Raw genomic sequence first — 288,358 nt, forward strand, 5'->3', positions numbered from 1 at the left:
ACGGGAGAGCCATTTTCGGTGACCGTCCAGACCTGATCATGGAGTCGGACGCCAGCAGAGCAGGCTGGGGAGCCCGTTGCGGAGACCTGCAGACAGGAGGGAAGTGGAGCTCGGAAGAACTCAAACTGCACATCAACTGTCTAGAATTACTAGCAGGGTCATTTGCGATCAAGGCGTTTACGAGAGGGAAAGTGAACTCTTGTATTCTGTTGAAAATGGACAACATTTCAGCAGTGAAATATATCAATCACATTGGTGGAACGAGATCCAAACTTCTGGCGGAGATAGCCAAGGATTTCTGGCACTCCTGCCTGGAATCAGGGATTTCAGTGGTAGCGGAATACCTGCCAGGATCACAGAACGTGATAGCAGACTGGAACTCCAGGTACCTCTCGGACTCCAGCGACTGGAAGCTGGACCGAGTAGTTTTTCGACAGCTGGAAGAACTTTGGGGGCCGGTCCATACAGATCTGTTTGTGTCCAGACTGAACGCACAGACGACGAGGTTCTTCAGTTGGAGATTAGACCCAGCAGCAGCCGGAGTAGATGCCTTCCTGCAGGACTGGAGGGAACAGACTCTATACGCCTTCCCGCCGTTCCTAATGTTGAGCAGAGTGCTAGCGAAAGCTCGCAGGGAAGCAGCGAATCTGATACTAATAGCGCCGATATGGAAATCACAAGTTTGGTTCCCAGCACTCATAGAAATGCTAGTAGATTATCCTAGAATACTGCCACAAGGAGTGAACCTGCTCACGGACCCAGTTGGGTAATTTCACCCTCTGAGAGTGAAGGGGATGCTGCCATTGATGGCATGCAGGATAGCAGGAGACGCTGGAACCTCCCAGGCATTTTGGCGCAGGCTGCAAGTCTTATCGCCGAGTCTTGGGCACCCTCAACCAGAAGGAGCTACGACGCAGCTTGGAATAAGTGGTCGTCATGGTGCAGAAGGAGAGCTCTTCATCCCGTTTCTGCACCTTTAGTGGAGATACTGAACTTCTTGGCAGAGCTTCTGCAGGACGGCAAAGCATATAGAACCATAGGAGTATACAGATCTGCAATCTCCGCAGGTCACACACCTCTTGATGGTACTCCAGTAGGGGAGAACATAGCAGTGATTAGACTCCTGAAAGGAATAAGGTTTAGGAAGCCACCTCAACCTAAATATAAAGTATTATGGGACGTGTCGGTGGTGCTGAAGCTACTATCAGACTGGCCTAGCAACAGATATCTATCGTTAGAACAACTATCAGGGAAACTAGCCATGCTACTGTGTATGGTATCGTGCAGGAGAGTAGCAGACGTGAAGGCACTAGAAATAGATAGGAAAACGTATGGACCGGAAGGTGTAACCTTCTACCTGGCGAAGAGAACTAAAACAGACTCAGCTACAATCACATATCCATACATGCAGGACTATCCAAAATGGTGCGTGGCCTCATGTATTAAGGAATATGAGAGTAGGACAGCGGAAGTGAGACCAGTAGGTACAACCCAACTACTTATAGCGCGCAGAAAACCGCACAAAGGCGTAGCATCAGCCACAATAGCGAGATGGATCAGAGATATCATGAGCTTAGCAGGCATTAATGTATCTGCATTTGGAGCATACTCTGTCAGAGGAGCGATGGCGTCTAAAGCATTAGGGCAAGGCGCAACCTTACAAGATATCATGAAGGCAGCAGATTGGGCTAGTGATAAAACGTTTAGGACGTTTTATTTTACACCAATCAACACAGTGGCAGGGACAGTAGCAAGAAGCTTTGAACAAGCTTAATGCTCGCCTCCGTCTTGACATAGAATGAAGATTCCCGCTGCTAATAGCGCAGGGAGCTCTTGATTCTATTAAAGACTAGGAGGCGAGCATTAAATTCCCGACCCAGATACACAGAAAACGGGAAGAGTATTGTAATGAAGGACATATGAATTGTGAATAATCATGATGACCGTTTTCGCCTCAAAATAGGGTGTGTATTCCCAGCCCTAACATATCTCTATTGTTTATTTTGACGCTAGGAGATGACCAAAAGAACGGATGATTCCTTTCAAAGAAGTTGGATGGTTCCGATCAGATTGCAAGTTTCGAGGCAAGAGATCGAATTCTGCTAAAAGCAGGAAGAGTGAAGTTGTTGGGCCCGTTGGCAAGTTAATGTTACAGAGGATTACAGTTAAGCAGTCAAAGAAGAGGAGGAACACAGGAACAGGAAGGGCTAAGGCACAGAGACTAGAACTATAGAGAATGATGGGACTTGAAGTTCTTTATTGAAAAAAAAAAGTTTTATATATATTTTCACGAAATATGAGGTATTTGTTGAAACTGCTGGAGAGTGAATTAAAGAGAAGAGAAAGCTTAATGCTCGCCTCCCAATCTTTAATATAATCAAGAGCTCCCTGCGCTATTAGCAGGGGGAATCTTCATTAGCCTCAATTGTGACCACGAAATGCATGTGTTCCTGTGATTGCCTATGGGAAGGTTTTTCCATCAACTATTAAGTTTAGATAGCATTTGGCAATCAATCCAATGCTGAAGTAGTAATGTGAAGTCACTCTGCCCATCCTGGATCATTACATAACACACATCGAACCAATAAAACTATCTGCAAGTGCGGATATTTTTAAATGTGGTGTGTTCAACGAGGGTAACACACCCTGGTTAAGTATCTAACATATTTCTATTCATTGCTGTGGACCATGTTAGGGTAATACAGGAATAGTGACATCATATCCATTCGGTCATCATGTTTGCTCTGCTTTCATGGGCCATGATTATTGACTATGGCGCGACCAAGGCTGATAATGCACCAGGGCATTTTATGCCACATATATGTAACAATATTGCCATCACACCTAACAGGGCAATATGTTTCCCATAGCTCTCAACTCACACGCTTTTGGCGGGTGTCACCCGACTCGTAAACAGCTGACTCACCGGCCAAGCATCCTGCACGCCGATTCGTTTTAATGGGCCTCTCGCCCTCCAAAATTAAAATCGGGCGTTTTCACCTGCCTTTGCGACACAAATGGTTGAGAGCTATGATGTTTCCATTGCTATAGAAAAAAGGTTTTTAGAAATCTCGGTTTATTTACAAGTTTATTTCTCTTTGAAGCAGGAAAATAGTGCTCGTAATCTAATATTTTCTTTCCTAGATGTTCTGTATCTTGGTATTATTTTGGTGCACATCTGAAACTGTGTACTCGCGAGAAACAGGAAAGTGTGATTGCCATTGTAAGTCATACTACCAGAATGGCGTATTTGTCCTTTGTTTACTACTGACGTCACGTGCACTCCCGCGCGTGACGTCATCACGTCTGAGAAACCATTTTCGCTTTTGCATTTCCTTGCAGGGAGTGAAACAGACGGTTTCTCGCACTCGAATCGGTACGGCTACAGCCAGGAACATCCAGCCAGGGAATGAATCCCATAGAAATGCCAGAACAGGTAATCCATATAGGCATGCTCTTTTCCTCTGTAAAGCGTTTCTTTTTTAGGACAGAGTTTAATACGGGGAATGTGCACTCTAGTTGACCGCTCCATACCTATAAACAGTAAACTGTTTTAAATGGTTTCACTCAGAACTATTTATAATGGGACAATCTTTCTCGTGAGAAATCGGGTGAATGTTAAAATTCGGCATCGGTTTACTGACGTATTTATAGCATAATGCTTCACATAACAAGACTTTTTGCTGTCTAACCATGCAGTTATATTCTAAGTCTTTTTAGAGATAGACTTTAAATTTAAATATCTCTGAATACAGCCAAGACCTACTCTTTCTTTTAGATGAATACTACTCTCGAGCGATGTTTTCATTTATTATTTTTAAATACAGCACAGCAGACGTTCTTAGTACTGTTACAAGAGTCAACATTATTCATGGCCATTCAAGACCATTGGATAACACGGAAACCAGACCCAGCGATTGAACTTTTTTGGGACTGTATGATAAGCTTATGCTTTATAGATTACATTTTTAACAGCACAACACTGGTGGAGATTTTACTAACAACTTTAAGGGAATGCGGTTCCCATTAATCACGTGGCCGCACAGAATGAATTAACTTTTACTCACAATAAAGAGATGCTTGGACTTTGGCATGTTCGATAAAAGACTGGGTGCAGTGCAATAAAATACATTCTATTTGAAGTGCTATTCATTTATTTTAAAATCATGAGCATTCGGACAGTTACTATAACCAGTGACCCCTTTACATTTTTTTCAAAAACATTTTCTGTTCCTCCTCCTCCATACATCTTGCCTCCACTCCTCCGTGCCTGACCTGATGTATGGCATAACATGGTATGTCTGTTCATTTTATCTTTTGGAATGAAGTAACATGATATGTCTGTACATTTTATCTTTTGGAATAAAATGTATATAACGATTACATATATTACATGGCCTGCAGTAGCGGCCATGTAGTTATGGTTAAGTTGCTAAACCCATAGGAAGAGCACTTTTGGCCGGCTTATAACTTTGCTCTCCCTGGACAAATCCTCACCGAACTTTGCAAAATAAGTATATGGCCCACTCTGAATTTTTTAGTAAAGTTTGGTGAGGTTTGGTCCGGGGGTAGGGGGTGCTAAGTTATAGGGGGTGTCCCAAAATTTCTCTTTTTCCCATAGATTGAATGGAGAAAAAAATTCTGTCGCGTCTACAGCCCAAACCGCTGGATGGACTTTCACCAAATTTGCAGCAGGAGCTGCAGCTTGGTTCTGAAAACGTGCTTATATAAATTCGATGAAAATCTGTCCAGTAGTTTTCTTTTAAAACGACCAAAGTAGGTCTAAAAAAATGTGTGATATCTATGTCCGTTCCGCAGACACACTTCCCTGTTTGCTCCACAGACAGGACACCGATTGGTTAATGGGCTTGCATCATGTCCGCAGACACTTGACGTGTTCTCTGATTGGCTCGGATGAAGCGCGAGGTGCGTCACATTGTTTCAATGCGCCCGCCATATTGGATCTGCGGACATCCGTGGACAACGCGGCGTGGAAGTGAGCATAAATCCAATTTTGGGGATTGTGTTGTGTAGGAGTGCTTGGAGAGGGTGGGGGAGTAAGAGATGGGTCAAATGCTGTATTTGTTTAGGTGGTAGGAGGCCTTGATGTGGTCGCTGTGTCCGTGGTCACTGTGGTTGTCCGCGGACATACTAAATACTGGGCGCCCTACTGGCTATTTTACTTTAGTATGATGTTGGTTTTGGGTTGTTAGTAGAGCATTGTAATTATTTTTAGAATGTTGATTGAAGTGGATAGGTTTTGAGGTGGATGTGTTATGTTTTTGGGTTGTGGATATTTGCCAGGTGTTTGATTCTATGGGTGTGTTATGCTGCGGGCTGCTTAGGGGATGTTTGTGTACTGTTTCATTTGTTGAGGTTGTATGTAGAGTTTTGGTCAGGCAATGCAGTCAAGATTATAGGGTTTGGGAACAAGCACTGCAGCATAAAATACCCATGGAAGCAAACATTTTGGATTATGGTCTATGGTTAGATGTTTGCTTGAATGGGTGTGTTATGCTGTGGTGTTTGAGTCCATTCATGATACACTTACTGTTTGCCTGTTTGTGGTTGTATGCAGTTCTTTAATGACATGGGTAATTGGAGCAAACATTCTTTTTCAATCTCTGTGATAAAAGAAAAGATAAAGAGGCTGATTCATGGAACAAATGAGCGCCGAAACTTGTGGCGCAAGCTGGCGCAAGCATGAAAAAGCAAGCGCACGCATGCGATTCATGGAAGGCCCTGCGCGTGTTTTCCCCGGGATGTGTGCCAAATCTGTGGGTGGGGCACATGGGCGCACACGTCACTACAACATCCCGAACGCCATGAGTGACGCGCACAGCTAAATCGCACAACGTGTAGTGCACACACCAAAAAGGGGGTTGGAACACGCGGAATGGTGAACAACACGTGAAAAGGAAGGCGTAACTGGGGAAGTTCTTCTGGGAAATACACAGAACGCCCACACGCGCACAAACAACATGTATTCATGGAATCGAATACGGGAAACCCATGCACGCCAAAAGACACGCAGAGGCGTAAACACGTCCGCCACACAAAGGCAGGTGGAAGCGTCCCCGCGCAGTATAAAAGTGCATGCAAACAACAAACACATATATACAGCTATGATGAATGTCCCATTTCTCGCAGCACTGATCTTGGGACACCGCAGGAGGAGGAGGAGAGCCAGGCCCTGCATTTTTTTGCCCAGGACCAGCCTTTTTGGGATGTCTGATGACCAGGTCTATGGCATGTATAGGTTTCCACCTTGTATCATCCTAGAGCTGGTCACTGAGTGGGAGGATCACCTCACATCACCCACCTTGTGCTCCCAAGCACTGAGCCCCTTGGAAAAGGTGCTCAATATCCTGCATTTTTTGACCACTGTGTCATTTCAGCGGACAACTGCCATAGTTGGGGGTGTCTCACAGGCCACACAGTCACGCTGCATACACCAGGTGTTGGCAATCATGACTGCCTGCCCCCAGTCTGCAGGCACATATACATGCCCAGAACACCCGCAGAAAGGTAGGCCGTGGTCCAGGACTTTTACAGGGTGGCACACTTCCCCAAAGTGCTCGGTGCCATAGTGTCAAAACCGTAAGGGATGATAGGGGATCAACCCCCCCCTTCCCAACCACAGAAGCCGAATAGATCGAACCTCCCACCGTGGTTGGCACAGGCATCTGAATAGTATATAACAGATAACCACGTGGCAGCCAATGGGGGGAGATGGAGTTAGGGAAAGGGGGTGGATTGACAAAGGAAAGGAGGGGAGACAACATACAATTCACAATTCCTACGTACACCTTATCACCAGTCTGTATCCCTGATCCTGAACACCACCTACTACAGACTCACAAGAACTCTACCTGAATATGCATATAAACCTAATTGCTTAACATAGTACATCAGCTTTGGCATGAACACATATAAGCAGTAAGCATAATGACACAAACAAGGGAACTGCTCCCATATGAAATAGACATGAACACATGGCCCGAAGGGCAGGCAAGCAACATAACAACATAAACTGCAGCCAACTGAGGACAGAACTCTGCACTCTGAATTCAGAGAATGGTACCCATGGTCCGGGCTATTTGCACAGTCATTTAGGTACTCCAAGCATGAAAACGTGAAGTCACACTTAAGGCAAAGGTCTATTGCCAATCATAGACCCAAGAGTGAGCGAAGCGTTCATGTACCACGTCCACTCCAAACTTAAACACTTCCAACAAGGAATGGAATTGGACACCCTCGTGGACTAAACATGTAACAGAAAACAGAAGCACTTATCTTGTTGTCCAGGTGCCTCGTGAGCGCACCCGGACTTCCAGTAGTAGCGCCTTCAACCTCCATGAACGAGACGTCCACTGCCGAAGAAAACCACTGATGCATGAATCGTCACACCATGTAGAAAGGGTTCAGCATGTTCGGTTACAAACCGTGTCTCCACTCGAACTGCTACTGCGGACTGCAGCGGTACTCCAAGCAAAATGGCGATCTCTCCTGCATCCTTCCTCCGAGAGCGAAACCCTGTGACCGCCCGCGCTATATAATCAACAATTATCAGCACCCGTGCACGGGCGGCCGGTGGTTCAGTAAACACCCCAATTACATGTAGCTGGCTAGTGGCGGGAGTCTGGAACAACTACATTCGCCCCCAAAGCATACTGGGTACTGTAGTTTTATACTCATTTCCTCTGATATAGCCGTCTGGGGTTGCCCCAGTTTGTATTTCTGACAGTACCTCCTCTCCCAGGACTCTTCCCGGGACCTGCTTTTTCAGGATGACGTGCATGGAACTGTCTTACCAAACGTGGGGCATGAACTGAACTAGCCGGCTCCCATGACCAGTCTTCCAGGCCGTACCCTGTCCATTGAATTAGGTACCATAATGTTTGGTGTCTTCGTCTGGAATCAAGGATTTTCTTGACTTTGTATTCAGTCTGTTCTCCCTTAATAATAGCAGGAGGCCTCTTTACACGTGTCCCAGGGACTGCGGGTTTAAGGAGAGACACATGAAACACAGGATGTATCTTTAATGTAGCAGGCAATTTCAATTTAACAGCCACTGTTGACATACATTTTACAATTTCATAGGGACCGATAAATCTTGGTGCAAATTTACGAGACCCCACCATGGGTAAATTGCGTGCAGATAACCAAACTCTGTCACCTACATTATAGCTAGGTGCCTCGCATCTTTTATCTGCTTGTCTCTTGTATTCCTCTTTTGCTTGTTGCAAATTATCTCTAGCCCTTTTTCTAATAGTCATAAGCCACTCTTTTCTTTCCTGCAATACTGGCAATGTTTCCACCTCTGGTAGCCGTTCGGGCAACATATTTTGTACCTGTCCATATAAACATTCATTAGGGGCCATGCCCAAGGAAGCATGCTCGGTATTGTTATAAGTGAACTCTGCTAACCACAAAGCTTGCACCTATGAGTCTATTTCTTCATGCAAGTAACATCGTAAATACTTCTCCAAAGTTTGATTTACCCTCTCCGTTTGCCCATCAGTCTGAGGATGGTAACTGGTAGACAATGCACACTATATGCCCAATAATTGACAAAAGGCCCTCCAGAATTTGGAGGTAAACTGCGAACCTCTGTCAGACACAATGCTTTAAGGCAATCCATGTAACCTAACAATGTGTTGCAGAAATAATTTCGCCATTTCACCCGCTCCAGGGATTCCCCAGCAAGGTACAAAATGGGCTTGTTTGGACAAATAATGTACTGTTACCCAAATAGTATCATATTTGTTGTCAGGAGGCAAGTCAGTTATAAGATCCATTGAAATATGAGACCAAATCTTTTCCAGGGTAGGCAGTGGTTGCAGTAATCCTGCTTTCTTTACATGATCAGTCTTACTACGTATGCACGTCTCACATCCTTGAATGTATTTTATGGTATCTCGTCTCAAAGTGGGCCACCAAAAATACCTTTCTAACATCTCCTGTGTCTTTTTTCCCCCCAGAATGTCCAGCCAATGGTGAGTTATGGCACCAGTGTAATGCCTTTGTCTGCAAGGAGTCAACAAATATAACTTCCCTGCGTAGTACAGAAGACCATCTCTGACAGTTTCTAGTGATCCTTTCTGCCCCCATTGTCCACTCTTTTTTGTTTCCTCATCTCTTGTTTTAATTGCTGCAACAACCCATTAGTGATGGCTCCTACCACTCTTTCCACTAGCAGGATAGTTCCTACTTCTGTCACCATGTTTTCTGAATGTTGTTGCCTGGACAATGCATCGGCCTTACCATTTTTGTTTCCTGGCCTAAAAGTTACCAATAAATCGAATTCATTGAAGTATTGAGACCAGCGCAATTGTCTCTGGCTGAGGGTATGTGCTGTTTTAAAATATTGTAGATTTTTATAATCTGTCAGGACCACCACTTGATATTTTGACCCCAACAAATAATGCCTCCACTCCAAAAATGCCGCTCTAATAGCCAACAGTTCCTTATCAGTAATGGAATAGTTTTGCTCACAACTGGTTAGCTTTCTTGAATAAAATGCAACTGGATACCAAATGCCTTCCGCATCCTGTTGAGACAACACAGCCCCCACTGCAACGTTAGAGGCGTCTGTCTCCACTTGATAAGGTCTTTCTGAATCTGGATGTCTCAACACGGGAGCAGACGTGAATGCGTCTTTCAATTCTTGGAATGCCTTCTCTGCTTCTGGAGACCAACAGAACCCTGATGATTTTTTAAACAATTTAGTAATTGGAGTAACCATTTGAGAAAAATTCAGTGAATCGTCTGTAAAAATTGGCAAACCCCAAAAATGACTTGAATGTCTTTGACACATTTAGGTACTGGGCACTCCAAAACTGCTTGTACCTTTTTCATGTCCATTACGATACCCAAAGGTGTTAATATGAATCCCAAGAATTCCACCTTTTTGGTATTGGATTCACATTTTTCCAATTTAACACACAACTCGTAGTCCTGCAATTTTTTTTCAACACGGCTCTCACATGATCTCGATGTTGAGCCTCAGAAGATGAATAAATCAAAATATCATCAATATAAACAATAACAAAGATGTCAAAAAACTCACTCAACACTTCCTGCATAAAGTATTGAAACGCCGCAGGGACATTACACAAACCAAAAAGGCATTACCAAATACTCAAACAAACCAAACTTCGTCCTGAAAGCATTCTTCCACTCATCTCCCCCCTTAACACAAATTAAATGATATGCACCTCTCAAATCCAATTTCGTGTATACTACTGCTGATTTTACCTGATCCAGCAGTACTGAAATCAATGGTAATGGATATCTGTTTTTTATGGTTACTTTGTTCAAGGCTCTGTAATCAATGCAGGTTCTGAGTGTACCCGCTTTCTTCGGCACAAAAAATAAAGGTGATGAGACAGGAGAAGTAGAATGCCTAATAATGCCTTTTTTCAACATATCATCCAAATATTCTCTTAAATGTTGATTCTCCTTCTCGGTTAATGCCTAAATGTGGCTACATGGTAACTTGGCCCCAGGTTCCAATTCAATCACACAATGAGGGTGCAGCCTTTCAGCTCTCCCTTTGTCAAACACCCCGGCGAACTCCATGTATGGTTCTGGAATACCAGCAACTACAGAAACCACCTTTTGAATGTCAAATGCTTGATCTGCTAAAAACAGAGCTGGACCAATTTCTTCCTCCAAATGTTCTCCACATACTGTCTTTTCAAACTTCACCTCTCTCGTGACCCAATTAATACTAGGGTTATGCTTTACCAACCAGGGCATACCTAGAATAAGTCCAAACTGAGGTGCTGCTCTCAGGTCAAACACAATCTCTTCTACATGGCCTGATCCACACCGCATCTGAAGTGGTTCAGTTTGTTGGCAAATAGGACCCGAAATCAAGGGAGACCCATCTACCGACTGTACCCTTTCCACCTGCACTTTCTCTCTCAAAGGTAAACCCAACCTCTTGGCCAAACTGATGTCCACAAAATTCCCTGTAGCGCTTGAATCCACCATTGCTGACACCAATTGTTTTGTACAAGCAAATAATAATGTTACCAATAAGTATACATGAGAATTATTCTTTGCTACCGTATTTGCTGCCCAACTGGGGAACTTGTTGAAAATAGGGCCTGACACCGGAGTTCCCCCTACGGCCGGCCCAATCCTTTTCCCGCCTCCACCTTGTTCCCTTCATTTTTCATTCCTCTCTTGGGTGTGTTGGGACATGTTCTGATATAATGACCTTGTTTTCCGCAATACAAGCATAGATTATTAGCCTTGCGTTGTTCTTTTTCTGCCACTGACAATGGGCCCCTGACTCCCCCAAATTGCATCGGCTCGCCTTCATTACTCCTCAGGCCTCTACACTACCCTTGTCTAATCGTGCAAAAGGTACCACCTCGGGTGTCTTCTTGTCTCCCTTTCCCTCATTTATACAGTGATCTAATCTCAATGCCAAATCAATCATAGAGGTACACGAGGCAGGTTGTGGTTCGACTTGTGCCATAGCATCTTTTAGTTCTTCTCTCAATCCCTGATAAAACAATACAGTCTGCTTATTCTCTGGCCAATCTGTTTCTATTACTAATCTGTTAAACTGAGTGACCTAAGATACCTAATCTCGCGTTCCCTGTTTTAATGCCAGTAATTCCTTATCTTGGGCCGAAGAAATTTCTCTTCGATCAAACAGTCATCCAAATTCTGCCAAGAACCCATCCTAGTTATACAATAATGGGTTGTCTTTTTGTACTAATGGCATGGCCCAGGCTGCAGCATCCCCTGTTAGATATGAGATTACAAATGCGGTTCTGGCCTGAATGGATTCAAAGGCCGAAGGTTTACACAAAAAATGTAATCTGCATTGTGTTAAGAATGTCATAAACTTCCTGGGGTCACCAGAAAATTGTTCTGGGGCCGCCAAAGGTACACTACTTGGCAGCTGTACTATCACTGTGGACATGCTTTCGGCACTACTCCCTCTGGATGGACCGGCAGTCTCCAAGGGAGTCCTCTGAGCTACCAAACCTTGCACCTGAGCTTTCAAAATGTCTGACTCTTGTCTTGCATGTGACAGTTCCCCTTGAATCTCCTACAAAGCCTTTAGCACTTCTGCTAAAGAGGGAGGATTCAAATCCATTTGGCCTGGGTGGTTCAATTACTCCAATAGGGGGCTGATAATTTTGTCAAAACCGTAAGGGATGATAGGGGATCGACCCCCTCTCTTGAACCACAGAAGCCGAATAGATCGACCCTCCCACTCTGGTTGGCACTGGCGTCTGAATAGTATATAACAGATAACCACGTGGCAGCCAATGGGGGAAGACGAAGTTAGGGAAAGTGGGTGGATTGACAAAGGAAACAAGGGGAGACAACATGCAATTCACAATTCCTACGTACACCTTATCACCAGTCTGTATCCCTGATCCTGAACACCACCTACTACAGACTCGCAAGAACTCTTCCTGAATATGCATATAAACGTAATTGCTTAACATAGTACATGAGCTTTGGCATGAACACATATAAGCAGTAAGCGGCATGACACAAACAAGGGAACTGCTCCCATATGAAATAGACATGAACACATGGCCCGAAGGGAAGGCAAGCAACATAACAACATAAAGTGCAGCCAACTGAGGACAGAACTCTGCACTCTGAATTCAGAGAATGGTACCCATGGTCCGGGCTATTTGCACAGTCATTTAGGTACTCCGAGCATGAAAATGCGAAGTCCCTGGTAATTATATATATATATATATATATATATATATATATATATATATATCTGCATACAATCACACTTAAGGCAAAGGTCTATTGCCAATCATAGACCCAAGAGTGAGCGTAGCGTTCATGTACCACGCCCACTCCAAACTTAAACACTTCCAACAAGGAATGGAATTGGACATCCTCGTGGAATAAACATGTAACGGAAAACGGAAGCACTTATCTTGTTGTCCGGGTGCCTGGTGAGCACACCTGGACTTCCAGTAGTAGCGCCCTCAACCTCCGTGAACAAGACGTCCACTGCCGAGGAAACCACTGATGCACGAATCGTCACACCATGTAGAAAGGGTTCAGTGTGTTCGGTTACAAACGGTGTCTCCACTCGAACTGCTACCGCAGACCGCAGCGTGACTCCAAGCAAAATGACGATCTCTCCTGCATCCTTCCTCCGAGAGTGAAACGCTGTGACCGCCGGTTTAGTAAACACCCCAATTACATGCAGCTGGCTAGTGGCGCGAGTCTGGAACAACTACATTCGCCCCCAAAGCCTACTGGGTACTGTATTTTTATACTCATTTCCTCTGATATAGCCGTCTGGGCTTGCCCCAGTTCGTATTTCCGACACATAGATTGCACCCATGTCGTCTTACGTCCACCTAGGGCCACTGAGCACATCTATCACACCCACAAGCACTGGCATTCCATCAACGTACAGGTTGTATGCGATGCCCATGGAATCATCACCTCTGTCTATGCAAACTATCCTGGGTCTACCCATGACAGTTTCATATTTCATAGCCGGTCAAGTGGCACAGCGAGTAGAGCGCTCGCTTTGACATCCGTGCACAGCCTGCAGGTTCGAGTCCCGGCGGGGCCAAACACAGCCTTTCATCCTTCCGAGGTCGATAAAGGAGCACCACACACCGTGGGTAATAATCAGCAGTGCTCAGATAACTGAGGGTTCGTAGCACTATATAAAATGCCAAATTATTAAATATTATTATTTATATACAGAATGTCTGCCCTGAGCCGGGACCTGGAAGATGGGAAGCTTGGTGACACATGGCTTATTGGTGAGTACAAATGTCTGTGCACATGAATGCATGTCACACACAGACAGATACACAAACCCAACTAATGACAACCATCCTCACACCTCCCCAGGGGACAGTGCTTACCTTCTGAGCAACCACATCATGACGCCAATACGGAACCCCACCCCACCACCCCACCACAGGTAAGATACAACGCTGCCCATATTGCAACTAGGGGCATAGTGGAGCGCACATTCGGAGTGCTCAAGTCACGCTTCTGCTCCCTTGACCGCTCTGGCGGGCAGCTACTATATGCACCCCCAGTAGTGTGCAGGATCATTGTGGCAGCATGTGTCCTGCACAATGGTGCAACACGGCAGGGCGTACCGGTGGACATGGTGGTGCCCCCACATCCCCAACCACAGGTGCTGCCCATGGAAGGGGAAAGGGCACGTGGCGAGGCAGCCCGGACCCAGCTTGTGGCCACATTTTTCACCTAAACTCCCACCCCTGCGGAGTGCACACAGGCCTGGCACATACCAGGTGACAATCGATGATGACAAAGAGACAGGCAACTGCCACAACCTTATCACCCTGAGAATGTTGCCACAGAAGTGCCACATTGTGTGCATCCCTAGTTACTTAAACATAACCAATCCTGTGTGACCAAAAGTAACACATGCAAGGTGTATATCACACCGCCCCCCTGCAAAACAGGCCACGACAATCAGTGGTATGTCACCCAAACTCTCCCAACCCACATCACCCTTGTCCGCCACACCATGACATGGTATACAACAGCAAAAGAGCAAACCAAAAGCACAACACGTGACCAATTAGATACAAAGGGACACATGATATATGGAAAGAGGCCTGACACAATCACACCTTGCATGGAATCAGATGAAATGACTGACCAACAACCTTCCACACATACAAAGTCATATACATGTGCATGCACATTGGCCAAGCCAAATCCGCAAATCCCAATCCCGTGTGCTGTGTGTGTCCTGCAACACTGCTCAGCACACAACACAGTAAGCAGCCATTGTGTTGGAGATGCACCTTGAGCATCATATAAAAAGGACAAGCAACAAAAATAACCTATTGATGCAAGTACACAACCCCAAATGGTAAGTGATCATGCGCTGCAGGGACACAGCATGCCACAGAAGGCAATCTGTGTGTATGTGTGTGTATGGAAGGGTGGTTGTATGTGTGGCGGAGCATTGTGTAAGTGTGTGTGTCAGTAGGGACATGCACTCAATACATGCATGTGAAATCTAGTGACCCTCAGTGTCCTGTACACATCACATGTGAACATTGGCCATGTGTACACCCAAGTATGTCAAACCACAACAATCCCCTGACTCCTGAAAAGTAAACACAACACAGGAACAGCCATTGACCAGCAGAACACATCATGTACATAGTACCTCACAATGCCAATGTCAGAGAGTGCCCAAACACTGTAGCCCAAATGTACTGTCCTACAACAAAAGTCCCTCCCTCATTTACACATCACCATGACCTTCAGAAGAACTGTGTCTGTGGTCCGTTGGCTTCTTATTTCTAGTCTACCTGGCTTCAGGATCCCCCTACCCCTTGGTTTCATTGTTCCACCTTTCGTGTAAATAGGGTCCAGCCCCCTCAGAGGACACCTTGACTGGTAAAAATACCAAATCGCAGAGAACTCCAAGGAGCCAAACCCCCAAAACTGGGAAAAAGCCTGTAGCCACAGAAAAAACCTGGAAGAGTCTCCACTAAATGATCTGAAGTCACTGAATATGGCCGAGCACATGTCCAAGCAGAATGATGGAATAACTACCAAGGTAGCACAGTTGAACAATGGTTCAACAGGATGGGGAGCAATTTCAGTACACAACAATCAATGAGGATGCAACAACTGATGGGTTGTGTCACAGCTCCGATCTCCAGGTGCAGGAGTGGCACAAACCAACCACCCCCTCCGCGGTCTGGGTGCCTGCAAGGTAAAATTTACGCAGGCCTCCAAGACCCCAGCGGGAAAGAGGGTTAGGGATCCGTTGGTTGGATAGGCATCAGTATTTAGGATAACCGGAAAGAGGGTCAGGAGAGGGGAGGTGGATGGGCAAGGGAAAGTAGTGAAAATACAAAATACAACTATTGACAATTACACATACTCAGAGAAACCATGTACTTCATGCACATTGTACAAAATGGCTCCAAGACGAGCAAAAGAGAGACTTATCTCTGGGGTGAGTGCTGGCCTCCTGCCTGCACATTCTCAGGTCCGGTAACAGGAGCAGTTCAATGATGCAAAGAGAGCGTGAGTTACTATTCTGAGTGTTTTTCCCCACACACACATAACACCATTCATGCCTCGAACTTAGTGACTCCTCCACAAACAAGCACTCTTGTCTGCTGCTTCGTTCCTATAGTTTTGCTTGCTCTGTGATGGTTTATACACTGTTAATGTGGTAAGGTAGCTTCACGTGGCCCTGTGTTAAACGGAAGACCATGTGTTAAGAATCACACATGATAGAATGTGCCTTGGATGTGCTGCTAGACGTGTGTTGCGAGGTGCGACTTCAATACAAGTTGCGTTCTGCCAGCCGCGGCTTTCTATAGGCAGCGCATGTGGCTAATTGCATATGCTAATGATATGCACTGCACTAGAGTTTGTGCGTCGCTGGGTGCCCCCCCTTGCGCTGTATTTGTTTGTGGCTAGGAACACTACTGCGCTAATAACTTAGCTTCTGTGGAGCAGGGGCTACTCGAGGATATGCGCGATGCCCCTGCGTGTGCCCCTGACAACTTGGAAAGCTTCTTGGCATTTGCTCCTCAGCGCGGCTTAGCTGTATTGTGCGCATCCTCCCCAATGCCTGGCTAAGCTCCCCAGCACTGGCACTACTTAGCTTGCATGCGCGAGGGGCCTAGAGGAAGGTTGGCTGGGGCGTGGCCCCTTGTGCTGCACCTTGCTCGGAGCTCCTGGAAACACTTCTGCTTCTGTCGGATGTCTGAGCACAAGCCCCGTGCGTCTGCTTGTGCACGCTTGCGCACGTGTGCACCGCCCAATGTGGCCAGGGTTTTGTAGTTCTTGGCCTGGTGTCTGCTGGGAAAGGTAATCTGGAGGCTCCTTTTCCTGCAGAAAGGGCATGCAAGCTTTTAATAAGGCTGGAAAGTTTCCTGTGTGTGTGTCTTCATGCTGCTTGTCACTGGGCCATGTCTGAGACCTACATCTGACCTCCTCCCACACAACCCCTGGTTATGTACCCTGACAGGTAGAGCTGTAACTTGAGTCAAAAATAACAAAGGAGGCTGGCACAACTGGATGGTTGAGCTGAAAACCAACCAATCAATCCTTGATAGCATGAACAAAGAAAGGCAGAGACAGCACAAGTCTGGAAAGGCACAGAGAATGCGAGATAGCCGAAATAGCTGACAGCCAGTTAAGGGCCACAACAGTTGAATAGCATTGGTAAAAGCCAACAGGCAACATAAAGGCATGGATGTAATAAATGAAAGACAGGAGGAGCGACAGAAAGATGCTGTTGAACAGAAGTGTACTGAGGCAAACCGAGGCAGTGTAAGAGTACATGGAAATAACAGCCCGAGAGATGGGTGGACAGATCTGCAACAAGGACAGTAGCAGGAAGAAGAACAGGGACTAAAGGCACCGAGTGTGAAAAACAAGTAAAAGAGCAGTAGTCCAGTAGGAAAACTGCGCCGTCAGGCAGTCTCAAAGTCCAAGAGGGAAGCCAGAAACAACGTGCTGTCCAAACGGAACGGAGCGTAGTAGTAGTAGTATAGGCGGATCTCTCAGGTGAGGACTGGACCGTGAGTTGTGGCTCTTGGGTCGCATTCCTAATGCATCTTCCTTTGCCACAATCCCCAGGGGCTGAACTCAACACGTACCAACTTGACATTGTCAACATCCGGCCCCCTCCCAACATCAGTGTGACTTTGACAGCCAAAGGGTGCAGGCTACCATCTACAGCATGAATTGCATCAAGCATGTATACAGGCAAGAAAAGAACATACATCACAAATAACATCAATAAATGGACAGTTCAATAATGTACTCACCAAAATTGATTGCAGACATGACGTGGAGAAAACATCCATAATCCCCACTAGGGGTGTTAACATAAGTAGTACAGCAGCAGACAGGCCACAGATAAGATGAAAGTCCAATGCACTTGTATAAATGGCTGTCACACCGAACCATCCTTGCGAGCCCATGGACAGGGGAAGCAGGAGTCGCATATGTGTCTGGACCCCAAGCCACAAACACATACATGAGACCAGCTTGAATGGGCCCACCTGGAACAGACAATGGATGCTTTCAAAAGCCAGAAAGCACCACACTGTCCCATGAATGCACAATAGACAAACAATTTTAAACTATATTAACTAATTAAACTAACTATAAAATAAAACATGGCCACATACGACATGGGGGGAGGCACCAAGGAGGGGGGAGGTACAGGGTGCACCTCAACACCCACATGCAATGATGTTGGGATAATAAACATCCATGGGCTCAATGCCTGCACGGCCTGACCTGTGTGGGAGATAAGTCTTCGTCTGACTTACCCTCTGGATGGAAAGCAGAAGGTGGACGTGGCACAGTACCCTGACCATGCCTATGCGCAGCTTGCCCCTCGTCGGCAGCAAGTCTGCGGGACTGGTAAGCCTGGTCCTGTGCGGCGATGACACATAGGTCAGCATTTAGCACCTCACGTGATACGCGTGCTTCCTCTTGCAAGGTAGCACATGTAACACGGAATTCTTCCTTCATGGCCTCGCATGACATTCGGAGCACCTCATGGCAGGAAGGTAGCTCAGCCGAGATGGTAATCTCAAGCTGCTCCAACCTCTCCTCTGCCCGCTCCATCTAGGACATGTTGAGCACACCCAGAGTAGATCTGAGGGATTGATGGTCATCCCTCAAGGCCTTCCTTGTCCATCTGCGTAATGCTTGATGCAGAGACACCTTCTCAGCCTAGCGTGCCCTGTCTGAGGCCGCCATGCCCAGACTGAGCGAGCGAGCCGTGGACTGTGCTGCCCGCTGCTGGAGATCCACCTGCCTAGCAGGGGTGAGCACGGATTGGTCCACACGTTCCATGCTCTGAGCGATCCTATCAATTGCTGCCCCCTGTTGTTTGGAATTGGCACACATGGCTTGCTCCCACTCAGTATACCATGGTGGCGCACGGCCACTGCATCGCTGGGTTTGACACCCGCAGGGCCCAAGGAGCCGTGGTCCTCGCTGTGTTGGCACCACCCACGGCTGCAGGACTACATCCCTTCGTTGACGTGATGCCCCAGGCACATCAGCAACTGGTGTGGAGTGTGACCGTGCGTCCTGATCCACCCGAGGTGGAGGTTCCAACACCGTCTGGCCCCTCAGTGCTGGTGTCGCGGACAGAGGATCGTCCGCATCAGAATCACTTACCGTTGACGAATGGACATGACACACATCCAAATCAACATTGTTGTCGGAGTGATCATCTGAGCTAGACCCATTGCCAGCCGTAGACACGATGGTCTGCAGCACAAGTGGGTTCTCGTGGCCTACCACCACACGACGCCCACTTTTGCTGGGTTGCCGATGTAATAGCAACCCCGTGTCAGGATTGACATCACCATCCGCTGGCTCCATTGCATCATCATCTGTAATGTTGAAAAAACAAACATGAGTACACATGTCATATGCACATAACGCACACACACATAGACATCACATCGACAGCCAACACATGAAGCAGACATGTCGCACACAAATGAAATTCCGGCATGCATCCAGTGGCATCAATATTCAAACACATCCCAAAAGCAGAAATGGAAGTGTGTAAATGGCAAAGCCTACACATGTACTGATTGTAGTTTATCACCTCCATCACATACGACCTCTGTCAGGCACATGTCACAGGCAGAACTGACAGATGGCAACAATGAGATGGCACATACCATAAGCATGTCTGAACTGCCAAATGGCCACAGCTGCAAGTGAATCCAAACACACCATGACTCACATGATGTGCATGTACACATGCATCACAAAATCATCATCACCAATATTGCTTCATCCATCTGCAGCTCGGCCCGTACTGGGTGTCATGGGCCATGTAGACATAGTGAATGTCCCGAGCAAAGCGAGGGCCTGCAAAAGGGGCATGAGGGACCATAGCGCCCAGTACGGTTCGAGCCGCCGGCCATGAAGCCTCCAGATCACCCTCAGGGCCTGATTGAGCACATTGTGCTATGAATGTGCCCTAAACCAGTATTCAGTGTGTCAAATCATCACGGACAGGCCCCACCAAATTAGCTAAGTGGGCCTGGGCGTACACATACTGCACGACAGTGCACCTTCAGGATTGTGCCAGTTGAACATAACGGGCGCAATGCTGAAATCTCACCAGCATTAACATCAATCCACTACATATTAGTCAACAAAAAAAGCTGCAGAAGACACGTGTAAATGAACACTTTCTCACACACACATAAGTGAGTAACCGCAATGTTGCACTACACACGTTGAAACTGCTTGCATATGTACATGTGAAAGTGTTCAAAAACACCCGTGTCCCTATACACCCGTATTGCGATCATGAACAGCAACCAATACAGCAAAGCAAGCAGCTACAATGCTGCTTGCTTTGATGTTTGTGAAAGTGTACACATACACATGTGCAGGCAGATCCCCAGTCATTACAACCCGATTGGCAGACTACAGTCAATCTGCGGCCTATACAGGTTAGTATAGGCCTCAGATTGACCTATCAACTTTGCTAAACGCCTACTAGGGTGTTTCAATACTGAGTACATGTGTCACAGGATGCACCCGTGTCTGTGCCTTTCATGACATTGAAGGGATGACAATCTGACCATACATGCCAGGTCACTTTGACATTGCATCAGTGAGTAGGTATGTAGAACGGTGTAACATGGCTCAGAAGTGGGTTGGTGCAGTGCAGAGCATGTGCACGTTACCGACTACATCAACAAGTACATTATGATGTCAATCAATGAACAAGAAGGCAGTGTAAGTGCAAGGTCAGGCATCACGTGCAATGTGCATGCAATGGGTTGCATGGATACAGGCACCCCCCTTAGTGAAAATGCAGGGAGGCATTGCATGGCAGTGAAAGGTTGATCAGATAACTGTGTATTGGCAGACAGTGTTGAGTAGCGTCAATTGCATCATCTGAGTCAACTGACAACACAGCCAATGAGAATGGGACAGTGAGCAGGACACATGGTGAACCCTCTGTGGAACACCCCTTTGTGCCGAGGCACTACACCAGTTTGACAGAGTCGGGGGGCCAGAGACAGGGGGAGGTCTGTGCCCCACACAGACTATGACAACCTAAACATGTGCGTGATGCCAGACTGAGCCACAGTGAGCATGGAATGGATGATGAAATGCCATTAAATGTATGTCATCCTGGACACATACTACAATGATCATCATGCAAAGGACACATAGGGGCATGCATGGAATGCACATGGAGCATGAATGGGCACTCATGTCCCTGCAGAGCATCTGCCATCTGCACAGTCCGAGTGAGAAACCCTGCATCATGGGATGGAGCATGCCTATATGGAGTACCAGCATGCATGCAGGCAGAAGACACATGCATGTCAGTCATGCGATGACATAGTCCGAGTGCTGAGTGGAAAGCCACCCCAGGTTACATGCAGAAGGGCCAGCGAGCTGGAACATGGACTGGAGGAGCAGCCGAGTGACTAGCATGCGAGTAGGGTGCGAGTGTGGTGATGAGGACAGTCCCTGTCTGCACTACATGTCCAGCATGCTGCACAGAAGGCACGCATTAGTGAAGCATTGCATGACTCGCACATGAGAACCATGTACACATAGCATGTATTAGCAGTCAAGAACAACACTCACAATCACAATCACATTCTAAGGCCTGTTGGGTGCCTGCAAACCCCCCACTCCACCTTTCTTCATCGTGGGGCGAGGGCAGGATCCCCCCCAGCACCCCCAGCCCAGCAGAGGATCCATGCGCCGAGCGGGCAACTCGGACAGGGCCTGCCTGACCCTGTCCCCACACGGCGCCTGACTCGCCCATGCCGGGCGCAGCGCGGCGTGAAACCGAGGCTGAGCCTCAATTTCATCAGCTGGATCCGCCGGCAGGCGGATTACGCCGGCGGCCAGCTCGAAGGCCATTCTAAGGCCTGTTGGGTGCCTGCAAACCCCCCACTGCACCCTTCTTCATCGTGGGGCGAGGGCAGGAGCCCCCCCAGCACCCCCAGCCCAGCAGAGGATCCACGCGCCGAGCGGGCAACTCGGACAGGGCCTGCCTGACCCTGTCCCCACACGGCGCCTGACTCGCCCATGCCGGGCGCAGCGCGGCGTGAAACCGAGGCTGCGCCTCAATTTCATCAGCTGGATCCACCGGCAGGCGGATTACGCCGGCGGCCAGCTCGAAGGCCATTCTAAGGCCTGTTGGGTGCCTGCAAACCCCCCACTCCACCCTTCTTCATCGTGGGGCGAGGGCAGGAGCCCCCCCAGCACCCCCAGCCCAGCAGAGGATCCACGCGCCGAGCGGGCAACTCGGACAGGGCCTGCCTGACCCTGTCCCCACACGGCGCCTGACTCGCCCATGCCGGGCGCAGCGCGGCGTGAAACCGAGGCTGAGCCTCAATTTCATCAGCTGGATCCGCCGGCAGGCGGATTACGCCGGCGGCCAGCTCGAAGGCCATTCTAAGGCCTGTTGGGTGCCTGCAAACCCCCCACTGCACCCTTCTTCATCGTGGGGCGAGGGCAGGAGCCCCCCCAGCACCCCCAGCCCAGCAGAGGATCCACGCGCCGAGCGGGCAACTCGGACAGGGCCTGCCTGACCCTGTCCCCACACGGCGCCTGACTCGCCCATGCCGGGCGCAGCGCGGCGTGAAACCGAGGCTGCGCCTCAATTTCATCAGCTGGATCCACCGGCAGGCGGATTACGCCGGCGGCCAGCTCGAAGGCCATTCTAAGGCCTGTTGGGTGCCTGCAAACCCCCCACTCCACCCTTCTTCATCGTGGGGCGAGGGCAGGAGCCCCCCCAGCACCCCCAGCCCAGCAGAGGATCCACGCGCCGAGCGGGCAACTCGGACAGGGCCTGCCTGACCCTGTCCCCACACGGCGCCTGACTCGCCCATGCCGGGCGCAGCGCGGCGTGAAACCGAGGCTGAGCCTCAATTTCATCAGCTGGATCCGCCGGCAGGCGGATTATGCCGGCGGCCAGCTCGAAGGCCATTCTAAGGCCTGTTGGGTGCCTGCAAACCCCTCACTCCACCCTTCTTCATCGTGGGGCGAGGGCAGGAGCCCCCCAGCACCCCCAGCCCAGCAGAGGATCCACGCGCCGAGCGGGCAACTCGGACAGGGCCTGCCTGACCCTGTCCCCACACGGCGCCTGACTCGCCCATGCCGGGCGCAGCGCGGCGTGAAACCGAGGCTGAGCCTCAATTTCATCAGCTGGATCCGCCGGCAGGCGGATTACGCCGGCGGCCAGCTCGAAGGCCATTCTAAGGCCTGTTGGGTGCCTGCAAACCCCCCACTCCACCCTTCTTCATCGTGGGGCGAGGGCAGGAGCCCCCCCAGCACCCCCAGCCCAGCAGAGGATCCACGCGCCGAGCGGGCAACTCGGACAGGGCCTGCCTGACCCTGTCCCCACACGGCGCCTGACTCGCCCATGCCGGGCGCAGCGCGGCGTGAAACCGAGGCTGAGCCTCAATTTCATCAGCTGGATCCGCCGGCAGGCGGATTACGCCGGCGGCCAGCTCGAAGGCCATTCTAAGGCCTGTTGGGTGCCTGTTTCGTGCCGATTCTGCCTCTGCCAGTCCCCCTGGCCCATTAACGAAAGCACCAGCATGAAGGTCCTGCTTCCACAGGTCCACTCTCGAGTGCCTACCAGTGACTTAGACCATCGGGTAAGACCACTACCTGTTTAATAAGTGCACCTAACGTTTCCAAGTTGCCCAGTCAAGTTGCCACTGGCCCTTAATACCTTGGTCACTGCAGCTATCTATCCACCATCCACTATCCACCACACAACCGATCTGCATGTGAGTAATGCCCCTGATTCCGAATGCCTGCATTTGCACGCCCTGAACTATCCAGACCTAAGCAATGCCTTCTTGAATCATGAGTGCATGCACTGTCTGTTTGTGGACCTCCATAGTCAACTATGTTTGAGCAATGCCTCTCTGAGTCATTGATTGCCTGCACTGCCTAGCCTGTCACACCTGAGTATTGCCTCCTTGAGCCATTAATTGCCTGCACTGCCTAGCCTGTCACACCTGAGTATTGCATCATTGAGCCATTGATCGCCTGTACTGCCTAGTCTGTAATTACTAACGTGGTACCTAGACAGGTTACCTCCATACAATTATGTATCTACCAGCTATTTATACAACCTTACTGAGGACTATCCTACAACTACTCACCATGCCGAATTCCAACGCATGTAACTCCTTGCCACCTCTTAAGCCCACAGTACACCCTAACACTAACCTTCCTGACTCCTATGTATGCTCGAGTCATGAGCCCCTTCTGATTTCGCACCCATGCGACACTCCCTGTAGGAACTTAAGACTCCGTGCTAGACTCTCGAAATTGCATGAACCCACCCGTAGATCCCTGCCCTCAAGCAACATCAAAACCAACCTCAAGCAAACTGGCAAACCGTGTTATACCGGACAACCTTTACAACCTATTCCAACTCAATGCAATATCTTAAACACACCTAATATGTCTACTACCCCACCTCTTCAAGCCACAGAGGTCACTAAAACCCCAACTATTGTGGGAGCACTCCTCAACGTGAGATCGCTTGTTGCCCATGCCCTAGACATTGCCGACATAATAATAGAAGGCAACCTTGATTTTCTCGCTGTCACTGAGACCTGGCTACATAATGCAGCAGGACCAGCGCTCATGCTAGCCATCCCTGATTGCTATACGATAGTTAGACACGACCGAGTAGGAGCTAGAGGTAGCGGCATTGCGATAATCTCTAAAATAAGCCTCTCTCTTAGACTAGTACCCACCCAATCGATTCATTCTTGTGAGACGCTATCGGCTAAACTCCAACTAAATAATAACCAAACCCTTATCATCCACCTCCTATATAGACCTCCTGGTCCATTAGGCACTTTCGAAGATGACCTCCACATCTTACTTACAAATAACCTTAAACCTTGCTCTCAATCGATCCTTCTTGGGGACTTTAACTTAGGCCTCCATGATACTACAGATACTAATGCTACACTGGTAGCCAATTCTATTCACTCACTCGGCTTAACTCAAAGAGTTGATAAGCCTACGCATCTGAAGGGAAGAACCTTCGACTGGATAGCTGACTGTAACTGTACAACGACTATCTCATCTATAATGCCCCTACCCTGAACAGACCATTCCCTGGTGTCCTTTAATTTAGTTACCGCCAGACCCAACCCCACGACCCCCCCACCAGCACCTCCTTGCTTAACAAGAAATAAAAAATGCATCACCCTAGAGAAAGTAATCCCAGCTATATTACCAACCCTTAATGCGCTATCAGAGAACCTAAACCCCAGTATCCTAGTGCAAGAATTTAACTCCATCATGCTCACTACCTTAGACAAAGTGGCCCCTCTCAAGCTTAGACCGAGTAAGCCGAAAGCTCATCTAAACAAATGGTTTACTCCACAGTTAAAAGATCTACGTATCTTAAAAAGAAAGAGTGAAACCGCTTGGAGGCTTTGTCCATCAGCGGACAACAAAGCCAAACGTTCCACTCTCTCCTCACTGTATAAAAAAGAAGTCTGCCAGGCAAAACGTAATTCATATGATGACCGCATAGCGAAATCCAACTCCAGTATGAAAGAGCTCTTCTCGATTCTAAAGGAACTTGAGTCCCCCATTGCCAATCAGGACACCTGCACCAAGGACAAACCTTGGTGTACGGATATCCAGCAAGCCCTTACCAATAAAATCATCACACTCCAAAATAAAATCAAGCAAAAAAAAAATGCACTCAAAATTCAGGATCCGCCTCATACCAAGAACTCATTGGGGCATAGTAACACCTTCCACTTCTCCAAAATGACCACCCTGGAAGTAGAAAAAGTTATCCTGTCGCTTAAACCTTCAAACTGTAAAGGTGACATCTGCCCAGCACAGCTGATAAAAGACGCTGCCAGAGAATTATCCCCCTTTATTGCTAAACTGATCAACGCTTCCTTCGCTTCAGGTACGATCCCGGCCAACCTTAAACAGTCCTGGGTTCTCCCTCTCCTAAAGAAGCAGACATTAGACCCTCTCATCCCTACTAACTACCGCCCTATCACGACGGTACCGTTTCTCCTCAAGATTCTGGATAAAGCTGCCTATATCCAAATTCAAAGGCACCTGGAACTACACAACCTATTAGGAGAAAGACAATCGGGCTTCCGACCCCTACACGGAACAGAAACTGCCCTTATAGACTTGAAGTCCCAAATCGATGAGCTAAGAGACAAAGGGAGAACAGTACTCCTACTACTCCTGGACCTCTCAGCGGCCTTTGATTTGGTGGATCACAGAGTCCTCTGTAGCCACCTGGACTCCGCCGCTCATTTCTCGGCAGAAGCTATTGGATGGATCAAGTCTTTCCTGAGCGAGAGAACGATGCGAGTCTTCTCTCCCTCCGCGGAGGCAGATCCCACCCCGATCTCGTGTGGTGTCCCTCAGGGCTCCTGCGTATCCCCAACTCTATACAACATTTTCACCAAGCCATTGTTCGACGATCTGGATCATCTTGGTATCACCTATACTAACTACGCAGATGATACACAGATCCTCCTCCCGCTTTCTGGGGATCATGCTAAGGACACGGAATTGGTGAACAAGGTATACCTTATCATCCAGGCATGGATGGCCACTCACGGCCTTTGTCTAAACGATGATAAGACAGACTTGATCATCTTAGGTACCCGAGCCAATATCAAAAAACTAGGACAGGAATTTGCCTCCTTCAACATAGACGGGAACATCATCCAAGTATCCAAGGATGTTAAAACCCTGGGATTCTATCTTGATTCTACCCTATCTTTTGACAAACAGCTAAAATCCCTTGCCTCCTCCACGGCCTACACGTGCAAACTGATTAGAGCCAGTAAACCTTTCCTCTCCAACAAGAGTTGTCTAATCCTGGCCAGAGCCTTAATTCTTTCCAGAGTAGATTATTGTAATGCCCTATACTCTGGAGCTAATAAAAAAATAACCCAGAGACTACAAACATTACAAAATAATGCCTTGAGAGCGGCACTAGGCATTAACAAACAGTCCCATATCTCGTCCACCAGACGACATCACAACTGGCTGTCTACAGAGAACAAAATAAAACTCAAGAACTCTGCCCCTAGTTACTTGTCTGACAAACTCCATAGGAGAACATCTTCCAGACCCACCAGAGCTGGTAACCTCAACTGTTTGACAATACCGAACTTTAGACTGAACACTATCGGAGGAAACAGTTTCCCAGTAAAGGCGGCTAAAACTTGGAATTCTCTACCACAAGACCTGAGAGCAGACATGCCCTACCGTTGCTTCAGGAAAAAAGTTATTCAACTCCTCACCTCGACTGACCTTTGCTGACCGGGGGCTCCTACTTCCTACGAGCATCTTGACCCCCTTGAACCTGTATACTTGCTGTAATTACTGTATGCCTGATCTGTCTAACCCAATGTAATTTTAATGTACATTTTGCCATGATGTAACCTGTAAGCTTCGTATTTCCTTGCCACTGCGCCCTGTTACCCCTGGGTCTGGCGCGCATAAAAAGTGAATAAAACAAACAAACAAACAAACACATTGCACAAGCAAACCACACATGGCCTGGACAAACATGCAAAAACACTTGCTGCTTGGGGCGTCAAAATCCACTCCTTTGACCAATTCTGCCGGTATTAACTCTGCAGCAATCAACTCATGTGGAGTGAGTTCTTCCTCCTGAGGTGGTGGTCCACCGCCAGTCACCTCAGTCATGGCATAATTGGAGGCACGCTTTAGCTTAGCACAGCATTGGCGGTCGTTCCAATGCTTTTTGCACTCCTAAACTCTGCGCACCTTCTGTCCAAATGCACTAACACTCTCTGCAATGCGCTTCCAGTGGTCCCAACGATGGGCAGCTGTAGTGTGACAATTTGGGCCCACTAGCATATCACGTTTGTGTTCCAACACGTAGCCCACAAGGAAGTCCAGTTCCTGCTTGCCGAAAGGCTTCTTCCTCGGCGTGCCGGAAGCCGGTGCAGTGTGTGGGGTCCCAGCCTCTTGTGCAGGTTCAACCTTCCTCCTCTTGGGCCTTGATCCGGACCCTGACTGGCAAATGCCGCTCTGATCAGTAGGGGCAGTGGCGCTTGTGGATTGAACTGGGGGAGTGGCAGGTGGAACTAGGATGGAAGCCCTGACTTGCGTCAGTGGCTGCTGGGTGCCCTTGACTGGACCCTGCACAGCAACATCCGCTGTGCCAAGGTCATTGACCGGGACTCTCCTGGATGGTAGACTCACAGCCGGGGTGGGGTTGGCTGCATCTGCCCATGCACTTGCCAACACCCGGCTGCTCGGGGCAGCAGATGACAATACTGCTCCAGGGACATGTGCCTCGGTCAGGGCAGCCCTGCGTGCACTTACCACGTGCCTCCTGACCTCCTGGAAATCATCCTGGGACTCTTCAGGTGCCAACTCAACATGCGCTGGCCGACCCTGAGCCTGGGTGGTGGTGGCCACAGCTCCACCTGCAGCTACCACTACCCTTGGGCCCGTAGCAGTCGATGAAACGGACTGCCGGGTCACATGGGCGCCAGTGCCAGATGCAAGAGCTGCATCTCCCGGAACCACAGGGGGTGGTGGCATGACTGCACCAACACGTTGCAGAACATCCTGCCGAAGTGGCACACCCCTGCCTCTTCTCCCCCCCTCTGCAGCCACCCTGGACACTCTGGAGTCCCCCTACTCCCTGGTCACCAGGCCACATCCCTGACCACACCCAGCTGAGGCGCCCAACACCTTTCGTGGCCCCCCAACCATGGCACAGATGTAGTAGTGCCAATGGGAGGTGTACACAACAATTGTCCTGGGCAATTGGGGTGAAGGGGGTGGGGTACTCGATGTTAACAGCACCCCTGTGCACCTGCAAGGCTGTATGTGACCCCGGTGATGAAGTGACGGGTCACGTAACGCTCAGGCACCCCAAAACTGCAGTTAAACCGTACACGCAACCCCCGGTAACCCACGTGTGTGGAATTAACCTCCCGCAGTACGTGGTTGCACCCAGGGACATGAAAAACACATACACGTGGGACACGCAGACTACTATGACCTCAAAAACGGGTACACAATACACAGGGGGGTACCCACAGTGGGAAAAATAGAGTGCACGACTCACCGTCTGACTAGTGTGGTAATGAAAAACAAACGTAGCCAATACCCACGCCAAAAGAAGAGATACGTCCTTGATCCGCTGTGAAGTATTGATGGCACTGAAACAACCAGAAGTAGCAACACACGCGTTGGTCTCCAAGAAAAGCACGTACAGTGAACTGCTGGCCCGCTCACATTTAACCCGTGCCGAGGGAAACGCCAGCGAACGTCACATCACTTGCACGCTTAGGCCCTTTCCTTGAATTACACGCATTAACACGCGGACGTGCAGGTTTTTCCCGTGCTGAATCACTAAACACCCGTGGGAGGGAAACGCCTGCGCGACTTACGTCACTTACGTGCTAAGGGCCTTTCCTCAAATTACATGCTGACGTACTGTTTTTTCACGTGCCAAATCACTCCGTATCAAGCTGGCCACGCGACAACACACGTAAGACCACGCTCCTGCCCAGAAGGCTATTTTCCTGCTCCCCAGAGCCCCAAGCCGACTCCCAGGAGCCATCTGCTGCCTGCCTGCCTGCCTGCTGGCCATGTGCTCTGCTATTTGGTGCCTGCACGTCAGCCATCTGCAGGGGTCCAGTTGCTGTGACCATCCCTCCTGGAACAGAAGACTCCCGACTGAGGTTCCATCACTCCACAGCCCACCACCAGGACCCAGTTGCCCACCCACACCTGCCCAGAGAGGAAGAGGGCTGCCAGCTTCACAGCAGGAGAGATTGGCACCCTGGTGGAGCAAGTCCGGGTGCATTATGATGCCCTCTTCAGAAGAACACACGCCGACAAGGATGGACAGAGAAGGATCTGGATGGACATCGTGGTGCCATCAACGCAGAGGGGGTGGCAACCCGCAAACTACCACACGTCTGTAAGCGCTGGGAGGACTTCAGGTTCAGGACCCTCAGGAAGGCCTGGCGCCTCTTGGATGCAGAGGGGTGCCAGGTCTGCCTTACCGACGACCATATGAGGGTCCTGGAACGCATATGCCCAGTGCTTCACCTCCAGGTCCTTGAGAGGCAGACCAGTCCGGAGTCGAGCGGGAAGTTTCCATGTGTACTGATTGGACGCAGTGCATTTTGAGGTGTGGCAGGAGTGTGCATCTTGGATATATGTCAGGAAAGGCCCATGTATGGATGTGTATGTGCAGGGACATGAGCCTGCCATATGTGAGTCCAGTCATGTGTGATGCACATCAATGGTGTATGTGTTCCAAAGCATGATGCACAAATACACGTATAGACGCACACATGTTAGCATTTCTGTGTATGTACTATGCCATGGTTGGGGTGTGACACATGGATGCTGGTTCCACCTTCATGTAAGTGCACAGTGTACATGTGTGTGTTTGACATGTGTGCGACTGTGATACGCCATGGATGCATGTGACACAGACATGTAGGGAGCCGATTGGCAGATGTGACATAGTTGCTGGTGATTGCACTGTGACAGGTGGAGGGGATGTACAGATGCATGTCTGTCTGGTGGCGTGTGTGCATGTGTTTGGCACTCCCCATGTTGCTTGTGACATCAGGCTGACCTTTGGATGATCATGCTGTTGTGTGTGTGTATGGATGCTGCTGCCTGCTGCACCATTCATGTTAATTTGGGCATGTGTGTGGGTTCAAATGATGTGTTGGGGAGTGTGATGCCATCTGTGAAGGTTGACACTGCCACTCATGTGCAACTGTCATGTTTGTATACGACCATTGTACAGTGCCCTGATGCCTGTTCTGTCTCTCCCTGTCTGCAGCGTCTACTGGTGAAGAGGGCGGAGACGGTGCTGTGGAGCACAGCGGCAGGAATCCCACCGCCAGCCGGAGACGCGAGGCCCAGCTTCCCTCCCAGGTAGTCATCTCTTCGGGAGTGAGGAGTCTGGTGCTGTGTCCAAAACCGCAGCTGCAAGGGAAGGTCCAAGAGACGGCGTTTGGAGGTGGACTCCTCGGCAGCAGTAGGAGCAGCTGAGCCCCCACAGGGGCCTAAGGAGGAAGATGGCACGGAGTCATCCAGGTTGGTGGGGGGTTCGGTTGAGGAGGAGGCTGTGGAAGGCCCACGCACAGGGTCTGGAGGGGGATTCTACTGGTGCTAGTGGTGCAGTCCAGGGGCAGGGACAGGAGGCAGCACAGGCCGCTGCGGAGGTGCCTGTGTGTAATCCTGTTGCCGATCCTGTGACTGCATCATCCGGCACCAGCAAGGATGCCTCCGTCCAGACTCTTTTTCAGGGAGGGGATGCGCATACAACAACTGGCCTTCCTCTCCCTGCGGACGTTGAAATCCATGACCGTATTGAGCCTGTCCTAGCTCGGGTCGCGTTGCGCCAACATTTCGGATCCCTCTTTGGCCGCGTCGACCTACTAGGACAGGTCGTTGAAACTGGGTAAATCCGTGTGCTGGAACTTCTTGCGAAAACTGAACCCCCTATGCGCCAGTCATCTTCCGTACCATCTTCCCATCCATGTATCACCTGGGCCCCCTGTGGAGCTGCCCCAGGGCCAGCGGCCAGGCTGGTAGAGGAAACATCCCTGCCACCGTCGGGAGTCGGAGGTCCAGCAGGGGTGGCCACCCCACCAACTGGATCCCAGCAGATGGAGGACATACAGGCATCATCAAGCAGGGCATGTGCACAGCGGTCCCAAAGGATTCCATCAGCCTGGAGGCTGTCGTGGTGCCAGAGGCATTTGCATTGGAGTCAGCCTGGGAGCGATCATGGCTCGGGGCCTTCAACATCCCAGGGGCAGGCATCGGCCGGAGGGCAGGAGGAGCCAGGATTGGGAGTGTCTTCCGTGTGGCAGCGGTTGGGCCAGCAGGTAGATGTTGAGCGGCGGCAGGCAGAGGAGGCACAGCTCACAATGGTCAGGGCAGAGAACTCCATGCGCCGGGCGTTGAGGTGGGCTGAGTGCCTCGAGGCATCTAGCAGGGAGTTGGAGGAGGCCATGGCTGCATCCCTGCGAGACCTTGAGGCCAGGGAAGAGGCCCGCCTCCGGAACATTGACGTGGAGTTCGATGATGCCCTGTCCAGAACATCAAAGGGTGAGCCGCTGGACTAGCCCGCCGCCTTTGTACATAGTTCTTCAGGCTTAGGTTTCCTTTGTTTTATATTATTTTTTGGAGTTCATGGAATTTGCTCCACTTTATGTATATAGTTTATTTATATGATTTTTGGTAGGTTTCCTTTTGTTTCGGGATCATGGACCCTTTGGACTTGCATTGTAAATAGTTGAAGACTTGTACATACTTTCGTTTTTCAACTTCCCATGGATCAATATTTTTTTTATTTCCTTTATATTGACATTGGCGATGGACCTCTTTTCATTTTTCATGTCGTGGATTTTTGATTTTATTTGGATTTTCCTTTTTTTTGGTATTGCTTTTATTATTTCTTAATTTGCAAGTTTGATTTTCATTATGTTATTTCATTATGTTTTTTAATACATTTCATATATCTTCATTATTGTTGTTGTGTACTCTCATTGGTTTTGTGCATTGTCTCAGTCATGTGTTGCCACTGTGTGGCTCTTTTGTACATTTATGCATGGCCATGCTGGTTCTTTTAAGACTCTCATGGCATGGGTAATTTGGGAGTGGGTGCAGTGGATGGTTGCATGCTTGTACTGGAAGGCAGGGGGGATTTGGATTGGCATTAGGGCCATGGGTCTGTTTTGTTATGACATGGTGTTTGGTGGGCCATGTGTCGGGGTCTGATGGCAGGTGCCCGTCGCAGGGTGGGGGAAATGAGTCCGGGCCTGCTGGCATGTGGCCGTCAATGGGGGGTGGGTGGATGGGGTGGGGCACATGAGTCGGGGCCTGCTGGCAGGTGCCTGTCAATGGGGGGTGGGTGGGTGGGGGGACATGAGTCGGGCCTGCTGGCAGGTGCCCGTCAATGGGGTGGGTGGGTGAGGGACATGAGTCAGGCCTCACAAGTGCATGGTGACATGTGGCCTGCCTGCATGTGGCCTGCCTGCGGGGCATGCACAGGGGTGAAGGGCTGCCTGCGGGGCATGCCCAGGGGTGATGGGCTGCCTGTGGACCATGGGGAGGGAGGGCCATACTCGGGAGGGCCCACACTGCCCAATTGCGTGTAAAACACCCTGCGCACCACTGGAATACGCGTACCCACTCAAACCAGCGAAAACACATGGAAAACTACCTGCGCACCCCTCGGAATACGCATACCAGCTTGCGCCAGTGAAAACGCATGGAAAACTCCCTGCGCACCACTCAGAATATGCGTACCCTCTCGCACCAGCGAAAACACGTGGAAAACTCCCTGTGCACCCCTGGAATACATGTACCAGCTCGCTCCAGCGAAATCGCGTGTAAAACTCCCCGCGCACCCCCAGTATACATGCAGGCAGCCCATCCACTGTGGGCATTCCCGCAGGCAGCCCATCCACCGTGGGCATTCCCGCAGGCAGCCCTTCACCCCTGGGCATGCCCCGCAGGCAGCCCATCCACCTGGGCTTGCCCCGCAGGCAGCCCTACACCCCTGGGTATGCTCCGCAGGCAGCCCATCACCCCTGGACATGCCCCACAGGCAGCCCATCACCCCTGGGCATGCCCCGCAGGAAGCCCTTTACCCCTGGGCATGCCCCGCAGGCAGCCCATCACCCCTGGGCATGCCCCACAGGCATCCCATCCACCCTGACCATGCCCCACATGCATCCCATCGACCCTGGGCATGCTCGGCAGGCAGCCCATCACCCCTGGGCATGCTCGGCAGGCAGCCCATCACCCCTGGGCATGTCCTGCAGGCATCCCTTCACCCCTGGGCATGCTCGACAGGCAGCCCATCCACCCTGGGCATGCCCCGTAGGCAGTTGTTTTTGGTACCATCTGCACTGTAACGTAAACGCATTACTATTAGGTATTCACTATGTGACTGTATTTGTAAGATGGAGCGATTATCTGAATTGCAGGTAGTACATAATTTGCTATGGTTTGCATTTTGTACAAGTTGCTGAAATGGGATGGAATCACAGTTAGGTATGGATACATAAACAAAGCGTTCATTAGAAACTACTTCTTGTACTACATGCCTGCAAAGAGTGCATGTATGTTTCCACATGTATGGAATCTGCAAGATTTCATTTATAGGTATGTTTTTTGTTTTCTAGTACTTGAAATTCTTGTGGATCTTCTTGTGGGTTTATAGTGAATTTGACCATTCAAGCACAGTAGTCCAATTCCTGCCTTATTCCATGAACACTAAGTGTTGTCAGGATTGCTGATTGCATTTTTAAGAAGGACTAACATTTGCAAACACAATTGGTCTGTACCGTGTAAGTAAATGTTGTCAATAATTGGTGGCCATTGGAATAGAATATTTATTGCTACATTTGCGTAGCAATTTACATCAGTTGTATTTGAAAATTTGAATGGACCTGACAGTTCTGTGTCCAAGTCATTTGTTCGGAGTGGGGTTGCTTCTTTGAAGAGGTAGTTGAGTTAATTTGAGCAGTAGATCCTTCTTTGGTTGTAGTCCTTGATGAAGTATTAGCTTCTTTCACTTTCTTCAGAGGAATTGCTGTGAGATCCTGCATAGTTTGAGTCTGAAGTAGTTTTCTTTTACAACATTTTGCTTTTTGCGGAACAGGATAGGTTTTTAGATGGGGGTATAGAGTGAATGCAGTCTATTGTATTCTAGAATGCAAGGAATATCAGCATTTACTTTACTTGCATCAAAGTTGATTAGAAATAGTCTATCAAGTGTACGTAAGCGTGATAGCGTTACATAGGTCATGCCTTCTTTAAAGACTGTGCTACCAATATCTATCAATGCTTTATCTAGGGTAAGACCTTGTAATTTGTGAATGGTGACTGCGTATGCTAGAGTTTGAAAAAAAATGTCTCTGCATACATACATGTCTTTGAAAAGAAGGAAACGGGCTGTTGAGCGTCCTATCCTTTTAACTTCAGATAGTTTGTCAAAAAGAATATTGACAAATTGAATGTTGTTGTCACGTGGGTATGTTGAAAGTCAACAACTGCATCAAGTGCTCCATTAACTAGTCCTTGCTCCACGTCAAGGTTACGTTTAAGCATTACTCTACAGTTTAAGGATAATTTTTATATTTTCTCCAAACCAGCTTTGTTAGAGATAGCGTTTTCCAAGGTGTTTAGCCTTGTTGTAGCTTACTGAAACATGGGTAGTGTTATACCATGTACGGCCAGTTTGTCTGTGGAGCCAATTTGAACTAATGGTTGCATTTCTTTTTTTCACATTGGTTCATTACGTTTTGAACAGCTTGCAAGAGTTGGCATCAAGGACATACAAATGAAATGTTTGTGTGCTAATTGTTCCATGACATCAGTAGCACATGAGTTATGTCCATATAGTGCATGGATGTGCCTGGTTTTTAATATAGATTGTGCTTCTTGAAATAGTACACCAACTCTAATACTTTTCAAAATGTTGGCGTATGTGAGGTCTGCAGACTGACGCATGTTTTCAGTTAAATCTCTGTATTGGAAATGTTGCCAAAGGTTGACATTTCTTATGCTGCCAAGAGTTATACAGCACAGTTTGTGCCCTAAGGTTTTAAAAATAGGTTCACCTTTCACTGGTGTTAATTGAAGATCTCCGAAAACAATAATGTGTTTTCCACCAAAGAGCTCTTCGTAGTCTGTTTTGAGGACCTCTTGCAATCTGAGGTGAATCAAAGCCAACATTCATCACCTCATCTATTAGCAGCATTTTCATTTGTTTCAGAACTCTGTGTAGTTCCATTGCAGCTTCTGGAGAAAGTTTGTAGTAGTATAATTTGTTTTGGTGCTCTATTGAAAGGAGTAGTAATCGGTGTAAAGTGACACCACCTATGTTGTAGGCAGCTAGACCTGTGGGGGCAGTTACAGCAGCTGACAGTTTGTTGTTTGTCTATTTTTGGAGGAACATGCTGATGATTTTGATTAAGAATGTTTTGCCTGAACCAGCTTGACCACTCACGTATAGTAGTATAGGTTTGTAGACTTGGCAGGTACAGTTTTTACTTTCATGTTGCACACCATGTTCAGTTTGTTTTGTTACTTCTTGGAAAATGCTACGTTGCTCCTTGTTTAGTTGTCATTTCAGTACATTAAAGTTTTCGCTCATACTGAGACATGGTGTTTTCTACTTTTGTCATGTCTAATTCTGCCTCATTTGCTATCAGTGGCTGTCCAAGTCGTTCTTGGCTTCCTGTTATAGAAGGTTGACTGTCGGGAGTGTCCACATCTAGTTGCGCCTGTAGTTCTTCTTTGTGTTGCTGTTCATTGTGCAACATTGTTTGGTACTGTGTAAAGTTTACTTCTGTTATAGTGCTTTCATTTGCTTTGAAAGTGTCTTCATAGGAGTCATAGGTATCTAGTAACTCTTCTTCTTTTCTCCATGGCTTAAAAAGTTGTAGCAGGGACATGTAATACAGCTCTTTATGTTGAGGAGTTTTTATGACAATTTCATATGATTAATTAAGCTGCGTTTGGTAAGTTTCACTAAGCTGCCTTCACAATTTGCCACTCTGTATCTACCTTTCTTTTCATCTGGTTTAATATTAAATTAGTATGTGAAATTTTGGGCTAGGTGGTATAGACACATGGTTTCCAAGGTGGTACTGCTGTTTGGGTAGTATGTGTCTAGTAAATTATTTTTAAATATGTCTTGGCTGTTGGGATCATTTTGGTTATTGTTTCTATGTCCTCATATGATTTGATAACTTTTTTTCTAGATTTAGCAACAGGACCAAAACTTAATCATACTATATTTTCAGATTTTCCATACAAGGCAGTACCGGTTAAACGGTCTGCAGCTTCATAGCAGCCACATTCTCTATGGGAGAGCATGTTTATGCCTAAGCTGTACAATTTCTGTCAAAGTGTTTTGTCAGATGATATGTCATCCCAGAGGTCTTGGAGCTCTGTTGTTTCTGCTTTGGTTAAGTAGGCTGTGACATATCATGCAACTGCAGTGGAATTGTCTGCAATATACTGCACATCTATGTTTGCATTCCATAGGAAGGCAATGATTGCATTGTAATCATGGATGAATTTTGATTCTTCTGTTCTTTTTATGTAATATGTGTTCTTAGGTACCTTTGACACTGTATAACTGAAGACATGAAGTTGTTTACTTGACTTGTTGTTGAAAATGGTCTAGGGAAACCAAAGCGGCATTTGGTGTAGTATTTCCCTCTTCTGTTTCTATATTTGCAACAACAATATTTCCCACATTGTGTCTTTGAAACTGTAAAATTTGTGCATGAAGGTCACTATGTGTTGTTTGTGAAGGGATTTCACAAATGACATATTTTTGGATAAACTGCAAAACAGTGGCATCACTGTCCTGACCAAATTTAAGAGCATCTTTAATCCACAAAAGCAAGTGGATGTGTGGTTCTCCTGGCTTGGTATTCTTTTCTCCAAAGGAAGTGTTGCACTTCTCTGAGGGGAGGAACAGTTTTATTACAAATGAAGTGTAGCATAGCAATGAAGCAATGATGGAAATATCTTGATAGATTTACAGAATCCAGAGAGCAGGGTTCTCCTGATGTTTTTATATCTATGTTTTGTTTTTGTTTGCTATGCATAGGAAATCGTGTAAATCTTCCCATGTATATTCTGCACAACTTAATGTCACAAACCAAGTGGATGGAACAAGGTTTCTTATCATACAGCATACTTCTCCATGACGTCGGAACCAGTATTCTTTTGTACCACGCATGTTTGCTAAAAGATTTGTAATGCTTGGCTGTAAAACCTCATCTTTTTCTTGCACTTTTTGTAGTAATTGCGTAGCTGACATATTTTGAAAATGGGTACCTGATTTTAATGTGTGTGCAACTCTGTAGCATAGAGTTGCTAGTTCACTTTCAAAGAGAAGGGGGAATATGTATTCCACATTTTGTCTGAATCTGGGGTCTTCAGAATACATTCGTAAATAGCGGTATTCTGATGCTGTTATTTGTGTGGGTCTATTAGTGTACCTTCCTCTTTTTCCAGTAGGTCGAAAGGCACATGCTTCTATACTTTTTTCCCATAGGCTGATTGGAGATCCTTTGGCTTGTCACATTTGGTACGTTTCCAGTGCATCATCTATGATGTCTTTAGAGTGTAATGGATGAATTGTATAATGGTCTAAAATATTGGATTCTGTAGCAGGATCTAGAAGTTGAAATTGACCAGTTTCTGATGACTCTTGAATTATTTCAGTGTTTTCCCTCAGGTTTTCTTCAATATTAATTTCTTTGTAGTATTCATTGTTGTCTTTAGATATTGCAGGGCTTGTCTAACTTTATGTAGGTCCACAAGTTGCCAATTCTTTTTGTCTTTTGTAGGTATGCCATTTACTAAGACAATTAAAGATTGATCTATTAGATGTTGCACTCCCAGAGTGTTTACATTTCCTTTGAGTTCTAATGGCAAATAAACTACTTTGCCACAAATGCCATTCACTAATTCAGAGGGAGGTAATTCTGCTGTTTTTGGTTGAAGGCGTATTATTGCTTGAAATGGGTGCACTGTTTGAATTATGATTGTCTCATATAAGTTGATTTGTTGTAGGGTTTTTTTGTAGTGGGAATATTTCCAAGTTATTTGTGATAGCACATGAAGGTGTTTGGTTGTTTTTTGTCAAGTTTTGGAGTGCAGTAACTGCAAAGTATTAAGGGGGTCAGTAATTTCGTATTTGTTTATGCTATAAAATAGAGAGCTAATTGGAACCGTTTGGAATCTTCATTGTCTTTTATTTTGTACGCTATGTCTACAGTTTTTGTGCTATTTTTATAAAAAGTCCTGCGGCAACAAACACACACATGGTTTGGTACTTCAGCGGATGTACTTTTAAACTTTAGTATTTCTTTTTTGTATGTGTGTAGTAGAAGGTTGCCCTTTGTACAGTTGTTGCTAGTTTGTTGTAAAGCTATTGCATTTTGTAAGTGGCTTTCACTTCCAAAATATTTTCTTTGGATATGCTCTATTTCTTCGAGTAGTTGTTTGGCTGCGCCATGTAGAAGATTGCTATTTAAATTGTCTAGTGCTAAAGCAGGACTTTTGGCATAGTACAGTTTATGGACCAGATTTCTTATAGTTGAATGATGTGTTAATATCATTTTGATATGATGGAAGGTGCTTTTGCAAATAGGTCCAGAAATGCAGGGTAATGAATGTCCTTGTGGTCCTGTGTATTTGCGCACTGGACAGGCATTCATATTTTGTAGTGGTTTCATTTTGAATTTGTCGTTGCCTTTCAAATACTGATTGAGGAACTGGCATAAAGATTTGAAGGATTTTTTGGCAATGTTACACATTGATGTGCACAGCCATTTATAGACTGGACGTATTGGTTCAGTGGAATGGAGAGGTGATACTGACTTTTGTGGGGATGTTTTTGTGAGCAGCTTTTATTGTTCCATAATGGTATTATTAAGTTTTTCATACCCTCGTCCACTGCTATGTATGGCAATTGGGTTTGTTTGCTTTTGTTTGTATGCTTCTTCATTGAAATAGGTTTCTGTGCTTGTGGTGTGCCTCCATTCACCTCCGCAGATGTTTGAGAAGCTATTTTTGTTGATATTCCATTTATTGTGAAGTCTTTTTTGTAGTTTAGTACTTAGTTTGTTAGTGGTTTCATTCTGTTTAACACTAAAATAAATCATTTCCGTTTGAGAAGGATTGCACGGTCTATGAGAGCTTCTAAGATTAATTTTTCTATGGTAGGTTTTAAGGGTTGTGCATGATTTCTCTCCTGTTTTTATACGGTTCTGAAGGACTCTGTGGCAGAACCATTTTTTGTAAAATATTTTTTTTGGTATGGTTACTTGCCACTGCATCAAGATTTATAGGTGCAGTGTTAGCAGTAGTGGTAGATGAAGTCTTGTTAATCACTTTCTGTTTCGTTTTACATTTCGAAAGAGAAGGCAAAGCTTCTGTACTGAAAGCTTGTTTTGCATAATGACTGTATTACCTGTTTTGTTTGAACTTTTTGTACAAATTCTGCTAGAGGTGGATGCTTATTTTGGAGAGTTATATTTTGATATTGTTTACTTTTGTGTTGCTTTCTACGGAGTTACTTTTTGGTAGGCATTCTGTGAGGTCTTTTGGATAAAAAAGAAAGTGTGGGTTGGGCTGTTGTGCACTATATGTGTGCTTTGTGCATGAGTGTGAGTGTGAGTATGATGGTAAGAATGTATGTGAAGGTGTGGGATTGTGCAATGGGCAACTACAGCAGGTTGGGAAGGCTATTCTTGTATTTGTGTGCATCTATACTGGGGTTCAGATGACAATGATAATGATGTGTTATTTATATAGCGCCTTAATCCAGAGCGCTTTACAGAGCACATATTTACATACAATATCACCCAACTGAAATTGATACTCATTTATCGACCTCGGAAGGATGAAAGGCTGAGTTGGCCTTGCCGGGATTCGAACCTGCGACCTGTAGATCACGCTCAGATCGCAGCAGCGAGCGCTCAACCCGCTGAGCTATCTTACCGGCCTTCTTACAATACAAAGTATGCAGCTGGTGAGGGGAAACACTAATACTAAATCTAATGTTACAGGGTTAATACAATTGTTTGTTCTACAATACTAGAATTCTACTGTGTTTGAGTAACAGAACAGTATGGCAGTATTGAACTTACTATTTTGTATGGAAAGAGTAGGTTTCTTCTGAATTCTTGTTCGTACTTCAGACGCTGCTGCTTTTCAGGAGAGTGGTCTTCACTGCAATTGTAAAAGAAAGAAGTTAGTAAATATCTGTGTTAATAGCTCTGTTGTTAACGTAGACATTGATTTATTTGTTTTTGCAGTAGTAGTGCTTTCTGATAACTGAGCATAGTATGTACATGCACTTTTCTTTGCCTATTTGCACCCTGTATATTTTACTTAGAATCTGTTCGTTGAACGTGCTTTACTAATGAGTACAATAGTAAGCGCACAGAGCACACTGAGCTTTTAAAAGGCGATGGTATTGGTTATAGCAGATAGAATAAATAATCATATGCCCTTTTGCTATTTTTACAGGGTAAATGGCAGGAACTCCAGAAAAGCATGCAATGTATGCATTTGTGAAGGTGTGGGAAATAAAGCAGAAGGTTTGATGTAGAGGCAGTGGTGGTGTTTCAGCTGGAAGCCTTTTAAATGATATTGCTTATCTGTGTACATGAATAAAGATGCATGTACTCATACTGTGTCATTTTATAACCCACTACAAAGCCTTTTTCCACAATTATACTGTTATTTCTCTAATTTTTTAACATGAAATGAAACTTTCTTAGGTGTGTGAGTAAATATAAATTTGGAGAGCAGACAGGTTTGCAAGTGACAATTGATCATATGAGATGGGAGAAATTACAGTAAGTTTGTTGTACAGGTTATACAGTGTAAGTGGCAGTTACTCATTCATACAAGAGCTGTACATGTACTGTGCAGAAAATATTCATACCTGTAGTTTGTGTTCATGTATGTGGATGTGCATGATTCGGCAAGTAGAAATCTTTGTTGTTGTTGTAGATGCTTTGCAGTCACAGCCCAATTGTACTGAGAGTGATCAATAGTACATCTAAAGTGCTGATCTGTCATGATGGAGTTAGATGTCGAGTTCTTGCATGTGATAGGTGGATGGTTGTGTGACTACTTGACAGTAGCCAATGAGGGAATGGTTCAGAGAGTGAAGTGGAAAGGGTAGAAGGGCTGCCCCATTGTTATGCACTCCACGGACATCGCGGCTCTCCACGGACAGGGCGTGGCACATCCAGGGTTTCTCAGCATGAAAAGGGGATGTAGGGATTAGCCAATGAGGTGTTGAAGTCCTGCTTTGTATTGAGAGAGGTTGTGTGTAGTGACGATGGCAGAGGTGGAGAAAGTCAGGGTGTTGGTGCTTGGAGATATGTTTGTGCATGGTTTGGAGCAGTATGCAAAATGTAGGAATGTGACAAACAATTTTGATGTAAAAGGAGTGGAGGTGGTGTGGAGCACCCTGCCTGGTTTCAATTTGCAGGCAATTGTACAAGTTTGTGAAGATATGGGCAGGGTGAACAGTCCAGGTTATTCTGCACTGTGGTGCTTTGCATTTGGGCTATGTCAGTGCCCCTACTTTGTTGAAAGATCTCAAACTTGTATGAGGCAGTAATGAAACTACTTCCAAATGCCAAAATATTTTTTCTGGTTTGGTACCTAGGGCAATATGGGGCAATAGTTCTGTTTTTTGTTCTCAGCAAAATATTGCTAGGTATTTAATCAACCGAGGCATGTTTGCTTTTATGCTTAGAGCTGGCATGTTCTTTTGTAACAATGACAACATTGACTCTGGTAATGTTGATTATTTTAAAGAAGATGGCATGTCTTTATCTTTCATGGGAAATGCCATGCTGTTTTGGAACATAACGATTGCTTTAGAGAAGCTAATGTGAAGATTTTTGGAGGAAAATAAGAAAAAAAACAAAATTGATTTCCCACGCTCAGATTTTTCCATTTGTCCATGGACACTGCGGATGTCCGCGGACAGCGCATATTACATATGGGAATTTTGAGGCCGAGAGCCATGCAAATGAGACTTAGCAGAGAAAGGATTGGTCAATAAGGTTTACTGGGAGTGATGTGTAAGGAGAGACTTTGTCAGAAAGTCTTTTTCCTGAGAGGAGAGCAGATAGCTATGGTTATGTGTTTCAGAAAGCAGATTGTCTGGATTTTGGGAGACTCATGGATAAATTGGTTGGAGGTGCATGCAGATCGCTGTGGAGTGGCGGCACATCTTTTATTCCCTCATGTGGAAGTGCAGTGGCATGGAGTCTGTGGAATGAAGTGGCTGAATTTGGTACCTCTTTGTGCTACTTTGGTGACACAGCGCCATCCAGACATTATTATTAATTGTGGGGGGAACAGTTTAGGACATGTCTCTGGAATCTCTTTGCAATTGGCAATGAAAGAAGGACTTGGGAAAGTCATGGACATGTGCGTGGTGATAACAGCTTGGTAAAGAGTCCCGCATGTTCTCCTCGACAGAGGAAAAATACACCGGTGAACACGGACAGGATCCCTGGACTCCCAAGTGAGCATCCAGAAAAGGGCACGAGGTACTGCTGTCTCTGCTGGTGGAACAGTATTCGGCCAAGCAGAATTAAATTTGTCCGTGTGAGAGTCCCAGTCTGCCCCAGTCCCTGTGCCTGAGAGGAGCTGCAGCAACGCTTTGTGTTCGTGGTGCCTGGCTCTTTAATTGGAACTCCACCTTAAAGGCTGAAAGCGAGCGTGGAGCGACGCACAGAGTCCATGTGAGATTCCCAGTCTGCTCCAGTTTGCCTAATCTGCCGAGGCGCCGAGTATTGTGTTGGTTGCGGGGCCGCAAACGTGACAGAAAACATTGTATGCTCACGGCCGCACAGACTCACATGGCAGCATGGAGCTGGCCTCCTCCTCCAATAATGAAGTCTCTGCTATTCAGTTGCCGACTCTTTTGGCACCAGAGATGTCGAGCGTGATAACCCAGGAGGTAAGAATTGACGTGATTGAGTCGACTCAAAATTTACCATGCCTGCCGACATGGCCAATATTGCCAATTATACAGGGACTAGACCCTGTGTCTGTTGCATGTACTGCCTCCCTAGTGAAACGTGATTTTCAAGATGCCGATACTGATATGGCAGACAAAAGCAGCAATATTTTAACAAATGTACCATCAGAGCTTGTTCAATCCTCTCAAGACTGTACATCGAGGCCTAGTGGTATTGTAAGCAGTGATTTTGGAAATTAGAACAGAAAAAACAGCTTGATACAACTGTTGAAGTCGATACTGCCTCGTTTCAATCAGCCTTCCATGTAACCGACATTGAACTTTTAGAACTCATCTCCCAACAGGCATTGCAGATCAAAATAATTAATTTTTGTGCCACCGCTGACAAATGTGCGCAAGTCTTCAAACTCAACTTCAGTTGTAGAACTAAATATCACACAGATACCCAGTGTTTCTACTTTTCCTTTTAAAAATCAACATCAGCGGTAGTCAAATCAAGGCAATATGGAGCTGGTCAACTTTAGCCACACATCAGAGAAGCATCAAAAGCACCCTTTGGACAATAAGGACTAGTCGATGATAATTGCAGATCAATCGGTGTATACTGGGCTGTCCGAGGGTGAGTTTCAAACTAAGGAGATCTGTATGCCTGACATTAATAAATTTGTCGTGTTTCCTGGTGCCAAGGATGTTCAGTCAGTGGCAGACACAAAGTTTTACCATTTAATCCTGAAACGGCTCAAACTATATCCAGCAATGTGCCAATGCTTTCAGACCAATCAGTGAATAAATCTAATAACCTGCGATTAGATGTGCTGGCCGGCAAAAGCTCTGAATTGGATTTAGCGGGCAGAGAGGCACATCTAACTGAACATTTGAAAGCGGACTATCAAATAGTCAAGGACAAATTGATCAAGTGTTTTATCAATGTTTCACCCGGAAGGAACACATCTTCAGGAAACAGGCGAGTGCTACCTGATAGATTCCCATTTACAATGATGCATTTAGATCAAGAGACCCAAAGAGAACGAACTAGTACGCCAAATCAGAAAACATCATTGGGTTCTTCATCAACATCGAAGCCTGAGTCTCTAAAAATAGTTATCTAAGGTTTGTGTCCAAATCAAGCTTGTTTGAAACAAACTGATTCTAATGACATCAGAGAGCGAGAGCTGAACAAATCGTCACATGCTTCCTCGAATAGCGCAACAACTAATGAGTTTGACTTGGAACACACAAACAAAGACAACCTATCTGTTGCAGCCAGAATCCAGATACACAATAATTTGCTAGCAGCAACCTCGTTACCACTCATCCCATTGTAAAACTGTATGAGTCTCCAAGTGAATCGATGAAGGAACAAAATGCACAATTGACAAACTTGACAACCAAATTATCAACAATTGAACAAACAATTGTGGTTTTGCAACAGAAGTTAGAAATCGAAGCCGAGAAATCCCTGCAATGGCAAAGTCGTTTAGGGGACCTAGCCATGAAAGATCACACAGACAAAGTAGATCTAATCAATGCCATTTTGGAATCCATGAAATGGCTTCGACATAATGAAAGATCAAAAAACTGAGTCAAATAAGTTTGCCTCTGCTGTGCTGTCCAACGCACAAAATATTGAAAATAAAACACGTTCAAAAAGAAACACACTAGTTGGAAAAGACAATTTGAAAACAAAGAAAAGTTAGGGACTGACAACCATGAAGATGATCTTAATGGTTCTGTTAACCCTATCTCAGCAAATCCTATTGTTGTAGTGATACACTAACGGAGCCAAGTGGGCCACCCATAGCTGCTCAAATGCTAGAGATAAATGCAGCCCTAAACCACACATATCCCTTGACTGCTGCATCGACAACAAACAAACACTTTTGGAATTTTTTCAGGAAATGCAAAATCCTTTGGACATAAAATCAATTTGCATAAAGAGCGGAAACCACAAAATAATAGTTCTCAAAATTCAAGTAAAATAAAGAAAAATGTTAAGATGTCAAAAAACTCAGCAAAAATGAAACAATTTGTAAGAAATGTATAAACTCCACAAAAGACAGGTCTTTTTACTTGAGAGTCACAAAAACAAACAGTGGCGTAAATGCTGCCTCAAAAGTAAAAACAGCAGTTGAACTGGAAAGTTCCCAAGTAACGGCTCAAAAAAATTCAAATAAACAGAGAAGGATCAATTCTGCTGAAAACTCACTTAGCTCGAGCATGAGTGTAACCGATTATGCAACCTATCAACATATTCCTTAGATTCCAATGATAACTCAATTGCAGTAAGCAATTCACAACACCTGAATCAAGCTCCAGCGTTGATAGTTCAGCCAACGGTCAACCACTCAACTGTCGCGAAAAATCAAAAGCTGATCATCACCAAGGGCATTCCCAAACCTAGTGCTCTAAAACAAGCTCCAAAAATTGATAAAAGTAATTCTCATACATCCAATGACGTAAAAAACGCTTCTCCCAAAAGAATCTTGTCAAAATTAAATCCAAAAAGACAGCGGCCCAGTGACGGAAACAAAACTACAATAACCCAAAAGAATTGTCTAGTCAGTCCATGGATAAGAGGTCAAAGGGATGGAAAATCCGGGTGGACAACATTTTTCCCGACGACAACGAAGTAAACTTAAACAGAAGTAATACTATGTGCCTCTTACATAATTTTCCAACCCTCAAATAAATTAGGTCCGAGGATATTAAGATTATTGAATACATGACCGAAGACTGTCTTGACAAAGTATATATGCATATTAATTCACTAGCTGTCGAAAACACATTGATGGCGGCAAGAGAAGAGCTCCTATCAGATGGTTTCGACATCACTGTTGACAAAAAGTCAGATGCAAATGAGCTGTCGAGCCCTAATTCAAACAGCGACAACAGAAACATTAATGTAACACGGCGAGAAACTTTGCGAAGTAAATTTAGAATAAAAGACAGACACTCGTGGAAATCAGCAAGTCAGAATGATCACCAAGTCGGGGAATGATTAAAAACTTCGAAAATCCTAACTATCACGGCTTAGACCTGAGACTACAAATGTTCTTATATCATGGAACACAAGGGGTTTCACGCATTTGTACCAGGACTTCCAAATTCCTCTCAATAATAATTTTGACATATGCCTCCAAGAGACGTGGCTGAGGGAGACACCTGTAAGAGATGGCTACTCAATGTTGTGAAATCCCGCTGGAAAAAATTATTTTGGCCGGCCATATTCTGGCCTGCTCACAATGATAAATAACGCCAACGGCTGAAGTATAGTACAGTCTCTAAACCCAAATCTGTTTGTCCAAGGGACAGTTCTACAGTGTTCACAATGTGATACGGCCAATGTTGAGCAGTTGCTTCTGATTAACATTTATTGGAATGCAACAATGATCTCAACTGGCAAATTCATACATTCTATAACAGCCTTGATTGATTCTTGTATGCACAAATACAATGAACGCACAGTGATATTGTGTGGTGACTTTAATTTATCGTGGTTTGATGACAACAAAAAGCCTTTATACATAAACTCACTTTTGACAGTGGAAAAATCTTCTAGAGGCACCTTGTTAAAAACTGCGCTATTAGCAAGGAATTGTCTAATGTTAAATGACAACATAAAGGGCGGTATGCCGCCTAATTTCACATGGCATCGGAATGCAAGCAAGAGGACAATGGACTATATTTGGTCTTCAATGACCATGTGGTTTAAAATCGTCCAATTAAAGGTGATCGATTCTACTCATAGCAATCACAACATCTTGGAACTAACTTGGTTGTCGTCGAAAAAGTTGCCTGAGATGAAATACAGTTTAATGTTGGAGGTAAATCAGTGAGGAAGCAGACTAAAAATAAATGTTTGGCAACTTAAAATGATAAACGATAAAATGTTCTCTGAGTTTGCATCAGATGAAAGGAAATTAAACTATTCTGTCTTGTTTTCGCAGTTCCTCACAAAGTCAAATAATACAAGTGCCTGCACATATATGAAAAAGTATGCCCATAGTGCAGTAGTATCTCAGCGAAAAAAACAAATGCAGAAGGAGATTCGAATACTGAGGAAAAGCTTGACTAATCAAAATATACACCTCATTAAACAGTGTAAGACGAGATACTGCAATTGGCTTAAAGCTTTTGCCATTATGCGAGACCAAGAACATGCTGAATGTATACTAAAATTAATTACATGCCATCAAACTAAAGATATATGGGGCATACTAAATAATAAGGCTGTGTTTCAAGATGTAAAACTATCTATGGGAATTGCAAAGCTGACCTGGCAACAACATTTTAGTCAGGTATTTCACACTGGCGAGCACCTAGAACCGACTCTGGTTATTAGGCCAGGTAATAAATGGAATGTCAGTGAATCTGCCCAAGACATCACAGTAGTCATCAAACGGCTGAAAAATTCTCGTGCAGTGGGACCAGCTAGGTTAACAAATGTGATGTTAAAAATGAATACGGAACTCTGGGCAACTTTCATTGAAGAACTGTTCAAAGTAATATCCAGATCGATGCAGCTCCCGAAGTCGTGGAAAATGGTAATAATAATTCTCATTTTCAAAAAGGCCAATCAAGACGATCCGGCGAACTATAGCCCGATTGCCCTGTTGGACATAGTGGGAAAAATGTTCGCAACTTTTTTTTAACAAAAATTATTCACATGGGCACAAGTCACTGGCCGAATGGATATCCGTCACTCGGGGTTTACCAAAGGAGTTGGTACAGAACTAAACTTTTTGGTACTTACTATACTAATATTGGAGGCTATCAAACAAAAGAAAAAACTGTACTTGGCATTTGTAGATATGAAGCAAGCGTTCGACTCCATAAATCGTTCAAAATTATGGATGAAGTTGTAGAATTGGAGTTGCCCACCAGACTTGCTTCATCTGATAATGGCACTACATGATAAAACCTCAGAGTGCGTATTAACAACGATGGTGATCTTACAGAGGAGATAATGACCAATAAAGGAGTTAAACAGGGATGTCCATTGGCAGCACCACTCCTGTTTAAGCTTTACATCTCGGAGGTGTCGGACGTGCTGCATGAGGTTCACTGCTTCCTGCCAAAAATAAATGGACATTTGATCAGTTGCCTCATCTACACAGATGACATCGTCCTTGTAGACTCAACTCCTATTGGCCTTCAGAGGCTTCTACCTAAGCTGCTTTCTTACCTTCATGAAAACGTGCTAGAAATCAATACAATGCAAAAGATTGTCGTAGTTGGAGGAATGAAAAAACAGAAAGATATGAATTTTAAGTGGCATCTTGCTGAAACAAGAATCGACTCTGTGCCTGCAATTCGATATCTAGGTATCCAATTTAATAATTCAATCAGAGAGCAGGAATGGTTCTTGGACCTGAAACATCAAATAGTATTTTCACTCCAACGAGATAGGTTACATGCAGAATTTGCTAAATTTACATTGATACCAGTCCTGACCTTCTACACCCAAAAAGCTATTCCATCTATTACATATGGTGCAGAGGCAGGCTGGAATCTTAATCATCACCTATGGACAGCTCTAGAAGGTCCATTTTGGAGACGTTTTCTCAAGCCACCCACGAATGCATCAATGAATGTAAGAAGACATGAGCTTGGGATTGATTCAATGTACGGTATAGTCCTATGGTGACCTTTTGCTGCATTACGAAAAATGCCCTTGGAAAATTGCCCTCCAGCTTATCAAATACTAGCTTCGACAGCAGCAAAGCCTCATCAAGGAATTCTGCTGATGTGGACCGAAAAAATCAGAGCCATTTTAGAATGTGCCAATATAAAATGGGAAACAGTCATACTATCTCCACAGATTGCAAAAAAAACTGAGACTATGGAATTGGCTACAAAACAATGAAAGGATGAGCATGTTGAAAACCGGCTTATTTATGGGCGAACCAGCAAATAGGCTGGATAAACTACCAAAATATCTAGAGAAATTCCCTTTGTAATCAATTCCTGAGGCTACGGCTAAATGTGTATAAAACTAAAGAGATATGATAGATCAGACATGATAAGAAAGACCAGTGATAACTGTTGTAGGTTCTGTAAATCTTAATTGAATCTACCAAACATCTCATAACTGAATGTGTAGAGTTAACAAGCTCTAGATCCTTCTTCCTATTGGAATATACACCACTAAATGGTGATATGGAGCAGTGGTGGTTTACATGGTTTCAAGCCAAAATGTGTCATTAACATGTGAAGTCGTTGATCTCTTGGATAAGAACTTGAATGATGATGAGGGCAATATATAAGCCTGTATTTCCTGATGTGTAAAGACGAAGTAATTTGAAGTCATTTGAATTGTTTGGGAAAACTCTTGGTCATTTCGAACATCCTTGGTTGATATTTTCTCTTAAATCCCAGTGGTTCAGCTTTGTTGTTGTAGAGATGGATTATGGACTTATGAACTGATGTAAGTCTGCGTGTAAAATAGATGGACTTTTATGCTGTCTTATCTTATCTTAGTTTATCTTATCTCTTTTCTTTTGCGACCTGTATGGATTTCTCTTTTGGAGATTTTTTTTTTTGGATGTTGACAAAGTGATAAAGCAAATTTGTAATTAATGTTTGTTTACAATCTAAATGTTACAAAGTAAAACAATTTAAAAAAAAATATATATATATATATATATATAATGTTTTCATTTATGTGGTCCTCCACAAAGTGTTTTAAAAGAATTACCTTTTTCATTAACCTATCCATTTGTAGCTCCATTTGCTGCAGAAGATTTTCTAACGTCTCTCTTGGTATATTATTTTTAGCGTCTGTATGGTCTGCTAAAAAAATAATTGTTAAGTAAACATAAAGTAATGGTGATTAATTGGCTTATATAGAGAAGTGTAGTGTCTACCATTAGTATCACTGTTTTCACTCCTTTCATCCCGAGGGACATTTTCTTCCAGCCATTCCAAAGTGCTGAACATTTCGGTGTAAAAAAAAAAATATTATTTTTAGTGTACCTAATACAGAAAGTTTATAAATATATAAAATAAATGTAGTGCACTTACTAGTTTCTTGGTATGTTTTGCTGTTACTGCTGTGTAGGTCTGCTGTTGCTTTTTGCTGTGCAGTTTCTGTGAGGTAATTATGTTGGAGGCATATTTATTTTGTTACTGGACGGTTGATATCTTACATATAAATGTAATGTGTTTATGTGCTGCTTTTTGAACATGTTCAGTGTTTCTATTGCATTATACAACAATGTAAGATACCCCCTGAGTTTTTGGATAGTACTGATGTTGACCGCGTCCGTATGTGGGGCGGGGGGTTCAGTATCTTCTATGTTATATGTATATCACATTTATATTATCTACATCTATATTCAGTGAAGAATCTTTGTTAATGGGGTGTTATGGTCAGGTAGAGCTACTAAAAACCTATGAAATTCAGTGAAAAAACTTTGCTGCAGGAATGTTATGGTTAGGTTGTGCTACTAAAAACCTATGAAATTCAGTAAAAAAACTTTGTTAAAGGGGCGTCATGGTTCCAAGTCAAACCGAAAACCCCCTGAAATTCGCCAGTTAACTCGCGCCACCACCGTGCACTGCTAAGACTAACACCCAGGACATCAAAGAGGACCTCACACATGTCATTGATGACATCACATGTGCGTTTACCTTTCATGAAAAGTCTGTACAAGGGGTTTTCATTGTAATGTTGATATAAAAGTGTCAAGAGTCATTGGAATAAATATCATGAGGTACGTAGTGCATTAAGCAATGCAGTGATACAAATAGCATTCTATTATGAAGTTCTTTAGTATACCAAGATACTCATGTAGAAACATAGGCATTGTGTGGAACATACATGATGGAGGTGCAATATTAATAATCTTGCCATATTGAATAGTTAAATGATAAATGCTTTCTTATTAGAGTTTTGCGTACTGTAAAACATTTAATAAGTAGCTAATAAAACCCAGTTACTACATAATTGCAATATTGCAAACAAAACAGAAACTGACAACAACACATAGAAATATGAGCATATACAGGGAAAATGAAGTAAACAAAAAAAACAGCAGTGTTGCCAGACAATCTTCATAATCTAACTGATTATCATCATGCACAGAAATGATTGCTGAGCTTTAAAGCTAATACTTCCCTATGTCCAAGTATCACATAATGTGACTGGACCCTAACGAAAGTAGTGTGAATACAATGTATACAAATATGAGCATATCCAGGGAAAGTACAGTAATAAAAAAAACAGCAGACCTATAAAAAGTGATGATAACCATACTGATCATCTTCATACATACAAAGCATTACTGTCTTCCAAGCCTGTGTTTTCCCCTATGTATAGGTTTCATATGCTGTGAGTGAACCGCAAGTGAATTACTGTAAGAACATATTTGAAGTATAAGTCTACAAATATAGCACTCTTTGAATTTTTCGTTCCTGACTGTTACTGGCCTACATATGGCAGTAAAGGAAAAAAGAGGGAGCCAGACATGTGATGTCATCAGTGATGTTATCAATGACATTTGTGATGTCATCTTTGATGTCCTAGGTGTTAGTCTTAGCAGTGCACGGTGGTGGCATGAGTTATGGTAGCTTAGCTTACCATACCTGGTGAATTTCAGGGATTTTTCGGTTTTACTTGGAACCATAACGTCCCTTTAACAAAGTATTTTTCACTGAATTTCATAGGTTTTTAGTAGCACAACTTAAACGTCGTTTTAAAAACTTTTTTTACTGAATATATACATACATATATATCTTTTTCTGGTTAAATTCCAAATCACATAATGCAATGTTAATGGTGTGTTGTATCTTACTTTGTTTGATATGTTCTGATGATTAATTTGTACATAATGTTGACATATCGAATTCACCCTTGAAAACGACCAGCGGGGTCGAAACACGTGTCGGCTGATCAGAAACTAAAGAATAAATACATCTGAATTGATGCAGAGATATATTCTTGATATCAGTGGACTTCTTACAAATTTAGGGGGTCTAAGCACGCAAGATACCCTCCCAAACCAGTAACCTTTGTCCAATTATTCCAAGCTTTGTGGGAAGCTTGTGGGAGTGTGGTTACTTGCTGCCATCCATGACCACACATTCTTTGTGGTATACCAAATTAATACTTATAGTTTTGAATTCTTATTATATTTTCAAGTGGTAAATAGCGCAATTTCAACAGATCTATCCCATACCTTTAATTCCAATAGTTTCATTACACACACACCTCCCTCTTACTCAATCCAGTACACTGTGAACCCCGGCCTAACTCTTCCTCATATCAGTAACGCATTACCCCACCTCTCTCTTCCTCAACCCAGTTCACCATTAGTAATCCATTACATTTTCTCAGCCTCAATATCCCTCATACAAGTAATTTAAGTAGAACAGCAATTTCTACTTGCTGTGCAGTGAGACAAGTTTTCACGTTATGGTGTGTGACCACCCTAATCTTCCAAATCGTATGTTTTTATTCTTTGTCTTAATATTTTTTAGGAAATGCATGCTCCTTGTTTAACATATTACTCTGCACTGTGTCTTTTGCTTTCAGTAGTGCTGTACACACTGAGTTATCTTGACATGTGTTGAGTCAATAATCTTCTATTAATCAGATTGCATGATTGAAGGTCAACTGTATTTCACTAATGATACATATGAAAACATGAATTAATTGACAGAGTATTTTCAAAGTGATTTATACATGTAGACATTACGTGTTTCCTTTTTCTTTAGCCGCCTGAAGACAATTGTAGGATCGATCATGTCCATGTCATGGCCGATAAAATGTAAACGGCTCACTTGAAGTGCTGTATTCTAATTCAGGACACAGCATAAAAACATACGATTTGGAAATCTTTAAAAGACATGACTGCATTTTGGGGAAATTAGGGTGGTCACCACCATAACGGGCAAACTTCTCTCACTGCACAGCAAGTAGACATTGCTGTTCTACTTAAATCTGTTGACCTATGTCACTGTTAACATGTATTGCTGGACTCTGACCTGGTGGGCAGAGGTTCAGAAGGCCAGCCTAGTTTCTTGGAACAGGGTAACCTTCTGGACAAGCCAGACCAATCAAGGTAGCATTGGCGGCGGTCAAGGCTAGATCTCAGGAGGGGTGAGGGTGACTGAAAGAACTCAATGAGCACACAGAGTAAAGGACACTTACAAATCACTCCCGGTCAGGTTTAGATATATTAAAAATACAAATACATTTATTTCAATGCATTTGAGTTTCAACACGATAGTTATTAACAGTAACACTTCTAAACCAACACAATACTACTAAAATACATATATAAAAGACCAAAGGGGCCTAAAGGGTTAATGCACAAAATGGTTCCACAACCTAGAAAAGGGAAGGAAGCAGGTAGTGCAAAGAGTTTTTAGGCAGTTCTGCAGCAAACACAATTCTAACTGAAAGGCAGTCCAGTCCCTAAGAAGAGGGGAGCCTATTGCTCAAATGTACTTGCAATGCTGGCGCACGCGGTAATGCCAATGGGCAAAACGGAGTCTCTTGAAGGGTCTGTAGCAGCTCAGAAAGGTGGGTGAGGTGATGCAGAATAAGTTCCCTATTCGTGGAGGGTCTCCCCAACAGGGCACGGCAGGTTCCAAGACTTGGGAATAGTTTGCTAGTTCGCACTAGCAGTGGAAAGGAGAGGGGCCTTCAGGGGCCACTTGTGCATAAAAATGGATAGATACGCTAGGGGCCACCGGTTAGGGTTGCAATTACTCAACGACCCCTGGCGCACTCTGGACCAAACTTCGGCAATCGAGTCCACTTCGGTAGCGGGTACAAATGCGACAGTATCGTGGCTCTGCGGCTTTCAGTGACAAAGATACAGCATTGATTCCCAAACGGGACAGTGGTGATTTCTCTGCTCCTGGTGGATGGATCAGGCCAGTTCCACTGTAGCAGGCTTCAGGGCACAGAGGAGCACAGCTGCAATGAGTTTGCAAAGTTCGTCACCACAGCTGGGCGACACAGTAACCGCGTGTACTCCGATATGTGCCCTTTCTCTTTACTCCAGACCGGGGAACGCCAAGTGTACGAAATTTGGTGTGAGAGTGCTGTGAATACAGAGCTTGTGAGGTACCAAGTTTCAAGGGCCTCGTTGAAATGGCAGCGGTTTCAGAGCAAACGTCCTGCGCAAGCTGGTCGGCACACTGGTTGGCCCAGGGACACTTCTGAGAAGGCTTACTTGCAGGGTTTGATGAAGGTGCAGAGAATAGTTAGTCCCACTATTCCAATGGGTCAAAGCGTCTTCGCTGACCTTCTAGGACGACCAGATGCAGAGGGGTCAAGCAGGATGACAGTGGGCTCAGGGTGCCAAACCTTCCAGCGGTTCACCAGTGGTTCCTCGACTTGGCTTCTTAGTTTCAGGATATATGGATCCTATTCTTCGAACTCCAGAGATCGACATGGTATGCGCGTTTGGAGCCTTCTCTCATCCAAAATCTCCTTCGCGCCAAAATGAAGAGGACCCAATTCACATACAGGAATACCATACATGGACCAATCATGGACCATAGTGGTCCCAGGCATTCACAGCACACCGGACTCTCTGGCACCCAGGATGTGTATTGGAACCAGACAGTCCAGCCCACATCCTGGAAGCACACAGAAGGCAAGCAGAAGCCCGCAAAAGCTTGGCATTTCACGGGAGAATGCATGCCCAAATAAGGACTGACCGAGGTCGGCTCGACCTGTGAAGCTGAAGGGGCAAGATGGCCAAAGGACAGGACAAAGAACCTCGTGGCATAGCCATTTTGGAGCCCGACCACCCATTCATGCCAAACGCGGTAACCGCAGTTTACCTGGCAGGAAAGGGTTAAAAATACATGAAAAGGTAAGCTGCCACCAAGCCCTGTACAAGGCACATCTGCACTTCTCCTAAAAAATCCTTTGAGAGTATGTAGGACCTTTAGAACTGACAGGAAGACCCAAGTCAGAAAAGTTGCAACATAGAAAATGACTAAGGGACACAAAGTCTCCCAGTACTGACTGGCTTTCAGAGAATGTCAGTTTCCCCATAACAAAGTGAGCGAAAAGCCCAGGGGAATGCATCAGAAGGCTGTGCTCTTCTTGCAAAGTCGTACTATAGTGTTTAACATCAGCCAAAAGTTGGGGGATACACAAATAGAGGGAAAATTACACATGAAATGGAAATCTTTCCTAACAGTGACCAGGACAAACGTTCAGACAAACAGTACTATTTCTATTTTCTATTTCTATTAATTTCTATTGCGCCGGTAACTTGCGAGACTCAGGGCGCAGATACATGGACACTAAGTACAAGCATAAAATAACGGGACAGGCACAGATGAAGCGACTAGGTGGTTTTTAGGAAGACTGTTAGCTAAAAATATGAGTCTTCACCTGCTTACGAAAACCTAAGTAGTTTGTTTCTTTTCTTACATTGATGAGCAAATTGTTCCATAAACCTGCAGTAACTGTCGGAAAGGATTTACCTAGGCCTAGCTTACGTTTATGCTTTGCTACCGCAACCTTGTTTCGATCTGCTGATCTTAGAGTTCGGGTAGGTACATAGGTGTGGATTTTTCATTTCAAGTACCCTGATGTTTTCCCATCAATACAGCAATGTGTAATGGTGAGGGCCTTGAATTGAATTATATTCTCTACTTTAAGCCAGTGCAACTCTGTCCTGGAGCTGCTGATGTGCTCGCATTTTGCTATGCGCTTAATCATTCTGACTGCATTATTCTGTATGATCTGGTGGACTCTGAGACATTTCTTATTAGCCCCTAGCATCAGGGCATTACCATAATCCAACCGAGATAAAAATGGTTGCCCTAGCCACTGTGGCACAGTTGTCCCCTGATAGGTAAGGCATAATAATTTTAAGGAGTATAAGGTAATAGCTGCAAGTTTGTTTTATATTTTGCGACTGTGCTTCGGCTCCTAATGATGCTTCCATCATTATGCCCAGCGTTTTAACTTTGTCGAGGACCTTAATCTGTGTGTTTTCAATCTGAAAGGAGTTGTATGAGAGGATTTCTGACCTGCTGGGAGCCGAAGTACATCAGCTCTTTTTTCCATTTAAGCACTGTTAGGCAGAAACCTGTGCAGTTCCCCTAGGGACCACTGCAAAAGATTTAGGACCACAGGTGGTTGGCAGTAAACCCAATTGGCAGCAGTCTGTACCACCCAGATTTACCTGGTAGCTGTGGCTGAGCAGTCAGACTTCTCTCAAGATGAGTTAGGCAGTATATAGAGTATACACAATAGGTACAGAGATACAGTAGTACAAGCAAACACTGAACAGAGCTTTGGTGTGAAAGTATATAATTATTTATTTAAAGACACTTGTAAATTACACTAGCACAAAAAGAGGTAAGTAAATTCGACACAGTCACTAGTATATATATACAACCCTAATTACTTATTAGACAAGTCTTAGTGAGAAACACCACTTATTTTCAGACAGAGGTGAGTGCTTAACCTAAGATGGCACTCTAATAAGTTACAGAAAAAGAGAGGGAAAAGGCAGAGTTATGAAAGCACACTATTTCAATACTTTTCAAAGAACCACAGTGAGGCAGGTTTAGGCAAAGTCTACTGGAGAGCAAGGAAGTTCAAATGCCAGGCCCACTCTTAGAGAGAGCAAGCGAAATATGTCCAGGATCACACAGTGGGGTTATGCCCAGAGAGTCTTTGTAGATAGTTCACAAAAGATTGAGATCAAGTCAGGAAAAGTTAGTTAACAGGCCCCAGGCTAACCCAGGTTAGAAAGTTGAGGATTTACTGTCACCCCGAACGATCTGTCGCAAGGGAAGCCAGGCGGGACACAGTACCTGAAATGGGAAGAACGCTCCAGTGGGGGCAGTTGTTCCTGGCAGCGGGTGCAAGTCGGTGTTTTGTCCAGAGGAAGAGGAGGTCTCGTCGTGGAGGAAAGATAAAGGTCGTTGCATTCCGGTTGCTGGGGTGCTTGGCACAGGCAAGGCGGCCATGAGATGGTCCAGGAAGGCGAAAAGGCGGGCAAACTGGTTATCCCCACCAGTCAAAGAAAGAAGACTCTCTGGACTGCAGATCTCCTCTGTCATCAGGAAAAGTGGTGGGACAGTTCAGCAGGGCTCCACCGGTGGTGTCATCGTTGCAGGTCGGCTCGACTTCTCCCTCCTTGGATTCTTTAGGTCCTGTGGCGACTTCTGAAGTTCCAGTCCCCAAAGCCCTGCTTTTATGTAGAAAAGCCCCATTCATCAATCCTAGCTGTCACTCAAACATGCTAAGTGGTGAGCTGGGCGGCTCACCACTGGGCCAATCACACCAGATTGCGACTTGAGTTGCCAAGGCAACTCAGTCCAGGGTGCCTAAACCCCCTCCCACACTCCCTGTGGTACCCAGACCGAGTGGCACAACTTTTGGAGGCTTCTGTGGAGAAGCCCGCCAAAAAGTGGAACAAAGGGCTCGACTTGGGTTGGAGTGACAGAAGCGAACACAAACGCCATTTTGGAACCGAGTTGAATACCAATGAATTTATATTAATTTAATAAACCGGCGGTATGTTCGAGGCTATTTTAAAAAGTGGTAGCCTCGAACAATGGGAAAATCCCATAGGAATATATTTGCAGTCGAATATAAAAAGTAGTATCCAATAACACCAGCCAAAACTCGGTCGGGGGGGACTGGACAGTGCCCCCTCGAACATCAGACCCCGGGGCAATCAAATTGCCCCGACCAGTACGTCCACAATATGATGGTTTGTACTGGTTCTGTTCACAATTTAAGACTAGTAAAGCCAATAGTCACTTTACATGCCCTGGGAGACAGTAGTCCGTCCCCGGGTATGAAGTCTATGTTTGGGGGTCGCTACAACACCCCTGGGTTACTGCACGGAGTGTGCTGTGTAACCCACATACCAAAAACACATGAAGCCCTATGGGGTAAAGGACCCCATAGCCCACAAAACACATACAAAGTCAAAGGAACACCTCAAATCATGTCTAAGAGTGGGAGAAAAAGAGTCTCACTCTTAGCAGGAGAAAAAAAATAAACCCCAAAAATCCAGCAAAGCTGCCTGGGGACTCACTAGGTTTGGGAAATTAGCCTTTACAGAGAATTCTCCCTAACAGGCACATCCAATTTGTGTCCATCCATTGCTCAATACAAGAATAGATATTAAGTAGGTTATCATTATCTATTTTGTGATCACCACAGAGTTCAATCACTAGCTGAGTATCATCAGCGTAATTCGTGAAAAAGATGTTTATCTGATCCAGTACGTGGCAGAGGAATCTAAGATATAAATTGAACAACAGAGAGGACATGCTGGCTCCCCGTGGAACCCCACAGAGGATTTCTCTTTCTGACGAGAATTTATCACCCCAGTGAACCCGTGATGTCCTATTTTTTTAGGAATTATATTTTCCACCCTTTGGCTGCTGGATCCAGGCCTGGTTTCTTGACCAGAGCATGACAGTGACCCTTTTTATGTCCTGAGGGACTAATTGATCCCTAAAGGAAGAATTAACGATTTTAGATAATAGAGGTGAGAAGTGATCGGAATTTATCTAGAATCATTTCTGCTTTTTAGGATATTTTCGGCACAAGATCTTGGCTTCATAGAGGCGAGTGCTGTTTCTATCTCCTCTGGCGTGATGTTAGAAAAATTTAAAGTTTTGACATTGCCAATGGCCTCTTCAGTGGGTAGGTTTAAGTTTTTTGGTTTGTTTAATTGGGATTTGGTGATTAGGTCTCTAGCTTTTTCGATTTTCAGGAAAAAGGCCTGTTGGGTGTTCTCACAATCATGTTGAGACGGAATGAAGGGAGGTGAAATGGCCTTGGGTTTTCCGATAGACTTCAGGATGCTAAATAGTTTACCTGTAGCATTGCCCGCTGATGTAATTTGATTATCATAGTACTGTTTTTTGCCTTTATTCTCTTTCTTGTATCTTAACTCTATATTCTTCAATGTTTCCTTATTCTCTACTGTAGGGTTATTTTCCATGCATTTTCTAGTTTTCTCTTTTTCCCTTTTAGTACCGACAGTTCTTTTGAGAACCAAGTGTGAAGTTTAACAATGGATGTGCATGTTTTAAGCTGAAGAGGAGCATTCTGGTCAGCCAATTGTTTAAGATGTTCAAGTAAATTGTTCATCATGACTTCACAGGAGTCTTCTTTTTCGATATTATCATTAATATCCTTTATGCAGGATTCTAGCTGTTCCCTGTAGAGGTTTTTGAAGTTCGTTTGGGCTATTTTCAGTGGTGGATTCGGGGTTCTATGTCCAGGAGATGGAGGGATAATTTGAAAAGTGACTGTAAAATGGTCTGACCAAATGCATGGTTCTGTCTTGTAGTCATGTGTTTTTAGGTTGTTTGTCACTACCTAGTCTAATTGATGTCCATTTTTCATTGTGGGTTTGCTGGGTTGGTGACATGGAAATCTAGGTCTCTCTAGATTGATGGCATCTTTATCTGCTGGGTTACCATACCATCTGTTGATGTCTCCCACTACCAACGTGGGGCAGCTGGGACCCTTAAGAAGGTTAAGAAGGGGGGAGAACTCTTCATTGAAATCGGGGGTGGTAGAGGGTGGCCTGTATGCAACTACCAAATTAAGGCAACTGTTTCCAGTCGACAAGTGTTTTAGGTGAAGAATTTCACTGCCCTTACATGTAGATTTACCTGGAAACTGGGTTATGGTACTCCTTGCAATACCTGCCACTCCTCCTTGACCAGATTCTCTATTAGTGAAATATATTCCATATCCTTCTGGGACTTCAATGTCACATGTAGGACCTATGGGTTCTTTTAACCACGTTTCGGTGATGCGGAATATGTCTATGTCCTCTGCGATGATCCGATCATGGATGCATAGGGTATGCTTATTCAATGATCGAGTGTTAAGTATACTGATTTTAAGCTCTGAGATAGATTTTATTTTGCAGGCTGTATTAGAGGACTGTGTCTCTGTCCGCCGGCCTTTTCTTGGGTGTCTTTTAGTGGCTAGTCCCTCTTATTTCATGTGTTGTAGAATTTTTGTATCTATCGTGTTGTATGCTGCCTTGATAGCTTTATTAAGGCAATGTTGTTTGTGACTGTCCAAAAGCAGTTTAGCCATTTCAGGATTAGTAATAACTTTTTTGGTCATGGTGCCCTGTAATAAAGGCTGTACTAGCGGTGTAAGAGGAGCATCCTGTGTGTGCAAAGATTTAGGCTCCAAGTTCATTGTTAAAATGCTGGTACTTACGCTTACAGGTGAGGACGTGATTCTGGGTTAATTAATGAAAATATTTCTTGCTACAGTGATTGCCGCCAGTACCTCCTGTAACCCGATCTTACTAAGGAGAGACGCCACGTACCCATGTCCGGCCACGGACCGGCACAGACCGGCTTGCCCCCTTTGCGCCAGCGCGATTGCACCGGGTTAATAGTGAAATAAGCCAAAGAACTACATGTGCTCTTGGGAAATGTAGTTCTTTCCCATAATTCATGCGTGCAGGAAGGTCAGACTTTCCTGATTCAAATCGCACTACTGGCTACGTTAGAAGAAGCTAACAAGACCATGTAGGTGTATAGCAAGTATTTCACACAGGTGATTAGTACACAAAGTGAACTAATTAAAAGCACCTCAATGCAATTTTAAAAGTTATAAAATATGTGAAAAGAGTACAAAGATATTCTTGCAGTCACTCTTACTCACCAGCAAAGATGGTATGATACTAACAGAGTACACGTGGTTCAAAGGTTATTTCTCATACAAATACCCCATTAGTAATCGGTTGCATTTCCCCTGCTTCCCTCTTCCTCAACGCAGTACCTTATTAAACCAGCCACACTCTTCCTTCTCCCAGTACTGCATTAGTAATCCATTGCATTACCCCAGCTTCCTCTTCCTCAACCCTGTAGCCCATTTGTAATCCACCGCATTACCCTCTCCTCAGTCTTCCTTGACCCAGCACACCATTAGTAATCCATTGCATTACCCCGGCTTCTGCTTGAGCATTGCAATACCTCATGACCCCGCTAACTCTTCCTCATCCCAGTACCCCATTTTTAATCTCTTGCATACCCTTACCATTCTCTTTGTCATCCCAGCACCCTATGAGTAATTCATTGCAATACCCTGACCTCTCTTCCTCATCGTAGTACTCGATTAATAATCAGTTGGATTACCCCATCACCCCCTTCCTTATCCCAGTACCATCAGTAATCTGTTGGATTACCCCTGGCTCTCTCTTCTTTGTCTTAGTTCCCATTAGCTCCATCTCCCACTTCCTCCTGCCAGTACCCCTTTAGTAATCTGTAGCATTACTCAAACCTCCCTCTCCCTCATCCCAGTACCCCATTAGTAATCTGTTTCATTACCCCACCCTACTAGGTATGGAAATTAAGCACCAGCCTTTTGGTGCAAGGGTTAGAATGCTGCACAAGTCATTGCATTGCCAACCACTGCAATAGAGCAGTTTGCCCAGTTGGCATAGTCTGCTCTCTATTGCTCTTTCTGGAGCTCTATATAAAGCACATGATGGCCCATCAGTGCAGCGTGCGCGTCAGCGTGCACCTAAGGCAAGCATGTCTCTGACTGTCTGCGGCAAGTCGGCACATAAGGCTACATCATTTTCTTCAGATCTGGTGCGCATAAAGCCTTAAAGGTAATTTTGAACATGGTTTTTCCTTCCCTTAATCAAAATCAGGAGATCCATTTTTTTTAACTCAAGGCAGGGAATCTCTACCATTTGATCCCTCTCGCAAAAGATTGCTTTTTTTTTTTTAAACCCACAAGCCAACATGTTTCTTAAAAACCTAATCAACCAACGTTAAGGATCTCCACTGTCCTCTGCTGAATGCCAGATCCGCAGATAGCAATATATTTTTAATTCATGATCTTATTGTAGAGCTTAAACTGGATAACTCATTGCTTCCAGAGACTTGGATTCATGATGATAATCCCAGTTTACTGGCCAACCTGACCCCGTTCTCACACAGAGTATATTTATTTATTTTTACATTTATATAGTGCACTAAGCCCTTAGGCATCAAGGTGCTGTTACATTCATGTTACTCTTATTGCAAAAGGTTACGGTTGCATACATGTTAATCTCAGTGCTTAGGTTACGGTGACATTCATGTTACTCCATTGCTTAAGGTTACACAACAGTTACATATTACTCTCTTTGCATATGGTTACAGTTGCTGTTTCATACTCGTTGCTCTCAGTAATTAGGTTGGGGTTACATGCAGGTTATTCTCATTGCATAAGGTCATGTTAGCATAGATGTTACTCTCAGTGCTTAGGTTGCAGTTACATTCATGTTACTCGCACTGCTTAAGGTAACATTGCAGTTAAATATGACTCTCTTTGCATATGGTTACGGTTGCTGTTTCATACAAGTTACTCTCATTGCTTACAGTTACATTACGGTTACGGTACGATACTGTAGGCAAATGGTGCAGCGCAAAACTGGCAAGTAAGGTCGGGTAAGTTGCAGCATAATTAGGTATGTTGCAGACATAGTAAGTACGGTACTCTTTTCGAAATAATGTTTGGATAGATTTCACAGTATTATATATCCAGCTTTCTTACAATGGTTATCAGCATAGGTGAAGCATAAACATACACATTGTGGTTTAGGCGCTTGTAACATCATTCGCCTCTCTCGTACAAAGGTGTTCAGCTTTGCCATTGAGATTCTATGATGGCTAATGATGCCCATGAACGTGTTGAATGGATGAGCATCATAACAAAGCAGGGGTACAATAAAGGGAAAGGTCACAACGGTGTTGATCGTTAACTTCCAACATGTGCTGGCAAGCTTTCTGGTTAGCCTTTCTTGTACTGAAACCGCTTTCTTTCATTTTAATTTTCAATTCACACCTGACAAGAGTTCATGCGACCGGCGAGTAGCTATGAGCATGAATGGAGAGGGTCCTTCTCGCGCACGCTTATTACCCTCACTTGCAGTGATCTTCAAGCCACTTGGGCCTTTGGGCTCCCATGGAGCAATCTCATTGAACAGCATTTGGCTGTGCGCTCATGAGTCAAAGGTGATTTGTTGGGGGTTGAGTACAGACCCGCTGTTGGGCCGACCTCAATTGCGGTAACCTCACGGTGGGAGGAAATTTGCGCTCGGCTCCGCTCAGCTTTTCTTTATGGTTTGTGACCCGCTACGAGCGCCGGATTTCAATGCGCTGGTCTTTGTAAAGGTGCCGATCTGAGCCTGCAGCACCTCTCGCCTTCAACTGCTCTTTGCGCATGTGAGCCCTGGTTGCCTCTCCTGTATGACTGAGCAGGATGGCGCTCTGGGTAACTTCTAGGTGTGGGTTTTAACAACTGCAATCGGCCGTTAGGACGCCACAATTTCAGGATCGATTCTGCCACATCTCGTGATTCCTCAGCCTAGCCGTTCAGTGATACCCGGTGGAAAAGAACAGGTGGTGGTCTAGCTATAATTTATAATTCAGCATTACATGTTTCACTACTACCTATTTCAGACTTCTTGTCAACAGAAATACCGACAGAAAACCTTCAAACGGAATGTACAGATTATTTTCACTATTGTACTATTAAATAGGCCAACATACAATTTTAAGACCCTTTTGCTCTATGATTTTAATAACTTTTAACAGATCAGGCAGTAGCTCATCTGCTAGAACACCTAGCAGATCTTGCCTTTGAGAGTATGATAAAGATTCACACTCACGTAGCTGGACAAATGCTCGATCAGCTCATCACTCAAGACCTAACTGTAACTATAGATTATCCCCTTTCCTTCTCTTGGTCAGACCATCAAGATATTCGCTTTCATTTTACAGTCAACCATAAGATCTACCAAACCACCATCCTTTATCCCCATCTCCTCAAGAGCATGGAAGTCGGTGAGGAAAGAATTGGTAATAAATAAGGTACTGTTAAGATGTCAGTATCAAACCTTCGTTCCTGATACTGTCTTAAAGAAATCAGACCATTCCAATGAACCAAATGAGTTAATCGAAGTTTTTGAGCTTGATATGACTGAAATTGCAGATACGATCCTTTAATGACCATATGTCAAGTTTCCCCCTGAGATATAATCAGATACATTTGCTAAATATTCCTTCCTGTTGATGGAGAGGATAGGTGATTGATCCTTCATAGTCCAGGTGATCAAAAACTAGTACTTTTTACCATTACCTAATGTAACTGTACTAATCTACTCTCCTTCAGGAAATGCCTTAAAATGTTTATTTTCCATGTGGTATAAGGGCTGGTTCTAAGGGTGATGTGCCCTACTTCCAATGAGGATAGCACCAAGATGCCTAACAGTGAAAGTTGCGCTCTACTAAGACCACTAAAACAGATAACACTATTACTTATCCCAGAACTACATTAGTAAGCCATTTCATTACCCTGCCTCACTCTTCCTCATCTCAGTAAGCCAATATTAATCTTCTGTATTACCCTGGCTCACACTTCCTCATCAAAGTATGCCATTAGTAGTCTTTTGCATTACCGCCTCACTCTTCCTCTTCTTCTTATCCCATTACTAATATGTTGCAATACCCAATCCTCCCTCTTCCTCATGCCCTTGACCAATTACTCCCACCTCACTCTTCCTTATCCCAGTACACCATTAGCCCTATCACAGGCCACTTCATCCCGGTACCCTATTACTACCTCTTTTCTCTCTCTTGTCCAAGTATCCCATTAGTAATCGATTGCATTATCCTGTCTCTCTCTTTTTTGACCCATTATCCCATTAGTAATCTGTCACAATACCTCCACCTCTTTATTACACCCCAGAACCCATTAAAAATGAGTTATTATGTTACCTCCCCTTTCTTTGTACTAATAGTATTTGTAATCTCTTGCATTACCCCACCTCCCTGTTCCTATCCCAGTACCCCAACAGTAATCTGTTGCATTATCCTGTCTTCAACCTTTTCACCCCAGTACCCTTAGGTAATTCATTACATTACTCCCACCTTCATCTTCCTCATCTCAGTACCCTCTTAGTGATCTGTTGGAAACCCCTGCTTCCCTCTTCTATGTCCCTATACCCGTCCAGGTGCTAACCTCAGCTCCTTCTTCCTCATCACAGTACACGATTAATACTCTGTTGCATTACCTCCATCTTCCTTGTCCCACTATTCCATTAGTACATTTTTGCATTACCCCTGCTGCCCTTTTTCTCATTTCAGTACCCAATTGAACCGACCTCACTCCATGATCCCATTACACCATTATTAATCTGTTGTTACCCCACCAACCTTTTTCTCAATCCAGTACCCAATTACCCATGCCTCTCTCTTTCTGTCGCATTAGCACATTACTCCACCTCACTCTTCCTCATACCTGGAATCCATTAACCCCATCACATTCTTTCACATTTCAGTACCACATTAGTAATCTGTTGTATTACCTGCCTCAATCTTCCTCATCACAGTGCCCCATTGGTAATATGTCACATTAATCCCACCTCCCACTTCCTCAGTCCACCGCCCAAATATCCCTGCCTCCATCTTTCTTCAGTATTCCATCACTGCCTCCTTCCCCTTCCCCCTCCCAGTACCCTATTTGTAACCCATTGTATTGCCCTAAGCCCACACTTCGTTGTCCAAGTACCCCATTAGTAATGTGCTGCATTACACGCACCATCTTCCTTGGCTCACCTTCTTTCTCCCTGCATTGCAATAATAATTTGTTTCATTACCCTTCCTCCGGCTGCCTCTTACCAGTACCCCTTTAGTAATCCATTGCATTACTGCGACCTACCTTGGCCCAGTGCCCTTACCCCACCTCGATCTTCTTCATCCAAGTATCTCATTAGTAATATGTTGTATTGACCCCGCCACTTAATACTTGTCCCAGTACCCGATTATCCCCATCTCACCCTTCTTTGTCCCAGTACCCAATCACTCAAATATCACTCTTCCTCATCCTGGTACTCCATTAATCACCCATTGCATTGCTGATGCCTCCCTATTCCTCATTAATGTACCCTATTAGTAATCCATTGCATTACCCCACCACAAATTTTCTTTTCCCATACCCCATTAGTAATCCAATGATATGGCATTTTTAACGTGCCTATACACAAGTGTTACTCCAGCCTCCCTCTTTCTCATCCCAGTACTCCATAACTGGCACCCCACTGTTCCTCCTTCCAGTACCCTTTTAGTAATCATTTGCATTAAACCCTTCTTCCACGTTCCAGTACCACATGCCAACAGCCTCACTTTTCTTCATTCCAGTGCCCCATTACCCCTGCATCACTCTTCCTCATCCCAGTACACCATTAGTAATAAATTGCTATACTCCCGCCTTCCTCTTTCTCTTCCTGGTACACCATTAGTAATCCATTGAATTACCACTGTACTAACCACTCGGTTTTAGTAATGTTGATTACCTGCACCTCCATAATCTTTGTCACAGTAGCCCATTATCCCTGCCTCCTTCTTCCTTATCAAAGTACCCAATTAGCCAGTGCCATCTTTTTTCATCCGAGAAGCACTTTAGCCTCACCTCCATATTCCTCATCCTAATACCCCATTAGTAATTCATTTAATTACCCAACATCCCTCTTCCTCATCCCAGTACCCCATTAATAATCCATTGCATTATCCCTGCCTCCTTCTTCCTTATCCCAGTACCCTATTATTAATCAATTTCATTATCCTCACCTTACTTCGCCTGTCCCAGTAACCCATTACACCAACTCGCTCTTCCTCATCCCAGTTCCCCATTACCCTCTGCCCTCTCCTCCTCATACCAGTACCCTACTAACCTTCCTCACTCTCCTTGGTCCAGTACCCCATTATGCCCTCCTCACTCTTCCTTGTACCTGAACCCCATCAGTAATCCATTGCAATTCCCGGCCTCACTCTTTCTCACCCCAGTACCCCATATTCCATTAGTAATGAGTTGTATTACCATCACTTCCCTCTTCCTCGTACTGATATCCTATTAGTTATCATTTGAATTATCCCTGCTCCCCTCTTGCTTTTCCAGGTACCCCATTAGTAAGACATTGAAGTACCCCCACCACCCTCTTCCTCATCCCTGTACCCCATTAGTTATCTGTTCCATTACCCGGGATCCCTCTCCCCAGTCCCCATTAATAATATATTGCATTACCTACCCCACCTTCCTCCTCATCCGGATACCCCACTAGTAATTAATCCCATTACCAACGCCTCCCTGTTCCTTGTCGAAGTGCCTGATTGACCATACTTCACTCTTCCTCATACCAGTGGCCCATTACCCCTCCTCATTTTAGTGCCCCATTACCTCTATCTCCAACTTCCTTATTGCAGTATCCCGCTAGGAATCCATGGCATTACCCCACTTCTCTCGTCCTCAAAGCACACAATTAGTAATCACTTGCATTACCCCACATCTCTGCCTTCCTCATCACAGTACCCCATTAGTAATCCAATGCATACCTCACTCCATCCCTATTTCTCATCCCATTCAAGTAGCCATTTAACCCCCCCCCCCCCATCCTCTGCCTCAAACGTCCTTATTACAGTACTCCATTAGTGATCTATGGCATTACCCCATCTCCCTCAAATGACACAATCAGTGATCAGTTGCATTATCCCACCTCTGGCCTCTTCATACCGGTACCCATTAGTAAACCATAGCAGAACCCCATCTTTCCCTTTACCACATCCCATTCAAGCAGCCCATTACCCCGCCTCATTCTTCCTTGTCCTAATAACCCATTATCACTGCTTCATTCTTCTTTGTCCCAGTACCTCACTTCCCCGCCTCACTCTTCCTCATCTCAGCGCCCCTTGAACCCAACCTTACAACTGCCTCACTCATCCTTATCCCAGTGCACAGCTAGTAATCCATTGCATTTCCCGTTTCACTCTTCGTCATAGAATCCCTTTAGTAATCTGTTGCATTTCCCCACCACTCTCTTCCTCATCCCAGTACTGCATTAGTAATCGATTACACTATCCCCACCTCCCTCTTCCTTGACCCAGTACCCCACTTGTAAGCCATTACATAACTCCACCGCCCTCTTCATCATTCAGATGCTGCATTGGTAACTCTACTACTTCCAACATTTGTCTACAATTTATTTGTATTTATTTTTATTTTATTGATTAAATCGCAGACTTCGCTCGAGAGAAGCGGAGCGCTGTACAGAGTGTGGCAAGCCGGCATTGGAATGGTATCTATTAAGTACAAACGTTGAAAAGATTTAGGCTTATTAAATATTACTTAGCAATTAAATAGTTTAATCATGAATAAAATCAATATTTATTAAAGTTATTTTGCATGCTATTTCAACTTGATCATATTTCACTCCTTCCAGTTTTATCAGGGGATTCATCGGGAGCAAATCCTGTACAACAAAACACATTATGTTATTATAACTAGAAAGCTTAATACAACCTTTAGCTGTCCCTCTACTCTTGATGCTTGAAATAGACACCTTCCAAGTTCCCTTGAACATGAGGCCTCATTAAATGGAAATCTTACATATGTTTTGTTTCTCTTAAGAGACCCTCAGAGACCCACCTGAAGTGTTTTCTCAAACATCCATCTGACCAGTATGATCGAAAAATGTAAACACATTTATATTCAAAAGCCCCATTATACATAATCTGCATTAATTTGTTTCTTGCCTTAATCTAAAATCCTGACCCTGTTTATATCGAGTGATCACTAACCTCAACTCGTCTGATATCTGTTGAAAGGTAATTGATAGATGTCCACCAAACTGGGTGGTCCATAGCATGCTTCAATAATAGAAGATACTAGAAGGAAAAAACACACATCTCTCCTCTGATGAGTAACGTACACCTCTCGTTCAAAATTATATATTAACATTCATCAAATAATTTGCCATAAACTCCTTGTTTACCCCACTCCTTGATCTTTCTTTTTATATAGGCCATTTGAGGCGTTCTAGACAGAAGAAAGCATATTTGCTTTTTTGTACAATTCAAAAGTTTTTCTGCACGTTTATAAATAACAAGTTCACAAGCCTGTGTTTTGGGCACATTAAATTGTTTAAAATACAAAAGAGAAACTCACACACACTCTTGTAAGATAACATCAATTAGAAGGCTGGTACTTATATATTTCCCTTGCTGATTGAGACCGTGGAGCTAGGATCATTCCCATTTTGAATAATACGCTTCTATAGCTTTTATTTTTCCAACATTCTTTTTATTTGATTTTGTCAATAAACATACTGTTTCGAGTGCGTTAATTCACATATTGCATAGTTCATATGGAATGAGCATGTTCAACCACAACATAAACATAAACGGAGCATAATTAGGTGGGGACATGTTGCATAGTTCATTTGAGATGAGCATTTTAAGCCACCCTGTAAACATAAACAGAACATGATTAGGTAGGGGTATTGGGGCAAAAGGGGGGGCAGCCCTGTGGGGCCGTCTCTCGGGGGAGCTGTAGTCCGTGGGGGAATTGTTTTAGTTAATTAATTCACTTTTGCGGGGAGGTGATGGTTGGAACTGGGTTGGGACTGAGTGTCAGAGTTCATTTTGCCCTCTGCTGTACTTGATCCTGGGTTGGTAGCATTTGGGGGGGCAGTTTACTTGCGGGGCTTGACTATGGATTATTTTAGTTGTATTTGTCCATCCAGGGGAGGGGTGGCGGTTTTCTTGCCATTCCTGGGAACTGGTCTGCATAGTCTAGGAAGGGAGCCCAGGTATTGAAGAACTTGTTTCTATTCCCCAGGCGGATGGCGGTTATTTTTTCCGCGGCTGCGATGTCCCAGCATTTAGCCCACCACAGGCTCACGGCGGGGCCCTCTGGATGCTTCCATAGTCTTGCTATTACTATCTTCGCTGCCGTGAGAAGTTGTGTGCACGGGCTCGCTAGGTTGCAGGTGAGTGGGAATTAGCCCTCACCTGTGCTGCCCAGTAGAACTATTCCTGGGTTCCATGGGATCGTTAGCCCTGTGATTTGCTTGATTAAGTGCAGGATTTCCTTCGAGTATTTGATTGATCGTGGGCATGACCAGAGTAGGTGGAATAGCGTGCCTGTGTTGCCGGTGAGTGGGAATTAGCCCTCACCTGTGCTGCTCAGTAGAACTATTCCTGGGTCCCATGGGATCGTTAGCCCTGTGATTTGCTTGATTAAGTGCAGGATTTCCTTCCAGTATTTGATTGATCATGGGCATGACCAGAGTAGGTGGAATAGCGTGCCTGTGTCTGTGCATCCTCTCCAACATAGTGGGGAGATATCCAGGTTGCCCTTGTTCAGAATCTCTGGGGTTAAGTACCATCTGTAACAGGTTTTGATCGCCCCTTCCTTGTTGGTGATGCACTTTGAACTCTTCTGCGTTCTGGTCCAGATGTGTTCCCATTCTTCCCTGTCAATTGTCCTGCCGATGTCCTTTTCCCACTTTTCCATGTATGCCTCCTTTTTGTCGGGATCAGTTCTGTCTAATAGTCCGTATAGGGCCGATGTTTTCCCTCTGGGTAGAGTCATTGTGAGCGTTTGTTCCAGTGCTGTTAGTTCTCTGCAGCCCTGAGTTCTCATGGGCTCGTGAGAGAGCCAGTGTCAGATCTGAGTGTAGCGGAATCTTTCTGTTTCCGGCACCCCAAATTTTTCTTTGCATTCTGCAAAGGTTTGTGGGGCGCCCTCCTCATAAAAGTCTCCCACATGCTTTAGCTCACCGGTTTTCCAAAGTTATTGGGTGTTATGCCGGGGGTGAAGTCCGGGTTGTCCCAGATCGGGGATAGAGGGCCGATTGTGCTTCATCGGTTCCACCACCTGGCCGCTCTCCTCCAGTTCTCAACTGTATTCTTGGTTGCAGTTAGGGGCCCCTCCCTGGGGGGGGTCAATGGGTCTGATGATATGTGGAAGCACTTCTAGGGGGCTTTGGCACCACTCCTCCTCTAATTTCACCCACCGGGGTCTGTTGGTGGATGGGTTCCAGGCGAACGCTGGCGCCAGCTGGGCGGCCAGGCAGTATCTCTCTATTTCCGGGGCTCCCAGGCCTCCCGCTCCCTTGCTCCTCGTCACCACACTTCTCGCTATTCGCGGCTTCTTGCTCTCCCAGATGAATTTCATGATATTTGTTTGGAGCTTCAGCAGGTCCTTCCTTGGGATGGAGATTGGGAGTGTGAGTTGGTCCATTGGATGGGGTGATTGGTAGCTAGAGATTTTATCGTGCCACCTGGTATGTTAATTCCCAGGGCCGTGGATTTTTCAAGATTGATTGAGAATCCAGATTCCGCTCTGAAGTTGGCCAGTTCGTTCCAGAGTGCTTCCAGGGATGACTTCGGCCTGGTCAGGGATAACAGAACATCGTCTGCTATTTTGTATACCTCTCCTCTGATCGATAGCCCGCTTATTGAGGGATTTTGGCGCACTCTGTTGGCGAATGGTTTCATGGACAGAGCAAAGATAAGCAGGGATAGCGGGCAGCCCTGCCTCGTGCCTCTGGTGATATGAATTCTAGGAGATTTGTTGTTGTTTGCCCTAAGTGCTGTGGTTGGATGTTGGTAGTTGGCCAGGGTCCATGTCCGGAACTTTGGGCCAAAGCCCAGAAGCTTTAGGGTCTCCTCTATGTATCCCCAGTCTAACATGTCGAACGCTTTGTTTGCGTCTAGCGACAGGACTGCCATTTGCTCGCCCGTTCTCCCTGCCGATTCGATGATATTTAGGGTGTGCCTGGTGTTATCAAAGGTGCTTCGCCCTGGGATAAATCCCATCTTGTCTGGATGGATCAGCTCTGGAACGTGTTTTGCCAGTCTGCTTGCTAGAATTTTCGAGAAGATTTTGGCGTCGTTATTCAGTAATGTGATAGGTCTATATGAGGAGCAGAGCTCCGGGCTTCTTCCTGGTTTTGGTAGCAGCACTGTTAGGGACTCCTCCATGGGGGGGTGATGGAGCCTGATTCCAGAAAGGAGTTGTATAGTGAGGCCAGGCGAGAGGCCAAAATATGGGAGAACTTTTTATAGAATTGGGCGGTCAGGCCGTCGGGGCCTGGAGCTGTGTTTTTCAAGAGCCAAATTGTTTCAGCTACTTCCACTGAGAATGGTAGTTCCAAAGAGTCGAGCTGTGAGGGCAGATGGTCTCGCCGGATTGGGCGCAGGTATTGGGCTTGAGCTTCCTTGCTTGTGGCAGGGCCTGACATGATTCCCTGTGATGTTTGGTGAGGATCTCCAATTTTTCTGCTTCCGTGCAGCAAAGTCTCCCCCCCCCCCTTGATCCTGAAGCGTTAGTATCTTTTTTCGGGAGTGCAGTTTCTTCAGTTTCTGGACCAACAGGTGGTTGGCCTTGTTATTGTTTATATAGTAAAATTGTTTTGTGTAGGCTAATGTTCTGGTTCTTTTGTCTGCTAGGTGCATTTCCAGTTTTGTCTTCGCTCTTTTGAGTCCTCTGCTTACTTTCGTGGTTTGGTGGATTTTGTATCGAGCTTCTATTTCGCCCATTTCTGCCTCAAGCTTGGCGAGTTGGATTTCGTGCCGCCTTTTCTGTGCTGCCGAGCATCTGATTGCCACTCCTCTGATAACCGGCTTCATTGCGTCCCAGACCATGGCTTCGGGGGTGACTTTGTCTGCGTTCTCTGAGAAGTAGTTCTCCAGGGAAGCCTGTAGCTCGGAGCTTGATGCTATGTCCACTAGGATGTAATCCTGGAGTTTCCAGGTTCTCTGAGCGGGTGCTGGGAGGCCTTCCACTTGCAGCTTGGCTATTACAAGGGCGTGATCGGATATTTCTCTGGAGCCGATTTGGATGTCCTCGATGCAGGGGAAGAGTTTGCTGGTCATTAGCAGAAGGTCTATCTTTGAATAGCCTTTGTGGATGTGGGAATAGAATGTATAGTCTCGCTCTCCCTGGTGGCCCAGCCTCCAGGTGTCGACGGTACCCATGGTCCTCAAATTCAGCCATCTCCAGTGCCCGGGTGAAGTCCTCTCTCGAGGGCGGAAGTGTCTTGTCTGTGTTGGGGTCCAGGGTGAGATTGAAGTCTCCTCCAATTAGGAGGCGCCCTTCCGTGAAGGAGGTTATTGTGGGGAGAAGACTGCAGAGAAAGCGATCCTGCCCGGAGTGTGGGGCATATATTGCTGCTATTGTGATCGGGAGATCTATCAGGAGTCCCTTGAGCAGTATGTATCTCCCTGCTGGGTCGTGTTTAATTGAGATTTGGGTGAACTGCACTGCACGGCTAAGGAGAATGGCTACTCCCCTTTTTTTATGGCCCGAGGAGGCAAAGAACTTTGTGGGGTATTGGCGGAAATTTGCTCTCTTTTCATCTGTTTGCAATAGGTGTGTTTCCTGGAGGCACACAATATCGTCTTCTAGATGGCTCAGTCTCTGTTCCACTGATTTTCGTTTTCTAGGTGAGTTCAGCCCCTGTACGTTCCATGTTATCATGGTTAGTTCCTTAGTGGTCTCCATCATTTGTGATGATGTCGCTTCTGATTTCATAGGTCTCTTCTTGTTGTGATCCCTCCGGTGCGTTAGTTCCCCTGTGTCTTGCTGGGTTTTTGGTTTCTGTTCCCCAGTTCTGAGTCCACCCCTCAAGGCCTTTAAGGCCTTGAAAGTCAGCTTATCTGCCAACGGGGCATCCGGCTGGGCCAACGCATCCTTGCGGCTTGGAGGCAACGGTGCCTCAACTGTTATTTGGTGAAACGTGAGGTTCTAATGTGTTGAGATCGCATTGTCCTCTTGTCTTATGTTTCTGTTAGGCGACTCTCCTTTTTATTTCTTTGTTGGGAGTTGAGCTCTGTTCTAGCCATTTGGTTTGTTTTTGGTAGGTGGTCCTCTGAGTTTTCGCCGTCTTCCCACTTTGGTCCAGGCGGGGTCAGCCCTTGTTCGCGCTGGAGTATCTCGGGCTTGTATGTCATCTTCTGGGTCCGGGTTTAGAAGCCTCTCTCCCTCCTGTAGGGTGCGGATCAGACAGGGTTTTCCATCCCAGGAGAACGCTAGGGCCATGGGGAACACCCAGTGGTAAGGGGTTTTCTTCTCCCTGGTCCAGATCGTGATGGACCGTAAGGCCTTTCTTTTTGCTAGTGATATGGCTGCTAAATCCTGGTAGAGGGAGATCGAAGCGTCTCTGAAGAGGACGCGGGGGAGTCCCTGGCCTCTCTCATGATTTCCTCTTTGACTTTGTAAAAGTGCAATCTGGCTAGGACGTCTGGTGGGGTGCCTGTGTTTGTTCTGGTCCTTGTTCGATGCACCCTATCTAGCTCCAGTGGGGCGTCGTTGGGGAGCGTTATGATGAACCGGAATAGGTCCTCGACATAGCGGGGCCGATCAGCGCCCGGGATTGTCTTCGGAATTCACCTTAAACGAATGTTATAGCATTTTATTTTTAAGAATTGTCATGTTGGGTTATGTGATTTCTGTACTTTCCAAGTTCGCTCTGTAAACTGCAGAACGGGTGCAAATCCCAGCATCACCTCTTAACCAATGCGTGATTCTGGGCTTCTTATTTAATCTCATATTGCAGAACCTGTCCAAATTAATAGTCGCTAAACTTTTCAAAATTGTCAGCATTTACAATGATTAATTTCCAGGGTAGGATCTTCAAAAAGGCCTCACTCATGGTTTCTTTGTTGCTTCCACTATAATAATAATGAGCAGTGATATATTGCACACCACAGCCACTTGTTTTTTTGTTCTCTAATGGCAACACCACTTGCAAATCATGTCTCTCTGATGTCAGTCTATCTGGATATGGACACCTTCCAAGTAGCTTCTTATCTGCAACCACTATCTATGCTATGGTATGTGTAGCTTTCTCCTTGTTCCAGTTGGTCTCCTCTATTCAAGCCTTAGCATATTTGCCTTCAGTGAGGCAGCCAATCTGAGTTTTCTGTCTCCTTCCCGAGATGCCTTTCATCTGCCCCAGTAGCTTCCTTCAGCCAGGATGAGCAGGTCGTGGTGTCAGGTTGAGAAAATGCCTAAAGGTTCGAAGGTATACTAACAACAACAGAAAATTGAGAAATCTGGATAGAACAGGAGGAGTAACTCAATGCCAGTGAAAAGGCATCATAAACAATGGGTCAAAGTCCATTGTACAATACCTACCCATATACACACAACCCCATGCTTTTGCACCTAGGAAAGATTCCTTCAGTTCTGTCAGTCGCAAATTGGTTTTATGTGCCTCAGCAGAATTCTTTACTTGGAATTGGCAGATGATCTTATCAATACCGTGGATCTCTTGGCTTTATTATACATTCTTAATGAGCAGGGCATTGTAACCTTTACTCTATTACCCTCAGGTCTTTGTAGTTTCTTTAATAGATCCATGTAATCTTGCAAGTCTTCATGTAAGGGTTCTTTGGGGGTGGCATTTTCTTCTCTCTGCCTAGATTTTTGTCGGGGCCCTAAGCAAGGGCAAACCTTCTGCATTTAGGTCTATTACAGGCTCTTGACAGGTGGTCAAATATTTTCTTAAGGTCTTGTGGCTTTTTTGCAACTACCAGGACCTGCGATAATTCCCCAGCAGGGGATTCTCTCACTCCTGCTGCCTAGTACCTCCTAGCTCCTGCCAGCCTATAGGTTAAGAGCACAGTGGTTTATTTGCTTTCTTATCTCCCGCCAACATGAACATTCGTACAGAGTGCCCTGTTTGGCCTAGCCCTCTGCAGTTCTTCCAAGGTGTCTCTCAGTGGACTTCCCCTGTCCGTATCCCACTCTTTTTCACGAAAATCATACCAGCTTTATTGAATGCCATCCTGTCTCCCTGAATGCCTGGAGTTTGACTTGGGCATTGATAACTTAAATGAGAATGCTTATTGGTGTGTATATATATGTGTATATATATATATATATATATATGTTCTTCCACCTCCCCATTGTGTACCCCTGCTCTTGCTTGGAGGCAAGGGGTTTAATAATCAAATTTGACCCTGGCCCTGGACCCCATACTCTGTGCACTCAAGCAACCTGTCCTCACAATCTAGGGTTCAGGCAGTGGTGTCATGGTGGCTGAAGAATCTAGTTTTACAACTAGAAATGTTGCTTGTGGACAGCATATCCACGGCACTTATGTACAATTAGGTGCACTCGTCACAGTGTCCTGCTCTGGTGGGGGATCTACCGTTTGGGCCCGGTATCTTTAAATCTTTTATTCTCATTTCAGCTTTCAAAACCATTGAAACTTGGGCATGTAGAATCAGCCTTGCCACCCACTTTGGAAACACATAAATAAGGACTGCTGAGACCCAGAAAGGCCCACTCTTTCCACTCTTCAACCGATGCCTTGCGAAGCACTCTGCAGAAAGACTTCAGACTCCAGACTACAGATAGATCCAGACTACAGATAGAACCAAACTCTAGAACCTTGAAGCAGAGAGGCCTAAACCAAAAGCTGAATCCTTTTCAGCAGGCTTCAGAATCTTTTGCAAACCTGATTCTAACCCCTAAACTTCCACGGGGCCTAACCAAACATTTCAACAGCTGGGCGTGCTGTTTGCTTCTAGCTAAGAACCCTGTGCTAGAACCAAGATCCAGACCCAGAAAGCAGCGCTGTATCCAGAACCCGTCAAACCCAGACCAGAGGCCGTGCTGTGAGCAGAACCCAGTGCCTTAGACCGTCCGGTGGCGAGAGTGAAGTCCAAACCCTTGACCAGATCTGTGACGAGGCCCATTCCATTCCAAAGCCCAGGAGTGAGTATCTTGTCTAGAACTGTCCATAACCAATCTCTAAGTTTAAAGTAATCCTCTTCCAACCATTTCAACCTGTTCAGAACTGCATTATAGAATCTTGTCCATCCTGTTGATTCCATATCTGTAAAGCGCGATCTGTCATTTTGAAATCTTGACTTTCTTTCTGCAAAATCTACCTTCACAAAAACCTCTAACTTTTGAACTGCACGTCCTAGAAGCAAAATTTGTTTTGTTTTCTGTCAAAATAGCTGTTTCTTGTTCTCAATTGCTGAAATTTGTTTTCAATTTGATAATCATTCATGAATCATTGCTAGTGTTGACCTGTACCAATCCAAACCAATTCTCACTAGTGCTGAATCTGCTTTAGTGAATTAAAATGAATTTAGCATATTTTCACTTTCACTGCAATCAAATTCAAAAGTATTTTTGCCTGTTTTAAAATCACACCTGTTTCTCTAAGCCTGCCGGGGGAACTGGAATTGAACTGCCTTCTTGATTGTATTCCGGAAACCTGTGTGCCCTCATTTCCATCTCTTCATATTGCAATGGGGGGTTGGTGAGTAGTCGTAGGGGAAAAAGTGACCATATTATCTTTTGATTTAAATCATATCGAGTCTATTTCTGCATTTCCTTGAATCATATAAGGTATTCTCTGCTAAGGTATCCTTCATATTCATACTCCTAAGAGATTAAAGAGATTGTCAATTTTGTAATATTACCCCTTGTTGATTACCGTCCATATTCATAAGTGTGCTATTCAGATATTATGTTGTTCATAAAAGTGTGATATATATTGTTTAATTCTTCCAATAAATCTTTTAATTTGCAAAACAAACCTACTTCTTCGCTCAGTGAGGTCAGGGGGATTCAAAGAGAGGGGCATTATATGAGGGTTCATCATCCAGATTTAAAGAACTTTGACATAAAAATATATGAATAAGGGCTTCCATTGGGCATCCCATCCTAAGCATTGACTTAGTTGGATTGCTGGATTGAAGTCACTTACACATTACACCCCATTACAATTTCGTCAATATGGTTAATTATTATGGCTTGGGCGTGCTCTGCCTAATTGCAGTACACGTTAAGAATTAATGCTGGAGACTTTGTCTCTTAGTGTTACTGAAGCTGCTAAACACCATAGAGTAAGTCGTCTACAACTTTGAGCTCAAGAATGTGTTTGTTTTTACATCCAATCAGTAGGCCACCCTTCGGTTGACTTGCTTTCCCACACACAGCCATTTTTTGGCAAACTGAATAGCCGTCCATAGACACCTGTTTGGTAAGGCAGGTTTCCTGAGTATTACCAAATTATATAAAGTAACCTTCCCTTGAGACTCCCCCAAGCTGAAAAGATAATGAACCCATGAACAAATGCAAAAGATATGAACTAGCTCTTTGGTCTATCATTGGAGCCTTTCCCGGCTAACCTTTTTAGATCTTCGGCCGTGATTTTTTTCTTTTACAACTCCCTTGACGTTGTGATGCTTAGTCGTGCTTGTGTTCCCGTTTTGAATATGTTCTTGATGATTACTGTTAGAGGGTGCAATATTATAGATGTCAAAGCCTCTGACGGATTTCATCACTCACAAGGAGGATCCTTTCTCTAGTTAACCTTGAGCTAATTGTGACTTTTGCCACGTCCCATCTCTGCAGGTCGACCTAACATAGCAAGAAACTATTCGTCCGGGGCCGAATAGCTTATTTTCAGCTGGAATTCGGCCGAATACTGACTCGAAGCCGAAGTTCGGTACACCCCTAGTTTCAATAGCCCCCAGCCTTAGGAGTTCCTCAATGGTCTTCATATTTGGGGAGGAATCCAAAAAAAGTAACAGGTCCAAACTCGTTCAGTGATTACATCTCGATCGCTTGCTGAACTACAGGCATGTTTGTGGCCTCTCCTGAGGACTTTGCCGCTCGGTAGGTAAAACACTTAGCTATGCTAGTGACTTTTTTTTTGATGTCCCCTATTTTTGTTGCTGAGTTGAGGACTTTTGTATGGAAGGGTAATAACATATATTCTTTCTGAATATCCACTAACGTTGTGACAATTCCTTTGACTTGGTTTTTGAAAAAGCATTTGACCTCTTCTCTTTTAAGCAAAGACTCCATAAAATCAAATAATTTGTTAATTGATTGTGTGATTTTCTTATTATCCTCTTTGTGCATGTCAAAGACTTTTACCAGAGAGGAGAGTACAATATTCAACGCTGAAAGAGTGTTTAAATCGAGTGGTGGAGTCTTAAGATTAGAATAACTTGAGGAATTTAACTGGTTAGTTAATCCGCAAGTTTCCAGTGGCAGAGTCTCTGCTTGAGTACTGAAAAGTTTGGGGTATTAGACCAAATGTCATATTCAGGAATATTCACAGTTAGCCCATTGTTTTGCTGCGGCCTTAGGACAGTTACTTGTTCATCTTCAGCCATGCTGCTTTCGAAGGTTCCTATGGGCCAAGATTCAGTCAATGGGGGTTCGACAGAATGTGTTGGTCTTTCCCAATTTGGTTTTGAATGGTGTGGCTGCTAAGTGTGTAGTACAAATGTACTCTCCCTTCAGGGCACTTTTCCTGTTCGTGTAATAGGCTTTTAGACTCAGGAATCGAGACAATAGAGGTGGATTGAAGAGGGTCAAAATCAAAGACACTGCACACTTGTTCCGGTTCAGATGTTGGAACAGTATCTTTTGTAGAGTTCCTGTGTATATTGTAATCCTAGAAAACATTCCCTAGGACTGATTTTCTCAAAGTTACTTCTTCTAAACTCATTTTCCTCATACGGTGGTAGTATTAAGCATCCTCCCTCACTCGGCAGGAAAGATATGTCCATTTAGATCTTTCCCTAGAGCAGGGTCTGCATGTTGGGGCAGTCGTCTGAGGGGAGACTGGAGACACTCTGCAGGAACCTTCATTTAATGCCTCCATTGGTTCCGTCACTCAGTTGATGGCTTCCTCCAGCCATCCGAGGTCACCAATCCACCTCTTAGGTCTTCCCAGAGGGGATTTCGTCCCATCCCTCCTCCCCTTCTGATGCAATCTCAGCGTTTAGGCCTGAAGAACTCGGTTTGCCTGTGATTTGGGTTTCCTAGGGCATCACTATTTGGGATGGGGTGGTCCCTTAGTAGGTTCTTCCTTTGGGCTTTTGTTCAGCAAGTGCATTGATGTACTAAAGAAAACAAGTTCCTTTAGGGGGACAGTACACTCAGGAAGAAAATCCTGGGGCAATTACAAATTGGTTGAGGTTGTGTCCTTATGTCACCATTCCTGTAACCATGCCCATAAGGTGTTTTTAGATGGTTGACTCTTTGGTCCTATCATAGGCTGCCGATAGCCAATATGGAAACTTTGGCAAAACCACCATCTCCGGGAGTTGAGGCTTAATGATACTTCCATGGGGAAGGTTTTGTCTTCGATCCCTAAGGTCAGGGTGATCTTGTCATAATCTCTCCTCCCCCTGCATGGAGGAATGTCATTGGGGCCTAATTTGATCAGTTGAAAAGGAACAGGTCAGATTTTAGGCAATTTGTTGGTTACTTGTGCCAATTCCCCCGATGCTTGGGCCATCATCTACACCATAGTACTTGGGGGGAACTCAGTCTGCGATGGTAGGGGTGGGCCCCTGAAACCTGACTTCCTGTTCACCTCATGATGTTAGGGAACTGGTTTGGTAGGCTCTCCCTGGTGCTCTGGACCTGGATCTTCTCTACTCCTGGTTGGGGTCCTCCCACGCAGAAGAGCGACCATCTCTGTATAGCTCACTAGCTGCTCCATTAAGGAAGTGGGAGTCAGTCAATGGGCGGCTGGCAAGGTAGGCCCTCTAGTGGCCACTGGTTGCTTGCATTGCATCTTGAAGCATGGCCAGTAAATTCCTCCAAGATGAACATTTTCTGTACAATTTCCAAGGTCTTCTCCCTGCACGGCAACTTGTTTATGAGGTCTTTTATCTGGTTGGATAATTGGTGGGGAGTCTCTGAGGATGACAGTTGAAGACTTTTTAATTAATCATTATACAATTGAGGTTTGTGGGCCATCCTTTCCAGGATCACCTGCTTTATAATGGTTTATGGAAGGGTCCCATTTGAATTCAACATGTAGAGCTTCATAATCGACCGAAACTCAGAGATTTTCTGACGGTTGAGCATTGAGGCCATATATGGCTCAAGCAGTTCCCTTTCAGCACCTTGGATGGCATTGAAAGTGCCCAATCCGGTGTCGAGGCAGTTTGGTGATGCATTGAGAGCTAGGGGTCAAGTTCTTGGTTCTGTGGTTACAGATCATGTGTTTTAGAATAGTGTTAGCCTGGAAGCTGAGAGTCCTGATGAGTTTAGTTTGGAACGTTTCACTATCCATTCTTGAACTCTGGTTTTTTATTGGATTAGGATATCCTGAAGGTTGACAGAGGACCATTAAGACAGGGTTTGGGCATTTATGTTAAACCAAGAGGGCCATCTTCAGGTGTGAGGACAACACCTACCAAACCCCTTTTTTCTGTTAGCCTTTCCTTTGCACTTTTTTCCTAAGTCATTCCTTATTGTTTTTAGAGTTCATCCCTAAGGCCTCTGTCCATACTAATCCTATTTTACAAAATCCTTAAATAAATGTGACCAACAACTCTGATATGACTCTTGTGTATCACTTCTCTGTATCCTATATCAGTTCCAAGTAAAAGGGAAAAAGATATCCCGAAGAAAACGTTTGCCATAATAGAAACAGCACTGAGAAGCACTGAGAAGAATAATGGTACAATTTTTGAGAAAGCCTATAAAAACGTGTTTATTTATATACAAATTGAAGTTTTATGTCACCCCTTCAGAGTTCTTGCAAAGTCCAATAATGTCAGCAATTTAGTGAATACAGCATTTCTCTGTTCGGTGGGTGACACTAAATAAAAAATATCTTTAGTTGCTTCAAAGGTGATTGATTGCATTTTCACATCATTGTGAGGGACTTTATATCCATGACAATGGAACTAATTTGGAGTTTGGAAGCTATTCCGTTGGAAATACTGCCAAACTCAAACACCAATACCACATGTAGTAAGCATGCAGTAAAGGCAAGGATCAGCATGATTCCGTAGTTATTCCTCATTTTGGAGTCCCATTGTATTCCAGGCGGTAATATGATATTACCAATTGTGGCAATACCACAAGTTAATAGTGCATGCAATAATAGGTTTGTGTGGAGGTAAATACGAATACAAAAAAGCAAGTTTCAGCAACAGAAATTGTAATTGCGTGGATCCGTCAAACAGTTGGTATTTCCAAATGCCACCAGTTTTACCACTACCACCAAATGCTTTATGATGTCATAAACCAACATCACGTGTGTTTGTCCAAATACACCTCTCCTTATCAATCATCCACTCGCAGTTCTCCCCCACTTTTTTTTACCTACATCACCACAGTTGTGATGGGACCATTCGTCCAGCAAATAATGTTTGGCCCATTACCACCCAGCCCAATCTATCCAATAAAATTGAGAGGTTTAATTTAGTGCAGTCAATTTCAGAAATACTTCCCTGTTTCCTTTTTCAGAGCATTGGGTTCCAAAATGTTTAAATAAAGAACATTTCTAAACAAGCACACTACACAACGTAAGTATAAAGTACACTGAAATTAAAATGTGTATAGTTGATTTTACTATTTGCAAAACAATCAATTTCTTTAGGCAAAATGACCACAGCACAATACAAAACACAAACAGCCTTGATTGACGAGCTGAAGGACATTGGCAAATCAGCTATGCTACTCCTCCTTGACCTATCTGCGGCCTTCGACCTGGTAGATCATGCAGTCTTATGCAATCACCTTAGCTCTGCTGCCCATTTCTCAAGTGATGCTATAACCTGGGTACAATCCTTCCTTGCAAACCGGACAATGAGAGTCTTCTCCCCCTCAGCAGCCGCTGATCCCACACAAGTTTCTTGAGGTGTCCCTCAGGGATCATGTGTATCTCCTACGATGTACAACATCTTTGCTAAACCTTTGTTTGACAAGTTGGACAGACTGGTTGTCATCTACACCAACTACGCAGATGACCCTCAGATCCTCATCCCCCTTTTGGGCAACTTCCTGGAAGACACGGCTTTAGTAAACAAGATATATCTCCTCATTCAGGCATGGATGGCATCTCACGGCCTCTGCCTGAATGACGACAAAACGGAGTTACTGATCCTTGGCTCAGAAATGGCCATCAAAAAACTTGAGAATCCAAAGCTGTGTATTGCTACCCAGCAAGCCCAGATGCACTCAAATAGGGAAAAAGATATCCCTCTATTTCTATTTGAATTCATTAAACATTTGGCGCCAAAAAAGGCATACATTTTACGATTTACAAACACTGTGTGAATTTCTCTTCTTTACAACAGAAAGGGTCATTTAGAACAGTTGGCAGTATTATTAAGGATAAAATATATAAGCATACATGTCAAACCAATAGAACAATCAGCACAAAAACACTAGAGCTGACTTATGGATTTTAATCTTCTGAGTCCAACAAGTCATACATTAGTAAGCAAACAGTAGTACAATCAGTGTTCACTATTTACACATATTCAGGTGCATATGTTGGTCCTATTCGGGTTACACCTGAATACGAGACTTCATTTACAAACTGTTGAATGATCAAATCCATGCATCTAGAGTTTGTTTGCACTTAACTATTATACAGATTTACAATTGTGTTGCTCCATACAAGCGGTTTTTTGTCAACGCTTGTTGTTCTCACCTTTGTTATATGGAACACCTACAAGTGCCCTTTCCATGTGTAAATAGGTAACCTTTTATGCCTTTTTTGGCGCCAAATGTTTAATGAATTCAAATAGAAATAAAGAGATACATTTTTCCCTATTTGAGTGCATCTGGGCTTGCTGGGCAGCAATACACAGCTTTGGATTCTTTTGCTTTATTCTGTCCCAAGTGGCCTTGTGACGACAGCCCGATTGCACCATAAGACTGATTGTAATACTGAACACTACCCTTTGTTGATACATTTTTAGTTATAATCCTACTGCTTTCAGACCTTTACTTAACCTGTCTGTGCACCCCTACACTCCTCTTTCATCAAAAAACTTGACCCGAACTATGCCTCATTCAACATTGACAACCCTTGGGGTCTATCTCGACTCAGCGCTCACCTTTAAGAAACAAACTAATCCCTTAGCATCTTCCACTGCATATACTTGCAAATTGATCCGAGCATGTATACCATTCCTAACTGAGACCAGCTGCATCACACTAGCAAACGCACTCATCCTATCCAGGCTGGATTACTGTAATGCTCTATATGCAGGATCTAACAAGTACATTCTTGATAAACTCCAAACACTCCAAAATAACGCTATTAGAGCAGCTCTAAATATTCCTAATAGAGCCCATATCTCCACCTCGAGAAAAAATATCCATTGGCTAAAAATTCAAGACAGGATTGCCCTCAAAACCCTTTCTCTCACCTCTAAATGTCTCAACAACCTAGCCCCCCCCTACCTGGCAAACAGAGTCAACAAGAGAACCTCAAACAGTCCCACAAGAATGACTAATGCTTACACTTTAGTGGTGCCTAGATACAAAAAGATCACAGCTGGCGGCTCCAGCTTTCCGGTCTTAGCTGCACAAACTTGGAACAGACTCCACCTAGACCTCAAAATGGACCAACCTTACCCTAGCTTCAGGCGGAAGGTCCTTACCTGGATACGATCCAATGACATTTAGCTTGACCTCCTCCCCTTACTAGGAGCCTCGCCTTGCCCCTGCTACAGAGACCCCTGATGATTGTAACTATGTCAACTGGTTTCTGCTCAACTAGCTTTAACCGTATCTTCGTACTTAGTTCCGCACATGTACTTTGCTTCTAATTGAACTGTATAACTGTAAATTCCTACAACCAAGTTCTCAAGTATCCTTGTAATGTCTGCGCCCAGCTACCCTTTGGGTTTGGTCTTGCGCTATATCAAATAAACAAGCATCGTCCCCCGCCGGAGATCGCAGGATAGAAGGTAAGTCAGGTGGGGTGGGAGGAGGGAGGGAAAAAAGAAAATTCTTACCTGAGTCCCCGGCGGTGGATGAAGGAAGCCTCCAGGCATGGGGAGGCTCAGAGCGGGGATTGGCCTGTTTCAAGCCTCCTCATTGGCTGAGGGGCTGCCACGCCCCCCGCCGGGAACAGAGTAGCCGGCACGCACGGCGTGGACGGGAATACCATGTGGTATGGCTCGCAAATGAGCCAATCACCACACAGTATTCCTGTTCAGCCGCGCGTGCCGGGTACTAATGTCATTTAGATGATCCTGTGCTCGCGGGGATTTAGCACCTAATTACCTCACCCGTGTTGATTCCTTTGTGCTGTGGAGGAGAGGGGAAGCTCGCTGCAGCCAAGGACCTATTGCAAACATTTGCAAACGTGCCTGTGTTCTCAAAAATGTCACCAAAGAAGGCACTTTTGATGTGCACCAGTTTTTTTATTTTACCTACAAGGTGCTGCCAAGAGTATGATAGCAAGACTCACAAAATATGAGTATATTTAAATTGCTTAGGCAGCACCAGTCCTTTTTCTACATTTTTTCACAAACCAACATGACAAACATTCTCTGTAGTGGCGTTCGCCACAATAACCAAAGCAAAACATACTTCTTAATCTGATCCCTAGGGCGGGTTAGAACTGAGGATTTGGTTTTTGAGGGTCAGAGTGCATTTAAGTGTGTGCACGGGTAAAGGGTTGGTGGGTGACACTCTTCAAAAGCATATCAGTTAAGACAGATATGGAAAAATGATACATGACTTTACAAGTAACTGGACACATTTTTACCCAAATGCTATGATACTATTGCTCAAAACAAGACAAAAACATTATTTTGACAAAATGATAACTCTTTTCAGAAAATTGCCAGTCAGAATAGTTGCATACAAAGATTAGATTTAATACTGGCTGATCAAATTAACAAGGCTGCTGAATCTGTTGCTGTGCACTAGCTCTATGTGGGTTAATTACAGATATGTATGGGCTTTCAAAGACCTGTTGCAGGTATATTCATAGATGACGTCATTATATACAGTGGAAACCTATATGCTGGTTGGTAGGACTCTATACATAGGCGGCCCACTCTATAAGGGATGCTAGGCCATTGGTCCCAGCCTTCTTGTCCATCTTCGACTACGTGGGTGCTGCTGGGCTCGTCATCCTCAGTAAAACAGGGCCTAATAAGCAATTAGTTACTTTGAAAAAAATGCTACTCTATCAATGTAACAATGCACCTTGCAGACGCATACATGAGCCCAGGAGGAGAGCCAAGGTCATCCTAACTAGCATACTTCACTCATTCCCAGATGCGCCACCAACTTCCGAAGGTCTTTCACACTCATTTGGGAAATGCATTAATCTCTCCCTGGCACCTCGCAGCACAAATCGCATGAACCAAATGTGTAGGCAAGATAGCCTTGCTTTCTAATCCTTCTAATCAATCGGGCGGGGTCTTACAGCTTTATGGTCAGTGGTCTGGGCCTGGCTGGCACCGTTTTATGTGGGGGTCTTGGGATTAAATCATAGGAGGGCTGTAGCTCTGCTGCAGAGGGGGTGTTGGGTGTGAGGGGCCATTTTATCTGTATCGTGGGATGGTATTTGCCAAGAGGCGCTCTGCCCCCTTCTCGTGGCCTAGCAGAGCACATTCTTCCCGGGTTACGAAGGCCTGCAGCCTCTGAGACAATGAAAAGCTTGTAACTCCCTGAAGCTCACTCGTGGTGTGGATTATGTTTGTGACAATAATACAGGTCTAATACTGGCACGTTTGGGGCTTTCAGAGCATTTGTGCCTACGTTCCAGAAAGGCTGACAATAACTAAGATGGCTTTTACACGTGCCTCTACTTTGTAGCTCTTAATGCATGCCCCCTGCTCTCTCGAAGTGCAGTTCGTTGTTTCTCATTCGGAATCATCCAAGGGTGTAGGAAGACCCTCTCTCCTTCCCAACTTTCCCCCTTTCATTAATTCTACATTAACAAACTCCCCTGCATTGTTACCCATGCTTATCACCAAATAACTGTTCTCTTCCAATCTCTGTACCCTCTCTAACCATTCAGCTTACAAATATGGTCACAATCCCTCCTTAGGAACCCATGCTCTAGACAGACTGTGCAAACCTGCTCCAGATCAGGCATACTCCTCGGGGGTGCAAGTCAGATATATGAATCCCCCATCCCCAGCTAAATCAACCCAATGTTCTGCATAGCTCTCAGGATCTGGTAGGGGTGTAGTAATAGTGGCATTCAGTGTCATCTGGCTGACACCGTGTTCTGTGGTACTGCAAGGTGCGTTGGATACCCCAATTGAGATCATCATCATAGTGCTATTAGGTACTGCTTTGGCAGAGTATCTGAGGCCCAGCTGGCAGGTGCAGAAGATGACCAACATGAACACAATCACAGGTTCCAAAATCTTCACTATTACTTCCATCGAGGTAGGGGCCCAGGAAAAAAATAGTATCAAACCAGTCCTCACTTTGTATTACAGATTATTTTTTCATGCGCACTGCCAGGGTGTGTACGGCTCCTATTATATGCAAGAGGCAGCCGTTATCTGCATCATTAGGAGGCATGAACGTGCAACAGGGATCTCCGATCTTTTTGCACACTCCTCCTTCCATAGTCATGAGGAGGCCAAGAATATAGCGTTTCTTTATCGTCATCAGCTGTAAGGCCCTGCAACTCTAGCTTTATGGCAATAAACCCTTGTCCCATGTCTTTTGCCATCTGTATCAGTTCCCAGGGGACAATCTGAAGCCATTTAGCATTAGCAGCTGCTTGGGCCCCAGGCAGTAACAGTGATACGAAGACCGTTTTCTTGCAACTGAATAGTCTGTACTCATCGGGTATCTCACTGAAAGATTAGGATGAATTGTGAAACAAATAGTTTGATCTTTTCTTCATCCGCAACATTTCTTTTCTTTCGCTTTCAGGGAGGATATGGAACTCCGGGGCCTGTAATGGATTTCTGGTCGTCCCTTCAGAGGTGGGAACTGCAATGGGTAGTGATGAATCCACCGGTCCTCTTTGGAGATGCTTTTTGGGTATTACAAGCAGTGCCGAGTGCAAGGTAGCTAGTGAACAGTGCCCCTTCCATAATGGTGGGAGGTGCAAGTACGCCTGCTCACCACACACACAGTAATAGTCCATAACTACAGCAGTGCCTTTTATGAGTTCTCGAATGAGGAAAGTCTTATTATAAAATTCATTGACCCCTACATAAACAGTCCCTCTTTGTACAAGAAAAGTCCACTTGGTTCTTCTCTGTGCGCTTTCACTGATTTTTCCATTGCCTCTATCCATGTCAGTTTTGCGATATGGTCAATCCACATGCCATATTTACCCAGGCCAGGACCTTCAAACTATCAGCCTCAGCGTTGTTTCTTTCCACTTGTTCACAATATATTTAAGTCTTTGTAACACCAAATGTGGTCTTGGCAAAACACTGAATGCTTTTATGATTGTTGTTGCATTGCAGTTGGTCTGGATCCGATACTTCGAGCCTCACACTATGTGCTTGCAACATGCCGTATCCTAAATAGCCCTAGGTGGACCCATAATTGGGCCTCTATGATGGGTGCATCCTGTGGCACTAAGACCTTGGGGGCCCCTGATGCATACAATATCAATGAACAGACTTAACAAATACCATTCACTTTATCTCTCCTCACTGTGCTCATATCTGTGTACCAACTATTTGACAATGTGCGCCTAGAACTTTGTATATATCCATTAATACATTTACAACTACTAGTGCCATTAGTAAAAAATTGTATCATAAAAACACTGGGGAATAAGGACCTGGCAATGAATTCTAAAAACCCCAAACCAGTGGGTGCGCCTATAATCAATACTCGCATGTAAATGTATGACCTTGGTGCTGTTGTTGTGTATTAGGGACAGTAAAGACATTGTTGCATTTGTATTAATAATAGATATATTATTAATAGTGTTGTTTTGATAGACATCTCCCCTTTTTATATGTGCCCCCATATAAAAACTGCTCCTAAATAAATGCCCAATGCAAACATAGAAATTGCAAAGAACCCTGCAATATAATGCATGGCACACAAGTAGGAGTATGAAAATCTAGACACATTACTATAACTAAAATGTTTCTTTATATAAAAGGAGGTTGTTAGAGTGCTGGTTCCATCTTCTACTGTTTATGAAAAGAAATTATATTTTAGGGTTTAAGAGTGTACCCTCTGTGCAAAATGTTGTGTTTATCAATTTATTTCTAGTGGTACTGGTATGTCGTAGTTGAAAAGAAAGCAGTTCATATGTACCAGTATGCAATTATTCCGAGCCACTGGGCATAGAAATATGCTCTTATGGCTACTTCGGGGTGCTCAGGGGTGCTCTTCGGATGTCCAATAAGTGACTCAAGTAGCAGGCCTCTTTAGCTTTCACTGCTAGGGGAGTGGAAAAGATGACCTAGTAAGGCCCGTTATACCTGGGGTCACTCTACCTGCAGATGAAATTCTGCACGTAGACCAGTTCAACTGGAAGTAATGGTTGAGTGAGTGAGGAATCAGGTGGGGTAGCAGCCATGGCGCTCAGTGTTTTTCCTCTGATCTGAGTGGTGCAATTTGCTGAGAGACAAATTGAATGGCACAAGTTAGGTTGTTTAAGTATTTGTTAAATTCATCTTCTAACTCAGATGCAGCCCTATGTGTCTCTGATGGTTTCCTAAATGGAGAAAGGGGCGTGTGCATGCAGCGTCCAGTGCCCACCTCATTGGGTGATAAATGATGGTCTTTGCGGGACTGTGTGCGTAAACTAAAAAGTGTGAATGGCAAGCAGTGCACATAGTTCTTTTTTAAACTGGTAGCGGCACATTTGGCATCTGGATGTGCACAAGGTCCCGCCTCCCCCCACCTGGTGAAGGGGCAAATGGCAACAATCAAATATTGGGAGCCATTGCACCTCTCGCCCATATCCATGTAGTTGATATGCACTCACAGAATGGCCCACTAGGGTGGGGCAGAGTGGCTCTTATTGTTCACTGCTTCATTCCTGTGCTGTAATTCTGACATGTGACACAGTGGATAACCAAATTTGCTAAATGTTCCTGGAAATTTGCAACAAACTAGTCTTCCTGGATGTCCGCAGCGATGTGCTGCTTAGAAACATGGATGGATGATGAAGTTGGTCCAATGCTATTATTAGTACCTCATGTGGCATACCTGCTTTCCCTGTTGTCTCCTGTCTCCATATCAGATCAGCAGGGGATTGTGTACACCCCCTTTTTACCCACAGTTTCTTTTCCTCCTCAGGTGCTCATTCCTGTAATTTAATGATTTGTGCAGTTGGCAGTGAATTATAGGAGTCAGGGGGGCTGCTCCATGTTGGATGTTAACATAGGGTATTCTGCTGGTTGAGGTACTGGAGGTATGCTGCTGTTTTTGGGGGGCACCGAGGAAGACTATGTCTGTTTTATGTGTCTGGTGGAGCAATTTATGACCGCTACTGCAGATGGTTGTGAGAGTGTGAAAATGAGCCTATCTAGTAATGCAGCATGTTGAACTGGGGACCTGTCAGCCCTCCTAAATCCCCTCCTCTTCCAACATGCGAGACCAACTTGCACTGTTGTAGTGACGTACGCTGAATCTGAATGGATGGTCGCGTGGCACCCCTGTGATACTTGCAGTGCTGCTGTGAGCGCTACAAGCTTTGCTGACTGAGCTGTAAAGTGCACTGGAAATCTCTTTTGCACTAATATTTCTTATTCACTGTCACCAGGTGACCACATCTGCCCCTGTATGTTTCAAGTATGTGCCTTGGTCAATTATCGGTGACCCATCAACGAAGAGGACCTCCCCACCTCAGTTCCATGTGTTAAAATCGTGGCAGAAATGGCAGCGGACACAAAATATTGCGGCAAAAAGGCAGTGGTTTTGCTGCCGCAATCCATATAAAGGATGCGGGACACACCCCCATAACCCCCTGACCCATTATACCATTTAAGGGGAATGGGGGACACCCCCGCAACCCCCACTCGCCTTAAATGGTGTAATGGGGTACACCTTTAACGGGTCAAACCACAGCATTTTTGCCACAATTTTTTGTACAAGTGACATTTTTGCCACAATTTTATCACTGCATGCCCCCACCTCTCGTGGGCTATCTTTTGATTTGGGAATGTCATCCTTCTCCCCCTCATAAGATACACAATCATGTCGGGCCATGTATTCGTCGGTGCACATTTCTGTTAGAATCATAGCAGGGTTTACTGTTTTGCATCTTACAATGTGGATGTGTGTGCTGGATCTGTTGGTTGTCTCCATGAACATCAGTCTGGCTTCAGAGCAGCCAGAAGCATGGAAACTGCTCTCCTGAACACCCATGAAGATCCTCTCACTAATCTCGATTGTAGCCTTCCTTCGATCCTCATCCTCCTTGATCTTTCCTCTGCTTTTGACATGGTCAATCATGCCATCCTGGTCAATCGGCTCTGCAAGAAACTGGGCATCACAGTTCAGGCACTGGTGTGGTTGTCCTTTTTAGTCCTGGACCAGCGCTCCCAGGTCCAACTTGGGTCCTTTCTCTCCAACACCTCTCCACGTGTAGTGTTCCCCAGGGCTCAAACCTCTCTCACCCTGGCTTCACTTCAATGTATACTTGGCCCCTTTGGCCCACCTTATCTCTACCTTCTCCCCTAACTATCAGTGTTATTTATTTAGTTTATTTCTTTGCATTTTTAAAGCGCTCACAAAGCCCACTGGCATCGAGGTGCTGTTAGAGGAACCGTTTTTTTTTAGTTGCGTAATTGTTTTTTTTGTCTTAGTCGTGTATTTATAACACGCTTAAATACCCAGAGGTTTCTAAGCGCGGACCTGGGGATCGAACCTGTGTTGCTCCGTGTCATCTTGCTTCCAAGGAGAACATGTTGCCGCTGAGCTATCCTCCCGGGTGTTATGCGGATGACACTCGGCTCCCTTTCAGGCTCCCCTTAGTCACCTCTCCTCTCTTGCTCATTCCTGACGGTCTCTCTGCGATTCAGGATTGGTGAGCCTCCAATGATCTCTGTTTTAATGCCAGTAGGATCCTTCTCATTGGGAACCCTGCTCCCGCTTTCCCACTCTCACTCTGGCTGCCCTCCTTGGACCCTTCTTCGCCTTCCTGTGAGGGAAAAAACCTTGGTGTCTTCTTCGACTCCGCTCTCTCCTTCTCTCCTTACATCACAGACCTTGCTAAGAAGTCCTACTACCAGCTGCACCTCATGAGAGGTATTCTTTCTTTCAGAGGTAGACTTGTCCTTGGCCTCAAGCCCAGGCACTTTATCTCTCCAGCCCTTAAATCTCTCCACTGGCTCCCTATGGCCGCAAGGATCAAGTTCAAGACCCTCTGCATTGTCCACAAGGCCTTCTCTTCTAAAACACCTTCCTTCTCAAGCCCTTTGCTCAGTCACCTCATACTCGCTGAGGGTCAAATGCTTCTTCAGGCAGAGAGTGGGGGTAGATCTCTCTCTCTTCTGTGGGTACCTCCTTCTGGAATGGCCACTCTGCCTCTCTCAAATTTGAGCAGAACCACCTGAAGTTCCGGAAGCAGCTCAAGACCTTCCATTTTGCCTCTGCTTTCTCTCTCTCTCTCACTCTCTCCCCTGCTGACCCACCTGTCTGCTGCACTGACTGGTTGTCTGGCTACTCTCACAGTCTCATTGGGTACCAGGCTCCCTCATGACCAGTCTCCCCTCCACTGCCTCCGGGTCTACCATGCAATTAGGGGCTGGAACTGTACCCCCTACAATCCCTGCCTCCTTGCACTTACCCTGAGCCGTGCTGCCCTGGCTGCACTTACTGAGCATTGCTGCCCTGATTACACTTCCCTTTCTCTCTCCCTGGCACTTCCCCTTCTCCCTCCCCCCTGCACTTTGTGTTCCACACTTGCATGATCTGAATGACACAAGGCTTAGTAAGATCATTTGTTTTGTCCTCCCTCTGTCCTCCCTCACTTCTCTTGTTGCACCTAGAAACACTTATCTCATAGGCAGATGCCCTCTGTGCTGTTAGAGTGGACTTTTCTCTTTCGAGAATAGCAAACACTGCATGCTCCACGTACAAGGCGAAGGAGTTACTATAGTGGAGTGCTTCTGTAATAGGCCAATGGTTTGTGGTTTGTGGCCCATCCTACTCTTTTGTGTTAATACTGCAGTCATAAATTGGCTGTTGGAGTGAGAAAATAGGTAAACCTTGTGTGTATAGTCTGTGGTAGCTAGCAATGGGTCAGTAGATATTACTTATTTGAGGGCATCGTAATTGGTGAGCATGTCTTCTGTCCATACAATCTTATCATTCTTTTCGCCCTTCTCGAGGCCCTGCAGAAGGGACCTGGTTTAGGCTGCGTAGTCTAGTAATAGTTACACAATCCTAGGAATGTTTGCATCTCCTTGACTGTGGAGGGCCATGGAGTGGCGCGCATGGGTGCGGTGCGATCAGGTAGTATCATTTTTCCATTCACAGATATCAGCAGGCAATACTGTAATTTTGCTTTGTCCACTTTGTACCCCTTGTCGGCTAAGAGCTGTAAGAGCGTTATTGAATCTTTCTGACACTGGTGTTCGTTGTCACTGCACACCAGCAGATCATCCACATACTGGGTGATCATGCTGTGCACCTGGATAAGTCTGCATGAAGGATTCTGTGAAAAATACTTGGGGATTTGCAGGACTCTTGAGGCAGTGTAAAGGCAGTGAGGTTTTGTGAGTCGGGGTGCAGTGGAATGGAAAGAAAGCCGTCTTAAGATCCACCACAGTAATGTGGGTCACTGCTTGGCAATGTTACAATATACTGTTGCAGGGTTTTGAACCACAGGAAATTTGACCTGTACAATATCATTTAGGGGGAGTAAGTCATGGATCATCCTCCAACTGCCCGCCTTGGCTTTTTTTATAGTATAAGTAGCCGTGTTGCATGGGGAGGTGGGTGGCACTATTAGTCCCTGATTTAATAGGGCAGTGATGGTGTCTCTAATCCCTTCATCCTCCTCTCTCGATAGAGGGTACTGTCTCATTCCATGCAACACAGCAATTGGCTTCAGTGTTATTCGTACCAGTGTCCCCCCTTGAAACAGCCCTCATCATGGGTGTTTGTGGTCAAAAGACTTTCGAGTACTTGTTCTAAGTCACTGTTAATGCATGAGTGGGGCTGCAACAGTCATAAGGGGACATTGACATTTCTGGTAATGTACCATAATTTCACTGGGGATACAAATAGCTAATAAAATTTCACCATTATCTGGTTTTTCTTCAAACATTTCCACATCGGTTACCTCCCTAAAATGCACAATAGGATCAAAACAGAGCACTGTGCGACACTCACTTCCATCAGGGTCATTCCCTATGACAACAAATTGCTTTGCCGAAACAACCAGCCCTTGCAAATCTTGAGACATCATCATTCCTGCCACTAACTCGGGGGTCAGCACATTGCGAAAAATAAAATCAGCTGGCACTCGCCAGCAACCTTTGCCAATTTGGTGTACCGCCTCAAGAAGTACTGCAATCCCATACATAACCGTGTCCGGGTCCAAAGGAATCCTGCAAACCCCTACTTCTCAACCTCTTGCATATGTGATAGCCATTGCTCTCATTGCCCACATTCCTGGGGTAGAACATACACTCCCACTGTCTGTGAAGGAGATTGTCGTGTTCAATTTGCTAAGCAGGTCACGCCCCAACAAGTTTATGGGGGAACATTCAGAATACAAAAGGGGAGCCCGCACAACTTCCCCCCCCTATTTTAATTTTAACCTCCTTAGTGTATGGAACTGTGGTGACAGCCCCAGAGAAGCCCTGTGTGACAAGAGTTTAACCTGATAACGGGAAGTTTCCCTCCCTGATGCATGATTTAGTGGCACATGTGTCAACCATAAAGATGAAGTGTGTGTTGCCTATCTCAGCGCCCACCAAGGGTTCTTCGTCATGGTGGACTGTCATGGATAGTACTGGGCTCGCAAGAGCTTTCCGTGGGCTGCCCTAGTTAGGGTAGAAATTTGTACCAGGGAATGAAAAAAGGTTACCTCTCATGACGCCAACCTCTGTTAAGGTACAACGGTGCCGTTAGGTACAGCATCATTTGTGTTTGTGCCCTGCGCTTAAAGCGATGGGTGTGGCAACTGTGGCTGGGCAGCTTGGGTGATTTTCATTTGGGCACCTGGAGGTCGAGGGGGCAACAGGGGATATGGATGATATATCTCATACAGTATAGAATTTGGTATTTGAAGCTGCCCTTTTGGCTGTGGATAATAGTTGCTATATGGATTTTATTCCACCCCCAGCCTGCTTCTATATTTTATCGTAAAATGTCCCCATTTATAACAGCTCCAACATTGTGAAGGCCCCATACCACCACCTCGGGGTCCCATCGCTCCAAATGCCCCAAGACATCCCTTTCCCCTCTGAACCCACCTCTTTCCCGCTGCTGACCTCCTTGCTGCCACGCGATGCCAGGGTGCTGATGTTCCACTTCCCATGGTCCTTCTCCTCCTCCTCATCCTCCTGGACAAAACACAGCTATCCTTGTGTCTGCAGGTGCCTGTGTGCTCCCTGTCATTTCTATTGGTGCAGGTGCCGTCACGTCTAGAGCTATTTTAGCTAGCTTTCTCTGTACTAGTTTTGCTTCTTCTACCTGTATCCACTGCGCTGCTTTCCTTTCGTGCTCCTTTATTCTTTTACAATGGTGTATTTTCATCAGCTGAATTCCCACCCACCCTTTGCTTCAATGCTGAAAAGACCGGAGGGGGGGGGTCTGCACTTCTGCTCTCTATATGGTAGAGGGGAGACACAGAGACCCCTGCCAAGATTCTCTATTATGGTAACGTAGTCAAGCAATCAAGGCCTAGCTTCTCGGGAGGTGATGCAATCTGGTTCTTAAGTACAGTGTAGTCCCCGAGCCCCGACGAAGGAATGTCCACACACTGTATCGGTTAAAACAGTCTTTATATAATTAATATTCAAAGTCATATACACGATCACGATAACTCACTTTGTACTCTGAAAATCAACAATGGTAAATATGTACAGTTCTAAAGTGGTATCACTAACGTTACTCAATCTTATTTAAGTGCATACGGTCAGAATTACACACAGTTCAAAATAAAGAGGAACCAGCAGTACAGAGAGGAAGGAAAGCAGGATGGTTGAGCAATAGGCAGAATACTGGTAAGTACCGTTAAACACAGCTCTGTGTGGAGATCCCCCCCAACCTGGGCAACCTGTGGAAGAAAAATACAAGCCCAGTCCATATAATGATCACCCTTAGACTTCAAAATAGTTCTGCAACCCCAAAGTACCTTGGTGTTGTAGCGTTGCGCGTTGGGAAATAGACAACCCTTCTTGAGTGTCCTCCCTTTCAGGTAGGAGTCACGGGTCATTGAACGTCCGACGGAGAACAGATCGAGCTGCGACGTTGAAGTGGCCGCGTCGTTCCTAGCGGTGCTAGTTGACAGAGAAGCGTAAACGTCCTGCAAGGAAGAGGCGTGCAGGGCACCTCGGGGTCGATAGTTCTGGACCGCAAAGAGTTGAAGTACTGTGGCCCAGCAAGGGCATCGAGTTGTCAGCATCTCTGTGGTCTTTGGGTGGCGGGAAACCCACCGGTAGATGCTCCTCGGCGCGTCGACCGTCCGCCTTTTCCAGTAGGATACAGCGGCGACAATGCGGATGAGAGTGTCCTTAGATTACGGAAGTTTCTTAGGCAACGGGAGCACAGCGGCTCCGGTCGGCGACGGCGGTCGGCGACAGTGGTGGACCACGGTCCGGGCACTTCTCTTTGGAGTTCCGCAGCAATCCCCGTATCAGGTCAGCAGCCTGTCAAAGGTCTGTCTACCAGGGAGCTTAGGCAGAGTTCAGCTGTGCATGATGGTCCCTCATAGCTCGGGAAGAGGGCGCCCTACCAGGTCCTCTCTGGGTCAGTTCTTGAAGCACAGCAGCTTTGATTGCGAAGGAGAGCAACAGCAATTCTTCTCGTCCAGCAGGGCTCAAGGTTAAGCTTCACTCTGGTTACTCGTCGTAGTGGACTTCAGCTTCTGAACATGATTCCTAGCAGTGAGAGGTCCCCAGATATACTGTTGATCTCCCATTCATTCCGCTGGGTCGCACTGAAGCATCCAATCACGACTATGGGCATTCATGCAGGCAGTCAACCAATCAGGTACACGAGGTATTCAGGCCATTTACTTCTCTCCAGACACTCACAACAAGTTATGTGTATTGGGACAAGTACCAAGCCATTCAACCCTCCAAGCTGCATTCATACCGGTTTTGGGCAGGGTTGTCTCAACCATTGTGTCAAACACCAGATACTAGACAATCACAACATAGAATGTATACTCGTGTCACACTTCATTCACCCAGGTCCCACCCACAGGCGTACCCACAACATACGGTCGTTGAGAAGGCTCCAGCCAGTCTGGTTGGCACTTCCCCCACACTACCATATATGGAACTTCCACCCAACAGCCAGTTAGGGGGAAGGGACAGAGGCAGGGCTTCCCGGGTCTTCGGGAAGATCAGGTTAACAGGCGATGGAAGGCAAGAGGCCATAGGGGCCATTTTGTCTCCATCAGGAATCTACCGATTCCAATGACGGGGCCTGGGCATCCCAAAATGGAGGACGTTCAGGGCACCAGTCATTTCAGCACGGAGCTGCCACCAGCCCATACCCTGCTCTGTGGGTCACACACAGGTGCCCAAAAACATACCCTAGGGGCACAGGGTTGTACCCCTACCCATGGGTGCCATAAGGCTATCCCAGGGGTCTGTTTACCAATCCAAAAGGGAGAGCTGCACCGCCACGAGTCCCACATGAACTCCTGCACGGAAAACACGACAGAACACACGATAAAAAGCAGTATAGGACAAGGATACGGAGGCCCTGTCCCTCTGATGCATTTCCAGCATCACAAATGCCAACTAATTTGTCGAGTGCCTACTGCACCTCCTTGGGTAAGCCCCCTTTTAAAATTAAATAAAAAAGAGGAACTGATCTGTTCCACTTGTCTCCCATCTCCACCCTCCACATCTCTTGAAGTTTGATAATGTACAACACAGGATTCTCTTCCTCTACCATAGTGTATTGCAAAATAGACTTAAGTCTGGGGTGTTGGGATACGTTCATCGTAGCCCATCCCACGATTGTGCCCTAATGTTGTTGAAAGGGATCCCATCATGAGCATCTTCGTCCAAGTTTACTCCCGGATATCCCACCTTCACCCATATGTCCCGGCCTGATCACCAACAGACTGCCACTAGCAAACCATATGCCCCACAGCTAGAGGAAAGCCTTTCGTCTGGTTTTAAATGCATAAATCCACTTCTCAGCACCAACAGTCAGGTGCGAGATCGCCTTGATCAAGTTATTTTTATCCATTTGTGCCCAGGGTACATAATGTGCTCTCCCGGGACCTTTGTGTAGACACTTGCTTTTTTTCATTGCAACTGCCACTTGGCCACGTCTATACCTCAATCACGGTCCCCACAAGCTCTCCAGTCACAGTGAAATCTCTGGTGCCCATTATCCCTCCTCTCCATCATCCTCAGCCTTTTCTACTGTGTCCCATTCATCTTTCCTCAACTCTGTCTGTTTATCTATTGGACCTCCCTGTCCCATTTCCTGTGCTCCCTACTTCACTGCCCTCATCCTCTGTCTACTCAATGTACACATCCTTTATGACCGTACCGTCCAATCTAAATAAAATGTCTCCCACCCACCATTCATCCAGTCCTCTCTCGTTCACCCTCCCCTCACTCTGTGTTGTTCTCAGTCGGGCTAGCTCTATTCGCGAAGTGTCAAGCACCTCCTCTAACTCCCTCTGCCCCATACAGTCTTGGGACAGGGCAGTATTCAGGGTGGAAATGTATGGTAGTGGTGGGGCGGTTGCTGGCATGGGCACATAGGTCGGGTTGGTGTATCCCATTGCTGGGCGAGCAGCTAATGGATATAATCCCTCATGTTCTGTTGGTGTGCAGTAATAAAATCACGGCAAAAAAGTAATCTGTAAAATAAATCACGGCAAAAATGCCATGGTTTGACCCGGTAAAGGTGTACCCATTATACCATTTAACGGATGCAGAGTTTGCAGGGGTGTCCCTGCTCCCCTTAAATGGTACATAGGTCTGGGAGTTGCAGAGGTGTCCGATGCCTATGAAACACTGCAGCAAGATCTTCTTGGGAACTCTTCTTCGATATGAGCCTTCTCACTGCACTTGCTTCTTTGTTGGGGCAGCTGACTGGTGACTATCCTTTTGTTGTCAACCTCCCCTGCTGGTTCTTACAGTAGAGAATTTTTAGTAATATAATGCAGGTTGAGTGGAGACTGTGTGGGCATGGATAGCATCACTGGCCAGCATTGTCACCTTTGAACTCCATTGTTATTCATGGAAATTGATAAACAGCCTTGCCCTACTAACTGGGTGATCACGTTTTTGAATACAGACATAAACTACTCCTCAGTTTTTATTTGCTGGACCAAGGGGCAATAAAGAAAAAATATTGCCAGGGCTCCAATGGTTCACACACTAGTTTCAGCGAGCAAGTACATCAAGGGCCTCCCTCAGGGCCACATTGGACTCCTACAGTGAGCAAAACAAAACAATAACAGACATGACTAACCTATAAAAAGGAAGTCAAGAGACCTATGCTAATCACCCATCAGTGTGGGCTGCACACCTTGTGTCCCATACAGGATTTGCTTAAAGGTGGTTGAGAAGTAACAGTAGCTTTTAAGTTGGTATTTCCAAAAAGAACAGTTCTGTGATTCGAAGTGATTTTCTAATTGGGGTGTTTAATTCAATTGCTTTAAAGTGCAGATACGAAAAGATACCGATGCATTTTGGACTGAAAAGCGTCCTTCATCAGGGTGTAATTTCCACGCCTGATCCAAAGTTCATCCATCATTATTTAAATGTTAACTCAAAAGAAATGTGTATACAGCATTACAACAGTAATATTCATGTGAGGATCAGTAATACATATCAACCAAAGTTACAATTGCATATAATCAAGTCTTGTACCCTGTGGTGGTGCGTACAATTGGTTTAGGAGTTTAGAAATTAATACATGTATGGCCACAGGACAGACAGGTACAGCACATCACAACAAATAAGAAAACATATAAGAGAACATAAAGAAAAACATTAGGAAAAAACTCTGGTCACTTCACTTGCTTAGTTGCATTCTGTTGCATTAAAACTTTGCATTAAAACTTTTATTAGACAAAAAATTGTTGGGTGCCCTACTGGTCAGGCAGCAGAATGGGCTAGCGTAATGTTAAGAAACACAAAAAGAGATACTGCTGCCACTATTGATGCTGGTGTGGTTATTAATTTAGAACCTAGTCGCATCAACATAAAAAACAATCTATAGTTCAATGTAGTAGTAATTGTATCCATAAACAATCATACAGACCACTAAAATGTGCTCAAAAGTAGAACATAAATGTTAATTTATTAACACTGTAAGTCAGAGCATTTTGAATGTGGCTCGTTTATGCCAAAGACATACACAATTCAAGTTGCAGGTGTAAAGTAAATATAAATACAATGCAAAAAAAGTTGTGGTATTTATGGTATTTAAAAAGTTAAGATAGTGAAAGAAACCCAGTGGTGATGGTGACCACAACCATAGCTGAAAAATTAAAATTCAAGGTTGCAGAAAACTTAAGGGATAGAGAGAGATATGTACAAAGTATATACAAACAGGGGGTTGATTAAACAATAATCACAAAGTTCCCTTAATTTTGGAAAGAGTGTCTTACATTTGTACAAGGAAACCGACAGTTATGGTTACCTGAGCAGTTGAGTCTAGTAATACTGCCTATTCAGAACAAGAAATGAAACAACAATGCTGAATCGCATAAATTGCAGTGACATTTCGACTGTTGGAAACTAAGTTGCTTCTGTTTTCTTTATGTCCTTCCTAGGTATTGGAGAACATGTTTAACAACCTAGAGATGGGACACCAAACGGGGCATTAGAACATTTAACCATAGCATGCATTTTACAGTTCCACTTGTGAAATGCTGTCTCTTTTATCGTGAGTAATGTCAGTATGTGCGATGGTAAGATAAGTAGGTGCCTCGCTAAGGGTTTGACTGCATATCTGGTTTCTCTATTATTCCCATCTCCTGGTATCTGATACACTTTTATGTCTATGGTGAAGTGCCACCGTGTGCCCATCGGGTCGAGATATCATGGTAAATATGTTAATCTTTGTTTTGTGAGGTGCGTGCTCCGAGCGATTGGAAAAAGATAAAATAGAATTAGAAATGACCAACCTATCTGCTGCTGTCGTCGTGCTTCGAACAGCTAGCGTGGCGCACTGTCTGGAAGTGATAAAACATCTGTAGAGAAGGAGCTAAAAGCTTCTACCAGAAGTCCTGCCCCTAAATTGCCTATATGTTCGAATCTGTTAAGGATTTTAATCAAGCAATACACCCTGGACCCAGCCTAGCATGCAGTGCGCAAATGAAATACTTATTTTATTGTGTCTATAGGTTCAATATTCTGAGTGATATACCACTCATATCACACCCCTCCTCAAAATACCCCCAGGTCACAATGGACCAGGAATCAGTCTGGTTGGTAAAGGTAATATTTATTTATTTATTTATTTAAAATTCAAATCAAACATGTTTTAATATATGGGGCAGCAATCACCAATGTGGTGACAATACAAATAAGAAGGTAGGTAAAGCAGTTGAATTCACTTTTAGCAACACAAAGTATAAAACACACAGAACAGTTTTGGCTGTTGGAAGATAGTACTTAAGTTAAGATTTCCCCCTGCAAATTTCTCAACTCACAAATAAGCAATTCTACAGAAATGTAAGGGAGCAGCGGGTATTCAGGAATAAAGAACAGTGTATAGGATTTGAATACAACCTTCCGTCCCCAAACAAGAGAGAAAACGGTTTGGAAGTCTTACACTTTTAAAATGACATTTGAAAATGGCTGAGCAAAACAATGAAAAGTGTGCAAAAGTCCTTAAATCAATATAAATCTCTATGGGAACAACATTGAACAGATGCTAACAATTATAAGCTTTAGTATGAGCAACAGTAAACACTTGGAGTCTTAATGGAAGTTTGGAAATAATTGAAATTGAAAATCACACGTATAAACTTTTGCAGAAATGCGAATTCCTGCCTAAAATTCACTAGATGCGGTTTTTGTGTTGGGATGTAGCTACAGGTGTTATGTTTAAGTCAGAGTTGAGATGAAGTCTCTAGCTATTAAATTGAGGGAGTTATGCAAGGTTGAATGAGAGGTGATTTTCGAAAAATAGAACCGAGAAAAACAGTTTAAAATGACAGGTTACTTTTACTTAAACTAGATTTAATGGCTCAGAAAAAGAGAATGCCACCCGTGAAACTCCAGTTACACGGCCGCTTGTAACCCTTCACGTGGCGGATATCCCATTTTCTTACTTTATTTAATCAAAATCACTAACGGCTTATGGTCTAGTAAAACGAAAATGAGGAGAACAATGGGCGGTAACACTAGGAATCACAGACAGGGTTGCAAGAATGGTTCTGACAATATTATAGGTTCTAAAGGTAAAGCTAGAATGGTTGAGAGATTGGGATAGGACAAGGCAAGGCAAACTATGCTATGGTTTACCAGGATTCCTATTTATACTTACAGTCCACTTTATTTTGAGGTTTTGGACCATCAAGGGTTCTGGTCATCCCGCTGTCATGATGCCTACCCCCGGGGACCCAGACCAAGTCCAGCAACCCCGGAAGCAGGCATCAAGTTACCCCAAGCAAGCCCAACAACCCCCGCTAGGGGCTATTTGGGTGCAGTCCTGGCGCCTATAGCGCCAGGCTCATATGGGGAGTCAGTCCTGGTGCCATAGGCGCCAGGCTCATAGATTAAAACTTACCTGATGCAGACCATGCTGCAAACTTACCTCATGCAGACCATGCTGCAAGAACTCCAAGCCAAACGAGGCTTGGAAGAGACTATTTTACCTAGGGACTATTTTATTACTCGGGTGGGGCTGGGGAGGAATACTTATCTGGGACTACTTTGGAGGCTATTTAAACCACGCCCGTAGAGCAGCACACGCTTTGTGTTCTTCTGCATCGAGCAGCGTAACGCTCACCGTGCCTGCAAGTCTGCATCCAGTCTTCTGCCACGCCCGCCTCGAGTTTGGAGCTCCTAGAGAAAGAAGGAGAAAAGGTTAGAACAAGAGCAATACCTTTGATCCTTACCTGAATTCCCGATCCATCGCGCCTTCGAGCTGGAAGAAATGTTATTTTATGCGCGTCGCCTCGCCTGCTGCAGCGCCGCGCTGAACTCACCGGCCTTCGCAGCATCTTCACATTTCACCGCATCCTCCTGCATGTTCCCGCCGCACTGCGCCACCTAAGGAGAAGACAAGAACAGCAAGGTGAGCCAAGGGAATACGCAGAGGAATACCCCCATAGACTTACCTGATTTTACCACGAGGATACTATTCTTCTTCACGGGTTGGCACAGCTTCCACTGCATCCTAGACGAAACCCGGCCCCTAAGGGGAAACAAAAGGACAGCAAGGTGAAACAAGGGACTAACAAGGGGAACCCTCCTAACCACAAAAGACTTACCTGATTTTACCGCCGGAGGCATTATTCCCCGAAACTTCATACTTTCTCTCAGCGCCTGAATAAGGGAAAAAGCAACATGTTACATATGGACATTATTTTATCGAACTGTGTTGGATAATACAAATCCTTACCTGAACATTACTGGTTGCCACGAGGAACTCTTCAGTAAGGTCAAGCTGCAACCTTCAAGGAATCGGACAAGAGTGAAAGTCAGGCATTTGAACTCTTACGAACCACATACTTACGGCATCTTGCTGGAAATATCAGAGTCAATATTGTCCTGGAACTCACCAATTCCTTCGAGCCAGTGAAGCAACTGGTTATCTACGCGCCCCTGCGCTCAATGCAGGATGGAGAGCTCATCTTTTCAAATCATCAGGTGAGACTATAAGAGTGGACATCCAAGGTGATCAGTGGGGAGAACGGGGTGGAGGGTTTTACGCTCAACTCCACGGGTGGTTAATTCCCTTTCTCCACTTGCAGAAGAATATTCCTACGGGCCAAGCAAACTAAGCTAAGTGGGCCAGTCCAGTCCGTCATCTTGGCCCTACGCGTCACATTGGTGGAGATCACAGCAGTCCAGTCCAGATCGATGCCTATGTGGGAGCCAGGTGGGCGTGACACCCACAGGTCAGGTGTAACAACGGACAGCAGGGCACATCTGGTGGAATTGGATCAGCGGGGTGGTTCTGGACACCTGGACTGGCACCCCGGACTGGACTGGAATGGACTGGACTGGATTGGCCCTTCTGGTTGCTGGACACTGTAGAACAGTGGGGTGGTGAGTTTGGAGCAGGCAAGCATTATTGGTAGCAAGCCAACTGGATCAAAATTGCTTCCCTTACGTTTTGGGATTGCTTCAGAATTTGGGCCTAGCTGAAAAGGGGTTCAGCAATGCAGAGGCTTTGGCTTTGCATAGAAATCTGGAATCAGGAACAAGATGGAGAATTCAGGAACAGAGTGCCATGCAGAAATCAGGATGAAGTCGGGAATCAGTGTATCTGTGTGTTGTGAGGTTCCCTTATTTATCATGCCAAATGACATCACTAAGTTTTATGGTAGGGGCAGGCTTACATCCCACACCCACAATGCTGTAGTCAAAGGCACAGTTTCCGCCTTGCTTTTTGCTGGTTGGATGACAGAAAGGGATGATGTGTTTTATGAGGTGATCTGGAAACTTCCCATAACTATGGGGATCAGAATCTAACTTTTCCACAAATACATATTTATGTAATTATCCCCTCTAAGAAAATCAGATACATAAATTACATATTTTGTGGGTCACATTCCAATCCAACTCCCCAGTCGGTGGGACCTGGTTCAGCCTTTCTTTTGAATTTTGGGCGTTTTAACTATGAAAGGTTTGGCCTAACATTTCCCAATTCTGTACATATATGCGCATTTTCCCCTAGAACAAGTGTACACAGCATTAGGTTTGCAATATTAATAGTTTTGGTGCCATTAGTCATTCTTTGTAACTTCTGTTCCTTATGCAGTAAGAAATTCTACCATGTTTTTCAAATGAGTAGCATAAATTCAGATTTACATGTATGTACTTTTCACTCTTCTTCTTATTCTTGCTGCCAAGTTAAATGTCTTGAAGTTCAGTGGAAAAATAAGCATTTTAAACCCAAAAGTCACATGTCCCTTTTTTTTTCTTTCTTCCCAAGTGTGAACAAATGGCTAATCCTTTGAAGTTGAATGGGGGCCTCTCCATGGAGAGTGGACCTTCCTGCCCCTCCCCTGGAACGGTGAGTGTCCAAGCCTGCTATTGTCTTTGTCTGGGGCAAAGACGAATGTCTAATGAAGTTCCTTTGTTATGAGTATGCAAGGCCTCCCAGCAGCAATTAGCCTTTCCTGTCAGCAGTGGCGGTGTTAACCTTTCTCAGGCTAAGAACTGTCAGTGGGTTTAGCTCTAAGTTTCACATTTTTAAATCTTTCATTTATACATATGAAAATAAACACAGTTTATAGGTGGATGTTTAACCTTAGCAATCCTTTAACATTCTTAAAGAATTAAGCCTTTACATAAGAACATACTTCAAAAACAGGCGATTTTATTTCTCTTCATTCCTGAAAAAGCACATTAAACTTATGTTTTTAAATCCGATTTTCATCTGCAGCAACTACACATTTTAGTCAGCATTAGTTCTTCCCTTGAGTGCTGGAGTTGTTTGCAGCATGACTAAATGTATCAAGCCTTTGTTTATAGTTTCTCTCTGCACATCTGATTCTGATACTTGTTGCAAAGAAAATAGTCATGTTTGCCGTGAAAATGAAAAACACAGTCCCTGGTTGATTTCTCAAGGATACATTTGTCAGTAGCTGTCACTCAAATGAGGCCCGGTTCCTCTGAGCCACACTGGATGATCCTGGGCATTGCAATACCATTTTAATCTCAATGATTCATGAATGGATCTAGTGCTAAAACGGCACTTTTTGAGGTTGAAAAGCTAACATTTTAAAAGGCATTTTCGGTTTTCAGCACAATGATGCTGTTTCATTCATTTGAGCTCCATGTTGACTGTGGCAGAGCCCACTGGCATGCTCCCCCCCCCCCCCGCTCTGGACTATGTGTGGCAGGGTGTGCAGCCTTTTTCTGGTTGTGACCCAAACGCAGTTTTAAAGATTTTGGCACGCACATGAGTCGGCACATCCATTTTGGGCCGTTTCCTTCACCATTTAAGTACAGTGATGAAGGGAAGCAAATTGGAATGGGTCAAAATATCCCACAGAACTGGAAATAGTGACAAGCAAGACACCTGTAATGATGCCATAAACACGAGCATTCTTTGAAGAAATGTATCCATTGAGAAAACCTTTCTTTATATATCCAAGATGTAAGTGATTTCAATCCGGCACTTCACCTAAGTCAAGGCCTAGAGTGGGATGCACAACTGAAACCCTTAATTATGTATTTGTGTCTATATGTTCTTTTATTCTGAACGATGTACCACTTATATCACGCCCCTCTCTTTGAATCCCCCAGGTCACACTGAACCAGGAAACAGGCTGGTTTGCAAAGTTAAAAATATTTATTGATGTGTTTCACAATATATATCACACTAGTTTTAATGGGGATACAATGATCACCAATGGTGTGATGTCACGCTAAACAATCCCTTTAATCACAAGAAGTAATAATGAGCAAAAACAATGCAGCATAGAAATAATACTTTGGGTATGTTCAAATCAAAGCAATGTGATTACTATTTCCCCTGCACACCCTTCAATCCCCCCAATATGCAATATAAAGAGATAGAACAGGTTTCAGGAATGCAGAACTCAAGCAAATATATCAATCCCACTTTCCCCCAGCAAACGCAAGAGAGAAACAGGAATGATTGCATACTGTCAAAAATGGTTTTAAAGTTGGCTTTGAATAAATGGGTAAAACACTAAAAATGGTTTAAATCACTGATCTTTTTGAAATTCTCATGGGAGCCGCTTTGTATGGTATCAGACAAACACTAGCAATGATTTAAGAGTAATAAGCAAGTTGAAAACTGAATTTTGAGGTCGGTTGCAATGAAAAGCTATTTTACACGTTATAGATCTTAGCCAAATGAAAAATCTGTGGCAAACTTTTCCGCGAGCAGGAGGCGCGATTGCGGAAAAACTATGAGTTGAGATGCGGTTTTGGGTTCTTTAGAAAGCTTAGGGTGTTGGCTACAAGCAGACACTTACATTTCGTAAAGTAAGAAAAAGTTATGAATGTTTTTGTGGGTGTTTTTTCAGATAGAGGCAAAATGTAAAACAAGACGCGCTTTTAAAATACAAACCAGGTTTCTTTACACTAGGGATGGACTATGAAGAAGCAATGCTACACGACAGCACAGCCACCAGACCAGGATGTCTCTGAATGGTTTTTGCCTGCCGAGACGCTTGCCTTCTTCAGATAAAATATATCGGCGCAAAGATGATGTTAACAATATTATTACAGAAGGACTATAGGATAAGAGAGAGAGTTCAGGCAAGACAAAAAGGATTTCTAACAATATAGTTCTGGATCTAAGATAGATTTGATTTGGATAGGGATGACTATGGACAGCACATAGGCTAGTGACAATCCTATACTATGGATACTCACTACCAAGGTTTTGAATGGAACTGTCAGGAATTCTGTTTCTGGTCAGGGATTTCTGCGACAGTCTGCTGGGCACACCGGACTGGTCTGGTTCCGCGATCAGCAAGGCGCTCTGGACACAGCACGGCAGGACTGGACAGCAAGGCGCTCTGTCTACACTGCACAGCACGACTGGACTGGATCTGCAATGGCTCTCTGGTCTGCACGGCACAGCACCAGAGTGGGTTTTAATCTGCCCTTCTGGTTATGAAGATAATTCTTTGGCAGGCAAGCAGTTACAGCACCGCCTGGCTGCTTCTTTGGTTTCCCCTTTAAGTTGAGCGATGGGTTCTGGAAGTTATTCCCAGCTGAAAGTGGTTCAGCTTTGCTCTGGAAATGGGCCTTTCTGCTTGCCAAGTTTCTGGAGTCTGGAATATGGATAGTTCTCTTGCAAAGTGCTCCACCAGCAATCAGTTGGTAGGTGAATCAGTGTGTCTTTCTAGGTCCTCAGCTGTCTCTATTTATGTGTTTGATAATGGGGTGGGTATGCTGAATAATCCTAGGTGCACCCCCTAAATAGTCTATTGGCTAAAGTCTGCTCTCTCCCTTGATTGGAGGAGAAAACAGAGTGTCGTCATGATGATGTAGTTTACGAGGCAAAACATCCTCCCCTTTGCCTTTTGCACATAAAAGCTATTTTTGATATAATACATCTTTACATGTGTACAATCTTGATACCAATAACATACATAGATCACATATTTTTTGTAGCAAACCCTCTTCCAATCCAAGTTGCGGTGGGATCTTGGGTCTGGATTTGACAAATTTCCGCACTTTTTTGTCCGGGACACAACATCAGATTTGTCCACTATTTTGTACATATGCGCGCATAATAACTGGGCATAATCGTATGAGGTTTCATGCTTCAGACATAAATACAATTGCTACAAAACCAGAATTTTCACTGCGCCTTCTCAGAACATCGCACAGAGTTCTGGGTCCTTTAAAATGTGCACAAAAAAATCACATTAACAATGCTATTCATTTTATAATTTTTACAAATTCGCACAGTCCTTTATTAATCTTTTTCAAAAATATGCTTTCTGTGCTTTGTGAATCCACAAATGGTCGTCTGTCCCCGCCTCCAACTTCATCTTGCAGCTCAAAAGCAATCCCTGCCTTTTTCTGCTGGCAGAGGCCATTGTTGACACTTTACAATCTGCATATCCTTTCAGCCAGGGAAGGTTCATGTCTCTCTCAGGAGCAGCCCCAGTGCCCCTCCCCTCTTAATCAACACCTGAATGTGAGTTCCTGGGCCAGAGAGCAGAAGGGAGGTGCCTTGCCCAGTGGGGGAAGTTGCTTTGTAGTTTTGCTTGAATCAGGCTTACTTTAAAAGTCACTTTGTTAAATTTTTCTTTGTTGAAAATAAACTTGCAACTTTAAAACGGGCAACTAGAACTCTAATTCCAGTCTCTAAACCATGGAGATTAAATAGTTGCAACCTATATTACTTTTGATAACAGGTCACTTAATGTATAGACATTTGATTTCAATTGCACAAGTTTAAGTTTCTGATGCAACTAATGACAGCTGTCATACAGGCGGCCGCTGGTACTGTGCCCATATTTTGACAGATTTTCACAGGCAAGCACACTTTTAACTGTGGATATTTTGATGATAGATTCTGCTTTTCCTGACATTGTGTGTTCATAATGATTCCTTAAATGAAGTGGCGGGTAACACCCAGCAAAGATGTTGGATGTTTTGTGGTGTTTTGGTCCGGTATTTTGTATTTTCAGGAACCAAGAAAAAGGGATTTAAGAGCAATTTCTGGGTTTCTTGCAATAAAGCGCTGCCTTTCCTGCAGTGTTCATTTTTACTTGGTGGGCAGCAAAGTGGCATGTTTCAGCAGTGTGGTCTCCTTTCCACTACTGACAACAGGCAAAGTAGATCTTGCAGCCATCTTTTCCGGTTTCAAAGCACAATTTTCATAGGTTTTGGCACGCATAGGACTTTTGCTGCCATTTTGATGATTCTGGTGCCACCAGCACACAGTGATGTCGCAGGACAGAGCCTAGTGGGTTAAAACATCCCACAAAGAAGAGCTGACAGTCTCTTGGAGAAGATCCCTGAATAGCGAAACAAGATGGACGAAAGAGCTGACTGACATGACGTAAAGTGTCACACCGGGAAGAAGATAACCGAAGGAAAGAGAACATATAGAATTTGGTGACGAAGTAAGAATCGAGTAAACGTTCTTATGCAAACTGAAGATTACACGTGTGAAGAGCACGGAGGAAAATGCAAACCATTTTATAACTGTACAGATGCTAGAAATGCAAGTAGACTAATCATAAAGGTTGGTTATACGTAGTGAATAGATTGCCAAGTTATATATATGCATATGAAATCTGGATGTTCCACATCATGTTTTAGCAAACTGAGACCCCATGAGCAGAGAGGCTGATAGTGTGGCACAGTTAATAAAAGTAGTTGATGATCAAGGAAAAATCCAAGAGGGTTTGGTTGGTCCAGTGTCAAAAAGCCAGTGCAGCCGAGAACTGGTTGATGAGCTTAAAGAGATGCTATGAATTCAAGAGACGGGCTGAGCCCCTGCCAAGGTACAGCAAAAAGACTATGAGTGCCAAGTTTTATTCATTTTAAAACCATTAAATACAGAGAAGAAGCTCGAAACTTGGTCTCCAGTCATGTGACCTAGATGGAAATGGACTTGGGCAGACGACATTGAGGGCAGAAGATGACAGCATGCTCACACTCCCTTTTTATTCCCAGGAGTTGTGAGGCTTGCAAAGCCACGTTCAAAGGCTAATTGAATGACAGAAATTAAGAGTGATGATAGATGTTGGGTTAATTGGGTGGGGAGGCATGGTCAAGCCCAACACACCAACACCTCGGGTACCAGCTTGCGTGCTGCTACCAAGTGGAATATTCCAGAAAGGTACAAGCATGCCAACCAATTATAGAGGGCCACGTATCAAAGAGCCCGATAGTTTGTGAACCAATAAATCGGCGTGTATTTTATGACGATGAAGATGGCTTGCACTAGAGGAGGGCTTCGTTACCCACCTGACAATATAGACCCAATCACAACCACACACCCCATAGAAAGTATATGTAGACATCTCACATAGACCAACCACAATTCAGTTTAAGTTTTACAGTTTGCCATGTAGTGTGACCTCAGTGATGGACAAAGGTTTACTATAAAATCGACCTTGCTGTAAGATGTCCATTGATGTCAGTTTTAGATAATGTTAAATAAAACAGCGTACCTTTTGCCAACTTCCTGAGTCGATCTTTTTATTGATGCTTGAGTATCATCTGCATCCCCATCCATCCCATAAGAGTGCCACCTCGTCTTAGAGGGCCCTTACAGGTTTAAGTGACAGCGGGTTGGATGGTTAGATAAAAGATCCATAAGTTTAGTAGACTCTGGATTTTCAGATAATCTGATACCCCCTGCCATCTAGCTGGAAGGACGCAAAATGTCCTGTGGAGAACGTCTGAAATAGTCAAGCTTGCAAGTAAAGAAGATACAGGTGGGCCGGGCCCCTCTTTGAGGAAATCCCTCCTGGTTTCAACAGGCGCCGAGTGGACTGAAGGCAACAGTGGCCGGATTGAAGGAGGGGAGACGATACAGAGGGCCTAAAGCTGAAACACGAATGGTGAGTAGGCTAAGGAGAGTGGCAAACAGTGGGGGTGGGATAAAGTAACAGGGTTTTATTTTAGTGTGTGGCGAGGAACATCAAGGTATATGATAAAGTGAGATGTATATCGTCTGAAAGCCTGTAGCCCTCGTTCAAGGACCACAGAAGGTATTGTCTTAAAATCCAAGTGGCTACAAATAGGCGACACGCAGACAGGTCTGCAAATGAAGACAATAATTCAAACTCCTTGGGAGTATTTTAGAAGCTAATTGAAAAGAGGTGTCATGACATGCATGTGAAAGTCGACTAGTTTGTCTGTGAATTTTATGTTTTAAAGAAGTATTGTGGGAGACGGCAAGAATAGGTTGTGGTGAATAGAGGTAAAAAAGAGATTATCTATCTAGGGTCATTGTCGGCACCGACCGCAGGGTAGATTGAAAGTATTGAGAAGTAAACGCTTGAGCGAAAAGTGTGGTGCACACTCATATTTGATTATTTTTCTTAACCCGTATTTTGTGTAGACGGTCAATTGAGACTTTTCAAAATGGGAGAAGTCACACCACTGATGCACGTGTGTAAAACTTTGCCAAAACACATGCCCAAGATCAAACAGTAGAGTGCAGAATGGGTTAAAGGCACTGCATATGAGTTGTTGGCTACAAGGCGGAACACTGTCAAAAGCAGTATTACAGCACATGACCACATACATGCACGCAACATTCACGGGAAAGACGTTAGAGAAAAGGTTAGCTATTTCAGAGCTCTGGAAGATGTATCGGGAGGAGAGAGGATCCGCCCCCCTGTGGAATGGATGCTTACCCAGAGCAAGGAGAAGGGTGTTAAGCCTTCTGCTCCCGCTACTTCGTCGAAAATAAACGACGATAGTACGGAAGATATAGAACTATCAGGCTGAATCAGGCTGATTCATGGAATTAATGTGCGCTGAAATTTTCGGCGCAAGCGTGCAAAAGCGTGTGAAAGAGTGCGAATCACAGTGCCAGTGCAAAATCGCAGCGACCGCGCACAGCGATTCATGGAAGTCCGTGCGCGTGTAAATCCCAGGATGTGTGCCAAAATTCTGCGTGGCGCACGCTGGCGCACACGTCTCCTACACGCACAGTGAAATCGCACATAGCGGGGCGCACACAACAAAAGTAGGAGGAACAGGGGGCATGACATGCGGTATGGGGAAGAACGCGTGAAAATGTGGGTGTCGCAGGGAAGTACAGGAGGCAAATGCCCGGAACGCCCACACGCACGTTCAAAACGCGTATTCATGGAATCGAACGGGGCTAACTCGTGCGCCAAAAAAGACGCGCTAATCCGGAAACACATACGCCAGCAGGAAGCAGGCGTACGTGGACCCGCGCAGCATAAAAGTGCGTGCAAACAACAAACAAGCTCAGACGCCAGGATGAATATACCGTTCCTAGCAGCAGTGGTCGTGGGATACCGCAGGAGGAGGAGGAGGAGGATAGTCAGGCCCAGAATTTTCACACCCAGAACCAGCCATTTTGGGATGCCTGATGACCAAGTGTATGGGAGGTACAGGTTTCCACCTCACATAATACTCGACCTGGTGAGTGAGTGGGAGGATGACCTCACATCACCCACCCTGTGCTCCCAAGCACTCAGCCCCCTGGAGAAGGTCCTCAATGTACTGCACTTCTTGGCCAATGGATCATTTCAGCGGAAAAGTGCTATGCAGTCACGCTGCCTACACCACGTCTTGGCCATCATGACTGCACACCCATCAGTCCGCAGGCACATATACCTGACCAGAACTCCTGCAGAAAGGCAGGCTGCCGTCCAGGATTTCTACGGGGTGGCACAATTCCCCAAAGTCCTAGGTGCACCCATGTGTCTCTACGTCCCCCCAGGGCATCAGAGTACATCTATAGAAACCGCAAGCACTGGCATTCCATCAACGTGCAAGTAGTATGTGATGCCAAGGGAATCATCACCTCAGTATATGCCAACTATCCAGGGTCCACCCACGACAGTTTTATTTACAGAATATCAACCCTAAACCGGGACCTAGAAGCTGGGCGGCATGGTGATACATGGCTGCTCGGTGAGTATAAATGCCACAGCACATGCATGCATGTCAGATACTGAGTAATGTCACAACCCCACTAATGACACCCATCACCACCTCCCCAGGGGACAGTGCCTACCCTCTGAGCACCCACATGATGAGGCCAATTCGGAACCCCACCACGCCACCCGAGGTAAGATACAACACAGCCCACATTGCAACCTGGGGCATAGTGGAGCGCACATTCGGAGTGCTCAAGTCACGCTTTTGCTCCCTTGACCGTTCTGGCGGGCAGCTGTTATACGCTCCACCAGTAGTGTGCAGGATCATAGTGGCAGCATGTGTCCTGCACAACGTTGCAACACGCCGGGGCCTGCCGGTGGACATGGTGGTGCCTCCACATCCCCAACCACATGCACGGCTGCTGCGCATGGGAGGGGAAAGGGCACGGGGTGAGGCAGCCCATACGCAGCTTGTGGCTAATTACTTCACCTAAAATCACACCCCTGTGGAGTGCACACAGCCCTGGCACATACCAGCTGACAATCAATGATGATGACATAAGGGACAGACAACTGTCACAACCATGCCAGCCTGAGATGGGTCACCTAGAAGTGTTACATTGTGTGCATCCCTACCTACACAAGCACTGCCAATGCTGTGTCATCAAAAGACACAATTCTATGCTGCTAAATTCATTACCCCCTTGCAAAATACAACATGACAACAGTGCCATGTCACCCAACCCCTCCCCAGCACCGCCACCCAACACACCATGGCATGTCATGCTATGTGAGAGCAAACAAAGAAATCCCCAAAACCTGACACAAGTGTCACAAAGTACAGTGTCCCTAATGGAAACTGGCCACACACAATGTGGTCCCAGTAATGTGGAACTAGCAACACACATGACCAAATACTTACCAACAATACAATGCAGCTACACAACCTCAAACATAGCAAAAACATGACAGTACTAAGTTAAAGTAGTGGTAGTCTTACATGATTATGCCAGCACATCGACCCCTTCCAACTGTACAGTGTTGCTGCCATGCAAATGTGTAAGTGCACTGCTTACAACATGAACTCCATCTCCAAAGTAGACGGCCTTGTGAAGACATGAGGAATGAATCTGAAAATTAGGAGGAAGACATGGATGCACAAGCACATATCAATCCACCATGCAGTGTACAATACAACAACAATATCCACTAGGAATGTATACACAGTATTGACTACAGACTGCCCACACAGCTCATGGGAGTCCAACGTCACTGTGTAATTCACTGTCACTTGGGCACACCCTTTGCAAGCCCATGGAAACGGGAAGCAGGAGGGGTGTGTCTCACGAACCCAAGCATCTAACCCAAACTCAGGACAAGCCTGCATGTGCCCAGCCGGAATACAGTGGATGCCCACGGGAGCCACACAAGGCAACACACTGTAAAAAAAAAATCAAAAATGGCCATGTGGGGGCCGGGGGGGAGGCCATCCAGGAGGTCCGAGGACAGGGTGCGCACCAACAGCCACCTGTGTGGATGTTGGGGGGAAAAAAAACACCTCCATGGGCTCATGGCCTGCACGGCTATGCCATTGTAGGAGAACTGCTGCTGTCGCTCTCATCAACCTCTGCTGCTGCATCAGGAGGTGGTGGTGCCAAGGGAGGCAGCCCACGCAAAGCCCTGGTATGGTCCTCCATGGCAACAAGCATGCGGGTGTGGAAGGTCTCGTTCTGGAGGATTTTAGTGCGGAGATCCCCATGCAGCACCTGACGTGATGCCTGGATCTCCTCCCGAGTTGCCTGCATATCAGCTGAGAGCGAACGTGTGAGCCGCTCCAGCTGCTGTTCTGTCCTCAAGTTAGTGGAAGCCTCAAGGTCAACAAGAGTCTCCCTGAGGTGATGGAGTTCTACGCTCAGGGCCTCCCTGTGGCCCTGGGACTCTATTGATATCGATTGGTGTAGAGTCCCCAGTGCCGCCCGTCGGTCCCTGTTAGACGCCAACATGTCTTCCCTGTATGATTGGCAAATGGATTCTGTTGCCTGCTGTAGTTGTTCCATCTACCTTTCAGGGGGGACAATGGAAGTGGCCACCCTCTCGATTGCTTGAGCCATCATCTCAACTGATGCTGCCTGTTGGGTTGCCATACCGTACATGGATTGTTCCCATACGGTATTGCCTGGTGGCGTACGGCCACCGCATCGGCGGGCACCACACCTGTTTGGGGCAAGGCAATCTTCGTCTTGCTGTGCCGCAACTGCCTGAGGCTACAGGACTGCATTCCCCCTCTGATCTGCTGGCCCAGGAACAGGATCAGATGTTGTGGAGTGTGACCCTGCATCCGGACTTACCAACATTGACATCCCCATAGAGGGTTCTACCCCTGGTGCAGGTGGGTTGGACAGAACAGAATCCCTGCCAGAAACGCTTACCTGCGACGGCACAAAGGTTTCATCATCCGAATCAGCACCTGAATACACATCTGGGGAGGTGCACCCAGAGACACCCCTGGACAGAATGGTCTGCAGCAAGATTGGGGTCTCACCCACCACCACACCACGTCCCCCACTGGTGCCCGGTCGTGCTTGAGATTCCTCCTAGGTCTGCACCATCTCCTCAACAGCATCAAGTGTGTCATCCCCTGCAAAAACATGAAAGCCAGAAAATGGAAACGGGCATTAGCACCATAGCACACAAATAGGCCTGACAAGCTACAGAACCAGTACATGATTAACACATGCTCCACATGACTATAACCCTCCCATGCATGCATGCACTGAGCTGGAAGGGGAGGCAAAAGGCAGACACTGATGACACCAAGATGGAAGAGCAACACATTTGCTGCATGCTGGGTAGCACTGCCATCACACATTGGCCTGTGAGTGGCATGTCCAATACACATACATGACACATGCCATCACACAGATGGCATGTACCATAGCCATGGTACATTCCACAAGTACATCCATATGTCAGTGAATGAGTACTGTCAGCCATCCATGTGAGATGGACATGATGAGATGAAAAATGCTACATAGTGTGACAAAATATGCAGGTGCCACACACTGCAACACATCCAGTGTACACAAATACAGTGATTGCAGGCCGATGTACACATCAATGGTTGTGCACTTCAACATGACAGGAAACAACTATCATGTTCCACATTCAAACAGGCCCCAAAAATGTATGTGATCAGGCCAATACTCCATCAGCCTGAATGGTCAAATCATTCACCTAACAAGGTAACACATGTGGGCCAATATGGGATTCATCAATGACAGAAGCATGTCACAAATGTGACAATAGGGCTGAGGAATGCGTAGCAAAAGTGGGAGAATTGAAACAATCAGCCTGTACGAACACTGAAAAATACAATGTTGTTGCAAGATGCCACTTCAAGGGCAACTGCCGTAATGTTGCGCTAAATTACTACTGTGGGCAGAATGGATACTGTCACACCCAAATCCAAGGCCGCTGAATGTTTTGGATGAAACACATGGGTGACCCATACCACTCAGGCACACACACACACCCTCACCTGGCACTCAATCAGAACCCGTCACCCAAACATACACATGCATTACACACACATGCATGGGCACTCAACGGACAATGCATCATAATCAGGTAGTTCTCCCAAACCTTGGATCTGTTCCTCTGTGACGAAGGCCCCAGCAACAGACTCATGTTCAGTGAGTTTGTTGTCCTCTTGTGGAGACCCACCGCCAGTCACCAGAGTAGCGGCATGATTTGAGGCCAGCTTGTTCTTTGCTCTGCGTTTCAGGTCATTCCACCGCTTGTAGCAATCAGCTGTGCGCCTCACAAATCCAAGGGCACTTTTGCGGTCGGCGATGATCTGCCAGTGTGCCTTATGTTGACCAGTTGTGGTCTTGGACCCTGCAGTCACCAGCATTTCGTGGCTATGTGCTGACACATAGGACACAAGTGCATCAAGTTCTGCGTCATTAAAGCAAGGCTTCCTTGACGTGCCGGAGTGTGTAGCCGTGTCTGGGGTCTCAGCCTGTCGTGCCAGAGCACCCTTCTTCCTCTTCTTTAAAGGTGGAGCGGAGCCAGAGTGCTTACGTCGCTCTGGTCAGTAGGGGCAGAATCACCGGTGGACTGGGTAGTAGGAGTGTGGGAATGCACGACCATAGGTCTTGATGCAGGCATTGGTTGCAGGGTAATGTTGGCAGGGGGAACGTCAGTTTGATGGACCTGGACTGACACTGTCCTGGCTGGGAGAGTCAGAGCTGGGGCGGATGGAGCTGCAGCTGCCCCTGCAGCCTCCCCACCCTGAATACTTTGGGCAGCAGATGACATAGCTGCCCCAGATCCACGTGGCTTGGTGACAACAACTTGCACCACCACATGTGGCCTAGACTTGCTGATCTGGAAGTCAGCCTGGGAGTCATCCTGTCCCAGGTCAGGTGCTACAATGGGCTGGTCCAACAGTGGCTGAGCTGGGATGGTGTCAGCCACGTTTCCCTCAACCATGGGGGGGGGCATGGGTGTCCCTGATTGTTCCTCCACACATGGGGGTATAGGGGCACCGTGCAAATCCCGGCCACGTCCCCTACTGCGCCCACCACGCCCACCTTTTGAAGGTTAGCCTCTTTTACCTCCCTTACCGCTTGGTCACCTCCCAACCATGGCACTGATGTTGTTGTGCGTATGGGAGTTGCAGTAAACTATTGTCCTGGGTAGGATACCTGATGGAATTCGTACCCTAGTGCTCTAACAAGGCTGTCTGTGACCCCTGGGGGAAGATGACGGGTCACGCAATGCACAGGGAGCCCAAAATCAAAAATTAACGTGCATGCAACCCCTCGTAGACCACGTGCGTGAAAAAATGAACTCGCACTATGCTGTGGCACCCAGAAACACAAAAATAAGCGTACGCGTAATACACGCAGCCTACAATGACATCTGAAGGGGAACGCGACACACGGGGCAAGCACAGTTGCTAAGTACGTGCAGAACTCACCGTCTGCCTGGAAAAAGAATGTGAAAAATACATGCGTGTGCTCGTTGGCAACACCCCTGCCAAAAGAAGAAGTGTACGCTGTCTGAGGAGACAGGACAAAAGGAGAAGTGAACTCTGTTTGAGGAAACAGGCCCAGCAAAAAATCAGAAAAGAGCTGTCGGAGGTAACAGGGAGTACGAACTAGAAACGCTGTGAAGTAATCGCGTGTGAACCAACAAGAAGTACAGATTTCACCCACTCGCTCTCCACGAAAAGCACGTACAAGGAAATGGCGTCCTACACGTAGCTTTTAAACCAGCCCACACTACACGTCAGAAACGCGTGTATGCGGGCCCTTTCCTCCAATTACACGCGATGACACTCGGACGTGCAGTTTTACCACGTGTGCTCTGTCATCACGTGCTATGAGGGAAACGGCCACGCACGGAATGTAGCTTACGCGCTAAGGCCCTTTGGTCCAATGAAATCGCGTGCGTCTGCTGAAGCGCTTACGTGCTTATGCGCTAAGGCCCTTTCCTCGAATTACACACTGACGTGCAATTTTTTACGTGCCAAATCACTCCATATCAAGCTGGCCACGCGAAAACACACGGAAGATCACGCTCCTGCCCAGAAGGCCGAATTACTGCCCCCCCAGAGCCCCGAGCATGCTCCCACCTGCCATCTGCTGCTGCCTGACTGCCCGCTGCCCACGTGCACTGCCATTTGCTGCCTGCACGTCAGCCAGGGGTGTAGTTGCTGTGACCACCCCTGCTGGAACCGAAGACTCCCAACTGGGATTACATCGCTCCACAGCCCAGCCCCAGGACCCAGTTTCCCACCCACTCCTGCCTCTCGGGTTGCCATGTCCAGCACAACACCATCTGGCAGCACTGGCAACCCCCAGCCAGAGAGGCAGAGGGCCACCAGCTTCACTGCCACCGAAGTTGGTGTCCTGGTGGAGAAAGTCCTGGGGCAGTATGATGCCCTCTTTTGGAGGTTTGCGCGCCGACAATGGAGGATGGACCATGATCTGGATGGACATCGTGACTGCCATCAACATGGAGGGCGTGGCAGTCCGCGACTTACATCATGTCAAGAAGCGCTGGGAGGACTTCAGGCCCAGTGCCTCGCTAAGGCAGCAGATGCCAAGGGGCATCGGGGCCAGCTGTCTAACCATCAAATGAGGGTCCTGGAACGCATATGCCCAGCGCTCTACGTCCAGATCCTTGAGAGGCAGACCCGTCTGGAGTCGAGTGGTAAGTGTACATGCATGTTGATAGTACACTGTGCGTGTCGTGGTGTGCCAGTAGTGTGCAGGTTGCACATGTGTTTATGTAGGGATGTGTATGAACATGGGCATGAGGCTGCCACATGTGAGTCCTCTTAGTTGTGAGACACATTGATGGTGTATGTGCTGGGCAAATGCAGGTGTGGGAGCAAACATGTTTGAATTTCTGTGTATGTACATTGGCACGGTTGTGGCATGGGTGGTGGTTCATAATGCATGTATCTGCACTGTGTACATGTGCATGTATGTGTATCTGACAAGTGTGCAACTGTGATGCAACATGGATGCACGTGACACTGATATGTAGAAGGATGAATGGCAGATGTGACATGTATGGCGATCTCATCACTGCAACAGTTGGAGGAGATGTAGACATGCATGCAAGTGTGGTGGCGTGTGTGCATTTCTAGTGCACTCCATGTGTTTCATGTGATGTCAGGCTCACCTTTGGCTGTTCATGCTTTTGTATGTGTACGGATGGTGCTGCCTGGTGCAATATTGCTGTTGAAATGTTCATGTGTGTGAGTTAAAATGACATGTGTGTCGTGGAGTGTGATGCCGTGTCTGTAGTTAAACAATGCCACTCATGTGCAACTGTCATGTGTGTATCAGTCCATTGTACAGTGCCCTGATGCCTGTGTTTTATCTCTCCCTGTCTGCAGCCTCAACTGAAGAAGAGGGCGGAGAGGGTGCTGTGGAGCACAGCACCAGGGATCATCCCGCCAGCCGGAGACGCAAGGCCCGGCTTCCCTCCCAGGTTGTCATCTTGTCGGGGAGTGAAGCGTCCGGTGCCGCGTCCCAGGCCGCAGCTGCCAGGGGAAGGTCCAAGAGGCGGAAGTCGGAGTTGGACTCCTCAGCAGCAGAAGGGGCAGCTGAGACCCCACAGGGTCCGACGGAGGAAGATGGCACGGAGTCATCCAGGTTGGTGGGGGGTTTGGTGGAGGAGGAGGCCGTGCAAGGGACAGACACTGGGTCTGGAGGTGGGGATTCCACTGGTGCTAGTGGTACAGAGCAGGGGCAGGGACAGGAAGCAGCACAGGCCACCGCGGAGGTGCCTGTGTGTAATCCTGTCCTGAATCCTGTGACTGCATCATCCCGCACCAGCAGGGATGCCTACGTCCAGACCCGTTTTCAGGGAGGGGATCCACTTGCAACAACTGGCCTTCCTCTCCCTGCGGACGTGGCTATCCGGGACCGGTTTGAGCCTGTCCTGGCTGGGGTGGCGTTGCGTCCACGGGCCATGCAAGGTCACCTGCAGTCTTCACGAGGAGACTGCACGTCATCTCGAATGGCTCGTTGATGGCGTTGACCTACTGGGACAGCTCACCAGGGCCGGATTCCTCCATTTGCTGGACCTTTTTCCGACCCCCTCCTCAACTGAACCCCCTATGCACCAATCATACTCCATGCCATCTTCCCACCCATGCATCACCTGGGAACCCTGTGGAGCTGCCTCTGACCCTGCGGCCAGGCTGGTGGAGGACACATCCCTGCCACAGTTGGGAGTCGGACGTCCAGCAGGGGTGGCCACATCAACAACTGCACCCCAGCCAGAGGAGGATGTGCAGGCAGCAAGAGCCAGGGCACAGGCAGAGGCACAGAAGCGGGCAGAAGAAGCATGGCTCACGATGGTCAGGGCGGAGAACTCCATGTGGAGGGCCCTGAGGCGGGCCGAGTGCCTCGAGGCAATTCGCAGGGAGTTGGAGGAGAACATGTTGTCCCTGCGAACCCTTGGGGCCATGGAAGAGGACCGCCTCCAGGACATTGAGCAGGAGTTCGATGATGCCCTGGCCCGGGACATCCAAAAGTGAGCCGTCGGACTAGCCCGCTGTCTTTGTAAATAATTTTTAGAGTTAGGTTTCCTTTTCGTTTTCCTTTTATTTGTGGTCAATGGACAATTCCACACACATTTGTGTATAGTTATATTTTTAGGTAGTTTCTTAGGTAGGTTTCATTTGTTTAGTTGGGCTCATGGACCCTTTACATCGTTGGACAATGGATTGATTTATTTTAGGGATTTTTGCACATGTATTAATGGATTTTTATTTTGGACAATGGATTGTATATAGTTACATCATGGATTCATTTGGATTTTTTTTCATTATGGACATGGAGTAATGGTTTTTTTTCCAGGACAATGTATTGTAAATAGTTGGACTATGGATTGATTTCGCATTTTTATTTATCATTATGAACATGAAACAATGGATATCTTTTTTTTTTTAACCTTTTTTTGGATTTGCGTTGGTGGAGGGAGAGTTTGGACTGTTTTTCTTTTAAATTCTTTTGCATTGCTTATCATCGTATTCACTCATCTTTTTCACATGCTTTTCATTTCATGTTTGATATTTTGGTATTCTTTCATTTCATTTATTTATTTATGTACATAATACATTTTCAAATTTTAGTTCATGTGTGGGATTTGCTCATTGGGTTGATGCATGTGAAATTGTGGGTTTACACAAGCAATGCCAACCAGTGTATGTATGTGATGGACATGTGTTGATGTACATAGTTGAGTTTTGGTTTGTGTCTTGAGATAGGCATGTCAGTGTGGGGTGGATTGGGAAAATCATTGCGTCTCAAGAATGGGGTGGCGTGATGTGGTATTTTTTGGTGTAGAAGTGGGCCATGACTGCATCTTTATTTCGTGTGGGGGGGGCATGAGTGAGGGCCTGCTGGCAGGTGCCCCGCACTGCTGGGGGGTGAGGGAGCAGGGGGTCATGAGTGGGGGCCTGCTGGCAGGAGCCCCTGACTGCTGGGGGGTGGGGGTGCAGGGGGACATGAGTGGGGGCCTGCTGGCAGGTGTCCCGCACTGCTGGGGGGTGGGGGTGCAGGAGGACATGAATGGGGGCCTGCTGGCAGGTGCCCCTGACTGCTGGGGGATGGGGGTGCAGGGGGACATGAGTGGGTGATCAGTAGTGCAAGCTGACGTGGCTTGGCTGGGGGGCATGCCCATGGTAGATGGGCTGCCTGTGGGACATGACCAGGGATGCAGGGTAGTCCCCTGTGGTGTGGGCTGCCTGCAGGGGCCATGGGGGGTGTAGAGGGAACACCTGGGAGGACCCACACTGCCAATTCACGTGTAGGACTCCCCGCTCACCCCCGAAATTCAGTACACCACTCTAACAGCAAAATCGCGTGTGAAACTTCCCGCGCACCCCATGGATACACGTACCCCACTCGCACAGGGCAAATCGCGTGTGAAACTTCCCGCGTACCCCCGAAATACACGTACCCTGCTCAAATCGCGTGTGAAACTTCCCGTGCACTCCAGGAATACACGTACCCCCCTCGCACAGGGCCAATCACGTGTGAAGCTTCCCGCGCACCCCCGAAATACATGTACCCTGCTCAAATCGTGTGTGAGACTTCCCGCGCACCCCAGTTATCCACGTACCCCACTCGCACAGGGCCAATCGCATGTGAAGCTTCCCGCGCACCCCCGAAATACATGTACCCTGCTCAAATCGTGTGTGAGACTTCCCGCGCACCCCAGTTATCCACGTACCCCACTCGCACAGGGCCAACCGCGTGTGAAACTTCACATGAACCCCAGTAATACCCGTTCCCCGCTTGGCGTTTGCTGTTTGGCAGCCCTGTAAACTGGTCCAGGGTTAGCGCAGGCCTTTGCGCTGGATTGGGGATTTTGATGGCTTTTCCTTGCGCTAGGGGCGTTCTTGGGGGCATAACTGGCGCTGCTGCAGGGTCGCTGCGCCACGGCTGGTTTGGGAGGCTAAAATCCATGAATACGCTGTGCGCGGAAATGGATTTTAGCGCATGCGGCTGGCGCAGACATTCGCACTCGGACACTGTGCGCCAGCCGCGTTTGCCACTTGTGCGCGAAATTCTATGAATTACCCCCTATATCCGTTGAGAATACTGAAAGCTGCAATAGGGTATAGTAAAATGATATGAGCCACCTGCGTATTGCAGTGGTGACAGTTCAGAAGAGAGTAAGAAAAAGGAAGAAATCTTTAAGGCCTTGCTGAACAAGAAGGAGAAAAATGAACGATTAAACGTGACCACAGATATAGAATGAGAGATTAAGAGATGGAAAGAAGAAAAGGATAAAGCTGACGACATAACGCTCGTACAGAATGAATGAATGGATGGGTGGACAGATATTGCTTAAACTTGATGGGAAAAGTATCAATGAAGTTAGGCAAGGGGAAGACCAAGCCGAGCAAGATAAAAAAGATAGAGAACAAGAAAAAAGGTTGAGGGAAGATGAGAATAAAAGAAAGAATAGACAGCAACGTGAATACATTTATCAGGAGGAACAAAAAAGAAGGGAACAAAGGGCAGAGGAGCAAAGAAAGTATAACAGGCAGAGAGCACTCCAAGAACAGGACAAGCTGGAAAAGAAGAGAGAAGAGGAAGAACAGAAATTGCGGGATGAGAGAATGCAAAGACGAAGAGATCGAGAAGTGCATAGAGCAAATGGAAGAAGGGAAAAGAAAAGAGGAGCAAAGGGTTAGACGGGAAGCAAAAAAAACAAAGGGAATTAGACGGAGAAATGGAACGAAAAAGGAGACAAAGGGAACGCGACATTGAGCATATTCGAAAGGTATTATTGGAACCACGTCCAGCGATATCATGGAGCCATGTAGAGAAGTTACTTCTGCCAGAGGGAGCAGCGGCAGAACCACTTGAACTAAGCCTAAAAGAGTTTGCTCTGTTAAAGGAGGCAATGTCAGGACCATCTAGGGTAAACCTAGATGAGAGTTTTGAGATAGGAAGCATTGGAGACAAAATCGATAATGTTTATCAAGAGATAAGAACTAAAGGTGAATTGGGAAGCAAGGGAAAGGAAGATCAATCTATAATTGCTCAGTCACAAGGTAAAGATGGAATCCTGTTTAGTCTTGAGCATAGAGCCTTGTCATTAGACAGGCTGACTTTGAAAAGAGATGAAAGGGAAGAGAGTCATATTAGTTGGGGACTAGGATATGTCAGATGAAGACCGGGAATACTTCTGTGAGGAGGAGGAAGAAGACGCATTTGATCTTGAGGGATGCACACTGTTAGAAAAGGAAGTAAGATGGTCAGATTTAGGATGATCTAAGGATAGGACGCCTGATCTTATAGCATATCCTGGGCGCCCCAAAGGATGAGTGCATAGTGAGAGAGGAGAATCGCCACCATATGTGAGCAGATTAAGGTTATTACCAGGAAGAAGGTGATGGGGAACCATTGTCTCTGCTATGGATAGGCAGACAATGGGAGTCGAATGTGGAGCTGGGTTTACACACTTACCTTTATTAGAGATCGGAGGAGCTAGGCCACAATATATTGCATGGCCACAAATGGATAAGGATAATTTAAAATGTAAACTTCACAGATTAAGGATAGATGCAGGAAAATGGATTTATGAGTTAGAAAAGATGACAGGAGGAAACACATTAGCTATAGGGGACATTAAGGGTCACCTAGCAGCCATTCTTGGGGAAAGGGCTGATGACATTTGGACATAAGCAGGTTATTCCAGTGTCACAGCACAGAATACAGCTCATGATGGTGAACCATTCAATAATTTTAGGGCCCACATATGGAGAGCTCTGAGGGTGCAGTATCTTGACACCTCAGATATGGGTGCAATTATGGAACGTAAGATGCAAGAAGGGGAAGATCCGCTTGCTTACATTCAAAGTATTCAGGAACGGTGGACCTGGGAGACTGGTGACCCTTGGGGGGGAAATCAGTGGTGGTATTTTACCACACTTTATGTCAAGGACTGCCGGAGCATGTGCAGATGCAGCTCTGGGAATTAGTGAGTATGGAAGCAAAACCATGGGCAGAAATAAAGTTGACTATAGTGCATCATTGTCAACTGCTGCAAGAGAAGAATAAGAAACGGGAAGAAGCTAGGAAGCTTGAAGAAGCTAAGCTAATCCAGAAGAAATAGTCAAAATACTGTAATACAAAATATTAGAAGGGGTGGTTTTGACAAGAGCAGGAGGCCTAGGAATGCAGCAACCTTAGGGTGTATCGCAGGTAAATAACCAGCAGCAGACGTATCGAGGAGGAAGTGGGTTTGTGCAAAGAGGCCGAGGAATGGGGTTCAGAGGTAGGGGTGGTTTTCAAAATAATCAAAATATTGTTCAGAATGTGCATGATAACAACCAGAATGTTCAGGATAACAACCAGAATATGCAAGGAGGGCAAATTAGAAGAGTGCCTCTTGTATGTTGGATGTGTGGCATGACAGGCCACATTACGTGTATGTCTGGAAGTCAAGGGTATGTACATAATGGGCCGTTTTCAAGAGGGGGGACAGTTTACCCTCCGGCATATAGCCCTCAAGTTAGAAACAGGTTTGCACAAGATTAGACAGTGTATCTACAGCAAGCGCTGCAAATGCACCAAGCACAGCAGTTACAGCAAGTACCATTGAGTCCGCTGCAAGGACAGTCACAAAACGCACCCATGCAAATACAGCATAACACAAACACGGGACAGTTAATGACACCTAGAGTGGGGGGTGCTACTGTAAAGGTAGGAAGTCCTTTCAGAGGTACTGGGATGAGTATATTTTCACAATAGGACAGCTCACAGGGCAACTTGATGTGTTCAGTATAACCAGTAACTGTCACACTTTGCCTGAAATCTCACCTGTTTGTCTTTCGACTTGGACTGGGTCTTTTCCTTCTTCCGGACAGCTTGATTGGGACTTGTAGAGACACGGTCGCGTATCCTCCGTCGCCAGCGTGCAGGCGAGTCCAACCGAGGTGAGTATGCGTTCAATTCCAGGGAGGAGCACAAATAATATGCAGAGTCCCGGAAGGAAGGAACAAAGCCAGGAAGGAACCAGGATAAGAACAAGGTAAGGAGCAAGCGCTACGGGCGGAAGGCCCTAGGAAGGAGGGCGCTGAAAGATGGCTTAGAATAGAGGAGGGCTATTAGAACCTGGAAAGTAAAGGTAACGAGCACAGGGAAAGTAGGACCACGCTTGCCGAAGTTCGGATGTTAGCGTTGAGATGCGAAGCGCCATGGGGCGTGTCTCTTTTCAAGGAACTGGCGAACTCCTGAAAACGCTAGAGCAGTAATCGCGCACTAACGTCGGCCATGTTGGGTGTACCTTGGAAGGAATGTAGCAATGTCTTATGGAACATGTAGTCCAGAAGGGGCTGAAACGTCGAATCATGACAGTAACACCAGACCCCCAAAAGGAACTGAGGGTTAATGTATCAATAGGAGGCAAATCTTTTTCTTTTTTAGTAGACACGGGTGCAACTCGCTCATGTATATGGGAGCGAACATTTCCGTTATCAGGAAATGCCATGAATGCTCAAGGCTTCTCTGGAGCTACAAGTTGAGTTGCTTTTACTGATAAACTGCCAATTTCTGTTGGAGAATGTGACATGTCTGTGTCTTTATTGTATTCACAGCAGACACCAGTCAATATTCTGGTGCGATATTTATTGACAAAGCTTAACATGATGATTTAATTTACTGATGATAGCATAGTGTGGACACTCGTGGGATACACTATTGAAACGTGGGTGAATTTATAATGGCATTTACAGGGCATATGGTTTTGCGAGGAGTGCCACTCAAACCTGAAGTTTTTCTGTATGGGGTATGCATTTTGTTAACATGGTTGCCCGGCTTAGTGGGAAAGACCATGAGAATACCTTATGAGTTTCTGTTTAGACCACAGATACCTAGGGACGAAGAGGGGGGATGATTCATCCCTTTAGAATTAGTTGCAGCTGTATTACAAGGGGAATTAGCCATTCTCGAAGGATGATATGAGGCCAGGCCATGGAGAACAGTAATTGCTATTGGGGAAGGGCACAGATTGACTATATGTCACAGATGAGGAGTTGTTTAAAGACGATCCAGCAGACAAGTTGATATTTGAAATTAATATTATTTATTGGATGAGAAAAGAGAGGTCCTACAGCGAATGATGTTAGCGCTGCAACGTCCAGAATATTTTGACGAGGACAAAGTGCCAATCTCGTTATGGACTACTGGCCCCTATGACGTAGGCCTATTGAACGGGGTAGGAGAAGTTCATATTAAACCAAAGCCAGGAGCAGTTTTACCTCGAGCACATTAGTACCCCATGTCTCGAGAGGCAGATGAAGGTATTTTTAAGACTATTTCAGCATTAATGGAACGGGGTATTCTAGAGGCGTCAGACACTGTGCAATACCGCAGTGTATCCTGTGAAAAAACAGAAAGGTGGGTTTTGGCATTTAATTCCGGACATGAGGCCAATTAAACAGATTGTAGTGGCAGAGTTTCCTCTAATTCCAAATCCTGCGACGATACTATGTAGCATCCCTGTTGAGACATGACATTTCAAGATGATTCACTTTAAAAATACATTTTTCTCAATCCTGTTGCATAAGGATTCCCAAGACTTGATGTCATTTACGTTTCGTCACACTAAGCTAAAAAGCACAAGGTTAACTCAAGGGTATTGTGAATCTGCATCAATTTTTAATAGGGTCCTCCAGATGGACTAATGCAATATTGAATTAAAAGGGAAAAGTGTTGCTTTGCAGTACATAGATGACATTTTAGTTTGCAGCACAACAGAAAATGAGTGCAGAGAAGACTCGATTCAGCTAATGGTTATCCTAGCTGACAAAGGATATAACGTGGACAAAGAGAAATTACAGTATTGTCAAAAGGAGGTGTTGTACATGGGCCAGTTAATCTTGCAGGAGGGAAAAAAGGTCACACCTGAAAGAGCAGAGGCAATTATGAAGACAAAACCACACACAATAAAGCAGATGCAACCATTTTTGGGACTATGTAACTATGCTAGAGCATGGGTATTTCATTATAGTTCCTACACAAGACCACTTTTGCAGGCATTAAAAAAAGGCACAAGTGAGTGATGATAAAATAGAATGGACTGAGGAAATGGAGGAAGGGTTCAATGAGTTAAAGAAAACAATTTGTATAGGGCTTCCCAATTATTCTGGAGGATTCTACTTATTTTCGTATACAAATGGGACAGTTATGACAGCAGTGCTTACACAGAGGACTACACTGGGGTATAAACCTCTGGCATATTAAAGTGGGATTCTATATCCAGTTATGAGAGGACACTTTCCTTTCGAATAATTGCTGCCAGCAGCCACGTTTGCCATTGAGAAGGCTTCTAGCATAGCAATGGGGTGTTCTATGACCTTATTCGTTGAGCATGCTTTGTTTGCTATTTTGGAGAAACCCAAGGGTACGTTAACATCTCACAGAGCATCTGCATATGAAGTGGTTATATCGAATCCTGCAATTAAGATAGTCAGATGCAGGATAGTGAACAATGACACATTTTTAGCTAGGCACGTGGCAGAGGGCCAACACGTGGATGATTGCGCTAGCTATGAAGCGTCGTATGACAACATGCTGCGTGTAAATGTGTTGTCGGAAGGGGAGATTGTCTTTATTGATGGGTTGTCAATCAAAATAATGGAGAAAGGCCAACTGGTTCAGCTGTAGTGAGATACAGAGCAAATGGGGAATTTGAAGTAGTGGCAGGCATAAGGCTGCCACCTAATTTTTCGGCACAGGCAACAGAATTGGTGGTGCTTATTATCGTGCTTCAGAAATACAAAGGGGAGGAGGGGAGGAAGATGGTGTAAAGCGACTCCGCCTATGTGACGTTGACCATGCATGCAGGGTTAGTACATTGGGAAAGGAGGGGCTACCTCCGAGCGGATGCCACTCCTGTGCAACACGCAGTATTATTGGACAGGCTTATTAAGACACTAGAGCTCCCAGCAGCGATTGCAATAGTTAAATGTGCAGCACATGCTAAGCGAACTGATTCTACTTTGCGTGGAAACGAAGCCGCAGACAAAGAAGCCAAAACAGTTGCAGATTCTTCAGATGATTCACATTTTGACAATCCTATTATAAAGAGCTGGGTGACTATGGCTTTTGTAATGCAAGAGGGATTTAATCATTTACCGAAAACACAGTTGATAGAAATTCAAGGCAATGCTTCACAAGATGAGAAGGAATTGTGGGAAAGGAGGGGATGTGCCTTAGCCCCCACTGAAGCTTTATGGCGGCAATACAGCACTGGAAAGCCAGTGATGCCAGTAGCATTACAAAAGGTGGTGCTTGAACAGCTGCACTACCGTGCATATGTAACTTGGGAAAGCCTTGCAGCTACAATAGCAAAGGACTGGTTTGTACCGAACCTGTTAGAACACATTGCAATTTATGTAGTAAATTGCATTTTATGTCAAAGGTTTACTGCTGGGCACACGTTGCGAACAATCAGGGGAGTGATCCCTAGACCGAATGGCCCTTTTCAGCATTTACATATTGACTGTTGATATGCTGCAGGTATTTAGTGGATATAGGTATATGATAGTGGTAGTGTGCCCTTTTTGAGATGGATTGAAGCTGGTCCATGCACACATCCTGACGCCACTAGCGCAGCAAATTTCTTAGTACGTGAAGTATTTCCTAAATCGGGAATATGTGAGGTGCTGAGATCCAACAATCGTTCACATTTTGTAAATGAACTATTCAAACAGATTCGCTTGTTATTGAATATAAAACATATGTTTTCTTCTGCTTATCACCTGCAAGTAAACAGAATACGTGAGAGACTCGACGATCTTCTCAAAGAGATAATTGCAGAATCTAAATTGGCACTGAAGAAGGGATGGCTTTATTGCCTACCCCTAGCATTATGTGCATTAGGTAATCAGCCTGGGTCGGACCACCACCTCATAGCCCATGAACTAATAACATGGAGGCAAATGAGAACACCTCTGACTCCTCCATCGAGGAATAGAAATGATGCCCAGAAGACAGCTGAAATGTTAGGAAATGAGATACGTGATTATTTGACATGCATGACCACTAGTAGCTCTGTCATTTCAGATCAATACAGCAGCAAGGGGCGTCGGTCTCAGGATGCAAGCGAAGAACATTTAGCAACCGGACAACAAGGACTATTACCTGTACCTAGACTATTTGTGGGAGACCCAATCCTAGTCCCAACGTTCACTAGGAAGTTGCATGAGCCCCGATTTGTTGGTCCCTACATCATTGAGAACATTACTCCTTTAGCAGTAAAAGTCCAGGAAAGGCATGCCTGGATACACTTGGGCGATGTTAAACCATATGCTGGTAAAACCGATCCAACCCCATCTGTTGATTTGGAAGCAAGCCAACATGAAGTAGTTCAGCACATGTAGACTCAATGGATGACGAGGAAGAAGGACGCATAAAGTGCTGAGTAAATAAATGCAAGTGTGCATTTGGAATATAACTGTCCCTGAACACTTGTTATAGATATTATAGCAGGTGTGCAAACTTGTTGCTTGAGCCACAGAAATCTTTTGAACTTGGACTTTAGAAAGTATTGAAGTCCTGAAGGATATGGCAGATCTTGAGTTCTTGTTTAATGACTGTGGGAGCAGTTTCCAGATTCATTCCTCACTGAATTTCTTTTTGGTCTCCCTAATGGTTCTGTCTGATGTTGACACACATCGGCTCTTATTGGATGTTTTTCTTTTTATTTTGTGAGCGTATCATGAACTGGTGGGGAGAAGTGCTAACGTTCATGTTTTCCTGCATGATCCTAAAAATGGTTCAGTTATAAGGAGATTGCTTTCAGCAATAATCGAGTAAATATTACAGCTTCCTGAGTACCTCAAAAATGTGTCTGATTAGATACGTTTTTCCTTCCTTAAAAAGTAGTTCAGAGGCAAAATGATACAGTAATAGACAACAAATGAGTCCAGCAACATATGAGAAATCATCGCTGGTGGGGATTAATGTATTAGTGCCTGATACGTTTTCACAGCATCTATTATTGTTTTTCTGTTTCTTTTAATGTATGCTGCTTATCTTGCCAGTCCAAAAAGAGCAACAGTTCCCGTGATTCTTCCCACACCTGTTACCATTACAGACATATCTGTGATACGAAGGCCAAGGCCGTATGTGATTATCCTTATACCAATATGCAAATTCACCTATTTCTGTGACAGATGGCCCTATACTTCCCTTTGGAGGGAGGTCTGTTTTTGATTTATCATTATGTGCAGACTCACTTATCAAGAAAGAGACGTAAGAGAGCTATAAGAGAAGATGATTATGAGTTAAATGATTATCTAAACAGTACTGTAATCAACATATGAAGAAGGCAAATGAACCCCAGAGGAGAGTTGCTATGTTTGTGCTCTCCTACCTTGTGCATTGGGGAATTCTAAGATATTCATAGCTATAGACCTAGATGTTCAGACAGCTCATTGCCTAACACACCTTGCACTCTGTCATACAAGAGTTCAATTCCAGGGTCGAACAGCATCCTTGGTATGGGTGACAGAATGGTCAGCCCCAGAAGAAGATGATTATGTACAAGATTTGAAAACAAGAGCAAGACCACACACAAGATAAGATATGAACAGCCTGGAATCAAAGGAGCAGGAATTAGATGGGAGATAAATAAAAAGGTTAATTGCCAAGGAAAGACTGAAGAAGAAATCCAAAGATTTAAAGAGAGGACAGATGCAGATTTGGGGCACAGTACTTTCGTCAGATGGATGGGAAGCAGACATAGTCGTATGCAGAGCAGTGGCAGTAACTGGACATCGCAAACCAGTTATAGATTGTGTGGAGACATGATGCAAATCTCTCTGACCAAGACTTGCCAAGCTACTTACCTGTGTTGAAGATGAACGTGACCCAGTGCAGCTAGTGCCCTTAGCAAGTGCAGAACTGTGCTTCAGAAACAATGGCACAAGAATGTTGGAGAGAATCAACAATGCGGACAAATCTTTGATGTGCCAGGAATGAAGGATGGGGCAGTAGTGATAATGGACTACTACTGGGCGTGTGGATCCAGAGCTTATATGAAGCTACCCAGAGATTGGGGTGGACTATGTTCCAAAGTGATCATTCATGTTACAGCATTAGTGATTCCAAAAAGTGACTTGAACATTGGAGAGTTTCCAAAGGCTGATGCTCATCTAAGGAAGAAGAGGTCACTTGGATTTCTCAATCAAACAAAGAGGGAGAACTATTTCTCAGCCAAGTCAATAGAAGCTTTCAATGCTATTCCATATGAGCAGACGTTGTTCAGCAAAACTGCGTCAGTATTCATGACTATCTTTATGCCAGGGATCCAGATGATGGTGATTGCTAAATGGTTACAAATAACCAGATGGGAGCTTTTGCAGATGATCAACACTACCATAAAGGGATTTAACTTGATGAAGGAAGAGCTGAGAGCTATAAGACTGATGACACTCCAGAATAGATATGTCTTGGACATGATCATAGCAATGAATGGAGGCGTTTGTACCAAATTCAGAGAATCGTGTTGCACATTTATACCTTCTCATGATGAAGAGAATGGAACCTTGACAGAGGCTATAACGATGCTGATGAAGTTACACACCAAGATGGAAGATGAAGTAGAAGACACTGCAGATGACAGCTGGTTTGCATCTATCTTCTCACGGGTTCCACAGTGGATGGAGAACATTTACAAGTTTCTTGGAGCATTACTGGTGATGATAGTGCCCGAATTCTGTGTGATCAGGATGATAATCACACAGTGCAAGAAGACAACGAAGACAGCAGTAGGAATGAAGATTATGATCGATTTAGAATCTGGGCTAGAGCCCAAGGAACTGACTTATAAAGAGATTAGAGACTGTATAAAGGCTGGTATCCATGTACCTGAAAGAACAAAGTTCCTGTATCCAAGACACCACAAGAAGTATGTGGGAAGATGGATCTACTGCAGTCCAAGTGGGCAATGCAAGCTTGCGACCTGGAGTGTTGATGCCATGTAAAATCAGTCGGATCTTTGAGGGGTGTGATGAGTATGTGGACCCCAAAGAAGCACTTCTTCAAAAGAGGATGTTTAGATATGGAGACAGGTGAGAGAGTGGTTGAGGAATCAACCAGAGGAGGGAATGCAGAGGAGGAGCTAAAAGCCTCTACCGGATGTCCTGCCCCTAAGTTGCCTATATGTTGGGCACCTTTTAATGAGGGCAATAACATGAGCAGCCTTTGAAGCAAAGTATCCATTGAGAAAACCTTTCTTTACGTATGCAGGAAGCGCTGACAGTCTCTTGGGGAAGATCCCTGAATAGTGAAAGAAGATGGATGAAAGAGCTGACTGGTGATGTCACATGACTTAAAGTGACACACCTCGAAGAAGATAACTAAAGAGAAAGCAAAGAGAACATATAGAATTTGGTGACAAAGTAAGAATCGAGAAAACGTTCACATTCAAAATGAAGATCACACGTGTGAAGAGTGCAAACCATTTTATAACTGTACAGATCCTGGAAACGCATGTAGACTAATCATAAAGGCTGGCTATACGTAGTGAATAGATTGTGGCGATGCGCCTAGGTGTGTGTGTGTGTGTGTATATATATATATATATATATATATATATATATATATATATTTTATATATATATATAAAATATGCATAGGAAATATGGATGTTCCATATCATGTTCTAGCAAACTGAGACCCCATGAGCAGAGAAGCCGAAAGTGTTGCGTAGTTAATAAAAGTAGCTGATTCTGTGCCTGCTGGTGTGCTGTGAGGATCGTGCTGAACACTGTGACCGCTCTGCGTAGGAAGCTCCGCCCATTTTTTCTTTCAACAAAACAATGTGGGATCGGCGAAGTGGAGCACAAAGTGGGCAGTCTGCAGTATCTGCAGTTCATTCTGTGCCTGCTGGTGTGCTGTGAGGCTCATGCTGAATGCTGTGACCGCTCTGTGTGGGAAGCTCCGCCCACTTTTTCTTTGAACAAAACAATGTGGGATCGGCGAAGTGGAGCACAAAGTGGGCGTCTGCAGTCCACAAAATGAAGGATAAAGGGTGAAGGCAGGTTGGAGTGCCACTTTCTGCCCTGGCGGACACGGACATCTGAAATTGATGAGGGTAAGTGTTGGGGAGTGTTTTTTTGTTTTAGGAAGAGGCTCTCGTAGCCTAGGACACACTTCATCTGAAGCAGGGTGTAATTAATCTGCCTGAGAAATTACTACCTCTTCTCCATTTTCCCTACGGCAGAGGAAACATGCTGCTGAGGGTTTAGAGCATGGAGAGGGCTTATGTGCACCTGAGGGCTGTTCCCAGAAATGAGAAATTACTGGATTACAGTAACTGTTGACATCTGTGTCTTTGAACCGTATTTCCAGTTGGACTATTGGTGTAACGGACAGAATTATGTGACTCGTGAGAGTTGCAGGAGGTGACTGTGGATTCATTGTTGACCCTCCTGTAGCCTATTCTGCAGCCCGTGGTGCTCCTTGCATCTAATCACCATAAATATGTGCAGGGGATGCACCCACAAGATGAAACTGACAAATAAAAGACCTATGATAAAAGAAAGGGAGCTCTCAAACAAACCACTGAGATGGAAGAAGTGGGAAGCAAAGTTCCCACGGCAAAAATTACAGACTTTTTCCTGGGACAGAGTGTCCCTATTGAAATACACGATGAGCCAGAGGATATGATACTACCTATAGAATTGGTGTGCACATCCCCGGAGTGGGATAATAATAACTCCTTACTAAATTTGTGCTACAGCTTGGAAGGCCAAATTGCAAATTTAGAAAAAACTGCTGCGGTGGCCAAGATACGTAATTCAGTCCATAAGGGTCAAACAACTGCAAGGCGCCCTGCTAAGGAGAATAGTCTGAATTGCCTTATGCCACCAACAAGGCTATCTTGCTCCCCCTTTCTCACAGGCTTGATTGATGAAACCCCAACCAATGCAAGTGGTGAGCAGGTGCACAATGCTTGATGCAATGATCATGAGTGTGAAGAACGTTCATATGGAGAGAAATTTAAAGATCTGGAGTCCCACAATGAAGCCACAAGCTTTGCTTTAAAAATCCTGCTAAAATGAACACATAACATTGCCTGTCAAGTGCAAATAAATGCTTTGCTTTTGGCGGGATTGGGGAGTTCAAACCCAAAAAATGGAATTGTGGGTGTAAAAAGGCTGAATATACATAAAGACCCTTTGGAAGTCCCAATAAAAGAAGATATAAGGATGAATAAGCCAGTTAATTTGGAATCAAGCAAAGTGGAGAGTGACCATGATGAAGAAGGAGAGGACGGCCATCTAACAAAAAGAGAAAGGAGAAGGAAGCGTAAGCTGGCATCCAATGCAAGCAAAGTCCTGCATGCAAATGAGAAAGCGATTGATAATGATGCCTCTGGGCAAATACCGAGAGGGCAAAGTTCTTCTAAACATGCCAGGCAGAAAGCAGCGCAGACAGCAAAAAGAGCTGCTATGAAGTTCGTAAACCTCACAAATTGGCTATTGGGGTCCAAGGCTGTGAAACCTAAAGTAATTGAGCCTCCTCAAGTAATCAAAGAAGACTTATCTGAAAGCTCAATGGACTGCACAAAATCTTCTTCTTTCGATAGCAGTATTACTTCTACAGGATCCACTGACCATGATACAACTTGTGAAACGCAATCACCTGTGGTGGAGTCTCTACCCACTAACAAATCTTACAAGAAGAACATGAAGGAGACTCTGAAGGGGAAAAGAAAAGTGATCTCCCCTGGAATCATTCACTATAAGAGGCATTACTAAAGGGAAGAAAAAAATCAATAAACAGAAGCGGTTGGATGGAGATCTTGAACTATCTTCTTCCCCTGAGGTTAATCAAAAGTAATGATTTTAGGTTTGTGGAACAATGCCCCAACTTTGTCACTGAAGTTCACTGTTATTCGGATGAGATAGTTAGATTAATAAGATCATATACACATGAGCTTAATAAAAGGGGCTATGATTTGGACTGTGAGTGCATGGTGAAGCGTTCTAAAAAGGGCAAAATAAATGCTGGTATGCGCGACCATAAGAAGGCTGTAAATGTGGGCATGAATGAAAGATCTAAAGCTGGTATTAATGAATACTCAAATGTGAAATCACACTGGAGTGGTTATGCTCTTTCTTGACCCCGATGGTCAATAATATCTGAGTTGATCTTAAATGTATTTCCTGGAACACCAGAGGTCATAAGCACCTCTTTCCGCAGGAGGGGGCCAATTGCTTAATAAGTAAGGCCGCAATTATCTTCCTACAGGAAACTTGGCTTTTGGCGCCTGCTTATTTTGATGGATATACTGCTCATTGCAAGTTGGCTAATAATGGTGCCAAAGGAAGACCTTTTGGGGGGATGACCATCTTAGTAGCTAATGATATTCCCTCTGAGGAATGCCCCCTTGAGGATATTCATCAAAATGTATTAGGAGCAGAAATACAAAAAATGTTATTGATCAATGTATATCACTGTCCCGTTGGTGATTTTACTTGGGGACCCAGATAAGAATTTATGAACTTGTGGCTAGTAGATATGCTAAGAATAGCAAGGTGGATATTATAATAGCTGGCGACCTGAATGCAAACATTCTGTCTGATAAACATTCTGCCAACAGCTGTCATAATCCAATAGTCAAAAGTGACTTCAAGCGTATAAGGTGGAAAGCTTTCTGTGAAGAGCTGGATCTAATGATGGTTAATGGTTTGGCAAAAAATGACAGACCTCTAGATCCTTCATGGAGCAATGGCTCTAATTCATCTATATTGGACTATATATTTGCTAATGATAAGATTCTTGAAAAAATACAAGAATTCCATGTAAACTTCAATGTATTTCGGGATCATGCATTGATGTGTCTAAACCTAGCTCTTTGCTGTAGTATGATGTGATATAGGGGTAGGATTGGTGCTTTAAATGTGAACGCAAGTGGGAATAGACTGGGATGGTCAGATAGAAATCTTGAAAAGGTAGCAAAATAGAGCAGAGGACTACGAAATTATTACAAATATATGGAGACGGCAGAGGAAATTGTACTCTGATTTTCTCTATGTATGCACGGCTTTATGCCAATGGGAAAAATTGCTTCTATGTAATCGGGGTCCAAAATGGAGACCCTATGATAAAAACATAGCAATAGAAAAGAAAAACATGCGTCGGGCAATTAGAGCCATTGAGCATATGAATCTTGATCAAGAAGATGCTGCCACTAGAAAGTGTAAAATAAAAAATGCGTACAGAAACTGGAGGAAGAAATATTGTGTCTTAGAATAATGTAACATGGCAAAACATGGTCCGAATATTGCTTGATGGTGTCTAAGAAAACGTGGTTTAACTATAAAATGGTCACTGGAGGGAGCCGAGAGGAACTTCTCAGCCTTTGCAAACTCTTCAATGCTCAACTTCTCTATAACATTGAGGAGACTACCTGGGAAACCTTTCTTAATAACAAATTTGCGGGCAACGTTTTCCCTTTGGAAAAGAGGTCCCTAAATCGGGAGGACATTATGACCATCATTAAGAGGATGAAAACCTTGAGGGCCCCCGACCCTGACGGTCTTTGTAATATCATCATTAAAGACAATCCTTTCTAGGTAGATATCTTCCTGACACTGTTCCAAAAGATCATAAAATCTAGCATCGTCCCTGGCTCCTGGAGGACGTCTCATGTTATACCCGTTTTTTAAAAGGGCTCTAGAGTCCTACCTGAGAACTACCGTTTACTGGCCATGACCGAGGTCACCAGTAAGGTGTTCACCACACTAATCCTGAAGGAAATCAACCTGTGGATAGTGAGGGAGAACATATACAGTATATTTCACACAGGCTTTAGAAAGGGTTCCTCAACAAGTACTAACCATTCTTGTTATGAACTCTCTATTGGAAGAAGCGCACTCAATAAATGATCTACCGTTAGATATTTTATTTGTCGACTTTTCCTTGGCATTTTATACTATTGATGATCCTTTGCTGTGGGCTAAACTTCAGAAAAGGGCATCTCCTTTATATCTGTAATATGATTTATAAGACCAATACCACCAGAATTACATTGAGCAATCTTGGTAATCTCTCCAAACAGATCCCCATTAGAAAAGGAGTTCGGCTTGGCTCTGCACTTGCGCCTACCTTGTTTAACTTATTTATGGTTGACTTTGGAAAGATTTTTGTGGAGAAATGTAATGCATTTCCTAAAACAGGAAACAATAAACTGTGTTGGATCAGATATGCCAATGATTTAATAATTATGGGTAATACGTTTGATGGCATATCAGGAAGCGCTCAAGAGGTAAGTAAATACGTGGAAAGTAATGGTCTTAAAGTCAACTTAGTTAAGACTCAATTTATGGCAGTGGGCAGTAAACGTTCTAATAGAAAGTTCATTGATACTTCGCTTGGTTCTATCAATAGAAATGATTGTTATAGATACTTAGGGCATGATCTATCCTCCGAAGAAAAGAGAAATGTTGTAATGCAGCAAAACAAGAGCGAAGGCATTATCCACTATGACAGCTATTAAGATTTTCTTTAAAAGAACTGCTGGATATTCCTTATCGGGCATCCTAAGTATCTACAAGCAAATGCTTTCTGCTGCTTTTTTGTATGGACTCAAAGCATCCTTTGAGGAATGGGAAGAATGGGCTGACCACTTGGAGGTGGTGATCCGGAGAAGAATTCTGTATCACCCTGTGGAAGCAATACGTCTTGAATGAATTGGGGTTGATATCTTTGGCCACCCAGATTGAAATAAATAGAGTGAAACTGTACATAAAGATTCTGTTCTCTAACTCCCAATCCTTAATGTCGGTAATGAAAACGGCAATGGTGGAAAATGAAAGGGACGCTATGCAGAAATTTAAAACAAGAAACGAGAAATTCATTAACAAGATAGGATGGAGAATCCTCACTGGGAATATGGAGAGGGCGCTCTATGTAAATCTTTTAAGATTTGTGCAGATAAATGGGATTGGGTGGCAAGCCACGAATGGTTAGGTGGTATGAAATCACTCAGCAACTTCTCTAAGATGTATTACATGTACCAAGAGCCCCAAGCCTATCTTAAACTACTTCCTTCGCCAGTGGTTCGAAGAATATTTATGAACATATGGCTCAATAGATTGAAGGTTTTGGAAGTTACTGGAGCATGGTTTGGGCTTCCTCTGGAAAATAGGACATGCAGAATCTGTAAAGACGAGAGATGTATTGAGTCAGCTAGCCATGTCCTCACTTTGTGTCCAAAATTGAAATCTTCGTATGTATGCTACCTGAATAAATATGCCAATGACTTTGCTGACATTACTAATGAAGTGTTCTGGTTGAACATCTTATCTCGCCATAACCGAGGCCTTACAGTAGCTATTACACAGGTTTGGAAATGTGTAGAAAAACATTTAATAGATTTTGAAGCTGACGTGAAACTAGTTACGAATCTCTAACTGTTTAAGGATAGCAACGTTAGGATCAGGTAACATGGTGTTATTGATATTTTTTGGGTCTCCATATATGTTAATTTATCCATTTATTTTTGATTCGATAGGTGAAGTGTGTTGACTTAGTATTTCTCTATGCTCTATGTTGGTACATCTTGTGGTCTGTTTTATTTCATTTTTTAAAAACTATTTTAGTTTGATTTCCAACTATTTTATGTCTTGTATGTATATATTTGGAATATTTGTGATGAGAAAGTGAATGTAAGATATGAAATTGTCTTTTCATCCGACGTAATAGATATTGATATGCTGTTTCTTTTTGTATATATGATGTGTAAAAGTTTGTTTGAACTATATAGATAATAAAAAATCAAATAAAAGTAGCTGACGAGCAAGAAAGAATCCAAGAGGACTTGTTGGCCCAGTGTCAAAAGGCTAGTGCAGCCGAGAACTGGTTGATGAGCTTCAAGAGATACAATGAATTCAAGAGCAGCCCTGAGCCCCTCCAAAGTTAAAGCTAAAAGAAAATGAGTGCCAAGTTTTATTTGTTTTAGAACCATTAAATACAGAGAAGATGCTCGAAACATGGTCTCCAGTCACGTGACCTAGATGGAAATGGACTTGGGCATACAACGTTGAGGCAAGAAGATGAGAGCATGCTCACACTCCCTTTTTTATTCCCGGGAGTTGTGAGGCTTGCAAGGACAGGTTCACAGGCTAATTGAATGACAGAAAGTAAAAGTATTGTTAGATGTTGGGTTAATTGGGTGGGGAGGCATGGTCAAGCCCAATCCACCAACATCTGGGGTACCAGCTTGTGTGCTGCTTGCAAGTGGAATATTCCAGAAGGGTACAAGTGTGCCAACCAATTACAGAGGGCCATGTATCAAAGAGCCCTATAGTTTGTGAACCAATAAATTGTTGTGTATTTTATGATGATGAAGATGACTTGCACTAGAGGAGGGCTTAGTTGCCCATCTGACAATACAGACCCAATCACAACCACACACTCCATAGGAAGTATAGGTAAATGTCTCACATAGACTAACCACAATCCAGTTTAAGTTTTACAGTTTGCTACGTAGTGTGACGTCAGTGATGATGAAGTTTTACTATAAAAGTTTTTTTAATGAAAATCAGAGAGACCTTGCTATGAGATGTCTGTTTATTTCCGTTGTACTCCGTTTTAGATAATTGTTAATACAACAGCGTACCTTTTGCCAACTTCCTGAGTCAATCTTTTTTATTGATGTTTGAGTAACTTCTGCATCCCCATCCATCCCATAAGAGCACCACCTCGTCTTAGAGGGCCCATACAGGTTCACATCTATTATAATTATTCATATGAGAGTGTCACTTCATCGAATCTTATTTCTGAAAGAAGTCTTGTCACAATATACTGCAAGGATTCTCTTAATGGTGCATTCCACGTGGTATCAGTGTTTGGAAGCGTTACAGCCAGTTTGACCCGTTGTGAAACTTTTGTTTAATCACTGTTGATATGGTAATCCCTGCCTGCTCTGCCTGACAAAATGGCTGTCCGCATTGGGACGCTGCCGGCCATCTTGGAGAGGTTGACCTGTGTAACGTTTTGGATACTAATAGTTGTGCTATCTCACTCTTACTCCTTGCAGTGACACTGCTTGTATATTATATGTAAAACAACATATGATAATCTCTAGTCATGTCTAACCCAGTTCTGATGGTCTATCATGTGATGCTAAAAATGCATTGGAGGGACATGGCCTCCATATCCTTGTCATTTATTGCTTTATCATGTGTGTCCTGTCTTGTTTTCTGTGTAGGAGTTCATGTGGGATTCCTGGCGGTGCGGCTCTTCCTCTTTTTGGTTTGGTGAACAGACCCTTGGGATATCCTTATGGCACCCATGGGTGGGAGTACGACTCTGTACTCCTAATGTGTGTTTTTGGGCACCTGTGTGTGTGGCCCGCAGATCAGGGTATGGGCTGGTGGCAGCTCCATGCTGAATTTGACACGTGCTCGGAGTATCCTCCATTTTGAGATGCCCAGGTCCTGCCATTGGAATTAGTTGATTTCTGATAGGAAACAAGATGGCCCCTGTGGCCTCTTGCTTTCTATTGCTTGTTACCTTGTTTTCCCAAAGTCCTGGGAAGCCCGGACTCTGTCCCTTCCCCATAACTGGCTGTTGGGTGGAAGTTCCATATATGGTACTGTGGGGAACTCGAGGCCAGACTGGCTGGAGCCTTCCCAATGACTGTACGTTGTGGGTACGCCCGTGGGGTGGGACCTGGGTGAATCGAGTGTGTGACGAATACGCATTTCATGTTATGGGTGTCTCATATCTGGTGTTTGACACAATGACTGAGACAGCCCTGCCTGAAACTGGGATAAATGCAGTGTGGAGTGCTGAATGGCAGAGTGCTTGTCTGAATCCACATTCTGTGTTGCGAGTGTCTGGATGGAAAGAATGGTCTGAATGCACTGTGAGCCTGATTGGCTGCCTGACTGCCTGCCTGAATGCCCTTCTGAATTATTGGTTGACTGAGTGTGACCTAGCTGTGTGAATGGGAGATCAACAGTATATCTGGATGCCTCTCACTGATGTAAATCATTCGTTCAGAAGCTAAAGTTGATACTTGATGCTTAACCTTCAAGCCCACTGGAAGAAGAAGAATTGCTGCTTCTATCCTTTGCCAATCTGAAAGCTGCTGTGCCTTCAAGGAACTGATCCAAGAGAGGACCTGGCTAGGAGACCTCCCCCGAGCTATAAGGGACCATCGTGCAACAGCTAACCTTTGCTGAAGCGCCCTGGAAGTCAGTCCTGGAAAGGCTACCGACCGGAGACGGGAACCGCAAGGAATCATGAAGCGAAGTGCCCGGACCTTGAAGTCCACCACCGTCGATGACTGCCGTCGCGGACCAGAGCCACAGTGCTCCTTTGCCTTTTGACATTTGATCCAAGAACTCCCTTGCTCATCACTGTCGACAGCTTTCGTCCTGCAGAGAAAGTCAAGGCCGCTGACAACTGAGGAGAATCTGCCGGTGGGTTTCCCGCCACCCAAAGACAACAGAGACGTTGACAATCCAACGCCCCCGCTGGGACAAAGTTCTTCATCGACTCCTGCTGACAATGAACACTCGTCGTCGAGGTGCACCGCACACCTCAGTTTACGGGATGTTTTTGACCGATCGTCAAGGAGCACCGTAAGAACTGAAGCTGCTGCTGCACTGACAGTGATCACCCTTTTCTTCACCGACTCTCGACGACCCGTGGCTTCAGCCTTAAAATAATTGCACTCAAGAAGGGCCTGTTGACGCCTCACCGTAGAACTCTACGAAACCAGGTGCTTTGGAGTCATAGCACCTTTAAAAGGAATCAAGACTTTAGTAAGAATAATTGGACTGGGCTTGTCTATACGCTTTATTTACAGGTTACCCAGGTGAAGGGATCCTTGTACAGTGCTATCTTTAGGGACTGTTATGCCATTGCATGATTTAACTTGCTTTCTTTCTGCGTCTATCGTTGATTCTTCTTACAATCTGATTTGTATGCTGTTTGGGGTTGTTAGCTGTGGGAGCATTTCAAAGGAATCGATAGTTAAGAGTGGTTCCATGTAGACCTGTATATATTTGCCAATATAGTATTGCCAGTGTACAAAGTGTGTTATTGTGATTGTGTATATAACGTGAACCTTATTCATATAAAGACTGTGTTGTCACTAACATAGTGTGTGGAAATTCCTTTGCGGGTGCTTGGGGACTACACTGTAGTTAAGAACCAGTTGTATCACCTTCTGAGAGCTTAATCCTTGATTGCTCGTCCATTGCTACCAACAATAGAGAATCTTGGCTGGGGTGCTCTGTGCTTCGACTCTGCCATATAGAGAGCATGAGTACAGATAACCCCCCTCCAGTCTTTACATATCCCAATGTATAACTAATATTATATGCCTGCCTACCGTTGCGCAGGGCATTCCGATGCCAATATGATGCCACTGCTGGCCCCTTCTCTTGTTGAGCTATTGATGTAGGTACCCTCTCCTAACTTAATGTGTATCTTCACCACTGTGGTGTTGAATTGCTACCTCTCATAACGCCGTCCTGCTCAAGCATTGTGCTCAGATAGTGATTATTAGCGCATATTCACAAAATGGCTCATGTGTTTCATAAAGATGGTAAGAGCACAAGTCTCTATATATTACTCGAATCAGGTCTATTATCAGAAGGAGCTCCTCATAGCTATTGGGTGATAACATTTGTATACACATGTGTGCAGGATCATGTGATATCCTGAATAAATACAGTTGTATCATTTGGGCAATTTCAAAAAAGATGTTCACTGCCCGAAGATCTCAGAAGGATATCGCTGCAGTGGTTGCTCTGTCCTGTTTACTGATCATAGGAAACAGTTCAGGTCCCATTCTTCATTCATACCATTGGGTGCTAAAGCGTCTAATCGATATATCCAGTACGCTTCGCGTTGTCCTCTTAATTTCTTCATATACTGAAGTGAACCACTGACACTTGCACAAATTAGTATAGACCATACCTATAATTAGTAAGGCAGGAGAAAAGCAATATCATTGCTGCCATCATAAATTGCTTAATCCAGCGGCCTCCTCAGGGCCACACCAGACTCCTACAGTGAGCAAAATAAAACAATAACAGACATGACTAACCTAGAAAAGGGCAGTTTGAAAAGTGAACCATTGACGCTTGCACAAATTAGTATAGACCATATATACCATTAGTGAGGTAGGATAAAAACAATTTCATTACTGCCATCATAAATTGCTTAATCCAGTGGAAGGTTGACAGCTGGCAGAGTCTCTGGGCGAGTTTGTTTCTCCATTTTGAATATGTCTTCATGTTATTCCTTGCGTAGCAAGTCAGTTGGTGAGTCTGTTGGGGAGGCAATGGATTTGGAAATGTCTGCTTTAGCCAGCTGGAGCACCCTTTTGGATGGGTGTAATTCCATCTCTAACATCTCCTCTCCCATTATTTGTTCAGAATCTGCAATGGTAACGGCCACAGCTTGTTTGGCACTGCCTAAACTCCATCCGTTAATCCGGCTTGTCCTATGCCCTCGCCTGTTAAAATCACGTCATTCTTTGCTTCAAAGACTAAAGTGGAAACTAAAGCAGTGGAAGAACCTGTGCATATACCACTGGCCGTGGCCTCTGACTATGATTTATAAAATGATGTATCCGATGCTGAGCTGTTATTGTGATGCCCATCGAACGCTCCAGGAAACAATCGTTCTATGTCTCCTAATCCTCCCGCTCCAATTGAATCTATTCAGGATAATTTGGAACAGTACCTGGAGCTAATTGTTTATTTGCATGTCAATGATTTGACTTAACTCTTCATTCTCAATCTTTTTTCCATTACCCTCAACCACTCAGATTATGGAGTGTCCATTTGGTGCAACAACTATTTCTGCACTCAACTTTCTTCTTAATTCATTGGTTTGTCTTTACCAGAGAATTTTAATTCAAGTTTGCTGGACCACACATTTTTGCTAAACACGCTAAATTCAAAGGTATATTTTATTGAGGGTTTTATTGCTGCATCTATGTGGCAGAAGATCCCTTTTACCCTGCAAGATCCTAGCCTCATTCCTCCTGTTTCTCCTGAACCACTACAATCTCCAACTCTGCCAATGGAGTTGGCAATTGTTTTACTTGATAACAATGAGGCCCCGGCTGAGGTCGCAGCAATTGGATGTTATGTTGGAAGATTGTGTGCATTCAAGCTTGAGAGGGGTGGCTCCTAGTGCCTCTGGAAATTCAGATAAAGATCGTAATTATTCTATATTTGATCAGTGGCAGAGAAAAAACAAGGGTAAGAAGGGTTCTTAAAAGCAGAAGAAAAGTAAAAATATGAAATCTTCCAATGGAACCAATAACCGTGGGTCGAGGGAGTATTTAAGGAATTTGAAGCTACCTTATTCAAAAGAGATGAGCCATCAGGGATGTGGCAGAGCTTCTGTCAAATCTGTATCTCTACTATCATGTGGACGAGCAAGTGGTATAAATAACACTTTTTCACCCTTTAACAACGTAATTGAGATAATAAAGTCAGAATCCGACAGAGAGGATGAACAACTATTGACTATATCCACATACTACTCGATTGAAGACAATCCTGAAGGCAACAGCAATGTCAGGCTGCCACGTGTCATTCAAGCCCAGGGGCCTGTTGGCTGTTTAGTTGAATCGTGTACGATTTTGACTTCCAAATTATTGGCAAATCCATTGCTTTCTGTGAAATTTACAAGTACAAGAGAAGGTGCTTTTATAACTTTGGAGCAAAGATGTATAGCCTTTGCAAACATATTTATTGATCACTTACCTGCACCAAGTCAATCTGTGTACAGCTATTTGAATTACTAAGCTAGATCGTCCAACCTCTTGTTACTGGACATAATTATTCTCAACAGATCTAGCATACTTGTTCTTTTTGGTTGTGTTGTAAGTTTAAATGGAATTGCCTCTTCAGATATACAGCAAGCCGAGTTTATGAACGGCTATGAACTTGACAGTGTGCTCTTACATTTGAGGTCTAAGCTAGTACTCAAACTGCTATTAGCTGAAACAGATATACTGCAGCCCTTGAGCTACGATTTGTTAGAGGCCAAAGGCCTGTTTGACTATAGGGATCTGTCAGCCTCTTGCAATAAGAGGGGATACGCATCCGGTCAGAGTGTAGACTCGGTTCAGGGAGTAGAACTTCCCCCCGTTTCAGTTACCTGTGCGGAGGAAATTTGTTAGAAAAGATTTCTCTGGATGCAACTTTTCCTCCATAGTCCATGGACCCCCAAACGTTTTGCATTAGTTGGTGTATCCTAACCTGACTTTTTACAGTGGAGCACAGCCTTCAGCTGCACTCCAATGGCCTTCAGCTCATTGTTACAGGGAAACTGACAAGTCCTTCAGGCTGTCGGTACTGAGACACTTTGTTCCTCTTGGTCTTTCGACTTTGTTGCCACTTGTTGGTAACTTTTTATCATTGCCCAAAAAGCCTTACAATACTGTGCAATGGTGTCATTGTGTTTTATGGCCCTATTTTTGGTGATTGTACAATGTGCCTAGGAACAAACTTGTGGCAGCAGTAGATTGTTTTATATTTTGGTAGCTTTTTACTGAGCCCTACCATATTTACTGTGTTTGGCTCATGACTGTGGCTAGTGTCTAAAATGGGTGTGCCACAAGGTCTTTTGTCTATTCCTTTGGCCATTGTCGCTTGGCCTCCCTCCTGTCCTTCCGGGGCTGGGATTTCCTTATTTGGGCATGCAATTGCCTGTGAAAGCTGCTTCTTTCGCAGGTCCCTGCAGGTCACGTGTGTAGGTACACAGGAAGTGGACTGAGACTGCCTAGTCACAATCTGCACTACTGGTGTCAGTGTGTCTGGTGTGAATGAGAACCCCAGTGGTCCCTAATTGAATCACTGCTGGTGTGCATGCATGGAGGAGATCTTGCCATTGGTGGGCTGGGTGTGAGCACTCACCTGACTGGATAAGAAGAGGGGTCCTACATTCATTTCAGCAGATTAACAACAGATCATAACCAATCTGAAGGAGTCAAGAATCCTGAGGACCCAAGCAGAACAAAGGATGATCCTGAGATGGTCTTGAAGAGGGCTGGCACCAAAATCCAGCTGTTGTCCCGGTCGAGCCCTGCTATGCACCTGATCTCAAAATATCTGTGAAAGTGCTTCGAAAACCTGGAGTGATAGGACAAATCACTCTCAAAGTCTCCTGGTAACGCTGCAAATAACCCTGTTCGGAAGTATCCCAGGGCCATCCAGTGTGCTGCTCAGCTTAATCCTTGCTTTCAGTGCAAGAGCGACACTGTTTCAAGCCAAGACATTGGGGAATTCCAGCTTATCCAAAAAAAGCATCCTTCTGTCGAATTTCATCCAGCACTATTGGACCACAGAATAAGAGGTTGCATCCGGGCGCGAGAGTTGGGTTCCCCTGCGTCACTATCTGACAGTGACAGTCACTGAAGGCTATTTCCGTGCATTCCTTCCAGTGCTTTGTCACCGGCTGCATCAGTGTTTTCTTTGTTCTTCATCTGAATCAAGAGTAGCAGCTTCTGTCCCATACCAGACCTGTGTCCGCACCCGGAGTGCCTGTGCCCTTGGAAACCGACTGTGCACCTGGAAACTGAACCGAGGGCAAGAAATCGTACCTCTGATGACCACCTCCAGGACTGCCAAGCCTGGACCAAAACTGAGCAAAGGGTGGTGCGAAGTGAAGTCATTTACCGGTGGCCCTTTTTTCATCCTAACGCATTTACACATTGAAGGCTCGTTTTGGCCTTCCTGCTGGTTTGGGTCGTATTTGCTTCCTTAAGCCCTCCGAAAGTTGGGAACAGCTTTGTGCATCGCAGCAGATACTCTCCTGACTCTTGGAACAAGGTTCACCCCTTCAGAATTCTTACCCTAACTTTTTCATGCTCACTAAGAAGTACTTTGTGAACTGGACACATGACGATTCGCTTTTACGTGACCATGGAACATTGAGCGCACAAGGCCCCATTCATTTTATAGTTGGATTTACGAAGGTTAGGGTTGCCTTCTCTGAAGATTGTGCGTGCTACTAAAGTTATTCACCCTTTTGCTTTTCAGTTATCAGTGGAGTTATTACATTTCTCGCACTAACTCCAGTGACTGTGTTTACATTACACAGTGTAGTGTTTTACTATTGCATTTCATGATTCATTTGTGTTATTATTGGGCCTATAATAAATAGTATATTTTCGTGTACTACTGTCTAATTGTAATTCCTTGGTGTTTCAATGTGTGTGCTCATTGGAGACCCCTGATCACCCTCGCTCCTCCTGAGATGTACCCTTGACTGCTCTACAAGCTACTGTGAATTAGTCTGGTTATCTTCCCAGAAGTGTTCCCCTGTTCATCTAACAAGGGTAGCCTCCTAAACATCAGTCTACCGGGGCAGAGTTTAGAAATCCATTCTAGCACACGTGTACCTGCTATAGGGGCCTCCTCAGCTTCTCTGCCACCAACCCACGTGGTTAGCATACCACAGCAGGCAACCCAGAAAGAGACCCAGGTCCTCACTCCCAACACATATAAGGCTGTGGCTCCCCCACTCCAGAGTCCACCCATCCTCTGATGGACACAATAGTTCAGGGACAGGCACTCTTGTCCCACCTGTTGCTTCCCCCAAATTCCAAGCCCACCCACAGGAGGAGTTGGTCCCATGAAGGGAACAGGAATCACAGGGTGTATTGCAAACACATGCAGGGATATCAGATGTTGTGGGAAGGGGAGGAAGTCTTTCAGGCATGCACCCACAATATACAGTCGCATACAGTGCAGTCACTCACAGTGCAACATGAGAAAAACATTTTAGAAATGAAAAGTCATGAAATACATTGAAAAAACATACAGAAAACCAACAGTAAACAACAGTGACCAATATATGGAACACAGGTATAGGATGCCAGGGGTCCACATGTGCCGAGCAGTCCAAACCTAGAATGCCCAAATGTAATAAGTCGGTCCTGTGGCATGCAGGGAGGCATACAATCAGGCCACCCAGTTGCCTGTGTGCAAGTGAGCTGAGATACTCCATTTGGCCAGACAACCTGCTGGCTGGAAGAAAGGAGGAGTCTGCCATGGGCCCCCAGGAATCTCCCACCAGGCCAAGCTGTGCTGGGACAATGCGTGGGGCATGTCCTTTCTTCGGTTTAGGAAAGGGAAGAGTCAGATTCTGAGTGCCTTCCCAAAGGAAATGTGGCTGTCTGTATGGAGGATGCTGAGTTCCAGGGTATGGGAGCTTGGACGGAGGAGTTTCTGCATATTCCAGTGGAATTGAAGGAAGGGGTCACAAGGAGGCGTGCAGAGTCTGATGTGAAGTTTCTGTTGGGTTGGTAGCCTGTAAGTCAGTGTTTGAGGAAGTCGGGGCCTGTTTTGTGAAGGGCATAGTGGGCGATGCACATGACCTTGAAGGTGGCACGTCAGATGATGGTAAGCCAGTGGAACACTTGCAGGGCAGGTGTGATGTGTTCTCTGTGGGCGAGGGCAAGGAGGAGCCTAGCTGCAGAGTTCTGCATCTGTTGGAACTTTCTGAGCTGAAAGGCAGGGGTACTCAGATAAAGGGAATTTGCATAGTCTAGATGGGAGAGGACGATACCCAGCATTGCAGTGACTCGTTGAGGGTAGGGGAGGTAAGGGATGATACATCGAAGAAGGATGTGGATAAGTAGATGACAGGATCTACATACAGCGTTGATGTGGGGAGAGTTCTGTCAGAATTCATGGTGCATTCCAGGTTTTTCACTGAGCTGGATGCTGTGTGCATGGGGACTGTCAGGGGTTTTGAACCATGTTCGAGTTATTATGCTGCAACATTTGGGGCTGTGGGCTCAGAAAATCCAAGATGGCCGAAAAGCCCACATTTGCGCCAGAATCCAGGAGAACCGGCAGTTTTGTGCACACCAAAATGGTCACCTAATTTGCCACCCACCAGTGCGAGCGTGATGGGCCAAAAGCGCCATGAGTGAAACGTGGTGCCAAAGGAAAAACAGCAGTGCATGTTAGCTAAAAAAAAAGCGCTTGAAAATCACCTTTGTTTCTCTGAAATGCAAGCTAAAAATGCCTATTTTAAATATTGCAAGATATTCAAAAATCTCACTGAACACCAGCAGACATTTGGCAGAATGTAGTCTTGTGTGCATACAAAATCTGGAAAGATGAAGAGCCCAACACAATGTTTATAACAAAACTGGCTGAGCTGGGAATGTCAGCAGCTTAACTGGAATTGGATTTAAAACCACTAAAATCGAAATGTTTAAAATAAATGAGTGACCTACTTTTGAGTGTCACATAGGTTGCAACTGTTTAAAGGTCATAGTTTTGAACTTAGAATCAGCGTTCTCGCTGCATGTGTAAAAATTGTACGTTTGATTTGAATGAAGAAAACTGGAACAAAAGTGACATTTGGGTGAAGCCTGACTTGAAGAGATTGAATTCTGCCCGGCAACTACCCCCGACAGGAGTTGAAACTTGCCCAGCCACTGCATTCGCAGGCCTGGCTGCCTTCTGCTGTTCCCACCAAAAGGAGATTACACCTCTCTGATTGAATCAGGGGAGGAGCACCTGGGAGCAGGGAAACAGAACAATGAGCTTTCCTTGGCTCAGGAAAATGTTAAATTAGGGGGGGTCGTAAATGGCTTCCTCTTGGGAGGAGCAGTGCCTCTGTGAGCAACCTGAGTTGGAGGAAGTGGACAAACCAGAAATTCCACCATGTGCTTTGGGAAACCACACCCCTCTGGGCCAGAGCATAATTTTAAAAAAAGATGGATAATTCATAGTACGGACTTGTCAAAATTATATAATTAATATCATTATTCTTGTGATTTTTCTGTGCACATTTTAAGAGGTGTTAGGCCTCTGTGGTATGTTCTGGGGGGTAGTAGCGGAAAATAAGGTATTACTCCGAATGTCTGTATGTTAAAAATCTGACACTTTAGCATCTGATGCCCATATTCCTTGTGCATGTTTGTGTAAATTCTGGAAAAGTTTAGAGGTTGTGTTCTTGATGAAAAGGGCAGAATTCTGTCATAAGTGGACACAACATCTTACAAAGACAGGGATCGGATGGTTTGGTGCTACAGAAAATATGTTAACTGGACATATAATATTAGAAAAATGGTACATAGATAAATATGTATTTGGATCAAAAATAGATTTGTGTGCAATTGACAAGGGGAGTGTTCTTTCTGTATGCCATAAAATTGATGCCTGATTATGCCCCATTCCTTCCCCCAATCAAGGGAGAGTGGAGAGCTTGGCCAATGATAAGTTGTGAGGGGCAGGCTTAGTTATGCCCACGCACACACCCATTTTCAAAACACATAAAAAGAGACTGCTTTGGACAGGCAACACACGCACTTTCCATTTCTTGCGAAGCACTCTGCCGGACCAGGCAATATCCAGAAGGACCATCTCCAGAACTTAGAATCCAGACTTCAGAACTTTTTCAGCAGGCCTCAAAATCTTTTGCAAATTATTCAAACAGCCGGGCGGGCTGTTTGATTCTGGCTAGAACTATGGGCCAGAATCATATCCAGACCCAGAAAGCAGTGCTGTATCCAGAATCCACTTGATCCAGACCAGCAGACCCAGACCAGACCGATGTGAGCAGAACCAGTACCAGAAGCCGCCAGAAGTCCAGTCCAATCCTGACCCGATCCGTGACGAAGTCGCATTCTATTTCAAATTTATAGTGTGAGTACTCAGCTAGAACTGTGCCACAACCAATCTCTTAAAATAATCTGATTCAGACCATTTTAACCTGTCCAGAACTGCATCATATAATCGTGTGTCCCTTCTCCGATTTTAAACCTGTAAAAGTGTCATTTTGCCATTCTGAAACTTGAATTTAATTTCTAAAAATCTATCTCTACAAAATCGTACGTATCTCTGGAACCGCGTGAGCGAGGAAGGAGATTTAACTTTCATTTTAAAGCTAAAATTCGAGGCTTTCCAATGACTTTCTATTCATTATAGTTTCCGAAATCGCGCTCGACGCACTCTGAAAAAGTGCCGCTATTTGCGATTTGGTCCAATTAGCTCCTGTCAAAATAGCCGCTTTTGCTTGAACTGCCGAAATTCGTTTTCAACCTGGTAATCCCTCATTGAGCATTGCAAGTGTGACTTGAACAAATATTAAATAGCTATCACCTACTCTGAATCTCCTACAGGGAATTAAAATCTTTTTTAGCATATTTCACTCCCTTGCAAATCACATTAAAGTATTTTTGCCTGTGTTTTAAAATCATACCTGTTTTCCTCTAAGCTCGCTGGGGGGAACTGGAACTTTGTATTGCATTTTGTTTGTATTCCTGCAAATTTTGTGCTCCCCTTCCATCTCCTTCTATTGCATAGGGGGGGGAGTGAATTGCCACAAGGGGAAAGGTGAACATATTATCTCTTGTGAAACCCTATCAGTTGATTTCTGTACTGCATTTTATTCATCATTGCATTTCCTTGAAATCATAAAAGTATTCTCAGCTACCTTATCCTCCCTATACTAACTCTTAAGTAATTAAATAAGCGTACAATTGTAATACTATCCATTGTTGATCAGTCATATTCTTAAGTGTGATATCAAATATTAATTTATTATAAAATATTTAATTTATTAATATTTCCAATAAATCTTTTAAATTGCAAAACAAACCTACTTCTTGGCTCCGTGAGGTCAGGGGGATTCAAAGAGAGGGGTGTTATATAAGGGTTTATCATCAAGAGTATAAACTTGTCATAAAAAAATATAAATAAGGGCTTCCCTTGGGAGTCCCAGATGAGGCACTGATTTAGTGGGATTGCTGAAATGAAGTCACTTGACAGATTGGGGGCTTGAGCCGGGGATTCTGGATTAGATCTATCACTTGTGCAGATTAATACAGTGTGCTAACTGACAGGATACATAAATTCTGTTGGATCACCACGTCGTGTTACACTGTAAAAACACCCCTCAAAGGAACGCTCTAAGGAAACGGTCTGTTTTGCAAAATAAAATACAAACTTCTGCAAGTCAGGAAGGAAATCAATTTCCAGAATGACGGCCTTGGTAGATATCAAAACAGCCAGAGAACACCTCTTACATAAGCTATTTGTGAGATGTGAGTGGGCTCATCAGGACCAGGCGGTCTGGTTGCAGGCAATCACACCCCAGATCACTGAAACAGGGTCAGATATATGGAGAAATCAGGGTCCCTTACATGTGGCCCGGAGTGAACTATATATGGCCCCTAAGACAAAGGATGAGCACAACAAGATTGCCAGGGTAGCAGCATATTTATATTTATATATGGGAGCCATACAGGACAAATGTGCTGAAGGCCAAGATCTGGCAAATAGGCAACTGATGGCATTAGGGAAGGCCCAATCTGACCTGGTCTCTTCCGAGCAGAGGCTGCAGAGGAACCAAGAGTCAGACAATTATAGTAGGCAGTATATCCTTAAAATAAAATAGGATATGGGTATCCTGCAACAGGAAAAGTCTGACAAGGATAACAGATTTCTGGCCTTGCAGAAGGAGTACCAAGAAGGTTTGGACGCCCTACTGCAGAGCCAGAAAAAGCTGGAGCAACAACTGGACTTCAATAGGGCATGCGCAGAGCAGGTAGTCACCCTGCAAAACCACCTAGATAGTGAGAAAACAGAGAGCAATAATCTGATTTGAAAGACCTGGATACCCAGGCAGAGTTTGATCAAGAACGCCAGAAAGCTGGTGCCTTTCAAAGGCAGAGGGATGACCTGGCGGCACAGATGCAGGCTCTTAGTCAGGAAAGGGACACCTTAGGCCAGGAAGTCTGCCAATTAAAAGAAAAAATTGAAGAAAATCACTTGGCCCTCCAGGGACTGGGTGACCTCCAAAAAGAGCATCAGAACTTGTTAAAGCACACCGGGAGGGTGGAAGATGCTCTGGCAAGAAAGGAACAGGCCAGTAGGGATGGGACTCGGGAGGTAACCCTCCTGCAGCAAAGACTGGCCCAGTATTCCAGGACCAACCAGGAAGCGCAGAGAGAAAATGAGGCTCTCTGTCAGCACAATGATAGGCTCCAGCAACAGGTAGCCATGCAGGAGAGACTGTTAGTAAGGCCTTAACTGAGGAACTGAAAGCGCAGGCTCTTGCATTGCAACAGGAGCAGGGGCTGACAGAGATGAAGTTCGCTGGGAAAGGGAAACACCTGAGCATAACCTCAGGAGCCCTAGTACCAGAGGCCTTCATCTCTCCCAGTCCTTGGACTCTGCCACCCCCATGTCCCCTGGTGCACATGAGCACAGGGCCACAGGGATGGCAGAGTACTATCCAGCCAAAAGTATGGGGCTCATAGGCCAGTACCACCCAGGAATGGATGGGCGGGCAACCGGGTATGGTCACCTAAGTACAGTGCAATTTAGTGGAGAACCCCAAGAGAGTAGGCCCACTAAGGGCATCCTGAAAACCTCTGCCCAGTTAGGTCAGTGGGGGGGGGGAGTGTACCCATCAAATCCGGGCAGCAAGGAGGAATCTGAAGACTCCTCTGAACGTCACAGGACACAGGAGACCAGGTCCCCACATTCTGCCAGCCATTCCCAGGCTCGCAGAATCCGGGAAAACCTGGAAGATCAGACGGGCAAATCTGGGAGCAGTGCTTCTGAGTCAGAGGATGAATGGACCAGGGTTACCCGAACCAAAAAGGCCAATAAGGCAAAAAGGGCCTTGCTTAAGGACCCCCTTAAAACAGATTAAGGCAATAAGGAGTGTCATCACGCCTTATCAGAAGAACGCCAAGTATTCTGTTTGGGAACATTTGGAGCTTTATGAGCAAATGATGGAGACTTTCCATTTGAAAGACAGCAGTAGCTGCATTCAGTATGTAAAATGGACATTCTCCCCAGAATACTCCAGTTTCTTTGCGGGGCTGGAGGACCAAAATCATTCAAGATGGTCCACCTACAGGGCGGCCATCTTGAAACATTTTTCTGTTCACAGAAATCCCCAAGAGACTCGCAAGGCAGCCTACAATTTGCAATGTGGGGAGGATCGGGCCACACAAGAATTTGTGCAGGAGTTAAAGCGTGCTTTTGCGCAGACTACAAAAAGGGTATGCACGGACAGTAAAGAATTTGTTAAGACGTAAAAACCTGCCTGCACCAAATAATTCTAAGCCCAGAAGGCTCTCGGGCCAGTCACAGACAGGGAGTCAAGGAGGTAGTCCCACAAATGGGGTCCCTCGCTCCCCTGACTATGTAAGTTCCCGCTACAAGGGAAACCGACTCATCCTGGGGTATGTGTGGACCCCTCCAGCCCAAGGGTGGGGGGATCCAACCAGGCACCCAACCCAGGGAACGTCCCTCCTTACTTCCCACAGGAGGGCAGAAATTCACCAAACCCTGGGCAGAACTTTTTTCCACAGGTATCCACCCAATTTCCAGCCCCAAAATCATCCATCCTTCTTTGCCCAATTCCCTGAGCCCAGACCACCTAATCCGGGAGAGGGGAGGCCAAGGGTGGAGGGGTACTCAAATCTTCCCAAACCGGGGTACTACCAGAGAAGGGATAGCTACCCTTCCTGGGATCAGCCCAGGGGAGAAAATAGAACCCCGTATCAGCCTGAGCGGGTTTCCCAACTTGAGCGCCAGGTCCAAAATATGGCACGGGATCTGGGTCACATACTGAGGGCTCAATAGAACCCTCAGATGAGCATGCCACTGCAGAATGCCCCAAACTCTGGGCCTGGTGCTCCAGAACAATGACGGGGCAGCACCCCGATAACCCACCGGTTCCCAGGGAGGAGGCACAAGGGGAAGGGGGGTGTAAAGCCTTGGAGGAAGCTTCCTTCCCCACTTGTAAACAGCCCCTGGAAACCCAGGAACCAGAAACAAAATCTCAAACCCCTGAAAGTCTGCCACCCAAGGAGCAGAGAGGAGGTAGGAGAAACAAAGGACCCAAACAGACCCATTTTGTGGAGGAGGTACAGGTCTTCCAATTTGAGGGAGAGGGATCCTCAGAGGATCCTGGGAAAAGGCTCTTCTCCTTCAGAGATGGGGGAACTCCTCCCAAGGGAAAATGGGTCCCAAGGGATTCCAACATAGACTGGGTAGATGTGGGGATTGAGCTGTCGCCGCCCATCATTCTATCCCAGAACCAACAATACCGAAAACCCCTGGTTCAATTTGGTTAACAAAGAGGGGTTTGTTCTGCCGTGTACAATTGTAAGAGCAGGACTACTTTCTGATTCTAGTATGCCCAAATAATTTCTATTGTGTCCAAGGAAATACAAAAACACTGTAAATGTGAAAATGTACATGAAGTAGTTCAGACAGAAATAGGTATTATATACAGCTTATGAGTTTATTTTGCTGCTGGGTGCATTTGGTAAATCATGCAACCGTATTTGTTGATACAAGACTGTTTGTACCGAGAGCCAACACAGAATGCGAAACAAATTTTACATTCAGAAATACTTGGTTAGCCCTGTCCACACATCATTGTGATGGCCAAATTAATTGACAAAATGCGATAAAACAAACAAAGTAACCTTCACCATTAGTGACAAGTGATTATCGTGTGTTCAGATGCAAGACAACCCAAAACAAACACATTAAATGGAAAAGTTCTTGGTTGTCTGTAGCCAGGCTAGAGGGTGACCTAACACGTGGTCCAAACCCATCCTGGTGACTGCCTCCAAAAAGGGGGGGCAGTCCAGAACCGGAACCGGGAGAACCCAAAACCGCATCCATAGACTGGGTAGATGTGGGGATTGAGCTGTCGCCGCCCATCATCCTATCCCAGTACCAACAATATCAAAAACCCCTGGTCCAAACCCATCCTGGTGACTGCCTCCAAAAAGGGGGGGGCGGCCCAGAACCGGAACCAGGGGAACCCAAAACCATATCCGGTTGCTAACTTTTTCTTTCAGATTCCTGAGACTCTTTACAGAATTTTGCCCAAATCTCTTCTCTCTCAATGTCCAAAACCCGAAAATTAGCCCCCCAGTTGTCCAAAAATGAGCATTATCTGTGCCCCTTTACAGAGAAGGAGGGAAGATACTATGCCTCGGTTCAAGTAAAGGGCCGGATACAATTTTGGCACTGGTGGACACGGGATCCCAAGCTACCCTTCTGTCCAAAAGGGCCTTTGATGAGCTAAATTTAGGAAGGGGGGAGAATTACCAAATTCCTTTCACCTTACTTCCTGGACAACTTCAGAACTTTGACGGGAAGGAAATTCCCGTCGAGGGGACTGCGGATTTGGACATCAAAATTGGGCGACACAAGGTGAAACACCCGCTCAAAGTGAGTCCAGAGGGCACCCCTTGTTTACTAGGGAATGACCTCCTGAGATGGTTGTCACCCCTAATAGATTGCGTAATCAAGGTCCTCTGCCCCAGACTAGCCGACCAATAAAATTAAAACAGAGCGTCAACCATGTTAGTTTAAACGGCACCTGCCACATGGTTGAACAAAAATCTGACCAAGTAGAATTTCACTTCCAGAATAACCAAATTCCAGATGTGACAGTAATAGCAGTAGGACAACAGACTGGTGATGGGGGGGGGGGGTCCTCTCTATTTCTAAAAATCAACCTTTCCTCCAGTTTAAGGTGGTATTCCACACTGGAAGGAAACACTCTGAAATTCTTTACTAATCCACAATCCGACATTCCCACTCCGATAGTCCAGAAAGATGTGAAAACACCTCTGAGCCTGGCTGTTGTTCAGCAAATTGGAGAGCAGTTGTTCATCCCTGTTCAGTTAAATGATGGGAAGGACTCTGTTCTCGCCCGAGTGTGTGTGAACAACGGTAAGAGCTTCATCAGCGAAGCCATGTTCCGCCAACTCCCAAAAGGTCCAGCCATTCCCACATTCAAACTGATAGACAAATGGGAAATGGACCTGGAAAAACCCAATTGCAAACATCTCTTTCCAAGCAGGTGTATGATCAAAATCTCCATTGGCAACAAGAGCATAGTCCATAATTTTTGGGTCGTGCGAGACGTCACTGCCGTCTTTTACTTAGGCAGTGACATTCTCAATCGCTTTGCCATTAGTTTGGACCTAATAAACTTCCAAGCTTGGTCCCGATTAGCGGATAATCCCATGGGCTTTGATGATCCAGAAAAAGCATTTAGGTCAGCTCAATTGCTACCTTATGCAGTTGAAATGCAGGTTAAAGAGGAAGTCGCCATCCCAGAAAGGACCCGACCATTCTCCCTGGAAGTGAAAGTTAAAAGAGGATAAAAATTGCAAAACCCTGATGCTTATATTCATCTAAATGCTTTTTCTCTCCAACAGCAAGGGTTAGGGGTAAACCCAACACCATTTGTCAACATAGAACATTACACCATTCCAATAGAGGTGAATAACAGCGACTTAAAGAGTATTACTCTAGCCGCAGGCACCATTATTGGAATGGCGGTTGATGACCAACATTTTTCCATTGATTTAGGAAATTAACTGTTAGGACCAATCCCCAAGGACTGTTTTGACAGTGACGGTGATGACAAAACACCACCAGACAGGATCTTTACCCGGCATGGGGGGGGGGGGACTTCCTGGTGTACACTTCCTGCCCTTATGGTAAGGAAGATGTGACTTGTGACTTCAGAAGGGATGAGGTGATTTTACAGGTCCATGAGGGCTGCCTTTCCCACCTCAAGCCTCCAGTCCAAATCAGCACTCTTACCAGGGACTTCTCCACCCAGCTGGAGAAGGCCACTGAGATAGCAAAACCAGAAGTCTTTCCAGGCTTCAGGCAGAGGGTGGAAGAGAGAGTCAACCTAGCTGATGCCTGTGTGACTCTGGAACAGAAGCAAAAGTTGAAACAGGTTTTCTTGGATTTCCAAGATCTCTTTGTGGTAGACTCATAGGACTGTGGTCGCACCGACATCCACACAACAACAATTCCCACAGACCCTGGCATTACTCCAGTGTTTGTGAAGCAATATCGCTTGCCTCTCGCATCCATGGAGTCCCTTACTGAAATAATTAAGAACCTTGAGTCCCGGGGAATAATCCGTCCAGTACACGGCACCTTCAATAATCTGGTGCTGGGAATATTGAAGCCATACAGCCAGTGGAGACTCTGTGCCGACCTTAGGGAACTCAACAAACGGGTCCATACTTCCCGAAGGCCTCTTCCCTACATTGACCAAGGGCTGGCCCAGATCCAGGGGTCACAGGTATTACCTGCAATAGACCTGACCAATGGATACTGGACCGTGCCTGTCAGTAGGGAGGACCAATACAAACTGGCTTTTACCTTTGGGGGCCAGCAGTACACATGGACCCGGACTCCCTTCGGATACCTCAACTCCGGCAATGAGTGCAAAATTTTCCTACACAAGGCCATGTCTGACCTGAGTGCGAGGGGTACCCTGGCTTATGTAGATGTCCTCATCAAAAGTTCAACTGTGGAGGAACATATAGCGGAGATCCGTTATGTTCTGACCCAGTTGAGGGCCGCCAGAGCAAAACTTTCCTTTCAGAAAGCACAGTGGTGTAGAACCAGTGTTAATTTCTTGGAGCATGAGATTACTCCTCAGGGTCTCTCTCCCCAGGAAAAGAAAGTGGAAGCACTCCAGAAATTAAAAGACCCCACAACTCTGCGGGAACTAAGGAGCCTCCTTGGACTGACTAATTACAGCAGAAAGTTCATTGAGGGCTACGCAGAGATCACCAGACCCCTGATTCATCTCTTGAAGAGGGGGGTCAAGTGGGAATGGGGTCCAGAACAATCTGAGGCAGTAAGACAGCTCAAAAGAAGCCTCTCACAAGCGCCCTGCCTAGCTTACCCTGTCAGAAACAAGGAGTTTTTCCTGGAGACAGGGTTCTCTAATACGTGCTTGACGGCAGTATTATACCAAAAGCATGACAAGGTCAATAAAGTAACCTCCTATGCGAGCAAAACTTTATCCTCTGTGGAGGAAAAATTCAACGATTGTGAGAAGGCACACCTGGCAACGGTGTGGGCATTGAAGAATTACCGCCCGTTCATCCAGGGGGAACACATCATAGTGGAGACGCCTCACCAGACTCTGCAATATCTGCAAAGTGACAGAATCCGGGCCGGAAATGTGAGTAATTCCCAAATTACTTCCTGGATTCTGTCAATTCAAGGCTTTCCTGTGGAGGTCAGATATGGCCAAAACAAGAAGAGTCCCCTTGTGCAAGGTCTGGCTGACTTGCATGATTGTGCCAGAGAATGTCTCGAGGATGAGAGTCTAAAAATCAAGGACAACATGGAGGCATACCTTAATTCCCCACACAAAGTCTTTGAAGAAGACAAGTGTGAGGGAATGCCCACTGTCTATGTGGATGGATGCTCTTACCATGTTGACCACAACGGGGAAAAAGAACTTGTGGCCGGCGTAGGGAATGCATGGATGAATGAGTCCCCAGAACCCTCCGCTGGATACAAAATTGGTTCCCGAAGTAGTCAGATGGCAGAATTGATGGCTGTGTATCAAGCCATCCTCACTGCTGTCCAACATCAACTCCACAAACTGGTCATAATCACAGATTCAGATTATGTACGGAACGGGTTCGTGGAGCACCTGGTTAATTGGAAAACCAGAGGCATGTTGTGTGCTAATAACAAACCCCTGAAACATGGGAAGTTAATCCAAAATATTGATGATCTGGTCACATCGAATGGGATGACCATCTACTGGAAAAAGGTCAAAGGTCATTCCAAAGTAGAGGGACCAGACAAGACTGGAAATGACTTAGCTGATCTGATCAGCTGGCCAAAACCGGGGCCATCCAAGGGGATCTAATAGAGATTGAGTCCCTGTTGGGGGAAATCCAGGTCACTGCTATCACTAGGTCCCGGACAAATGCTCACAATGATCTTTCAACTGCACAATGGAGTCAGGAGACCCCAGATGCTGATTTGATTACGGCTCAGAAGGGGGATCCAATAATTGGTAAGTTTACCAACACATTGAGGACCCTGAGAACTTTCCCCTGACGGATACCGATTACATTGGGAAAGAGGACCTTAGAGTGTTGATGAAATGTCCAAAAATGTTCCGAATCCAAGACGATTTGTTGGTAAGGAGATCCCAAGCTGGCCATGATCAGTGGGTGGTCCCTACCTCATTCCGAAGCCTGATGTTAAGTCACGCCCATGATGCAGCCACCGCCGGTCATAGGGGGTTTCATACAACACTTGAGATCTTGGGAGGTTGCATACTGGCCACACATGGGGCAGGACCTTGACCAATACTTGAAGGGGTGTCTTGTGTGTGCACATTTTCAGCCAACATCCCTCACACACTGTGCACCTCTCCAAAAGAGGGGGATGACACTGCCATGGTCAGATTTGCAAATCGACTTCATAGGCCCCGTGTTTGGCTCCTCTAGGGGAAATAAGTAGATGTTGACGGTCACATGCCAATTTACTAAATGGGTGGAATGTCTCCCAGCCCCAAACTGCAAGGCAGAAACTGCAGCTGCCCTGATGATCAACCACATCTTTTCGCGTTTTGGTCTACCCCAAAGGATTGAGTCAGACAGAGGTGGCCAATTCACCAGCGAAGTAATGACTAAGATGTGGGAGATACTGGGTGTTAAAAGGAAGCTACATATTGCTTACCGGCCAGCCTCTTCTGGTGCAGTAGAGAGATACAACAGAACCATTGTGAGCATCTTAAAAAGGTTTGTGATTCTGGGCCAAGTTGGGATATCCGATTACCGCTTGTCTTAATGGTCATCAGATCTACCCCTTCATCTGCAACTAAAATGTCACCATTTGAGTTGATGACTGGACGCAGGATGGTGCTTTCTCAGCATTTGCTCTACAGGACCCAAGAGCAAACATTAATAAATGCCTCCACTACTCACAAGTATGTGGAGAATTTGAGGAAACACCTCCAACATGCTTTTGCCTATGCTCAGCGGAATATAGAAAGATCAGCCGAGAGTATGAAAACGCATGATTTGAAAACCACCATGAAAGAATACAATGTGGGAGACCGGGTTTATCTATACAATTTGCAGAGGAACCAGGCCCAACCGCGAAAATTTCTGCCTACATGGAAGTGACCCTTTGAAATTGTAGACAAGTTCTCCCCAGTCGCTTACAAGATACGCATCCCCAAAGCCAGTTTGGCGGAAGGGGAAGACAAATGGGTCCATATCAATCAGCTAAAGTGTTGCCATCCCAGGCACACTCTGCAGCAACTGGAGGAGTCCTCTTGCAATACCAGAGGGTGCCGCTCCAGAGTAATTCAGTTCCAACCCTAAAATATCCCACCTCTAGTCTCTAAAATATTATGATTCTTGATTATATCTTGTTTTTTTAAAATAAGAATATACATGTCTATCGATTTATAAAATGTATATGCCATCCCACTATATCAATAGTGGGGGAGAAATGTCTACGAATAGGTATTGCCGCTTTGCTTTGTCATCCTAGGAGAAAGAAAACCTGGAGACTGACCACGGAAGACGACCTGGGGACCGGGAGCAAAGATCCGAGGGGCCCGGGATACCGCCCAATACTCCCATCAGGACCGGCGAGGAGAACCGATCGATCCACCCTGATGAAGGAAAAGATGGTGAACTTTGTCATCTGCGGAATCGGAAGAAGATGATGCGGACATCCCAGCGTGTGGATCAAAACATCCTTTGCACCCGACTCCCCCTCGACTCGAAATCAAAGCACAGTCTGGCGGGGGGGCTTGTCAGGGGTTTTGACCCATGTTCGAGTTATTATGCTGCAACATTTGGGGCTGTGGACTCAGAAAATCCAAGATGGCCGAAAAGGCCCATTTGCGCCAGAATCCAGGAGAACCACGCATTTTTGCGCACACCAAAATGGTCACCTAACCTGCCACCCACCAGTGCTAGCGTGATGGGCCAAAAAGCCCCATGAGTGAAACGTGGTGCCAAAGGAAAAACAGCAGTGCCTGTTAGCTAAAAAAAAAAGCGCTTTGAAATCACCTTTGTTTCTCTGAAATGTAAGCTAAAAATGCCTCTTTTGAAACATTGCAAGTGTAACGCTCACCTGGTTCCCACGGGGGCGCTGGTCTAGTCTGGATTGCTGTGGCCTCTTCTAGCGTGATGCGCAGGACCCGGAACACCGATTGGACAGGACCTCCAAATCGTGCTTGCCTGGCCCGTAGGAATAGCCTTCTGCAAATGAGAAAGGGGATTAACAGTCTGCAGAATAGTGTGCTAGCTCCCCCCTTTCCCCCTTCGCCCTTCGTTCCTCTCTAACTTCCTCCAAACCCCGGTTTAAGCTCACCTTATGGTTTGGAAGGATGAACTCTCCATCCTGCTTCTGGTGCAGGGGCGCGTGTTCGTCCAGTTACTTCACTGGTTTTCAGAATGGCGCTGGCAAAATCCATTTGACTTTCCTGAGCGATGCACCGTAAGTATGAAAGTTCAAAGTTCAAGTGAGGCCCCCTTTATGTTGTCTTTCTAACCTGTGATCTGTCCTTTATTTCAGGTGCAGAATGAAGGCGATGCGTTGAGGGGTTAAACTGCCGAGGTGAGTAGTGATGAGGGCGATCCCTCTAAATGTCCTTATCATCCCCCAGAAATGTCTCTTGTCCTTTCGCCATAGGGGCCGGGGTACGGTACCTGCCAACGGGGCGGCACCGACCCGAAATGTGGAAGAAAAGCCGGTAAGTATTATGGCTGTTAATCGGGCTTTCCTTCTGTGTTCCTTCTGCTCACCTTTTGTTTCTTCCTCTCTCCCCTAGGTGCAGAGATGTGGCGTCCGATGCTGACAGCCGCGATGGAGCCGGGAGATGTCTCGAGGACAGGTGAGTGAAGCGTGGCGCTGCAGCGAGCAACGCAATGCTTTTAAATGGAAGTCTTTCTTCAGGGATGCTGGCGAGAAGATTCCGGATGCAGGTAAGAAGTTTGAAATAGTCCTTGGTTTTCACCTTTCTCTTCTCTTCCTTCCTTGCAGGTCTTCCAGGTTCGAGGCGGGCGTGGCTGGAGTCCAGGAGCAAGAGCAGACACGGTGAGCGTTAAGCTGCAGGAAGCAGAACAACGCGAAGCATGAGCTGCTGTCTGGGCGTGGCTTAAATAGCCTCCAAAGAAGTCCCAGGTATGTATTCTTCCCCAACTAGGTATGTATCCTTCCCTGGCCACGCCCGAGTGAAAAAATAGTCCCTATGAAAAAATAGTCCCTTTCAGGTCTCAGGGAGGCCTGAAGCGTGCAGCATGGTCTGCATCAGGTAAGTGCACAAAACACCTCCCTTTATGAGCCTGGCGCCTATGGCGCCAGGACTGAGTCCAAAGAGCCCCTATAAGGGGCCGCTGGGCTTTTACTCGAGGGCATGATGCCTGCTTCCGGGGGTGCTGGGCCTGGCCTGGTGCTCCGGGGGTAGGCATCATGACAGCAAGATATTCAAAAATCTCACGGAACACCAGCAGACATTTGGCAGAATGTAGTCTTGTGTGCATACAAAATCTGGAAAGATGAAGAGCCCAAAACAATGTTTATAACAAAACTGGCTGAGCTGGGGATGTCAGCAGCTTAACTGAAATTGGATTTAAAACCACTAAAATCGAAATGTTTAAAATAAATGAGTGATCTACATTTGAATGTCACATAGGTTGCAACTGTTTAAAAGGTCATAGTTTTGAACTTAGAATCAGCGTTCTAGCTGCATGTGTAAAAATTGTACGTTTGATTTGAATGAAGAAAACTGGAACAAACGTGACATTTGGCTGAAGCCTGGCTTGAAGAGATTGAATTCTGCTCGGCAACTACCCCCGACAGGAGTTGAAACTTGCCCAGCCACTGCATTCGCAGGCCTGGCTCCCTTCTGCTGTTCCCACCAAAAGGAGATTACACCTCTCTGATTGAATCAGGGGAGGAGCACCTGGGAGCAGGGAAACAGAACAATGAGCTTTCCTAGGATCAGGCAAATGTTAAATTAGGGGGGGGGCGTAAATGGCTTCCTCTTGGGAGAAACTGGGAGGAGCAGTGCCTCTGTGAGCAACCTGAGTTGGAGGAAGTGGATAAACCAGAAATTCCACCATGTGCTTTGGGAAACCACACCCCTCTGGGCCAGAGCATAATTTTAAAAAAAGATGGATAATTAATAGTACGGACTTGTCAAAATTATATAATTAATATCATTATTCTTGTGATTTTTCTGTGCACATTTTAAGAGGTGTTAGGACTCTGTGGTATGTTCTGGGGGGTAGTAGCAGAAAATAAGGCATTACTCTGAATGTCTGCATGTTAAAAATCTGACACTTTAGCATCTGATGCCCATATTCCTTGTGCATGTTTGTGTAAATTCTGGTTTAGAGGTTGTGTTCTTGATGAAAAGGGCAGAATTCTGTCATAAGTTGACACAACATCTTACAAAGACAGGGATCGGATGGTTTGGTGCTACAGAAAATATGTTAACTGGACATATAATATTAGAAAAATGGTACATAGATAAATATGTATTTGGATCATAAATAGATTTGTGTGCAAATTGACAAGGGGAGTGTTCTTTCTGTATGCCATAAAATTGATGCCTGATTACGCTCCATTCCTTCCCCCATCAAGGGAGAGAGGAGAGCTTGGCCAATGATAAGTTGTGAGGGGCAGGCTTAGTTATGCCCACGCACACACCCATTTTCAAAACACATAAAAAGAGACTACTTTGGACAGGCAACACACGCACTTTCCATTTCTTGCGAAGCACTCTGCCGGACCAGACAATATCCAGAAGGACCATCTCCAGAACTTAGAATCCAGACTTCAGAACTTTTTCAGCAGGCCTCAAAATCTTTTGCAAATTATCAAACAGCCGGGCGAGCCGTTTGCTAGAACCTTGGGCCAGAACCATATCCAGACCCAGAAAGCAGTGCTGTACCCAGAATTCACTTGATCCAGACCAGCAGAACCAGAGACCAAGACCAGACCGCTGTGAGCAGAACCAGTACCAGAAGCCGCCAGAAGTCCAGTCCAATCCTGACCTGATGCGTGACGAAGTCGCATTCCTATTTCAAATTTATAGTGCGAGTACTCCGCTAGAACTGTGCCAGAACCAATCTCTTAGTCTAAAATAATCTGATTCAAACCATTTTAACCTGTCCAGAACTGCATCATAGAATTGTGTGTCCCTTCTCCGATTTTAAACCTGTAAAAGTGTCATTTTGCCATTCTGAAACTTTAATTAAATTTCTAAAAATCTATCTCCACAAAATCGTCCGTATCTCTGGAACCGCGTCTGCGAGGAAGGAGATTTAACTTTCATTTTAAAGCTAAGATTCTAAGCTTTCCAACAAGCCTAGACTTTCTATTCATTATAGTTTCCGTAATCGCGCTCGACGCACTCGGAAAAAGTGCCGCGGTTTGCGATTTGGCCCAATTAGCTCCTGTCAAAATAGCCGCTTTTGCTTGAACCGCCAAAATTTGTTTTCAACCTGCTAATCCCTCATTGAGCATCGCGAGTGTGACTTGAACTAATCTTAAATAGCTATCACCTACCCTGAATCTCCTATAGGGAATTAAAATCATTTTTAAAGTATTTTTGCCTGTGTTTTAAAATCATACCTGTTTTCCTCTAAGCTCGCTGGGGGGAACTGGAACTTTGTATTGCATTTTGCTTGTATTTCTGCAAATTGTGTGCTCTCCTTCCATCTCCTTCTATTGCACAGGGGGGGAGTGAATTGCCACAAGGGGAAAGGTGAACATATTATCTCTTGTGAAACCCTATTATCTCTTGTGAAACCCTATTATCTCTTGTGAAACCCTATCAGTTGATTTCTGTACTGCATTTTATTCATCATTGCATTTCCTTGAAATCATAAAAGTATTCTCAGCTACCTTATCCTCCCTATACTAACTCTTAAGTAATTAAATAAGCGTACAATTGTAATATTATCCATTGTTGATCAGTCATATTCTTAAGTGTGATATCAAATATTAATTTATTATAAAAGTGTGATATATATATAGTTTAATTTTTCCAATAAATCTTTTAAATTGCAAAACAAACCTAGTTCTTGGCTCTGAGGTCGGGGGATTCAAAGAGAGGGGCGTTAAATAAGGGTTTATCATCCAGAGTATAACTTGTCATAACAATATATAAATAAGGGCTTCCCTTGGGCGTCCCAGATGAGGCACTGATTTAGTGGGATTGCTGAATTGAAGTCGCTTGACAGGACTAGGAAGGATGGCAGGGGGTGGGCTGGTGGAAGAGTGCTGTGCTACCGCAGTGCAGGATATCTGTTTCTCCAGGACTAAGGAAGAGGTGGTTAGCCGTCATGCAGTGATTGATTTCTGTGAGGTACGAGGCGAGGTCAGGATGGGGATAATCTTCAAGATGATCAGGGTGTTATCAGCGAACTTGTAGCAGGTTTGGTCATGTGAGCAAATAAAGGCGGGGATGGGGCTCAGGTAGAGGTTGAAGAGTAGGGGGGGGATGGGAAGTCCCATGGTGGGACCCTGTTGGAGATAGAGGGGGTGGCCAAGCGGAGGATGGTGGTAGGATGGTGATTTGTGAATGGTCAGCAGGGTAAGAGGAGAACCATCTTACTGCAGAGTCCCTGATGCCTAGAGAGTGGATTCTGTCCATGGGGATGCTGTAGTTGATAGTGTTAACAGCTGCCAGTTCAACAAGGATAGGTGCAGCACAGCCTTCTGAGTCTGCAGTTCTTTGTGGATGTACAACCAGGAACCCAAAGCACATGCCTGGCTGATCAAGGAGATGTACCCGCATACAGACATGTAGGCCAACTCACATCTTCAGCGACAGTCACCATCACCTACACATCACCAAATCACATCATCCACGCAAACCCTATGTGTGCCACTGTACATGATTGCCATTGGAAAACCGTACCTGCTGGTACAGCTGTTATGATGTGAATCCCTCACAACCTTCACCTAACACTGTGCTTCTGAAATGGAGCATTGAGGGCCAGTGTCCAGCAGAGGAAATGGGGAGTGGGTTGGAAAAAGGGTGCTGGGTGGATCTCTCTGGGAGTGCAGGCACTGGATCAGACAAGATACCTGTAACAACATGGGGCAGTGTTTCGGACCAGCTAAAGGAACCATTCATAGAGCCTGCACATCTGAGAATCAATGTAGATAGTAATCTTCACCTGTATGTTGAAGGATGTAGCAGTCGACAAAACCATGGCAGTTGACTCCACTGCGCATCACGCATGCCCAGTACTCCAACTCAAAAAGGCCTTGAGAGGACAATGATCCATGACATGAGGTAAGCAAATCAAAAAAAGAAAAAGAGTATTAGAAAGTGCATCTTGGATGGGTGGAAAACAGAACATTTTCACCCTGGGAGGTTGGAAGTAGAGAGGCGCCCACATATGTGAACAAGAAAAGAATGAAAAATAAAAAACATACGCCTTCCACAGGCTCATGTACACCAGGGCACACGTAGAAGAGGTGATGTGGTTCAGATGGGACAGCCATCCTGGGATGGTGCACTCTGTCCACGCAGTGCCAAAGCCTGGTCTTCATTGGCTATGGCCACTCATGATACGGATTCGAGCAGGAGGGCACCAATTGCGACAAGGTACTGATGATGTTCGTCACGAGTGACCACGAAGTCCTTATGTGTGCTAATTTGTGACGCATCCAACTGGAGGGAGAGAGTCTGCCTCAAGGAGTCCATCTCTTGGCGGTGGAACTTCCTTGTGGCCAACATCTTGTCATGCAGAGACTGCCTCATGGTCTCCGTGTTTCAATGATCAGATGTTGTAGATGCCAACATCTCCAGCTGCAGGTATTTTTTCTCTGGCGCTGCGTCTCTATGTAGGCATTGTAGGGATTTGTGCAAAGACGCCATATCTGCCTGGTGGCTTTTGATGTGGACTTCCACGTTTAGATGGTGGGAGAGCGTTGAGGACTCCATCTCTGAATGCAGTGTTTCGTCAAGGTGTCCATCAACTGCCACTGATGTTCCCTATGGTCCCCAGAGGCAAATTACTATGCATCCCATGCAGCTGTTGAAGAGATATTGTTCTCAGGCAGGTGATGCAGGACCCTGCCCATCTCCTGCAGGACCTCACCATGTCAGGTGGTTGAACGCATCATCTTCTGCTCCTACTCGCACTGTGTGGAAGGCACACTTCCACCATGTGTGCAGGGCCTACAAAGGCCCGTTGCAGTGGTTCCCCCCCATCATTGGCTGCCGGTGTGCAACCCTCTGTTGGACACCAACCCCTGCTGCTGATTCCATCACAGGCAAAGGCAATCCTATAGCCGTATCCACTTTTGACACAGGTATTCCCACTGTCCGGACCTGTGTCTCCTGGCTCTCCTCCTCAGACTCAGCGGCCTCAAGGAACTCTTGGAGCTTCATGGCATACGGACTACCCATTGGGGAACCCTCTAGGTCCTTCACTAAGTCCTCCACATCCGATTCAGCAGCTTCTTCTGAAGAGTCGTGAGTTCTGCTTACAAATGACTGCAGCAGTAGGGAATTCTCACTGGGCACAACACCCCAGGCTGCACTGGTGAACAGTAGTGCATCCTCCTCCCCCTCCTCGACCTCTTCCTCCCCATCTGCTGGGTAATCACCTGCACAAAGACAGACAACACCATTCAGAGGTACGAGTACCAGGCACAACATGTATATGTGAATTACAATGCATCCAGACACAAAATGGGCAGCCACACTTCCATCACACATTGTAACTGAGCAGACTGTGATGTGAAAGACACAGATGAATGGCATTCAATGACCTATGCAACAATGTCAGGGCACATTAGGCCGTGCGACATGTCATGGTTTGTAGAATCAGGACAACATACATGCACAAAGACATGATTGAGAGTGTGATTCCCACCAGTGGATGGATGGTGATCCGTGCATCATCAGTGGGTCCCTAGTCTAACCCACGCTTGTCTTCTTGCAACATGTGGAAGCCTGACCTGTACATCTGCTGACATGAACTGCATGAAGGCATATGTGTTGCTATGATCTCCCTAACCCCCATCGCCACATTGCCCTCAGCCAGACACACAGTCAGTCACGCTCACTTGCATCTCAACCATATGTTAGGAAAATGCATCATGGAAAAGATCAGTGCATGTTTGCATGGCCACTGCTCCATTGACACTCCAAATGTGGAATGTACATCACTCAAACATCAATTGGCCATACACTTCTACTGCTGTCTGGAAGACAGCCTGATTTATTTCTGCACCGACATTGTCGATCATTCATATCCACCGGCAGTCAGGGCCAGGGAATAGATGACTGTGAGCTCATCCACACCTTGCTGTTATTCCCTAGGAGTCATGATTTTCATTCACAATTAATTATCCGCATCCATGCCACTGTGAATGTGTCGAATGAGATGTGGCTTGCAGGATAATGCCACACAGAGGTGTATTGGCACAGCAGTGAAATACTGTATACTGTGATTTGCACTGTGGGATCAATGTGAACTGCACACAGACACCACGCACCCACCTCCCTGAATGTGGATCATGTGATGGAAGTGTACAGTGCCCATGGATGCCTGAGGACTCCAACCAACTGTACCATTTGTAAGCGTATCATGCAAAAATGGAAGCACATATGAAATGTACAGAGGGCACTCACCTGATGTGTCCGCATAGATCACCATGCCTCCCACACCAACCACCTACGTACTGATGATAAATCCACTTGCAGCCTCTTCAAATGGAGTCAACTCCTCCTGTGGTGAACCTCCTCCAGTGGCCTGGGCAGAGGCCAGGTTCCTGCCGAGCTTCTCCTTGGATGGCAGACCTCTTGTGGACCTTTGTAGCAGTGCGCCTCTCCACACCACAGGCATTGATGAGGCCTGTGACCTCCAGCCACATGCTCATGCACTAGGCCGAAGTATGGGTACTGCCAGCCGAAGAGTAGAGCTTCACATTAGTGTTCCTCTGCATAATCTGTGAGGATTTTCAGCTCTTGGTCTGTGAAGCGCTTCTTCCTCTGTGGCCCTTTCTGCTTTACCTGTCACCCTTCATGGGGTGCCGGCTCTTCCTGCTCTGTGGGCTGGCCCCTCTTGGCACTAGTGGACTTTGGTGGTGCAGACAATCTGAAATGTACCCTCAACAATAAAAAGGCTATGTGGTGCAAAACTTAGAAAAGTGGTTGAGCAGGGCTCTGCAAGGCACCCGCAACAAAAGAAAATGAGAAAAAAAAAAAGATTAGATAAGCAATACCTAACTTAAGTGGTAAGGCTTGTACGGCACCCCTAGCAAAATAATGAGATAGGCAATGCCTAACTTAAGTGGAAAGACATGCAGGTACCCCACAATAATGTGCACTGGGAAATGTGTGTTCACAAATGTAAGTCCTCCATCTTTATACTTTCACCAGCACAACTGGAAATACGCGTCACACTGCTTAAATGTCTCTGTCACTGTGTTAGCCCGCATAGGTGTGCTCAGTGCAGCATGTAACATGTAAATTACACACTAGGGCCCCTTATGCTTCTCTTCACACTGCTGTCTACTGTGAGAACATTAGCTACACCAGTTCCTCCTGTCTTGTGCCATGTGTTGCCTCCTCCTTCCGTTTATTGCGTTTGAACCTCACCATCTGCTGCTACATGGTAGTGTGTGAGTGCCTGCTGACCACCAGCACTGCCTAAGAGGGCCTACTGTTTGCCCATTGCCTGGATTCCTGTGGCTCGCCTCTAAGGCTTTGTGAACACCTCCATTGCCATCTTGGGACTTCCACCTCTCTGTACCACCAGCACAGCTCCAAAGCAAGTCATCAGGGCTCAGCTCCACCGCACCTGCCTCAAGGTGTGTCTCATGTCTGCTCCATTGTCCTTGCCATTGACGTGCACCCCCAAAGTGAGGCAGAGGGCTGCCAACTTCACCTCCACAAAGCTGGTATCCTGGTGATCGGGTCCTGGAGAACTATGATGCCCTCTCCAACCCAGAGACACAGCTTGGACATCTGAGGGTCTAGGAACACATCACGGCTGCCATCAACGCAGAGGGTGTGGCAGTCTGTATCATCGGAAATGTCAAGAAGCTCTGGTACCACCTCAAGCACTAGTGCCAGGACAAGGCAAAGGAGGCCCTCAATGAAGGTTCCGCTGTGGAGGTGCACCGTGTGGGAAGCTACCGCATAAAACCCCATCACATCCATGTCCCGGACAGGTTCTACCCAGATCCTTGACTGGCAGTCATGGATCAAAGCTGCTAGTGAGTACCAATGAGGTGCACTGCTCAACTGTGTTTGTGTGTTCTGCATATGTATGCATGATTTCAGGCAATGCTTTCTGTTCACAGCATGTGTGTTTCAGTAATCTTCACTGGAAGGCAGCCTCATGATGATGGTGGGCAAATGTGATGGCATACATGTGTGAAGTGGACAAGCGTAGGTATGTCCACTGTCAGTTCTCAATGAGTAAGTGCTCATGCAATGTGAGTTGAGGACAGCAAGTACTGAGACAGGTACAGATGCCAGATGGAGATGTTGGCATCTCCATCTGGCATGCATGCACACCTCTATGGGCTGCTCATTTGCAAATGAGGATTGCATCATCCAGTCAGCAGTTGAGACTGACACATTTGTTTGGATGTCTGGTATGACATGTTGGTGCATTAAACTCTCAGGGACGGCTGTGTGATCTGTCAGCCCGCTGCATGAGGGACCAGACAGGACATGCCATCATGGCATTTGCTGAGGCTGGGAGCAACAGCACTGCTGCTTGTACTGCAGCAATTGGTGCCTGCACGTGTTGCATGCTTTGAGGTCAGGGGTGCATGTTGCTACATGTTGTTTAATGGACAAATGCCAAAGCAGGTCTCATGAGACCTCTCCACCCACTCGCATTGCCATTCTGTGTGAATCAAATCATGACTGGCTCAAGGGGTTCTGCATGCAACATGGTAACTTGACAAATATGGTGTACCCAGCAGTGCGCTCAGCTTGCCTGGGGAGGTCCCTCAGACCAGCTATATTCCTATGCATTTAGTGGTTGCCAACCCGCCCAAGGGACCCATTGTCCACCCTCCTACTCCTGTGTTCTGCCCCATGTGACCACGCTGTGGGGGTTTCTTTGCCATGAAGCCCGGGCGCGGGGACACTTTTGCCCATTGTAAGATTTTGAACTACCAGTTGTCTCCTCTCCATGCCCGGTCATCTGATAGTCGACCTTAGGAATGCATGGTAGGTCTAGAAGGTTGACTAGCTCTGGAAGTGCGGATGGGCTCCAATCTGGAATGTACTCCAGTTATGCCTCTTCATAGACACGACACTTTTGGCCTGACCTTCTCCATCACCCAGGGTACCCAGATTAAAAGTAAGCTTATTTGCTTTCCTATGGATTACTGTTGACAGTGTGCAAGGATCCTGTCTGTGCTCCACTTCGTTGTCACCCACACACCCAGGCTTTGCACCCCCCACCCCCAAGACAGCCAGTGGACATGCCTCACACAATATGGCAGCAGGGCTTGGCCTGCCAGGGGCGCTCTTCTGTGTGGCTAAATTTGTTTCAGGCCCAGCAGGGTGCCTGGCAGATAAATTAATCTCAGATGACTTGCACCTTAATGGCAGGGCACCCTGTAAATCTGGCTGCCTGCAAGCCACTTTATCGATTGGCGCACTTGGTCCATCTAGGTATGGACCGATTGTCCGTGGTGACAGAAGGACCGGAGCATGCCCCCTCGGGGAGTGCACCCTTACATTGGTGTCTCTCCCCTCCAAGCAGTGCAAAGCTCCCCAGCAGTCATATCAGAGCAGAAGGGTGGGGGTCAGCTGGCCACAGGCATAGGCTGCCGTGCAGCGGTAGCAGGCCCACATGAGCCATGCCCTCACCCATCTCCACCCAGAACATTTTCTCCATCCTTCTGGGACAACCACCATTCCACAGGGTGCGACCCGACCCTTCACCACACTGATGGCAGAAGTGAGTGCGGCAGGTGCCCTCCTCTCACTCAAGTTGTGCCTGGTTTGAGCCTCTCCCTTCCACCCCTCCAGGTGGCAGAAAATGCTGGGTGACCAACATCTGCATGATTGTTCTGTCCGCCCAAGCTGCATGCGCTGGGGCGCGCTCGGTCCTGCAGATGGCACAGAGGGTGTGAAGGTCGGGCCGAGGTGGACGCGCGGCTTCCCCCATTGCCACACTCCAGCAGGTGCCGATATTTGGTTTATCCAGCCAGTAGCATATGCTTGTCTCAAAGATTAAGCCACGCACGTATATGTACACTTTTCTGGTACAGCGAAACTGCGAATGGCCCATCAAATCAGTAATGGTTGCTTTGATTGATCCACCTGTCACTCAGAAAACTGTGGTATGTCTAGAGCTCATACATGCTGAGGAGCGCTGACCTCCCGGGATGCGTGCATTCCTTAGACCAAGGCCAATCCAGGATTGTCCAGCTGCTTTGGCGTCTCTATATGACCTCGGGCCAATCGCACATCTCCATGGCAGCGCCAATGCATTCAGATGTCTGCCCCATCAACATTTGATGGTACGTTCTGTACCTACCATGGTGACTACGGGTAACAGGGAATCAGGGTTCGATTGCAGAGTGAGCCTGAGACACAGCTACCCCATCCAAAGAAGGCAGCAGGCATGGAAATTACCCACTCCATACTCTGGGAGACAGTGATTATAATTGTGAGGGTTTCCTTCACTACCGGCTGCCCCATTCAGGATTTCCCTTTGGACTGTGGTGCCCCACGCCAGCATCCACCCACCGGGGTCAGCAACAGCCCTGGTGGAGTGCCAAGAAAACAATCAAACTTGACTATCATGAGGAAGAACAAGTCATAACAAGGCATCCATAGGCCCGACCTTGGTTGCATCCCAATGCGCACACCCGCAGCCCATGGAGCCCCTCGCACAACGCTTCGACCAGTGGAACGATCTGTAGCTGGGGCAAGTGGGGGAATCTGACACCAGGGAGCAGGACCCTTTCCACCGGAGAGGTTTGCCACCCAGGAGACAGACAGGGCATCCAGCAGGGTTGGGTTAACCTGCAGGACATCCCCAACCATGCACCAGAGAGGGAGCCTGAGCTCGGCGCACTCCTCTCTGACCTGCCAGCATGTGATGTTGGTGGGGGGCACCACTGTCCAAAGGGAAGTCCCGAATGGGGCAGCCGGTAATGAGGGAAACCTGGCGGTTCTTAAAAGAAGCCTCCCCGGGGTGATGGGTGCCCGGTACGCCGGGCAAGCTCTGAGTCACAGCGTAGCGGGGCCTACACGACGGGTGGGCATCAAGGTTCCAGCCGCTCACTGCCATGGGTGACCAATTTCCAGGATTGCCGGCCCAGCGTGCAGCCTTTCCTCGAGTTTAGGTACCTGGAACTTGCCCCTGTGCAGCCCGGCAGGGGTTTGAAGACTCCAGTGTTCCCACTCGACCCTGCCTCCTCTCTGAAAGTGGAGTGAGAGGTCACAGTTGGGCAAGTATGAGGAGGGGGGGGGTCAGTCGGGTGGCCCAGCAGCAGAGCCACCTGCCACCTTCCATTTGGGAATGTCTGTTGTGCTGTTTTCTGGGCTGAGCGCATGGAACCATTTGTTTGAAACCCTGATGGTCTTGATCGATTCCCAACTTGGGGCACTGGGCCATCTCGCTGCATGGGCGGGACAGGCAGTGTTACCTCCCCTCAGCCTCTCCTGCGCCTTCACCTGTGCCACTTGGCAGTGTTTCACTCGGCTTGTGCATTGATGGAGAACGCAGGTAGCTATGAGAATTAGTGTGAATTGCAGGACACATTGAGCATTGACAGTTGGAACATATCTTGCATCCCTGGGTTCCTCCCAGGCCTTCACCTGTCTGAGGGTCACTTGAATGTCAACCACCCTATGGACCCGCCCCACGGCACACCTGGGAAAATCACAGGGACCCCATTCCCTTCGTCCCGATAAGGTCAGACCCTGATCAGCACCGTTGCAGGATCCCTGGACCTGGCGCACAGGTTTGTTGCCAAAGCATCATGGCCTCCCCATTTCCCAACCTCGTGGGGTTTGTGAGGGGCAGGCGCCCGGCATACCCCAGTGGCCATGGGGGCAGAGGCCTAAAAACCTGACGCACCATCCCCTGCTCCAGGTCAGCTGGCCATGCTGTGTGTGGTTGTCTGTGGTGTCCCACACCTGCCTGCGCAGGACAGTCCTGGGGCGAAGGCCTTGCGGTCCTGACCGATGGGCAACCTCTCACGAGGTGGCTTCTGTGCAGATCAGGATATTGCATACTCGGCCGTGCCAGAAGCTAAGCCTGTGCCCGAGGCCAGCCGCCCAAACTTTGCTCCACAACTACAACCTCAGATCAGACTTGGCAACCTGCTAAATTGAGGCATACCACTAAGCAGAGGAAATAAAACCAACAGGGTTCCCTCAGTAATGGTGAGAGAAGAAGGCCAGGGAGGCCTGAAGCGTGCAGCATGGTCTGCATCAGGTAAGTGCACAAAACACCTCCCTTTATGAGCCTGGCGCCTATGGCGCCAGGACTGAGTCCAAAGAGCCCCTATAAGGGGCCGCTGGGCTTTTACTCGAGGGCATGATGCCTGCTTCCGGGGGTGCTGGTCCTGGCCTGGTGCTCCGGGGGTAGGCATCATGACAGCAAGATATTCAAAAATCTCACGGAACACCAGCAGACATTTGGCAGAATGTAGTCTTGTGTGCATACAAAATCTGGAAAGATGAAGAGCCCAAAACAATGTTTATAACAAAACTGGCTGAGCTGGGGATGTCAGCAGCTTAACTGAAATTGGATTTAAAACCACTAAAATCGAAATGTTTAAAATAAATGAGTGATCTACATTTGAATGTCACATAGGTTGCAACTGTTTAAAAGGTCATAGTTTTGAACTTAGAATCAGCGTTCTAGCTGCATGTGTAAAAATTGTACGTTTGATTTGAATGAAGAAAACTGGAACAAACGTGACATTTGGCTGAAGCCTGGCTTGAAGAGATTGAATTCTGCTCGGCAACTACCCCCGACAGGAGTTGAAACTTGCCCAGCCACTGCATTCGCAGGCCTGGCTCCCTTCTGCTGTTCCCACCAAAAGGATATTACACCTCTCTGATTGAATCAGGGGAGGAGCACCTGGGAGCAGGGAAACAGAACAATGAGCTTTCCTAGGATCAGGCAAATGTTAAATTAGGGGGGGGGCGTAAATGGCTTCCTCTTGGGAGAAACTGTGAGGAGCAGTGCCTCTGTGAGCAACCTGAGTTGGAGGAAGTGGATAAACCAGAAATTCCACCATGTGCTTTGGGAAACCACACCCCTCTGGGCCAGAGCATAATTTTAAAAAAAGATGGATAATTAATAGTACGGACTTGTCAAAATTATATAATTAATATCATTATTCTTGTGATTTTTCTGTGCACATTTTAAGAGGTGTTAGGACTCTGTGGTATGTTCTGGGGGGTAGTAGCAGAAAATAAGGCATTACTCTGAATGTCTGCATGTTAAAAATCTGACACTTTAGCATCTGATGCCCATATTCCTTGTGCATGTTTGTGTAAATTCTGGTTTAGAGGTTGTGTTCTTGATGAAAAGGGCAGAATTCTGTCATAAGTTGACACAACATCTTACAAAGACAGGGATCGGATGGTTTGGTGCTACAGAAAATATGTTAACTGGACATATAATATTAGAAAAATGGTACATAGATAAATATGTATTTGGATCATAAATAGATTTGTGTGCAAATTGGCAAGGGGAGTGTTCTTTCTGTATGCCATAAAATTGATGCCTGATTACGCTCCATTCCTTCCCCCATCAAGGGAGAGAGGAGAGCTTGGCCAATGATAAGTTGTGAGGGGCAGGCTTAGTTATGCCCACGCACACACCCATTTTCAAAACACATAAAAAGAGACTACTTTGGACAGGCAACACACGCACTTTCCATTTCTTGCGAAGCACTCTGCCGGACCAGACAATATCCAGAAGGACCATCTCCAGAACTTAGAATCCAGACTTCAGAACTTTTTCAGCAGGCCTCAAAATCTTTTGCAAATTATCAAACAGCCGGGCGAGCCGTTTGCTAGAACCTTGGGCCAGAACCATATCCAGACCCAGAAAGCAGTGCTGTACCCAGAATCCACTTGATCCAGACCAGCAGAACCAGAGACCAAGACCAGACCGCTGTGAGCAGAACCAGTACCAGAAGCCGCCAGAAGTCCAGTCCAATCCTGACCTGATGCGTGACGAAGTCGCATTCCTATTTCAAATTTATAGTGCGAGTACTCCGCTAGAACTGTGCCAGAACCAATCTCTTAGTCTAAAATAATCTGATTCAAACCATTTTAACCTGTCCAGAACTGCATCTTAGAATTGTGTGTCCCTTCTCCGATTTTAAACCTGTAAAAGTGTCATTTTGCCATTCTGAAACTTTAATTAAATTTCTAAAAATCTATCTCCACAAAATCGTCCGTATCTCTGGAACCGCGTCTGCGAGGAAGGAGATTTAACTTTCATTTTAAAGCTAAGATTCTAAGCTTTCCAACAAGCCTAGACTTTCTATTCATTATAGTTTCCGTAATCGCGCTCGACGCACTCGGAAAAAGTGCCGCGGTTTGCGATTTGGCCCAATTAGCTCCTGTCAAAATAGCCGCTTTTGCTTGAACCGCCAAAATTTGTTTTCAACCTGCTAATCCCTCATTGAGCATCGCGAGTGTGACTTGAACTAATCTTAAATAGCTATCACCTACCCTGAATCTCCTATAGGGAATTAAAATCATTTTTAAAGTATTTTTGCCTGTGTTTTAAAATCATACCTGTTTTCCTCTAAGCTCGCTGGGGGGAACTGGAACTTTGTATTGCATTTTGCTTGTATTTCTGCAAATTGTGTGCTCTCCTTCCATCTCCTTCTATTGCACAGGGGGGGAGTGAATTGCCACAAGGGGAAAGGTGAACATATTATCTCTTGTGAAACCCTATTATCTCTTGTGAAACCCTATTATCTCTTGTGAAACCCTATCAGTTGATTTCTGTACTGCATTTTATTCATCATTGCATTTCCTTGAAATCATAAAAGTATTCTCAGCTACCTTATCCTCCCTATACTAACTCTTAAGTAATTAAATAGGCGTACAATTGTAATATTATCCATTGTTGATCAGTCATATTCTTAAGTGTGATATCAAATATTAATTTATTATAAAAGTGTGATATATATATATAGTTTAATTTTTCCAATAAATCTTTTAAATTGCAAAACAAACCTAGTTCTTGGCTCTGAGGTCGGGGGATTCAAAGAGAGGGGCGTTAAATAAGGGTTTATCATCCAGAGTATAACTTGTCATAACAATATATAAATAAGGGCTTCCCTTGGGCGTCCCAGATGAGGCACTGATTTAGTGGGATTGCTGAATTGAAGTCGCTTGACAGGACTAGGAAGGATGGCAGGGGGTGGGCTGGTGGAAGAGTGCTGTGCTACCGCAGTGCAGGATATCTGTTTCTCCAGGACTAAGGAAGAGGTGGTTAGCCGTCATGCAGTGATTGATTTCTGTGAGGTACGAGGCGAGGTCAGGATGGGGATAATCTTCAAGATGATCAGGGTGTTATCAGCGAACTTGTAGCAGGTTTGGTCATGTGAGCAAATAAAGGCGGGGATGGGGCTCAGGTAGAGGTTGAAGAGTAGGGGGGGGATGGGAAGTCCCATGGTGGGACCCTGTTGGAGATAGAGGGGGTGGCCAAGCGGAGGATGGTGGTAGGATGGTGATTTGTGAATGGTCAGCAGGGTAAGAGGAGAACCATCTTACTGCAGAGTCCCTGATGCCTAGAGAGTGGATTCTGTCCATGGGGATGCTGTAGTTGATAGTGTTAACAGCTGCCAGTTCAACAAGGATAGGTGCAGCACAGCCTTCTGAGTCTGCAGTTCTTTGTGGATGTACAACCAGGAACCCAAAGCACATGCCTGGCTGATCAAGGAGATGTACCCGCATACAGACATGTAGGCCAACTCACATCTTCAGCGACAGTCACCATCACCTACACATCACCAAATCACATCATCCACGCAAACCCTATGTGTGCCACTGTACATGATTGCCATTGGAAAACCGTACCTGCTGGTACAGCTGTTATGATGTGAATCCCTCACAACCTTCACCTAACACTGTGCTTCTGAAATGGAGCATTGAGGGCCAGTGTCCAGCAGAGGAAATGGGGAGTGGGTTGGAAAAAGGGTGCTGGGTGGATCTCTCTGGGAGTGCAGGCACTGGATCAGACAAGATACCTGTAACAACATGGGGCAGTGTTTCGGACCAGCTAAAGGAACCATTCATAGAGCCTGCACATCTGAGAATCAATGTAGATAGTAATCTTCACCTGTATGTTGAAGGATGTAGCAGTCGACAAAACCATGGCAGTTGACTCCACTGCGCATCACGCATGCCCAGTACTCCAACTCAAAAAGGCCTTGAGAGGACAATGATCCATGACATGAGGTAAGCAAATCAAAAAAAGAAAAAGAGTATTAGAAAGTGCATCTTGGATGGGTGGAAAACAGAACATTTTCACCCTGGGAGGTTGGAAGTAGAGAGGCGCCCACATATGTGAACAAGAAAAGAATGAAAAATAAAAAACATACGCCTTCCACAGGCTCATGTACACCAGGGCACACGTAGAAGAGGTGATGTGGTTCAGATGGGACAGCCATCCTGGGATGGTGCACTCTGTCCACGCAGTGCCAAAGCCTGGTCTTCATTGGCTATGGCCACTCATGATACGGATTCGAGCAGGAGGGCACCAATTGCGACAAGGTACTGATGATGTTCGTCACGAGTGACCACGAAGTCCTTATGTGTGCTAATTTGTGACGCATCCAACTGGAGGGAGAGAGTCTGCCTCAAGGAGTCCATCTCTTGGCGGTGGAACTTCCTTGTGGCCAACATCTTGTCATGCAGAGACTGCCTCATGGTCTCCGTGTTTCAATGATCAGATGTTGTAGATGCCAACATCTCCAGCTGCAGGTATTTTTTCTCTGGCGCTGCGTCTCTATGTAGGGATTGTAGGGATTTGTGCAAAGACGCCATATCTGCCTGGTGGCTTTTGATGTGGACTTCCACGTTTAGATGGTGGGAGAGCGTTGAGGACTCCATCTCTGAATGCAGTGTTTCGTCAAGGTGTCCATCAACTGCCACTGATGTTCCCTATGGTCCCCAGAGGCAAATTACTATGCATCCCATGCAGCTGTTGAAGAGATATTGTTCTCAGGCAGGTGATGCAGGACCCTGCCCATCTCCTGCAGGACCTCACCATGTCAGGTGGTTGAACGCATCATCTTCTGCTCCTACTCGCACTGTGTGGAAGGCACACTTCCACCATGTGTGCAGGGCCTACAAAGGCCCGTTGCAGTGGTTCCCCCCATCATTGGCTGCCGGTGTGCAACCCTCTGTTGGACACCAACCCCTGCTGCTGATTCCATCACAGGCAAAGGCAATCCTATAGCCGTATCCACTTTTGACACGGGTATTCCCACTGTCCGGACCTGTGTCTCCTGGCTCTCCTCCTCAGACTCAGCGGCCTCAAGGAACTCTTGGAGCTTCATGGCATACGGACTACCCATTGGGGAACCCTCTAGGTCCTTCACTAAGTCCTCCACATCCGATTCAGCAGCTTCTTCTGAAGAGTCGTGAGTTCTGCTTACAAATGACTGCAGCAGTAGGGAATTCTCACTGGGCACAACACCCCAGGCTGCACTGGTGAACAGTAGTGCATCCTCCTCCCCCTCCTCGACCTCTTCCTCCCCATCTGCTGGGTAATCACCTGCACAAAGACAGACAACACCATTCAGAGGTACGAGTACCAGGCACAACATGTATATGTGAATTACAATGCATCCAGACACAAAATGGGCAGCCACACTTCCATCACACATTGTAACTGAGCAGACTGTGATGTGAAAGACACAGATGAATGGCATTCAATGACCTATGCAACAATGTCAGGGCACATTAGGCCGTGCGACATGTCATGGTTTGTAGAATCAGGACAACATACATGCACAAAGACATGATTGAGAGTGTGATTCCCACCAGTGGATGGATGGTGATCCGTGCATCATCAGTGGGTCCCTAGTCTAACCCACGCTTGTCTTCTTGCAACATGTGGAAGCCTGACCTGTACATCTGCTGACATGAACTGCATGAAGGCATATGTGTTGCTATGATCTCCCTAACCCCCATCGCCACATTGCCCTCAGCCAGACACACAGTCAGTCACGCTCACTTGCATCTCAACCATATGTTAGGAAAATGCATCATGGAAAAGATCAGTGCATGTTTGCATGGCCACTGCTCCATTGACACTCCAAATGTGGAATGTACATCACTCAAACATCAATTGGCCATACACTTCTACTGCTGTCTGGAAGACAGCCTGATTTATTTCTGCACCGACATTGTCGATCATTCATATCCACCGGCAGTCAGGGCCAGGGAATAGATGACTGTGAGCTCATCCACACCTTGCTGTTATTCCCTAGGAGTCATGATTTTCATTCACAATTAATTATCCGCATCCATGCCACTGTGAATGTGTCGAATGAGATGTGGCTTGCAGGATAATGCCACACAGAGGTGTATTGGCACAGCAGTGAAATACTGTATACTGTGATTTGCACTGTGGGATCAATGTGAACTGCACACAGACACCACGCACCCACCTCCCTGAATGTGGATCATGTGATGGAAGTGTACAGTGCCCATGGATGCCTGAGGACTCCAACCAACTGTACCATTTGTAAGCGTATCATGCAAAAATGGAAGCACATATGAAATGTACAGAGGGCACTCACCTGATGTGTCCGCATAGATCACCATGCCTCCCACACCAACCACCTACGTACTGATGATAAATCCACTTGCAGCCTCTTCAAATGGAGTCAACTCCTCCTGTGGTGAACCTCCTCCAGTGGCCTGGGCAGAGGCCAGGTTCCTGCCGAGCTTCTCCTTGGATGGCAGACCTCTTGTGGACCTTTGTAGCAGTGCGCCTCTCCACACCACAGGCATTGATGAGGCCTGTGACCTCCAGCCACATGCTCATGCACTAGGCCGAAGTATGGGTACTGCCAGCCGAAGAGTAGAGCTTCACATTAGTGTTCCTCTGCATAATCTGTGAGGATTTTCAGCTCTTGGTCTGTGAAGCGCTTCTTCCTCTGTGGCCCTTTCTGCTTTACCTGTCACCCTTCATGGGGTGCCGGCTCTTCCTGCTCTGTGGGCTGGCCCCTCTTGGCACTAGTGGACTTTGGTGGTGCAGACAATCTGAAATGTACCCTCAACAATAAAAAGGCTATGTGGTGCAAAACTTAGAAAAGTGGTTGAGCAGGGCTCTGCAAGGCACCCGCAACAAAAGAAAATGAGAAAAAAAAAAAGATTAGATAAGCAATACCTAACTTAAGTGGTAAGGCTTGTACGGCACCCCTAGCAAAATAATGAGATAGGCAATGCCTAACTTAAGTGGAAAGACATGCAGGTACCCCACAATAATGTGCACTGGGAAATGTGTGTTCACAAATGTAAGTCCTCCATCTTTATACTTTCACCAGCACAACTGGAAATACGCGTCACACTGCTTAAATGTCTCTGTCACTGTGTTAGCCCGCATAGGTGTGCTCAGTGCAGCATGTAACATGTAAATTACACACTAGGGCCCCTTATGCTTCTCTTCACACTGCTGTCTACTGTGAGAACATTAGCTACACCAGTTCCTCCTGTCTTGTGCCATGTGTTGCCTCCTCCTTCCGTTTATTGCGTTTGAACCTCACCATCTGCTGCTACATGGTAGTGTGTGAGTGCCTGCTGACCACCAGCACTGCCTAAGAGGGCCTACTGTTTGCCCATTGCCTGGATTCCTGTGGCTCGCCTCTAAGGCTTTGTGAACACCTCCATTGCCATCTTGGGACTTCCACCTCTCTGTACCACCAGCACAGCTCCAAAGCAAGTCATCAGGGCTCAGCTCCACCGCACCTGCCTCAAGGTGTGTCTCATGTCTGCTCCATTGTCCTTGCCATTGACGTGCACCCCCAAAGTGAGGCAGAGGGCTGCCAACTTCACCTCCACAAAGCTGGTATCCTGGTGATCGGGTCCTGGAGAACTATGATGCCCTCTCCAACCCAGAGACACAGCTTGGACATCTGAGGGTCTAGGAACACATCACGGCTGCCATCAACGCAGAGGGTGTGGCAGTCTGTATCATCGGAAATGTCAAGAAGCTCTGGTACCACCTCAAGCACTAGTGCCAGGACAAGGCAAAGGAGGCCCTCAATGAAGGTTCCGCTGTGGAGGTGCACCGTGTGGGAAGCTACCGCATAAAACCCCATCACATCCATGTCCCGGACAGGTTCTACCCAGATCCTTGACTGGCAGTCATGGATCAAAGCTGCTAGTGAGTACCAATGAGGTGCACTGCTCAACTGTGTTTGTGTGTTCTGCATATGTATGCATGATTTCAGGCAATGCTTTCTGTTCACAGCATGTGTGTTTCAGTAATCTTCACTGGAAGGCAGCCTCATGATGATGGTGGGCAAATGTGATGGCATACATGTGTGAAGTGGACAAGCGTAGGTATGTCCACTGTCAGTTCTCAATGAGTAAGTGCTCATGCAATGTGAGTTGAGGACAGCAAGTACTGAGACAGGTACAGATGCCAGATGGAGATGTTGGCATCTCCATCTGGCATGCATGCACACCTCTATGGGCTGCTCATTTGCAAATGAGGATTGCATCATCCAGTCAGCAGTTGAGACTGACACATTTGTTTGGATGTCTGGTATGACATGTTGGTGCATTAAACTCTCAGGGACGGCTGTGTGATCTGTCAGCCCGCTGCATGAGGGACCAGACAGGACATGCCATCATGGCATTTGCTGAGGCTGGGAGCAACAGCACTGCTGCTTGTACTGCAGCAATTGGTGCCTGCACGTGTTGCATGCTTTGAGGTCAGGGGTGCATGTTGCTACATGTTGTTTAATGGACAAATGCCAAAGCAGGTCTCATGAGACCTCTCCACCCACTCGCATTGCCATTCTGTGTGAATCAAATCATGACTGGCTCAAGGGGTTCTGCATGCAACATGGTAACTTGACAAATATGGTGTACCCAGCAGTGCGCTCAGCTTGCCTGGGGAGGTCCCTCAGACCAGCTACATTCCTATGCATTTAGTGGTTGCCAACCCGCCCAAGGGACCCATTGTCCACCCTCCTACTCCTGTGTTCTGCCCCATGTGACCACGCTGTGGGGGTTTCTTTGCCATGAAGCCCGGGCGCGGGGACACTTTTGCCCATTGTAAGGTTTTGAACTACCAGTTGTCTCCTCTCCATGCCCGGTCATCTGATAGTCGACCTTAGGAATGCATGGTAGGTCTAGAAGGTTGACTAGCTCTGGAAGTGCGGATGGGCTCCAATCTGGAATGTACTCCAGTTATGCCTCTTCATAGACACGACACTTTTGGCCTGACCTTCTCCATCACCCAGGGTACCCAGATTAAAAGTAAGCTTATTTGCTTTCCTATGGATTACTGTTGACAGTGTGCAAGGATCCTGTCTGTGCTCCACTTCGTTGTCACCCACACACCCAGGCTTTGCACCCCCCACCCCCAAGACAGCCAGTGGACATGCCTCACACAATATGGCAGCAGGGCTTGGCCTGCCAGGGGCGCTCTTCTGTGTGGCTAAATTTGTTTCAGGCCCAGCAGGGTGCCTGGCAGATAAATTAATCTCAGATGACTTGCACCTTAATGGCAGGGCACCCTGTAAATCTGGCTGCCTGCAAGCCACTTTATCGATTGGCGCACTTGGTCCATCTAGGTATGGACCGATTGTCCGTGGTGACAGAAGGACCGGAGCATGCCCCCTCGGGGAGTGCACCCTTACATTGGTGTCTCTCCCCTCCAAGCAGTGCAAAGCTCCCCAGCAGTCATATCAGAGCAGAAGGGTGGGGGTCAGCTGGCCACAGGCATAGGCTGCCGTGCAGCGGTAGCAGGCCCACATGAGCCATGCCCTCACCCATCTCCACCCAGAACATTTTCTCCATCCTTCTGGGACAACCACCATTCCACAGGGTGCGACCCGACCCTTCACCACACTGATGGCAGAAGTGAGTGCGGCAGGTGCCCTCCTCTCACTCAAGTTGTGCCTGGTTTGAGCCTCTCCCTTCCACCCCTCCAGGTGGCAGAAAATGCTGGGTGACCAACATCTGCATGATTGTTCTGTCCGCCCAAGCTGCATGCGCTGGGGCGCGCTCGGTCCTGCAGATGGCACAGAGGGTGTGAAGGTCGGGCCGAGGTGGACGCGCGGCTTCCCCCATTGCCACACTCCAGCAGGTGCCGATATTTGGTTTATCCAGCCAGTAGCATATGCTTGTCTCAAAGATTAAGCCACGCACGTATATGTACACTTTTCTGGTACAGCGAAACTGCGAATGGCCCATCAAATCAGTAATGGTTGCTTTGATTGATCCACCTGTCACTCAGAAAACTGTGGTATGTCTAGAGCTCATACATGCTGAGGAGCGCTGACCTCCCGGGATGCGTGCATTCCTTAGACCAAGGCCAATCCAGGATTGTCCAGCTGCTTTGGCGTCTCTATATGACCTCGGGCCAATCGCACATCTCCATGGCAGCGCCAATGCATTCAGATGTCTGCCCCATCAACATTTGATGGTACGTTCTGTACCTACCATGGTGACTACGGGTAACAGGGAATCAGGGTTCGATTGCAGAGTGAGCCTGAGACACAGCTACCCCATCCAAAGAAGGCAGCAGGCATGGAAATTACCCACTCCATACTCTGGGAGACAGTGATTATAATTGTGAGGGTTTCCCTCACTACCGGCTGCCCCATTCAGGATTTCCCTTTGGACTGTGGTGCCCCACGCCAGCATCCACCCACCGGGGTCAGCAACAGCCCTGGTGGAGTGCCAAGAAAACAATCAAACTTGACTATCATGAGGAAGAACAAGTCATAACAAGGCATCCATAGGCCCGACCTTGGTTGCATCCCAATGCGCACACCCGCAGCCCATGGAGCCCCTCGCACAACGCTTCGACCAGTGGAACGATCTGTAGCTGGGGCAAGTGGGGGAATCTGACACCAGGGAGCAGGACCCTTTCCACCGGAGAGGTTTGCCACCCAGGAGACAGACAGGGCATCCAGCAGGGTTGGGTTAACCTGCAGGACATCCCCAACCATGCACCAGAGAGGGAGCCTGAGCTCGGCGCACTCCTCTCTGACCTGCCAGCATGTGATGTTGGTGGGGGGCACCACTGTCCAAAGGGAAGTCCCGAATGGGGCAGCCGGTAATGAGGGAAACCTGGCGGTTCTTAAAAGAAGCCTCCCCGGGGTGATGGGTGCCCGGTACGCCGGGCAAGCTCTGAGTCACAGCGTAGCGGGGCCTACACGACGGGTGGGCATCAAGGTTCCAGCCGCTCACTGCCATGGGTGACCAATTTCCAGGATTGCCGGCCCAGCGTGCAGCCTTTCCTCGAGTTTAGGTACCTGGAACTTGCCCCTGTGCAGCCCGGCAGGGGTTTGAAGACTCCAGTGTTCCCACTCGACCCTGCCTCCTCTCTGAAAGTGGAGTGAGAGGTCACAGTTGGGCAAGTATGAGGAGGGGGGGGGGTCAGTCGGGTGGCCCAGCAGCAGAGCCACCTGCCACCTTCCATTTGGGAATGTCTGTTGTGCTGTTTTCTGGGCTGAGCGCATGGAACCATTTGTTTGAAACCCTGATGGTCTTGATCGATTCCCAACTTGGGGCACTGGGCCATCTCGCTGCATGGGCGGGACAGGCAGTGTTACCTCCCCTCAGCCTCTCCTGCGCCTTCACCTGTGCCACTTGGCAGTGTTTCACTCGGCTTGTGCATTGATGGAGAACGCAGGTAGCTATGAGAATTAGTGTGAATTGCAGGACACATTGAGCATTGACAGTTGGAACATATCTTGCATCCCTGGGTTCCTCCCAGGCCTTCACCTGTCTGAGGGTCACTTGAATGTCAACCACCCTATGGACCCGCCCCACGGCACACCTGGGAAAATCACAGGGACCCCATTCCCTTCGTCCCGATAAGGTCAGACCCTGATCAGCACCGTTGCAGGATCCCTGGACCTGGCGCACAGGTTTGTTGCCAAAGCATCATGGCCTCCCCATTTCCCAACCTCGTGGGGTTTGTGAGGGGCAGGCGCCCGGCATACCCCAGTGGCCATGGGGGCAGAGGCCTAAAAACCTGACGCACCATCCCCTGCTCCAGGTCAGCTGGCCATGCTGTGTGTGGTTGTCTGTGGTGTCCCACACCTGCCTGCGCAGGACAGTCCTGGGGCGAAGGCCTTGCGGTCCTGACCGATGGGCAACCTCTCACGAGGTGGCTTCTGTGCAGATCAGGATATTGCATACTCGGCCGTGCCAGAAGCTTAGCCTGTGCCCGAGGCCAGCCGCCCAAACTTTGCTCCACAACTACAACCTCAGATCAGACTTGGCAACCTGCTAAATTGAGGCATACCACTAAGCAGAGGAAATAAAACCAACAGGGTTCCCTCAGTAATGGTGAGAGAAGATCCCAGCGACAAACCCCCATCCTGCTCTGGGTGCAGGAAATGTGGCGTACAGAGGACCAGCTCCCCGCTGTCGTTCGGGGAGCACAAGTATTTCTGATCAAGGCTCACCCTGCTGTCAGTATTAGGCCAGTAGCCGCCCCTGGCATGCTGGGATCGGGTCTTCTCAGAATCAGGTTGCTTGGGAATGCAACCCAAAACGTGTGGTAAACTCCATCTAAGGCTAAATACGGGGGCACGACCAATAACCAATAAGTACCGTAAGGAAAGGTTGTAAAGAACTTTGAAGAGAGAGTTCAAGAGGGTGTGGGAGGTATACCAGTAGAGTCCATGCAGTTTGGCCAGAGGATTCAACATGGCGGGCAGACTGGTCTCCCAGAACGGTGGATCCCCTCATGGGACATCCGCTCAGCTGTAGCAAGCCCACATTTTCTCCAGGTCAATGCACTGTGACCGACTCCAGGTCAGTTTGGAATGACCCAGGGGGAAGGTGGCTCTCAGCTTCAGCAGAGAGAGTTACAGCCCCCTGAGAGTAGTTTTGTCACGTCCACAGGGCCAATGGAGATTGACCACCGATGTGCACACTTCCGGCAACCATTCCAGCCCCTTTTGGTGGTTGGTGGAGTGGTGCCCCTAGCTGCCGGTGTGACTGTCGACTGGGGCAGACTGTCCTCACTGTGCCCTGTCCGTGTTGCGCTGCCAGGCGGGGTGTCCCACGAATGGCACCAGGGGTCTGTGGTGATGTTGGCTGCCCAGCCAACCCATCTTGAAACACGGACTAATGAGTCTAACACATGTGTAAGTCATCGGGCCGAACAAACCATGTCACAATGAAGGTGGGATTGCATTGCTGTGGGTGCACCACTGGCCTGTCTCACCTGCTCTGTCAGGGATGTGGTGCACGAGTGTGTGTGATACCATCTTTCAGGTGCTGTTATTGTTCATGGCCTGTAAGAATGTCATTGTATTTTCCCTTGTTCCCTCCCTTGCCTTGAAGCACATTGTGTATAGGCGCTATATTAATCTGCTATCATAGCATATCAATTATATCTGGGCAGGGCGGAGCCAGAGGTACTCTGGTGGAGGACTGTAGCAGTCCTGGTGTGCAATTCAGTTGTCTAACGTAGGTATAGGGTTGAAAGGCTAATTGAACTATCTAGTAGCTGGTTCCTTCCGGAGTTTTCCCCCCCCAACATGGCTGTCACTCATAAATCCCAGTTGTATGTGTTAAAGTGAATGATTAGGGCCATGACAAGTAGGAGGGCCATGGCGGTACACATGGTAAACTACCAACCATCATGGATGAGCTGGGCGGGGAGCACTCTTCTCCCTTTCCAGTTAGCCTAGCAGGCCAGGTGGCCTTGACCCAGCCAGTGATGGCACAGTGGCTCAAAAATATGGGAGACATGGAAGAGAGGGTGGGTCTTGGTTCATGGATGACAGCTTAAGTCCCAGACACTGGAAAGTAACCTTAAGGTAGGCACAACTTCATGGCCACCTGGTAGGGCGGTCAGACCAGATGGCCTGTGTCGGGGCTGGGCCGGCTTTCACTTCCATTTGTCTGCAGCAAGGCTCCATGAGCACCCACGTTGTTGGGGCTTAATATTCATTGGGAAGTGTCTTCCTGTGGGGCAGACATGCTGCGCGGGAGCCGGGTGGGATCCTCCACACTTGGACCAGGGCCACAGAGCAGGTGGGGCCCAACGGGTCCAGCCGCAGATGGAGAGGGTATGCAAGCCCAGCATCTGGAGGCCCAGGTGGGGCCTGGGGCCCAATAGGGGTCACAGGAAAGGACTACTGGGTCTCTGTCAACCGGTCAGGGTCCCCAGGACTCTTGGGAGTGTACCGCTCTAGGGCATCAAAGGCATAGTCCATGAAGGGCAGGTTGCGGCCCTGCACTTGGGTGCCGCTGTCTATGCCACGGCCATCAGGTTTCCCTGTCCCATGCGTGACTCCTCGTGGTAGTCCCATTTGTATACTTTCCCACGCTGTTTATCAATGTGAGCAGGCATGGTGATATTGTGAGCCATGCAATGGTGAAACTGAGACATGTGCCCAGGCGCACTTCCCATGGCCCTGCCTGCAGCTTACACTTGCGTAACTTTGGCATTGTGACGTGAGAATGTCTTGTAATGTGTATATGACCAGATATCAATGTGTGCATCTCATGAACGGGACTACACTTGTGTGACCGTATTCATGCCGATTGCAGGGGAGTGTGTGTGTGGCAGTTGCTGGCTGACTCATGCTACTGTTAATGTTGTGTATGCTACCATGCTGACTGATGTCTATGTTTTGTGTCCCCTTTTCCACAGTCACTGCAGCTGGTGAAGAAGGCGGAAGCAGTACTGTGTAGCAGAGAAGCAGGTTCAGGGCCTTCAGATCCCAGCCACACCCAATTGTCACCTTCTCTTCCGAGAGTGATGAGGCTGGGGAGGTCAGTACCATCGGGCCAGGCTGCCGAGGGTAAGTCCCAGGAGGTGATGTTTGAGGAGGAACACCTCAGTAGTGGTGGGACAGGGTGCTGCCACACAGGGGCCAACAAGGACAGATGCCTCGCTGGAGTAATCTGCGTTGATGGAGGTGGAGCAGGAGACCATTGCAGCCCAGCCCATGGGGTCAGGTTGGGGCATCGAGGAAGCTGTGCAGGCTGCACCCCTGGCCCAGAAACATGAGGATGTGCAGTCAACCGTGCAGGGTTCAGCACAACCTCCTGGCCCTGGGCAATCATCTGCAGAATTGACCACCTTCCATGATGCATCCACATAGACCAATGCCCCACTTCTGGACGATGTGGCCATCCGAGATGTGGTGCAGCCCCTGCTGGTGGGTATCACAAGGTGGGTGGCATATATTCACAATGCATCTCCTGAGGAGCGCGTACAGCATCACAAGCAGATGTGCTGTTTCCTCACACAGTTGTCGACTGCAGTGCTCTCAGGTTGTCTTCCTGGGCTGGCCAATAGAATACCCCTTCCTCTCTGTGACCCAGTTGTCCTCCAATCGGGTTTCCATGCCACCTACCACCAGAGCCCCCTGTGCACCAGCCCCAATACCACTGCCCAGGTTGGTTGTGCCTTCATCCCTGCCCAAGGTAGAAATCCCTACGATGGCACATGAGGTGGTCACAGAGCCTGCCCAGACACCCACACAGGCATTGGAATGACAGCAGGCAATTCAGGTCAGTGTAGGTGCCATACTCCCCCGACACCCGACATCTAGTCGGAGGGAGTCCATTCATAAGGCATTCACTCAGAGGCAGCAGCGGATAGTGGCTGTGCAGAGGCAAATTCTATAGGGTATTGCCACCCGGAGGCAGCACAGTGGACAACGGGTGGAACAGTTGATGTAGGGGGAATGTCTGCGGTTGGATACTATGTCGTCTGTCAGGGTGCGATATGCGAGGCAGGACATGGAGAGGCTGCAGGCAATGGTTAAGACTGTCAGGAGTGCCATGGCCAAGGTGGTGGCAAGGGGGCAGGCTGCCATCCTGAGAGGAAGTCTTCTAGGGAGGCAGATGAGGTACTTGATTGACATCCTGTAAACCCTCCAGGAAAGAACAGACTTGTCTACAGGATGAGGTGGGTGAATAGGCCATGGACGAAGCCCGAGCTGACAACCCAACAGACTAGCTTGCTGACATTGTAAATAGTTTCATAGTATTTGGTTTCATTTTAGCATAGCTCTCAACCATTTGTGCTGCAAAGGCGGGTGAAATGACCCGATTTTGTTTTTGGCGGGTGAGACGCCCATTGGAATGAATGGGCTTTCAGGGGGCTTGGCGGGTGATTCGGCCCTTCACAAGGTGGGTGACACCCACCAAAAGCATGTGAGTTGAGAGCTATGATTTTAAACTTTATTTTTCTCTGTGGACATTTATACCCTTCCCCCTCATAGTTCCTTCCACACTTCTTGCGGTGTATTTGTCTGTGTGCTAATTTATTTGTTCCATGTTCCCCAAGTACATAGGTCCTATGGCAGTCATGTGGGTTGGGGCCTCACTGCTTGTCATGTTCTTACTGTGAAGTCTGCTGAGGGACGTCTGCACATGCTCAGTGTGTGTGATGGATGTTGCATCCATGCTCGATGAACATGGTAGGTGGCGTGTTTTGGGATTCACTTTTTTAAAAACAGTTTTGTTTTGCACATCCGTTACGTGCCTACTTTGCAATACAGGCACATCGCTGAATCATGTATATGGTGTGGGTGTGTGTGTGAGAGTTGTATGCTGTGGTTGAGTTTATACTCCATTGGTGAATGTGTTCAGGTGTGTTTGGTGATGTGCGTTAGTGCTGGACATGGTGTCCTTCTTTTGATTGACTTTGACATTAGCACGTGTTTCACATGTAGGAGTGGAGCCATCAGGCAGCTGGGGGGGTGGCAATGGATGTTTATCTGATTCCATTCCCTGTGCAGGGCCGCTGCATGTATGTTGTCTTTTTTAGTGTTGTGTGACTTTTTTGGTGCGTGTAATGGCGTACATACGGGGATGGTTGTGGTAATGTATCAAGGTGACGTTTGAGGTCTTTCATTGGGGATGAGTGCCCACATGTTCATGTGTCTTGCAACATGTTACATGTGGTGTAGTTCTATCTGGTTACAGCTCATTCACCTCTGCCCGTTCGCTACTGGGAGTTATTACGTGGCGTTCCTTTCTGGTCCACTGATGTTTAGGTGTTCCTTTGGCAGTTGCTTGTCGAAGTGGATGTGCCTTCTTTCACTGGTATGGGTATTGTGGGTGTTGGGGAGATGTGGCCTGACTGTGGATGAGTGGGCTACACTCATAACCTGTGCACTCAATGGTGGATGAATGTATCCCTCCCAAGGTAAAACCACCTTCTGGCGCACATCTGCAGTTGGCCACTGCATGCTTTCATATCACGCATCACCTCTGCCACTGGAATGCAGCTAAGTGCCAGAATTCATTGTTCGGGTGTAGCTGGACACATTATCAGGCTCCTTGACTTGCACACTGACAGTATTCACATCACCCAACCACAAGCCATCACTGCTTGGGACACTTCCAGGGACTTAGCCAACCCTACCTATGTACAGGCTAAAATGCACACGCCCATTCTAAATTACTCAGACCAATCTGATTCCTCTGACTTTGGTCCTCCAAGGGCATTGACCTACAACGCTTCGAGGCCATTGTAATGGCACACAAAAAAGCCACATAGCATTACTATGTGACATGTACATGGAGTGGTTGAAGTGTAGCTGGTACATCATTATGTGGTCCTGTTGATGTGCAGGTAAATGTGGGCTACCCGGGAGGCATGGGAGAAGCTGCTGACCTGGAGCAGTACTCCCAGTTGTTCATGTTGGAGGATATGTTGCAGGTGTACTTCCTGGTGGAGGCAGGCAAAGGGAGTTGAGGTAGTTTGTTGCTCCACCTTGGATGGGTAGGGGAGCAGACTAGCAGGGGCTGCAGGGCTTGAGGTAGCCTTCCTGGGGGTTGGGGCAGAGGTTAGTGGGAGGAAGGCGGACTAGCAGGGGGTTGGGGGCAGAGGCCAGTGGGAGGACTAGCAGGTGGCTATATAGCATTGGGGAGGTCAGTGGGGTAGTGGGAGAGCAGACTAGCAGGCGGTTAGGGCAGAGGTTGGGTGGGGTTGGTGGCAGGGAGGACTAGCGGGGGCTGGTGCAGCAGTCAATGATAGTAGGGCAGACTAGAAGGTGCTTACCGGGGGTTGGGGTACAGGTCAGTGGGGGTGGTGGGAGGGAGGACTAGCAGGGGCTGGTGCAGCAATCAATGACAGTAGGGCAGACTAGCAGGGGGGTGACCCGTGCTTGGGGTAGAGGTCAGTGGGGCGGGTGGCAGGACTTGAGACAGCAGTGAGGGGCAGTAGGAGGGGGGCATTAGCAGGGGCTGGTGGCCAAGGTCTTTGGTGGTAGTGGAAGGAGGGCAAACTAGCAGGGCTAGAGGTGGCCAACTGGGGGTTGGGGCAGAGGCCAGTCGGTGGACTATCAGGGGGCTATCTAAGGTTGGGGAGGTCAGAGGGGGGTAGTGGGAGGAGGGCAGGGTTGTCTTGGGGTTAAGGCTGAGGTCAGTGGAGGTAGTGGAAAGAGGGAAGACTAGCTGGGGGGTATCTGGGGTCAAGGCAGAAGTCAGTGGGGGTGGTGGGAGAACTAGCAGGGGGCTGGTGCAGCTGTCAGAGGGCAGACTAGCAGGGGGCTGCCTGGGGTGGGGGCAGAGGTCAGTGGGAGGAGGGCAGACTAGCAGGGGCACCCTGGGGTTGGAGATCAGTGGAGGTAGTGGGAGGATGATGAACTTGAGGGTGCAGCCCTAGCATAGGGGGTGAATGCCAAGTTTTGCAGTTTGTGGGTGCAGCTTTAGTGTAAGGGGTGAATGTCTAGTTTTGCAGTTTGTGGGTGAATGCATAGTTTTACAGCTTGTGGGTGCTGCTTTGACTTAGGGGCTACAAGCCACAGTTTTCGCTGGGGTGCTGCTGAGAGTTAGGGGGGAGAACATGCAGTTTCTATAGGGTACTCGAGGGGTGGTGGGGCACGCAGTTTCACAGGGTGCTGCTTAAGTTACAAGGGACAGGGCATTGTTGCAGGAATGCTGCTTAGAATTAGGGGGCGGTGGGTGCATCAGATCTACAGGGTACTGGTTAAGAGTTAGGGGAGTTGGCGCCCAGTCTTGCCGGGTGCTGCTTTGAGTTACGGGGACAGGCCACAATTTTGCTGGCGTGCTCCTGCAGTTTCAGCAGGGTGCTGGTTTCAGTTGGGGGTACAGGCCCGTCTCGCTATTCCGTCATTACTTTTTGACACTTGCCCATCATAAAGGGCCTTAGTGTTCATGTATGCTTGCATGGGGGCATGTTGAAGGCATTCCGGGCGCAACTCTGCCTCCTTTGCACTTTATTAAACTGTTCATATGTGCAATATTTATTACGCATATGTGCAATATTTATTAAGCAAAAGTATTTAGCGCCAACTTGCCGCTTTTTCTCTGAATCCGGCCCTTAGCCTCAAGCCACTAAATTACGTAAACATTTGGGTTCAATCCTCCATCCTGTTTTGAGGCCTTGTATAGTCCTTTGCCCACTGGTTCTGTAAAGGCATGTATCATGATACTGAAGGAGAACTAATGAGGTGGGCCCCTGTGAAAATGTAGCCCAACTATGGGGCAAGGAACTGTGATAACCACTCAGCTCTGTTATTCCACCTTGTAATTAGAATATACCTCAACATAACAACGCTGGCTACTGCATGGTGATAGCATCCTTGCCTGGGTCTAACCAGAAAAATGCATCAGAAAATATGTCGGCTATTTACTACAATGGCAGATAACTTAACTTCTCCTACACAACATGTTATTTGTTTTTTTTCAATAAACTAAAGTATGTTATGTATCCCGTAAACTTGTGTGTAGTGTTACTTAGAGCCAATATTAAACTGGCATTGATTGAGCCCAGGTGAAATTGTAATTTTGCACAGATGAAATGACCCACGTTTTACATGTTGCTTTAAACCTAACGCAAATAGTGGACTGGTGTGAGCTGCGTTTGCTACTAACAAACAAATTCGGATTTAATTGTCCTGTGAACATGAATATTCTAGCTTTGGCTACATTATTTGGAGTTTACCAGCAGTAATAATTGCTACCATGAGTTATGTTGGGAGTGCCTCTATATGGGCACCGCACTCAGGTATTTGACTTTCAGGGGAGATGTCCACGTTTGTGTTTTGCACACCCCGCCTTCCTACAAGAGCCAGCAGGAAAATGATGCAGTCGAACAGTAATTTAATGGGCAAGGCATAATTTATGGTTCATGACTGTGACCCTATCCCTTTGAGCAAAACAGAAGGCCATTCTGCAAATAAGCTGACAGTGGGCAGTCCCGGCTGTTCAAAAATCCGGATTGTTCTCCGTGTGATGGCCCTACCTGATATCCTGCGCCTAGACACCAAAACTAGTCTCCTATAGGCTACGCTGGATCACTGAGCAGGGGCTACCACTCATGCCTCAAACATACAACGAAAGAAGAAAAAAAATGTCTAAAACCTTTCCTAGAAGGCAAGCAATCACTGCAGGGGTGAGGATACTGACTGTGCCCTTCAGAATCCCAAAACCAAAAAGCAGCAGTCGCAACCTCTTAAGAAATCCTGATTGTATTCCTGTATGGAAAGGCCTACAGCGAGAAGAAAGGGGTACGCGCCATGTCATTCCTCGCGATTATGTACAAGTGTACAGGGGTGCCCGTGGGGACAGCATTAAGCTCAACAGTGGTTAAACTTAGAATATTCCTCATCAAGTTCGTTATTTTCATCTGATACGTCTATCAATCTTGATATCACGTTATAGCATTCCAAGACCAAACTGAACAGTCACTTCATTTCTCCGATTGAAATGTTTTATTCAAGCAAAATTAGGAAAACGTATAATGAAAAAGAATAAGGTTAAAAATGATGATACCTCAAGACCTTTAATAAGACAAAGCACAAATACCAATCTTGAAAACACAAAGGCATAGTTGGTGAAAGAGAAAAGGACAGGAAAACCATCCTAAATTTTACTAAAAGAAAGAAGACAAAAAAGTTGATTAGAGATAGAAGGTGAACAAATCCCAATGCATGTGGACGAAAATAATAACTAACTTGATGAGGAATTATTCTACGTTCTGACGTGGACTTTATAACCACTTTTGAGCATTCCTCGTGGGTTCAGGCACTACGAGAGTAACGTGGATGTGAGAGCACGTGCGCCATTGTGAGAGCGGTTCCTTTTCACCAGACAAAAATCATACACACGCCAAGCCAGGCTCGCCCACTCTTGCAAACGCCCGGCACCAGCCCCACAACCTGCAAACTGTATCCTTTTTCTGGGCTTCAAGAGTGCCTTTTAGCACACGTTCTTTGGGTCCTGCAGCTTGACGTTGCTTCATTTTGGAGTTACTGTGAAAGATTTCCAAGACATAGAACCAAGGATAAGGTCCCAGGCCCAACCGCCTTTCAAATGCTACTACTAGTCTGTTGCCATGACAAGCAAAAACCTGGGAGGCCGATCGGGTGCAGCACATGTGGACCACGACTGCTCAGGTTGCCTGCCCTGTGCAAGTCCAGGAAGGAGCTCTGGCGACCTGGGCTTTCATAATCCCTCGAGTGCTAGTGCTTAAACCTGGGGCCATACCTCCGAGAAACCCTAGCGCTTCGGGATAGGAGGTAAGTTGCACAGCAGCCTTTTCCAGTATTGAAACTAAATTGATGCCGAATACAACCGGCAGTGTTAGGATCATCCTTGACACGACCATCTCTCCCACACGTCCAGTCGGCAAAGGTTCCCCCGTCTGGGGCGCTAACACCCAACGCCATTTATGGCACAGTTTAGCAAACTTTGGGGGATGCCAACTGACATGCTGGTATAATCTGCTCAATTTTTTGAAAATGGACCCCAAGATGGTCCCTCATTTAAATTCAAACAATCCAGCGAGAAACGGAGTTCCTTCCATAGTCAGCAAACTAAGTTTTGCCGCAAGGTAGACTTAAGGCACGATTCATGAAATTGTTTGCACTACTGACACGAGCCCCTGATTCATGGAAGTGTGCAGTGTATTTTTGCAATAGAAAAAGCCTAGGCAAAGTCATTTTTGCAAAACAAATATCATGCCTCACCTGCAACTATGCCTGTAATTGTGTATCCATAAGACCTCTGGTCTCATGCATATCTGCTGAATTGAGAATCCAACACTTACTTGTAACAGCGCCTCGATGCCCATGGGCTGCAAGTGCGCTATACAAATGCGAATAAATTAAATAAATAAATAAATGAATGAATCGAGTTTTGTGTCGGCAGTACAAGTCACTATTCGGCAGAGCAGTCACTTTGAACCGTAAAAAAAAAAATCCACGAATCAGGCCCAAAATGTGAGCCCGTTTTTCGCATGTGACTTGTTGTCCCGAGTGCCGTGTTGCCCACGAAGTGATGTAGTTCGTGCAATATAAGTGAGCTTTGATAGATCATTGTTGCATGATTCAAAACGGGACGCTCTCTAGGGGCCTCGGGGAGGATCGGGAATGGAAGCAGCGGGTGGCGGCGGTGATGGAGCGTGAGGGATCACCATTGCAAGGGAACTATCTGCTCTGCAAATTACGAAATGTCCACGCACAGCAAACGCCTCACTCTAACCTTGCGTCTTAAACAACAACCACAATGTTCCACCACGTAAGCACCATGCACGTTAAAACGTGCTCTCAATAACACCTAATCCTAACGTTTTAGGATCGGCATTTATTACCATCATCGGGCGGGTTTCATAAACATTTTTTTAAAAAGCAAATACTAATTAACAGCTGATTGCTTTGAGAGGGTGTCGAACCCGTGATTCGTTGAGGAAACGACCTGTTGGTTATTGCATGTTGCTTAGTATAAGTTGTTCTGCAATCTTAACTCGAATGTTGAAATATATAAGCAAATGCGAAAGCGAAGTTTAATTTTGGCAAAAGAAAAAAATACCAAAATGCATTTTCAATATTATTTTTTTTTTAAAAAAAAACTAGTAGTTCAGTGAGACAAAGGAACGCAAATGCATTTCGCGGGAATTAAACAGACGAGAATGCTGGTCCCCCCACCCCATCTCATTTTGTGTACACCATATTATTGCATTTTAGCTGCAGGTTTAAACGGCGTCTTGTGCATTTCAACCCGAGCGTTGCTTTCATTTTAAATGCGTATTAACGTGCACCCATTTCCACTTTGTGCAGTTATCTGTAAAATGGAAGCTGTAACACAACAAAGTACCTTCCTTAAAAGCCCGACGCTGACCAAGCGCCCAAGTTCGTAGCAGGGCTACGCGTACCCATTCTACCACATTCGCCATACATGTCCACCCCGCAAAGTCGACACCAACGAAGCAGCCGCCACCCAAAAAACGATGCAACCACATGCCAGTGAATCCTCAATCTAGATTAGCTACAGTTTACGGTCTCCATTTTAAAACGGTGCCGCCGTGCAGCCCTGCCACCTCCCTGTACGTCCATTACAGAAGAGAAAAAAAAAACAACACGTTTGCCGCCGTTACCTTCCAAATTATTCACACAATTAAATACATTTTAAGGGGAAGCTCGATAACTTCAGAGTCACGCCATATTCCGCGTCTCCTCTCCGGGAAGACTCGGAGCAGCAGTTTTCACATTCCTGGGGGTGCCAAACTACATCATCGGGGAGCGGGGTGGCACTCGTATCAGTGCAGCTGAACTCTTTCCGGGGGAAAGCCCGGGCCCCGGGGCAGCCGCAGGACAGGCTGTCGGGGTAAGGCGGGCGCCGTACGCAGGTTCCCAAATGGCGGCAATATAGTAGGCGGGCCCAGCCCGGAGCTACGACAGTCGGCCGGTGAAGGAAGCGGAGCCCTGGGTGCCGGCGTCTGGGAATCCCTCTCAGCGCTCCCACGCGTAGCCCGGGCGTCTGGGAATTCCTCTCAGCGCTCCCCTGGAGCCAATGACATCAGCCAGGGCGGCGGCGGCAGCAGCCGGTTCATAAGGGCAGCGGGCGGCTCCCCTCCCGCTTTGGCAACTCCGCTTAGGCCCATCCCTGGGGCTGGATGGATTCCCCTCTTCGTGTATCTCTTGACACCGCCCATGCGAGGAGTACGCCCCGCCCCTTTCCCGGTGCCTTCCTATCACCCATCCCCACCGCCCTCCTTTCTCTGCTGCCTCCTTCCCCCACATCCTGATCAGCTGGCTCCCTGGCCGCTGCCCATCCCCCCACCCCAACCCTGGCCCGGCTCTGGATCCAGCCTCAGAAACGCCTCTGGACACAAAGTTTCACGTTCCGCCTTCATTCATGAACTGCTCGCCTTGGACGGTTTTAAGTGATTCCCCCTGACAAATGCGGCCAAATAAATGTTCTGTTAAAACCAGATCTATTTGGGGGAAGGAAGGAAGGAGGGAGGGAGGAATCGATGGGGGCTCCGCAGTTGATGAATAGTATTTCCGAGTAAGTGTATTGGAAACAAGAATATTGAACTGGTTGTTGAAAAATGCTTTTTACAAAAGATACTATGTGGTAGTTATTCTATAATATTGATGTACACCAAAAGGGTGGCTTCTATTTGATCATTTTTGTGCCAGCAATACGCACATATACATAAAAGATTTACACAGGCTGATTGTGCTGTTCTGCTTAATCCATCTCGTTCCTGTTAAATAAAGCATTGCTGTGCCTCCTGCGGGCTGCGCGAGGTTGCGAACTCTTGAAACGGCGCACTGTAGGAATTATGCAAATCCTTCATAAATACATTAGCTTGCGGAATCGCGCAGATGCCTCCTCCGGATGTTTCTTTCGGAAAAGGAAGCTGTGTAGTTTCCGTAGCTAATGTGGCCAACATTTTCCCCCCAGACCACGCAGAACCCACGTTTCCTGGAGGAGCGCGCTCCCCTGAAACACGAGTTCCCATTATTGATCGTTTCTAGTTATGAATGGTTGTCACATATCCTCCTAGGACGGAAGGGGCTGCTTTCTGACCCAGGATGTGTTTTTCGGGGAGTTAAAACTAAAATAAGGGAGAAGATGTGGCAATGTGCTTCATCACACTCTGCTCTCCTAGCCTTTGTGCAGCACAGCAGAGCATGTCTCTGCATTAATGCACAGCTCACCCTTCTGCTGGACGCTGGGAGGTAAGGATTCAAGAACTGGTCTCGCTGGAAAAAGCTATTCCCTTTTCACGAGGCTGTAATTGGGAGAGATACGCAGCTCTGCCAGCCCACACACCCCCCACCCCTGAAACTCTACCCCTCCAATTGTAAACACTGGAACTGGGAGCCACGTTGTTTTTTACGTTTTCTGTCTCGAAGGAGCCTTTAATAAAGCGTATTGTGTGTGTTTCCTTAAGAAGTCATGAAAAGGGGATTGTTCTGAAAGCATCTGTTCAATCAGAGAATCAGAACAAAGACAAAACCACCGACGTGTAGCCTCTCCAGAGTGTGTCCCTCCCCGATCTGGGGGGAAGGCACCCCCAGTGTGGCCAGCCTATAGCCCTGGTTGATATTTAATCCTCCGGGCTCAGCACAAAGACTGATCTCCCCGGCCTGCTATGAGCGCCATTGAGATGTGACACTCTCTCGGGCCAGAGCCCCGCGCAGGGAGCCGCGAGCTCGGAGGCTTGCCTTTCCAGCTCTCCTCTGACCTGTGCAGAAAGGTTCAGCAGAAAATCGCATTTCCCATTATGTCGAATGGTGGGCGACTGTGTATACCGCTGCAGCGGTGGAGGATGTTACAATATTTCCACAGTGCAGCCTGTGCACTGCGGGACGATGCACTCTGCGGAGATCGTTCGAGCTGTAACATGACATTTATCGCGTCTTTCAGGCCTCTCTCTGTTTAGTTCCCGATGGGTACCTATGTTCGTGTATAATGTGTTGAGCGATAACGGCCAGTTCCTGCTTACAGAGAAACAGTGGCAACACAATTCTGGCCCCGCATCCAATCAAAGAGCTCGAAATGTGCCATGGTTACTAGGGCCCCAGCCTGATGCTCGGCTCAGAAGGGCCCAATGTCCATCCAGGCTCTGCCTGTTAATTTTTCATCATTTACCAATTCCCCTCTTCGATTCCGACTCTATAAAGCCGAAGCCACCGCGGCCTCGCCCCATCCCCACTTTCGCCCCCTCTGTACACGCTCCTCCTAATTCACGGCAGTTGAGCACCCCTCCCTTTATGAAGCAGTAATGAATAAAGCGATTTAACGTCTGATGAAACATAATTACACACGTCGAAACATTTGGCATGCAGAGTAAGTTGTGGTTTGGATAACACACGTGTGGCAGGGCCTGTTAAACTATCCAGGCCGTGCTAATACTATCCATTCAGGATTAAAAGGCCACTCATGCTTTTTTTTAATTTTGAAATCCCACAAACAACATATGTTGTACAGCAGTAAGTCGCTGGTGCCCTACGTTTAATGAAAGTGTTATATTTCCAAATGGTAATAGTTACCACCAAATAACTACAAAGTAGAAAATGCCAACGTTCAAGTCCACAACTCTCTTACGTATCTGTGCTAGGAAAGGGTTTGGGGCTATCGATTGCTGGACTTAAACCAGAGGAGCTAGTCACCGAAGCTGGGGTGTGTACATTTTACTTTAATTCTGTTCTGCTGCAAATCACCAAGTGGTCAATATTTAGAAAGACAAACAGATTTAAAAAAGTAAACTCCGTGGGCCTGATTTACAAAAATGTGTTTTAAATGGGAAAGTCACATTCAGAACATGTTTGTAAATCAGGCGCTGTATTTGTTATAAACAGTCAACGTCACTGCTGCACTGTATTCAACCGCGCAGCAACAAAAAAACAAGCTTTTTTGAATCCATTGGAGATTACTGCTGCTTGGAGAAGCATGTGGATTTTCACAAGAATACACTGCATTGATCACACGGTGCTGTCGCTTCACACAGTGCAAACTCCCAACGTGCCAACATTGGAATTTTAAAAATGACAAGAGCCAGTTCCTGACATTTTTGCCCAACGGCTATAATTATGTGTACCGAAAATGCGCGAAGCAAATCTCTTTTATAACTACTGGCGCAGAGGGGCGACGCGTTTATCTACTATTGTAGCTTGCTTTCTCTTGGGTAACTGGCTGCAGCCAGCAACGTTCGTTCACCCTCAATCCCGTGCAATCGCGTTTTCCCCCCCAATCTGAAAGGAGTTGTAGGCCGAAGGGACGTCTAATCCTTCATTTGCAGTTCGCCCCTTCCCGTTGCTTAGAACACGCCTGCGCTCTGTCACAATGCAGTCTTTTTGGCGGTTATGCGTCCGCTGCTGTTTGTCCATCCTGAATACTCAACTCCAAAAACAACTGCGAGTGAACATTATTTTGTAACAGAAAAACAGAACTGTACAGATAGGACGGCCGCGGCGCCGAGTAAACAACCACACAACCGCAAACAGAAGTGTTCAACTGCACAGCGGAATCCAGGAACATGCCGCGAGATATACGCGCTGTGTTATCGCCCAGCAAACTGAACACGAGTCGGGAATTAATATGGCAAAAAATGGCCCAGTTGGCCAAACCCCAATTCAGACATCTGAAACGTGTTTCCAAAGTGTAAACTAAATTAAAATAGTTCAGATGGTCAATGCACATGATGCAGAGAAACAAGTGGACAAAAATACCCAAGACTCAGTGCCTTCGAACCGAGTAAGCCAGATGAGTAGTAGCGACTGCGTGACAAGCTTCCACATCCTTCCACGAAAAGGATATCACACCTTGAAAAGAAGGGCGGTTAATTGTGAGTACCCAGGAACAGTGGAGAAATACTGTGTGTTGTAAAATCATATTTTTTTTAATGAAAGGTCAGTACAGATGTTGTGATGTAATTCCACTTATTAAAGTTCGCTGGAATACAACAAAACAAATTGCAATATGCGATCTTTACGAAGTAACAGTTTGAACGGGAAATTTCTGTTTATATAGATATATTTGAGTCATTGCACAATCAGAATATCTTCTAGCATATGAGTGAACGTGAATGCACACCGCCCCCTCCCAAAGAAACGTTTATATTAGGGACTTGGAGCATGGCGTTGAATGCAAAATTCGTATTTGCTATTTGGGCCAAACGTGTCTTGTCAAGGAAAGAAGTCACAGCAGGCTAGCTGGCTGTGATAGTCATTTTCGAGGCCCCAGTTCTACCGGCGCAGGAGCCGCCGTTCCGTGCTCGATTTTTCACTACTAGACAGGCAGGTCATTTATATATGTTGATGAAATACTGCGCATTGTTAAAGCTAATTTGTTAAAAGTAGGCAGCACGCATCACTTTAGTTTCAGCAACGCATTCTCAAATGATGCTTTAATCAGCCAGGCCCTGCTGTGTGTCCGAGCCAGGATTTACAAGGCAACATCACTGAATAGGGGCAAAGTGAGTTTGAACTTACAATAATTTTATTTTATGAATACAAATTCATTGCTGTTCCCCTTATGAAACAAACACATATTCATTGCCCGCACCCGATGCTGGGCAATTTCCAGGCCAGCGCTCCTAAGTTATGCAGCCATATGAGTGAACACGATGACATCATCATCATGCAAATACAAATACATCACTCGCATGTATTAAGTGTGAACACACGTAGCCAGGTTAGCAGGGCACACATGAAATAATTGGCAGTGCAAAGGGCGATGCTATGTTACAGATTTCAGGGACTGCGAGGCCAAAAATGGGAGGCCCCGTTTAGAGACTGGGTAGGAGTAGCAACACATGGGATTTTGTTTGCCACTTAATGGTCAAAAGTTCCCATTGGCTGGAAACCCACCACATGTGGTACAAAAAAAAGAAAATCTTCAAAGTTGGTAACACTATCGGAATTTGCCAGCAACACACATTTTTTAAATTGAAAACATGTAAACAGTTTACCATCAAACCCCCAAAACTGAATAAAGTAAATACAATCTTCGTACTGCCCTGTAGATATACATTTAAAATACAGCTTTGGACCTGAAAGAGCACCTAATATAAGGGGTGCCTCCCAGAAAAAAAACAAGTTAACCAAATGCAACCAAGTTCAGTTCATTGTGGTCTCAAGTCCTTTTTATGTAAAATGAGCTGTTTTAAAGCCATTTGATTAAGATGGTCATAGCTGTATCCTGTTGTCTTTGCCATACACATTATATATATTATAAAGCGGCCCCATCACTGTTCATGCTCCACTTCACGCCCGGACTCTAAAGAGAGAGAAGAGCTTACTTGGTTTTATGAACACATGGTTTAGCTCCTGTTCACTATTTGTAATCCAAGAAAGTTTTACAGTGTTCTCTCTTCTATGTAGTATGGCTTCCTGTGGTTCATTGTGTCCCATTCAGATGCTATTATGGTGTGAAACTGCAATTCCAAAACTGGAACCTTTAAAAATGAAATCAGCCCATGTATGGCCTACACTCGCATAGCTTCAAGTGCAATTTGTGAGCTATATTTTTGGGATCACTGGTAATGTGCAGAGTACCCCTCAATCAACAGCGCCACACAAATAGACCGTAGATGTACTATCTAGCCCTGTCTGCAACCCATCTAGAACCAACCAATCTCTCCCCCTTTAGCAATGAAAAGCCAAAAAAACAGGCCAGTGTGCAGAAAGAATATATTTGTATTAATTATTATGGAAAGATCAATAATCAAATGACCTAACACGACACACCACATTCTCTGTGGCACCAAAACAAAGATTCAATAGCAATACATGTGCGTTTTTGCTTTTAAGTTTAAGTCTCCTGTAAAAAGAATACATTTCAAATTATCATTTCAATACTTTTAGCACACACAAAATCCCTGAATGCCAAAAGGATGCAGTACCTTAAAACATGACTTTGTATGAAGTTAAATTTAAATAAAATGTAATACTGTTTGATTTGCAAAAGAACCTCAACACACGCAGCACTCTTGATTTGTATCTCCCTGCACGCTTCACAATTCTAGCAATGCAGGTGCACAACAAACTTTTCAAAACAAACACTTTTCCTTTATTTTAGAGACACTTTTCATCACCACTATGCCATGCAAAATCTCCCTTCTTTTAGGAAACACTTTCCCACGTTCTGCAGGGATGTACGTTTAAATCATCAGTGATTTCCCTCTGTTTAATTTTGGGAAGACACTGTTCTCTGCCAACACAAATCCAGTTACTCAGTTGATCATTTGGGACCCCTCTACTTTTAAGCAGGGTCTGTAGAATGAGGAGCAGTAGGGAATTTCGTTTTTATGCACCCCCTTCTTTTAGGGAAATTTGGGCTTTGCACAAATAATAGAAAACCCAATTACTTTATAGGCAATCGTTTTTTTAAAAAAAATCACACTGGAAGCAAACTTGGTGAGTTTGAACTTCAACAAGGTTACTCAGTGTAATTTGGCTATAATGGAATTCATTGGATTATTGTTTAATAACATTGCTAAGGGTATACTGCCAGCCCCCCCACCCACTAATTAAGGGGAAGGTATGAACTCAAGCAGGTCCCCACCAGACTGAGTTTGGATGGACAAATTACCTTACAGAATGATCTCCAGTTCTGCGCATAGGAAAGGACAGACAGGTCATCAAGGCTCCCAAAATCATCTCACGGCCACAGGGACTCAGTTAGACAGCCTCTCCTGGTCAAAGATTCCAGTCTCTCTTTACTCCTGGTTTACACCAGTAATTGCATCAGCAGTTCCAACCCAGATGATATCAGGCAGCTTCCTCATTCCTTCATTTCCCAGGCAGATCCCCCTAGTCTATTGTGTGACACCTTATAAACCCATAATCCCACCCACAAAAATGTCTAAATTATCATATGGCAGTTTATCGGCTATACATTTTCAGTGGTCAACTATTCTCCATCCCCTTATCCAGGGGCTGGCCTCTTTTCTCTGATTGGTCCCTTCAGTTTACTGTCACGGTTTATTACGCGGTCACACTCAACTCAAGGAGTTCCTTTCCCCCCAATGAATGTGGTGCACTTTAAAGTACTATTAGTTTATTAAGGTTCAGTTTGGTAAGGCCTCCAACCCGTCTCGCACCCAATCCCAACAATTACCCTGTGCCAACATGGACTAGGAACCAGGCCTGTGTATGTTAAGAATATATATTTATTAATTCATTTAACGTAAATTTCACGAATCGACTAACATCAGCCACCAATGCAGTGGCAACACAAGAACAAAAATGACTTCCGTAATGGCACCAACACAGAGATAATACTTAGATATTCAGTCACAATTTCCTGCAGCTTTCTTTTCAAATCACCCACCAATACAGAAAAAGAACAATTCAAGACATACAGTGATTGCTGATTTGGTTATAATACTTTTCTCCCAGCAACCCCCACGCTCCAAACATCAATTAGATTTGGCCCCTCAGAATTGGAAGCCAGTGGCAGAGAGTGGAAACACAATGGAAAAATCGTTTTGGGATTTTGATTTTAAAAAATGCACTCTTTGGAAAAAGGGATTCAAGTGGCAAAATCGTTTTTTAAATTATTACCACAGATTCAATATTAGGGAAAGAAAAGCAATGGGTGTAAATACTGGAGGGGGTTTATCTGTACTCTGGCTCTCTATATGGCGGACTCGAATCACATAGCACCCCAGCCAAGATTCTCTATTGTTGGTAGCAACGGACAAGCAATCAAGGCTTAGCTCTCAGGGGGTGATGCGGGCTGGTTCTTAAGTACAGTGTAGTCCCCAAGCACCCACAAAGGAATGTCCACACACTATGTTAGTGAAAACACAGACTTTATATAAATAAGGTTCAAAGGTATACACACTATCACAATAACACACTTTGTACTCTGGCAATACTGTAATGGCAAATGTATACAGATCTACGTGGTACCACTCTTACTATCGATTCCTTTAGAATGCGTCCACGGATAACAACCCAAAATAGCATACAAATCAGATTATAAGATGAATCAACGATAGACCACAGAAGAATGCAAGTTAAATCAAGCAATGGCAGAACAGTCTATCCCACTACCATGAGACAGTTCTGTGCGAGGATCCCCCCACATGGGCAACCTGTAAATAAAGGGTATTTGCAAGCCCAGTCCAATTATGCTCAATATAGTCTCAAGTCCTTTCTAAAAGGTTCTATGACCCCAAAGTACCTGGTTTCGTAGAGTTCTTTGGTGAGTCGTCAACAGGCCCTTCTTGAGTATACTCCCTTTAAGGCAGGAGCCACGGGTCATCAAGAGTTAGTGAAGAAAAAGGGTGAACACTGATGTTTCGGCAGCAGCTTCAGTTCTTGCAGTTCTCATTGATGATTGGTCGAAAATGTCCTGCAAGCTGAGGCATGTGGTGCACCTCGACGACTACTATTCGTTGCCGCTAAAAGTCAATGAACATCTTTGGCCCAGCAAGGGTGTCGGGTCGTCTGCGTCTCTGTGGTCTTTGGGTGGTGGGAAACCCACCAGCGGATTCTTCTCGGTCATCGGCGACCTTGACTTTCTCTGAGAGGACGAAAGCATTCGAAGGTGATGAGCAAGGGAGTCCTTGGATCAAATGTCTTAGGCAAAGGAGCACTGCAGCTCTGGTCAGCGACGGCTGTCGGTGACAGTGATGGACTTCAACGTCTGGGCGCTTTGCTTCATTATTCTGCGGCAGTCCCTGTCTCTGACGTCCAGGGAGCTTTGGCAAAGATCAGCTGGTTCACAATGGTCCCTCGTAGCTCGGGAAGAGGTCTCCTAGCCAGGTCTTCTCTTGGATCAGTTCCTTGACAGTCATGCAGCTTTCCGATTAGCGAAGGACCGCAGCAATTCTTTTTCCAGCAGGCTTCAAGGTTAAGCATCAAGTATCAACTTCAGTTTCTGAATGGAATGATTTCCATCAGTGAAAGGCCCCCGATATACTGTTGATCTCCCATTAGCTCTGCTGGGTCGCACTCAGGCAACCAATCATTCAGAAGGGCATTCAGGCAGTCAGGTAGCCAATCAGGCTCACATTGCATTCAGACCATTCTTCTCCATCCAGACACTCACATCACGGAATGTGGATTCGGACAAACACTCTGCCATTCAGCACTCCACACTGCATTCATCCCAGTTTCAGGCAGGGCTGTCTCAGTCATTGTGTCAAACACCAGATACTAGACACCTATAACATGAAATGCGTATTCGTCACACACTCCATTCGTCCGGGTCCCACCCCACAGGCGTACCCACAACATACAGTCATTGGGAAGGCTCCAGCCAGTCTGGCCTGGGCTTCCCTACACTGCCATATATGGAACTTCCACCCAACAACCAGTCAGGGGGAAGGGACAGAGTCAGGGCTTCCTGGGACTTTGGGAATACAAGGTAACAGGCAATAGAAAGGAAGAGGCCACAGGGGCCATCTGGTTTCCTATCAGGAATCAACTGATTCCAATGCCAGGGCCTGGGTATCCCAAAATGGAGGAAACTCGGAGCACCTGTCAAATTCAGCATAGAGCTGCCACCAGCCCATACCCTGCTCTGTGGGCCACACATAGGTGGCCAAAAACATACACTAGGAGTACAGGGTCAAACTCCCACCCATGGTTGCCTAAGGGTATCCCAAGGGTCTGTTCACCAAACCAAAAAGAGGAAGAGCCGCACAGCCAGGAATCCCACATGAACTCCTGCGTGGAAAACAAGACAGAACATACATGATGAAGGTGTAAAGGACAAGGATGCTCTGTCCCTCCAATGCATTTCCAGCATCACAATGGGAAAATAAGTTTTGCCACACCTAAAAAGAAAGGGCAGGGCTTTGTGGTTTTGGTCAGAGCAAAATGGGAACAAAGGGGCAATTTTGTTTTGCACCCTGGACACTCACGTGAAAACAGGGTTTTGGGATTAGTTCTTTTGGCAAATCTTTGTCTATATCGGCTCAAAATGCACTGGGAAGAGCTTGTTCGTTTTGAATGCCAACAAAACACATCCTGTGATTTCTGTAGGAGAATTGATTTACTTTCATTAAATATGCTAGGGATCTACACAGACAAACAGGATATTTTGCTTGGGGAAATAACAAAAACAATTCTTGAAAATGCTGGGCCTACGCAATCTATGGCTGTGGGGATGGTTTTACTTACAGGAGAGGCCCTGGAATGGACATCAGGGAACATCAGGGCACCTCTGGGACAGCAATGGTGTCAGTCCAGGATAGTCTGCTCTGGCTCCTCCAACGGGTCCCAGTCAGCTTCTATGTCTCCTGGTCCCTGTCTCCAATGCAAGATTTGGGGCCTCTACTTGGATGTTTCTCGCAAGAGTTCAACAGCAGGTTACCTGCCAGAATAAGTGTAAAAGCCCAGTTCTGGTGCAAACTGGTTTATTTATATGGCAAATGACATCACAAACTTGTCATGATTCCTTCGAAAGGGATTGGTTGTTTTTTTCTACCCATCTACCACCTGTGTGCTAATAGGACAAGCAGATGGGGGTGTGAGTTAGGAAAGCTGTGGGAAGAGAAAGCGGCATCATCCTAAATTGGCATGTGGGCTCGGCATGTTCAAAACTCTGAAAATATATCAACATGGCAAGTACCCTAATTTTTCAAATCTTGATATGTATGGATGTATTTTAAGAACTACATTTTAAGGCAAATCAGATGATGCTAATCTGAAGTCGGCATGCCCTTCCTATGCAAAGATATGTTTTTTCTTGATTTACTCAGGAGCCGTATCAGTGAAAAATATGCCACTTCATAGTCCCCATGTTCAATTTGTCCTTCATCCTCACACCAACTTTCAAATCTCTCAGAATCAAGGGAAGGCCCAAATCAAATTTTCATTAATAACTTTAGGCCTATTTTTCACACAAAATTCTTTTTCGCATGGTTCAAATGGGGTTACTGTCGCCTTCCATAAAAGTCTGGAATTACCATTGTGGCACATACGCTGCCCCTTGTAGGCAATAATATGTATTTTTATATTAACTAAACTCCAGTTTTATTTTTTAATTCACTTTCAGTTTCATGTCCCCTTAAGCATGTGATCAGCCAGAGGCTGGCTCATGTTTATCTTCACCCCTCCCTTCATGGCCTGTAATGGCTCTGGCTGCAACTCTAATGGACCTTTTATGGGAATTGTGACCTCAAGCTCACGTCTGCTGAAAGAACAGGCATGGCCTTATCTGTTTCCACCATGGTTTCAATCTAGGCAGTGTATTTCTTTCTATATTTTTAAGCAATGGCCCTGATTGATGGTGGACAGCCTGGTGGTTACCTCCCTCACCAGGATCAGCAGAGGAAAGGTCTTGGAGGTTAAGTTTTATCTTTAGAAGAAATAACCGGCTGCATGTAAAATTCTGCAAGAAATGGCTTTTAATCTCACACACAATGCATTTTACATGACATTTTATAAGGCACCTGGGCCTTATATCCAGTTGTAATGTACTTCTTTAATCTCACAGTTGCAAGATACATGAATATCACTTTTGGATTGTCCATATGTATAGGGCAGTTATATGAGAATACCAAGTTCAAACTCGGAAAATCTAGTAGGCACATCTCTCTGCATACTGTCATTTGGATGAGAAAAAAGGAAGTTCTTTTATTTCTTATAATTGCAATGAGCTCGGTTTCACTTGTGATGACTGGAGCACAATCTGGAATTACATTTAAGATAATGTACACACTGTTATCTGTCTCTTTAAGCAAACATGCATCTCCCCATGGATCCAGTAAAACAGCATTGCCAGCCTTATGTCTTTAATTTTCTTGCTGAAATGCATTGTCCATATCTTTGCACTTTTGAGATTCAATCCCACTTTCTTTCCTTTGAGATTTAGCTCTGTTTTTGGTTCAATACTCATGTCTGACATCACCATTTCTGTGCTGGCCTTACACTTCAATGGGACTTCCCAAATCACTCTGGCCTCTTTACTTCAGGGGCTCTATTTCAACCCACACACCCCCCTCTCCTGAATCTTTGATTCTAGTCAGACAGAGAGAAGAGCAAGGAGAGAGTGGGGTTTATGTTTCCTTGTTGCCTTGATTCATTCCAGGAATCTCTGTTAGAGCACATCCGCTCTTTTCCCTGTGGTAAGGTAGTGGCGCTCTGGTATGCACTACACTCTTTTTGGATCTTGCATTTTTGGTCCTGGACCCCTTCCTTTTCGGTAGTTCCACCTCCGGCCTGTAGAGACAAGGAGGTATTTAATCTGCTGAGAATAAAAGAGAGGTTAAGTATTTCATACAGTATTAATTTCCCTGGAATGATCGACATGCAAATTGACAAGCAACAATTTACACATTACTTTTCACTTGACGTATACAATTTCAGACATGATCATTGCTTTTGGTACATTCCTGATAAGTATAAGTTGTTTTACTCCCTGTAAATGTGTGATTTTCACCATCCGGGTTTCCATTCTTTACTTTTATTCTTCAGATCGTTCCTGGGCTCTACCCTCACTGGGTACTTCAATCAGTCGCAAGTTCTGTCTGGGATGACAGCTTTTCAACTGATTGATATGAACCCATTTCCCTTACATCTGTTCTCCTTTAGGGATGCAGATTTTATAGGTGACATGTGAGATTTTGTCAACAATTTCAAAAGCACTGCGTCAAGAGGGGGAGGAACTTCCTCTCTTTAGTCTAATTCCTTTGGAAATATTATAGGTAGACCCTGTCTCCTGCTCCATACTCTTTCTAGGTAGTCTTTAAGTTGCAGTGAGTTTTCCTCCCCTCTGACGACTTTTCTAAGTTTCGCTACGTAAGCAAAAGCGGGCTGAAGGTGTTTAGGTACATTTTAAATGTACTCATGAGTCGTGGACACGTTGATCAGGGCCTGCTCTTGAGGTCTGTAGAGCAGTTGCTGAGATAGCACCATTTTATGTCCAGTCATGAGCTCAAATTGAGACAGTTTTGTTGCAAAAGAAGGTGTTAGACCTGATGGCCTTCAGGACAAGTGGTAACCGGATGTCCCAACTAAGTCCAGAGTCTGCCACAAACTTCTTCAAGATGCCCATAATCGTTTTATTGTACCTCTCAACTCCCCCGCTCGAGGCTGGGTGGTAGGCAATGTGGAGTTTTCTCTTTATCCTTAGTATCTCCCACATGTTTGTCATCACGTCACTGGTAAAAAAGACTTCCTCAGTCCGACTCAGTCCTTTGGGGAAGGCTGAAATGAGAGAAGATGTGACTGATCATTAGGGCAGCAGCGGTCTCTGCCTTGCAATTTGGGGCCAGAAGACATTCCACCCACTTGGTAAACAAGCATGTCACGTCAACATGTACTTGTTTCCTCTAGTGGAGCGAATCACTGGCTCGCTGAAATCGACTTGCAAATCCGACTAAAGCAGTGTCTTTCCCCTTTTCTGTAGGGGAGCTCGATTTGTGAGGGAACTTGGCTGAAATCGAGCACACACAAGACACCCCTTTAAGTATAGGTCGATGTCCTGACCCATTTTCTCGCAAGATTACTACGGTTGTATGAAACCCCCTATGACCGGCCCTGGCCGCATCATGGGTGTGACTTAACATCAGGCTTCAGAATGAGGTAGGTACCACTCACTGGTCACATCCAGATATGGATCTCAGTACCAACAAACTATCTTGGATTCGGAAATTTTTGGAAACTTCATCAACACCCGGAGATCCTCTTTCCCGATATAATCGGATTCTGTCCGAGGAAAATTCACAGGGTTTTCAATATGTTGATAACATTTCCCAAAAGTCGGGTCCTCTTTTTGTGCTGCAATGAAATCAGCATCTGGGGTTTCTTTACTCCACTGGTTAGGAGAGTTCATTTTGGGCATATGTTTGGGACTTGGTGACAGCAGTGACCTGAATTTTCCCGACCAGGGATTCGGATTCCATGACATCCCTGTGGATGGCTCCGGTTTTGGCCAACTGCTTAGTCACGTCATTTCCAGTTTTGTCTGTGTGATGCTGGAAATACTTCAGAGGGACAGGGCATGCGTATCTTTGTCCTTTACTGTTTTTATTGTGTGTTATGTCATGTTTTCCACTCAGGAGTACATGTGTGACTCCTGGCGGTGCAGCTCTCTCTTTTGGTTTGGTGTACAGACCCATGGGATACCCTTATGGCACCCATGGGTGGGGGTACAACCCTGTGCCCCTAGTGTATGTTTTTGGGCACCTGTGTGTGGCCCACAGAGATGGGTATGGGCTGGTGGCAGCTCCATGCTGACTTTGACAGGTGCTCTGAGTATCCTCCAAATTTGGGATGCCCAGGCCCTGTCATTGGAATCTGTAAGTTCCTGATGGAAACAAGATGGCCCCCATGACCTCTTGCTTTCCATCACCTGTTACCTTGGTTTTCCCGAAGTCCCGGGAAGCCCTGACTCTGTCCCTTCCCCCTGACTGGCTGTTGGGTGGAAGTTCCATATATGGTAGTGTGGGGAAGTGCTGACCAGACTGGCTGGAGCCTTCCCAATGACCATATGTTGTGGGTATGACTGTGGGTGGGACCTGGTTAAATGGAGTGTGTGACAAATACGCATTCTGTTTTGTGGATGTCTAGTATCTAGTGTTTGACACAATGACTGTGACAGCCCTGCCCGAAACTGGTATGAATGCAGTGTGTAGTGTTGAATGGCGTGGTACTTTTACGGATCCACATTCTGTGTTGTGAGTGTCTGGATGGAGAAGAATAGCCTGAATGCACCGTGCGTCTGATTGGCTGACTGACTACCTGAATGCCCTTCTGAGATATTGGTTAACTGAGTGTGACCCAGCAGAATGAATGGGAGATCAACAGTATATTTGGGGGCCTCTCACTGCTAGAAATCATTCAGAAGTTGGAGTTGAAACTGACATTGAAACTGAAGCTTAACCTTGAAGCCCTGCTGGAAGAGAAGTATTGCTATTGCTCTACTTCATCGATCTAAAAGCTGCTGTGTCTTCAAGAACTGATCCAGAGAGGACCTGGTTAGAGGCCCACTTCATGAGCTACAAGGGACCATTGTGCACTGCTAACTTCACCTAAACGCCCTGGAAGTCAGCCTACGAAAGACTGTCAGCCGGAGACGGGGACCGCCAATGAGAAACAAAGAGAAGCACCGGACAGCTGTCCACCGTCATCGACCAGGGTTCGCAGGTTTGCTATAACTACTGGAGGCCCGTTGAAGTTAGTTGCCCAGAAGCGGGGACTGCTTGACGCTGTGCATATATGCTGCCACTTTTAGGCAATAATATGTATTTTTCTATTAACTAAACTCCAGTTTTATTTTTTTTAGTTCACTTTCATTTTCATGTCCCCTTAAGCATGTGATCAACCAGAGGCTGGCTCATGTTTATCTTTGCCCCTCCCTTCATGGCCTGTAATGGCTCTGGCTGCAACTCTAAGGGGCCTTTTATCGGAATTGTGACCTCAAGCTCACTTCTGCTGAAAGAACAGGCATGGCCTCATCTGTTTCCACCATGGTTTCAATCTAGGCAGTGTATTTCTTTCTGTATTTTCAAGCAATGGCCCTGATTGATGGTTGACAACCTGGTGGTTACATCCCTATCCAGGATCAGCAGAGGAAAGGTCTTGGAGGATACCTTTCATCTTTAGAAGAAATAACCGGCTGCATGTAAAATTCTGCAAGAAATGTCTTTTAATCTCACACACAATGCATTTTACATGCATTTCCTTAGGCACCTGGGCCTTATATCCAGGTGTAATGTACTTCTTTAATCTCAGTTGCAAGATACATGAATATCACTTTTGGATTGTCCATATGTATAGGGCAGTTATATGAGAATACCAATGTCAATCTCTGAAAGTCTAGTAGGCACTTCTCTCTGCATACTGTCATTTGGATGAGGAAAAAGGAAGTTCTTTTATTTCTTATAATTGCAATGAGCTCGGTTTCACTTGCGATGACTGGAGCAAAATCTGGAATTACATTTAAGATAATGTACACACTGTTATCTGTCTCTTTAAGCAAACATGCATCTCTCCATGGATCCAGTAAAACGGCATTGTCAGCCTTATGTCTTTATTTTTCTTGCTGAAATGCATTGTCCATATCTTTGCACTTTTGAGATTCAATCCCACTTTCTTTCCTTTGAGATTTAGCTCTGTTTTTGGTTCAATACTCATGTCTGACATCACCATTTCTGTGCTGGCCTTACACTTCAATGGGACTTCCCAAATCACTCTGGCCTCTTTACTTCAGGGGCTCTATTTCAACCCACACACCCCCCTCTCCTGGATCTTTGATTCTAGTCAGACAGAGAGAAGAGCAAGGAGAGAGTGGGGTTTATGTTTCCTTGTTGCCTTGATTCATTCCAGGAATCTCTGTTAGAGCACATCCGCTCTTTTCCCTGTGGTAAGGTAGTGGCGCTCTGGTATGCACTACACTCTTTTTGGATCTTGCATTTTTGGTCCTGGACCCCTTCCTTTTCGATAGTTCCACCTCCGGCCTGTAGAGACAAGGATGTATTTAATCTGCTGAGAATAAGAGAGGTTAAGTATTTCAAACAGTATTAATTTCCCAGGAATGATCGACATGCAAATTGACAAGCAACGATTTACACATTACTTTTCACTAGACGTATACAATTTCAGACATGATCATTGCTTTTGGTACATTCCTGATAAGTATAAGTTGTTTTACTCCCTGTAAATGTGTGATTTTCACCATCTGGGTTTCCATTCTTTACTTTTATTCTTCAGATCGTTCCTGGGCTCTACCCTCACTGGGTTCTTCAATCAGTCGCAAGTTCTGTCTGGGATGACAGCTTTTCAACTGATTGATATGAACCCATTTCCCTTACATCTGTTCTCCTTTAAGGATGCAGATTTTATAGGTGACATGTGAGATTTTGTCAACAATTTCAAAAGCACTGCGTCAAGAGGGGGAGGAACTTCCTCTCTTTAGTCTAATTCCTTTGGAAATATTATAGGTAGACCCTGTCTCCTGCTCCATACTCTTTCTAGGTAGTCTTTAAGTTGCAGTGAGTTTTCCTACCCTCTGACGACTTTTCTAAGTTTCGCTACGCGTAAGCAAAAGCGGGCTGAAGGTGTTTAGGTACATTTTAAATGTACTCATGAGTCGTGGACACGTTGATCAGGGCCTGCTCTTGAGGTCTGTAGAGCAGTTGCTGAGATAGCACCATTTTATGTCCAGTCATGAGCTCAAATTGAGACAGTTTTGTTGCAAAAGAAGGTGTTAGACCTGATGGCCTTCAGGACAAGTGGTAACCGGATGTCCCAACTAAGTCCAGAGTCTGCCACAAACTTCTTCAAGATGCCCATAATAGTTTTATTGTACCTCTCAACTCCCCCGCTCGAGGCTAGGTGGTAGGCAATGTGGAGTTTTCTCTTTACCCCTAGTATCTCCCACATATTTGTCATCACCTCACTGGTAAATAGTCTTCCTCAGTCCCACTCACTCCTTTGGGGAAGGCTGAAATGAGAGAAGTTGTGACAGTTCATTAGGGCGGCAGCTGTCTCTGCCTTGCAATTTGGGCCCAGAAGACATTTCACCCACTTGGTAAATAAGCATGTCACGGTCAACATGTACTTGTTTCCTCTAGTGGAGTGAATCACTGGCTCGCTGAAATCGACTTGCAAATCCGACCAAGGCAGTGTCATTACCCTTTTCTGTAGGGGGACTCGGTTTGTGAGGGAACTTGGCTGAAATTGAGCACACACAAGACACCCCTTTAAGTATAGGTCGATGTCCTGACCCATTTGATCGCAAGATTGCTACGGTTGTATGAAACCCCCTATGACCGGCCCTGGCCGCATCATGAGCTTGACTTAACATCAGGCTTCGGAATGAGGTAGGTACCACCCACTTGTCACATCCAGATATGGATCTCCGTACCAACAAACAGTCTTGGATTCAGAACATTTTGGGAAACTTCATCAACACCCGTAGATCCTCTTTCCCAATATAATCGGATTCTGTCTGAGGAAAATTCACAGGGCTTTCAATATGTTGATAACATTTCCCAATAGTCGGGTCCTCTTTTTGTGCCGTAATGAAATTAGCATCTGGAGGTTTCTTTACACCACTGGTTAGTTGAGAGTTCATTTTGGGCATGTGTTTGGGACCTGGTGACAGCAGTGACCTGGATTTTCCCCACCAGGGATTTGGGTTTCCATGAGATCCCTGTGGATGGCTCTGGTTTTGGCCAACTGCTTAGCCAAGTCATTTCCAGTTTTGTCTGTGTGATGCTGGAAATGCATTGGAGGGACAGGGCCTGCATATCCTTGTTCTTTACTGTTTTTATTGTGTGTTCTGTCATGTTTTCCACACAGGAGTTCATGTGGGAATCCTGGCGGTGAAGCTCTCTCTTTTGATTTGGTGTACAGACCTATGGGATACCCTTATGGCACCCATGGGTGGGGTACAACCCTGTGCCCCTAGTGTATGTTTTCTGGCACCTTTGTGAGGCCCACAGAGACGGGTGTGGGCTGGTGGCAGCTCCATGCTGACTTTGACAGGTGCTATGAGTATCCTCCAAATTTGGGATTCCCAGACCCTGTCATTGGAATCTGTAGATTCCTGATGGAAACAAGGTGGCCACTGTAGCCTCTTGCCTTTCATCACCTGTTACCTGGGTTTTCCTGAAGTCCTGGGAAGCCCTGATGCTGTCCCTTCCCCCTGACTGGCTGTTGGGTGGAAGTTCCATATATGGTAGTGTGTGGAAGCGCTGACCAGACTGGCTGGAGCCTTCCCAACGACCATATGTTGTGCATACAACTGTGGGTGGGACCTGGGTAAATGGAGTGTGTGACGAATACGCATTCTGTGTTGTGGATCTGGTGTTTGACACAATGACTGAGATAGCCCTGCCTGAAACTGGTATGAATGCAGTGTGTAGTGTTGAATTGCCTGGTACTTTTCCGAATCCACATTCTGTGTTGTGAGTGTCTGGGTGGAGAAGAATGCCCTGAATGCACCGTGCACCTCATTGGCTGACTGACTACCTGAATGCCCTTCTGAGTGATTGGTTGCCTGAGTGTGACTTAGCAGAATGAATCGGAGATCAATAGTATATCTGGGGGCCCTCTCACTGCTAGAAATTGTTCAGAAGCTGAAGTTGAAACTGACATTGAAACTGAAGCTTAACTTTGAAGCCCTGCTGGAAGAAAAGTATTGCTGTTGCTCTACTTTGTCGGTCTGAAAGCTGCTGTGTCTTCAAAAACTGATCCAGAGAGGACCTGGTTAGGGGCCCTCTTCCCGAGCTACGAGGGACCATCTTGCACTGCTAACCTTCACCTAAATGCCCTGGAAGTCAGCCTACGAAAGACTGTCAGCCGTAGACAGGGATCGCCAATGACAAACAAAGAGAAGCACTGGACAGCTGTCCACCGTCATCGACCAGGGTTCGCAGGTTTGCTTTAACCGCTGGAGGCCTGTCGAAGTTAGTTGCCCAGAAGCGGTGACTGCTTGACGCTTTGCTGTCAATGACTGAAGCCGCAACGCTTCTTTGCCTGAGACATTTGATTCCCGGATGCGCTCATCCACACCGCCGACCGCCTTATCCCGCCGGAGAAGGCCAGGCTGTCGACGCACCGAGGAGCATCCGCCGGTGGGTTTCCCATCACCCAAAGACCATAGAGACGCTGGACGACTCGACGCCCTTGCTGGGCCGAAGTTCTTCACAGATTCTTTGCGGTCGTGAACTATCGACATCGAGGTTCCCCGCACGCCTCTTCCTTGCAGGACGTCTTCGACTCATCATCGTCGAACACCGCCAGGACCAGAGCTGCTGCCTCGATGCCACCGAACATTTCTCGAGGATCACCAACGCTAAATTCACTTTCTTCAAAGCCCATCGATGATACGTGGCTCCTGCTTTAAAGGGTGTCACTCAAGAAGGATCCATCGACGCCTCCTCGAGGAACTCTGCTATTCCAGGTACATTGAGGTGGTAGAAACACTTTAGAAGGAAATAAGACTCATTGAACAATATATGGACTGGGCTTGTAGTATGTCTTTATTTTACAAGTTGCCCAGGTGGGGGGGGATCTCCACACAGAACTGTGTCTAGTGGTAGGGGCCAGTATTCAGCCAAATGTTCTAATCAACTGCTTTCCTCCTTTGTCTATTGATGCTTACCTTTATTAATTGATTTGTGATATTTGACCTGCGTACAGTTGATGCACTTTAATGAAATCTGATAATAATTGTGGTACCTCTTAGAACTGTATATATTTGCCATTGTAGGTTAACTGAGCACAAAGTGAGTTATTGTGATTGTGTATATAACCTTGAACCTTAATTATATATAAACAGTGTTTTAACCAATACAGTGTGTGGACATTCCTTCGTGGGTGCTTGGGGACTACACTGTACTTAAGAACCAGCCTGCATCACCTCCTGAGAAGCTAGGCCTTGATTGCTCGTCCATTGCTACCGTAATAGAGAATCTTGGCTGGGGTCCTCTGTGCCTCTCCTCTGCCATATAGAGAGCAGGAACACAGACATCCCCATCCAGTCTTTACACTGGTGGCAGCAGTGGGATGCTTATGGTTTTAAGAATCAGTGTATAACCGTGCCACTTACAAATTATCTGCACTTTTTCTTAAATTGAGTTGTAGAGGAGGTCCCAAATAAAACCCGCACCCCAAACGTCCATTTTGAAGTACCAGGGACATTCACACCGAGATATGTGACGTATGACGAGCAAACAAACCAGCAGAGAGCCACAGTAGGACTCTGCCCAGTGCCTATTAGAAGAACAGCACCTATTGAAGTACCAATACCCAGAAAACCATGGACAGTAATGTATCCATTAAGAAAACCCTATCAACAAATTAAACGAAATGAAGATCGCCTAAGTACAGTCCCTGAAGAAACCAAAAAGGCCTTAATAGAAGACGAATGGTGACGTCACAAGGGCCCGGATTGACTCACAGATAGGAGAAATGACAACCAGAGAATGATATAAAGAGACAAGGCGCCATGAATAAGTATATTGTGAACCTAAAGTGAAAGGACAATGTCAAAATGCAAGAAGTTTAAGCTGTAAGCAAGATGAAGATATTTGACCAGTTTACACCTGTAAATATGCTTGGAACCGCAAGAAAGCTAACAAAACAGTGCGGCTTACTATGCTTAGTAGAAGAATAGTGCGGCAAGCACCACTACACATAACCTACCTCAAAAGAAGCACCTTATTATAAGTTCATTTCTACTTTGCACAAGAAGCAGAATCAACCCAGTTTACTAAAGGCCACAAGAGAAAGCTTCGTATTTAGCAAAAATGAGAAGAGACAGCTGAAACGAAACTCAGCAGAGGCAACTCGTGCCAGGAGAGCCAAGGTCATACTAATAGAAGAAATGAACAGTAGCTATCAAACACGAACACAATATCCTGTCTCTGAAAGGTCAAGATAAGAAGGCGAAGGCAGGTGGTGGGTGAAATGAAAATCAAATACACAAATTGATGGAAAAGAGGCAAATTCACGGTGTCTGAATCACGTGACCAGCCAAGCAAGAACGAGTGAGTGTTCACACCTACGCATGGCACCAGGCCAGATGAAGATATCAGAACCTTTTCCAGACAGAAGATGCAGTTTCGAGGCCAACAGCAGATACCTAATTGACACATGGCTACTAAAGTTATGATTGATTGTAACAAGGACTGGAGGAAGTAGAAAAAATATGCATGGGGTTGGTGCCAACCCAATAACAATCTAGGGTCCTATAGTTAGTAGAACCAATGGGACGTCATACTTTTAGTAACGTCTGCAGTGGTCATTTTTGGAGGAGAGGCTTAGATGCCCACCTGACAGTGTTTACCCAATCCCCTCACTCCGTTACAATATACAGATATAGTACCTATAGTAAAGTTACCTTTTCCTAACCAATAGAATTGCATGTCAACTTTTGAGTGTTACACGATAATGATGACAAGTTTTCAGTATAAATGTTACAACTTGTATGAAATTCGTTGGAGTTGAAACTAGAAGGAAGATTGCATCACTGCTGACATTCATAACGCCCTGTTTTTTGTACTTGTAATTAAACGGACTCCGTTTGCCAAACTGTTTGAGTTGTCCTTATTGATTGGTGTTGAAGTAATAAATCTGCACCCCCATCCATCTCACAGGTCCTGCTATCTTGTCTTAAAGTGCTTCTGCGCAAACACCAACTCTATGGGCCGGTCAGGGGTCTCAGAGTACACTTGGTAGCATATATTGATGGTTATCGATTATAATAAGACACCCATTGACCGTCAACATAAAGTAACTCTAGGTCCTCGGCAATATCACAAGTCCTTTGCCATTCGGCTGATTAGACCGTGAAGCTCCCCGTAGACAGTGGTAGATTAAAGATAAAAAATCTGCAGTGCGAGGTCTGAAGGCACCCGTGTTACCCACCTAACCCCTTCCCACTCCTACAGGCAGCTGAGTGGGAGAAAAGCCGAAGAAGGCGGTGATCCCGAGGGTCCAGAGAGGAAACATGCGAACGGTGAGTGAAAAAGTCCAATGCTTTTGCAAAAGTGCATGCTTTAGAACAAGTAAAGAGAAAAGATAATGGAGGGAGGCGGGAAAACAAAATATAACTAGAAGTAGAGAAAAATGTGTGTATATATATATATATGGGGAAGGGAATAATGAATCAAGAATAATTAAGTGGATAAAGGGAAGATACTGGGGAGGACACCCGAGAAAAGAGAGGTTACCGGGAGGACACCCGAGAAGAGAGAGGATTTGCCGTAGTCCTACACTTAATATAGCAGCTATAAGAAACTTGTATCCAGAGTCCCAAATAAAGGGGAACGAATAGACTACCACAGCGATTAAAGGCGCCGCGAAAGGGATACATTTAAACTCCTCGTCAGAGTACATTTAGAGGCAGAGATACGTGTGACCAGCTGGAGTTCATCTAGTCTGTTAACATCTGTCTTATGTGTTGATTGTTGTGACGTCATAGGACGGAACATTTTCCTTCAAGGAACTAGCAGAAAAACTGTGCGATTGGACATTTGGCAGATTGTAGAAGACAACCTGATGTTTTTTGAGTAAAATAGAAGACATCAATATTTTGTGAAAAAATCAGGATTGGAGTTTGCGGTGATTGGTGCTTGATCATATTGTTGAAATTGTTTAAATAACATGAAGCTTTGATAAAAGTGTTATATAAAAGGAAAGGGCACAGATTTAAACATGGGGGACATAACTCCACTAGCACATCTGTGCAAACAGTTGCCGAAAAATGCACCTAAGCTGGAAAAATACAGTACAGAGTGGGTTAAAGGCACCACCCACAAACTGTTTATGCTGTGGCCACAGGGCGGGTCCTTATCTAAAGCTGTTTTGCAACGCATGACATACTTGCACGCTACTCACACGGGCAAAAAGTTAGACAAACGCCAAGCTGTTCTAGAGCTTTGGAAAATGTATGAACAGGGAAAGGAAGAGGAGCCGCCAATAGATTGGATACTTAATGTATGTACAGAGGGGGATGAGACGCCTACCGTGCCATCCGCCCCATCTGAAACAAAAATTGAAGAGTAATAAGGATGAGGGGTTATACCCGCTGAGAGAACTTAAAGCAGCTACAGGGTATAGCAACCCGGCATATGAGTCACCTACGCAAAGTAGTGATGAAAATCAAGGTAAGGATAAAGATAAGTATATCACCTCCACAGTCCCAATGGACAAGGAGAGACGCGATGATGAGATAAGGGACCAGACACAGACAAGTGCATCTCTCGATAAGGGGAGAGAAGGTAAAAGATGTTATGGAAGCGACGATAGAACTGATGAGATAGTGTTCGCAAAGAACGAATGGATGGGAGGGCAGATTTTATTGAAACTCGATGGCAAAGGCATTGATGACATGAAACAAAAGGAGAGGCTAGACAATGTATAGAGAAAGGAGAAAAAGAAAGAATTGAGACATGAAAGAATAAGGAAAAAAGATGGGCAACGACGAGAACAGTTATATCGGAAAGAGCAAGAAAGGCAGCTCGATCGCAAACAGAGAGCAGCCAATGATATAGACAGACAGGAGCAGTGCAAGTTTGAGGAAGAGCAGAGGATCCGAGAGAAAAGAATGAAGAGACGAAGGGATGAGGAAATCCGAAGGGCAGAGGAACGTACAAATGAAAGAAAAAGGGAAGAAGATGGGGTCAGAGAAGAGGCGAGGAAGCGCAGAGAATTCGATGGCGATGTAGAATGTAAGTGAAGACAGAGAGCATGAGATCTTGAATATCTGGAGAGAGAGATTAAGAAACCTGAACCAGTAGTGGATTGGGAAGACATCAAAGAATTCTTTCCTGAGTACGATTCAGTACCAGGTACGTCTAGGGTGAATATTGAAGATGACTTCGACACCAGAAGAATCAGAGAAATGAGTGACAGAATATGTGACGAAATGGGGTTAGAACAAATACCCCAAGGGGAGGGGGAAGACGAGCACCTAGAGAGCACTCAGCTGTATGACACTGAGGATGTCTCCCGAAGTAGTGGGAATAGAGAACTATCCCTGGATCGACTAGAAATAAGTAGGAACAAAGAAGATGCGAGAAGTTGCACGAGTTGGGGAAAAACAATGTCTGACACAGAAAGGGAGGAGTGTGAAAAAAAGGAGGAGGAGAGAAGGGGCGAAAGACGATTCCCAAGGGGAAAAGGGATAAAATGGTCAGGCACTAGTGAGTCTGTGCTGAGGGCATCAGAGTTAGCCACACAGTCGGACCAACATGAAGAAGTATCTCACGGTCAGAGTGGGGTGTTTCCACCGCCCTATGTGAGCATGCTCAGGACATTGCCCGGCAGGCGCCGATGTGGGAATGTTGCCCCTCAATAGACAGGAAAACAATGAGAGAAGAGAGAGAGGGCCATGCATCCCAATTTCCTATACTCGAGAAAGGGGGAGCAAGACCACAATATATTCCATGGCCACACATGGATCGAGAAAATTTGAAAAACAAGCTTCCAATGTTGACAAAGGGAGCCGGAAAATGGATATACGAGTTAGAAAAAACGACAGGTGGGAACACGTTAGCTATTGCGGATATCAAGGGTCTCTTAATCACCATACTTGGTAAGAGAGCAGACGATGTGTTGACACGGGCAGGTTACCCTGGTGTAACCAAAATTAATACAGCGCATGATGGAGCTCCATTTAACAATTGCAGAGCCGCGGTATGGAAAGCGCTATGAGTGCTTTACCCAGACACTTCCGATATGGGAGCTATTATGTCACGTAAAATGAAGGAGTCGGAAGATCCACTGATTTACATACAGAATTTTCAAGACGCTTGGGTACTCGAGACTCATGAATCTTGGGGGAAATCTATACCTGTGTTCTACCATATATTATGCCAAGGACTGCCAGAGCCCGTACAGAAACAGCTCAAAAAATTGGTAGGAAGGGAGGCTAAACCATGGTCAGAAATACAGCTGACCATCGCACACTATTGCAGGCTACTGCAAGAAAAGAATCGCAAAAAGGAAGCTGCACGAAAGGGTGAAGAGGCCAAACTAGTGACAGAAGAAATTGTCAAAATATGCTCTTGAGGGAGCCATGATGACTAGCAACACTGAATCGAGCATGCAACAGGTCAATAATCCACAACAGAATAATCAGGGCAATACTGGGTTTTACCCCAGGGGAAGAGGATTTAGGGGAAGAGGATGGTACAGTAATCAAGGAAGTGTCCAGAATAATCAAGGAGGTTTCCAAAATATGCAAAATGGCAATCAGGATATGTCAAACCGGCAAATGATCAGACCACCGCCAGTATGTTGGCTATGTGGAATGACAGGGCATCTAGCACGCACATGCAGAAACAAAGACGTGATGCAAAACAGCCAAGTAATAGGAGCAGGCGTGGCAAATCCACCCGCCTTCGTACCACAGGGAGTTGCACAGTATCACACGGTGCAACAGCAAACGCCAGGAGCACAACAAAACCCACAACCCCCAGTTATAGTAAGTTTTCCACAAGGGCAGTCCCAACAGTCACCGTTGCAATTGTCACAAACGATGAGCACAGGGCAAGCCGTGAGCCCCGGAATGGGAAGCAACATTAGGAACGGGGCAAATCCATCAGCACAAGTTGGGACAAAATTGTATATGGACTAGGACAGCTCGATGGGAACCTAGGGTGGATGTCGTTATAGGGGATACAGAATATTCCTTCTTAGTTGACATGGGCACAACACGTTTGTGCATACGTGAAGGCAAGTTTTCCTTGTCTGGCGATGCCACTAATACTCAGTTTCACAGGAGCTACAAGTCAAGTTCCCTTCACAAACACACTTCCAGTCTCTATAGGAGAATGTGAAATGAATGTGCCTTTATTATATTCACGGCAGACCCAGTAAACATTTTGGGTCGAGATCTAATGACACAGTTAGATATGACAATCTCATTCATGGAGGAGGGCATAATATGTTCAACTCCAGGAATGCACTATTCAAACATATGCGAAATGATTAGACCATATGCATGACACATAGCTATGAGGGCTACACAATTAGAGCCCGAAATATTCACATATGGAATACGTGTGCTAATGGCAAGGCTGCCAGGCCTTGCAGACAAAATCATGAGGACCCCAAATGAATTTCTATTCAGAAAAAGAATACCGATGCACGAGGAAAAGGGACAAGTGTTTCCCTTGATGTTACACACAGCTGCAGTACGAGGGGAAAATGGCTTGATCGATGGTTATGACGATGAAGGCCGGCAATGGTGCGCAGTAATCGCCATTGAAGAAGGATACCAATTGACTGACGTCACTGATGATGATCTGATTGAAGAGCACGCAGATATGGGAGAGGCCATAGTGGAGGTGAGTCTCACCTTTTGGGTGAAAATGATCAAAATGGAAGTGCCTCAGAGAATGATGTTGGCATGGTACCTTCCTCCTGAATATTTTGATGACATGGCCCAAGTTCCTGTCTCATTATGGACTACAGGCCCCTATGGCGTAGGGTTACTGAAAGGAGTTGGAGAGGTGAGAATCAAACTGAAGCCAGGAGCAATTCTTCCATTAGCATGACAATATCCCATGTCCTGGGAGGCAGATGAGAGAATTTTTAAGACCATTTCTACTATGAAGGAACACGGCATCTTAGTGACGTCAGAATTGTCATGCAATCCTGCGGTTTATCCGATCAAAAAATTCAAAGGGAGGGTCTTGGAGGCCAATCCAGGATTTACGCCCTATAAATGATATTGTTGAGGCCGAGTTCCCTTTAGTCCTGAACCCAGCTACAATTTTATGTAATATACCTGTTGAAGCAAACTATTTCACGGTGATTGACTTGAAAAATGCATTTTTCTCAATCCCGTTGCACCGTGACTCACAAGATCTAAAGTCATTCACTTTCAGACAGATGCGTGTGAAACGCACGAGGCTTCCCCAGGGGTACTGTGAGTCACCTTATATTTTTAAGAGTCCTGCAGATGGACCTGAGCAATACTGCATTAGTAAGCGTTGTCCTGCAATATGTGGATGGCATCTTAATTTGCAGCACGACAGAGGAGCAATGTAGACACGATTCTATCCAACTATTGACTATATTGGCTGAGAAAGAATATAAAGTTGACAAAGAGAAATTATAATATTGTCAACAAGAAGTGCTGTACATAGGCCAACTGATCTCGCATTAGGGGAAAAGAGTTACCCCAGAAAGAGCTGAAGCCATACTGAACACGGCTAAGCCACACACAATAAAACAAATGCAGAGTTTCTTAGGCCTGTGCAGCTATGACGGGCTTTGGGTCTTCAAATACAGCTCTTACAACAAGCCTTTGCTTCAGGCCTTAAAGAAGACCCAAGTGACTAAAGAAAAAATGGAATCAACAGAGACCATGGAGGAAGGGTTTGCTGAACTCAAGAGAGCCATTTTCACGGCACCAGTTTTGGGGATTCCCAATTATGCAGAGGAATTCTTCCTGTTTTCACACACAAATGGCAGCGTTATGACGGCAGTGCTTACTCGGAGAACCACATTGGGGTACAAGCCCCTGGCATGTTATAGTGGAAATTTGGACCCAGTGATGAGAGACCATTTCCCTTGCAAACAAATTCTAGCTGCCGCTACAACCATTGTAATGGGATGCTCAATGACGTATATTGAGCACTCACTATTTGCTATCCTAGAGTAGCCTAAGAGCACAATGTCATCTCAGGGAGCTTCTGCTTCTGAAGTGATCATTTCAAATCCTTCAATTAAGATAGTCCGATGCAAAATAGTGAACCCAGCTATGTTCATAGCAGAGCCAGTCACTGAAGGAGAGCCAACATATGACTGTGCGAACTATGAAGAATTCTATGACGAAATACCCAGAGTAAAAGAAAATGCTTTGGCAGAAGGAGAAAGTGTCTTTATTGACGGTTCTTCGATAATTGATCAAAATGATGGGCAAAGATATACAGGCGTCGCTGTAATGAAACACACGGCAAATGGAGAATTTCACTGCAATGAAACACAAGGCTGCAGAATTATTGGCATTGATACTCGCCATTGAGGATCATGCAGACCATGAAGTAACGGTGTACAATGACTCTGCCTATGTGACATCCACAGTGCACGCAGGCTGAGCGCGCTGGAAGAGGAGGGGGCTACCTCCGAGCAGACGGCACACCAGTGCAGCACGCAGCCTTATTGGACAAGTTGATCAAGGCACTACAGCTCCCATAGCGGTCGTGAAATTCGCCGCCCACACGAAAGGGACAGATTTTAACTCACACGGAAATCAAGCAGCAGACACGGAAGCCAAACGTAAGGCATCCAAAAGTGAAACGAACATGGAAGTGCAAATCACCCATACAAATGAGAGGATGATGGTTGCACGGACCACGCCTGAAAGCTATAACAATCTAGGACAGGCACAGTTGATGGAACACCAAATGGAGGCACCACAGGAAGAGAAAAATCTGTGGAGTTCTTTAAACCCCTCTGACAGCTTGTGGCGACAAGATAGCACTGGTAAACCGGTAATGCCTATAGCTGTGTTAAACATAGTGCTGGAACAATTACACTACCCAGCACACATGTCAAAAGAGAATCTAGCGGCAACGCTCGCAGAAGACTGGTTCATACCAAATTCAACCGAGCACGTTGCATTTTTTTTATAGTGAACTGTATAATCTGCCAACAATTCACAGCTGGGCACACACTAAAAGTAATTAGATGAGTCATCCTAAGGCCAAATGGGCCTTTTCAGCACTTGCATGTCGATTACGTCGATATGATTCAAGTATGTAACGGGTACAGGTATCTAATTGTTGTGGTGTGTCCATTATCTAGATGGATAGAAGCAGGTCCACGTACACACCCAGCCTCTATGTGTGCGGCCACATTTTTAGTGAGAGAAGTATTTCCCAGGTGGGGGGTATGTGAAGTAATGAATTCAGATAAATGGAACTCATTTTGTAAATGAAGTTTTCAAACAGATTAGCTTGCTGCTTGGTATAAAGCACAAGTTCTCGTCGGCGTATCACGTGCAATGTAATATGAGAAGGTCAATGGCTTATTAAAGGAGAGGATAGCCAAGTTGAAGCTTACTCTAAGAAAGGGATGTTTACACGTCCTTCGTTTGGCACTGCATGCACTCAGGAACCAACCCGGATCTGACCATCATTTTACGCCGCACGAAATAGCCACAGGAAGAAGAATGCACACTCCCATGACACCTCGAGACAGAGCTAGATGTGATGCCCAGCCAACAAGAGAAATCTTAGGGTCTGAAATGCAAAACTACTTGAATTGCATGACATCTTGTCTTAGTGTAATTTCAGGCCAGCTGCAGCGACGACGAAAAGGGTGCAGGGCAGCTCGGAACACAGAAGGAGATACCATCGCAGTCATAGCTCAAGGACTACGTTTTCCATCAATCTTCCCTGGAGATACCGTCCTGGTAAAGAATCATATGAGGAAAATGTGGGACGAGCCAAGGTTTAATGGTCCCTTTACAGTGGAAGACTGCACTCCCTCTGCAGTAAAACTACAAGGAAGAAGAGCTTGGATCATTTTGAGTGACATCAAGCCATACATCGGAGAAGGCCCCCTGCCTGCACCCCACCGCAAAGAGACTATGGACGATGGGGAAGCACCACAGCATGTGCAGACGCGATCCATGATGAGGAAGAAGGACGCATGACAAGCAGCAAAGCAAAGACGAGGAACTTTTATGCACAAGTTGTGGCTTCATTTTGGACATTCCTCTTAGAAAAAAAGGGGGGATAAGGACATAGAAAACGGACACTCGGCGCATCATCGTTACAGGGTGAAGAAGAAAATTGCACGTGTAAACCACACATGGTCTGTTGGCTTTGAACTTTGGACTGAGGCACGCTGAAGCCTTGATTAGAAAAGAATATGCCAAATTTTGATCAAGAACAAATAAATTGGAAGAAAATACAGTACCCAAATTCTTTCCACACAGAGACTTTGTTCGGAATCACTTATGGTGTCACACAGTACCGACGTCACCAAAGATATATTGACATATTTCGATCTAGTGCTAAGATCGTACCCATCACTGATGGGGAGGCTCACCAGTATCACTGACTTTCTTCAAGATCCTGAAAACAAAAAAACTATAAGGAGGCTGCTTACTGTAATTGCCGAGCAGTTCCTCCTACTTCCGGAATATAGCGAGGAAAATGTACCAAGTGGAGGAAGAAGCACATATGCTTATTAGTGTACTGTTCTTTCGCCTAATTGAAGACTGTCAAGATCTTGTCGGAAGAACTACAGACGTATTGACATTTCTTCAAGATCCAGCAAATACAGAACGTTTAAGTATAATCCTAAATGGAATAGTTATTCAAGTTGCTCTTCACGCACACCGAAATTGCAGAGACTGTTCACAGTAAGTGAGAGCCAACAGTCCCAAACTTCAGCAAAGGCAGGACAAATGTCCCTGTCACCAGAAGACAGCAGGTTGGTGAGTAATGTTTTCTTTTGCCCAATTGAGGATTTCCAGAGCTTATGGGAAGACCTGTCGATGTTGACGTCCTCACATTCATCGGAGACGCAGCTAATTCTACGCAGATTGGCATGCTCTTGCATGGTATCGTGATACAAGTCGAACTTTCTAACCATCAATAGAACTATTTGAGAAGATTTTAAACTTTCAGCCGAGAGACAGATGGAGAGAGTAGTGCCAGAGATTTCATTTTTTTCATTTTTATACTGACAAGAACACAGCACGTCTTCAGGAATGAAGCAGATCAGAGGCATAGATTGGGAACTAATATATATTTTGAACATGCACTGTAAAGAGACCTGGTGAATTATTGCTTGATTTTGAGACTTCCCATAGCCTAGCAAGAGAACTGTGTCCAGAAATAATAGACAATCCAGTGTTCAGACAAAGGGGGACAAATGTTTCAGTACCTGCAGCTCACAACCAGAACCAACAGAATCCAGAGATAATATTGTTTAGAAGTTGTATTAAAAGTTAGCATGTTTCAACAGATGATCGAGATGGGGATCCAGAGCAGCAATCTCATCCCCCCTCAGGGGGAGAGATGTCCGTGCTTTTCTGGAAGTAAATTATGTAGATTGACCTACATGGGTATTATGTATTTATGCATTATATTCATCATTGTTTTACTGTCACTGACGATCACAACTGCATTATTTATTGGTACACAAAGCTTTTCAATCCCAGTGCACCCACCTAATATTGCACACATGAAGCCCACAAAGGCACCCAAACCCTACATAGTCATTCCAGTCCCTAGAAGATCTGATAATGGAGTGAGTGAACTTGAGATTGATGACATAGCAAAGACACACACACACTGGCGGTAACAACCAAATCGAAAAGCCGGAGACAGGGTCAGCAGAGTATGAATGAAAAAAGGTTACTGACAACCACACGCACGCAAACATTGAATGCACACATGCCAGGCCTAGTGTCAATGACTGCAGAACCACAATCCGAAGCATGGGAGAAGAAGAGACTCCCAACTATGAGAAGTTCCACTACAAGTGAGGTGAAAAGACAAATGGAAAAAGCTGAACTCCTGAAGAGACAAGAGGGGTCGGAGAATAAACCCACAGAGACAACATTAACAAGCACCCATGATCCAATGAAGGGGACAAGTACACGTCCTACAATACAGCCATATACTGGACAAATGTCAGAGTGGATTATGTGGGCATTTCTAACCAGAAGATGTCACTGTTCCCTTTAATGATAATAATAAACGGAGTCAGTGAATAGATTGTATGGGTTGAGAAGTGAACATTCTTTTATTAACACACTCTTTTCTTTCTTTATAGATTTAAAGAAAAAGGATACGTCTTTCAGGTCAATTCTTCAGATCGTGGTATCAGGATTTGCATTTCACCAGGATTAAGGTAAGTTAATAGTCTCTTTATTGTTCATTAACTCAATCCTTTGTTGTCTAGCTATATTTCCTTTACATTCACTTTGGCAGTTCTGGATAAATGTCTCTCTTCATTTTTTCTTAATTCTCTGTTCTTGTCTCTTTGTCTTCATTTCTCTCCTTGTCTACTCTCCTTTGCTTTAAGTTTATTTCTCTTATTCCTTTTTTAAAAAAACGTTTTTATTGAATTTTACAAACAATAACCAAACAAACAGTGCATGCTCCAACAGTTTAAATACACTTTTTTAACTTCCTAACCACTACTCCCACTACCCCACCCCCTTTGCGAGTCTATTGCATTGAACCTTCAATTTCCACACCCTGTGGTTCGGTCACCTCCTCCCCAGGCACAGTCGGGTCGTCTAATGACCCAAACAGTCTGGCTATCAGTGATGTCCAGGCCATCAGGGACTCATTCTCCCCCCCCCCCCATCGCTACACACTTCTTGCCATACCATGGTTTCGGCTTCTGCCCATTTTTGCAAGTCTTTCCACCACACCTCTATCCTCGGCATATGGCACGACTTCCATCCCATAGCAATCCTCCTTTTTGCTAGCACATAAACCAGGTCCCTTAGTTTGCTTACGTGCCTGAGTTTCTGTGGTCTGGGGAACTCCCCGAGCAGACAGGCCCACACCGTATCCACTACTATCTTGACCCCTCTTCCTTCTAGTTTCTCTTTTACACCCCTCCAGAACCTCTCTATGATCGGGCATGACCAGAACATATGCACCATGCCCACATTCTCTTTGTCGCACTTGGGGCATGCTTGCCGACCTGCATTCTCGAACCTCGATATCCTCCAAGGCATCATGTAAGCCCTGTGTGTTATGTACGGCTGTATCTGTTTCAACCTCACATTTCTAGACACCTTCTTATGATACCCTTGCACCCGTTCCCACATCCCATCTCCCATTTGGGCCCCAACCTCCGTTTCCCAGTCCATTCTCAACTGCGTGACCTCCTTCCCCACTTTAGACATCAACATCTCATACAGTCTGGAAATCTCATGACCCCCCTCAGCTATATCATATATCACGTCTCTGGTGGCGTCCAATTCTTCCTCCCGCACAGTTTCAGGCTATGTTCTCTTAATCCTCTGTACCATTCTGTGATAAGTTATGTACAGGTAACTACGTGGGTTTCACCACATGGCTCCTCTATGGCCACATTTCTTTACAAAATCTTTTTGCGAGACTAGATACCTACATAGGTAACCGGTTATGTGCCTTCTATGCTCCTAGATGTAGGAAAATACTTATGACATCTGATGCCTTCCGGTTTTCCCGTTTTTCCACACCCCCTGGGCCCCGGTTTCTAATCCAGGCATACTTTCATTCTAGGTCTCAGCCGGTTCACCGGTCCGATGACGAGAACCTACGAACATCGCGAATTTCTCCAATAACACCTTTCCTCGTGATTCAAAACAAATAACTATCTTCACGGACTCTACAAAGAGACTGCATCATACTAAATAGCCACCTTGGCTTCACTCTCACTCGATGGCAGCCTCGTGTGGTGAGTTTCGAACTGTTTATTTTTGTTTCTCTGTCCTCCTTTTCTTCCCCCCACGTGTGGACCGCCGGACCGACAGGGCAGACAGAGACCCTTGTATTTGCGCTTCCGAAGGGGACCCAATACCACTATCTTTTTATGTTTCCGGGGAGGGTGTGTACTATCAGCACGATCTGAAGGCTCCTCACCCCTACAAACATGTAGACTTGGTAATATGAGACCCCAGGCAGACAAGACTAATGTCCTCTGATCTGCCCATATCCTAGCATGACACTCTAGTTTGCATGCAGATTTTTGATATATAATTGTCACCCTTCATCTACCCTTAGAACTTTGCATAACACTACTAGAGTTTATTTCTCTTTTTCCACCTAACTGGTTCTCCCCCTTTTTTTTTCACAATTACAGGGTCCTGCTACTTATTGCCCTGATGAAGGCGGAGTATTCTTTTCAGATACGAAGATCATTATTCTTTGGAGTCTGTACCGCCGAAACGCAGTGCTAACCAGAGGGGACACAAGGTTCATCACATTACAGTGCAACATTTAGGATCCCTTCCTTTCTGAAACAATTGACCAAAGGACAAGGACACCTTACCAATTAGCTCTCTCCCCTTTTTTGCATTGTCTCCTTTACTTTGTCCCCCTGATGCGTAGGCAGACCCAATCCCAATACATAATAATTTTCGATTTTGGGATACGAAAAATAATTAACTTATTTGTTTCTTCACAATTGCCCCACAACAAGGGGCACGTGTTTTCCTCAATAAGGTTACAGCTTACGATGAATATTACTGTTTTTTTATTTTTTCATTTTCTTCAATTTCATACTTTCACTTGTTAAGAGTTCATTTGTCAACCAACTGTGACTGTTAACTAACTTATGTTAAAAAAGTTTTTTTCATTACGTATTCTCAATTTTTTTAATGATTCTACACCTAATTCGTGTATGTACCATTTAAACCATTGTTTTTACATGCTGTTACATGTTAGACCTTACTTTTGTATATCATTTTCTGTTTCTTTGATATAAAGCTTTTAATTTGCAATTTCCATAATGTTTATGTCTCATTTTGAAGGAATGACTTTAATTTCTGACTGCATGCAATATCTATGAATTATACTAGATATAAAGGTTTTGGGACCGGATGAATAACTTTAATTTATTCACACCCCATACGGGCCAACCTTAGATACACCATGACTTTGCTTTGTTGTAAACACATAAGTTATGTACTAGCCTTCGTGCAACCCAGCTACTTCCCGCAGCTCCTCAGAAGTAACACTAGAGCCCACCTGCCAAAGATCCCCCATCGTTGCCACCCCAGCGGTTCCCAGTGGGTCCGGAGTATTAGTCGCAGCTGAGCGTCCGCTCCTGTCAATACAACCAATGGCATCTGCGGTGAGCATGGGGACGGGTCCCCCATCACTTGGCATGCCCTGAGCCACACCTTCCACCCTAGTAGCATCATTTTAGGGCGCCCCACCATTTCCGCTCTAGGTGCCCACATCATTTCTTTCAGATAAAAAGGTGCACAATCTCGCCCAAACAACCTGTGGTCAGAGGTCTCTTCATCAGATAGCCATTTGGCAACATACTGCAACTGGCTCGCCACATAGTACGCCTCGTAGTTGGGCAACTTTATTCCCCCTTTGTCATGGAAGTTCTGAAGCTCCCATAACGCCACTCTGTTTCGCCTACCGTGCCACAGAAAGTCCCTACACATGCTATTCAGTTTGGTTAAAAAAAACCCTAGGAATCAGGTACGATATATTTCCGAAGTAACGTAGGAGCCTCGGCAGGACCACCATCTTTAGCATTGCTCCCCGCCCCATCATCGCCAAAGGCAGCTTCGCCCAAAACCGCATGCATTTCTCAATTTTATGGTTTGCCACCTCTGTATTACACCTATGTTCCTCCCCAACGGTGTGATATATGTCTATCCCAAGGTACCGGAAAATACTAACCGCCCACGGTACCTGTAAAACCGGTAACCTCTCCGCTGGAACCCCTATATACCCTCACAACGGGAACAGGCTAGACTTCTGGGGGTTCACCACTATGCCAGATAGCACAGCGTATCTCCCAAGCACTTCCAAGATGTACTGGAGGTTCTCCTCTGGAAACCGCACATACAGCAGCATGTCGTCCGCATATAGGGAGATCAAATGCCGCTCCCCGTTCACCTCGATGCCTATGGTGTCATATTGTTGCCTCAGATACATCGCGAGAGGTTCCAGGGCCAGTATGTAGAGCATAGGAGACCACGGGCATCCTTGTCTAGTACCTCTGCTAAACTGCCACCTCTCTGATATCACAGATCCTAACTCTAGCCACCGGTTCACTATACAAAATCTTCGCCCACCTCACATAGCCAGGCCCTAACCCATAGTGTTTCAGGGCCGTCAGCAGCCACGGCCACTTGACGGAGTCAAAGGCCTTGATCGCATCCAAGGACACGATTGCCATTTCCTCATCACTTCCACTGCCAAACTCAATGATCCTCTGGAGTCGCCTATGATTATTGATGATGTTTCTATGGGGGACATAGCCCGTTTGATCCGGATGTATTAACTTGCTAATGACCCTCTTCAGTCTATTCGCCAAGACTGCAGTTAATATCTTGCCGTCTTGGTTCAGCATTGACACAGGTCTAAAGGAACCACAGCTATGCCCAGGTTTATTTGGTTTAGGGAGAGGTACTATAACAGCCTCTCTCAGTGACTCCGGTAAGCGGCCCATCTCGAATGCTTCGTTTATCATTTCTAGCAGCGGGGGGAGGACCTCTTCTATATATACCTTATAAAATTCGCTTGGGAGCCCATCTGTCCCCGGGGTCTTACTAGTAGGCAACTGCCTCACCACCTCCCCCAGTTCTTCCAGGGTAATCGGGGAGTCCAATTCCCCTCTTTCCTCCTCGCTTATCTTGGGCAGCCCCATATCTTCCAGCGTTTCCTCTATCATTGCATGGCTACTTTCCCCATCTTCTCCGTATAACACTTTATAATAATCCACAAACGCTTGATTAACTCCCTCCTGGGTGTCCTCTATGCTACCATCTTCCCTCACTATAGTTCTAATTGTGGCTCTGGGGGTCTCGCTCTTATATAACCACGCCAAAAGTCTCCCCGGTTTATCACCTCCCGCATGCTGTCTCTCTATGTACTTTTTATAATTAAGGTTACACAACCTCTCCCAGTATTCCGCACATTTTTGCTGTAGCTTAAGTATCAAATCTCGTTTCTCTGCTGTATCGTCACCGGCTTTTAAGGCCTCTTCCAATTTTGCTTCCGTCTCCCTCAGTTCAGCTGAAACCCCACCCTGTAGGCCCTTGGATTTCGCCATGGCCGCCCCCCTCATGACAACTTTAAAGGCCTCCCATAATGTCCCCGCCGAGTCCACACTCCCAGTGTTGGTTTCAAAATAGTTTACGATCTCCTCCCGCAAATCCTCCCCAAAGAAGGGGTCTCTCAACGCCTCTGCTCGTAGGCGCCATGTCGGGATCCTCGCCCTCGGGGGGCAGTATTGCCACCCAAGAATCAGGGGCGAGTGGTCCGAGAGGACCCTGGCCCTGTACTCTGTGTGCCATTTCTGCTAGTCCAGCCTCGTTGATAACTGCTGTGGGGCCGAGTAATGCGAATATTGCCTTTCCCCAGGGTGCCACACTCTCCATGCATCTTCCAACCCAAAGTCATCAAGCAGTGTCTGTAGCGCCCTGGCTGCAGGGGCCGGTCTATCCAATTTCCTGTCCGATCTATCCACCCTCGGGTTCAGTACGCAGTTGAAGTCCTCTCCCCAGATCACCGCGCTTCCCACACACATGCTCAGGTTCGCACTCAGTGCCCTAATGTACGCCGCTGTGTTCTGGTTCGGGGCGTACGTGTTAACAATACTTATCTCCCTGTTCTCTACCAATCCCCTCAGCATAACCATCCTCCCGTCTGTCTCAGCCACCACTTGCAACCGCTGAAATGGGACATGTGGCGCCATCCATATAAGCACTCCTCTTGCGTAGGCCGAGTACGATGAACCCACCAACACCCCCTTCCACTTTCCCGCAATCATGTCCATCCTCTCACGTGTGAGGTGGGTTTCCTGCAGCAATGCAATATCTATTTTCTGCCTGTGCAGATACAGCATAACCTTGTTCCTTTTTAAATAGCTATTAAGCCCCGCACATTCTAAGGTCCCCCATGGCCTGGTATGATCCCATTCCCTGCCCCCCCCCAGGTGTCGTTTAGCTTTGAGTTCCAATCCAATCCATATAGGCTCGCATCCCATTCTAAAACCCCTTTAACCAAAAACACACCAAACTTCCTGCTCCCTCTGCCCCCCCTCCCTTCCCTTCCCCAACACTCTCCACCCCCAACTGTTACCCAGCTCCATCCCTGGATCTCAGGCTCCCCCGCATCTAGCTCCTTCCGGCTTTCGCCTGCACTCAAAGCACCGCAGGGGGAGGCGGCCCTAGTGGCCAACCTGCTACAACTACAACTAAAATTCGGGGGGGTAGGGTACTTCCGCCCTGCCGCTCCAATAGCACATCAAATAACTACACATTGCCATACAATTTAAATATATGTAACCGCCACTATATTCCAGTCCATCAAGTCTCTCACAATCGGCAATATGTAATCTAATATCGGCCTCCTACAGCCAGGCCCATCGTTCTCAGTCTCACCTAGGCGCCCTTGGAATGTCCGCTCGCCGCCATAGCAGTATGCATACCGTATCTGATTCACTTTTCACGTCCATTTTGTGTGTCCTCCGTGTCTTGATCCGGGCAGCCCTGCAGATCCAGCCATGTTGTTGCTTCTTCCGGAGTGTTAAAAAAATGGAATTTGCTCTTATGCACGACCTTCAATTTCGCAGGGTACAGCAGCATATATTTTGTCCCAGACGCCCGCAGCCTCCTTTTGATGGTTACATAGCTGTACCGCTGCCTTTGGACCAGCATAGTATAATCCGGGTATGCCGTGATAGTGCTCGAGCCCTCTCAATTGTTCCGCCTTTCCGAAAATATCCAATATTTTCTTGCGGTCTTTGTAGTTCAGTGTTTTAGCTATTATCGCTTGTGGAGGGGCCCCTGGTCTCGGCTTCCTCATAAGGGCCCTATGTGCGCGCTCCAGCGCAAAACCCTGCGAGTGTGTACCGGCCCGATTGCTTGTAGGAGTAAGTTCTCAATGTAATCAGTCGGGTCTTGGCCTTCCTCACCTTCCGGCAAGCCCACCACATGAATATTGTTTCTCCTCGCTCTCCCTTCTGCTTCTTCTGCTCGAGACTCCAAGTTGGCCACCAGGGGTTTTGTTCCGTCTTCACCTCGCTATTGCCATTCTTCCCCCGTGGCCGCTGCCTCTATTTGTCCTCTTTGGGTACCCTGGTTTTGTTTCCTTTGTTGTCGGCCATCTTGTGTGACAATGGACCAAACTGCCGCCGTCGTTCGTCGAGCAATTCCACCAGACTCCCGCTTACGATTCTCTCGATCTTTATACAATGCGCAGAGCATACATTCCCGTGCGTGTGTGATCAATTCTGGAACCAATGGGGCACTTTCAAAGGTAGTTTCTACGGATCATCTGACGGATCCTCTGGAGCTACACGGGAAGCACGTCCTACTCCATGGCTGCTCAAGCCACGCCCCCTTTCTCTTATTCCTTTATCCTTTACTTCAAACACGCTTAGTTTCTGTTTAAGTAATGAAGGTGGGTTTCAGAATGGACACTGCTTCGCAAACGTTTGTTCAGAACGTATAATAATCAAGTCTGTATAGCATCTTTCAATCTTGAGCATTCACTTTAGGTTGGTGCTATAAACGTTCCTTCTAGCCAGACCCACAGGTATTTCAGTATAACTCCTGTTGCCAGCGTTGCTTTACTTCCAGTGTTTCTCTCTCTCTCTCTCTATTAAAACAAGAGCGTTCTGTGCCCTTTTGGACTCTCAAATCATGCCCCATATCATTCAGGATGCCACTCCCCCTCCTTTCTGTCAAGGCACTCAAAAACTAATCAGGTTGCCGTCTAACGATGCAACCGCACGTTTATACATCTTATCTCGCACACGGCACTGTTTGAAAAGTCACTCCCAGCACAGCAGCTAATTTACTTAGTTTGTCAAAGCCGGTGACTTTAGGATTCATTCAGAGGCCGGTTACCACAGCAACACATTGATTGTCAGTTTATAGTGTTATGTATGTCTTCTCCTGTCTGCCTGCGCAACGGCGCCCTCTTCTTTCAGCGGCCATGGACGGTTGCTCTCCTTCCGACTCAACTGGCTTCTTTTCACGGCGGTGAATTCTCCGCTCAGATAAGCGACAACGATCGATTTGTTAAAATAACACAAACCTCTTATAATGGCGCAACTTTGCAACGGTTTCAGCTCAAACCATAAGCTTCTTCATTTCACCTCCTCCCCTACATACGCCCAACTATTTTCGTTGATCTCGCCTTCCTCCGTCGCGTGAGTCTCCTAGCAACGAACACAACAGGGCTCATTAGAAGAGAGCACCTACTACAGGGCTCTCTGTAGCTAGAGACTAAAAAGGGACTGTATTTCAGTTCATGAGGCTTTCTATACAACCTGATTGCTGATTGTAGATGTAATTATGTAGATGTAATTACCCACTTTGTCACAGAAGAAAAAAGAAGCAAGAGGACAAATATGGAACTGCCAGACTTTTGTCTACTCAAATGGTACATATGAGAAGACTTGCACCATGCACCAGGATACCTGAGAATCCTTCAACAAGAAGAAGCCGCACGGATGCATTCAGGGATGTAGTTGTAGCAAACTACATGAAAACCTTAAGAATCAAGAGAAGCATACACGGGGATGACAATGAACTAAAGGACTACTTGGACAGCGCAGCACATTTGGGAAACAACATTTGGTACCAGCACATGAAAGAAGTTGGAAGACGAAGTTCAGAAGGGGAATGTTTTGTTTGTGCACTCCTGCCATACAGCATAGGCAAGTGCAAGATCTTCTAGCTGTCGAAATTGATGTCCAAACAGCACACTGTATTTCAAACATAGCAATGTGCAAGACCAGAGGCCAGTTCACGGGTAGATATGCCTCACTGAAATGGGCAACTGAAACAACCAATCCAAATGAAGACGATTATGTCCAGGACATAAAGACAAGCAACAATGGGAAGACAAAACACATTGTGATCAGATATGAGAAGGCCGGAGTTAAAGGAGCGGAAATTAGAAGAGAAGCAAATAAGAAAATGAACGTCCAAGGACAAACTCCAGAAGAGGCTCGAAGTTGGAAAAACAGAGGCCAAATGCAGATTTGGGGAACAGTGCTTTCACCAGACGAATGGGAAAAAGGAGAAGTGATTTGCAGGGCATGGATGATCCTTGGAGCCTGCAAAGAAGCAATTGAAAACGCTCAAAGGATATGCAAGCCATTATGGCTAAAGCTTGCAAAACTACTGACATGGGTTGAACAGAGGAGGGCCCTTGCAGATAATGCCACTAGGGAACTCAAAATTGTGCTTCAGGAATAATGGCACAAGAAAGGTGGGAGAGAATCAGAACTGTGGACGAATCTTTGATGATCCAGGAATGATGCATGGAACTGCAGTAATTATGGACAATTACTGGGCATGTGGAGCCAAAGCATACACAAGAAAAGACTGTGAGGTTGAGGGAAAACTTGGAGTCACAGGCAAACCCTTGTGTAAAGGGTGGAACCCTTGATATATACAAACAAGCCTGTGAATCACAAAACACCGCTCTCATAGAATGAATAGGGGATACTAACCCATGTACTCAAATGTCAACACATTAGTCAATAATGCATAATACCAAAGTTAGAAAATCTAAAACCATTACATATTTTAATTAGAAATTTCATACACATTTCATATAAATTGAATACAAAAGTGAATTAGAGAATACTCTCATTGGATAAATCAAGAGAGTACTAAATACAGAGAAAACAAGAACATAAACAAAAAATAATCACTCCACAGTAATGATGCAACGTAATTCCATAAATGCAACCCAGAAATGGGAGCCTAGGTGATCAAGTGGCTTATACACAGTGATAATACATGATCAAAATTCACTTACCAACTATTCCACTTCTCACCATTCGTACCATACACTCTCATGCATAAAATATGCTTCATTCATCCACATACGCACAAATCAGACAATAATAAAAACATGCCCAACATGTTTCTTTCCTCCAACAAGTTATTCCGGGAAATTCATCCGGGGCAGACTAAAAAACAGAATCATTGCATAGTAACAGTAATTGGTTTCTGTTAAGCTTGAAAATTCTCTTCAAAGTCCAGGTACTTTGATAAACTGCAACTCCAATCTTTGTATTCAGGGAGTTATACGTAGATGACTTAACGGGATGGTATCCCCTATGAGAGAGCGGTAAACAAACAATATATCAATTACTTGTTTGTGAATGTATATAATACAGTTAACTTGGCACCTCAAATACATGATTATTATCGTACCAGGTCCAATAGAGCTCATCAATAGCTCAATTTAAAGGTTTCAACTAAGACATAAGGCTGCAATTATCCTCCTCCATTAAAGTCAAAGATGCTGTGTTAGTATTTCAAATCCCAGACACGATCAGTAGCAGAAAGCAATTATATTTAAAATATCCAAAATCACATAAGTTCGAGCCCCTGTGACCGAGACCATGTGGATAAACTGGACAATGTAAGAGGTAGAGAGACAAGCGAAGACAAGCTGAGAGATCACCAGCAGACATATCCCATGAAAAGAGAAATGAGCACAGGGCAAGTAGACATCGAAATCAGAGGGGCCTATCAACAGGGCCCTATTACATTCATGTCTACATTCTTTATGGTATTACCCTCCATCTGAGGTCTGAATCTTGAAAAATCATCACCCTTAGATAGAAGGATCAATTTCCCATTAAATGTATAAGCAGAGAATGTATTGGAAAAACTGCCAAAGTTAACTCACCAAAATATGAGGCAAGTTACCAACAGCACATTAGGGTAGTCGTCGTTGAAGGTTGCGACATTAGTAATGCATGTCAGACTATCAGGATATTACATTCTGGTTCTACAAAGAATGACATAAACACTGGTTGAGGATACTACTCTACTCGTTCAGATTGCTTAGCGAAACACATATACTTAGGTCGCCTATTATAATCAATCATAAAAGGAAACCAATCACTTACCCAGCAAATGATGCTGAGAACGTCCTCCAAAGGGAGTTGCACTATTGATCCCAATGAAAATGTTGGGTAGCCAGCTCTCACAAAACCGATCTGATGCACGGTCTGTGTCGCAGATGCTCGAGGTTAAGCTTATGGCTACCCGATTGGAACACCCAAAAAGCGTGGAAACTGACCGGAAAAAATGAAAGGCCTCACGTTAGAATCTAATACCGTTGTGTGTTCCAAACGTTGAAGAGTGTATAGTATAATCATATTCTGGTGATCCTATATAGTCACCCTTTGGCACTAGCAACGTCGTACCATTAATTCACGGACGCTTTCCCCAAACATGGCTTAAATTTAGCAGACCCATGTCCAGCCCCTCAATGATTCAATCCAGGGTATATTAAACCCAACTACTTCAACAGATGTAGTTAGTGTTGGGGATAATGGTAAGTCTCCTAGGCACCCATCTAAACACATTTGAACATGTTGCCACCAGCTAATTAATTATCTACCTCTGTATGTGTGTCCCGCCGAGTCCTGAAAATCAGCTGGTCAGAACGGTGCACCACCTCTTCTGGTGTCTTAATGGCCGATCAATAACCGCGTGTGTTTGCTCACTCCATAGGCCGCCACCTTTACAATTCCTCTGGCGTCTGTTGTCCCGATCCGTGTTCGTATCTCTCGAATCTCTGGGAGGAACCGTTTTTAAATTTGTTTTAGGCGCCTAGTATCTAACCAATCACAAGGGGCCGATATTAACATGTGATTCATGTCGTATCACATGACCGGAATGTACAACACGGAACCAGTCCTTCATGTAAACTCATCTCTATGGTTACCATTTCCCCAATGTCCTCATCGTGAACCGCCGGGTGCAGAAAACCGCAGATCCAGCACGGCGGGAAGGGAGACCCGGAGAACACCCCGGGACCCCGCCCACGCCCGCACCGCAGGCGAAAAAAGAAGAAAGGAAAGGGGCCGCCACAGTAGGTAAGTAAATTAACAAATCGTTGTGTACTCAGACCTCCCGTACACGTTCTGACCATAATGCACCGGGTAAAATTTATCTCAGTTTCTCAACTGGAATTAAGTTAGTTTTTCAGTGTAAACTTAAACTACCCAGTCATATTTTTCATTTAAACCGTTATGCATACTTTTAGTCAGGAAAATGAATTCACGTTCTTTTTTTGACAGCGCTATTCTGTCCCGGTTAATATCATTACTAGGTTTTAACCTGTAAATGATAGACCAGGAAAGATCTTGTACCTGGTGAATGCGTTCTATCCAATGCTCTACCAAAGGGGCATTCTTAGTTCGATTTTTTAAGGCAGCTACGGTGTTCCCCTATCCGCAACTTCACCTTTCTCTATTTTTACCTATGTATAATTTGTTGCAGGGGCACCAAATTACATAGATTACCCAACTAGTATTACAGTTGGTCAGCGTCTTCTGTAACCAGGGAGTTTTTAAACCAATATTAATGGAAACGCTTTTCTTGGTGAATGTACAGCAAGTACATGTACCATACGGAAAATGACCAGTCACGGCTTGTAGGCCCCAAAGTTGTGTAAGCGTAGGTGAAGTGGTCGATTTAGATGATATATCGTTCAGAGTTATCTGTTCCTTAATATTACGGCTCCGTTTAAAGGCAATAATCGGTCTTACAATAGGGTCACTGCCCTTCTCCAATATGTCCCAATGTTTGCAGATCACACGTTTAATAGTGTTCGACATGTGGCTATACGTGTTTACAAATACCAGGCGCTCATTCTTCGTCTTTTCACATCTCTGCTCTTTATATTGGAGGAGTGAGTCTCGATTATTATTCTCCGCCCTTTTGCGGGCAGAGCTGACCGTCTTTTTCGGGTAACCTCGTTTTATTAAACGCTCCTGCATGTTGTTAGCTTCTCTTTTGTAGTCTTCTCTCCTCGAACTATTTCTCTTCAGTCTGAGGAATTGTCCCAGATGAAGATTTTCCCGTACATGCTTAGGATGGAAGCTGTCATAATGGAGGACCGAGTTCTTATCAGTCGGTTTATTAAATGGTTTGACAAAAAGTGTCTTTAAGATGTTATCTGCCACAATAGTAATATCCAAAAAATCAATTGTCTGATTACTATAAGACTAAGTAAATTTCAAGAAAACATTCTGCACATTAAGCCATTCCAAAAACTCATCCAGTTGTTGTTGTTTGGTCCCTTTCCAAATGACAAAAATGTCGTCAATGTAACGACGCCACAACCTAATGTTATGTCGAAAAGGATTGGTGTTTATCATGACAGTCCCAACTTCAAACAGTTCCATATACAAATTGGCTACACTTGGGGCTAGTGTCGCACCCATGGCAGTGCCCTGAATCTGTTTAAAAAAAATTCCATTGAAATGGAAATAATTCTCGGTTAAAGCCATTTCGGCACACCAGAGGATGAACGATATTGGTGTCTTGATTGTAATATGATCCTTTAAAAGTTTATCCTCTAGCATTTCAAGTGAGGCCTGTTGAGGTATGTTAGTATAGAGTGCCGTTACATCTCAGCCCAGGAGTAGTTCAGTTGAAGGGTCAAACGGTATTCCTTCTATTTCCACAATCACTTGTGTCGTGTCCTGGATATAGGACGCCATGTTCTTCACTAGTGGTTGTAGAAACCCATCTGCAAAGCGAGATAAGGGTTCCAAAACTGAATTCACACCCGACACAATGGGTTTTCCTGGTGGTTGGGTTAGAGACTTATGATTCTTGGGGAGTGCATAGAATTGAGGGATTAAGGGTTTATCCTTAACCAGAAAGTTGGCTTCTTTCCCTGTTATCCAGCCCCTTTCTTCCGCCTTGGTGATTTTATTAGAGATAACCTTTGCTAATCTCGACGTCGGATCATTTTCAAGCGGTTGATAACATGTAAGATCTAACAGCTGCCGGTTACACTCCAATACATAGTCTGCCCGATTAAGGAGAACAATCGCTCCACCTTTGTCCGCCTTGCGGATAACTATTTCCTGATTATTTAGCAGATTCTTCATAGCTAAACTTTCAGCAGTGCTCGTATTGTGGAAAGTGGTCTTACTATTCATCTGTTCCATTTTCTCTAAATCTTTGAGTACCCTATGTTCGAAAACTTTGGCCTCAGAACTGTGTGTGCCACTCGGTGCGCAAAAGTTAGATTTATTTTGGAGGCCTGATTCAGAAGTTTCTGTCACATGGCCGTTATTCTGGAAGAATTGATATAAATTAATTTTTCTCATAAATTGATGGAATTCTTGTCGAAATCGGAGTGGGTTATGTAAGTTTGTAGACACAAAACCCATACCCCTTTCGAGCAATCTCAAAGCATACATCAGACTGCCAAAAAACTGGGGAAGTATATGCACAATAGTGAATGTCCACGTTCCAGCGTTGGTGATCCCAAAGAGTGACCTAAACATTAACAGTTTCCCGAAAGCAGATGCTCACCTGGGGAAGAAGAGATCTGCGGAACTGCTGAATAGAATGAAGAGAGAGAATTACTTTTCTGCCAAATCAGAAGAAGCTTTTCATGCAATCCCCTATGAACACAGGCTGTTCAGCCTCACCTCATCAGTGTTCACGACAATCTTCATGCCAAGATTTCAAGTTGGAGCAAATACTAAATGGTTGCAGATAACCAGATGAGAGTTACTGCAGACCATCAACACAACCATAAAGGGATTCAACACAATCAAAGAGGAGTTAAGGGCAATCCGACTGATGACTCTCCAGAACAGATATGTACTTGACATGATCAGAGCTATGGATGGAGGTGTTTGTGCAAAAATTGGAGAATCATGTTGCACATTTATACCATCTCGCGATTAATAAAATGGAACTCTAACGGAGGCCAGAGGTATGCTGACGAAACTACAGAATCAGATGATTGATGAAACTGACGAAGTTGATGATTACAGTTGGTTCGGATCACTATTCTCATGGGTTCCACAATGGATGGCAGATGCATCCAAGTTCCTGGGAGCCCTGCTAGTAATGATATTGCTAGGATTCTGTGTTATCAACATAATAATATCTCAGTGCCAGAAAACTGCGAAAAAAGCCATAGGGATGAAGATCATGATTGATGTCGAGCCAGGATGGAAACCCAAATACCTGACTGACAAAGAAATAAGAGACTTTGTGAAGATCAGCATTCCTGCACCAGAAGGAACAGTGTTTCTATATCCAAGGAAACATAGCAATTATATAGGAAGATTGGTTTATTGCAGCCCTAATGGACAGTGTCAACTGATGACATGGAACAAGGACGAACACATGAGAACAGCAGGAAGTTTAAAAGGAGTAATAAAGATATGGACCCCAAAGAGACATTTCTTTTGACCATCATGTATAAACCCAGAAGACGAAGAAAGAATGAACCCAGACGATGAAGTTAAAGTGAATGCAGAGGAACCAAAGAAGATGGATCAAAAGAAAGAGATGAAAGTGGTTGATGAATCGCCCAGAGGGGGGAGTGTAGAGGAGGTCCCAAATACAGCCCACACTCGAACCGTCCATTTTGAAGTACCAGGAACATTCACGGCGAAATATGTGACGTATGATGAGCAAATAAATCAGCAGAGAGCCACAGTGGGGCTCTGTCCAGTACCCATCAGAAGAACAATGCCTATTGAAGTACCAATACCAAGGAAACCATGGACAGTAAGGTACCCATTGAAAAAACCATTTCAACAAATTAAGCGAAATGAAGATAGTCTAAGTGCAGTCCCTGAAGAAACCAAGAAGGTCTTAATGGAAGATGAATGGTGATGTCACGAGAACCCGGACTGACTCACATATAGAAGAAATGACGACCAGAGAATGACATAAAGAGACGATAAATGCCATGGGCCAGGGACATCATGAACTCAAAGTGAAAGGACGATGTCAAATGTAAGAAGCTTAAGCCAGGTGGTGGGTGAAACGAAAATCAAATACACAAATTACTTGAAGAAGAGGCAAATTCGCGGTGTCTGAATCACATGACCAACCGAGCAAGGAGAAGTGAGATCTTCACACCTATGCCTGGCAACAGGCCAGGCTAAGATATCAGAACTTTTCCAAACAGAATATGCAGTCTCGAGGCCAACCACAGTGACACATAATATGGCCACTAAAGTGATGATTGATTGTAACAATAGTTGGAGGAAGGCCGGGGAGCTAAGGGGCACCCTCCACCTGGCCGACCATTCTGCGTGCTGTTAGGCAAAGTGGAAAAGTATGTGTGGGGTTTGGTGCCAACCCAATCACAGTGGATCAAGTAATCTAGGGTCCTATAGTTAGTAGGACCAATGGGACGTTGTACTTTTAGTGATGTCTACAGTAGCCATTTTGAAGGTAGGGCTTAGATGTCCCACCTGACAGTGTTTATCCAATCCATTTACTCCATTACCATATACAGATAGTACCTATATTAAAGTTACCTTTCCTGAACCAATAGAATTGCATGCCAACTTTCAAGTGTCAGTGATGATGAGATTTTAGTATAAATGATGTAATTTTTATGAAATTCGTTGGATTTGTGAAGCGAGAGAGAACATCACACATCCGCTGATAGTCATGAGACTCCCCGTTTTTTGTACTTGCCATTAAACGGACTCCCTTTACCAAACCGTTGAGTTGTCATTATTGATTTGATGTTAGAGTATTAATCTGCACCCCCATCCATCTCAAGGGTGCTGCTATCTTGTCTTAAAGTGCTTCTGGGCAAACCTCAACTCTATGGGCCAGTTGGGGGTCCCGGAACCCACTGCCCTGGTGGACTACCAGATTGATTGTGAAGCTCTTGAAGGGTAGGATGTTACCATTGAGGCCCCTACCCCTGGGGTTGCCATTGAATCTGTTTCTGGGAATTCCACCATTCCTGCTGCCTCTGTTCCGACCTCCAGTAATGTTTCTTCAGGGAATGCCTTGGACTTGAGTTATTAAGGATGAAATTGGCCTTTGAATGCCGCAAGTTGGAAATAGAAGCTGAGTTTAAGAAAGCAGAGTTGGCACAACAAGTGGAGCTCACAAATAGGGATCTTGAACTCAAAGACAAGGTCCTTGAACTTAAAAACAAGGACACTTAATGTCAGAAAATCCAGCTAGAGAAAGCTAGAGTGGAGACTTCAGCAAAACCAGATGGGAGTGTCAGGTCCCCAGCCACCAAGTTTATGAAAGATTTGGTTGGTGTGTATGTGGAGGGTTCTGATATCCTCCAATGATTGAAGCATATGAAATGGCTTGTGCAATTCATGTTGTTGAAAGTAGAGATTGGGCTAAGTGTTCGTTAAGCAGAGTGCCTCAGACTGGGTATGACTGTATACTGAAGCTGAGTGTGGAGGAAAGGGGTCTGTATGAGTTCATGAAGTCTGCTTTGATTGCCAGGTTTGGCAAGACACCTACCCAATACCTTAAAAGATTCAGGGATTTTAAGAAAAGAGAGAATGTGTCTTGGGTTGACTGGGTGAGTGCTGAACATATGAACATGATGGGGTGGATTGATGGATACAAGGTGAAACCTTTTGTTGAATTGTCCCACCTTCTATTTTTTGTGCATTTTTCTGAAGCCTGTTCACCAGAGCTTGGTATGTTGCTGACCAGAACATTATGGGTCCCTTTAAGCTGGCCAGGCTGGCTGACATGTGGGTCTCCCACCGGGTGTCCCCTAAGGCCTCCAGTGGGAAGGACAAGGACAAAGAAAAGGGGAACTCTCAGAAAGCTGAGGAGTCCCAAAAGCAATCACAGTCGGGTAAACCAAAACCTTCCTCTCCTAAGACCCAAAAACCTAGTGGGGATAAGTCCTATGTGGGTGGGAATAAGAGTAGTAGTCCACCTGCTACAAAGCAGGCTCCCAGTGGTTCCAGTACCGTACCCCGCACCCCTGGCACATTTTGGGAATGTGGGCTCTGGATCACAAGAAAGGGGACCCAAGTGTAAAGGTAAGGCACCTGGAGTCCAGAGTCTTGTCAGCCTGAGCAACCCTTACACCATGCCTGAGGTGGAGGCCACTGTCCTCTCCTCCTCTACCGGGATCACATCCGGTGCTCCCGTAGAGATTTCCCTAGTGTCCCTTGAGGCCTGGGACCAGTACGCAGAAGTACTGGCGACAATCCCACAGAACACCCGTAGGTTTTTAAGAAGTGTTCTCTTGAATGGCCAGCCTTCTAGTGGTTTGAGAGACACTGGGGCAAGCATGACAGTGGTGGACAGGACCCTGCTCAAGCCAGAGGACTATGTAGGTGCTCCTCTGAGAACCACCAGGTTAGCTGGTGGGCCTCCCAAATTATTGCCTGTAGCCTTAGTCACACTCATGATTGGAGACAAGAAAGCAAAGCTTCCTGTCCTGGTTCAGGACAATGTCCCTGCTAACATTCTGTTAGGAAATGATCTAGTAGAGTTGGGTTTGATCTCTGATTGTCTTCCCATGACTGCTGCTGCAGTCACTAGGTCACAAGTCACACAGGGTCTGGCTGTGAATCAGGTACCCGAGCCAAAGGCGAGGTCTAAGGCAAGAAGACGGAAGAACAAGAAGGCCACCTCTGTAAGGGGGGCTCCTCCTCTTCCTGCTGTTCAGACAGCACCCATTGGGATCCATTCTCTGGATGGGCTGGGTCCAGTGGAAAACCCAAACTCAACTCCTGAGGGAGAAGATGCAGAGGACCCTCCTGCGGGAGAGGTGCTCAACCTGGAGGACCACCCTGACCTTCAGTGCCTGTTCGCTGAAGGGGGACCGTCCCGGGCGGACTTCAGTAAGGGTCAGAGAGAGTACCACTCTCTCGAGGGTCTGAGGAAACAGGCCCTGTCTCAGGCAAAAAGAGAAGTGCCTAGGACATTCCGGATCTATTGGGAGGGTGAGCTTGTTGTTAGTGAGCCCACTAAGCCTGAACCTGGTGCCCTCAAGAGGTTGGTGCTACTCCAGGTTTACAGCCCCTTCCTGCTGCAGTTGGTGCATGAGGTGCCCTTAGCTGGTCATCTTGGTGCCACCGTCGACCGAGGTTCGGAGGACAGCTGTAACCTCGTGGACCGGAGCCATAACGCTCCATTGCCTAAGACACTTTGAAATCAAGGTCTCCTTTGATTATCACTGACGAATGCTTTGTCCCGCCGGAGAAAGTCAAGGTTCCTGACGAACCGAGGAGAATCTGCCAGTGGGTTTCCTGCCACCCGAAGTCCACAAAGATGCTGATGAAGATCGAAAAGCCAGCCGTAGTCAAATCCCGTTAGCCAAAGGCAGACGACCCGACACACTTGCGGGGCCTACGTTCTTCATTGACTCCTTGCAGCAACAAACTCTCTTAATCTTGGTGCATCACATGCCTCATCTTCACTGGATGTCCACGAACAATCGTTGACAAGCACCGCAAGGACCGAAGCTGCTGCCTCCACGACATTGTTCTCCTTTTCTTCAAGGAATCTCGATCTGTGGCTCCTGCCTTAAAGGGAGTTCACTCAAGAAGGATCCACCGACGACCCGACACTAAACCAAGTACATCAGAAGGAACCAAGACTATATTAAACACTACATGGACTGGGCCTGTTGATACACTTTATTTACATGTTGCACAGGTGGGGGAATCCTCAAACAGAACTGTGTCTAGTGGTAGGGACCCAGTATTCTGCCGGCTGTTTAACCCAATCCGCCTTCTCTCTTATGTCTATTGTTGATTCACTGTACTATTTGATTTGTATGCCATTGAGACTGTCAGCAGTTGGTGCATTTTAATGGAATCAAGAGTTAACTGGGGTACCACATAGATATTGTACCTATTTATCATTATAGTATTGCCTGGGCACAAAGTGTGTTATTGTATGTGTGTATAACTTGAAACCTATTTATATACAAAACAGTGTTATCACTAACAGTGTGTGGACATTCCTTTGTGGGGCTGGGGGACTACACTGTACTTAAGAACCAGCCTGCATCACCTCCTGAGAGCTTAAGCCTTGATTGCTCACCCAACGTTATCATATAGAGAATTTTGGCTGGGGTGTTCTGTGCTTCGACTCTACCATATAGAGGGCAGGAGTGCAGATAACCCCCCTCACCTCTTTAGGGAATCCAACTCTGGTACAAATACCCAGGAGAGCCCTGGGAACCTCCTTGGCTGTAATGGTACGAAGGGGTATACCCTCAGGGTACCTGGTGGCAGATCTACCAAGACCAGGATTAACCCATGTCCACCTGAAGTGGGAGAGTCAAGGGGACCAACAATCTCGATGCCCACCCTCTCAAATGGTGTACCAACAACTGACAAAGGCTCCAGTGGGGCAATGACACTGCCTCCAGTCTTTCCAGACAACTGACAAGTGGGGCAGGTCCCACAGTGGGACTGCACTTCTACTCCCATCTGGGGCCAGTAGAAATGGGCAGAGAGCCTTTGCTTAGTCTTCTTGGTCCCAAGATGACCAGTTAAGGGCACCTCATGTGCCAACTGCAACAGGAAGGGCCTGTAAACCTGGGGTACCACCAACCTCTCGAGGGCACCAGGTTCAGGCTTAGTGGGCTCACTACAAAGGAGCCCACCCTGTCAATAAAACCTGAAAGACCTAGGCACTTCACCTTGTGCCTGGGCCTGTTTTCTTAGACCCTTGAGAGAGTGGAACTCTCTCTGACCCTTGCAGAAGTCGCCCCTAGAGGGCCCCGCTTCAGCCAGCAGACATTGAAGGTCGGTGTGATGCTCCGGGTTGAGCACCTCTCCCGCATTAGTGTCTTCTGGCTCTTCTCCCTCAGGAGTTGAGTCTCGGGCTGCCACTTGGCCCAGCCCGTCCGGAGCATGAATCCCAGTGGGTGCTGCTGAAGAGCAGGAAGAGATGGAGCCCCCCCTTCACAGGGGTGGCATTCTTGCTCTTCCTTCTTGCCTTGGGTTTCCCCTTCGGCTTGGGTACCTGCCTCACTGTCCGACCTGGTGTTATCTGTGATCTAGTGACTGCAGCAGCAGTCAGGGGTAGACCATCAGAGATCAACCCCAACTCCACTAGATCATTACCTAACAGAATGTCAGCAGGTACATTGTCCTGAACCAGGACAGGAAGCTTTGCTGTCTTGTCCACAAATGTGATCATGACTAGGGCTACAGGAGCTAGTTTGGGAGGCCCACCAGCTAACCTGGTAGTTCTCAGCGGAGCACCTACATAGTCCTCTGGCATGAGCAGGGTCCTGTCCACCACTGTCATGCTTGCTCCAGAGTCTTGCAGACCAGTAGAAGGCTGGCCATTCAGGAGGATGTAAAGCTTACCTGACTCCTTGGGAGCATAATGTCTCTCTCAGCCAGTGGATCTGATACTTGGGCACTTTTAGGATTCTTCTGCTGTGTAAACAGCAATAAATACAATAGAGGTACTGTAATACCTCTTTTCTGGGGATAAATACTGTGTAGTAGTGTGCTTTTGGTAATTCCTCCCTTCTCACCTGTGTGTATGTTTTGTCGAGCTCTCCATCCTGTAGTCTACAGGGGCGTGTTGGTATGAGAGCTTTTAACTTGGAAGGCTGCATTGTTCAAAGGACTCTTGTCTTTAATAATGTATTTACATTTCCAAATTGTCTTGGGTAAGTATTTGAGACAAATATTATAATTAGTTAATTCAGAGTTGTCCCTACGTTGGAGAGATCACTCTAATATATTTGCTTATTTTAACAGGTTCTTGGATGTCGGGAAAAGTTTGTGGCTGCGGAATGGCTGCCACTAAAATCTGTATGAAGAAACTTTTAACACACTATGCGCAAGACTGTAGCCTTCAGGGAGGAGCGCAGAAATAACTAAGCAGTGAACACTTGAAGACACTTCAGGTACATAACTTATTTAAACTTTTTCTTTCTCATTTCTATTAAGTTTGTTCATTAATGAAATACCTTTTGTCTTTGCAGGTTTTCGGAAAGCTGTAGAAGAAATACCTTTGGAAGCTGCAGAGTCTGCTGAGGAGAACTTCTGTATGAAGGTACTGCGACTGCGAATGAGGACTACTGCGAAGAAGATGCTGCGGCTGTGAGTGAACTTCTGACAGAAGATGCTGCGGCTAAGAAACTACAGCTGACTGAAGAAATGCTTCAGAAATACTTTGGTTCAGTAAGTCTTCTGTGCAGGGGCGCGTAGTTTTCCGCGGGTTGGAGCGACTGAGTTAACTTCAATGGTGCTAACCCATTCAAGTGTCTTTAAGGAGGTATGTCTGGTTATAGCAGTCTTAAAAATGTCCTTGCATTCCTTTCTTGCTATTAATGTCTTTTCTTTGTTTGTTTCCCCTTAGGTGCACGGAGGTTCGGTAGGTGCACTACTTGGATCAGGCTCCTGCCAGGATGATGGACGCAGGAGCGTATGATGGATGGATGGTAGGTTAAGCGCGAAGTGCGGCGCTGTAATGTCTTTTCTTGCTAACCTGTATTCTTTATTCCTTTTCAGGTCGCGATGGTCTTTCTGGGCGTGTGAAGATTTCCGGAGCGGAACCGGCCAGGAAATGCCCAGCCAGGTGAGGATTTTGTGACTACTGCCGTGAATGCCGTGAGTAACCTGTTTTAATGTTGTCCCTCTTTCTCTCTCCCTACAGGTGCTTCGTTCCGGTGTGTGCGTGGTGTTCTGATGATGCTGCCGACTGTATGGAAGACCGCGAGCAGCAGGAATCGACGGATGGAAAGTTGCAGGTACGCAGAGACTGCTAATGATGTTCTTTTGTCTCCTCTGCAGGTCCGCTGTTCAAGGATCGCCGGGTGCTGATCTCTGAACGGAATGAGTGTCACGCTGCTGGCTGCAGAATAATGCGAAGCACGTTCTGTAGCTTGGGTGTGGTTTATATAGCCCCCTGTAAAGTAGTCCAGGTAAAGTAGTCCGGGCTACCACACCCTAAAACACTGCACTGCACAGTCTGGTTCTTAGGACTAGACTGTGTGGGTGCCTCCATGTTGGCTGCAGGCCTTCACAGAAAAATTAGTCCCTTCAAGACAATGTCCCTATCTGAACATGAGCCTGGCGCCAAAGGCGCCAGGACTGACTCCAGGAGAGTCCATCATGATAATGCAAGGCCTTTGGGGCCCCAAGTGAACCCTGAGTCCTAACCCTACCTGGCATGTGACCATGCCAGTGGGGTTTGGGTCATGGGTCGTGACAGCACCCCCCCCCCCCCCAAGGCCCCTCCTAAGGTGATTCTCCTGCCTGGTCCAGGCTTGTCTGGAAAGTTTAGATGAAACTTTCTAATTAAACGCGGTGCATGAATGTTCTCACTAGGTTCCCAAGATCTGTCTTGAGGGCCGTAACCCTTCAAATCGACTAGATGGTATAGTTTGGATCTCGTATATTTAGAATCCAGGATTTCTTTCACTTCGAATTCGGGTTCTCCATCGATCATTATGGGTTCAGGTGGTGGTTTAACTTGTGTACCGGGTTGTACTGGTTTTAGCAATGAGACGTGGAATACCGGGTGAATTTGCATGTTGGCTGGTAATGCTAGTTTAACTGCTGCTGGGTTGATGATAGCTTGAACAGGATAGGGTCCCAAACAGCAAGGGCGAAAAGTCTGGGTTCCTTTTAACGATCTGTATTTTGCGGCTAGCCAAACTCTATCTCCTATCTGATAGTCAGGGGCCTTTTTCCAATGTTGGTCAGCAAACCTTTTTTGCTTGTTCTTGGCTTGGATTAACTGTTCTGTTGCCTTTTTAAAGGCCTGAGTGATGTTTGCATGAAGAGTCTTTACAGCCGGCATTTCTAGACTGGGAGAGCTGTCTAGTTCGGAAGTACGTAAATGTCTGCCATTGAGGGTGTAGAAAGGTGTTTGACCAGTACTGGAATGCAATGAATTGTTGTATGCATATTCGGCTATCCATCAGAGACCAGGACTGAAGGGAATCCATGCAGTTTGATAGTGTTTTCCAAAAACACCTTTGCTAGATGGGATGCATCCGGGAGGCCTTTGAAATGGATAAAGTGTGCCATTTTAGAAAAAAAGTCTACTACTACTAAAATGGTATTGAACCTTGGCTGGGAGGTAAATCGCTAATGAAGTCGAGAGAAAGTGTGTGCCATGGTGCCGAAGGTATTTCTAATGGTTGCAGGAGGCCAGCTGGTTTTTGCTTCAATGACTTGTTTTGTGCACACATCCGACATGACTGAACGTATTGGATGACGTCTCAACGCCAAGTGGGCCACCAATAATTGCATTTCACTTTGGCTAGGGTTTTGGCAATTCCGGGATGACCTTCCATCAAAGAATCGTGATAGTCCGAAATGATTTGCTGTTGTAGCTCTGTTTTAGGCACGTACAAGCGTTCATCAAAATATGGCAGTTGATTTTTAACGGTGTATTGTTTTCCTTTGGTATGCCATTCCAGTAATTCGCTCGGTTTTATTTCTCATTGGATCACGTTTCTAAGCTCAGTTTGTGTTAAAGCTGTGGTGAGGCCTAAAAGCTTGTCCTCGGGTATAATGGCCACTGGATCTGGGGTTGCATATACTTTTTCATCGATGCCCATGCGAGATAGGGCGTCAGCTTTCCCGTTTCTTACGCCTGGTCGATAAGTGATTACGTAGTCCTATTCGGCGAAGAAAAGGGCCCATCGTAATTGGCGCGAGGATTGTGCTTTTGCTGTTTTTAAATATTGTAAGTTCTGATGATCTGTGATTACAGTGACTGTTGCCATGCCTTGAAGGCGGATTTTATAGCAAGCAGTTCCTTATCGGTGATGGCATAATTGACTTTAGGGGGTGTGAATTTTCATGACCAGAAGGCCACGGGGTGCAATTGGCCAGTTTTAGGGTCTTTCTGAGAAAGAACCGCCCCCTTAGCAATGCTGGAAGCATCCGTTTCCACAATGTAAGGAAGATCTGGATGAGGGTGTCGTAAAATCGGGGCTGAGGTGAACCTTTCCTTAAGTTCTTGGAAGGCCTTTTCGGCGTCTTCTGTCCTCATGAATTTTTTATTGTTTTTTCGTAGAAGTAACGTGATCGAATGCACAATCTGAGAGAAGTCTGGAATGAACCGACGGTAGAAGTTTGCAAAGCCCAGCATGCTCTGGACCCCTTTTAACGAGGTCGCAGAGGGCCATTTAAGAATGGCATCCACCTTGTGTAAATCCATTCAAATGCCTTTCGGAGTAACAACAAAACCAAGAAATTCTACTTCGGTTACGTGGAAAAAGCATTTGCGTATAGTCAATGTTGGCACAGTTTGGCAAGGACAGCGCAGACATGCTTGACATGGTCTTGTTTTGAGGTTGAATACACTAGGATGTTGTCTATGTAGACCAGGGCGCAAACATCGATCAATTCCCTTAGGACGTTGTTCATAAAGTATTGGAACGCCGCCTGGGCATTGCAAAGCCCGAAAGGCATTACCTGGTACCCAAACCCATATTTGGTACAGAAGGCCGTTTTCCATTCATCTCCTTTTTTAACTCGGACCAGGTGGTACGCTCCTCTGAGATCTAACTTAGTATAAATCTGGGCATCTTTGACTTGATCCAGCATCTCGGGAATAGGTGGCAGGGGGTAACGGTTTTTCACATTGATCTGGTTCAAGGTGCGATAGTCAATACAGGTTCTCAAGTTCCCTTCCTTCTTTGGTACAAGGAATAGGGCACTGGCTGCCAGTGATTTGGATGGGCGAATGAACCCATTTGCCAAGTACTGGTCCAGATAGGATTTTAGATGCTAGTTTTGTGGTTCTGTGAGCGCATAGATTCTGCCACAAGGGATCTGTGCACCAGGTATGAGGTCAATCTGACAGTCATAGGACCTATGCAGCGGTAGTGTTTTAGCTTGTTCCTTCTGGAACACATCCTGGAAATCTTGATATTCTTCAGGGAGAGTACTAGTTGTGCCAAGTGTAGATATGCCGATTCTAGGACTCGTAGGAACCTTGAAACTGGATTTGTTTTCTTGGAAATAACAGGCGGAAGTGCAATCACAAGAAAAAGTCAATTTTCTTGCACGCCAATATATCCGAAAGTTATGAGCAACTAACCATGGCATCCCTAATATTAGCTGAAACTGAGGTGCCTTGATGAGATTAAAGGAAATTGATTCCTGGTGTCCATCCTGGCACAGCAGGGTTGTTCCCGCTGTACATTGGGTTACTGGTCCGGAAGCAATTTCAGTCCCATCCACCGTGGTTACCTTTTCTGTGTTCGGCTTAAAACTTAAGGGAAGCCCCATCTGTGCGGCCAGATCTCGATCAATATGATTCCCAACGGCTCCGCTGTCTATGTAAGCTTCAACGGAATGCATCCTTGGAGGTTGTTGGTGATTGATTAGGATCACTGGTATTGCAAAATGTGAGGTCGGCGGCTCATTCTTCTCACTCGACAAACTGACCTCTACTTTTGTCAAGGTAGGCAGTTTTCCGACTCCTTACTCTCATCCTTTTCTGTAGCTCCCACAATTCACTTGGGGGGTTTTATCGGACAGTCTTTTAGGAAGTGCCCCGATTGCCCGCAGTACAAACATAACTGCTGTTGCCTTCTCTTGTCTCTTTCAGCTTTTGTTAACGGTGGTCGTATGCCTCCGATTTGCATTGGCTCTGTGGCATTCTCTAACGTGCGCGGAGTAGCATCCTTGGTTCGTAGATAAACGGCCCTTGCTGTTAGGCAGAATCCTGTGCAGTTCCCTTGGGGAAAGATTAAGACTACAGGAGTAAGCAGTAAAGCCCATTCGTAGCAGTCTGCACCACCCAGATTTACCTGGTAGCTGTGGCTGAGCAGTCAGACTTCTCTCCAGATGAGTAGGGCAGTATACAGAGCATACACAATAGGGCCAAAACACAGTGTAGCAAACAAACACTGACCAGAGCTTAGTATCAAAAGTATTTAATTATTTATTTAAAACACACTTTAGGAAATACACTAAGTACTATAGATCAAAGCATGTTCAAACACAATCAGAAAAAGTATACACACCCCCCTTAATAATTATTTAGACAAGTCTAGGTAAAAGACAACACTATTTGTAAAAACAGATGCAAGCGCTTAACTTAGATGGCACTCCAATAATTAAGTTAGAGGGAGAGAAAAAGACAGGTCATGAAAATAAAAGTTACCAACACTTTTCTAATACCAGAGCAAGTTAGTGAAGGCAGAGTCTACTGTAGAGCCAAAGTTCATAGGCCAGGGCCACTTTAAATGGAGCAAGGCGAAATGTGCCCAAGATCACACAGTTTAAAAATGTACTCAAGTCTTTGCAAAAATGTTCAAAAGAGATTGGTTTGATGCGAAAGATAAAGTTAGGAGGTCTGGGGGCCAACCCAGTTGGAAAACCAAGGATTTAAGGGTCACCTTTAGCGATCCGAAGAAAGGGAGGCCAAGCGGAACACAGTACCTTTAAAAGTGAGGAAGCTCCAGCGGGGGCACTTGTTCCTGGAAGCGGGTGCAATTCGTGGTTTCGACCAGGGGAAGAGAAGATCTCGTCGAGGAGGGAACTTGGAGTCGTTGCACTGCCCAGGGATGTAACCAGCTGCAGAGTTTGTTCGGTTAAAAAGGTGCACTACTTTTATTCGCGGTCCCAGTGGACTGGTGCTTGGCTATCCTGCCGCCGGGGTGCTTGGCACTGGTGATTCGACCAAGGGGCGTCCTGGAAGGGGAATAATGAACTGGTTGTCCCCACCAGCTCGGAGGGAGAAGACTCTTGCAGCTGAAGATCTTCTCTTGTCGTCGGGAAAGTGGTGAGGTCATTGCAGCAGGGCTCCACCGGTGGTGTCGTCATTGCAGATGGCTGAGCTTCTCCCCTCTTTGGATTTCTTAGGTCCTGTGGAGACTTCTGAAGTTCCAGTCCCAAAAGCCCTGCTTCTATGCAGTAAAACCCCCATTCAACTGCCTAGCTATCACTCATACATGCTAAGTGGTGAAACGGGCGGCTCACCACTGGGCCAATCAAGACAGAGTGCAACTTGCATTGCTAAGGCAACGCAGTCCAGGGTGCCAATTTCCCCCACCCACACATCCTGTGAATCCCAGACAGAGTGGCACCAGTTGGAGGGCTTCTGTGAGGAAGCCCGCCAAAAAGTGGAATAAAGGGCCCGACCTTGGTTGGAGTTACAGAGACGGACACATACGCCATTTTGTGAAATAGTTCTGACAAAAAGACCCAACCGGTGATTTTATATTAATTAAATAAACTGGCGGTATCTTTACAATGCACCAAAAAAGTGGTGCGTCAACAATGAATGGGAAAATCCCATAGGAAATATTCCGGTGGAATATTTCACGTGGTAACCACTGCCACCAGCCAGAAACTCGACAAGGGGGGACTGGACAGTATCCCCTTGGAAACAGACCCAGGGGTAATCTAATTAACCCCTTTCAATACTTCTACAATATGATGATTTGTACTGGTTCTGTTCACAATTTTGTATTAATAAAGCCGATGGTGACTTTACATGCCCTGGGAGACAGTAGACAGTCCCAGGGTATGGAGTCTATGTTTGGGGGTCACTAGGACACCCCTGTGTTACTGCACTGAGGGTGCTGTGTAACACATCTACCAAAACAGATGATACCCTATGGAGTAAAAGACCCCATAGCCCATAAACACATACCAGTCAAAGACCTTCTTCAAATCATGCCTAAGAGTGGGAGAAAAAGAGTCTCACTCTTAGCAGGAAAAAAAAAACAAACCCCAAAAATCCAGCAATGCTGCTGGGGGACTCACTAGGTTTGGGAAATTAGCCTTATAAGATAATTCTCCCTAACACTTGTATCTGATCTGGACCGATCTGCTTTCCGATCTTGTAGTCGATGATCTAGTTGCACCACCAGGTTGATAAATTCACTACAGTCTCTAGGTGGATCAACCACCCGAGCCAAGACGTCCTTTAATTCCCCTCGAAGGCCTAGGTGAAACAATGTGGTTCTCTTGTCTTCAGGCCACCTGGTTTCGGCCACAAACCTATTGAAGGTTACTATGTATGTTAGTAAGTCCTGATTCCCCTGCCCGAGTGATAAAGAGTCCCTTGTCTACAGCTTGTTCATGGGTGTGTCGCGCAAAGAGCATTTCCATTTCTCTTTGGAAGCCCCCAAAGTCACGTAGTAACGGATCATCATAGCTCACAAGCAGCACTGAGCAGTCTGCTGCACTACCGCTCAGATATGACAAAATAAATTCTACTTGTGCCTGATCGTTAGGGAATGCGCCCGGTCTGCAGAGGAAGTGAAGGCGACATTGATTCATAAATGCAGCATACTTCCTTGGGTCACCTGAAAACCTTTCCGGCGGTGCTAACGGTATTGCTCCGGGTAAGGTGATTTGTACTGGAGCGGCAGACGACGTGGTTGCCTGTGCCGGTGGATTAGTCCCGGGTAATGGAGCCTGTCCGGTCTCTGATTGCAGTAATTGCCTGCTGATTTCTTCAGTGCGATCCTTGGTGACAACAAGATCCCTTTGCAGGGTATTAGTCTCTTGCCTAGCCGAATGCACTTCGGTGCGTAATTGTCCTAATAACTGAGCCAGTTGGTCCATTTCTGAAGTCTCCATGGCGCCCAGGTGGATAATGTTATGAGGCTTTGCGTTCTGTTACGCTCACTTGGTATCCACGGGGACGCCGTTATGCCCTGGTTGCTGGTTTCACCCTGGACCTTCCCGATTCTGGATGATGCCTTCTATGGCGGTCGGACTGAAAACACAGGAGGACTGGACTTAGGAACAGATTTCGTTTCCTCCCACCAGCCCCCTGGACTCGACCCGATGACCCACTCCTTACCTTGTTGTGATGTATGGCGTGATCTCCATCCTGCCTTCTGTGCAGGGACACATAGTTTTCTGCGGGTTGGAGCGACCGAGTTAACTTCACTGGTGCCAACCCATTCAAATGTCTTTAAGGAGGTAAGTCTGGTTATAGCAGTCTTAAAATGTCCTTGCTTTCCTTTCTTGCTATTAATGTCTTTTCTTTGTTTGTTTCTCCTTAGGTGCACGGAGGTTCGGTGGGTGCGCTACTTGGATCAGGCTCCTGCCAGGATGATGGACGCAGGAGCGTATGATGGATGGATGGATGGATGGATGGTAGGTTAAGCGCGAAGTGCGGCGCAGTAATGTCTTTTCTTGCTAACCTGTATTCTTTATTCCTTTTCAGGTTGCAATGGTCTTTCTGGGTGTGTGAAGATTTCCGGAGCGGAACCGGCCAGGAAATGCCCAGCCAGGTGAGCATTTTGTGATTACTGCCATGAATGCCGTGAGTAACCTGTTTTAACGTTGTCCCTCTTTCTCTCTCCCTCCAGGTGCTTCGTTCCGGTGCGTGCGTGGTGTCCTGATGATGCTGCCGACTGGATGGAAGACCGCGAGCAGCAGGAATCGATGGATGGAAAGTTGCAGGTAAGCAGAGACTGCTAATGATGTTCTTTTGTCTCCTCTGCATGTCCGCTGTTCAAGGGTCGCAGGGTGCTGGTCTCTGAACACAATGAGCGTCACGCTGCTGGCTGCAGAATAACGCGAACCACATTCTGTAGCTTGGGTGTGGTTTATATATCCCTCTGTAAAGTAGTCCAGGTATAGTAGTCTGGGCTACCACACCCTAAAACACTGCACCGCACTGTCTGGTTCTTAGGAACTAGACTGTGTGGGTGCCTCCATGTTGGCTGCAGCCCTTCACAGAAAAAGTAGTCCCTTCAAGACAATGTCCCAATCAGAACATGAGCCTGGCGCCAAAGGCGCCAGGACTGACTCCAGAGAGTCCATGATGATAATGCAAGGCCCTTGGGGCCCCAAGTGAACCCTGAGTCCTAACCCTACCTGGCATGTGACCATGCCGTGGGGTTTTGGGTCACGGGTCGTGACAATAAGACGCAATGGGGGACTTTGAGGGCCGAATGAAACCATTTGCAAGGTAATTATCCAAATAAGTCTTCAAATGAATGTTTTCATGTTCAGTTAGGGCATCAATTCTGCTGCATGGGTTTTTGAACCAGGGATCAAATCGGTTTGACAATCATATGGCCGATGAGTTGACAACACGTTAGCCTGTTGTTCTTCAAACACTTCTTGAAAATCTTGATACTCCGGTGGAAGAGTTGCTATCAACCCTAAGGTGGGGTTTTCACATAGAATCACTGGAACTTCCCTTTTAAAGGTTCTGCCTCGAACATAGCAGGAATCCCTGCATTCCTTGGTAAAAACTAAAGTTTTGGAACACCAATCAATTTGTCGATTATGTTTCTCTAGCCATGGAATTCCTAAAATCACTTTAAACTGTGAAGCACTAATTAGGTCAAACAATATCTTTTCTCGTTTTCCCTCCTGGCAAAGCAAGGTACAAACTTCAGCACACTTCATCACTGGTCTGGATATTAGTTGAGTACCATCTACTGCAGTGACATTTTCTACCACTGCCTTTGGGTGCATGCCAATACCCATCTTGCCTGCTAGATCGTAATACATGTAGTTCCCAATCGCCCCACTGTCCACATATGCTTCCAGAGCATATATCTTGGAAGGTTGAAGGTCACTACTTAAGATCACTCGAACAACGTAATGAGAGATCTGAATTTCCGTCTTCTGGCTCGACAAGTTGACCTCTACACTTGTCGGGCGTTGGAGTTTTCCGGCTGTTCATTTTCTGTGATTTTCCTGTCCACCTGGTCTACTGCACCTACTGGTTTCCATGGTGGTTTCTCTGGACAGTTTCGCAAATGATGACCCGCTGAACCACAATAAAGACATAAGTTCTGCTGTCTTCTCTTGTCTCTTTCTTCCTTAGATATTGACCTCGAACACCTATCCGCATTGGCTCAGGATGAATTTCAGTCATTGGTCGAGTTTCAGAGTCTTTTGAATGGAAATAAAGTGATCTAGCCTCTGATCTGGCCCGATCAGAGCGCCGGTTCTGCAATCGATGATCCAGCTGTATTGTCAGTTCTATGAATTCAGCACAATCTGTAGGAGGATTCACTACTTGCGCTAAAATATCTTTAAGTTCTCCTCTTAATCATTGATGAAAGAGTGTGGTTCGCTTCTCTTCAGGCCAACTGGTCTCTGCCACTAATCGATTAAAAGAGGCTATATAAGCCACCAATTCTTGGTTACCTTGGCGTAAAGAGAGCAGCTCATTATCTAAGGCCTGACCCTGAGCAGGATGAGCAAAATGTTTTTCGAACTCCTGCCGAAAATCAGGAATATTCCTCAGTAATGGATCATCTCGATTAACTAAGGGTATAGACCAGTCTGCAGCATGTCCACCCAGATATGACAATACAAATGCCACCTTGGCCTGATCTGAAGGAAAGGCCCCGGCCTACATAGAAAGTGCAAATTACATTTGTTCATAAAAACTGCAAAACGCCTTGGGTCCCCTGCAAATCTCTCTGGGGGTGCTAGTGGAATGTTCCCGTGTAAAACTACTTGCAAAGGAAGACTGGGAGCGGAAATTTTACCATGTGAAACCCCACTAGGAAGTGGTGCTTGTCCGGCTCAATTCCTCAGTGCGCTCTCTGTTAACCACCAACTCTTTCCAAAAAGAGTTGGTTTCTGACCTAGTTGCATGGACTTCTGTCCTTAACTCTCCCAAAAGCTGGGATAAATTGTCAAATCCTGTGTCCTCCATTATGCTCCGGTGGAGTATTTTAAGTACTGGCTTTGCATTCTGTAATGCTTACCTGGACTCCTCGGGAGCGTAATGTCTCTCTCAGCCAGTGGATCTGATACTTGGGCACTTTTAGGATTCTTCTCCTTTGTAAACGACAATAAATGCAATAGAGCTACTGTAATACATCTTTTCTGGGGATAAATACTGTGTGGTAGTGGGCCTTTGGTAATTCCTCACTCACATGGGTGTATGTTTTGTGGAGCTCTCCATCCTGTAGTCTACAGGGACGCGTTGGTATGAGAGCTTTTAACTTGGAAGGCTGCAGTGTTAAAAGGACTCTTGTCTTTTATAAGGTCTTTGCGTTTCCAAATTGACTTGGGTAAGTATTTGAGACAAATATTATAGTTTGATAATTCAGAGTTGTCCCTACATTGATGAGATCTCTCTTTCTAATATTTTCCCTTATTTTAACAGGTTCTTGGATGTCGGGAAAAGTTTGTGGCTGCGGAATGGCTGCGACTAAACTCTGTATGAAGAAACTTTTAACACACTATGTGCAAGACTGTAGCCTTCAGGGATGAGCGTGGAAATAACTAAGCGGTGAACACTTGAAGACACTTCAGGTTGGTAACTTATTTAAACTTTTTCTTTCTTATTTCTATTAAGTTCGTTCATTAATGAAATACCTTTTGTCTTTGCAGGTTTTCGGAAAGCTGTCGAAGAAATACCTTTCGGAAGCTGCAGAGTCTGCTGAGGAGAACGTCTGTATGAAGGTACTGCAACTGCGAACGAAGACTGCTGCGAAGAAGATGCTGCGACTGCGAGTGAACATCTGATAGAAGATGCTGTGGCTGAGAAACTACAGCTGACTGAAGAAACGCTTCGGAAATACTTCGGTTCGGGAAGTCTTTTAAAATACAATGGAATTCTGTTGTTTTTCTTAGGAAACTAATATCTTTGTCTTTTTCCTTTGACAGGTTCTGTGAGTACAGACGCCGGGAGTGTTACCCGCTGTCATCGGAGCAGACGCAAAGCGAGCACTCCAGCGGAGGTGGGGCTTAAGTAGCTCCCTCCGCAAAAGGCATAGAATGTGCTGTAAGTTATCCGTGGACCAGGCGGCGGCAATGTTTAATGTATGAAAACCAATGTAAGCACGCTGATAGCCTATGGGTGCAATACTATGAATGATACAAATGACATTTGTGCCAGGCTTGTAGCCACTGTAACCCTGCTGACTGATGTGTTGTCCTGTGCTTCTCCAGTATGCCTGAATGGGAACTGTGCTCATTTGCTGGGATCATGACAGAGGACACTTCTCAAAAATTGGCGGGGGTTCTGTGGGATTGTAGCCAGTACTTCTGCGTTCTGTTCCCAGGGGACACTAGGGAAATCTCTGCAGGGGCACCGAATATGATCCCTGTAGAGGAGGGGAGGACAGTGGCCTCCATCTCAGGCATGAAGCAAGGGTAGGTCAAGCTGACAGCCTGGACTCCAAGTGTCTTACCCTTACACTTGGGCACCCTTCTTGTGGTGCAGAGCACCACAGTCCCAACAAGTGCCAGGAATGTGGGGTACGGTACTGGAGCCACTGGGAGCCTACTTTACAGCAGGAGGACCACTACTCTTACTCCCATCCCCATACGACTTATCTCCACTCGACATTTGGGTCTTAGGAGAGGAAGGTTTCGATTTACCCGACTGTGACTGCTTGTGGGACTCCTCAGACTTCTGAAAGGCCCCCTTTTCTTTGTCTTTGTCCTTCCCAGTGGGTTCCTTAAGGGACACACGGTGGGAGACCCACCTATCAGCCAGCCTGGCCAGTTTAAAGGGATCTAAAATGTTCTGGTCGGCAACATACTGACACAGCTCTGGTGAAAAGGCTTCTGAACAATGCTCAAAAATCAAAAGGTGGGACAATTCAACAAAAGTTTTTACCTTGTAACCATCAATACACCCCATCATGTTCATGTGTGCAGCACTCACCCAGTCAATCCAAGACACATTCTCTCTTTTCTTATATTCCCGAACCTCTTAAGGTATTGGGTAGGTGTCTTGCCAAACTTGGCAATCAAAGCAGAATTCATGCACTCATACTGATCCCTTTCTTTCAGACTCAGTTTCAGAATACAGTCATAACCAGTCTGAGGCACTCTGCTTAAAGGAATGGTTCGGTCAGAAATATTATTGGCCAAAAAGATGGCCAATAATAAAAAGAAATATCTAAAAAAAAATATATTTTTAAAGTCCCTATGTAAAGTATTGAGCTAATGAAGCTCAAACTTTACAATGGGAAGCACTAAGGGGCATCCATTTTGTGAAATGGATGCCGCCTGTGCTTGCCTTTGTGGCACTAATGAAGCAATAGCCATCCAGCTGTAGTAAGCAAAAGCTACCACTGGGTGGCTTTTGCTTCATTGGTGCCGGACTCGGAGGACGGAGACCAGAGACTTCAGGCAGGAAAGCTGCAGCTGCATCTCGGTAACTGCTAATTTCTTTAATTAAAATAAGCACTAGGTGCATTTTTTTTCTTAGAGGTTTTCCGGGCTGGAGCAGCCCAGAAAACGTAGAAATAAAACCGCAGATTTTAAAACGTTGTATTTATGTTTGCGGTAGCTTCAGCTTGGAGCCCACTGGCTCCAAGCTGAAGCTACCGCAAACATAGATACAATGTTGTTGTGTTTAAAAACGCTGCGGTTTTTCTTTCTAAGTTTCTTGCGCTCCTCCGAGCCAGAGGAGCCTAAGAAACTTAGAAAGAAAAACTGCAGCATTTTTGAAACACAACCATGTTGTGTTTCTGCCTGCCTTGGCTATCACTTTGGGTCTCCGGGGCTCCCGTCGGGGAGCCCCGGAGACCCAAAGTGAAAGCCAAGGCAGGCAGAAACACAACGCGGTTGTGTTTCCATGCCGCAGTATTTCTGCCTGCAGCAGCTTTCACTTTGGGGCTCTCAAGTTCCCCGGGGGGGGGGAGCCTGTGAGCCCCACCGTGAAAGCTGCTGCAGGCAGAAACAACGCAGTTGTTTTGAAATGCTGCAGTGCTTCTCACTGCGGCAGCTTTCGCATGGAGTCTCCTGGGCTCCCCCAATACTGAGGGAGTCCAGGAGACTCCAAGCGAAAGCTGCCGCAGTGAAAAATACAACGTTTTTGTATTTGTAAATGCTGCAGTATTTACAAATCCAAAAACGTTATTCTGAATGTGGCAGCTTTCGCTTGGAGTCTCCTGGACTCCCTTAGGGTTGGGGGAGCCCAGGAGACTCCACGCGAAAACTGCCGCTGTCAGAATAACAACGTTGTTGTATTCATGATTTCCATGGATTTCCAACCATGGCAATCACAAATACAACAGCGTTGTATTTTTAAATGCCGCGCCTCGGCTTTTTTCCTTCATTTTACGTTTTCTGTGCTTCCCTGGGCTTGGGGAGCACAGAAAACATAAATGAAAGTGAAGGCAGCCTCCTCAGCTCTGCTCTGGCTGCAGTAAGCAAAAGCTGCCAGTAGGGGGCTTTTGCTGCTTGTTTAGTGCCGCAAAGGCAGAGCTGAGGAGGCTGCTTGAAATCACAAAATGGATGCTCCCATGTAAACACTTTGAGCCTCGTTTTCTCAAAGTGTTTACATAGGAACATCCATTCAAAATATGCCTAAACTATGTTTTAGACTATTGCCAACCATTTTATCAATTAATATGTCTGACCGAACCATTCCTTTAACAAACACTTAGCCCAATCTCTTTTATCAATATCATGGATTCAACAAGCCATTTCAAATGCTTCAATCCACCGGAGGATATCAGAACCCTCCACATACACACCAAACAAGTCTCTCATAAACTTGGTGGCAGGGGACCTGACACACTGAACTGGTTTGATGGAAATCTCCACTCTCACTTTCTCCAACTGGATTATTTGACATTCAGTATCTCAATCTTTGAGTATCACTTGCTGTACCAGCTCCTCTTTCTTCAGTTCAGCTTCTGTTTCCAACCTTTTATATTCAAAGGCCAATTTCATGCTCAATAGTTCAAGTTCAAAGAAATTCCCTGAAAAGCAGGAGTGATGGCACTCCCAGAAACAGATTCAATAACAACCCCAGTGGTTGGGTCCTTGATGGTTGCATCCCCCCTCCATCAGGATGTTCACAATCAGTCTGGTAGTCCACCAGGGCAGCTATCACCGCAGCCCAAGACTTATTTTCAAAGTCTAACTCCATGGCTTCATAAGCACTCTAGAGAGCCTCTAAGCTCATTCTAGTCAATTTAACATTTGCTATAGATTCCATTGCTTGTAATGTAGTTATCTAGTACACAACTGAACCTCAATTTCACAAAGTGTGGATATTTTGTAAGTGGCAAGGTTACACACTGATTGTTAAAAGCATAAGCATCCCACCGCTGCCACCAGTGTAAAGACTGGAGGGGGTGTTAGCTGTACTCCTGCCCTCTATATGGCAGAGTAGAATCACAGAGCACCCCAGCCAAGATTCTCTACTGTTGGTAGCAATGGACGAGCAATCAAGGCTTAGCTCTCAGGCGGTGTTACAGGCTCGTTCTTAAGTACAGTGTAGTCTCCAAACCCCCACAAAGGATTGTGTACACACTATGTTAGTGATAAGACAGTTCTCTATATAAATAAGGTTCAAAATATATATACACACATAATAACACAATCACGAGTTGGGCTGTAGCCCTTAAATGCGGTGGTAACTGTATTACCGCTGCATTTATGGGCTGGCCCTATCACGAGTTGGGCACTAAATGGGCTGATTTACCTCCAGCCTTTCGCTGGAGGTCAAAATCCTCTGTTTTCGGCTGTATTACCGCTGGCTGTATTAGCCCGCATAATTAGTGCTGAAAATGCCCCATTTGAATCCAATGGACCCAATGGGTAATGGGGATTTACCGTTAATACCCAACCCGTGATCCGGCGGTAATACCGCCGGACCGATTGGTCCTAGGGCTATTACAGTCGGGCTGTATTACAGCCAAACTCCTGATGAGGCCCTTTGTGCTCAGGCAATACTAAAATGATAAATATGTTATCTATGTGGTACCACAATCACTCTTAACTCCTTTAAAATGCACCAACTGCTGACAGTTAAAAGAACATACAAGTCTAATAGCAATGTGTACCAACACCAGACATAGGAGGAAGGCAAGTTGGGTTAAACAATTGGCAGAATACTTTGTCCCGTCGCCCGACCTGGGCAATCTGAAAATAAAGTATATTGACAAGCCCAATCCATATATTGTTTAGCAGAGGCTTATTCCCTTCTAAAAATGGTCTACTACCCCAATGTAACCGGTTTAGTAGAGTTCGTCGATGGGTCATCAACGAATCCTTCTTGAGTGAACTCCCTTAAAGGCAGGAGCCACGGATCATTGGGATCCCTCAAAGAAAAGGGTGAACGATGTTGTCAAGGAAGCAGCTTCGGTCCTTGTGGTGGTACACCTGGATGACAAGAGTTTGTTGCTGCAAAGCAGATAGACGAAGAATGTAGGCACAGCAAGGGTGTCGGGTTTTCGGTGTTTGGCGGTGATCGGGACTCGCCACAGATGGCTTTTGGATCTTTGCCTGTGTCTTTCAGACTTTGGGTGGTGAGAAACCGACTGGTGGATTCTCCTCGGTTCGTCGGCGATGTGAGGCTGGAAAAGCAGCGGAGGGACAGGTCCTCCGTATCCTTGTCCTTCATGCTTTTATCATGTATGTTCTGCCTTGTTTACGCAGGAGTTCATGTGGGACTCCTAGCGGTGCGGCTCTTCCTCTTTTTGGTTTTGCTAACATACCCTTGGGATACCCTTATGGCACCCATGGGCGAGGTTACAACCCTGTGCCCCTAGTATATGTTTTTGGGCATCTGTGTGCGGCCCAAAGAGCAGGGTATGGCGGGGTGGCAGCCCCATGCTGAATTTGACAGGTGCTCTGTGTATCCTCCTTTTTGGGGATACCCAGACCCTGCCATTGAAATCAGTTGATTCCTGATAGGAGACAAAATGGCCCCTGTGGCCTCTTGCTTTCTATTGCCTGTTACCTTGTTTTACCAAAGTCTTGGGAAGCCCTGACTCTGTCTGTTCCGCCTGACTGGCTGTTGGGTGGAAGTTCCATTTATGGTATTGTGGGGAAATCCAGGCCAGTCTGACTGGAGCCTCCCCAATGACTGTATATTGTGGGTACGCCCATGGGGTGGTACCTGGGTGAATGGAGTGTATGACAAATCCGCATTTCATGTTATGGGTGTCTGGTATCTGGTGTGTGACACAATGACTGGGGCAGCCCTGACCGAAACTGGTATGAATACACTGTGGAGTGCTGAATGGCTGGGTGTTTGTACGAATCCACATTCCATGTTGTGAGTGTCTGGATATAGAAGAATGGCCTGAATGCACAATGAGCCTGATAGTCTGCCTGCCTGCCTGAATGCCCTTCTGAATGATTGGTTGCCTGAGTGTGACCCAGCAGACCCAGCAGAGTGAATGAGAGACCGAACAGTATATCTGGGGACCTCTCACTGATGGAAATCGTTCAGAAGCTGAAGTCGAAACTTGATGCTTAACTTTGAAGCCAAAAGATTTGTTGCAGCATCCCTTCACCAACTTTAAGCTGCTGTGCTTTGAAGAACTGATCCAAGAGAGGACTTGGCTAGGAGACCTCTTCCCGAGCTACGAGGGACCATCGTGTACCAGTTGATCTTTGACAAAGCTCCCTGGAAGTCAGACCCTCGAAAGGCTGCCGAACGGAGAAGGGGACCGCCATGGAATCTGAAGTGCTATGCCCAGACATTGAAGTTCATCACTGTTGATGACGGCCGTCGCCGACCAGAGCTGAAGTGCTCCTTTGCCTAAGGTATTTGATCCAAGGACTCCCTTGCTCATCACAGTCGACCGCTTTATACCGCTGGAGAATGTCATGGTCGTCTACGACCGAGGAAAATCCACCGTTTGTTTTCCCAGCACCCGAAATCCTCAAATACCCTGAAGAAGATCAGACAGTCAGCCGCAGACGAGTCCTGATCGCCGACGCCAGACGCTGACAACCCGACGCCCTTCTGGGCCAAAGTTCTTCATAGATTCTTTGCTCCAATGAACTATCATTGTCAAGGTATACTGCACGCCTCTTCCTCCCACGACGTTCACTAGCTTTCGTCAACTAGCACCGCGAGGATCGAAGTTGCTGTCCTGACAACAGCGTTCAACTTTTTCTTCATCAAGGAATCTCGATGACCCGTGGCTCCTGCCTTAAAGGGAGTTCACTCAAGAAAGGCCCGTCGACGACTCATCGAAGAACTCTACAAAACCAGGTACATTGGGGTTTTGGATCCTTTAGAAGGAATTGAGACTATATTAAGCATAACTGGACTGGACTTGTCAATATGCTTTATTTACAGGTTGCCCATGTTTGGGGATCCACACACAGAACTGTCTCTAAGTAAACGGGAGTCAGTGTTCTGTCATTGCTTGATTTACCTTGCATTCTTCCTGTTGTCTAGCATTGATTTATCTTACAATCTGATTTGTATGTCATTTGAACTGTTAGCAGTTGATGCATTTCAAAGGAGTCGATATATAAGAGTGGTACCACATAGACTTGTATATATTTGCCATTATAGTATTGCCAGAGTACAAAGTGTGTTATTGTGATTGTGTACATAACCTTGAACCTTATTTATATACAGACTTTGTTTTCACTAACATAGTGTGTGGAAAATCCTTTGTGGGTGCTTGGGGACTACACTGTACTTAAGAACCAGCCTGCCTAACCTCCTGAGAGCTAAGCCTTGATTGCTCGCCCATTGCTACCAACAAAAGAGAATCCTGGCTGGGGTGCCCTGTACCTCGACTCCACCGTATAGGGAGCAGGAGTACAGATACCCCCCTCCAGTCTTTACAGCACTATACAAATAAATAAACAAACAACAAACAGGACTCATATAGAGTAACACACATCTCCACCCCCTATGCCCACAATGAGCCAAGAACCAGTCCAGGTAAAGGAACTATATTAGCATTTATTTTAATTATAGGCAATACAAATCACACTAAACTACACACGCCACCTTCTTTGTGCCTCACAATTAACTTTTTGTTACACAAGTGAATCAAACCAATGGGTTAGGAAAAACACAAATTACAATACTTTTCTTTCTACACATTTCAAATAAATGATCATCAGCACTGGTCCATGCATAAAATCACTTCACATTTGCAATGCTGCACAATTTCCAGAGAAATTAGGATTGAAGAATTTTGGATTTCAGACCAGCCTCCACTTAAAGGCCTGTGTTGGGTAAGCTGTTCAGCAAAAATTGGGATGATTTCAGAATTTTGGATGTTATACCCCCTACACTTAAAGGCCTGTGTTGGGGAACATGGACAGTAAAGATTTGGATGATTTAAGAATGTTGGATTTCAGACACCCTCTACTTAAAGGCCTGTGTTGCGGAAGCTGGCAGTTTAGGGATTTCTTTTAGTTTAGGGTCAAAGACACCCCTCTTCCTAAGGAATTAGGGGTTGTTAGGCAGAATTATATGCAGTACCCTTTGGCAACACCACACAGAATTAAGACTACAAGTGACAGTACAAATTCACCTTTGGTACAAGCCTGTACTACACAGTAAAAGTGATAGTGATGGCTAAGCATCCAGACTTACCTTAAGAGCAAGTGAACAGTATCAATAGTTACACAAAGGACAGCAATTACTATGATTCAAACAAACACTGACTCAAGGATTCTGAGTAAAAGAATATACATTTATTTAGACATCAGTTGTATAACATCTCACTAAAGTAAAGCAGTTGAAAAATCACACTCTTAGTACACTACACCACTCCCAATAGATTCTGGACAAGTTAAGCTAAAAAAATGAAGTGTGAGCAAAATGGCACTCCAACAATTTAAAAGGAGGGAACAAAGTTAGATACAAATTGAGCAGCACCAACAGGTAAGTAAGCAGGGCAATCTAAAAAGACGAACTACAGTGATGGAATTAAATCAAAAATGCAACTACCAGTAGTGCTAACACTGCATCTACCAATGTTAACACAGTCCCAGGTAAGCATTCTGTAAAATGTATCTTACAAAAAATATTCCACCATAGAGTCTTTCAGACGTTATAAAAAAGGGGGAGAAATCACGCTCAATCCTTAAAACTCACCGCAGAAAACTGATCCTGGAAGCTCTCATAGACAGTGCAATGCTCCTCAAAAGGAAATTGTTCACATTAATTTTAAAAAGAATTAAACCACTAACAAAATGAATTAGTAAACTACAAAAGTATTTTGCAACATATGCAATATCAACATAGATACCTTTGCAAACTTCTGTGCAGAAAAGTGGATTCACACAACCATCACAGAGCCATATTTCAATGAGGAGGCATACAAACAAGAGCAAACAAACCCAAGGTAGACAGAACCATTATGTCAGAAGAAACGCTGATTGAAAGAATATCCCCAACAAACTTACCAATCCGCCCCGTCTGCAAATGGCTGTGCACCTCAATGTGTAACGTATGAAAACAATCCTTCAAATCTTTACGGCAATTCCTCAATCAGTATGTGAAAGCCAAAGACAAATTAAAAATGAAAATATTACAAACCATGGAAGCAACTTCCACCACATCAGAATGTTAGCAACACACCATTCTACTATACGAAATCTTGTTCAGAGACTGCATTGTGCAAAAGTCCTGCTTTAGCACTGGAGCATTTAAATCGCATTCTCCTACATGGCACAGCCAAAGAACTCTTGGAAGAAATAGACCACATCCAAAGCAAATATTTTGGAAGTATTCTGGAAGTAAACAGCACTTACAAAATCCAGTAACTTTACAACAGAGTAGCAACAACCTTGCAGATGCCAACCTTCTATTACACACGTGCAAAAAAGAAATAGCAAAGTTTAAAAGCACATCTGCTAAAGTACCAAACCAAGTATGTCTGTGTTGTTACAGAACTTCTTATACAAAGAGCACCAAAACTGTAGATATAGCATACAAAATAGAAGACAATGAGGAATCCCAATGGTTCCAATTAGCTCTCTACCTTATAGCAGACAAAAATACGAAATTACTAACCCCTTAGTTTGTTTATTTATTTTATATTTATAATGTGCCGGTAGCCCGCAAGCCTCAGGGGCAGAAACAAGGACACATTGCAAATATATATATACTGCACTGCAAAGCTTGATAATAACCAAGTGCCTTCACCGGCTATGCCTAATAACATGGACATATTCCCACTTCGAAAACCACTGCAACCACTCCAAGAGCATTGTAATCCAAACAGTACACCAATTTCAAGCGATAATACGCCTTCAACCCAAAAACAGCCAAGTTGCCTCCTTCTGAATTACTGAAAGGAAATCGTGGCAAAGTAGTTTATTTGCCATTAGATCTTAATAAAAATGTAGACACTCAGGAGTGCAACGGCCAATAAATCAATCTTTGACTATCCCAGTGAATGTTGTACATACCAAAATTAGAGAATCCCTACAAGATCTTAAAGAGAAATATTTCAGGATTCCTCATCAACTGACCAATTTGAACTTGTAGATCGTACTACAGCATCCAATATTTTAGACCAGTATACAATTCACCAACTGCACTCCAAAGACAGCCTAGATGTAGATGATGCACTAGAAACATATGACATGCGGCAAGCCAAAGTATCTCGAATCAGCATAAGGGAAAGAAGTGTAGAAGCACAAGCCTTTCCTTTACTCTTTCCTACTGGAAAAGGTGGAAGGTATGATGAAAGATGCACACAAATAACAGCATCAGAATACCGCTCTTTACGAATGTATTCTGAAGAACCGAGATTCAGACAAAACATTGAAAACATATTCCACCTCCTGTTTGAAAGTGAACTAGCAACTCTATGTTACGGAGTATCACACACATTGAAAACAGGTTCCAATTTTTTAAACATGTCTGCAATGCAGCTATTTCAAAAGGTGCAAGACAAAGATGAAGTTTTGCAGTCAAGTATCCCAAATCACTTGGCAAACATGTGTGGTACGAAAGAATACTGGTTCCGATGTCACACAGATGTACGGTGTATGCTACGCAACCTTGGACCACCCACATGGTTTGTCACTTTAAGTTGAGCAGAGCATGCATGGAAGGACGTGCACAATTTCTTATGCATAGCAAACGAAAACAAAGCAGGGATAGACCTGAAAACACCAGGACATCTCTGCTCTCTTGACCCTGGAAATGTGCGCTTTATTGCCAGGCTGCACTTCATCTGTAATAAAACAATTCCTCTGCTCGGAGAAGTGCAACACTAAAAGAATATAAATCCAGAGGAGCACCACACATCCACGAGCTTTTGTGGCTAAAAGATGATCCTAAATTTGGACAGGACAGTGATGCCACTGTTTTGCAGTTCATTCACAAATATGTCACTTGTGAAATCCCTTCAGAAAGCACACATGCAGACATTTTGCAGTTTCAAAGAAATAACTGTGGCAAGTATTGTCGACGCAGATATGAAAACAAAGGCAAATACTACACCAAATGCCGCTTTGGTTTCCCTAGACCAGTTCCATCAAAAGGACAAGTAAACAGCTTCATCAATGTTTACAATGCAATCATTGCCCTCTTTTGGAATGCAAACATACTTGTGCAGTACATTGCATACAATTCCACTGCATCAAAGCATCAAAATACATCAATGTTTACAATGCAATCATTGCCCTCTTTTGGAATGCAAACATACTTGTGCAGTGCATTGCATACAATTCCACTGCAGTTGCACGATATGTCACAGCCTACTTAACCAAAGCTGAGAAAACAGCTTTGGCATAAAAATGCTCTCCCATACAAAATGTGGTTGCTACGAAGCAGCAGAACGTTTAACAGGCACAGCCCTATATGGGAAATCTGAAAACAAAGTCTGGCTAAGCCTTGGTCCTGCTGCATCCAGAAAAAGATTTCTCAAATCGTACCAAGACATAGAAACAATAGCCAAAAACGATCACAACAGCCAGGACATTTTGAAAAACGATGTATTGTACACATAATACCCAAACAAGAGTACTGCTTTGGAAACCATGTGTCTGTACCACATAGCCCAACATTTCTCATACAAAAATAACATTAAACCAGATGAGAAAAAAGGTAAAAACATAGTCAAGAGTTGTGGGGGCAGCCTGGTTAAACTTACCAAATGCAGCCTGATTAATCATATCAAGATATCATTTAAAACTCCTCACCATAGAGAGCTAACTACATGTCCCTACTGCAACATTTTAAACTATGGAGAAAAAAAAGATTTATTGGACACCCATGTCTCCTATGAAGATGCTTTCAATGCAAGTGAAAACACTATAACAGATATACATTTGAAGCAGTAGAAAAACAAGTTGGACAATGAACGCCAACAATAGGAAGAACTTCAAGCACAACTAAATGTAGACTCTCCTCAGAGCAGTCAACCCCTCCTACAGGAAGCCAAGAACCACTCATAATAAATGAGGCAGTATTAACCATGACTGAAGTAGAAAACACCATGTGTCAGAATGAGGAATCTGAAGAAAATGTTGCTCTACTGAAATCACAACTGTATGATGAACAGCGTAGCATTTTCCTGGAAGTAACTAAAGAAATTGAGCATGGTGTGCAGCACGAAACTAAAACTTGTACCTGTTGAAACTATAAACTTGCACTCCTGTGTGTAAGTGGTGAAGCTGGTTCAGACAAAGCATTCTTAATAAAAATCATCAGCAAGTACCTCCAAAAATTGACAAATAATAAGCTTTCAGCTGTTGTAACTGCCCCCACAGGTTCAGCTGCCTACAACATAGGTGGTGTTATTTTACACTGATTGCTACTCCTTCCAGTAGAACACCAAAACAAATTAGAGTACTACAAACTTTCAGCAGAAGCTGCTATGGAGCTATGCAGAATTCTGAAACAAATGAAAATGCTCCTAACAGATGAGGTGAGCATGGTCTCCAATCTAATGTTGGCTTTGATTCACCTCAGATTGCAAGAGGTCCTTAAAACGAACTACAAAGAACTCTTTGGAGGAAAACATGTTATTGCTTTCAGAGATCTTCAATTAACACCAGTGAAAGGTGAACCTATTTTTACAACCTTAGGACACAAACTGTCCCGTAACACACTTGGCAGCGTAGGAAATGTAAATCTCTGGCAACATTTCAAATATGGAGAACTATCTGAAAACATGCATCGGTCTGCAGACTTCACCCATGCTAACATTTTGAAAAGCATTCGGATTTGTGTGCTTTCTAAGGAAGCACAGTCTATCTTAAATAGCAGACTCATCAATGATCTATATGGGCATAACACATCTGCTACTGATGTCATGGAACAATTAGCACACACACATGTAAAATGTATGTCCTTAATGACAACCCTAGCAAGCTGTGCACAATTCAATGAAACAATGTTGAAAAAATAAATGCAACCAATAGTGCAATTTAACTCCACAGACAAACTAGACGTGCACAGTATGACAGTGCCTATGTGTCAACAAGTCACAGCAAGACTAAATAGCTTAGAAACCTCTATCTCCAACACAGCTGGTTTGGAGAAAATGGTAACATTGTGTTAACTGTAGAGTAATGCTAAAACGTAACCTTGACATGGAGCAAGGTTTAGTTAATGGAGCACCTGGTACAGTTGTTGGCTTCCAGACATACCCATGTGACAACATTCAGTTTGTCAACATCCACTTTGACAAACTTTCAGAAGTTAAAAGGATAGGACACTCCAACAGCCCCATTCCTTCTTTTCAAAGACATGTATGTACGCAGAGAACAGTTTTCTCTGTCTCTTGCATATGCAGTCACTATTCATAAATCACAAGGTCTAACCCTAGATCGGCATTGATTGACATTGGCAACACAAAATCTTTAAAGAAGGCATGAGTTACATAGCACTGTCACGCCTCTCTATACTTGAAGGACTATTTCTAGTCAATTTTGATACAAAAAGGTCAAGGCTGCCATTCCTTGCATCGTACAGTACAACAGACAATGTGCTCTCTACACACCCCATCTCAAAATGTACCCTGTCCCTCAAAAAGGATAACTTGTGAAAAGAAAACTAGTGCAAACACAACTTATAAGAGATCTCCCAACATTACCACTAAAGAAATTGAAAGCAGCTGATACTCCATCAATTAGCACAACCACAGAAGGCAAATGCATATCCAACTGCACAAACAAATAGAAGTATTGCTTCAAAAAAAGCAAGTGCAGTTCCATCAAATAACTCAGACACAGAACTGTCTGGTCCATTCAAATTTTCCAACACAACTGGTGTAAATTGCTATGCAAATGTAGCAATCAATGTTCTATTCCAATTTCCACCAATAGTTCAAAACATTTACTTGAACGGTGCAGATCAGTTGTGTTTGCAAATGCTATTCCTTCATAGAAGTGCAACAAACAATGCTCACAACACTAACAGTGTCTCAGGAATATGACAAGAATTGGACTACTGTGCAGGAATGGTGGGATTCACCATAAACACACAAGAAGATCCACTAGAATTTCTAATGTTCTTACTGCAAGTGCTAGAAAGCAAAAACATACCTATAAATGAAATCTTCCAGATTTCATACATGTGGAAACATACATGCACTCTCTGCAGATACGTGGCACAGGAACAAGTCCCTAATGAGCGCTTTGTGTGTGCATCTATATCCAACTGTGAATCCATTCCATTTCAGCAGCTGGTGCAAAATGCAAATCATGGCATATTATGTACTACTTGCAATTCAGACAATCGTTCCACCTTACAGATAAACTCACATAGCCAATACATAATAGTGATGCTTTTACGATACAACACAGATGGTACCAAAAACAACTGCAAGCTTACTAGCTTCACACATGGGCAAGTATCGCTTGGCAAGAAAACCTTCACAACAGTAGCCATAATCTACCACATGGATGCCAAAACCAGTGCAGGTCACTACTGCATACCTTAAAAAGAAATGGTTTGAAAGCAATGATACTTCCATTAGTCTGAAGCAGAGATTATCAGCACATCTTGCAAATGCCTACTTAATATTCCTGAAACCAAAATTTACTCACTGACCTACAAAAGTAGCATAGCCTACTCCCAATAGCCACCAACAGGTATGTAACTGCAAACGAAAAATAACCTTCTGCACTGTGAAACTTTAACAACTTAGAATACACCAACTGGCCCATGAGTACATCAGTTGCGCTGCTATACCGTTTTTTTCACCCAATGACCCAATGATTATAGACACAGAAACAATGACTGTGGAAAACACACACTAACATTTTTTCGCCCATAGCACTTAAAAATAAATGTACTGAGTAAAAGGGTCTAAAAAATGTCTTCATTGACCTGTAAAACTACCAACTGTTAAAATAAACCAATGGCTGTCTAACTATGCCCATACCACTGCAATAAATACGCAACTGCATCTAACTGCACCCATAATACTGCAATGGCATTTGGCAATAGTGGAAAATGGAAATACGCCAAAAAGAATGAAGGTGCTTGAAAACATATCCTGCAAAACTGTGAAATTGTATACAGTTGGTATACACCAACTGGTACCTAACTGCAACCATAATACTGCAATATTACTTCCCATTATTACACAATTTAAAATCCACCAGCAAAAAAGACATTTCTTCTGAGAAAGTCCTTCAATGCTTATTAGGTATCAACAGCCAGTACACCCACAGTACTACAATGTTACTTCCAGCGGTCAAACTCCTAAAATCGACCTTCAACAATCAAACTGCTACAAGGCATACCCTCAATAACTGTCAAACTACCAATAGTTAGAATACGCCAACAGGTTTCTAACTTCCCCCATAATACTGCAATATTAGTTGTAAATAGTACAGTACTTAGAAAAAACCAACCACAATTAAACAGCATAAAGGGATACTGTTAAAAGAGAAAACAGATAAACAGAATACACCAACTGGTATCTAACTGCAACCATAGCACCACCACTTCCGAAAAGCAAAACACATACACCATTTAAATTCCTACTACTGTAGCAGTGCTTATAATAGCAAGACCACATAGATGTGCACCTTAAACATTCCTGTAAGTAATGCACACGTCAATGAAACATAGTGTGCCAAGTAACATCAAATGAATGTAGAAGTATTTTTTTAAATCCTGCATGGATTAATTTTTCCCACAGACCCAATGATTATGCAACCAAACACAGGAACTGAGCACATTGCACAGTAGACTTGTTTGAAGCCTAGTACTTGTAATGTACTAATTATGAGGGTCCACAAAGTACATGAATGTCTGAAATTGTGTACAATAGGACATTATGACGTACCTTCCCTAACATGTTATGTTTTTTTATCATAGACAACGAAACAAACATTTCTCCTACACTTCCACATGCATCAAAGAAAATGCATGCCTCTAGCACCACAATATTCAAATGTGCTATTTCCACGTCAATGGTATTCTGTCACTGGGTCCCATTACGAGTCCGGCGGTAACCATGCCGGAAATTCCGGCAGGTTATCGCCGGACTCGTATTACCTTTCCGCATCCGTGATTACCAGAATCACTGGGGAATTACAACCCCGGTAACGCAGTAATTTCAGAGGCGGAAATCGGTTAATACCCATTCCCATGGAGTCCCGGACTCTGAGGACTCCATGGGAATGGGTATTAACCAAGCATAGGCCCTTATTTGCGACAGGGTCTGGGCCTCTGGACATCGAAAAATTGCTTTTTTGGGCAATCCAAGGTGTTTTATTGTGAAACTACACCCTTCGAGAGGTCCCAGACTATGCCCCTGGTGATCTGGACACTTTTTGGGACTTTTTGAGCCCTTTTTGTGGTTCAAAGTGTCCGCAGAGCACGCGACTGTCAGTAATGTGCTCCCCAGCACCCCTATAAAAGGCCACACCCAAGGGCTGCACCTCATTCTGTTTTTGGCTATCCAGGTTGCTCCTTGCAGCTGCAATTGCTTTGAGCTGAAATCTGCTGTGCTGTGCTACTTTTGCTGCTGTGCCAGAACAGTGTTCCAGATTGCTCCTTGCTGGAATTGCTTTCTGCTCAATTCTGCTGTGCTGTACTACTTTTGCAGCTGTGCTATACTAATGGCAACCATGGCTGCTGCTGCTGGCACCTCCGCACCAACCCTACCCCCTCCACCACCACCACCTTTCCAAAGGTCCGGGGAGGGGAACAGGAGTGGTGATGTAGAGAGGGATCAAAAAGAAGATGAGGATGAGGTAGTGGAAGTCCTCACTGTCAGCAGCCAGCATGAGTCTTGGGTGTGGAGGCTCTTTACCACCATTGGAGACGTGCCCAAAGCTTGTGCAAACAAGTTGAAATGCACTGAGTACAAGATGGTGCTCAGTCATGGCAAAACAGGCTTATACACCTACGGCACCACCTCCATGTGGCGACACCTGAGGTTGAACCACAAGCTGGCAGTTCGGAGGGTCGTCCCCTTCGAACAAGAAAGTAGGTTGAGTTCCTCTGCAGCATGCTCTGTATTTGCTCCTGCCACCACGAGGGATACTCCTGTGGGGCAGCTGATCCCTGAACCAGCCTTGCAGGCCATATGCACCGCAGCAGACCCTTACCTTTCAACGGTCACTGTATTGTGCATGTATTGCAACGGGATACTTTGCAGGGGGGAGCAATTTTGCACTGCTTTTGAGGCTATGGGCCGGGAGCATGAGAAAAACTGCCACCTACTTAAGTGAGGCCCACCAAACATCTTACTCTCTCCACCTGCCCTTTCTTATCCCTGTGGTTGGTGCACCTGCCCTACTTTCCCTTCCTTTCCTTGTGTGTCATGTATAAAAAAAACAAAAGAAATACAAAATAACAGACCAAAAAAATGTCTCTTTTCAAAGCCATCTTTGAAACAAGCCAAACATAGAATTGCCAATTAAATGATGCAGGCTCCTGTGCAGTCTGTAAAGTCCGCAGACATTAGGGGGTGGCGCCATCAAAAACATTGCATTCTTTTCCACGAGAAAGTGGTGGCTCTGAAAAGAGCCTTTTTCTGGTGTATGTTTGTTTTTGGAAGGGTCGAAGTGGCCAACACCTACTGGAGAAATGCTTCTTATACTTGCAAAAAGGAACACAATACATTTTAGATATTTTTCAGAAAAAGCTGATTGCACCATCAGTCAGATGGACTCCATCTCTCCGAAAAATGTTCGTGCTACGAAACATAATATTGTCATTGTGGAAGGAGGACATGCCAACATCTCTCAAAAAGGCGCAAACAGCCTTGTTGACATTGCTCCTTGCTTTCTCCATTTGCAGACCAAATGACAAAGAACGCAGCCACATCTGTCTCTGGGCAATGTGTGAAAAAAATTACTCTGGAGTTTGGAAACATGTCCATGACTTACCCAAGTGCCTCCTTCTTCACAAACTGCAGAGTAATTCCGGTAACATGTCCTAAACTGTTCCCTCCACAATGAATAATAATAATAATGTCTGGATGATGGAGCATCACCAAAGTGGCACAAAGAGGCCACACTGGTAATGATTACTGAGACAGTTCTGTTTTTCTGTCAATGCCCAGGGTGATACAAAAGGATCGATGATAAAATAGCCAGTACGTAAACAAGTTATATGAGTTATATGACGGATGCAGCCCCAGTGAAAAGAATTATTCAGCGTTCGCCAAATGACAGGACATCAGAAGGTAGGATTATCATGCAAGACATTTGAATTATGTGAAATTAAAAACAAGAAATAATGTGTTTTTTAAAAACCAGGCATTTTTAAGAGAAGGCACTGGCAAAATGATACTAACATCAGCGTGTGGTATTACACTAAATTAATAAATAGTATAAAGGAGCACTATAAATAAATGTATGTAAGTGCTTTAAATGAAGAATTGAGTATTAAAGACAGAATCACTGGATACAAATTTATAAATATTTATTCTGGATGTGAACTTGAGAAAATATTTTATAAATATGGAAATATACAAACATCATGGATTATTCACTAATATGATGTGATGGATGGAATTAAGTAATTCAAAATGATAAGGGCAGGTAAAGAATTATGATACTTCAAAGCCAAACTAATAACCACTTGAGCCAGGTAAAACAGATTGGATATTAATACAAAAGTAAGATTATGCTGAACATGAAAATGAGAGGTGCTAGGAGAATAGATGCTCATAGAGTGGCTATAATAGTGTTAGGAAAAATGGGCCAGTTTATAAATAATGTGTATTTATTTATTTTTAGATGTGCTCATCAATAATGGCACATGGAAGACTAAAGAAGTGATCCCATTTCAAAAAATGTACAAAAATGTCCTGCAGACAGCCTTGAACAAGCCTAGAAGGAAAAAATAAGTTATTGAGGGCTTTGATATAAGGCCAGCAACACAGTTGCCGACACCTTGCTGTGAGGGCCTGTGTACATATAGATGGAAAAGAACTGTGTAAAATGGTCACTCACTTTAGGTAACTAACCTCACCTATGATTGTTTGCGACAACTTCTACTCAAATAGAAAGTGTGAGATTGTCAGAGGCTAAATTAGTCTGAACTAGTCCAACTGTGTCTTGTTTATGTTTAAATCCTTTGCTTTGTGGTTTCTTGACATAGTTTTCCACGCCTTTTTTATGATGATTTTTCAATAAACTGTAATTTTGATTTATTAATGACCCACTACCATTTTTTGAATTTAATTACGATTATGGTTAAACCATCTCTGTGTCAAATGCGTTTTCCTTAGCCGTACTTTTAACAACTGGGTAGGTATTTTGGAACCTTTGTATTTATAAGTCTACTCACAAGCAGCCTTCCAAGATTTTGCTACGGATGAAACACATTTGGTTGCTCCCATACTCCTCTTGGTAATATTTCCGAAAATACCAACTTTGCACATGGGAACATTTTTATTAATCTATCCACGAAGGACTTCATAACAGGAATCAAATTTGGGGCACTGATGTACCCCAAATGTTCTCCTCCAAAGTGCACCAGCAAAATGGACTACCAAAAGTAGAACAGTTTCTACAAAGAAAAACCAGTTCCTCCAAATTGCATCCAGGCACGCTTGACCACAAAACTTCCAGGCCTGGAAACCCAAAATCTGCAAACACACCTCTGAATTTTGCATACATCTCCAGATCAGCAACACACCTATCACCAAGTACCCAGCCACAATATCCTGCCATCTTCACCATACAACCAACACAGCAATGAAAAAAAGATAACCCTCCTTTCCTGTAAAGCACACACTTATCACCTGATTGGATAATCCCCATAGTACACTCCCATTTTCATGGCAATCATGCTGACAAGCCCTGAATGGAGCACGTATGATCTGCTGACTATGGCTGTATCCATGGATCTCGTAAGACAGGGGCAGCCCTTCTTCCCTTTCCACTTCACTCTCTGCATGACTCCCTCCTTGGTTACTGTTAAGTAGGTACACAACCATCCACCAATCACATCCAAGAACTCTACATTTAACTCTATCCTCTCTTTTCAACACTGCAGATCTACTGTTAAACGCTCAGAGTACATGTCTCCTGTGATTGCAAAGCACCTCCAGCAAAAAGTACTGTAAAACTATACAAGATTTCTGCTTCCAGATTCATACATATCTCCATCCATCAACACAAACTACAGGTATGAATATTTTTTGTGCAGTACATTTGCAACTATTTTATAAATGCCTGTGAACAGGGTACCTGCCACTTACCCTGCATAACATACTCAAAAAGCATACGGTCATTTGTCCCATCACCTATCATCAAGTGGCACTTTCAATGCTATGTGCTTTGAAAGCTTTCATTTCCCCATATCACCCATTGTAATGTGAAAATTGTTATTCTCTTTTTTCCTCCCGTCATTTTTACAACCACTTCCCCTACTAACACACCTGCCATAAAATTCCTAAAATGCACACATAATAGGAAAACTGCATGTATCTTACCAAAGCATAGCAAGTACATAGATTGCATGCATATGAACAGGGTTTCTGCCACTGACCTTGCACAGTTCACAGAATACACCATTACTTAAAAAGCAAACAAATGTATGTGTGCATTGAGAACAGTGCCATTTGTAAATGTGGATAAAAAAATCAAACTGAAATGATTTCTCCACTCATGAAGGAAGCATCTTTCTGCAGAAAAGTGAATGGAATTCCACACACGAAAACATTCTCCTTTCCAATCTGTACATCTTTCGGAACCTTTTTCTCACCCTACTACAACTTGCACTAATCCATTTCCCAATTAAATAGTGCTACAGAAACACACACACTTGCAAAAGCGCACCTCATACGGCACACTTATAAATAAACCACTGTCCCCTTTAGCAAAAATGCTGATGCTTCCCAGTCCCCATTCATATACAGAGCTACCAATTTCACACACACACTAACGTTTCCTGCCAAGACATCCTCCTACAATTTTAAATAATGTATTCTCCAAATGCAATCACTATGCCATTAACAAACATATGTACTTACTTCCTTCTTTCCCAAATTGCAGTGAACACCACTCTTCTGAAAACCAGTGGCGCCCCAAGTGGAAAATACAACCTTGAAGAAACCTACTCAACATCCAACAAAGTAAGTGCAATACTATCATAGTGTTCTGCCTGTTACTCAGACAGTGCAGTGTTCTTGTATTGTAAGCTACACAATTCCATCAACCCAACAGTATTTGCTTCACTCTTACTCATTGCACCTAAACAGGTGCCCACTTCCTATTGTCATCTGAACGCCAGTATAATAACACACAGATACCAATAAAGCCTTCCCAACCTAAAGTAACAGCCCATTACACAATCACAAACCTCTATTTGTAGTCCTACCCTCATATTCAAACACTCATTCACAGTGCACACATATACATTGCACAACCTCCACACCCACACTTGCCTATTTTCTCCAACAGATACTACAGAATGCCTACCAAAAAGCAACTCTGTAGAAAACAACACAGATATAGAGCAAATCAAACTAAAAGCATACAAAATAGCCATCCACCTCTAGCTGAATTTGTACAGAAAGTTCAAACAAAACAGCTAATACAGTCTCTAAGGAAAACGAAAGCACCTAACAGGGAGGAAACTGTAACTCCTCTTTCAAAATGTAAAAATAAAAAGAAATGTACTAAAATGATTGCAACGACCACTAGTACTTAGAGAGCACCTACAAATGGTAACATAGCCACAAGTAAGCATTCTGAAAAATTAATTTTACAAAAATGTGTCCACCATAGAGTCCTTCAAAACCTTATAAATTCAGGGGGAAAAATAACACTCAACCCATAAAACCTACAGAAGAAAACTGATCCTGGAAGCTCTTGTAGACAGTGCAATGCTCCGCAGAAGGAAATTCTTGATATTAATTCTAAACAGAATGAAACTACTAACAAAATTAATTAGTAAATTATAACCCGTACTTCGCAACAAATGCAATATCAGCATAGCTGCCTTTGGCAACATCTGTACAGGTGAGTGAAGTCACACCACCAGCACAGAGTCATATTTCAATAAAGAAGCATACACACAAGAGCAAACAAGCCAAATTGCCAAACATAGTAGTGGGCGAGGGTATTAAAAAGTAGACAATACCATAATGGAAGAAGAAACACTGCTTTCAATAATATCCCCATCAAACTTAGCATCAGTTCTCCATCCCACTGGACCAATACGCCCCATCTACAAATGGCCATGCACATCAATGTGTAACGCGTGCCAAAACTCTATCAAATCTTTCCAGCAGTTCCTCAATCACTATGTGAATGCCAAAGACAAAGCAAAAATGAAAATACTACAAACTATGGACACCTGTCCAGTGGGCAAATACACAGGACTACGAGGACATTCATTAGCCTGCATTTCTGGACCTGCTTGCAAAAGCACCTTTCACCATATCAAAATGTTAACAATACGCCATTCTGCTATAAGAAACCTTGTTCACAAACTGTACTATGCAAAAGGTCCTGCATGGGAGCATTTAAATGACATTCTCCTACATGGTACAGCCAAAGAACTGCTCGAAGAAATACACCACATCCAAAGCAAATATTTTGGATCTGAAGAGCACTTACAAAATCCAGTAACTTTAGAAAACAGTAGCAACAAACTTGCAGATGTCAACCTTATATTACGCACATACAAAAAAGAAATAGCACCTACTGGAAAAGGTGGCAGGTACGATGAAAGATGCACACAAATAACAGCAACAGAATACCGCTCTTTACGAAAGTATTCTGAAGACTCCAGATTCAGACAAAACGTGCAATACATATTCCACCTCCTTTTTGAAAGTGAACTAGCAACTCTATGTTTTGGAGTTCTACACACATTGAAAACAGATTCCAATTTTCAAAACATGTCTGCTACGCATTTACTTCAAAAGGTGCAAGAGAAAGACAAAGTTTTAAAGTCAAGTATTACAAATCCCTTGGCAAACATGCGTGGTACAAAAGAATACTGGTTCTGATGGTATGCCGATATATGGTGTATGCTATGCAACCTTGGTCCACCCACATGGTCTGTCACTTTAAGTTGTGCAGAGTATGCATGGGAAGACTTGC

The 288,358-nt window shown here is 45.5% G+C and overlaps 1 long non-coding RNA gene across 1 annotated transcript; it reads left to right on the forward strand.

Annotated features, from left to right (window-relative positions):
• Nucleotides 1–3,351: 3,351 nt before the first annotated feature.
• On the forward strand, nt 3,352–235,321 carry LOC138569823 (uncharacterized). The gene is made up of 5 exons (XR_011303339.1): nt 3,352–3,436; nt 105,429–105,509; nt 232,565–232,642; nt 234,016–234,190; nt 234,596–235,321. It is a non-coding gene; the product is annotated as an uncharacterized lncRNA (long non-coding RNA).
• The last annotated feature ends 53,037 nt before the right edge of the window (nt 235,322–288,358 follow it).

Source organism: Ambystoma mexicanum, chromosome 2q (assembly GCF_040938575.1).
Source record: "Ambystoma mexicanum isolate Mex_15411 chromosome 2q, UKY_AmexF1_1, whole genome shotgun sequence".
Lineage (NCBI taxonomy): Eukaryota > Metazoa > Chordata > Amphibia > Caudata > Ambystomatidae > Ambystoma > Ambystoma mexicanum.